The sequence below is a fragment of the Syngnathoides biaculeatus genome, chromosome 17 (assembly GCF_019802595.1).
Source record: "Syngnathoides biaculeatus isolate LvHL_M chromosome 17, ASM1980259v1, whole genome shotgun sequence".
In the NCBI taxonomy this organism is placed as follows: domain Eukaryota; kingdom Metazoa; phylum Chordata; class Actinopteri; order Syngnathiformes; family Syngnathidae; genus Syngnathoides; species Syngnathoides biaculeatus.
Genome location: NC_084656.1, coordinates 20,248,691 through 20,492,483, shown reverse-complemented (window position 1 = coordinate 20,492,483; position 243,793 = coordinate 20,248,691). Strand labels below are relative to the sequence as shown.

General features: G+C 45.2%; 13 protein-coding genes and 1 long non-coding RNA gene across 33 annotated transcripts in view; 8 read left to right on the top strand and 6 right to left on the bottom strand.

Moving 5' to 3' along the window:
* The first annotated feature begins 834 nt into the window (after positions 1-834).
* Positions 835-53,648, top strand: adamts6 (ADAM metallopeptidase with thrombospondin type 1 motif, 6). Of its 4 annotated transcripts, none has more exons than XM_061802101.1 (24): positions 835-982; positions 1,119-1,495; positions 5,078-5,249; positions 6,092-6,297; positions 6,401-6,484; positions 6,659-6,807; positions 8,947-8,990; positions 15,286-15,391; positions 17,993-18,139; positions 26,657-26,736; positions 29,510-29,613; positions 33,835-33,980; positions 36,043-36,106; positions 39,209-39,311; positions 41,192-41,325; positions 41,504-41,627; positions 43,023-43,103; positions 45,005-45,168; positions 45,247-45,385; positions 46,652-46,781; positions 48,381-48,585; positions 48,663-48,839; positions 50,607-50,763; positions 52,735-53,648. In XM_061802101.1, the coding sequence occupies exons 1-24, from the start codon at positions 883-885 to the stop codon at positions 52,842-52,844; spliced, it is 3,303 nt and encodes a 1,100-aa protein (XP_061658085.1). In that variant the 5' UTR covers positions 835-882; the 3' UTR covers positions 52,845-53,648. The 4 variants fall into 4 exon arrangements, with proteins under 4 accessions (XP_061658085.1, XP_061658083.1, XP_061658082.1 ...); XM_061802100.1 differs by having other exon boundaries at positions 836-982; positions 26,595-26,736; positions 29,506-29,613; XM_061802099.1 differs by having other exon boundaries at positions 6,122-6,297; positions 26,595-26,736; positions 29,506-29,613; positions 45,005-45,385.
* A 3,781-nt stretch (positions 53,649-57,429) lies between these two features.
* Positions 57,430-75,275, top strand: LOC133491185 (uncharacterized). The gene is made up of 3 exons (XR_009792363.1): positions 57,430-58,057; positions 59,586-59,654; positions 74,253-75,275. It is a non-coding gene; the product is annotated as an uncharacterized LOC133491185 (long non-coding RNA).
* Positions 62,118-82,088, bottom strand: cwc27 (CWC27 spliceosome associated cyclophilin). Its single transcript, XM_061802106.1, has 14 exons — positions 81,908-82,088; positions 81,734-81,830; positions 80,708-80,820; positions 80,399-80,542; positions 80,212-80,310; positions 80,024-80,127; positions 78,392-78,461; positions 78,224-78,303; positions 78,103-78,133; positions 77,905-78,029; positions 69,412-69,512; positions 64,122-64,231; positions 63,940-64,049; positions 62,118-62,611 (listed from the first exon to the last, which is right to left on the bottom strand). The coding sequence occupies exons 1-14, from the start codon at positions 81,947-81,949 to the stop codon at positions 62,449-62,451; spliced, it is 1,389 nt and encodes a 462-aa protein (XP_061658090.1). The 5' UTR covers positions 81,950-82,088; the 3' UTR covers positions 62,118-62,448.
* Positions 82,089-82,262: 174 nt separating this feature from the next.
* On the top strand, positions 82,263-88,226 carry ppwd1 (peptidylprolyl isomerase domain and WD repeat containing 1). The gene is made up of 11 exons (XM_061802102.1): positions 82,263-82,529; positions 83,640-83,742; positions 83,835-83,938; positions 84,080-84,200; positions 84,579-85,026; positions 85,749-85,939; positions 86,011-86,200; positions 86,628-86,809; positions 86,883-86,964; positions 87,222-87,404; positions 87,959-88,226. The coding sequence occupies exons 1-11, from the start codon at positions 82,403-82,405 to the stop codon at positions 88,100-88,102; spliced, it is 1,875 nt and encodes a 624-aa protein (XP_061658086.1). The 5' UTR covers positions 82,263-82,402; the 3' UTR covers positions 88,103-88,226.
* Positions 88,227-88,585: 359 nt separating this feature from the next.
* Positions 88,586-96,402, bottom strand: trim23 (tripartite motif containing 23). Of its 3 annotated transcripts, XM_061802104.1 has the most exons (12): positions 96,239-96,402; positions 95,364-95,526; positions 93,922-94,043; positions 93,551-93,832; positions 93,264-93,446; positions 92,975-93,190; positions 92,715-92,849; positions 91,489-91,618; positions 91,280-91,390; positions 91,067-91,191; positions 90,010-90,218; positions 88,586-89,931 (listed from the first exon to the last, which is right to left on the bottom strand). In XM_061802104.1, the coding sequence occupies exons 1-11, from the start codon at positions 96,335-96,337 to the stop codon at positions 90,039-90,041; spliced, it is 1,746 nt and encodes a 581-aa protein (XP_061658088.1). In that variant the 5' UTR covers positions 96,338-96,402; the 3' UTR covers positions 88,586-89,931; positions 90,010-90,038. The 3 variants fall into 3 exon arrangements, with proteins under 3 accessions (XP_061658088.1, XP_061658089.1, XP_061658087.1); XM_061802105.1 differs by having other exon boundaries at positions 88,586-90,218; positions 93,551-93,829; XM_061802103.1 differs by having other exon boundaries at positions 88,586-90,218; positions 96,239-96,401.
* Positions 95,440-101,994, top strand: LOC133491184 (fructose-1,6-bisphosphatase 1-like). Its single transcript, XM_061802108.1, has 9 exons — positions 95,440-95,567; positions 97,685-97,871; positions 99,185-99,347; positions 99,517-99,609; positions 100,570-100,710; positions 100,795-100,932; positions 101,017-101,136; positions 101,331-101,520; positions 101,822-101,994. Exons 2-8 carry the CDS (start codon positions 97,702-97,704, stop codon positions 101,517-101,519), a joined length of 1,014 nt encoding a protein of 337 aa, XP_061658092.1. The 5' UTR covers positions 95,440-95,567; positions 97,685-97,701; the 3' UTR covers position 101,520; positions 101,822-101,994.
* Positions 101,995-103,002: 1,008 nt separating this feature from the next.
* Positions 103,003-112,321, bottom strand: c9 (complement component 9). Of its 3 annotated transcripts, XM_061800992.1 has the most exons (12): positions 111,493-112,321; positions 107,628-107,839; positions 106,678-106,768; positions 106,060-106,210; positions 105,503-105,644; positions 105,285-105,423; positions 104,993-105,214; positions 104,663-104,903; positions 104,457-104,588; positions 103,692-103,867; positions 103,356-103,590; positions 103,003-103,258 (listed from the first exon to the last, which is right to left on the bottom strand). In XM_061800992.1, the coding sequence occupies exons 1-12, from the start codon at positions 111,652-111,654 to the stop codon at positions 103,101-103,103; spliced, it is 2,061 nt and encodes a 686-aa protein (XP_061656976.1). In that variant the 5' UTR covers positions 111,655-112,321; the 3' UTR covers positions 103,003-103,100. The 3 variants fall into 3 exon arrangements, with proteins under 3 accessions (XP_061656976.1, XP_061656977.1, XP_061656978.1); XM_061800993.1 differs by lacking the exons at positions 107,628-107,839; positions 111,493-112,321 and adding an exon at positions 107,144-107,264; XM_061800994.1 differs by lacking the exons at positions 106,678-106,768; positions 107,628-107,839; positions 111,493-112,321 and having other exon boundaries at positions 105,503-105,685; positions 106,060-106,134.
* A 2,026-nt stretch (positions 112,322-114,347) lies between these two features.
* dab2 (DAB adaptor protein 2) lies at positions 114,348-128,012 on the top strand. 5 transcript variants are annotated; one of them, XM_061800989.1, is made up of 15 exons: positions 114,348-114,584; positions 119,747-120,025; positions 120,868-121,007; positions 121,454-121,552; positions 121,633-121,764; positions 121,837-121,920; positions 122,645-122,671; positions 122,751-122,786; positions 123,016-123,078; positions 124,479-125,015; positions 126,344-126,461; positions 126,547-127,008; positions 127,194-127,348; positions 127,529-127,609; positions 127,716-128,012. In XM_061800989.1, the coding sequence occupies exons 2-14, from the start codon at positions 119,872-119,874 to the stop codon at positions 127,592-127,594; spliced, it is 2,073 nt and encodes a 690-aa protein (XP_061656973.1). In that variant the 5' UTR covers positions 114,348-114,584; positions 119,747-119,871; the 3' UTR covers positions 127,595-127,609; positions 127,716-128,012. The 5 variants fall into 5 exon arrangements, with proteins under 5 accessions (XP_061656973.1, XP_061656970.1, XP_061656974.1 ...); XM_061800986.1 differs by having other exon boundaries at positions 114,352-114,584; positions 126,547-127,128; XM_061800987.1 differs by lacking the exon at positions 114,348-114,584 and adding an exon at positions 114,923-115,113 and having other exon boundaries at positions 126,547-127,128.
* A 607-nt stretch (positions 128,013-128,619) lies between these two features.
* Positions 128,620-148,340, top strand: zgc:162472 (uncharacterized protein LOC553495 homolog). 3 transcript variants are annotated; one of them, XM_061801401.1, is made up of 25 exons: positions 128,620-128,734; positions 129,563-129,753; positions 130,006-130,564; positions 130,812-130,918; positions 130,993-131,058; positions 131,119-131,265; positions 132,268-132,401; positions 132,475-132,569; positions 132,657-132,711; positions 132,791-132,934; positions 134,294-134,536; positions 134,614-134,677; positions 135,036-135,243; positions 135,331-135,452; positions 136,144-136,444; positions 136,633-136,669; positions 136,743-136,844; positions 136,917-141,128; positions 141,210-141,343; positions 141,533-141,599; positions 143,343-143,457; positions 144,517-144,595; positions 145,540-145,628; positions 146,418-146,664; positions 147,659-148,340. In XM_061801401.1, the coding sequence occupies exons 2-25, from the start codon at positions 129,569-129,571 to the stop codon at positions 147,761-147,763; spliced, it is 7,617 nt and encodes a 2,538-aa protein (XP_061657385.1). In that variant the 5' UTR covers positions 128,620-128,734; positions 129,563-129,568; the 3' UTR covers positions 147,764-148,340. The 3 variants fall into 3 exon arrangements, with proteins under 3 accessions (XP_061657385.1, XP_061657386.1, XP_061657384.1); XM_061801402.1 differs by having other exon boundaries at positions 128,641-128,734; positions 129,532-129,753; XM_061801400.1 differs by having other exon boundaries at positions 128,641-128,734; positions 129,454-129,753.
* Positions 148,341-154,749: 6,409 nt separating this feature from the next.
* On the bottom strand, positions 154,750-159,907 carry arid6 (AT-rich interaction domain 6). Of its 3 annotated transcripts, XM_061802165.1 has the most exons (6): positions 159,165-159,907; positions 158,374-158,527; positions 158,169-158,221; positions 157,876-157,973; positions 157,626-157,785; positions 154,750-156,338 (listed from the first exon to the last, which is right to left on the bottom strand). In XM_061802165.1, exons 1-6 carry the CDS (start codon positions 159,174-159,176, stop codon positions 155,025-155,027), a joined length of 1,791 nt encoding a protein of 596 aa, XP_061658149.1. In that variant the 5' UTR covers positions 159,177-159,907; the 3' UTR covers positions 154,750-155,024. The 3 variants fall into 3 exon arrangements, with proteins under 3 accessions (XP_061658149.1, XP_061658147.1, XP_061658150.1); XM_061802163.1 differs by lacking the exon at positions 159,165-159,907 and having other exon boundaries at positions 154,751-156,338; positions 158,374-158,895; XM_061802166.1 differs by lacking the exon at positions 159,165-159,907 and having other exon boundaries at positions 154,753-156,338; positions 158,308-158,893.
* An 8,903-nt stretch (positions 159,908-168,810) lies between these two features.
* Positions 168,811-171,003, top strand: LOC133490965 (histone H4). The gene has a single exon (XM_061801720.1). The coding sequence runs from the start codon at positions 169,901-169,903 to the stop codon at positions 170,210-170,212; it is 312 nt and encodes a 103-aa protein (XP_061657704.1). The 5' UTR covers positions 168,811-169,900; the 3' UTR covers positions 170,213-171,003.
* Positions 171,004-173,520: 2,517 nt separating this feature from the next.
* LOC133515247 (glutathione hydrolase 1 proenzyme-like) lies at positions 173,521-234,622 on the bottom strand. 4 transcript variants are annotated; one of them, XM_061847595.1, is made up of 16 exons: positions 234,483-234,622; positions 197,633-197,820; positions 190,607-190,754; positions 186,705-186,762; positions 184,952-185,144; positions 181,766-181,896; positions 181,592-181,681; positions 180,079-180,271; positions 179,804-179,967; positions 177,797-177,946; positions 176,464-176,600; positions 176,188-176,375; positions 175,978-176,105; positions 175,131-175,243; positions 174,778-174,891; positions 173,521-174,028 (listed from the first exon to the last, which is right to left on the bottom strand). In XM_061847595.1, exons 2-16 carry the CDS (start codon positions 197,719-197,721, stop codon positions 173,882-173,884), a joined length of 2,043 nt encoding a protein of 680 aa, XP_061703579.1. In that variant the 5' UTR covers positions 197,722-197,820; positions 234,483-234,622; the 3' UTR covers positions 173,521-173,881. The 4 variants fall into 4 exon arrangements, with proteins under 4 accessions (XP_061703579.1, XP_061703580.1, XP_061703581.1 ...); XM_061847596.1 differs by having other exon boundaries at positions 190,607-190,751; XM_061847597.1 differs by lacking the exons at positions 190,607-190,754; positions 197,633-197,820; positions 234,483-234,622 and adding an exon at positions 187,861-188,013 and having other exon boundaries at positions 186,705-186,891.
* LOC133515248 (E3 ubiquitin-protein ligase RNF34-like) lies at positions 224,244-237,939 on the top strand. The gene is made up of 7 exons (XM_061847600.1): positions 224,244-224,363; positions 228,696-228,914; positions 231,884-232,339; positions 234,502-234,781; positions 234,871-234,894; positions 236,019-236,060; positions 237,014-237,939. Exons 1-7 carry the CDS (start codon positions 224,358-224,360, stop codon positions 237,196-237,198), a joined length of 1,212 nt encoding a protein of 403 aa, XP_061703584.1. The 5' UTR covers positions 224,244-224,357; the 3' UTR covers positions 237,199-237,939.
* A 3,365-nt stretch (positions 237,940-241,304) lies between these two features.
* LOC133515246 (lysine-specific demethylase 2B-like) overlaps positions 241,305-243,793 on the bottom strand; it is a 34,788-nt gene continuing 32,299 nt past the window's right edge. For both annotated transcript variants that reach the window (XM_061847592.1, XM_061847593.1), the window contains exon 22: positions 241,305-242,853. In XM_061847592.1, coding sequence (XP_061703576.1) covers positions 242,654-242,853 — 200 coding nt within the window. In that variant the 3' untranslated portion in view covers positions 241,305-242,653. The remainder of the gene's footprint in view (positions 242,854-243,793) is intronic.

Here is a 243,793-nt window from a genome sequence, read left to right as displayed (position 1 = left end):
TATTAGGTACACCTGCACAAACTCAAGAGGGCGCAAAGTAGACGAAGTAAACTTGTGATGTCACTCGTCAAAAACGTTCAAATCCCGCATTTGTTCAAAAATGTCGTTTGGATCTTCTTCGATTTTCTTGATGATTTGGTCGTTAAGATCGGTGATGGTGGAAAGATCCAAACCGATCGGACCAAAGAACTTCGACGGTGGACTGAAAGTCCCTGAAGTGTTTCCAAATGAAAACGTTGAATTTTTTATTCAGTCTTTGGTTTGGATTTTACCCCAATAGCTGCATATTCTTTCATTATCTTTACATTTTATTGGTTCTTTATGGAAATGATAGAAATGTCCATTGGACTCCAAATAGTCAGTCAAGGAATCCTCAAAGACACACTGATGGTTCTTAGGTCACGTCTTCGGAAACGGCGGTCACGTCAGTCAGACTCCCGTCCGAAGAGCCTCTGTTGTGGAATAGCTCGGAAATGGTTGAGAAGTTCCTGCGCTGGTCTTCAGGTCTCGATTGATTCCTCTGGCAGGGACGCAGATGGACGGGCCGAGGCAAGTTTCCGATGTAGAGCTCCCACTCCGGCGTTCCACCTGAGCGTCTTGACGGATCGCCGTGTTTTTGGCCGAGGTGCGGACATGAATCGTGAGGTCTGCGCCGCGACGTGGACGGGCTCGCCTCTGGGAGAAATCTGAGCATCCGTGATACACGCAGACTTTTTTTTTTTTTTTTTGCCCAAGCCAGCGAGGGGGACGCAAACCATGGAGTTGTTATGGTTTGGCCTTGGACTGAGCGCATGTTTTTAGTCCGACTGTAGCACCCTCTTCCCTTTCTTCCTCCTCCATCCCGCCCCACCCCCTCCCCCATGTCACATCTTCCCCAGAATTATGGAAATTTTGTGGAGGACGCTGACTTGGACATTGAGCCTGGTGGTCATGGCTGCTTCTGAATTTCAGAACGTCGATCGGCTTTCACGCAACCCTCAAGGTAGGATGACCGGAACGAGGGATCCTTCGCGTAGTCATAATATTAAAGCTAACTGGACCGATGACAACTGGAGTATTGATGTTGTCTGGACTTGCGGTTGTTCCATCAACGTGTATTGTCCCCCGTGCATCCACAGAGGAGTTCCTGTCCTACCTGCAGCACTACCAGCTGACTGTCCCTGTCCGAGTCGATGAGAACGGAGAGTTTCTGAGCTACACTGTGAAGCACCACCGGCCCGGCCGACGGCGACGCGGGGCGGCCGACCCCTTGGCGGGCTCGTACCAGGAGCCGCCCGAGTCCCAGCTTTTCTACAGACTCTTCGCCTACGGAAAGCACTTCCACCTAAACCTGACTCTCACACCTTACCTGGTTTCCAAGCACTTCACCGTGGAGTACTGGGGACGCGACGGCATGGAGTGGCGCCACAATTTGGTGGACAACTGCCACTACGTGGGATTCTTGCAGAACCGGCGGAGCGCGACTCAGGTGGCGCTCAGCAACTGCAACGGCCTGGTGAGCCAAAATTGTCAACTACAGACGCAAATTCCAGGACATCGATTCAAAATTGGACATGATAGAAAATCAGAGATAATTACAATAGTTCCATGTGATCTTTGAGGGACGGGCTAACTCAGTGACCTTTATGTTGCTCGGATCAGTGTGCCACAGACTCGCCGCTAAAATTGTCATTCAAGCCGTTTTCCCCTGTGTTCACAATCGTTACTTTACTAGTAGTACCATCGCAAAGGCGCTTTGGCTTTTGCCACCTGGTAAAACGTGAAGTCGCAAGTGTCATATTACACAGAAGCCCTGGATACCGGCTAGCCGAGCATTCAGACGATGCCCAACCCAGATTTTGTTGGGAGGTGGTGCCCCCAAAGGAAAACCAACTCGGGCATCTGTCAGCGTTGGCTTTTCATGCACGTTACATGTCAGAAGTCATCCCCCAATTTCTCTTCAGCCTTGATTCTCGGAGCATAGTTGGGAAAAGTACCCACGTTCAGTACTTAAGACGAAGTACAGAGACTTCTGTAAAGTAACAAGATATTTATACTTTATCTGTCCTCATGTCCTCCCTCACGACATCCATCAACCTTCTCTTTGGTCTTCCTCTCGGTCTTTAGCCTGGCACCTCCATCCTCCTGACCCTTCTACCAACATACTCACTCACTCGCCTCTGGACATGTCCAAACTGTCAAAGTCTGATCCCTCGAACCTTGTCTCCAAAACATCCAACTTTGGCTGTCCCTCTAAGGATCTCATTTCTAATCCTATCCAACCTGCTCACTCCGAGCGAGAACCTCAGCTTCTTCATTTCTGCTACCTCCGGTTCTGCTTCCTGTTCTTTCATCAATGCCACCGTCTCTACACCGTACATCATGGCCGGCCTCACCAGGGTTTTATAGACTTTGCCCTTCATCCTAACCGAGACTCTTCCGTCACATAGAACACCAGACACCTTCAGCCAACTGTTCCACCCCGCTTTGACTCCAGTTCTGCTTCCTGGTCTTTCTTCAGTGCCACCGGCTCTAATCCGTCCATCATGGCCAGCCTCACCACTAACTATTTTCTAAACCTTGCCCTTCTTCCTAACCGAGACTCTTCCGTCACATAGAACACCAGACACCTTCCGCCACCTGTTCCACCCCGCTTGGACCCGTTTCTTCACTTCCTCACCACGCTCTCCTCTCTCTCTTTATGCTTCAGGATGCTAACATTGGTATAAGACAGGAACAAGAAGTGAAACCAATCTTAAGGGTTGAACCTGCCACGCCGTGGCTTCTGTTTTAGCGACCGCGCCGCTGGTTTTAAAATGTACCAAATGACTCGGCAGTAACGAGAATTCGCTGAATTCTTTAACAGTCTTCAGTGAAACGATCAAATCAAATCAAAAGCCTTGATTGTCATCACACGAACTAACGAATAGCTCGACGTATTTCTCTGCCGCGCTTCTGTTTCGGTGATCGCGCCGCTCTTATTTCCGTTCCGCGACCGCGCGTGCGGTTGCTGACTGGCCAGTCGATCAGTCCCAGCGTGTCATGCCGTTGACTTGACGGTAACGAGAATTCATTACGGGCCTTTGCGACGAAAAGGAGCTTAAAACAAAGCTCGATCAGCGCGCAGTCTTCTGCCGCGGCGCGGCTTCTGTTTCAGTCATTGCGCCATGCTTAATTCCTTTCAGTCACCGTTCGAGCAGTTTATTGGCCAGCCGACGTGTCACGCTGATATTGTAACGCGACAAACGACTTGGCAGCCGCGCGAATTCCAGAAAGGAAAATGAAGTGTAGCTCGCAAATGTGAAGCAAACATGTATTGGCCTCGTAGCCAAATGTGTTGGCAGAATCTAGACGCAGCATCATAAATTGAATTAGTGTTTGCTGTCTCTTTTTTTTTTTTTTTTTTTTTCCCCCGACCCCCCCCACTAACTCACAACACCAAAAATGGTCAAAAGCGAGCGTGCGCTTTAATGCAATCAGCCGTCTGGACAATTGGAAAACCTTGACTCACTCTTTAAAAGGCCCAAATAAAATATGTTTTATATTTTCGCAGCGCCGAGACACTTTTGTCTGCGCAAAGAGGTGCTTTAGGGTAATTGTTTGAACGCGAGTCCTCGCTCTAATTGCTTGTTTGACTGGCCGCGAAAGGATTACGTATTTAAATACCGAGCGTTTGGCTTTGCTCGTCTTCTGCGGCCGTGAATCTTGGAGGAGGCGCAAGAACGACAGATATGGGTCACTGGAGGCTGTTTGAAAACGTCGCACTGTTTAAAAGGTCGGCAAGCGCAGGGGTTCGCAGTCTTTTGGACTGTTCCAGGCGGTCATATTTTTTTTTTTCTCCAAAGGACCCCATCACGATCCTAACGCCCGTCAAACGTAGCTAGCATGTGTGCCCGTAAATGGCACAGGAATGGAGTTAAAAAGCTGCCCATTTTCAAGACAAAAAATAATAATGTTACAATAACAAATTAATATTTTTTTAAAAGAAAGCCACATGGACCAATCACCCAAATCCTTTTCAAATATGTATCAATAAAAATGTCCCGTGTGCTGGCTAAAAATGCACGGGCAACTATGCTATCAGGCTAATGAATTTAACGAGTCAATTTCAGTATTACAACAAAATTTTTGTAATATTCGGCCTTTTTATTCTTGAAAAATGCTGTATGATTTGATCGGAGATTTTAAGTTGCCTAATGCTAAGTTACAGCGGAGTCATTGTTTCATTATTGATTTCTTTTAATAATCTCCAAACGTAGCGGGCATGTGTGCCCGTAAATGGCACAGGAATGGAGTTAAAAAGTTGCCCATTTTCAACAAAAAAAAATCATAATGTCACAATAACAAATGGATATTTTTTAAAAGAAAGCCACATAGACCAATCACGCAAATCCTTTTTTTAAATATATATCAATAAAAATGACCCGTGTGCTGGCTAAAAATGTTTAAATGCGACTATGCTATTAGGCTAATGATTTTGATGAGTCAGCTTCAATATTACAACTCGATTTTTGTAATATTAGGCCTTTTATTCTTGAAAAATGCTGTTTATATATATATATATATATATATATATATATATATGTTTTCTTAAAAACGATTTGATTGGAGATTTTAAGCGGCCTGATGCTAAGATACGCCGGAATCATTGGTTCATTATTAGTTTATTTTAATTGGTGCTTAGGGTGACTAAATGTGGGCACGGATGGATGCGCTAACACTCTCATGTTCATCAGCTAGCTAGCCACTTTTACGTAGAGTACCGCTAATGTCACTGTGTTTTGCGCACATATAAATATTTTGAGTTGCCCTTTCAAATGATTATTGACATTGTGATGATAGTACAGCAACGACACATCGTTTAGTATCAAAAGTCAGCTAGCTAACACTTGACGTTTAACACTTTTGAGCTTTGCTCCTCTTTCTGACTAGCTAATATCGGTAACTTGTTAGCCAATATAGTCGGTGAGCCAAAACATACAATGTCAATACAACCCCAATAACTGTTTTTTGCAAGTAACGTTTAAGGACTACAATGGTTAAATACTTTTCTGTTATTAACTTTTGCTTTCTTGCTCCCCACACACCCCGCGACCAGCACGGTGTCATCACGACAGAGGAAGAGCAGTATTTAATCGAGCCATTGAAGAACACGTCCTCCCCCGCTAGCGACTGGAACCTGGAGGAGGCACAGCAACACGTTATTTATAAAATGTCCGCCATGCCCTCGGCGCAGGAACAGAGCCAGGAGTTGAGTTGCGGCATTTCAGGTAGGTGCGCCCTCCGTCACTGTTGTAGTTTCGAGTTATTTGTGTACGAGGAATGAAGTATCGAGGTTTAGCGTTCTTGTCCTAAAATTACTGTGGCAAATTTCAAGCACGTTATCTACTTTTATTTAAGTCCCAATACCAGGTCTCTGTTGTGTAAAACATAACCCACATGGAGTTTAGTCTATGATGGACCAGGTACCCGCTAGCTACTTTTTGTCATGGGATGAAAGAAAAGAACCAAGTGGATATTGAGGTATTTAGGACAGGGTCTTATAAGAACCAGCAAAAAGCTGTCGTTGGCAGGGAGTCCGCGTGCCCTGACACGTATGATCTTAACAGTTTTTCCCAGAGCATCTGGGTCATAAACCAAAAGGCGCGAGCTGCAAGGTTAAAATTTGCAGTTACCACTAGAACCCGCTATTGGATGGGAACCAGTCCAGGTTCTGCCCCTCCTCTAACCCCAAAATCGCCTGAGATAGGCGCCGGCACACCCGCGACCCTTGTGAGGATCAGTGATGTAAAAAAATGGATGGACAGATGGATGTGAGTACCTTAGTCATAGACACGAGAGAAAAATCTCACGGCTCACTGCACACAAGCAAAAATATCACAAATACTATCAACAGTACAGTGCAACCTTGAGTTATGAATTTTAATCTGTTCTAAAACCAAGCTCATAACTCAGTTTACTCAAATCGAATCCCATCAATCTCCTCAAGTCTCCCATAAACACCAATAATTTTTAATGTAGGGTTAGGGTTTTTAATAAAGAATAATACCACAGTGGTGGCACGGTGGCTCGGCTCAATATTTCCTCGAAACCCGGTCTCTGCGGTTTACAGATCTGGTCGAAAACAGTTCCCTCTCCCCAGTCCAAGCGTCCGCCGCCCCACAAGGTGAAGACACGGGCCGCAATGACACCCGCCGAACGCGGCGCTCCATCAGCACTGAGCGTTTCGTGGAGACGCTGGTGGTGGCCGACAAGATGATGGTCGGCTACCACGGCCGCAAAGACATCGAGCACTACATCCTGTCCGTCATGAATATTGTAAGTTTGATCCCGTATTTCTCGGAGGGTCCCCCACCACCCCCGACCCCCGGCGGACGCCATTTGTCTGACTTTGTGTCTTTTCTTCTTTTCTGGAGGTCAGGTTGCCAAACTTTACCGTGATGCCAGTCTAGGAAATGTTGTGAACATTATCGTGACGCGGCTCATCGTTCTGACCGAAGATCAGGTAAGGAGAACCTGGCGAGCTCCTCTAACATTTATTTGGATAATTTATTTTTGTGGCTGTGACATTTCCATCAACACTTAGTTTTTGGACTAAGGGTTGTAAGAAAAGCCAAGAAAAACTGAGGGTTTATGGTTACGGTTCTTGACCTTCTTCACCTCCACATCCGTCCTGCAGCCCAACTTGGAGATCAACCATCACGCTGACAAGTCCTTGGACAGCTTCTGCAAGTGGCAAAAGTCCATCCTGTCCCACCACAGCGACGGCGGCAACAGCATTCCGGAGAACGGGATGGCTCACCACGACAACGCTGTGCTCATCACACGGTGAGGATAAGTCGGGGTGGGGGCGGGGGGCGGGTGTTCCATTCCTCTCGCGGTTATGACGGCGATGAAAACAGAAGGTGCTCTGTGTAATGTCACGCGGCGAGAGCCGAAAGCCTCACTCGTCTTTATCAGCGGCGTTATTGCCAAGACTGTTTGGCCTGGTAAACTATAGCAACTCAAGTGTTTGCAGGCTGATTCAGTTTCAAGAACAGTCTCTACACGTTCTGTCATCGGAGCACTCTTGCTTCTGATGCTCCGCAGATGCACTCCCAGTGACATTGCATTTCTCTCTTTTTTTCATTCTAAATCTCTATCATAAAGTCTGGGATCTATTTCCCGGTCCCATTCAGACAGAACTCACCAGAGCGGAACATTACCGTGTCTGAAGTGCGCTTGAAATTGTTAGATGCATGGCTACAGTTGATGGGTTCAAGTGCAAAAGGTGACTCGTGCCATCCATCCATCCATCCATCCATCCATTATCCACCGCTTTTCCTTGTCGGGTCGCAGGGGAAGTAGCTTCAGCAGGGATACCCAGACTTCCCTTTGCCCAGCCGCTTCTTCCAGCTCTCCCGGAGAGATCCCGAGCCGTTCCCAAGCCAGCCGAGAGACACGGTCTCTCCAGCGTGTCCTGGGTCGTCCTCGGGGTCTCCTTCCGGTGGGATACGCCCGGAACACCTCACCAGGGAGGCGTCCGGGAGGCATCCGAATCAGACTCCCCAGCCACCTCATCTGGCTCCTCTCAATGCGGAGGAGTAGCGGCTCGACACTGAGCTCCTTCCGGATGACTGAACTTGTCACCCTACCTCTAAAGGAGAACCCGGACACCCTGCGGAGGAAACTCTTTTCGGCCGCTTGTATCCGAGATCTTGTTCTTTTGGTCACAACCCACAGCTCATGCCCACAGGTGAGGGTGGGAACGTAGATCGACTGGTAAATTGAGAGCTTCGCCTTTCGACTTAGCTCCTACTTTACCACAACGGACCGATACAAAGTCCGCATCACTGCAGACGCTGCACCGATCAGTCTGTCGATCTCTCGCTCCATTCTTCCCTCACTCGTGAACAAGACCCCAAGATACTAGAACTCCACTTGGGGAAGGATCTCATCCTCGACCTGGAGAGGGCACACCACCCTTTTGCCGACTGAGGACCACTGGTCACATATCTCCTCAAACTTGTCTGCACTATGCGACCGTGATTTTTTGTGAATATGCAATTTGCCGGTGCTTGCTATAGAATGATAACTTTTCGTGAAACTGTCCGGGAGAGATACTGTAATGTCCTGAAACGTATTGGTAGGATTGGGGTTAGTGATCAGGTCTATGGTTTTTACAAGGAACACCTCTTCGTTTGTTCAGTAAGAGCAAATTGTGGTGTTGCTTTGCCAGACTCTGTTGTCAGCTTCCTCTTGGCCAGGTAAGCAAATCGGTACTTGTTCTTAATTGCCTTACCTGCGTAAATCAAACTTGAGTAAACATAATAAAAAACGACAAAGAAGAAGAATCAGTCACTGCGATTTCTCTCTCCTTTTGGTGTTAACTGTGTTAGGGCTAGAGGTTCCAAAGTTAGTTAGATTTTAGAGATTAGGATCTGGGTTAGGGTACTTTGTTTGCTTTCCAGGGTCAAGGGTTAGAGTATTTGAGCCGTTTTCCAGAGTTAGGGTCAAGGCAAGGCTTTTTCATCTGCTTCCCATCGTTAGGGGTTTAGACTTGGGTACTTTGTTTACTTTTCAGGTTAGGGGGTTTGAGTACTTTGTCCGCTTTCCAGGTCAGGGGGTTAAGGTTTGTGTTAGGGAACCTGCATTCTGCCTAGATCAAGGAAAGATGGAAAAAAGGACTCCGGGGAGCGTCTGCGTTGGGATGAAGGCGGGAGAGGCAGAGGGAAATCAAATTTGCCGTGCCCTTGGTTTTAATAGATTAAAAGCTTTCGCTACGATTGGATCATTCGTGGCCATCGTGAGATGCACGCGGCCTCCCCCCGGCTGCGCGTGATTGGATTAACGGCACGCGAGTTAGCGGGGTCAACGGTCGGGTGGGGGCACGGCTTGGTCCACCTTCGTGCCGCGGGGCGGGAACCGGACCGTCACGACAGGTGCCTGGATTGCTCACGTCCTTCTTCCCTCTTTTTGTTTTTTTAGGTATGACATCTGCACCTACAAGAACAAACCCTGTGGAACGTTAGGTGAGTGCACAGTGGAATCATGGGAAATGTCTTCAAACTAGAGACACTCGTCAATCATTTTAGCTAGAACAAGGCCTGACAATTGCTTTCGACACAAGCAGGTGAAAGAATCGAGTGTTGAATGGGGGAGTCTGCAGAATTAAATGAGTTAGATTCCGCTTGGAGTCTCTGGTCAAAGCCAGGCCGATAAACAAACCAATAAGGCTTGTAATTTTTCCAGGAATGTTCAATTAATTCAAAACCAAAAAGAGGTGATGAACATCAGAATCGTCGCTAATTCCACGTCGGTTCTGAATCCTCTCGGGTGTCTTGAGTTCCCTCTGAAATCGTACTCGTTTGTTTGCCCTTGTTGGGGTTAGGGTCCTTGTCCGATCCCTTCTTTTTGTCAAATCTTTGCTCTGCTTCTGTTTGCTAGTTTAAAGTCCAGTTATGAGCAAAAGAGGGGGCAGGATTTTTTTTTATTAATTTTTGTTATTTTCCGAAGTGGATATTCTGCAACAGTTTCAGCAAAGCTCCTGAAGCCCCAGGTAATAGGTCAGCGTGACGCTGCAGTCGTGCGCCCCCCTGAATGGAATGACTGACATCACATCGGTCACGCTTTCTGTCTCTGATTATTATAATTTTTTTTGCTCATATGGGCTGGTTTCTATTAGTGGTACAAAATATTTTTTCCCCACAGATAATTTTAATAACGTGCCATTCTCAGGTCTTGCCATTTAACCGCACACGGCAAAAAGTTAATTTGGGAAAAATGACAAACTATTCCCCCTTTAAAATTTCTGATTCTGCCGCCAACATCGGGAACCCTAAATCTTAAGAACGGTGTCTTTTACAGTCTGCGTAAAAGGTTGGAAAGGAAGAGGACAATTAGAGGCAGAGGCTGATGGACGGTCTGATATCAGGGAGGGTGAAAAAGCAAAGAGCGCCCCCCCCCCCCGCCCCCGCCCCACGAGGACTCTGCGACAAATACCTCCCGTCTCCTCCCTTTTCCTCTCTCCTCTACCACCTCCAGGCTCCTCTCGCCATCTTATCTCCACAAGACCCCGCAGGCAGTGCAGTATATCTCGGAGGTAATGTTGTGACTTCAGGGAGCGCATTCGTCACATTATCCCCAAAGTCGCTTTTAATTGCCCCGGCATCTGCTCGGCTTCCTCATTGTCTGCCCCTCTGCTCCCCCCCCCCCCACACACCCCCTTCCTGGGGATCACGCTCCAGGGCCGCATGGCTGGCCTTTTGAGGTCGCAGAGTAATCACAAAGCCTGGAGATAGTACACAGTCCTCGCCGGTGTTAAGAAAACAACTCACACGCGCATTCTTGGAACTAATGGCAGAGTCGCCGCCGCCGCCGCCGCCCTCCTTCCTTTCCCTCCCTCTCCCACCTTCTTTCCTCACCTTCAGGCTCGCCTCCTTCCCTTTCGGCCCATCGCGATTTGCGAGTCTATTCTTGTTTAGCCTCTTAGCAAAGAGGATACAAAAGCCGTGACACTCTTAGGCGAGGCGCAGTGGGGGGGAGCTCGCGCAAACTCGCAGCCGCAGGCGTCTTCCACGCTCGGACCCTCTGGCGTAAAACCCCCGCCCTCCCCAGTTCTGTTTAAAGGGATTACTGCATTGGAAATACAAACAACAAACAAAGATCTGTCACGACTGCTCGTGGATGTAAATGTTGATGTGCAGATTAGAATACAATAGCCACTTCTTCAACACGTGAAGTGGACAAACAGTCGTTAGATAAGTAGCTGAGCAATGCTAACTGGCGGTACCGCAATAAATGGAAGAATGAAGATTAGCCGAAGTAAAACAGAATATATGTGCGGGAAGGTGTGAGGGGCGGAGGAGGAAGAGTGAAGCGGTAGCGAGGGTGGACGACTTCAAATAGTCGGGGGGTCAACAATACAGGGCAATGGAGAGTGTGGTAAGGAAGTGAAGAAACTGGTCCAAGCGGGGTGGAACAGTTGGCGGAAGGTGTCTGGTGTTCTATGTGACAGAAGAGTCTCCGCTAGGATGAAGGGCAACGTTTACAAAACAGTGGTGAGGCCGGCCATGATGTACGGATTAGAGACGGTGGGACCGAAGAAGCAACAGGAAGCAGGACTGGAGGTGGCAGAAATGAAGATGTTGTGGTTCTCGCTCGGAGTGAGCAGGTTGGATAGGATCAGAAATGAGATCCTTAGAGGGACAGCCGAAGTTGGATGTTTTGGAGACAAAGTTCGAGAGAGCAGACTTCGATGGTTTGGACATGTTCAGAGGCGAGAGAGTGAGGAAATTGGTAGGAGGATGGTCAGGATGGAGCGACCAGGGAAGACAGAGCGAGAGGAAGACCAAAGAAAAGGTTGATGGATGTTGTGAGCGAGGACATGAAGACTGTGGGTGTTAGAGGGGAAGATGCACGAGATCGGGGTCTGACACGCTGCGGCGACCCCTAACGGGACAAGCCGAAAGGAAAAGAAGAAGAAGAAGTCATTGTGAACACCAGCAAGAATAGTTTTGATGTGAGAAAACGACTATAGATGGAAAAACAAAACAAATACTGGCCCACTGCAGTTGTCGTTCCTGCCCCCGAACGATCCTGGTAAGCTTCGAGAGATGTTTCCGGCTTTTTTTTTTAGCAGAATCCTGCGCGCACGCGGTTTCATCACAGCTTTGATTTATCCGGCCGGTCATTTTTAAAGGCTGCAATTTGGCTGAACACCGGGTTCTGCTGAGATGTTCTTCATATTTCAAGTGTGGATGACAGACAGAGCGAGAAAGATGTTTGAAATTCCTTCCCGGTACTGGAGACAATGCAGACGTGTGTTAGTAACAGTACTTGAGTTGTCAACATGGACCAAACCCCCAACCTCCCCCCCCCCCCAAAAAAAAAAAAAAAAAAAACGAAAAAAAAACAAAAACCGCTGTCTTCAGTTCTGATGACGTTAGGATATTTACAGCCTCCTCCGCGCTGGCCAAATAAACTGAAGTTTCACAGTTTTTTTCCTGGCCTGTAAGGTGTCGAATGTTTTTGGTTTGGAATTGAAGACCGACGTAGGATCAAGCATTTAACAGACGTAAAAGTGGAGTGGGACTCTTTGACATCAGAGACTCATTGGCCGTGCCCCTTTTTGGTGTTGAAAGCAGTTGTCGCGCGATGTATCTGATTATCGAGATACGTAAAACCACATCTGCAATGTTCGGCACAATACGCTCGGACTCTAGTGAGCAATCGTGAAAACACTTGTTGGCGCGGTCATAGTAACCGCCTTGTTGTGAAAATGGCTTCAAATACGTCACACTTGAGCGAAACCGGTGGAATGCTAGGTGCTATGCTAGCTAGCGCCACACCAGCTTTGAGCCAATTGCTAAACATTTTCGTTCCAGAATCCACAGTGCGGAGCCATTTGTCGGTTTGACTAATCCTCGCCTCGGTGGTCCCGAATAAGCTCCACTACTGACAAGTATCATGATCGCCAAAGGCGGATGAGAAGTAGCTAAGCATGAGAAACCATGCTAGTTGCTAAGCTAATGTGAAATGTAGATGTAATAGTTGCAAAATACCAACATTGGTGTTTAGCTGTCAAGAACGCTTTTGACGGAAATCTGGTTGGATCCACGTAACAGCACCGATCAATCGACAATGAACGGAAAATAATCAGGTCAGTTGGGAAGTGTCTAGGCAGAAAATAATACAACCGGTAGCTGAGTTTACGTTTCTAGAGCGCTGCGATATTCTCCAAATGCCATTTTTCTTAATTTTTGGTTTATTTTTGAATCAGTTCACCTTAGCTTGACTCAGAGACATGACACAGTGTTCCCTTGGGGGTTACGTTCCCAAAAATACCTGCGTTAAGTAGTAGAAATTGATGTTTTTTTTCTTATTTTGTCTTGTACTTCCATTATAATTTCTGTTTTTGAGTTTATATCCCATGTTTTCGTTAACACGGCGGGAATTTTAGCCCATATTGCCCAGTCCTAATATCACGGCCATCAAATAATCTCCTAAATGGTGCTAGTAAGATCGATCTACTGGTCCGTCCTAGTCTTTGTACTCCGGTGCCGAATTGTCTTCGTAGTAAGGACAAAGATCTTACTAGTACATTGACCTCGAGCTTGCTATCACGACCATCGATTAAGCGCTTAAACGGCTTTCCGTTAAGCTCGTCAAAAACGTTGCGAGGAAGACGTTTATTCCACCCGCGAGCTCCGCTGCCTTGCTCATGAGGACGCGGGCCTTTCCCTCAATCAGTGACTAAATGCTCAAACGGGCTTTCGACGCCGGAGGTGCGTGTGGAAGTTTTCGTGACCCTCCCCCCGACACACACACACCTGCTTTGCGCCGTCACCCGATCCGCTCGGCGTTCACCTGTAGATGTAATCTGTGAAGAATTGCCTCCTGTCTCCCGATCTGACCTCTCGGGTTTTTCGGGGAAGAAAGGTCTCACGACACCTGGATTGCAGGGGAGGCTGAAAGTTGAAACAAGCTCTCCTGCGCTCCCTTTCTCCGCTTTTCTCTTCCCTTTCGCCAGCTCCCAAATGAGGAAAACATCAATTTTTTTTGTTGTTGTTTTTTTTCTCCACTGACAGATTTTCGGGCGCGGCGGCTGCTACGTTTCCTTCCTTGGCTCGCTTTTTAGGCGATGCCTGGCGCTCCGAGAAGTGTAAACCTCCGTCTCGATGTTTTACAGGAGCCGGAAGCCAATTCCCAGACTTTTTCTCTCGCTTTCGTGGGGAAACCGAGACTGTAGCGTATAGTAGTCCCCTTCATATTGCGCGTCAAAACTGGGTTTTCCTGTTCTGCGAGAAAGGCGGTGATACAAAGTGAGGCGGGGGTGTAATTTGCCGGCTTTGACGTGAGCATCAGTAGCCCGCAGGATGACAAAAGTACTTGCATGCTGTACAAAAGTACCGTAATTTCCGGCCTATAAGCCGCGACTTTTTTCACACTTTATGCTGGGATGCGGATAATATGTCGATTTTTTTTTTTTTTTTCTAACGGCCGCAAGGGGGGCACTCTAGCGGAAAAGGTAAGAGTGAGACCGTTGGAATATATGTGGCGAGGAAGGCCCTGTTAGCCTTGCGCTAGCGTGTTACTGCCGCGTCTCAGTGATTTTTACCAGAATGTTTTTTTTTCGGTGTTAGCGTTAGCTTTAGCGTGGCTGCGTTAGCGTTAGCATGGCTCTTGCGTTAGCACGGCGTTAGTGTTAGCTTTAGCGTGGCGGCGTTAGCGTTAAACTTTGTACCGTCTTTGTAAATATCTCGTGTTTCAATGTCGGTTTGAATGTGGGCACTTGCGGCTTTGAAACAGCTGCGACTTAGGTATGTACCAAATGGCATTTCCTTTACAAATGCACTGGGTGAGGTTTATAACCAGGTGCGGTCTGTAGGCCGGGAATTATGGTGCTCGCACTTAAAGTTCTGCCTTGAGATACGAAATGAATTTGTTCCATGACAACATTTGTAACTCAAAGCACTTGCTACGCATGGCGGCGCCTAGCGTTAGCACGGCGCTGGTGTTAGCGTTAGCTTTCGCGCGCCGGCGCTAGCGTTAAACTCTGTGTACTGTCTTTGTAAATATCTCATGTTTCAATGTGGTTTTAAAGAGCTGTGACTTATGTATGTACCAAATGGGATTTCCTTTCCTAATGTACTGGGTGAGGTTTATAACCAGTTGCGCTCTGTAGGCCGGGTGTTATGGTACTAGCACAGATAGTTGTGCCTTGAAATATGAAATGAATTTGTTCAATGACCACAATTGTCACTCAAAGCACTTGTTACGGATATCATATTTCCCTATTGAAATGAATGGAAATGCCATTAATCTAGTCCATCCTTCAAAATAGGCAAATAGCACTGTAATATCGTACATTATTGTGACACAGTTTCAAGTAAGTTGACTGCCACTCGTATCTCAACTTTATGCTCGCAAGTCAACGCATTAAAATAGGCCCAGTGAGATCTTGTATTTTGAAAAACTCCCAAGTCGGGTCACTCGCATCTCAAGGAACAACTCGTTTATAGTAAGTGTAACTTCTATCCAAAAATCCCAATAACTGTGTCGCATAAATCATTTGGAGTAGGTCACAATCAAGAGTTCTTGGGCCCTGTGAGGACCAATTTTAAATCTGCTTCATTAAAGAAGCAGTTTCAAGTTACTTGAGCTAGTACTACTAATTCTAGCACAATCTAATCATCAATATTCACAACCTTCACACAGACAAGAATAGAACAAGCAATACGCTAGCGGTTGACGCTACAAGTTATGGAACACCTCATGAGCATTGCTTTTGTTTGATTCCTCTTGTGCGCGCGTTTTCCCATCCAGGCTTGGCCTCGGTGGCGGGAATGTGCGAGCCAGAGCGCAGCTGCAGCATCAACGAAGACATCGGCCTCGGCTCGGCTTTCACCATCGCGCACGAGATCGGCCACAAGTGAGTGTCGATGTTTGTTTGTTTGTTTTTTTTTTTTTTGTTTGTTTTCCCGGGGACGTTTTTTTAAGGTAATTGCTGAAAAGAAGGAAAGACGCAATTGCGTTAAACTGTTTTTCCAGCATGTTTTGATCATCGGAATTTGGCAGGATTGTTAACAACACTCGCGTGCGGTGTGTCAAATTTTATTACTTCACAGGGACTTTTTTTAATGGTGAATTCCAGAATTTGTTGTAAGCCCGCTCGATTGCTGATGAAAAAAAAAAAAAATTAGGATATGTCACACGCACTTGGCTACTACGGACTGCTGCAATATTTCCACCGTTGAATCACTTCTCTCTATTAATAGTAAAATATATTTTAGAATTTGCACCCGATTGAGCATTTTTCAAATTCTTTCCAGCCACGTGCGCGAACGACAAACTTGGAAGTGACCATATTCTCGTATTAACTGTAAATGTATCTAATTCAGAATCGTAACATCTATTTATTGATCAAATGTGGCGTTTGTTTGTGTGTCACTTCTGCAGTCACGTTTCAATTGCACCGAGAAACGCGACGCCAAAACGTTGTCCGGCCCACCGTCACGTGACCTCCCGCGCGGCTCCCGACCACCTTTAAGCCTCGGTAGCGCCTCCCCCGGGCCACGTGCCTCGGGACTTGGCACGAGCGCCGCGGGGCTCCGAGTCCGGCGTGTCGCGCGCGCATACCTCTGGCGCGCGACTCCGCCGCGCAATAATGATGATGTATTAGGCTCCCCGGGGAGTTGAGCAAGATGGCGATTTCCTTTTATTATGTCTCGTGTCTGCTTCTGTTGCAAGGGGCCTGTTGTAAAAATAGTCGACGGCTGCAGAAGATGTATAAGGAATAACAGCGCGGCCGGGACTGATTTATTTCCAGAACGTTCTAAAATGTCACATACGCGGCCTGCGCTAGAAAAACAGCTCGAGACGGCGCGATGCGGTCGGGTTTGTTAAATGCATTAGAGCTGATTTGTGCTCTCGGGGACTGCAAGGAAAAGTCTAAATTGATTGTTGAGATGATTAGTTTTCAAACCCTCCGGCCTGGGAACTCTCTGGTAATTGATCCAAAAGGATCCCCACCCCCTCCTTCCTACTTTCCAGCCTCCCTGGCGTCCCGCTCGGACCTGCCGGCGCTGATTGACAGGCAGAAATCGCATCGATTCGGACTTTTGAATGACAATTTGTGTTTTCAATGTTTTGGTTCCTGACCATAAAGCAGCAAACTAAATCGAGTCAGCGCTACCAGGTGAGAGCGTGTTTAACGTTAGCAACGTGAAATTTGGTAAGCCATTGCCCAAAAAGATCCAGGAAGTCCGCCGTCTAAGTTTGAGGCAACCAATTTTCCCCCAGAATTTAAAAAATAATCCAGCCCCATAGCTAGTTTCACTTAACATGAAATTTGCTAGGCATGTCTATTTTACGTAGACCCACAAAAAATCTCATGAAGCCATCCCTGAAAATACTCGAGAAGTTTGGAGGTTTAGGTTTTGCAGCCTCCATTTTGATCTCCAGAACCTCCGCGTCATTCCGCCCGAAGAACCAATCCGAATATTCGACAATTATTTACAGCCGCAGGTTCACATCTGGATAGAAGTATTCCACCGTCTCCCCGATCAACCGATACTGCAATTTTTTTTCACCAGATCGGGATAAATCCGAGAAATCGGCGCTGGGCATAATTGTATCCCATCGTAATCGAGCTTTTGGTGCGGCACGTAGTACGTCACATTTGCGCAGATAGGTCATGTGACTCGCCAAAATGGCGGCGGCCCAGAGAATTGTCGAGAAAAATCATGAAATGTTGATCCAAACCGCCGGAATTTCCCTTCAAGGAATTTATCCTCACACCGGTTTCCTCCCATATTCCAAAAACATGCACGCTAGGTTAATTGAAGAGTCTAAAATTGCCCGTAGGTGTGAATGCGAATGCTTGTTTATATGTGCCCTGCGATTGGCACCCCGCCTCTGGCTCGGCCACTCCTGCGACCCTTGTGAGGATAAGCACCTCGGAAAATGGATGGATGATGGATATCTGTCATGAGTTAGACGCAGTGGAAAGGATGTCTGCCATTTTGTTTTGAAACGGGCGTTTAAAGGAGTCATTTTGTCCGACTGCTAGCGAATTTCAGCCTTGTATGCTAGGCCGGGCGTTAGCGATGGTCAATTTGAGTTCCTGCCGTCGGGTTTGGGCACGGCATGGCAACAAAGTTTGAGTTTTTACCCCCTCCCAAAAAAAAAAAAACCAAACCACCATGTAAAAGTAATTGCCACAAGGCCAGAGTTTCAATTGTTAAGATTCTTTCAAAATCTTCGGCCAACGGATCCAAAAGATTCTCAGCCGCCGTTTGGACTTTCCAGCTTCCCAGGCGGCCTGCTCGGACCTGCCGGTGTTTGATTGACAGGCGGGCGTCACAGCGGTGATTAGAACTGTTTCTCCCCCCCCCCCCCCATTCCTGCCGAACTCCAGACAGGGTTTGACCCTTGACCCGTAGCCACGCCGCGCACAGCTGTTTTTAAGGGCCCTTTGGGCTAATCTCTGCTTTTTTTTTTTTTTTTTTAAATCTCCGCTGTCGACTCGCAGCTTCGGCATGAACCACGACGGCATCGGCAACTCGTGCGGCACCAAAGGCCACGAGACGGCCAAGCTGATGGCGGCGCACATCACGGCCAACACCAACCCGTTCTCCTGGTCGGCCTGCAGCAAAGACTACATCACCAGCTTTCTCGAGTAAGTGGCTGCTCACCCGGCGGGGCACCGCGGAACGACGTTCGAGCGTTTATTCGATATTCTTGACGCGGCGGATAAAATATTACTCGTCGTTCGACTGACTCCAGCAGACGCTTGAAAAAGACGCAGGAAGTCTGCCGTTTTGATCTGAAACGGCCATTTCTGAATACAACGTGCAATAAAAACGGTCCGCAAGATCCGGGCCAGTTTCGCTCCATAACATGAAATTTTTGTAGGCATAAGCGGTTCAAAGAATGGATGATTGATGTCGATCAGGAATAAAGCCACAAAACAAAACAAAAAAGTCCCCTGTAGCCATGCCTAAAAACACACAGGAAGTCTGCCATTTTGTTTTGAAAAAAATCATTTTGGCTCTTTCCAGAACAAAAAATAAAAAATAAAAAATTCAGCCTCCAAAGCCAGTTTGACTTAGCAACATGAAATTTGGTAACGCTGTTTATCTTGGGTATGCCAAACAAAAAGTCTCTGGAAGCCGTGCCTGAAAAGACACAAGAAGTCGCCCATTTTTGGTTCAAAGCGGTCATTATGACTCAGTAGCGCCATTCCGGAATTTTTAAAAAAAGAATTCAGCCTCCGAAGCCAGTTTCCCCTTAGCATCATGAAATTTGGTAGCCCTGTTTATCATGAAGTCGACCCCCCCCAAAAAAGCCTCAGGAAGTCTCACGCTTGAAAACGTACAGCTGCCATTTTTTTGCGTTAAAACTGGCCCTTTTAGCTATTTCCAACCAAAATATGTTCTAAGTTTGTCCGGTTGCTAGCAAAATTGAGCCTCGTTACGGCCGCGAAACTCAGCTCAGCGAGCTCAGAACTTGACCAGAGTTCTGAGTTGTCTGGTATGTGATGAAGGTCAGATCAAATGCGTCCATAATTAACTTAAACGCATCCATTTCATCAACACGCCGGCCGGGAAAGACGGCACGTCCTCCGTGGCGTCCACCCCCCGCGCCGCAAGGTGAGCCGTTTAGCTAATCTGGAGCTGGCGGGCTGGTACGACACAAAGTACACAAATTATGGAAAGTCGTTTGAGCGTTAATTTGATATGATTGATGTCCATGTTAAGGTCCGTGTGCTACTGTTAATTCCCGGCCTACAGCGCGCACCTGGTTATAAGCCTCACCCAGTACATTTGTCAAGGAAATACCATTTGGTACATACAAACGGCGCAGTTGTGTAAAAGTCGCAAGTCCCCACATTGAAACCCAGATTGAAACACGAGACGTTTACAAGGAAAGACGGTACACAGTGTGTTTAACGCTAAGACTAGCGCCACGCTAATGCCAGCGCCACGCTAATGCTAACGCTAGCACCGTGCTAAACCCAGCGCCACGCTAATGCTAGCACCGCACTAAAGCTAGCGCTGCGCTAACAGGGCCGGGCTAAAAAAAAAACCATACCGGTAAAAATCACTGAGACACAGCAGTAACACGCTTGCGCAACGCTAAAACAGGGCCAGACCGGTAAAAGTCACTTCCTCAGCACATATATTCCACCGGTCTCGCTCTTACCTTTTCCGCTCGAGTGGCCCCTTGCGGCCGTGAGAAATAAAATGCACAAATTAGCCGCATCGCCGCATAAACCGCAGGGTTGAAAGCGTGTGAAAAAACGCAGCGGTTTATAGGCCGGAAATTACGGTAGTTATGCTCTTTGTCCTGACTAGTAGAACAGCCTTGGGTGTTACTACTGAGGCAAAACTGTGCACTACTGTTTGTTACTAGTACTGCTTGTGATGCTATAAAATTCTAGTTGCTGTCCAGCAATTCACTAGTAAAATAGTTACCAGATATCAACCCTTGCACTGTTTTGCCTCACTAGTACTTTTCCTAATAGTACGCCAAAGTTTTCCTCCATAAAGCCATCTTTGATATCCATCTCAACACTAGTATGCTTTTTTGTCCTCAGTAGTAAGACAACTTATGCACTACTAGAATGATTAGGCCGCACTAGTAGAATAATTGTGGCGCTACTTGTGGTGTCTAGGAGGCTATACTGTGTGACAAAAACGGCACTACTAGTGGATAGCCTACAAGCAAGAGATTCGTTCTACTAGTGCACTGAAGTGTCTTACTTGTGAAGACACTGTGTACTAGTACTAAATGGCGCATCAGCTGGATATTGAATAAAATTCATCTAGCACCTCACTAGTTGTACTAGTAGCATGCGGATGTCAACTGATCTACAATCTATAGTAGAACAAAAGTCTCTTTTCACATATTCTTGACATTTCTGCGCACTAGTAGGACAACTTTGGCATCCTAGTCAGAGAACTACATTACTAGTGAAGAAAAACTTTGCACTACTTGACAACTCTGGGCTACAACTCTACTCATGACATTATCATGATGCTAGTTAACATCTTTGGCTTGGGGACAGTTTTCCCTCACTAGTATCTTGTACATAATAGTGACGACAAAGAGCATACTAGTACATTGACGTTAAGCTATCGGGTAAATGCTCAAATGACTTCCAATACGCGCACACAAAAAAAAACTCGTGGAGATATTTGTTGGAATGAGGCCTCGCTGGCTGCCAGCCTGGCACGGTGAAAAACGCGCACGGGCCCCAAGTCAAGACGAAGCCAGACAAAACATCTGGAGTTGGCCTTCAGCGTCTGGCAGAAAGCAGATACCCGCCATCCTGACGGGGAGCTTCTGGCCCCGGTCGGCCCTCGCACGTCACGGCCGCTTCCCGACCAGAACCTCGGCTGCGGAGTCAGGCGGTCTGATGCCGTCTCGTTCATAGTGATCGCTAACAAAAAAAAAAAAAATAAAAACAAAGCGGCAGTTCTTTGACTAGTGAGCATTTTTCACAGTTTTTCATTCATTTCTCAATGGCTAACCCTCACCTAACCCTAAAAAAACAAAAAACAACACCCAAAATGCAGCCAAGATATGAATTGGTGGATGATGAATGGACAGTTGTCCGCTATGGGCGTCGACGTTCCCATCCTGACCCCAATACTTCCTGGCACAACAACTGGCGTCAACCGACCCAGTACCAGAGAGGGCGGGCACGCCGGGGGAAGGACCGTGTATCTACCTAGTTTGATTTTTTTTTTTTTTTAATTCAAAATTTTAAAAGCCGCAAGTACCCGCATTGAAACGCAAGATATTTACAAAGAAAGACGCTACACAGTGTGTTTAATGCTAACATTAGTGCCACGCTAACGCTAGCGGCGCGCTAACGTTAGTGCCGTGCTAACAGGTCGGGTAAAAAAAAAAAAAAAAAAAACATACTGGTAAAAATCAGTGAGACACGGCAGTAACACACTAGCGCAGCGCTAACAAGGCCGGACCGGTAAAAGTCACTCCCTCGGCACATATATTCCACCAGTGTCGCTCGAGTGCCCCGTCGCGCATGAGAAAAAAATGCACGAAAAACCCTAAAAAACTAAAACCCTAACCCTTGGCGGAGTGCTGCACTTCTACTTTAAATTATTTTTTCGTTCAAAATTTTCTTTACGATCCAATGTCGAAACTGTCTTCCTATACATGCCCAACCCCCCCCCCCCCCAAACGCCCCCCCCAAAACTGGACTTAAGTGAGTGTGGTTGAGTACAAGCACGGCCATAAATGCTGGAGAATGTCACCGTTTTCCGTGTTACTTGGGACCCCCTTAAAACCGTTTTACACGCCCTCGAGATTCAGGACTCGGAAGGGACGACTTCCAAGTCCGGCGGGCTCCTCGCCGCGTCGCCTCCTTTTTCGCTGGCACGAAAACGCCCGTCCGAGCCGAGCGTCTGTTGGGCGGAAGAAGCCGACGGACATTTTGGTGGCCATCGAGAAGCCTTTGGGAGTGCGTGGATGTAATAACAGGTCTACGCCGGGCGGAAGGGGAGGTTCTCTGCGCTCCCGCTTCGACGGGAGGTCAGAGTCACATCAAAGTCGCAGCTTGCGACTCTGCACCCGTGGCACTGATCTTAAAAAAAAAAAAAAATGGATAGCGCATACTCATCGAGCGCTATGTCCATTGGTTGAAGCCAGTCGGCCGCCATCTTGGTACTCCCAAAACGTGTGGGGGACATGGTTTACAGGTTGGATTAATTTAGGATTTTTCTCATGTCGTATTAAAACTAGTTGTGTGATCTTGACATTTTTTTCATTTCTGGTAACATGAAGGATTTATAATTGGACTTGGTGAGGGAAAAAAAAAAAGGCTAAGTGCAAAGGAAATATGTATAAAACCGTGACTAGCAAGAAACCTTGCATATTACCTCCTCTGTAAACCCTCATGAGTACACAGAACTCAAAAATTATTTTTATAACAGAATATAATTAAAAAAAAATACAAAAATATTTTAGCGATGTTTTTAAATGTTTTGAGTTAGCATGACATAAAAATTACATTTGGTGTTGCCTTAAATTACGTCATTGTTCCCTTATAAATATTAATATGCCTCATCTCATAATTAGGGAGTAATTCACTCAAAATGTATAATATTTTTCAACTCGTATAAAGTGGAAAATACACTCAAAATTTCCAATATTCTGAACGAATAATCTGGGGAATTTGTACTTAAAATTGATTCAAAATTTAAATACTGTTGTCTGCCTATAGGGCCCGATTTCTGCGACATGGTAATTTTCCCCAAAATATGCTGTCAAGCACCATCATCATAACATAGCAAAAAAAAAAAAAAAAAGATTTTTTTTTTGTCATAAAAACATTAAAAGTCAATCAGTTTGATATATTTTTGGAAATCAGGACTTGCAATGGGAAAATACACGCTAAACGCGTTGTTCATTTATTTACGTTCTATTTCAGACAGAACATTTAAACTTGTTACCTTGCACTTTAAAATCACATTCAATTTGCAGAGCTCTGTATTATGAAATTCATCAAAAATTTCACATAAAATGTGTTTTCTGGCTGATCCGCTGATGAAGTTTTGGGAAATATTTACGTCGCTTTTTTTTGCGAAAAACCGTCGACCTATAAAGGTGAAGTGGAGAGTGAAGAGTGAACAACAACAATTGTAAACAAAACTTTGTTCAGGTGAATTAATCAAAAGAGTTTTTATGGTGTATTTGCAAATGCGTCACAGGAGCCGATACACTTTTCAAGCATCTATCGAGCGTTTGCGAAAAAAGTAAAAAACATAAATAGAGCACAAAAGCTGATGTCGTCCACAGCTCACGTTCACACGCGACGACGTTCCAAAATAATTCATCCGTGACTTTCACGCGGCAACGTCAAGAATAGCTGGCGTGAGTGGACCCTGGCCCGCAGCCTTTCTCATTTTTCTCATATTATTCCATAATCTGGAAAATTGACAACCGCCCGTTCCGTGTCGGTATCTTTCGCGCCAACCCGGAAAGGGGGGGGGGGTGGGGGGCCTCACGTCGAACGCCCTCCAAGAAAGCGGATAATAGCGTGCGCGCTTGTCACAAAATGTTTCCGGCTAAAATCCGTGAGCCGCGCCGGCGACCGGGGACGGGGGATGACGAACAAAGAGCCGCTTAGTGCGCTCAAAGGAATCCGGTGTCCGAACCCTGCAGGCCTTCTCTTATGTTACACCTCATTCGACGTTAGCCATTTTTTTTTTTTTAATTTGCCTCGGTGTTTCCAACAAAAGGGTTTTGTCCGTAAACTCCAATTACCCTGCCCTGCCCTGCCCACCCTCCCGGCCCTCTCCCAGACAGAAACTTTTTGGATATCACACACACGCTTCCCTCCCTGCCAAGTAAACAACTTTGGCCGTCACGCTGGCCTACATTCGCGTTTCTTGCGGCGCTTTGTTTGGCTTTTTAAGAAATGCTTTATGAACGCGCTCCGCGGCAGGGTTCAGGCCGAGTTTACGCGGCTGCGGCCAACTTTGAAGGCGGCGCTCGGGACGTTTGGAGCTCCCGGGAGGAGTCGGACCCGCGGGGCCGCGAGCAACGGGGCTGGGCCGACTTTTTTTCGAGGCCCACGTTTGAGTTTTAAAATGGACAGCGTAATCGCATTTTATGACATTGTTTATGATCAATTTAGTTACTTTACGTTTGGCGGCAGGGTGGATCAGCTTGTAAAGCGTTGGCTTCACAGTTCTCAAGGACCTGGGTTCGATCCCGGACCCGCCTCTGTGAAGTTTGCATGTTCTCCCCGTGCCAGCCTGGGTTTTCTCCGGGTGGGCTCTCCGTTTTCCTCCCACATCCCAAAAACATGCAACATTAATTTGGACACTCTCAATTGCCCCAAGGTGTGATCGTAAGTGCGATTGGTTGTTTGTCTCCATGTGCCCAGTGATCGGCTGGCGACCAGTTCAGGGTGTACCCCGCCTCGTGCCCGTTGACAGCTGGGATAGGCTCCAGCACTCCTGCAGACCTTTTGAGGATAAGCGGCTAAGAAAATGGATGGATGGATTTTTTAAAACATTAAATGATGAAGGATTGTTCATATAAACATTTTCTATTATTCACAGTATAATAACCACCCATCCATTTTCAATGCCGCTGATTCCGATAAGGGTCGCGGAGCACAATAAATAAATCAGAACAATTATTTAATAAGCTAAATGAATAAAAAACATTGAGAATGAAAAAATACATTTTAATAAAAAAAGCACAAGTAATACAGTTGTAAAGGAGGGTAAAAAGTGGCAATACAGCATGAATCAATCTGGTCAATTACTCTAATTAATGATGTTAGTGTGGTACTGGATGCTGACATTATCTGGGACAGGACAGGACAGGACACTAAGCTGAGAAAACATCAGATTTCAACAGTGCTGTACAACAACATGAAAAATCATCAGATTTTTAACGTGGCTATAAAACGAGGGCATAAAGCAGAGCATGCTACTGTATATTGACACTATACTCAAAGGGAACAGGACAGAACCGGAAAAAAACTGAGCCAGTACAACAATGCTGTTAAAAGAAATTTAAACAAAAGTGGCCGGACAGCATTTAAGCTAGACAATGAATTAACAAACTATGTTGCGTATTGATATTATCGTCAGAGGGGACAGGACGGGCCCCTGAAAACTGCCTGATTGGAACAGGATTGTAAAAAGAGGGCGAATAGTAGAAAGACTAACCGACTCCCCCCCCCGCCCCACTATTTTTCGGTGGCTTTCATGCAGAACAGCAACCTGTGAAAAAGGTGGAAAATTCCCCGCAGAGAAAACCACCGGTCTTCATGTTATTGGACTATTTAAGGCGACGTTTTTAGAAAAGCGCGAAATTAGCTTCAGTCTTCTTGTCGTCTGCATTTGTGTTGTCAGCGGGCCCACTTTTCCTGCGGTGGGATGGAAGCCTTCCACCCGGGCTGCCACAGCTGGAAAGTACACAGCGGTGCAGTAAACAGCGTTTTCCAAATGAAATACACAAGGTCCATTTTATCCTAATTGGATAATTGGCTAATGTTAGCGCCTAGTTGAAGAAGCTCAGCGCGTTGGTCCAGAGTAAACGCCCGCATTAATCCAACAACAAGTCGTTTATTTTTCCAGAGAGTTCTCTTTCTGAGTGCCTGTTTTGTTTTTTTAACAAAACAAGACTAAACAGCATCTCCCGTATTTTCTCGCCGCATGCTGTTCTGGAACTTGGTGTCTCTCACCGTGTACACCAGGAAGGAGAAACCTCAGCTTCAGGCTCTTCTGGTCCTTCGTTTTATTTCTATAAAGCAAAGTGGTGGTTAGCATTATTAACTGGCGAGAGGAGCAAAGCATCAGCGGAGTCTACGCGGGGAAACGTACCGGACGTCAGGTGTCAAGCATGTTGCGTACTTGGCGCCGTGTAAAAGTAGGGAAGACACATTTGCGCCATGGAAAATTGAAGTGACTACCGCAAAACCAAAATGAAGTTTGAAGTGATGGAATAGGAAGTGTAAGTGGAAGAGGCAAACAAACAGTTACGTACATCCATCCATTTTCTTAGTCGCTTTTCCTCACGAGGGTCGCGGGGAGTGCTGAAGCCTATCCCAGCTGCCAACGGGCAGGAGGCGGGGTACACCCTGAACTGGTCGCCAGCCAATCGCAGGGCACATCGAGACAAAAAGCCGGACTCACAATCACACCTAGGGAGAATTTATAGTGTCCAATGAATGTTGCATGTTTTGGGGATGAGGGAGGATACCTGAGAAAAACCAAGCAGCCACGGGAAGAACACACAGGCGGGTCCGGGATTGAACCAGAGACCTCCGAACTACGCTTTCCAGGAGATCCGCCGTGCCCCCCCGCCGAGTGACAAACGAGTACTAGTAATCTATTTTTTAAACCATGTTTTCTTTGATGGAAGTGGTCTTGAGTGGGAGATGAATGGATGTTTCTGCTCATTCTGCATAACATTTGCGTTCAAAACTTGGGACAGGACACCCGAAAGACCGCACCAAGTGTTTTTGCCTGCAAAAACCTGATGCTAATCAGGCCCATAGCCGGGGAGAGATGTGGCCACTGACACAATCCGGGTCCATTTGTGCAAGAAACAATCCTATTGTAGCTTTGTGTTTTTGACAGCTCAGGTCGGGGGACGTGTCTGGACAATGAACCTCTGAAACGAGACTTCCTGTACCCAACAGTGGCTCCGGGGCAGGTGTACGACGCCGACGAGCAGTGCCGCTTCCAGTACGGGGCGTCCTCGCGTCAGTGCAAGTATGGGGTAAGAAACCAGCGCCCGTCCGACCGTGGCGCTAGCTAGCGGCAAGTAAAACTACTTTGTTACTGTTCTGAAGTAGATTTTTTTTTTTTTTTTTTCAATATTACGGTGGATTAATGACAACATATTTGGAGAAGAAATAAATTATCCATCTATTGTTTTTTTGAAGAGAATTTCTGCTGTTGTCGGCGACAAAACATATTTTTAGCAAATGCGCCCAATGTTATCAAAATGGGTCTCGTCTATATCATGGACAGTAAAAAAATGCATTTCTGAAGTTTGATTTTGTACTCAAGTAAATGTTAGCATTGGTACTGTCGTGCTTGCTACACGACGCTACCTTTTGTGCAGTCGGTGCGGGTTCGATTCCCGATCCGTGCCCCGATATGCAGCGACTGCCTGTCTCAAGCTTGGATCACAAAAATTGTTAGCTTGCATTGTTGTTAATTCTTCTTGGTTCATATTTAGTTGAAAATGTCTTTCAATTATCTTTTTTGAACATCGTCGTCCAGTCTATTTTGACAACGCGACGAGTAGAAACCAACGATACTTTTCTGCCGTTATCAAATGTGGAGAGTACAAGTAAAAATATATTAGAAAAATAAATATTCAAGTAAAATACAGATTGATACCGGATATGTCTACTTCCTAAGTATTTGTCCTTGCTTACCTCTAAATGCCGGACGTAAGCCAATTGGTCTGCGTGAAGTTGTCTATGGAATATGAACGGTCATGGATTAAAAATTTTGTCACGGGGTCCTTGAAAAGTCGTGGAGAGTTTTTGGAGAGACACAAAAAAAGCACTCGGTCGTTATCGCCCGTGACATTTTCCCTCGAGTGCACGTATTTAGACTCACGCTGGCAGTGTGCCCCGGTGGGAAATGAGCTAACAGGCTCTTCAAGTTTTATATTTCCCGTTAGAGCGAAAGGGTTCAGGATTTTTTTTTAGGGGGGGGGGGGGTACCGCAGAGCCGGTTGGGAGGTTTCCATCGGCACCTCTGAAGAGACGACAGATTGAAGTCAACGCTCCCATTGGATTGTGATGATGATGATGATGATGATGATGGTGATTATGACCTTGATGCGGGACGTGAAAAATAAAGAAGCCGAAAGAATGACGCGCTAACGACCAAATAATGTAAACCATCGGAAAGGAATGTGGCGGACTATCCAAACCTGCTCGGAAAACTCCAGTTCTGCGGGATGGAAATCCGTTCGGGCAGTCCTTCCAAATCCTTGACATCCATCTTCGGGGTTATATTTGTATTTATGTATGTTCTTTGTCCTCACTTGTAAGAAAGTTAAGCGCGCTGAGCTCCTGGGATGTTAAAATCGCTTCTCAGGGGGGGTTTTCGTGAAACCGGCGGCATCATTTGTGAAAGAAGCTATCATTTAAATCACCCGACATCGCCGCAGCCTTCAACCAAATTCAGATGTTTGACTCAAAATCAAGATGAGGTTCTTGTCCGAACCCCGCCGTAAACCCGTCAGTCAGGCCCATATCCGGGTCTGCCGTTGACCTTTCATCCAGCGTGAGCGCTAGTGAGCCCCGCAGTTTTATTGAAAGCAGCTGGCAACTGGAAGTGTCTGCAACCGGAGAGCGGTGTAGTTTGACACTTTGCTTAATCAGGTGGGCGGCAGGGGAGTGCTGACCTGGTGGGTCAGAATCCGCAGACCAGATCATAAGTCTTCTGCCGAGCGCTATTGTCCTGTAAAAGCCTTTGAAGTTGGAAAACGGAGGCTGATCTGGTGGTTTTTCACGGCAAACGTTAGTTAAGCCAGGGTGACGGTGTGTTTTCGTCCTCGAGATAGTGTGGGGCCACCAACAATGTTGGGTTAAAAAGTCCGGCAAGTCCAGACAAAACCCCAAACTCCAGAAAGAGGCGAGGAAGACCCTGAACTGGTGACCAGGCCACATAGACAAAGGACCATTCCCATCTACATGGAATTTAGAGTCTTCAGCTAACCTAGCATGCATGTTTTGGGACGTGGCAGGAAACCAGAGAACCCAAAGAAAACCCACGCAGGCACGGTGAGAACATTCAAACTCCTTATACAGTAGTTGAGGTCAAATTTGAACTTGGGTCCTCAGAACTGAGACGCAGATGTGCTAACCAGTCATCACCATGCCAACCGACATTCTACAAACACCACCCCGGTATGACAGTGGGGAAGGTTTTTTTAAAAAAACGTTTTGTAAATTAATCAAAAGTAAAAAAAAAAAACAAAACAAAGGAAGATTGGGGGACAACTGGCCGCAGCCGAAGAGAATTTTTGGGTATCAACCTCATGTTCGAGACAGCAAAGGCGTCTAAGATAAACACGGTTGTGTTTGTCCAGACACTCAGTAAGACTAAAGATATTCGGGGGCTTCAGCGGGTCATCCGGTCGACTCGGGGAGGGTTCGTTTTTCAGCCGGGGATGGAGCTACGTCGACGTCGCAAACCGGCGTGATGGCGAGGTGAGCGAGAGTTAGTCACTCGGTTGATTCAGCTGACTCAGGACTTTGAGGGACACCAGGGGAACTCTTGCGCCGAGACCCCGACAATCATCCGGATTTTTTAACACGATGAATTCTTCCCATGTTGCGAATGAGTTCCGCTCAAAAATGCTGTTCGGATTCTTAAATGTGGTTTACAAAAAGTATTTGTTCTTGCCCCAGTTCGACAGTTGTACTAGATTCCAAAGTCCGTTTGTCTCGGTGTCCTTCAATCGGTACACCGGAGTGTCTCCAATGTGTTCTGACCAACTTGCTTTTGCCTTTTTTCCCAGGAAGTGTGTAGAGAGCTCTGGTGCCTTAGCAAAAGCAACCGTTGCGTTACAAACAGTATTCCTGCCGCCGAGGGAACGCTGTGCCAGACGGGGAGCATCGATAAAGGGGTACGTCGCCCCGCCGAATGGCTTCTTCTTCACCTCGCACCCGGCAACGTGATTTGGTTCATTGGGGGGCTCGGCCCTTCTCATCAGGAACACTTTCACTAGAACTGTTTCCCAACCTTGACTGAGCCGAGGCAAATGCTTTGTACTATCAAAACAAAAACACAAATAACACTAAATGTATAAATATAATGTGTGAAATTGAATAATTTTTTTCACAATACACCAACGTGGCTCGGCACACTGGTTGGGAATCACACTACAAAGGAATTCTTTTGACTAAATATACGCGTTCCAATCTTTTCCAATATTTTTCACCACTTAACTCCTGTACGACTGCGGTATATTTTGGCAGCGCCAAACGATCTCAGAGATGGATATCCGAAAACACGAGCTCACCACAGGCCTTGCCGATATGCCAACAGGGGACGGGACAACGAGAGTGTCAATTTTATTTACATAGTGCCAAATAACGAGCGTAGTCTACACGGAGAGTTGAATAAACTGTACTTTGAATATTTTTTACCGGTGAGTCGATATTTCCCCAAATGAGGGTGCTAATTACCCAGAGCTAGTCCTACCTAGCTAGTGGCGCGTTGGGTTTATAGACCCTGGACTGGCGAGTTGGGAAATAAATGTATCTTTTTTAAAATGTATCATTTAAAATCATCTTTTCAAAAGTACACCAACGTATTGGGACCTAGTTTTATTTGAGAGAAGGGTTCAAATTAGTCATTGGAAATTATCTGTACTTCTGGGGACACGTTGTTTTGTTAGCATAAAAGCTTGTGGCAACGCTAGCTAGCTTTTAGTTGAAACATTTTTTTTTTTTTTAAATTGTCCTGCCAGGTTATTGAATGGATATTATATACATTGACAGAAAAACGCGTCACTTCACAACTCCTACTTAAGCGCAGTGCGCGAGTAGTTTTGCCGCCCCTGCGCACCGGTACGGCTAGCTTTACGTCACTGGCGTACTGTCCGCGGCCGCCAGGTTAGCGAGAGACAGTTTTAACGCGGATTACGGCGGTCATTGTGGCCGGATGTTTGGCGGTCTAAAAGGGAAGAATGGGAGAGTGTCACGAGCTGTCAGCGGCCATTAGCATTAGCTCAGTGGAGCCTTTGAAGGTCGGGGGGCCCGCGGACAGGGTCCTGGACAACACAGGGGGCCCCAGGTTGAGCCGGGGGGGCTTTTGGAAGCGCTTTTGGAGCAGTTTTTTAGGAGCGCTGCCCGGTCATTGCCTGTCTGCCCCAGCCGGGATAGCTTCAAAGGAACACGACCGTCAGCCCTTTCTCACCCGCCGTGTAATGAAGAGAGGCCCGGCCAACGGGAGAGGGCAGGGGGCAAGCGAGGGTTGGGGGGGGGGGGGGGCAGAGAGACAAAAAGTGACCTAGTGAACCGAGTTTCTTGTGTGCTCTCACCTTACTGGAGGTCGTTGTATAACGCGACGCTCTCGGCTTCGACACAATCTCGTTTTCCGGAGCCGCCCGAGGACGTGCGGGACAAAGGCGGGGAAGTAAAGGGGGGGGGGGGGGAAGGGGGCAGTGGCCCAACGTAGCCTTCGCTCACAGTCAGTGGTGCGAAGTAACCCAGCGCAATTGCACATCACCTGGACTTCAAGACCCTATAAAGTGAATTCAGAGATTTGTTTCTACTTACGGGGTACACTGCACGTTTGAAGATCAATTCTGAAAACGTGCAAAGGATGTAGTCATTAGTCGTGAAGATATTGTACCACTTCAAGATGGTTTTTATATTTGTCTGGAAAAAAAAAAAAAAAAAAAAAAGCTAACCCTAAAAAAAAAAAATCTCTTCAAAGAAGAACCGCCATAGACCTTTCCCCATTTCACGTTTCAAGATTGTTTTGGAGGACGTTGCTAAAACAGTTCCCAGTGACCCACCTCAGGTTCCGGCATAAGTCCCGCCTCCCACACTGCGTGAGAACTTCGCATCGGTCAACAATTGAGGCGCGAAAACTAGACGATCATTTATTTTTTCTTCCCTCTCGCCCTTTCAGTTTTCTCACCGAGTCATGCGCACACTCGCTGCAGACAACGAGGCGCTGTAATGTGGCCATACCAGACGGACTATCCAAAGGGGAAAAATGCTTTTTCGGGACGTTAACATAGCGACGGAATTAATTGCGCTGTCTAACCGGTAACGCGAATGAAAGAAAGCGCTCGAGTTTTTATACAGTTGGCAAAGGGTGAGTCACGCCGGACCTAAAATGCGTAGAAACACCTGAAAATCAGAAAAACTGCATTTTCATCAATCATCTTAACAACGTAACATATTTAGAAACAAATCTGAGCTTCATTTCCTTTTTCTTTACGCACTTCTACTTAAGTGCAGCGTGCGAGAGTTCTTTCTTCCACCTCTGCTCACACTCAGACTCGGAGCTCTTGACCCGCTGAAACTAAAGGCCTGCCTGGCCCTGATCTGCTCGGATCTCCCAACAGGCTTAGCGAGCAGCTTAGCGCCCTCCCGAGGTGCCGTGCCGGCCCCTTGCGTCCCGAGTTTCAGAACCCACGCACACACACACACACACACACACACACACACACAATAAGCCGGGAACAAAAGAGGTTCTTCTCCAGGAGATAGACAGGCCCATCAAGTGGGCTTCCATACACTCTGCGCCCAGAAGACTGGGGAGTTTTTCAGTCCCATGTGGCTCGATATCATCTTAAAGGGCCTTTGGTATCTTCATCAGAATCGCTCAGGCATCGTGAATTATACTGAGCAGAAATAAGGAATCCATTTTCCTTGGCGCTTATCCTCACGAGGGTCCCAGGGAGCGCTGGAGCCTATCCCGGCTGTCGACAGGCAGGAGGCGAGGTACACCCTGAACTGGTCGCCAGCCAATTGCAGGGCACATAGAGACAAACAGCTGCACTCACAATCACACCTAGGGGCAATTTAGAGTGTCCAATTCATGTTGCGTGTTTTTAGGGATGTGGGAGGAAACTGGAGTGCCCGGAGAAAACCCACGCAGGCACGGGGAGAACATGCAAACTCCACACAGGCAAGGCCGGGATCGAACCTTGGTCCTCAGAACTGTGAGGCCATTGCTTTATCAGCCGCCTGAGGTCTTAATATAAGTGTCATAACATTTGCACATATATCAGTACAACAATAACTCTCCTAAAATGTTTTTTCTTTTTCTTTTAGTGTTTTAAATAGATTTGGGCATGTTCTATATCCTGCACTGCTAACTACGATGTGTAATATGTAGCGAAATGATACAAAATTTGGAAAAGGTCATTATATATTGAATATCTGAAACTGCAGTCATTTTGGAGTAATTGCCCCGTTAAGGAACCCTCCGATGTTATCTGTGACTTATATATAGCACGACCGGAAGGCGGTTCGAGAACCGATTTGTTCGAAAACCCAATCCATATTTCCCACGTCTGCCTTCAGAGGCTGCGTTATACCCAATGACAACGCCTGTCGTGGATCAGCTGTTATGTTACGTTATTTCCGGGTTTTATCGCAGGCGATTTTTGTTCGAAAACAGAAGCAAAAAAAATCTCCAAATTTTTGTTTAAAAACACAATATTCTCTGTATATGCCTGCGACTGTTGTTATGTTTGTCAACATGTCTTCTAGTAGCCACCACTCAAGCGGTATAACACTGTGACACTGACACTATTTGTTATCCCATCTATGGCATTTTGTATAAGTAGCTGTCAATAAATTAAGCGGACTGCTCGCATCGCGGAAAACCTGTAAATTGGGTCACTCGTAATTCAAAGCACGGGAATTGCAACGCTTTCATCCTACCCCACAAAATTGTTGGTTTCCCCTGGTGACTTACTTGGTGATTTATTTAAAGACAGGCAAAGATAATTATAATAATAATTTCCCTCGTGACAAATATGTAATTAAAAAAAAAAAAAAACGGAGAAGTGAGCTGAGTCAGACATAAAAGCCCTACAAGGACTGCTGCACAAGTGGACTAATGCGTAAATGAAATTATGGGGTGAGTAATGGTGCGATTGGGGAGTTAATGTGTGGTTAAAAGCGCTCGAAAGAAGGATTGCGCACGTGTCGCTTAGGGAAAAAAGTCATCAGTCAAGCGCTGTATAGTCTACGTTTCACGCCGACGCTAATTTACAGCCTGGACGGGACGGTTGGAAAACATTAAAACTGCCACCGGCTTTGTAATAAGTAGCCGCTCGCTCATTGTGACCCCCCCCCCCCCCCCCCCTTCCCGGCAGTGGTGCTACCAGGGCGAATGCGTGGCGTTCGGGACCCGGCCGCAGAGCGAGGACGGAGGCTGGGGCGCCTGGTCCGCCTGGGGGGAGTGCAGCAGGACGTGCGGCGGCGGCGTCTCCTCGTCAGTGAGGCACTGTGACAGCCCAGCGTAAGTAGGCAAAGTAAGCCACGGCAAGCCAAACACACACACACCCGGGGGACCGCCTACATGTGTGTGTGTGTGTGTGTGCGTGTGTGTATATTTGTGTGTAGCTGGACCCGACGAACAGGTCTGGAGATGATCTGCGGGCGACAAACGTTTTTTGGTTGCTCAAAACACAACCCAATCCCACTTACGAGGGTGTGTACACTTCAGCAACCTCATTATTGCAGTTATTAAAGCGTCACCCTGTTGGAAGCTCACATAAACTCAAAAGCAGTCACACAGCAAAGCAATACTCGCTATCATCCATAAGCTGATGATCGGCACCTCTTCCGGAATCCGTCTTCCTTTATCCGTGCGCGCAAAGTGTGAGGAATTTCCTTCCGTTATGTCAAGTGCATCGGGCCCGGACTGTCGGCGTTGTTATCCAACGGTTCATATCTTCCAGTCAGAAGGCGAGGGAACCCTTTGCGCAACATATTTACCCACCAACGGTCCAAAATCTGATGAGTGTTGCTCAAAACTTATGTACCGTATTTTCCGCACTATAAGGCGCACCTGCAAGCCTTCAATTTTCCCAAAAGCTCAACAGTGCGCCTTATAATCAGGTGCGCCTTATATATCGATCATAATTGAGCCTTTAGCGCAGCACAGCTAATGGATGCATAATGTCACCCCAACCTCTACTGTATTGTCTATTCTATGCGCCTAATATATGAAATATATTTTTCAAATAGGCCAGTCATTGAAGGTGCGCCTTATAATGTGCTGCGCAGAATACGGTAATATTGCTCAAGTGATATTTGAAAAATATCTAACAGTAGCCCAAGTGAGATCCCATCCATTTCACCTTCACTCATTATTAAGTGAGCATGCTAGCATAATAAGCTAGCATCCCCCGTTAGCCAACTTACCTTCAGTAATTAATAAAGTGAGGTAAACAATAATTTAATCAGAAAGAGAGCAAACATTGACGAGCTGGACCTGACCAGAAATTTGGACCAGAACATTTTGTTTGAAATTTATTGAGTACTCCGTCCCCCGGACTTGAAGTACATCACAAAATCAGGCAACAGAGATGAATGAAACAAATGTACTTTTCATTCTTCAAATAGATGTGTACATATGAAGATTATTTTCAAATTTTATTATGAATGTTTAATTTTGGCGGCACTGGTAAAGCGTTGGCCTCACAGTTCTGAGGTCCCGGGTTCAATCCCGGACCTGCCTGTGTGGAGTTTGCATATTCTCCCTGTGCCTGCGTGGGTTTTTTCCGGGCGCTCCGGTTTCCTCCCACATCCCAAAAACATACGACATTAATCGGACACTCTAAATTGCCCATAGGTGTGATTGTGAGTGTGGTCGTTTGTCTCCACGTGCCCTGCGATTGGTGACCAGTTCAGGGTGTACACGGCCTCCTGCCCGTTGACAGCTGGGATAGGCTCCAGCACTCCCTTGTGAGGATAAGCGGCAAAGAAAATGGATGCATGGATGGAATTTTGTGGTCTTTTGCGAACGCAGTACTTGGTGGCGTGTCAGTCTAGCGCCCTCTATTAACCAGTTTCCACTGACACGTACCTATGACGTGATAAAGCAAAGCGTGGAGAGTCACCGTCACCAGTATGTGTGTAGAGTATCCGGGAACCTCAAGATATCCACACGCTCCGGAATCTCCTCCGTTTCCTCTTCTTTCTGGCCATCCGCTTCATCCTTGACAATCGCGCTATGTTTTTGTGGTTCAGAGGGGAAAAAAAATACAGTAAAAGAATATCGTAAGTGAGTCTCAAAACCCGGGTTGCAGTTTTTCCGCTGCAGCGTGCCGGTAGATGAGCGACGCCCCTAATTGCTTGGTGTGGTCCTCCCCCCCCCGCCGCCGCCCGGTCCGCATCGCTCGGTGTGCGGCGAGCCTTAAACTTCAAGTCTCAAGCAGTTCCCGAGTTTTCGCACCTTTTTATGTTTAGTGGTATTGTGCGAGCTCAGCGGGAGCTTTGTCAGAGAGCGTCGTGCGTTTGATGCCGTGGCGACAAGCGACGTCACCTCTCATTCAAGTGTCCCGTGTCCCGCTCAGGCCTTCCGGAGGAGGGAAGTACTGCCTCGGGGAAAGGAAGCGCTACAGATCCTGCAACACCGCTGTGAGTTTCTCTTCTTCTCCTTGTGCAACGCGAAGCCTGCAGGATGCCTCGCTACGCGTACCGGGCAAGGTCTTTTCAAGGTCAGCGGGCGGCTTCCTGGCACGCCTTCCGGCGAGACGGTGATTTAAAAAAAAAAAAAAAAAAGAAAGAAAGAAGAAAAAAAACAAACGCGTTCCTCGTGACACGTCGTCGGAGCGCACGCGGACGACCGCTTCGCACTTCGCGGCGTGAAAAGCAAAAGGCCGAGGGTTTGGAGCGACACTTTGGATAAATATTTAACGTGGCCACGTGTCGAAAGCGCCCCCCCCCCTCCCCCCTTCCCTCTCTGAGCCCCCTGCTCAGCTATTTCCATATGGCGCTTTCATTTTTCCTTTTTTCTTTGCAAGAATCAGAATCATCTTTTTTTTTTTTTTTTTTTTTAGCCCAGTATGCCAAAAACACACAAGGAATTCGTCTCAGGTAGTTGGAGTCACTTGAGTACTTTAGTAAAAATATACAACTATAAATCACCGTTTATCGTGGGGGAAATATTATAAAGCGTGTAAATCTGCAATATAGTGAAACGTAGTTTTAAGATTTTAACATTTTTGAAAGTATTCCTTCATGCATGTTCTGACTCTCGATGTCAAGAAATGGGAGACTGTCGTGTAACAATCATCCATCCGTTATCCAAGCGGCTTATCCTCACAAGGGTCACGGGAAAGCTTGAGCCTATCTGAGCTAGATTCAGGCGAAAGGCGGACTACACCCCTGAACTGGTCGCCAGTCAGTCGCAGGGCGGATAAGCGGGAATCGAGCCCACGCTGCCCGCACCAAAGGCAGGCGTGTGTACCGCTACATCATCAATGATCAGTTTTCCAAAAAAGAGAATTAAATTTGAACACTGAAATGTTCTGTGATGCTAACATACAATGCAAAGGGCGGAGGGGGTGTCAATGGAATTATAATGGGTAGCTGGGGATTTTTGTCATTTGGTATTCTGGTGCCAATCCCCCACGTAAAGTAAGACTTCAATTTATAACGTAACACATGTATACATTTAGAACATCGCCACAAATGCACAAAGCGCACGCAGTCGTTAGGAATATACGGTAATCCCGATCATATTGAATTGAACCGCGCAAATGATGCAGAGTGACAACCGAGACAGCGACGTTGAAAATAGTCCGGGTCCCCGGTGGACGGACGGCGGCTGCTTTTAAAAATAAATGCCGAGGCCAAGGAACGACGCGCCATTTCATCGCACTGACCGCACGCGCCACACGATCGCGAGGCAGGAGAATGCTATTAATGCTGCCTTTTAAAATGTATTATTGTCACATCTGCTAAATTACACGTTTGTTTGTTAGTGGGATCACGTAGGACATTTTATGGTGGCGACAGTTTTGACAGGCAAATAAATAGCAGATTTTTCCGTTCTGTCCGTGCAGTGGAAATTCAGATGAAGTCGATTCTGCATTCCCTGTTTGGAAGCCATGTTTTTCTGAGATAAAACTTCAAAAAAAAAAAAAAAAAAAATTCCACGATAATTGTGAACTATAACCATTTCAACTCAAATCTGAATTTAAAAATATATATATATATATGTCAGGCGATAACAAGACAATGCGGCGTCAATTATGAACAGTGTCCAATTTGGTACAAAATCATTTCATGCTAGAAAGAAAAATAACATTTAAGAGAGAGGCTTTATTTTTCGATTAGGTAGAGGCGCTTAAAACGGTGACAGGTGTGTTCTGACCCCCATTTCACATACCGTAATTGGAATTTCCGGCCTATAGAGCGCACCTGGTTATAAGCCTCACCCAGTACATTTGGAAAGGAAATACCATTTGGTACATACATACGCCACAGCTGTGTGAAAGCCGCAAGTGCCCACGTTGAAACCCACATTGAAACACGAGATATTTACAAAGAAAGACGGTACACAGAAAGCGTTTTCAAAGTTTTAATACTTAGCTTAGCTTAGCTTAAAACACAGTAGCACGAACAGGGCTGGTAAAAAAACAAAAAACAGCCGCGCCAGCTACACAGTTAGCAACACGGTAGCCCAGCACTAACAGGGCCGGTTTAAAAAACAAAACAAAAAAAACTTAAATCAGTGAGACGCCACAGTAACACAGCAGAAACATGCTCGTGCAGTGCTTACGCTAGCGCTGTACTCACAGGGCTGGTTAAAAAACAAAACATACCGATAAAAATCACTGGGACAAGGCAGTAACACAGCAGGAACACGGTAGCACAGCGCTAACAAGGCCGGTTTAAAAAAAAAAAAAAAAACATACCGGTAAAAGTCACTTCCTCGACACAGATATTCCACCGGTCTCACGCTTACCTTTTCTGCTCGAGGCAAGAAAAAAAATGCACAAATTAGCTTATTAGTGTGTGAAAAAGGTCACGGTTTATAGGCCGGAAATTACGGTAAGTTTTAAAGTGATTGGTTAAGTTTGAACACAGCTAAATCCCACTTATGAGGGTGTGTACACTTAAGCAACCACATTATTGCAGTTATTCAATCTTCCCCCTGTCAAAACCATTTTCCCACAACTGTATTGTACAGATTGAAATGTTTGGAAATAACTTGGTCTCAAAAAAAAAAAGTCACACTTGAACAGGGGTGTGTAGACATTTTCTATCCACTATAGCCAGATAGAAAGCTTTTATTGACATTATATGGTAGAGATACAACAAAAATGCTCGTAGATTTGGTGTAAAAATAATAAATAAAAACGATCCTGTGAAGCAAGAGTAAAATATGCAGTGAATAAGTAACAGTGAGGCACAGTGGATTAATTTTATACGGAATGTTTAGAAATGTAAATAAACACACGTGAAAGGGGCTTCTGTCATGCCGGGTCAGCGTGAGCGGCGTCAAATCCAGTTAGGGCGAGGTCGCGTCAGGTAAACTGGCGTCGGACGCCTGCTCAGTTGGTGTCAACGAAGAATCCGGATCATTTTTCATAACCTGCACGTCGATAACTATTTAGATTTGTAACGTATGTTGTTACAAAATAGCGGGTCACTGTTTCGATTTTTTTTGGATTGTTGATTTCAAAACGGAAAGAAAAAATGAGTTAGAATGCGTCTTTCCACCCGTGGCAGGCCTGCCCCTCGGGATCGCGCGACTTCCGGGAGAAGCAGTGCGGCGACTTCGACGGCCTGCCTTTCCGTGGGAAGTACTACAACTGGAAGCCTTACTCCGGGGGTGAGTTCAGACACATCACGGTACAAATCGGTGACAGACATTAACGCAAGGTTTGAGTTGTGATAGAACACTCGTGTTCACTGAGAAGATTGTAGTTGTAAGAGAAAGTGCTAGTCCCAACAGAATGAACTAGTGCCAGGAGAAGTGTCTCGTCTTGAGTTCTTGTCTCTAAAGGTTTTAGTTAGAGGGCTATCGTCCCTAGAGAATGTTTGAGTCCCGAGAGATTTTAGTCACAAGGGGTTGAGGGTTAGGGTTAGAAAAATGTCGTGCTAATAGAAGAATTTAGTGGCAATAGAAAATTCTAGTGCCGATAGAGCATTTTTAGTCCCAAGAGAAGGTTCTTATCACTAAAGGTTTTAATTAGAGGGCTCTCGTCCCAAGAGAATGTTTCAGTCCCGAGAGATTTTAGTCACAAGAGGAGGTCTAGTCCTGAGGGAAGAGTTAGTTTTTTTTCCTAGCCAGAAAAAAAACCCTTCTAGTCCTAGTTGGTTAAGGTTCTCTTTCCAGGTGAGATTCTAGTCCGAAAGGAAGATTCTAGTCCTGATTGAAGATTCCAGTCCCAAAAGACGCTTTTAGTCCAGAAAGAAAAATGTCGTGGGAATAGAAGATTTTAGTGGAAGTAGAAGATTCTAGTGCCGATGGAACATTTTTAGTCCCAAAAGAAGGTTCTCGTCTTGGAGAAGGTCATTGTCCCAAGAGAAAGTTCTAGTCCTGAGAGAAGCTTCTTGTCTCTAAAGGTTTTAGTTAGAGGGCTATCGTCCCTAGAGAATGTTTGAGTCCTGAGAGATTTTAGTCACAAGGGGTTGAGGGTTAGGGTTAGAAAAATGTCGTGCTAATAGAAGAATTTAGTGGCAATAGAAAATTCTAGTGCCGATAGAGCATTTTTAGTCCCAAGAGAAGGTTCTAGTCCCGAGAGAAGGTTCTTATCACTAAAGGTTTTAATTGGAGGGCTCTCGTCCCAAGAGAATGTTTCAGTCCCGAGAGATTTTAGTCACAAGAGGAGGTCTAGTCCTGAGGGAAGAGTTAGTTTTTTTTCCTAGCCATAAAAAAACCCCTTCTAGTCCTAGTTGGTTAAGGTTCTCTTTCCAGGTGAGATTCTAGTCCGAAAGGAAGATTCTAGTCCTGATTGAAGATTCCAGTCCCAAAAGACGCTTTTAGTCCAGAAAGAAAAATGTCGTGGGAATAGAAGATTTTAGTGGAAGTAGAAGATTCTAGTGCCGATGGAACATTTTTAGTCCCAAAAGAAGGTTCTCGTCTTGGAGAAGGTCATTGTCCCAAGAGAAAGTTCTAGTCCTGAGAGAAGCTTCTTGTCTCTAAAGGTTTCAGTTAGAGGGCTGTCGTCCCAAGAGAATGTTTCAGTCCCGAGAGATTTTAGTCACAAGTGAAGGGCTAGCCCTGAGAGAAGAGGGGTTTTTTTTTTTCCCAGCCCAAAAAAATGTTCTAAGTCCTTGGTTGAGGTTCTCTTTCCAAGGAGAGATTCTAGGGCTGATTTAAGATTCCAATACCAAAAGACGCTTTTAGTCCAGAACGAAAAATGTCGTGGTAACAGAAGAATTTAGTGGCAATAGAAGATTCTAGTGCCGATGGGAGATTTTTAGTCCCAAAAGAAGGTTGTCGTATCTGGAGAAGGTCATTGTCCCAAGAGAAGGGTCTAGTCCTGAGAAAAGGTTCTGGTTTTGAGGGAAGATACCCGTTGCGAGGTTCTTACCTAAACCAAAAAGGTTTTCGTCCTGATAGAATTTCGTACTCCCAAGAGGTTTTATTCGCAAGAGAAAGTTACAGTCTTGAGAGAAGGTTCAAGTTATTTTTTTGTTTTCACCATCTTGCAAGTATGAAAGGTCATAGAAAAAAAAACCAAACAAACTCGTCCCGGCTCCCAGGCGGCGTCAAGGCGTGCGCCCTCAACTGCCTGGCAGAGGGATACAACTTCTACACCGAACGCTCTCCGGCCGTCATCGACGGCACGCGATGCCAGGCCGACTCCTTGGACATATGCATCAACGGCGAGTGTAAGGTGAGCCAGCCCACTTCATCCCTTCATTATACAAACCCGACTGCGTTGTGTTATCTTGTGTTGCGCGAGATGAGAGTCCTGCTGAAGAACTGGACTCAGAGGAGCAACCTCATTGATTTGTCTGCGTGTCCGTAACGAACTCTGTGGCCATGATAATGTGTGTTTTCTTGGGTTCGAGCACGTGGGCTGCGACAACGTGCTGGCGTCAGACGCCAAGGAGGATCGGTGTCGAGTGTGCGGCGGCGACGGCAGCACCTGCGAGGCCACCGAGGGACTCTTCAACGATTCGCTGCCCCGAGGAGGTCAAACACTTTTTATCGTGAAGCTAGTTACACTTAGCAACATGACATTTGGTAGACGTGTCTATCACGGATAGACCGTTAAAAAAAAAAAAAAAAAAGTCTCAAGGACCCAAGGCTGAAATTGAACAGGAACGTTCTAGAGGTCCTTAAAGGCAGACGAATTACCGTAATTTCCGGACTATAATCCGGGACTTTTGTCACACGCTTTCAACCCTGCGGATAATCTTAACGATTTTACGACGCGGCTTTCAAGTTAGAAGCGATCGATAAAGAAGGAAACAGGGCACGATGGATAACTGCACGTAAACTTGTCATAAATGAATCGATGGTGAGACGCTGGAAACGGCAGCGGGAAGAACTGGAGCAATGTAAAAAGACCAAAAAAGCTTTCAGAGGTGATAAAAGCAGGTGGCCCGAACTGTGTCGGTGCTGTGTTACTTCCGCGTCTCAGTGACTTTTACCGGTATGTTTGTTTGTTTTTTTTTACCCAGCCCTGTTTGGAAAGGAAAGCTAAGGTGTATTATGAAAACTCTTTATGTGGAACGTCTTTGTAAATATCTCGTGTTTCAATGTGAGCACGTGCGGCTTACGTATGTACAAAACATTTTTTCTTTTAAAAATGTACTGGGTGAGGCTTATAATCAGGTGGAGGAACAATTAGAAAGATGGAGGCACGCACTGGAAAGGAGAGGAATGAAGATTAGCCGAAGTGAAGCAGAATATATGCGGGTGAGTGTGAGGGGCGGAGGAGAAAGAGTGAAGCGATAGCGAGGGTGGATGACTTCAAATACTTGGGGTCAACAATACAGACCAATGGAGAGTGTGGTATGGAAGTGAAGAAACGGCTCCAAGCGGGGTGGAACAGTTGACGGAAGGTGTCTGGTGTTCTATGTGACGGAAGAGTCTCCGCTAGGATGGAGGGCAAAGTGGTGAGGCCGGCCACGATGTCAGGATGAGAGACGGTGGCACTGAAGAAAGACCAGTTTGCAGGACTGGAGGTGGCAGAAATGAAGATGTTGAGGTTCTCGCTCGGAGTGAGCAGGTTGTCTCGAGAACTTCATGCCAAAATGAATCGGGAAGTCCTGCCCGTTTGTCTTCTGGGTCAAATTTGAGGGCGAAAAGTTCATTGCTCACTTTTCTGAAGTTTTTGTTGGGGAAGTAGCGATGTGATAAAAAGTTACACTGCGCCATACCGCATCCGTCGTGGTGACAGAGGCACGATGACGCAGTCTGGAGTGAGAAACATCTTTGTCCTTCTATGGTGGGCCAAGCGTCTGCGTCTAAAAATACTCGTCCTGTCCTCCCGCTTTTTGTCCTTTTTTTAGACCATTTTGCCTTCCATTTGGGCTCCTTTCTATACATCCACTCGTCAAAATAATTGCGCTTCTGTTGCAGGCTACATGGAGGTCGTCCGTATCCCCAAAGGTTCTGTTCACATCGAAATTCAAGAGGTCACCGTGTCGAAGAACTACATCGGTAAGTTGTTATCCATCAATTTGAATAGTCGAAGGTTAGCGCAAATTCTTGGATTCCAGATTCTTCTTTTGGCCCCTGGACTTAAGTTTCAGGAACTCCAAGTACTACGGTGCTCTGAAATTGGTTCCAGAGTAACTTATTGGGGTTAAAAGATGACCCTGGTAATGGGGGTAGTACTTTCCAAGAACCTCTGGTGTAGGAATGCATCTCTGATCATATCTGACCTGAGATCAGATCCTTCTCATTCCAGGATGTTGAAGTACCCTCCCAAAAACCGTTAATGTGCCCATATGAGCACTAACTCCCTAGCTTAGCAAGTTTTACCCTCAACATGGTGTTCTTTTGGCCGCAATAAATCAATAAAACAAATGACCGCGAAGTGCAGAACTGCAACAACAAAAGAGCTACTTCTTGCGGTTGAGACCCAAAAGCGGAAGCTAAACGTTCCTGATCAGATACGTTGCCATGAGTACCAAGACCTGAGTTTTCCAAAACGGTTCTCTGGCAATGCGATATTACGGCAGCAGAAACTTTACCCAGGAACTGGACAGTTCTGGAGAACCTTGGCGTGTTATATGCGTAATTTCCGTACAGGTGAAAAGTTCTCACTCGATACGTTGCCAAGACCTGAAAGTTCCCTGAAATCTCCCTGGAAACGCATCTTAATAGCGCGTTTCGACAGCAAGAACATTACCCGAGCTGATCTCGCAACACATTCTGGCTCCTCTCTCGCCTGTGGAACAATTTATGACAAATCTGTGACGAATTTGAAAACATTTTAACCAATTGTACACACAACAGCGCTCGCAATCAGTGCCAGATGTGCGCCCCCATCCGCGGAGTCGACACGTGACGCCGGGTTCTTTTCACGTGCGCTCGGAGAGCCGCGTTTGTTTTGACAACCGCAGAACGGGACGCCGTGCGGCGGATTAGCGGGCGGATTTCACCTGAAGTCTTTTCCCGTACGTATCGTGTGTCCGCGAGGACGGCGGCTCGTCGGGCCAGATGAAGACCGACGAGGCCGATGACATCACATCGGGCTGATTGTCTCCACCTGTAGCCTCCATGGCTACCGTGCACATGTGCTTCTCGTTCTCGCCGCTCTCCGAAGTCGCTTCTCTCGGCCGGCGTGATTATCTTGCGGTAGATAAACGAACTTTTCAAACGCTTTCCCGTACTTAAAGACGACGGACGTCAAAGAGTACCAAAGACTGGACTGAGTAACAAGTTCTGCCGTTAAAAATGAATAATAATAATTCAAAAAAAATCATCCCCCGACACCGTTTGCACTTAGCGACATGAAATTTGGGTCTCAATTTTCTCAAGTCTCAATCAGTTTCTGGAATTGAACAGGAAGTCTGCCGTTGTGGTTTGACTTCATTTAGGTTAGGGGCGTCAAAGTAATTTTTGTCGCGGGCCACAGTGTAGTTATGACTGTGAAACCATAAAAATCTTTATAATCGCCTCATCATATTTACCCATCAAATTTATGAACTAGCTCTGGAATCAGGACTCGAGGGTAACGGGTTATTCAACTATTGTCGATGTTTGGTAATGCAAAAATGATGGCCATGTCTCAATGTTTGCATTAAAGAGATGACAATTTTGAAATTTTGGTCGAGATTTTAACAAGAATCATCAAAGTTCGCGGGCCCCATAAAATCACGCGGAGGCCCGGATCTGGCCCCCGTGCCACCAGTTTAACACCGGCCTGTGATGTCGGCCATCGCCACGAGTCCTTCAATCGCGGCCTGATAGCTCGAAAATGTTCGGCACGTGGAATTTGGTAGGTACCGGATAGGGTTCATAAGTAGGCCCGGAAAAGTCTGGAGGATCAAACAGGAAGTCCGCCATTTTAAATTCTAACAACGACCCATTTATGGCCGATCTCGTCTTTCCAGCTTTGAAATCCGAGGGGGACGATTATTACATCAACGGCGCGTGGACCATCGACTGGCCGAGGAAGTTCGACATCGCCGGCACCGCCTTTCACTACAAGAGGCCCACCGACGAGCCCGAGACTCTGGAGGCCCTCGGGGCCACCGCCGAGAACCTGGTTGTCATGGTAACGCTTCCGTCGCCCAGTCAAATTGGCGTCTGGTTTAGCGGCGACCAAACGTGCCGGCTTTTCTCCCACCTGCAGATCCTCCTCCAGGAACAGAACCAGGGCATCCGCTACAAGTTCAACGTGCCCATCCAGCGCACGGGAAGTGGCGACAACGAGGTGGGCTTCTCCTGGTACCACCTGCCTTGGTCCGAGTGCTCGGCAACCTGCGCCGGGGGTAAGTGGACCTCGCGCCGATTTCGGTGTCTGTGCCGTAGATGTATCTGAATAGATGGGAGTCCTCGGTTGTTTGTCCCAGCATCCATCCCTCCGTTTTTTGAGCCGCTTATCCCCACGACGCTTTCAATTCTGCGGGTTGCGAGTACAACGATCTACGTTGCAATACTTCTTCAAACACTTCTGTTGAACTTAAGACAGTACTTTTAAAAAAAAAAAAAAAAAAAAAGTTGGGCGTATCTCATAACTACACAGTCCACCGACCAGTAAAGCACATTAAGAAATCAATAATAATAATAATAATAATAACAATAACATGTAATTATAATAATACCATATATATATATATATATATAAAATAATAATAATTGTGGATAATCATTTTTTACACATTTTTATTTTAAGGACCATCGATGTCAGCTCAGGTGTTTAATAGAACTCATGCAGCATTTGCATGATCAAAAATATTTGGTTAGTTTAGTCATTGAAAATAATTTTTCAAAATTGCACATTATGTTAAAATATTTAAATGTATTTTTAAAAATTATAATCATAAATAAATACTAATTAATGTGACTAACAAATACGTAAAATATTATTTTTATTATTATTTAATAATAATTAGAGCCTAATTATTTTTATTATTATTATTATTATTAAAATATCATTTTTATTTGTGTTAAGTTAGTTGTTGTGTTAAGTTAGTTGTTGAGTCTTGGAATATTTGTTGCCGTTCACTCAAAAGAATTCATTATTTCATTTCTGGTAAATATTTTTTTAAATTGTTCATGATGACATTTTTATAAAAATCAGGAAATACATTTTTTTCCTGATAGATGTATTTTTAAATTCATTTTCAGAAATAATTGTTTATTTACAAATGAATAATTTCATGATTAAAATGAGCTATTTTACATTCCCCGTTTGAACATTTTCTATTGAGCCGACGTGCCGGCCAACGCGTCTGTTTTAAAAATCAAACGTGGCCGCCGAGGACCAAAGTTTGCGCGCCGGAACATTTGGAACATGACGACGAAGATGTCGTCACGGCGCTTCTGGAATGTTCCCGTCCGTTCATTCGAGTTCTGTAGCGATTCTTCCCCACCCCCGACGGGCTCACGCGTGCGTCTGCCCACGTCAATTCCTTTCTGTGACTCTTCCGGTCTCTTTCTTGCGACCTGCTGGCCTGCATCAATTCTTCGATTCCGTCCGTTCTATTTGATTTGATTTGATTTTTTTTTTTTTTTTTTTTGGGTTCCCCCGTCAGGCTCCCAGAAGCAGGAGGTGGTGTGCAAGCGGCTGGACGACAACTCGGTGGTCCAAAACAGCTACTGCGACCCGGACGCGAAGCCCCCCGAGAACCAGCGGGACTGCAACGCCGAGCCGTGCCCGCCGGAGTACGTAAAAACAAACAAACAAACAAAAAAAAACCCGTGCTTGGGAGCTTGCCGATTTTTGTGTGTATGTGTATGTAAATATATGTATTTTAGTACTGGACGACAGTGAACCCCCATTTATCATGGGGGGGGGGGGGGAGAGAACGTTCCAGAACCACCTGCAATCAGTAAAAATCACAGAGAAACTATATTCTCGAAAAATCCATCTATCTATCTATCTATCTATCTATCTATCTATCTATCATCTAATCTATCTATCTATCTATCTATCTATCTATCTAAAATCTATCTATCTATCTATCTATCTATCTAGCTATCTATCTATCTATCTATCTATCTATCTATCTATCTATCTATCTATCTATCTATCTATCTATCTATCTATCTATCTATCTATCTATCTATCTATCTATCCATCTCTCCATCCATCCATCCATCCATCCTCCATCCATCTCCATCCATCTCCATCCATCCATCCATCCATCCATCCTCCATCCATCCATCTCCATCCATCCATCTATCTATCTCTCTTTCTTTCTCTCTCTCTTTCTCTCTCTCTCGCTAGCTATCTATCCTCTCTTTAGCTAGCTTTTATCCATCTATACCTTCCTCCCGCTCTATCTATTTCTCTCTCTCTCTCTCTCTCTCTCTCTCTCTAGCTAGCTAGCTATCATCTACCTATCCATCTATCCCTCCTCCTGCTCTATCCCTCTCTTTCTATCTGTCTGTCTGTATCTATCTATCCCTTTCTCCCACTCTCTCGCTCTCTATCTAAATTCCCAAGTTGTAAAGGAAAAGAAGACTCTTTCAAAGTCGTCCAAGTAAGAGGCAACGCGTGCTTGCTTCAAGCTGTTTATTTGCCGCGCACATAAATATCCAACATTAAGCATTGTGAACGTGTGGCATTGTGGGTAAATTCATCACGTCTTTGCTTTAGAAGAGTTGTCGGTGGTTGTTTACATACCATACTGTTATCATTTTTAAACCGCAAAGTTTATGATAAAAGTGATACATGAAACAAAACAGGAATAAACATACGGGCTATTTTCACATCATTTAACACAAACAGAGCAGCAACACATACTCAAAGTCATAAATGAACACTCCGACCTCAACTAAACTTCAGCTGGCTTTCGGTCGTTTTAAAAAAAAAAAAAAAAAAAAAAGACATTTGGAGGAAAACGATGAAGCGCGCTGATTTACAACTTCGCATATGAAGTATTTTCCGGGCCCGCGCGGCGCCAACAATAAGAAGCCCGGAGAGCGACCACCTGTGTTCTGATGCTTTTGGCCTCGGCGCCGGCGCGCAGGTGCGAAGGCGACGCGGCGGCCAACTCGCGGACACGTCGCGTCGCTCGCCCGGAGCCGCTCGCTCGCGTCTTTTACGGCCCGACGCGATAATTGCGCGCGGGTGGCGATGATGATGATGATGTCATATCACTCACACGATCGCATTTTAGAGCAGAAATCGTCATAAAAAATAACGGGAAGAATGCAAAACATTGGCAAGTAAGTCCGTGTACTACTTATTTTTTCTGTCCCGGTCCCGGTAGCAAAAACCCCAAGTCTAGCCTTGAATCTTTCTGATGTCGCACACAGGTGGTTCATCGGCGACTGGTCCGAATGCGGTAAGAGCTGCGACGGCGGCGTCCGAACCAGGACGGTCCTGTGCGTCAGGAAGACCGGACCGGCCCAGGAGGAGACCCTGGAGGACACCCACTGTCTTACCCACAGACCCATCGAGCAGGAGGCATGCAACAACCAGTCCTGCCCGCCCAAGTGGGTCACTCTGGACTGGTCCGAGGTAAGCCGCCTTCAGGGGAGCGTTCGAATTTCCATTTTTAAGGAGTCATGTTTTATTATTGTTTTGTTTTTTCAAAGTGTACACCCAAATGCGGGCCCGGGTTCAAGCACCGCATCGCCTTGTGCAAGAGCAGCGACCTGACCAAAACCTTCCCGCCCGCCTACTGCCCGAGCCACAACAAGCCGCCGGTTCGAATCCGCTGCAGCCTCGGCCGCTGCCCTCCCCCGCGCTGGATCCCCGGCGAATGGGGGCAGGTACGTACGGGGGGGGGGGGGGGGGGCCTGTTTGAAGTCTTTCTGGAAAACGCGTAAGCACGCAAAATCCTCCTCCGTGTCGCCTCCCCGTGACTCAAAAGAAAAACAAAACAAAAACATGAAAAGTTTGATGACCTTTATCAAGCATGCTAAAGATTAGCGGCGCTTTGTTTTTTTTTCGGGTTACACGAAAACAGATGGTTTCCATGAAATCTTGGTCAGTGTTTCCTGACCTTTATTCAGCCAAGACGCATCTTTGAAATCTCACAAAAGTGCCGCTCCGCAGTTTAATTATGTAACTTCTGCCATCTAGTGGTCGTGGTGCTTTTTCCCGCCTGTCATTTTATGTTGCTGGCGATATTACGTGTAGTAAATAAAATATTTTTCTGACCAGTTAAGTGAAATTAACTATTTATTAATTAATTTAATAGTTTAAAATTCTACTGTTGTCTATTTTATGTCAAATATTTACAATTCAAAAAAGTAAAGTCTCAAGACGTCATTCTCAAAATGACAGAAATCTGTTTCTATTTTCTTTTGGTATCATTTTGTCCATTCAGATAGACAAACCTGGTCCAGTAATGTGCATTACTGCCACTTATGGGACTGGAGTGGAACAGCATTTTTTTTTAAACATAGGCAAACTTGGTCCAGTAATGCGCATTGCTGCCACCTACTGGACTGGAGTGGAATGTCGTTTTGTTTTTTCTCTCTCTTTCAATTCACAGACAAACCTGATCAAGTAATGCGCATTACTGCTACCAATGGACTGGAGTGGAACATAATTTGTTTTATAATCCACACAGACAAACCTGGTCCAGTAAGGCGCATTACTGCCACCTATGGAACTGGAGTGGAACGTCTGGATTTTTTTATTTTTTAATCCACATTTTAATGGGTCAAAATTGTTGGGTCTGAGTGGAGGTCTTTAGTGGTCTTTCAAATGCGTCCATTCCTTCATCGTTTACCGAGGGAGGGTCGTGCCTCTGTGGCGACGCCGCTTTTTCCAGTTCAGAGGTCACAAGTCAGCCTCAGTCTCAGTCTTCGCCGACCTCAGTGCACCTTTGACTGTTCAATCATCGAGCGGACCCTCGCTGATAACCTCGGGTGGTCCATCAAAGGGCAAACCGCCCCCTCAAAGTTAAACCTTTTTCGACCAACCGCTGGATTCCGCGGCGCTAATTTCCTGGCTAACTCCACGTGGGTTGAATTATTTAAGGGTAATTAATCCAAAAAACGAGTTGGCATTGACAAAGCGACTACCTGAAACTCACAAAGTCTCCCCTCCCAAAGGTGCACCCAAGCCCAAAAGAAGCAGACTAAAGCCCCTCCAAAGTACCCCAAAACCACCGCTCGGCCACAAAACTCCCCTACCAAGTGCACCCTCATCCCTGAAAAGCCACCACAAAGTGCACCTCGGCGCACATCAAGCGCACCCGTAGCCCTAAAAAAATCCCTACCAAGTGACGCTGAGCCCCGTGACGCAAGCTTCACCCCCCAAAACTGAAAACTTCACAGACTACCTCAGCCAGGTTCTTATTGGCCCCCATCAAGCTCAAGCTGAACTGGAAACGCGCCAGAGGAACCGACCCGTTCAAACTCGTGTTCAGTTTGCACCAGTCGTGCGGCTCATCACAGAAACAGAAACAGGAAACTTGTAAATCTCCGGAGAACGTGGCGGTCCTCTGCGACGGGATCAAATGCGGGTGTCACCGCCGCCGCCCGTTAACCGTTCCCCCCCCCCCGCTTCACCTTTTGTCGTTGCAGTGCTCGGCGCAGTGCGGCTTGGGCCAGCAGATGCGGACGGTGCAGTGCTTGTCCTACACCGGGCAGCCGTCCAGCGAGTGCGCCGAGACCCTCCGGCCAGCCGCCATGCAGCAGTGCGAGAGCAAGTGCGACGCCACGCCCGTCTCCAACGCCGACGGTAAGACGCCGCCGGCGTTCACCTCGCCGTGGACGCTAAACATTGTCGTTAGGTATCAGTTGTTCTTCTTGCCTTGCCATAACAATAATATTATTGTTCCTAACATTGACTGGAAGTTGCATTTATGGTAGACTTTTTTTTTTTCCCCTTCTAATGCATTACTTGAAATATACATTTTTTTGTTCATAATTCATGTAGGTAAAAAAATGTAATCGTATGTATCGTAATTCCCGGCCAACACACCGCACCTGGTTATAAGCCTCAGTACACAGAAAGAGTTTAGCGTTAGCGCGGCGCTAGAGTTAAACTCTTTGTGTACCGAGGCTTATAACCAGGTGCGCTAACGCTAGCGCCGCGCTTCTAGCGCTAAACTCTTTCTCTGTACCGAGGCTTATAACCAGGTGCGCTAATGCTAGCGCCGCGCTTCTAGCGTTAAACTCTTTCTCTGTACCGAGGCTTATAACCAGGTGCGCTAACACTAGCGCCGCGCTACTAACGTTAAACTTTTTCTGTGTACCGAGGCTTATAACCAGGTGCGCTAACGCATCACCGCGTAAATCGCAGGGTTGAAAGCGTGTGAAAAATGTTGCGGCTTGTGGGCCGGAAATTACGGTAAATGTATTTTTTTAGCATTTCAGTAACGTGGAAAATAACTATTTTACCTGAAATTTAAAAAGCAAAATATTGTTCGTTTGCCAATATATTTAAACACATGAAAAAAATTAACATTGAGAAATTAATTTGATTTTTTTTTCCCATTAAGTAGTTATAAAATATTTTATTTGTAAAATAAAAAATGCATTCAGCAGTGTTTTATTACTTGAAAGACTCATTTAGCCATTCCAGAAATTGCATACATTATTTGTATTTTTTTAATACCATAAATTAAACAAATTTACATTTGCAAAAGTTAGTAAACGTATTTACATTTAACCTTTGTTATCAAATAATTGGTAAATCAATTGTAAGTAATAACATGAACGTGTTGGTTCTTTACATATTTGACATAAAAATGTAAATTTTTTTTTTTTTTTTTTCTTTCTTTTGCGTGGTCCGACCGCGTCGTCGGTGCTCGCGTGGAAAACGTGAGCAGCGTTTTACAGGCCGGCTAATGGGATTAGCCGCGGGCTAATTGTCGCGTTACGGCCGGCAGTGAGGCAACGTCTGCGCTCATTGGGCCCGGCCCAGGCGGGGGCCCGAGCCTAATAAGGGAAGACACCGCCATCACAAAAAAAAAAAAAAGGATTTGGAGCCGCGCCGCCGTGGCTCGCTGCGCGCTCGCGAGTCGTGGCAGCGAGCCCGGAGAGCCGAGCGGGCCAGAATCCTTCCTCGCTCTTCGCCTCAGTGTCCAAGTGGAGCCGCCGCGTTCCCCGAGGGAGGTTTCGCCTCATAAGTATTACAATTACGTGCGGGCGGCGGAGGCGAGCCGACCTTCGAGGTATTTTTACACCTCGGCTCGAGCCCGAAGTCGGACACGACGACAGGGACGCGGCGGGTGCGATATCGGTACAGCCGGGACGAATATTGATACGGTGCGGTTATCGATACAAGTGGGCCAAATATTGCTAATGGCTGCTGCTGTTGTTTCTCATAATCCAGATAAATGACGTCAACATTGCGAGGTATCATTTTATCTCCCATTGCACGTCATCCGTAGAACTGGACCAGGTTTCTCTATCGTGACCGTATCGTGCCGTTACCACTGATGTCACGTGATTGATACAGCTGGAACAAATATCAGTATTCATATAAATCATCATCAACGTAGACCTGGGCCAAATAGCGAGACCGAAATGTATCAAATTATTACCGCTCATCAATACTACTTATTTACAGTATACGGGCGTTATCGATATCGACATTGTGATGTGTCGCGTTCTCTCAAAAAGTCCGATCGGCAACCCGCGCAGGTTGAAATGTGATTGGGCGCGACTGAAACGTTCCGACCCCGTCGCCGTCCGGTCTGTGCAGAGTGCAAGGACGTCAACAAAGTGGCCTACTGCCCGCTGGTGCTCAAGTTCAAGTTCTGCAGTCGGGCCTACTTCCGCCAGATGTGCTGCAAGACGTGTCAGGGCCACTGAGGCCCGCGTAGAGACCCGATGCCGCAGCCCGGGAAGAGAGCGACGGCGCCGCCTGTTGCCGGGGTGCCCCGGCGACCCTTCGCCGCTGGCCCGAGGGCCGAACCGCTGCTCAGCCGTCGCGCTGACTCAAAAAAACTGTTCACTTCTGTGAAGTGGAACTCGGAGGAGGATCGGTTGGTGATGTTATTTTATTATAATAATAATTCCCTGGTATCATTGTCGCGTTTTCCTCCGAGTTGCTGTTCGATCCAAAGTGCTGGACACGTGACTGACAAGAAGACAGACGGACGGACGGACGCCGTCACCGGGCGGACTTCTGGCTTGGCTGCGCTGTTTTCGTGTAAATACTCAACCGCAGAGGAGATGCGACAGAGCGCAGCAAGCCCCGCCCCTCCCATTCATCAACGTACTGTGTATTTATTATACAAGAGTAATATTGTAGCCTACTGTCTTGGAAGCGAATGTAACGTGATTGGACTAAAACGCCGACATACCGTAAGCGGGCTGTTTCCCGACCTTTATTGACCCAAGGTGCAAAATAACCCCCCCCCCCAAAAATAAATAAAATAAATAAAAAATCTCACAGCACACCCACGAAACGCAAAAAGTAAGTTTAGGATGGGGGACTTGGGCGATATTCCAAATCGGGAAACTTTCCGTGGGAATTAACGGCAGACATCCGTGCAAAATAGCCGACCTTGGCAAGATCGCAGGACTGGAACTTTAGAACATTTTGAGCCACCTTTCAACACCCACAGAAGATTTTACGTGACGATCCAAACACCAAATCAGTAGAGGGGGGGGGAGTAGACTCTCTTCTGTCGCCACCTTTTTCGTTTATTAGGAAGTAGCCCTAGAACACGGCCTGGCCTCACCAAAACCGCCTGTTTCGGATCAATGGTGACGCAATGGCAGCGTCGACAAGGATGGCTTAGTTCTGAAACCAGAATTTCACAGACTAGCCGGGCCAGAGCCTCTCATGGCGGTCAACGGTTGATGAATATGAATTTCCAGTGAATGACTTCAAAGCCGACCTTCAAATTTTGTAAGTATTGATTCCAGGTATTAAAATGATTGAAATTTTGTAACTCTGTATTGAATGAAGAATGATCTTGTGTCAATTTGTTTACGCGGTGTGAAATCTGGGCCTGTTTAGCGCAACACTAAGCAAATATGTATACGTAAACGAGCGGCTACACAGGTGAATCGTACCTTCACCCGACTTGTGGAAGACCAATTATTGATTCTGCCCGTCACGAGATGTTACCAGATTCGATAGATGAGCAAAATATACTACCGTAATTCCCTGCCTACAGAACGCACCTGGTTACAAGCCTCACCGAGTACATTTGTAAAGGAAATACCATTTGGTACATGCATACCCCGCAGCTGTGTAAAAGCCACATTATAACACGAGACATTTAAAAAGGCGGTAAACCTAGAGCTAGCGACACGCTAAAGCTAGCATTACCGCTAACAGGGCTGGTTTAAAAAAAAAAAAAACTACTAACATTAGCACCACCACGCTAACGCTGGTGCCACCACACTAACGCTAATGCCGCAGTAACAAGACCAGTTAAACAAACATACCGGTAAAAATCAGAGACACGGCAGTAACACACTAGTGCAGCGCTAACAGGGAAGGACCGGTTTAATGCTAATGCTAACATTAGCACCAGCGCGCTAATGCCGCGTTAAGGGCCGGTTAAAAAAAAAAAAAGAGGTAAAAATCACAGAGACATGGTAGTTACACGCTAGTGCAGCACTAAACGGCCAGACCAGATTAATGCTAATGCTAGCACCGCTGTGCTGATGCTAACATAGCACCACTGCGCTAATGCTAAAAAAAAACAAAACAAAAAAAAAACATACCGGTAAAAATCACTGAGACGCGACAGTAACATGCTAACGCAGCGCTAACAGGGCCGAACCAATAAAAGTCACTTCCTCGGCACATGTATTCCACCGGTCTAACTCTTGGCTTTTCCCCTCGAGTGCCCCCGTTCAAAAATGCACAAATTAGCCGCATCGCCGCATAAACCGCAGGGTTGAAAGCGGGTGAAAAAAGTCGCGGCTTATGGGTCGGAAATGACGATATTTCTCCTGAATCCAAAAATGACTTTCGGACCATTTGGGTGAAAGTGGACCATCATTGCAGTAACGTTACGGGACGTAAATATCGCATATATTCCATAACAAAAACCATCGCTAGGCTATCTCGGGACTTTTCAAGCCTCAAAATTAAAAATGTCCTTGTTGGATTTCAAAACGCCGTCAAATTTAGCGCATATTTTTTTATTTTTAGCGCTCCAGCCAACGAGAACAAACATTCCCAAAGTCAAAACGGTGCTCGTGGTGCTAATCATGGTAAATGCCGGCCGTGTTCTTTTGTCATGTTACTACAGTATTTGTACCTCACACTGGGAATGTATTTGTTATAATATTGTATTGTTGTACAGAAAAAAAAAAAAAATATATCAAGCATCCCGTCATCCACAAGCCATCACTGCTGGCTCAGGAAAGGGAAACTTCATATCAGATTCATATTTTTGTTTTGTTGTTGTTGCTGCTGTCGCTACTTTTGGTAGCCAACGTCAACGTCGTTCCTTGGAGGACAAAAAAAGGACAGCGGGCGAGTGTTTGGATTCAAAATTCTTGGACTTTTTTAAAAAACAAACAAAAAAAATGGAAATCAATCAAGCTGGTACTCGTTGCTGTGAACTTTTTGAATGTCACGTTGCTTCCCCTCCCCCCCAAAAAAAAAAAAAGACTGAAATGCAATCGTGACGAGCGGCGTATGTTTTATATTCAGTATTAATGTTGCCACACTGTTACTAATTTCCTCGCCCGCACGAAAAATGTAAATTATATGCTAATTTATTGTGTCGTCTCACATGTACATTTATTTTCACTGCATGCGAAACCGGGGCGGGTGGGGGGTGGCGGGGGTTGCAGTCGAAGCGGCCCCTCCGTCATATTTTTAAAAACAAAAAGTTAGCGATAATAAAATGAACGGATTTTTCAAGAGACCGCCTTGTGAGTATTTGTGGTGGCAAAATGCTAACGACTATACGTCGCCCCGGCACGGAGAAGCGAATCCGTTCTGGTCGTTTGGGGAGGTAGCGAGAACGCTAGAGGCAGGACTACGAGCACGTGCAATTCACGCAGAGTCCAAGGAAGCGGTTTTCGGAACACGGCAAGTGCGTTTTAGTGTTTCAAATTGGGGTTTAACGTAGGGTTTCAAGACAGTTTTAGGGTCTCGAGACAGGTTTAGGGTTTCAAAGCAGACCTATGGCGCAAGAGCGCGAGCGTGCTAGCGCTACCCAGAAAACAAAAAATACGAAACAATGATATGATTTGCAAATCCTTTCAACCGATATTCAATGGCCCTTTCCGACTGGCTATCTTGAGCTCCGCCCCCTTAGCTACAGTCGCCGTGTCCCACAAGCTTTACCGCTCACATCCAAAATGGCGACTGAACAGACCAGGCTTGAAGTCGATTCTCTACCGCGTATTCCAGATAATATCGGGGTATGTTTTTTTTTGCCAAATGCGCCAGACTTGTCCAAGAGAGTTCCACAGAGATGTCTCAACTATTTCACGCAAAGATATGTACAGGGAATTAATATTTTGGACGGAGCAAGACGCAATGTCAGACTTATGGCGAAACATTGGCGATCAATTCAAAAAAAACGCCATTGAAATCCAACAGCATAGAATAGTGGAATCGTACTACGCACGTAAAGCAGGGCGAGTACTTTTTACCTGGAAAGATCACGAGTTTTAGGTTTTGTGAATCAACCGGGGGCCCCTTGTAACCTAGCAGGATACCTTTCATCAGAATTGCACGTCCCCCGAGCGCATTTGAGGACCATTTTCTTCATAACGTTAACTTTTCCAAGCGCACGCTACTGACCACCAGCATTGCACAGCGAGAGTGAACAAAGACTCATTATTCGTCGCAAATGACCATTTAACGCAGCACAGGGGTAGCAAACGGCTCCTGAAGTGCGCTCTTCTCCTTGAATGGGTTGTGTGAGGCTCGAAGAACAAGAACACCGACAAGGCGCCAATCAGCACAGCCGACCGCGGCTCTGTCTACAATCAAAAGGTCGGCGGTGAAAGCTCGAGAGCGTTGCGGACACTTGAGTGCTTGAACAAAGCGCAGCAGGATGAGGAGGTCCAGATGCTGTGCCAGGACACACAGCGTTGCAGAGTTCCCATCCGGTAGGGTGTGAGAAACTGGAATGCTGGCCCGGGACGAGGAAGGTCACAGCTCCGGCACCTGCTATCTTGCCGAGGTCAGCTCGGGGCTCGGTGCAGTTAAGCTCGGCCAGAGGATCCCCCCCCCCACCTCCACACGTCTGACGTCTAGACCGGACCACTGCTGGCCAGATGAACACCTCGCTGGGGAAACTGGGGGCCGAGAGTACTATTGTCCTTGGTGGGTACACGCAAACAAGGTCCAAACCCCTAAAACTCAGAGGGTCGTGTCACAGAGACCCAGGACTGGCATGATAAATTTCAATCTAAACTACAAGTTTTGCCCCCCCCCCCCCCCCCCCCCCCGGAGTCTAACGCACTTTCCGCGCCTTCACGCACTCTTGGAAGGATTCTTCTGACGATCCACCGCAGCTCCATCGTGACGACCATCTCGAAGCCATCCCAGTCTTCAAAACGGTTCCTTTGGTGACACGTTGAGCCAGGCGGTTTCTTCAGCACGAAGATTATTCTCATAGGCCAAGAACGGTATGTGCTGATTGATCATCTGGACCACCTTAAAGGGAAAAACTTTGTAGTAGTTTGCAATTGAAAGAAATTGTTTACGTCACTCGCCCTGGAACTGGAACACGCCAGTCGTTCCATTATGCAATAGAGATACACGCTTTAGATCCAGACTCTGACACCAAGAGGACTCCAGGAGAGCACTAAAATCCGGGATATCGTCTGCTTTTTTAGAAACTATTTGTATTGTGAAAAATGTTGTGAGGTAAACATCGTCCAAGCCTCGACCCTGCTGACCTTCCAGTCTCTGAACCGCTGCCTCTTCCTTTCCAGACTAAGCTCCGGACCAAATGAACGACAACGCTCGCTCGGCGTTCCGCCGCTTTACAAGCTAGCCGCGGGAGAGTTCAATTTTCCCGAGAGATCCCATTTTGACGCGATCTATTCTGAGTTTCCGCAGGTAGCCGGGTCACCTCTACGGGCTGCGGGTAAGTGGATTACATTCATAAAGAATCAATAACCAATCACTTAGGCCAACAGACTGGGGGTGGGGGTGGGGGTTCTGTATGGCTCGAACGTCCTTCTCAGCATGCACGGAGGGAAGTCTACTAAATCCATCACGAGTGAATTACGAGCCTCTCCTGCTCCTGGAAATGACGGGCGGCGGCTAATGAGGACAAATAGTAATGGAGGTCATTACGCCGGTGGCTTTCGTTGACATGCTGTTTCTGTCCCGCTTTGCCAGTCCTTTCGTCCTTCGCGCACGACGTCCGGGAGGCCGTCCGGTCTTGGCTCAGACGGCAACCTTGAAGCCGGGGACTTGTAGCCGTTATGTCGCTATATTGAGCTTTATTTTATTATGTTGGTTCTTCTCAAAGAAACCAAGATCACATCAGACTTTGGTCGAATAGCCTCTAATCAGTCTGTAGGTCGCACGCGGATCGTGGCCAGGGTAAACCGCTGCCAATTGTGACTCGGTTGTTTGACGCATGAAAGAAGGTAAAGCCGGACTGATCGATAAATAAAGACGGACTGGACCGCCGCGGTTCCACGTGAGTGTATTACCCAAGGTCGACTGGAATAATCAAATCTGGAGGAGGAACCACGCGCGGGGCAAAGACTGGGATGTCCAAAGACGTCCCAGAGGGACAGCTCGACAAACTGCGCGGAACGATGAAAGACTGAAACGTCCCGAAGTTTGTTTGTTGCTACGTGAGGACTCAAGACTTCAGTGTTCCGACACGAAATGACGGGAAAACGCGCAGCCATTGACCCCCAAACCGCAATTGTACTTAAGCTACGACACGTTTGTATTTGGATACAGGAGATAGTACCTTGCTCAGTGGTTAGAGAACCAGGGGTCGTGAGTTCGTTGCCCACTGGGGCTCCCGCAATCCCCAAGAGGGGTTGCGTCAGGAAGGGGGTCCGGCGTAAAAACAAAAAAAATTAGCGTTCATCTGAGATGACACGCTGTGGAGACCCCAAACGGGACAAGCCGAAAGATACCTCCACGCCATATCAGCGAGAGTTTGAGCCATTGAGCGTACGAATCCCACCGGAACCTTCCGTCTTTTTGCCTGGGGTCTCATCGTATCCAGGAAAGTCTGCAGGTGCTTGCTTGCAATTAAGACCACCGAAGTGAGAATATTAGTCCCCCCCCTCACCTAAAAAAAAAAAAAAAACCTGGAAAGCTAACAACAGTGAGTCAATCTATAGATTAGATTACCGTAATTCACGGCCTGTAAAGGAAATACCATTTGGTACATACATACGCCGCAGTTGTGGAAAAACCGCAAGTTCAAACGTGAGATATTTACAAACAAAGAGGGTACACACAGAGTTTAACGCTAACGCTAGCACCGATGTGGTAACGCTAAAATTAGCGCCACCGCTAACGTTTGTATTGCTAAATATAACAACTTGGTCTTCTTCCTGTATTTTTAACTACAGTGTGGTTAAAAAAAAAAAAATGAATAAATGTTGCAGTTCTAATCGGTAATCCTCTTTCCTCCGCAGCATGTCGGCGGAGGAGACGTCGCGGCCGAGGAAACCCTGAAACTGCACCAAGTCTCCGTGTCTCAAGCTGTGAGTATGACCGCGCTTTTGTGACATGTGTGTGTAATATTTCCATCAGCACGCTAACTGAATCGTCAAGATTACCGTAATTCCCGGCCTACAGAGCGCACCTGGTTACAAGCCTCACCCAGTACATTTGTCAAGGAAATACTATTTGGTGCATAGATACGCCGCAGATGTGTAGAAGCCGCAAGTGCCCACATTCAGACATGAGATATTTACAAAGAAAGACGGTTCACAGAAAGAGTTTAATGCTAGCACAGTGCTAACGCCAATGCCGTGCTAAAGCTAGTACTAATGCTGGCGCCGCGCTACTGCTAACGCTAACAGAGTCGGTTAAAATAAAACTTACCGGTAAATATCACTGAGACACGCCAGGAACACAGCAGCTAGCACATCGCTAACGCTAGCCCAGTGCTAACAAGGCCGCCAAAAATCACTGCCCCGGCACATATATTCCACCAGTCTCATTCTTACCTTTTCTGTTCGAGTGCCGCCTTGCGGCCATCGGGAAAAAAATGCACAAATTATCCGCATCACCGCATAAACTGCAGGTTTTGAAAGCGCGTGGAAAAAAGTCGCGGCTTGGAGGCTGAAAATTACGGTAGGTAGCTAGCTAGGTAGCCATTTGCGCCTCAGTATGACTACCAAGGATAACTTCATTACACATCACAGCATTTGTGCAACTTGGCTCATTTTTTGCCTTATTTTGAATAGTTTTCTTCATATTGTCCGAACTGGCAGTTTTCATGAATGACTTCGAGGCAGTGGAAATCCAAAATATAAGAAAACCACACTGATAGATGCGCATGATTTCACGATACGACACTGAATTATTGCAACTTTTCCAGCTATTTCTTTTGTGCGAGGTGCCGGTTGCGATGAATCGCTATAACAGAGCCGTCCGAATGTCTCTCCGTCCGTCGCCGTGTAAGTGGGCGTGTCCCGCGACATCCCGATGACACATCCAGTGACTCGCACATTGTTCCGGGGCGGCGGCGGCACCTGTTTTAGATTAGCGGCGGCTAATGTAACATTAACTCCGCTTCCTGTTCCACGCGCACGTTTAAGCGTAGTCCCAGAAGTGCGGTTAAAAAAAAAAAAAAAAAAAAAAAAAAAAAAAACGGGTCGCGCGCTTGCCAAACGCAGCTTCTGGTCACACACGCGGTCATTAAGCCCGAAACCACCAAAGTCTTTGTTTTCACTTGTCAGAGCGCTGAACCGGGGACGCCGGCTTTGGCCTGCTGCAATACGACCACTGCTCCGACATTTATTTTGAAGTACGGCGAACTCCCCGTTATTGCGGCGTAGATGTTCCAGACCTCACCGCGATCAGTGAAAAACGTGACTTCATATCGAGATGATACGAAGTCACGTTTTTTTTATATTAGTTTTAACACTCTCACATGCGTGAAACACACTTTTCAATTATTCCTCGGTCCCTGTTCTATCGCCGTCGAGATACCGTATGTGAAATTGGAAACTGTCGCGTACCGCCCCAGCGAGGAAATAATAACAGTTCTCCAAATAGACGCAAAGTGCGCTTCCTTCAATTTGTCACTGCCAATTTCATGAAACTGACACATGAAATTAGTAATCTTTGTATATTCTATCACCAAAATGTTCAAACAAATGTCGAACAAAAGGTCGTTAGCTTAATGCTAACACATAGCACCGTAGCTGGGCTAACATCTATTAGCGTAGATGCTACGGTACTCGCATATTAAGAAAGCTGATATTGTAACGGCAACACACAAATGGCAATAATCAAAGGTAGTGAGAACGAACCGTGATACTACATTGAAGGTGTACAATTTGGACTGTGTACTGTAAAAAACGGGAATAAAAAAAAAAAAAAAAAAAACTTAATGTGTTTGTTATGTCAAATTTCAAATGCAAATGATCTAGACGAAAATATACGTTCAACTGTACCATAAAATGCATAACCTTTTCCATGTTTTTTTTTTTTTTTTACCCAAAACTACAAGCGTTTATGAATTGAAGTCCGCGAACTTTGACCTCGTTTCCCCGTGTCTGGAAAAAAAAACGACTCATTTCGGGGGCGGAGCCACGTACGTCACTACGGGTGGACCTGCTATTGTGCCAACTGGTACCGTCCGGTTATGGCATCGGTTTACCATTTATGGCGAGGCAAGCGATCACCCGTAATAATTGCAATTATCGGATACTTCGTCGTCGTTTTTACGATGTATTCCGACGCCCGCTGTTGTTGACGCCGGCGGTGACGTCACGTTCCTACTCGGGTGTTTCCGCTTCCTTTTCGGCTTTTTTCAGCAAATACAGAAATGTGCGATCATTTTTTCCTTCATAACGGAATTCAGATTCAAATTCTGCATAAATAAAGGTATCATATTAACAAAAGGTTGCACTTATGACATTCCATACACTTTAAAGCCATATTTGAATATCGTTTCGTTCCAATCAAAAGCATCAGATGGGACCCGAGAGGAGTGATTTTTCAAAAATTCATTTTAATAATATACAGCCAGTTTAAACATATATGACCATGTTTCAAACTGCAAAGTCTCCCCTTTTAAAAAAAAAAAATCTGGGATTAGCGGTGTTGCTAACGAAGAATCGGAAAAACTGAGGGTTCACCGGAGCAAGACCGCAAGCAAGAGAAAAGGACCAAAACTGATCACGCCGTCATCAATCGTTAGTCGTTACAGTTTATCGTTTATGTTTATCGTCACCTTGGTCATCACAAAAACAAAACACTCTGACTCGGAGCTGCGGTCCAAAAGTTTCCGATCGCGGTCGCGTCCCAAATCCACGCACGACCTCACCTCTTGGCCTTCTTGTCCTTCATGATCTTTTTGCTCTCCTCCCGCCGCCGCTTGTTGACGGGGTTCCGCGGGTCGTAGATCTCGAAGGTGTCTTCGTCCTGCATGTTGGCGTCTTTGACCTTGCGGGACTGCTCGTCGAAGTGCAGCACGTGGCCCAGCCTGGACCAGGTTGAGACGGGAAGCCGGTCAAAGAGGTCAAGTGCCCATCGGCGACTTTGCGCCCGACTACATTCTGGATTTCAAAGAAATCCTTTGATATCTGGAATCCCAGAACACGGGCAAGTAAGTCTACTGTACCAAACCAAAGTCTTAAGAAGAACAGGACAAGTTCTAGGTTCAAGTTCTGGTTCCCATCTAGGAATTTCAATTTAGCGAATCCGATTACATTATTGATACTGCTTACTGCCCCTGCCTTGGGAAAGGATTCAGTTCTGCTGTCAATATTTGGATTTTTAAGCCCATCTGACACAACAACTTTAAACATCAAGACTGAAAACAGCCAGAGGAGAGCGTCGAACTTGCATCATTCTTGCCAGGATATCGATCAGCTCTTTTTTCAACCACCAAGTACAGACATTTTTCACTGGACATGCTCCCAATATAGGTGACAAAGAGACCGGTTCTCAAACTGAAGCGAAGGGGGTTCTGTATCCCGCAGGACTTCAGTTCGACTCTAACGCCGGGTTTCTGGACATCGGCGTGCAAGGGGCTACGGCGAGACTGAGGACGTGATACAACGCTACAGAAGCCTCTGCTGTTTGTTTTTATGGCTTTGCTCGCTCAGGTGGGGGTTGGGGGGAGGGGGGTACGCGCCGACACAGATGGAATAGTTTACCTCCTCTGTCCCAGACTTGACTTTCAGTGTCTGACCTGTTGTAACCCACATTCGGAGTGTGCAGCTCCTGCAGTGGCACACACTTCCCCACTGCTGTTTTTCCAGGAACGCAAGGCTGCCAGCCCCCCCTCCGCCTCCAGTCCCCCCGTGGGCCTCGCCGTACCTGGCGGGGGCAGCGCACTTGAGGTGTCTACCGACTACGGCTTCTCTCAAATTCATTACCCCCCCCCCCCCCAATCCCAACTCACACACACTGTTGGAGACTAATGGCAACAACAGATTGTGTTATTCTAAATCTCTCATTCACACACACATGGTATTCATTTCAAACTGGACTCGCTTCTAAGATCTGCGCTGAAAAACAGAATATGAGAGCCGGACACCGCGTCAGGACCCATTTCCTGGCGGCGGCAGGCGGGGCTGACGCGTGCGCGTACCGTTACGTACCCCCTGAACTTTGGCACCCATTAAAGCGAGTCGAGGTCAGACGCGCTATTGTGACATTTTCGTTGTCGTCGTTTCGGGCTGGAAAGGGCGGGGTGAACCGTAGCAGGTGCAGGTAACGGACTCGTCTCCCGGACTTGCCGTGTCCGACTTCACCCTCATTCGGACGCTAGAGCGGCGCACGGCTATTCTGTTTTCGGTCGCTCACCATCCTCTGTCGTCGTCCTCGTCCAGTTCTTCCTCGTCCTCCTCCTCCTCGGGGGCTTCACTGATGGCTGACGTCAGCTTGGACTTGAAACGGTTGAGCAGCTCCATCGTCTGGTGAGGGAACAAACGTAAATCCGACCGCGAGACCGCAGTCACCCGCCGTGGACAAACCGCGGGGTTCACCTGTTCTTCTCTGCCCGAGCCTTTCTTGCGCCCGTCTTTCTTCCGCTCCTCGTACTTCTTCCTCTCCTCCAGATACTCGGCGACGGCCTCGCTGCTCGGCTTTTTGCTCTCTGGACGAACGGGGCCGAGAGTTACCGGGCGGAACCGACGCCAAAACAGACCGATACTTACGGTGTAAAATTGTCAACGCCTAGAATTTTCGAGGCAGACTAGTGCCAGAACATCGCGCTCAGGATAATCATTTAGCGACATCTGATAATCGTGCCTCTCAACAGGAGGGAAAATACTCAAATCTGGCCTGATTTCCAGGAAGTGTGGATGCAGATAACGCAATTAGAGGCCGTGACGCTCGGCGTCGCGCCGACAACGCAAGAAAGCGACGCGATAGCAAGTGGTTTCACCTGGGACTGACGCGCGCTCGCGGATTCAAGACGGACGAGGCTCGGGGCCGCAACCTTGCGACCCCTCACTCCGTCTTCCTTCCTACAACTGTCGACCTACATTTGAGGCCACCGTTTTCCACACGAGCCCTCGACGTCGTCACGTCCTACAGAAGCAGCTGCTTTTCTCATCTCGTTTCAAGGAAGCGCTACGCTCCGGTACGGCGCACGTCTTTGGCCATTTCCGTTGGAAAGAGACCCAAAATATCTGACGCCTACCTTCCCACTTTTCGCCCCCCTTTTTGTTCTCCCTTGTAGGACGACGACATGCTACTAGTGAGGGAAAACTGTGCACCGGTTGACAACAGTGTGACATTCTATTAGTTAGCAATTAGCGCTTCACTCGTTGTACCAGTCGTGTGCAGATGTCTGCTAGTGCACAGTTTTGCCTCGTGTCCAGCTAACCAAGAGGAAATACTGAGTTCATTTATCCATCCGTCCATACTGCAAGTACCGTAATTTCTGGCCTGCACCTGGTTATAAGCCTCGGTACACAGAAAGAGTTTAACGCTAGCGCGGCGCTAGCATTAAAACTAGTAGCGCAGCACTTGCGTGAGTGCACCTGCTTTTAAGCCTCGGTACACGGAGAGTTTAATGCTAAAACTAGCCCACCTGGTTCTAAGCCTCGGTACACAGAGTTTAAAGCTAGTATCAGCGCTAACGCTAGTGTTAGAAGGGTTGAAAGCGTGTGAAAAAACTCGCGGCTTGTAGGCCGGAAATTACGATATTTTATGTCTCACACAAGGCACTACGTTAATATTTTGCAGAGCGGCTATTCCTAGGCCACGATGGAGACGCTCCCTAATCCGGTTTTTACGGATCCAAATGACCTCGAACCAAGCTAAAGCTCCCGATGAAATCTTCGGACCGTCTCGAAAGTTGCGGACCGGTTGGGCACAACAAGAAAATGTTGTGTTCCAGACGCAGTTGAGAAGACTTTTCCGCCGCACCGTCTGCCGCGAAACTCCCGACGTGAGGTCACCGAGCAGCAGTCGGTCTGGCTGTCTGGGGATGCGGCGTGATGCGTTGTTTTGTTGCGGGCGCATGACGGACGTCTGTGGCCGCGCTGACAAACATATGAACTAAGAGAAACCGCAGGGGAGGCCGGTTCCACGTCTGGCGGGCGAGCTAACGGCGGTCGCGTCCTTCAACGTGACGTTTTGACGTTTGAGGTGATTTATCAGTCCCTTAGTCATGAATTTGCAAATTGTGGGGGGAAGGCGGGGTAGCGCGACTTCATCCAATCACCGCAAATTTCTGGCAGTTTTGGCAAGGTCTTCAAGTTCTGACCTGGTGGAGCTGAGTTATTAGCAAGTTAAGGGTACCCATGTGCTACGTATACAGTGGATCCCTCCGGAACCGCAGTTTGGAAACTGTGGATTCACCTATTAGCGTCTTTTTGTAATGTAATTTTTCATTTTAAAACAATGTACGGGGGAGTTATCCTGAAAACATTTATCAACGGTTTATCCTTGCTTCTTCAAGAATATTTTGGGTTTAAGAAATGCCATTAATAACATTCCAGAACCTCCTTGTTGTGTTTTTAGCAAAGAAAACAAACCACCGGATTGCATAAACAGATATTTACAGCCAATGTAAAGTAGTTTTCATAAAGTGTAATTAATGTACGTAATTAAGTATTTGGGTGGCGCATAAGGGGTGCGGTCTTGTGGCCAACGTCGGGAACTGGAGCCAGTCGGCTCGGCCAAGTTCGTCTGCGTGTCGGCGTCTGCTCCTTGAGAGTGTTCTCGTTTTGTGTTTGTTTATATCCATTTGATTGAAAGTGCATCTTTGCAAGTAGGCGAGGGGATTGAAGTAGTCGAAAATGTCAGTGCACGCGCACGTATTTTTGTCAAAAGACGGCGACCAGTTCAGGGTGTGGTCCGAAGCTAGTTGGGACAGGCTCCAGCTTTCCCGCGACCCTTGTGAGGCTAAGCGGCTCGGGTGACGACATGACTACTCTGCTCATGAGCGACGAGCCTACCCAACTGCCTGTTGCGTCTTCCTGCTGCCAACCGTTTACTGCCATTGACGTATATATTCGTCAAGTACGTCTTTTCCAGGGAAAGTGTGAAAGAGGGTCTTGCCCATGCTTGTCTGTGAAATTTTGATTTTTAAACTGTTGTAATGACCAGCAGATCCCTGGAGATGGTGCCTTTGCCACGCGTCGGATTTGAGATCAGTAAAGCTTTTGAGTCGAAGATAACAATTAGGACGTCCGATTTTCAAGATATTTCAGTTTGTTTTCGCAACTGGGAGTGGAGACAGTCGGATTTACATTGTAAATAGGATTTGCTCTAATTGGCGCACGCATATTGAAACACTGCATTCCACGACATGGACAGCAACAAATGTCCGAAAGAACAAGACCCCGGATACAAGCGCCCGAAGTGAGTTTCCTTCGCAGGGCGTCCGGGATGTCCCTTAGAGAACGGGTGAGAAGCTCGGTCATCCGGGAGGGGCTCAGTGTCGAGCCGCTGCTCCTCCGCATTGAGAGGAGCCAGATGAGGTGGCTGGGGGATCTGATCCGGACGCCTCCCTGGTCCCACCGGAATGAGACCCCGGGGACGACCCGGGACACGCAAAAGAAGACTACGTCTCTCGGCTGGCTTGGGAACGCCTCGGGGAAAGGGAAGTCTGGGTATCCCTGCTAAAACTACTTCCCCCGTGACCTGACCCGCAAAAGCGGTAGAAAATGGATGGATGGACAGCAACAACTACTTTCGACAAAAAGCGAACGTCCCAGTGTTAAACGTCACACTTGGTCCAATCCCGCCTCTGGGAAACTCGTGGGTCGGCTTAAACCTCGCGGAAAAGACGGTAGGAACAGGTCTGGACTGTCGCTTCCCGGTGACCTCCGTGAGCGCGGAGGATATTCCAGCCCACGGGAGGTAGCTGCGTCCGTCCCATCTGGAGCTTTACAACGGTAACTCGCTGCCAAGATATAAAACATTCCTTTGGTTTGCAGGCTCTTGTTTTTGTTGCTTCAGTAAAATATTTGGGGTTTGGAGCGCGAGGGGAGATTTTGCAACTTCTTTTGTTTTTTGTTTTTTTTTTTGACACTTTAAAGACCCGATGATTTGTCAGTGACTGATTCGAGAACAATGAGTGGTTCGGTAATCATTTACTCAAGCGTTTCGATGCCAACGTGAAACGCTTCCCGGGTCAGAAGAGAACGCGAGGAGACGAGTCGAGCCGGCGGGGACGATCGCGTCAATGCGTGGGGGCTCGCGAACGCCGCGGTGGGAGATTTACACCGCCACGCCCACCCCGAAAGACGCGCTGCGGCCGTCCAAGAATTCGACATGATGAAATTCACTTTTGCTCCTGACGCAGGAGCAAAAAGTGACAAAAGCTCTTGAAAAAAAAAAGGAGCGCCGTCACGGGGGCTGAGCTGGACGCAAAAAGACTCGAAATCGCGACTTGTGGCTCGTTTCGGCCCCCCAGTAAGTACGAAAACAGATAAAAACGCCCTTAAGGGTTCCACGTGTGGTTCGTCGTGTCATTTGCGGGAGAACGCTCGAAATCTATGCGGTCCCCGAATACGTAGGAAGAGGAGGAAAGTATACATAATGCTTTCATCTTTTGTCATTTTTTTAAAGATATTAACTGTACTCACAGCACCAGCATTGCACTCTTCCAACCAATTAGGCAATGGATATTTCCACACAAATTGTGGAGTAACACATGAAGACAGGTAATTTAACAAAAATCACGAGACTATATTTGTGTGAATTTTACTGCTGCACCGTGGAACACCTGGTAAAAGCGTTGGCCTCACAGTTCCGAGGTCCCGGGTTCAATCCCGGACCAGCCTGTGCAGTGCTTGCATGTTCTCCCCGTGCCTGCGTGGGGTTTCCTCCCACATCCCAAAAAACATCCAACATTAATTGGACACTTTAAATTGCCCCTAGGTGTGATTGTGAGTGCGAGTGTTTGTCTCCATGTGCCCTGCGATTGGCTGGCGACCGGTTCAGAGTGTACCCCGCCCGCTTCCTGCCCGTTGACAGCCGGGATGGGCTCCGGCACTCCCCGCGACCCTTGTGAGGATAAGCGGCTAAGAAAATGGATGGACGGACATTACTGCGGCTTCCAGAGAAGCCTCCGTGTATTTCCGTGAGTCTGAATTATACTGCCGCCAAGTGGTCATGCCTCAAACACCAGAGAGCAGGACAATGTCAACTGAATTAATGCAACAAAAAAGGTTAAACGTGTTCAATTCTTGACATTCTATTGAATAATGTCATAACTGTATGTTTTTAATAAAGTAAAATGTCGAAGACTGCTATGTATTTTATTGAAAACTGTACAAATGGACAGACTGGAACGGATTAATGTCACTTCTATTGGTTTGAATGGGTAAAGGTGATTTGAGATACATGTTTCGAGTTACAAATGTGGTCAAATTCAACTTTAATCTCACGGCAAGGGCGTATTTTGTGGAATTTCTTTGCGGCAAACCTGGCGGTGGTGGGACGAGGGGCGAATGAGGTTGTTTTTCGGAAGACGGAACAGAGGCAGCGTAGCAAAGGGACGGTCGCCAGCGCGGTCGTAAAACATGTCTACCATTTACTTTTTGTTTGTGTAATTTTCTCACAATAATAGCGCCTTGTGGCGGAGAACAATAGACGTCTGCAACTAATTGACACAATCGGAGGCCTGCTCGTCTGTCTTAGTGACCATTAGCCGAGAATGTAGCGCGGACCACCCGGCTTCCCGAGTGGCCAGAGATTGCTCGTGGCGGTTCTCCGACTCCGTTGAAATGTGCCTCGGCGCAGTTAAGCGGGACACTACGTGATCGGTTTCTTTAAAAACAAACCATGAAAGCGCAGAAACGCGGTCGCACGTACCCTCCTTGACTTCATCGGCGGCGGGCTTCGGGCCATCTTCTCTTTGCTTCAACGCCCTCAGCTCCTTCTTCAACTGGCGGACTTCCTTGCGCAACTCCTCGCTGGGGAACGACAAACATGCCGCCGTTTAAAAGGAACAAACACACAAACGAGGGCATACGGCAGGAATGTCCACAGCGGCGGGTGGCGCGACGGATTCACACAGGCAATTTATGGAAAGTCAGCTAAATGTGTACATTTGTAAAGGAAATACCATTTGGTACATACTGTACATACATGGGCCGCAGCTGTGTAAAAGCCGCAAGTGCCCACATTGAAACACGAGATATTTACAAAGAAAGATGGTACACAGAGAGTTTAACGCTAGCGCCGCTGCGCTAATGCTAACACTAGTGCCGCCACGCTAATGTTAATGCTAGCACCGCCGCGCCAACACTAACGCTTGTGCCGTGGTAACAGGGCAAATGGAAGAAAAAACATACTGGTAAAAATCACTGAGACGCGGCAGTAACACGCAAGCTACATAATGGCGTCTTGAGATAGAAGCACTAAACAAACAACAAAATAATTCCCGGCCTACAGAGTCCACCTGGTTATAAGCCTTACCCGGTACATTTGTAAAGGAAATACCATTTGGTACATACTGTACATACGCCGCAGCTGTGTAAAAGCCGCAAGTGCCCACATTGAAACACGAGATATTTACAAAGAAAGACAGTACACAGAGAGCTAACGCTAGTGCCGCACTAATGCTAGCACCGCGCTAACAGGGCCGGTTAAAAAAAAAAAAAAAAAAAAATCACACCGAAAAAAAATCACTGAGACACGGCAGTAACACGCTAGCGCAGCGCTAAGACGGCCGAGCCGGTAAAAGTCACTTCCTCAGCACATATATTACGTCTCTCTCACTCTTACCTTTTGCGCTCGAGTGCCCCCTTGCGGTCGCATTCGCTGCAGCTGTGTAAAAGCCGCAAGTGCCCACATTGAAACTTTGAGATATTTACATGGAAAGAGTTTCATGCTAACGCTAGCGTCGTGCTAACAGGGCTGGTTAAAATAAAACTTAAATGGTAAATATCACTGAGACACGCCAGTAACACAGCACCAAAACGCTAGCGCAGTGCTAAGAGGGCCCGTAAAAGTCACTTCCTCGGCACACATATTCCACCGGTCTCACTTTTGCCTTTTCCGCGTGTTGTAGGCCCGGAAATGACGGTAAATAAAATAAAAATCGACCAAGCGACTGTTTGCGACTTGAAAAACTCAAATCGGGGTATCTGTTAGCCAACATCATGTTTCTATTTTCATTTCCAATGGGAAATTTTTGAGTCTGAATCCCAGCAAATTTGAGGTTGACCAGTGTTGCAACCTCCCGCTGTATATCACCCTCATTCGCATTATTTATGGAACTACATGTGTCACATTTATGAGTAACATCTCCCTCCTCTCTCTTAGGCGGTTTGCGGTACTGAGGGAAAAGTCCTAACTGGTCATCCTTGGAGCGAAGAGGACCGTTTGAGGTCCGAATCAGTCTTTAAATTCCTGACGCCTCAGTACGAGTGCCAGCAAACGTTTATACGCCTGCTCTTCAAACGTTACGTAAAGTTTTCAAGAAGAGCGGATAAGACGAGCAGTAAAGGGGGGGGGGGGGCGTTGCAGCCTCTTTGACCGGCGAAGTCGACCCACTTGGCGCCGGAAAAAGGACTCTTTCGGGGCGAGAAGTGCCGGTCAGGTCGGCCCGCGCCGCCTCGCAGATGTTTCTGCTGGGGACCGGAGACGTTTTTTTGGGAAGGCTCTGACGCTTAATGCGCTGCTGCCGGGCTCTCAAAGCTCAGGTAAGCTGCAGCGTCTCGAGGCCCCCGCAGCGGAAACACGCGAGGCATCTCCAGACTAAACAACGACCGCCTTTGTTTTCTGAAGTCTGCCTCTCCGGACCGACGTCCTTTTCCTCGACTTCGCTAGATTACATTAGACGTCTGAACTCTCGTGTAGCTCTACGCCACTCCCCCCCGTTCTTGAATCATGGAAATGACTAACTCCTCGCTGCCCCACATCTAGCACCTCACGTTTGGCCACCGCCGGTAAAGAAAACTCATTAAGAATAGTTTACCGCAATTCAGCAAGACGCCTAACAGTAAAATAATTCATTTTTTTTCCGCACAGGATTTAAAAAAAATATACCGTTTAACATCGTTGTTGTACGTCTGCATGTGTTGCGACGCCGTTTGTGTTCAAATATCTGTTGCTTAGATTTGCCGGCAACATCAAAGCTGTTCATTAGCTTGTCTATTGCGTTTTGCATCGTGTGTTAGCATCAAGCTAACAGACCTTCTAAAGTACAGCACCGCTGTGCGGTTGCGTCATTTATTTAATAACTGAAAATGCGACGGCAACGACGTAATCAACAGCGCTTCTGAGAAACCCAAAGACCAGCTTTCTTTCGACCGATGCGTAAACCAAACGCGCGTATGGCGGTTTTGCAACAGTACAGAGTCAAAAGGCCGGCGGGGGGGTGAAACATCGAAAAAGGGGTGCGCTTCCGCATCTTTTCAAGATACTCCGCAGCTGCTGTCCCTCGCTCAGGAGTGAAACTCAAACGAAAGAGCTGCGGGTGATTAACTTTTCATAAAGAAAGCATATGAGGTGACTGGCGTCGGCCCAACGACTCCCCCGCCGATTCAGAACCTCCAGAAGACCCCGGGTGTCTGGCAGGCGCGCGAGCGGGCTGACACGGGAATGTTGCGAGGCTTAAAATAGCCGCGTGACGGCTCGCGCGCCTCGTTGAAAACTCTATCGGTTTGAGGGGTTATAAATAATACAAATATTGGCCCCCCTAGGGGGGGGGGGGTGTACAGTACTTGTCATTTTTGGACATGTCCGAATTCCCGTTTCACAGCACTCGGAGTGCGAAATAACGGCCAAATGTTCAAATAACGAGAGTGTTAAAATGAGTTAAAGGTATCGTAAAACAAGTCAGACTTCACACCTCGCGGTGTGGCTTTTGCGCAGCGAGGAGACCGCAAAGGGCGACGGCGGCGGCCGAGCGAGTGATGCGGACCGATGCGCCGGGTGAACTCGGCTTAGGGGGGGCCGAGGGTGGCTGGGGGGGGGGGGGGGGGCACTCCAACGGCTTGGGCCCCGGGCCAAGCAGAACTGTGCGCCAAGAGAGCAGGAATCCAAACCTCCACGCAGGAATTTGCATGACTCGGCACGGCGATCCAGACCGACGCGCAGCCCGCCGCGGGTCCCTGTTTTACAACGTAGTCTCCTTGCGAGGACCCCCCCCCCCCACCACCTATCTGGCCCCCGCCACGATGCTAGACAGCAGAGCGTCAGCAAAATGTTCCCGATGTTTACAATGCGCTACGGCGCAGTTTTTATTTACAGTTTACGGAAAAAATTGTTATTAAAATGAACGGCAATGTTCCCCTGCTGGAATTTTTACTGAACTTCATCATAGAGTGACAAATTTTTGAAAAATAACATATTGAATCGAGTACGCTGTGAGGGAGAACAAAAGCTCAGGAATACTTTAAAAAAATGTGCTTTCATGAGTTAGCTGATTTTTTTTTTTTTTTTTTTAATACGGTCCCTCGATGCCGCAAATTTTCACCCCCAAATCTGTACAAGCTCTCAGGTATTCTACTTTATTGTTATCATTATATATATTTTTTTTGTAAGTCTCAGGAGTGCGCGTCTGTCTGGAAGCCTTTCCAAGCCGCCCGCCAGCCGGCCGGGGAGCGAGCGCCCCATGCCGAGCAGATGTGCTGCGCCGGGCCAGAGTTCTGTAAACCTGGCAGCTCCCAAACGTACACAATCCCGCAGCCAAGCGCTGGATTATTTCAAGTGGTTTTTCCACGCACACACACAAAACAGGGCCGCATAGCTCGCGGATCCCTGCGAGGCCTCAGCGAGAGCGCGTCGGACGCCGTCCAAACGGAGCCGGCGAAGGCGGTTCTGGCCGGGCCCGCCGCGTGACGTCTGATGACCCACTTTGGGACGCGGCCGGTCCCGGGGCGTGCCGTCACCGACTCTGCGGCTCGTGGGCGACGGGGATGATGTAATATGACAAAAGTAAGATGGCGGTTAACTACCACGTGCCGAATTATTCCTTCTTGGAATGTCCGCCGTCTGTTATTAAAGCGAAAAACTTAACCGAATTATATGAAAATGATATTAAACGCCGCGCGGCTGCAGGGATGTCAGATGTACGTGACGTGCCACATATCACGTCGACGCTTTTCCTCGGCCCGCGTCTGAGGTTGGGAACGCGATCGGTTTCGTGCCCCGATTGGTCCTCGCAGTGCCGTCGGGGGAATGGGGAAAAACTGCTGCTGCTGTCAACCACTGCCCTTATCCAGACCCTCACAAAACGCTCACTCCATCCAACCCGCCGTGGCCAAAATTTGCGGGTAACTCACAAGCCGCCGACAGATTCACAACTGCCTTTCGCTGCAGCAAGATTACGGCAAAGCGCTACTTTTATATTAGATAGGGCTTGGGCCTGACCACAAAAACAGCCAACAGATGATTTTTAGCGGATAATAGACTTTGGCCAAAATATCTACGACTAGTTGTATAGAGGCGGCGCGGTGGATCGGCTGGTAAAGCATTGGCCTCACAGTCCCGAGGTCCCGGGTTTAATCCCGCCTGTGTGGAGTTTGCATGTCCTCCCCGTGCACGCGTGGGTTTCCTCCGGGTGGGCACTCCGGTTTCTTCCCGCATCTCAAAAACCCATTCCTGGGCAGCGTCCCATTTTTTGGGACATCATGACTTTCACGCATGATATCCTATGTAAAAATATTGAAGTGTTTTAATCTGAAACCATAATTTGGTACCAGGAGAGGAGAACTCGTCGGTCAAAGTCCCTTCCTGACCAAACATGGCTGCCTCAAGTACACGTGGAGCGTTTTCCGGGAGAAGAAAGGGAGAAAGAAAGGTCAGTATGCGACCAAGTTTGTCTTCAAAATGCTAATCCATCAGTATTATTAATGCGCAAGTGTCGTTCTAGATAAGAATTCATTAATAAACATATCTCTAGTATGTACCACTTCACAGAACTGATAACATACCCGTCCCGCGAGAGGGTACATCTTTTTTGCCCTATGTTTTATGCGTTAAATGAAAAACAACCCTAGGTGCGATTGCACCTTGTTTGTCTCAACGTGCCCTGCGATTGGCTGGCGACCGGTTCGGGGTGCACCCCGCCTCCTGCCCCGTTGACAGCTGGGATAGGCTCCGGCGCCCCCCCCCCCCCAAGAACCTCGTGAGGATAAGCGGCAAAGAAAATGGATGGATGGATGTAATTATCTAGACAAGCAAGCCAGCTACGAAATTCGCCGTCAACGGCTTTTTACATCAGCGAGAGTGTACTCGGAAGCGTACTGAGTCCATCTCTGGTTGTTTTGGTCCACATCGTGGGGGGTGGGGGAGTGTGAAACCCACCACGGTGCCATTAAAAACTGACTAAAAAGCGCCGTTACATAGCTAACTAACCGTGGAGATGACGAACAGGAAGCGGACCGGCTGTCTTCAGCCGCCGACGGCGAAGTGATGCGCAGGGGCCGACATATGGAAACACTTTGCTTCCCCCGTCAACTACCGCATAACACGCATTACACGCAGATGCCGGCACACACACACCCTCGATTCGAGCTGCAAACGAATACGTCGTAAAACAGGTTAGCGGTCGCGTAACACGCCGACGTTAGCTAGTGCCTCAACTTTTGGCAGGCCAGAAACGGCGGGACAAAATGTCGATATTTGCGTCTGATACTTTATTGACACAATAGATTGGAATATGGATACTGTTATACATACAGTGTTGGTATGCCAAATATGAGTGTAGTCATTGGTGTTAAGGACGAAAGTTGGAGACTGAAAAAGCGGGAACTTTATATGTTAAAAAGCTAACTTTAGCCTGGGTTGTTACCGGAAGTTACCAAGTCCTCACTGCACGTGTATGTAGATGTGCATTTGTTGCTTTACAAAACCTTTATTTCTAAAGGTAATATTGTTGATGGCGTATTCAACTGTTTCAGAATCAGCTAAACGCTAAACAAATCATGTGACTGGAACTCTTGACGTCCTCAGCCTTTAAAGACGTAATAGTGTGTTAAATACACTTTAAAAAGCCTTTATATTTCTTTTAAATTCTCTTTTTACTATATTTTTATATACAATACAATACAGTGATATTTTTCTGGGGGAAAAAAAGTATTTTTAAAAAATTGCTTGTGTGTTTTGTTTAGCGCTGGAACGGATTAAAGGCATTTCAGTTCGTTTTAAGGGAAAAAAATGATTTGACGTAGACTGTAGTGTACGTTTAAATCCGACACTGACGGGGGGGATATGAACTGTAGTTCCTCCTTGGCACTGGGACCAGCCATAAGCTTGGACGGCGGCAGAGGGGTAGGGATAGTTGGGGTGTTAGAGGCCCCCCCCCCCCCCCCAACAAAATACAACAATGCCCCCTTTGTGCAAGACTAACAGTGTACCTTGCAGCCTGCTCTGTGATGCCCTGCCAAGACAAACCACTGTGCTGGGTTACAGTTCTTGTGGCAAAACAATTTGTTCTTGTGTTTCATAAACTACACTTGGAAGGGGGGGGGGGGGGGGTCGACAATGCGCGTTTGCGAAAGCTACCTGTCGACGAGACCGCCGCCGGTCGCGCTCTGGTTTTCGCGCCGCCGGTGCCTCGCACATTCGTCGCGTTCACGAGCTTAGCGGAGCGTTACGTGATTTATTTTTCACGCGTAATTGCGATTATAGTTTGCCGCGAATCAAAAACCTCGATTTCGCTACCTCGAGAAAGTAAAACAATTCAAATTGTTTATGGTGTTGAAATGAGGCAGATGTTTAATGACATCAGTCCTGAAATACATGGACATATTCCAATTTATTGAGATGTATTTGTATATTTTGCATCGCAACACAAAGTAAATAAAATAAATAAATGGATCGAACACGCACCCCCTTGTACCTTGAAAAACTTGCAATTTATCGCTTTCACCCCTCCGGTTTATGCGGTGATGCGGCTAATTTGTGCATTTTTTTTCCTAACGGCCGCAAGGGGGTGGGGGGTGGGGGCGCTCGAGCGGAAAAGGTAAGAGTGAGACCGGTGGAATATACGTGCCGAGGAAGTGACTTTTACAGGTCCGGCCCTGTTAGTGCTGTGCTGGCGTGTTGCTGCCGTGTCTCAGTGATTTTTACCGGTATGTTGTTGTTTTTTTTTTAAACCGGCCCTGTTAGTGCAGCGCCGCTAGCGTTAAACTCTGTGTACCGTCTTTCTTTGTCAATATTTCATGTTTCAATGTGGGCACTTGCAGGTTTTACACAGCTGCGGCGTGTTTATGTACCAAATGGTATTTCCTTTACAAATGTACTGGGCGAGGCTTATAACCAGGTGCGCTCTGTAGGCCCGAAATTACGGTACTGAATCTGCATGAAATCTGATTAATTCAGGGTTTTGCTCCAATAATTTTTCCCCTCCTTTGAATTCCCGAGTAATAACCAAACTTCCATTTGACAAATCCCTGGTTTATTGCCATAAATTCCTTTTAATTAATTAATATTTTTCCAGAGTTTTGCGAGCCCAGTCCAGTCGTTGGGTTATAATAACTTCAGTACACCTTCAAAAGTCGCCAGGCCACGGTCCATATATATTAATATTAATGAGTTGTGGCGGAACGATAGCTTTCATATCAAAAGAGAAACACATTCACACTCATCTTCAAAACAAGTCTAAATACAATGTATCTATTTGCTCAGAAGATCTGATGGTTTAGCGGTAGACGGTAAAGCGTTGGCCTCACAGTTCTGAGGTCCCGGGTTCAATCCCGGCCCCGCCTGTGTGGAGTTTGCATGTTCTCCCCGTGCCTTCGTGGGTTTTCTCAGGGTGGGCACTCCGGTTTTCTCCCACATCCCAACATGAACTGGACACTCTAAATTGCCCATAGGTGTGATTGCAACTGCGGCTGTTAGGCTCCAGCACTCCCCGCGACCCTTGTGAGGATAAGCGGTGAAGAAAATGGATGGATGGAAATTTTATGGTTTAAGTCCAATAACTGACTTTTGAGCCAGTAACGTGTTATTATGCCACTTTTATGATGTAAATAATGGTATGAATTGAGTGATAATTAAAAAAAAAAAACTATATATTTAGCTGTGAGTGAGTGCATAATATCATATCAAAATCAATGACCAACAACATCAAATGTAAAATATTTTGCATGGTGAAATTGAACGGGAGCAGTCAACCCACTCAGCAAAGTGGAGATCAACAGCGCCCCCAGCAGGGAATGACATTGCAGTACAAGCATCACTCAAAGATGGAAATACTGTCCGCTTTTTTTTTTTTTTGGTGATTTGATATAAAATGTGGAATTCTCGTTTGTTTTGCAGTCGACTTCAAGAAGTGGGAGTGAAAACGTATCGAGGGAGTTGTGGGTCTGGGGTGGGGGTTGGGGGGTGGGAGGGCGGCAGTTGCGGTACCTGCGGCTGCTCTTCTTCCCCCGCTCCTCGTCTTCGGGTTCAGGCTCGCCGGCTTTTCCGGCGCTTTTGTCCTTCTTCAGCTTGGCCCTGACCAGCTCGCTGGCCTTCTGGCCCTCGCCGTCGTCCTGGAGGGGCGCGACCGCGCGTTCACGTGATTGGCGGTGAGAGCATCCGCCGAGCTCGTCGAGCGTGACCTACCTCCGCTTCGTCTCCGGACGTCTTCGCTCCTCTTGGAAAGGAGGAGTGCGACGACACGTAAGACGTTTTATGTCAATTATTATTATTATCATCATCACCGTGACGATCAATGCTGTATTACTTATCGAGGACGGGAACGGAGCTGAGTCTGGGATCGTCCTTCAGGAGGTCGTGGCTGCTTTTGCTCTTTCCTTTCAGGCTCTGGGGAGACAACGGAAATAAGCGGTAAACCACTCGGGGGAAGCAGCGCTTTAAATTAAAATTAAAAATTAAAAAGCGGGTTCGCTACCTCACTGACTTGGTTGACCATCTCCTCGTCTTCTTCGGCCTCCTCGCCAAACGACAGCAGGCTGAAGTTCCTTCAGAGATGAACAAATTCCGTCATTTCCGGCCTACGAGCCGCGACTTTTTTCCACACGCTTTCAACCCTGCGGTTTATGCGGTCATGCGGCTAATTTGTGCATTTTTTCCAACGGCCGCAAGGGGGCACTCCAGCGGAAAATGTAAGCGCGAGACCGGGACCGGTGGAATATATGTGCCGAGAAAGTGACTTTTACTGCTCCGGCCCTGTTAGCGCTACGCTAGCGTGTTGCTCCCATGTCTCAGCAATTTTTACTGGTATGTTTTTTTTTTTAACCGGCCTTGTTAGCGTGACACTAACACTAATGCTAGTGTTAGCCCGGCGCTAGCATTGGTGTTAAACTCTCTATGTACCATCTTTCTATGTAAATATCTCATGTTTCAATGTGGGCACTTGCGCCTTTTACACAGCTTGCGCGTATGTATGTACCAAATGGTATTTCCTTTACAAATCTACTCGGTGAGGCTTATAACCAGGTGCGCACTGTAGGCCGGGAATTACGGTACATACAGTGGCGCCCTGACTATCGAGCTTCAGCTTTTCCGGAGCCAAACTTGGAACTCAAAGTACTTGTATCTAAAATTGTATTGATCCATTGAAATTAATTAAAATATATACATAAAACACAATAATACCAAATTAAAGAAAAATTGAATTTAGCCAGTCTCTCTCTCTTTCTCTCTCACACACACACACACACACACACACACACACACACACCACACACACACACAAATTCCATCCAAATGAACTATCCATCCATCTGTTTTCTTAGCCGCTTATCCTCACAAGGGCCACGGGCAGTGCCGGCGCCTATACCAGCTGTCAACGGGCAGGAGGCGGGGTCCACCCTGAACTGGTCGCCAGCCAAAAGCATTCCCCTCACACGCTGATGAAAACCCTACACCAGATGTAAAAAGTCTACACACCCCTGTTCAAATGACAAGTTGAAGGGCTGTACTTCTCTTCAAATGTCAGCTTGCGGAATGCAACCGTTACTTACAACGTTATAAATGAAATTGTTTCGTTTTTTGAAGCAAATACATTTGACCATTTTCGTAGCCGCTTATCCTCATAAGAGTTGCGGGGAGTCCTGGAGCTTATCCCAGCTATCAACGGGCAGTAGGCAGGGTACACCCTGAACCGGTCGCCAGCCAATCGCAGGGCACATCGAGACAAACAGCCGCACTCACAATCACACCTTGGGGCAATTTAGAGTGTCCTATTAATCCATCCATCCATTTTCTTTGCCGCTTATCCTCACGAGGGTCGTGGGCAGCGCTGGAGCCTATCCAAGCTGTCAAAAGGACAGGAGGCGGGGTCCACTCTGAACTGGTCGCCAGCCAATCGCAGGGCACGTAGAGACAAACAGCCGCACTCACAATCACACCTAGGGGCAATTTAGAGTGTCCAATTAATGTTGCACGTTTTGGGGATGTGGGAGGAAACCCAGGCAGGCACAAAGAGAACATGCAAACTTCACAGAGGCGGGGCCGGGATTGAACCTCAGAACCGCGAGGCCAACGCTTTCCATATGAACCACGACAAACATGAACTTACTTTGTGGCTTTTGACTGTGATTTCTTTCCTTCTTCTTTGTCTTTTTCCTTTTTGGTTTTCTTGGTTTCACGTGGCTCAATGTCATCAAAAGGGCAATGCAGCACCTACAATTGCCCCCCCCCCCCCCAAAAAAAAAAGTACAATACAATGATTGAATCCTCACAACTTGAGGACCCTGAAGGTCTCACCTCGGCAGTTCTTATCTTGTGGGGATTCAAAGGTCTTTCGTTGCTGTCGCATTCCACGTCCGCCAACCTGAGCATGTTGTAGAGGGTGTCTCCGGTCACCTGGACAAAAAAAAAAAAAAAAAAAACTGTTTTTGTCGCTGTCAGGTGTACAACCGCGGGAACCGAAGCGGCTCCGTTTTAGACTGACTTTGGCGAAAATAGTGTGCTTGTTGTTCAGCTCGTCGGCCCGTCCCAGAGTGAAGAAGAACTGGCTGCCGTTGTCGTGCGTCCCGGCGTTGGCCATGGCCACCAAACCTCTCCGGTTGAAGCGCAGTCTGGTGTGGAACTCATCCTGGAGGGGGGCGCGCAGAGGCAAATGTTAACACCCCCCCCGGGGATCCTCGCACGTGGCGGAACCATCGGACTTTTGCAACCCGGAAGAACATGTGACATCATCACTCTGACGGAAAGGCCTTCGGTCGGTGAGTTTGACGCCTTTAATCGGAAGCGTTTCCACCTTGAACGGCATCCCGTAGATGGACTCTCCGCCGGTCCCCGTCCCGGTTGGATCTCCGCCCTGGATGATGAATTCCGGCACCACCCTGTGAAATATTGTCCCGTCGTAGTAACCTTGAGGACCCAATCAGAGTTTAAAAAAAAAAAACATTATTTGAGCACATGACTTTAAAATAGGGATAGAACATTTTTTTGGATGATCTTATTATCCTTTCCTGTTTTATCCCCCGAATCAATTTTATATAAAAAAAAAATTCAGTTAACTCTCTAAAACCTTTTCGAGGCTGAGGGCTACTTCGTGAGCACCGATCGTATGAAGGGCCACGTGACCCGTTTGTGGCAAATTTCAGACTCAGTTCATTACACGTACATAAAATATTTTTGTTTGAATTTATTGTAGTAAATGACATCTCAGGTATTTTAAAATTTTAATTCACGTAAGCAAGTCCGATTCAGAATTTAAAGCACAAATAATAGTGACAATTTGTGGCCTACGGTATTTTGAGAACATTCCTCGCGGGCGCCTTATATGGTCCTCGCAGGCTACCATTAGCCCGCGGGCACCGCGTTGGTGACCCCTCGTCTAAGAGATGCTGCTGATCACGTGAACTCCCTCCACTTTTACATTTGTTAGAGGTTAAAACAATAATCAAAAGATTAACATGTTAGCTATGTAGAGATTTCTGCAAATGTTATTTTACTATCGAAGACAGTGCAGAGATTTATCTGCTTATGTTTTTGTTTAACTTTATGAGACGTGCGGCTTTTTGGTCGAATTTCAAAACAAATATGTCAAATTTAAATATGAGCAAATTTAGAAAAGTCTTTAGTAAACATATGCTCAAAAAGACATTTAAATGAAGTGTTTAAATTTTTATGTCAATATTTGCCCTTTTGCTACGAATGAATATCGGCTTCAAATATCGGTTATCGATCTTCTTGCTTGCTTGCTTGCTACTAATCGCTATCGGCCCTGAGGGAGACCGATATCGGTCGAGCTTTGCTTTTAGTTTGACAATTTATTTACCTTCCATGCACAGCTGCACGAAGTTCCGACAGGCTTTCGGAGCTTCCTTGGACCACAACTCGATGTCAATGTCACCACCTGAGGTCTTTAACAAGACCTTGAACGACAAGTGAAGGGAATTCATTCACACAAAAAATGGTTGGCGTTAAACGTGCCACAGTTGATTCCGCTCACCTTCCCGTTGGTGGGTGGTTCTTGAATGTATATGTTGCTCATTTTCACGACCAAAAATGTTCCACGCTATTTTTTAAAGCTTGCCTTTTTGCTTTTATTGTGCCAAACGGTGATCAACAGCGACAGTTACAATTAAATCCTTTTTCTGCCTGGTGCGATCGTAATGTTTACGTCCCCGCGCGAGGGGTGTTGCCAATATTGCTACGGTTATAAATCTGTATTTATCAAAAAATTCTACTTAAAAATGTGTTTTATTTCATAACTATTAAATTAAATGTGCTTGTTTTGCATCTGCATCTCTCGGTATGCGTTTATTGGCGACATGTAAGCAACAGAAAAACTCGTTATTCTCCCCATGAGCGATGTGTTGGTTTGATCTATGTGCCCGGTGAAAATCATCCCCCTGAGAAACCGCCACAATAAAGCAAGTTCCGGACAAGTTTCCGAACGGAAGTACCGCAATTACAGACGGGACAAGGCGGAAGCTCTTCGACAATGGCGGCAGCTGAAAATAATGTGGAACTGAAGCGAAAAGCAGATGAAACTCAAGACGAAGACGGGGAAAATGAGGAATGGGTCGGGCCCATGCCGAGCGAGGCGGCGACCGCCAAGAAAAGGAAAGGTTGGTGTTTTTTTTTTTTTTTTTAACCATTAAGACTTTTACCGTACTCTGAACGCGTCTTGGAAAATTCATCATAATGTCTGTACAGCACAGGCTGCGAGCAAATAAATCCCCACATGTCCCAAAAAGCCCCAAACGGTCATTCTCAAGTCTTAACCTTCACGTTTCGATCTGGGATAAAAATAAAAAATAATAATAACAGCCAGAAATACAGTCTTGCTTAGTCACAACAAACGAGATGTGACAAAATATGTATTTCAAACCCAAACTAAAAGTTTTCCCCCCATAAACGTGTGCTTGATGTGTACAAAGAAATCCCGTGTTATTCAGTGAGCGAGAAGAGGTGAGAGTTGTGGCTAGACCAGCGTGCGCAGGTGTGACGGTCTGAGCGCTCCCCCCGTGCTGAAAAGTCTCCTTCTGATTAACGCGCATATATTTTGTAAACTTCCATGCTTCAACTTGTCCCCGAGTGTTCATGTTCGCTACGGCCGTCTCAGAAAGACAAACACGGCGAACGTACATATATGTGTATTAACTTTTTATCAACTTTTGTTTGAAGGTTAGGTTAGGGTTAAAATATATTATCTAACTCTATGTAGAAGAAGGGGAACTATGAGACCGGGAGATTTCCCAGTAAGCGTTTGCTACGTACCCAGAGTTCCCCTGATAGTAACGCATGCGCATTCAGCACGGGGGGAGCGCTCGGACCCGCTCACAATGCCAAGAGCATCTGAATAGTTCCTGGTTGAGAATACCCGTCACAAATGCGTGAAAGACACCAAGATGCCCACGGCGATGGAGCTGGGGAAGATCCTGGAAGAATCCTTTCAGGGGTACATCAAGGCCTCAGAATCCTTGGAATGTGCGTGGGACGGGAAAATCGATTTCTGTCCCCAGTCCTGGAACCTTTCTGACAGATCCCACGTCATGTTTCATTTTGCACATAGCAAAAACACAACACATGTCGCTTTCCTAAAAATGCAGAGGACGTGTCAAATCATATCGTTTAAAGGGGTAGTGACCTGGCAGTAGTTCATGGGAACAATAATCTTTTTTTGTGAGTATTCACAAAATATTGAACATTTTTTGTTCACCTCTGTTTTTCCCCAGTTCTGGAATATGAACGCGTCTACCTGGACAATTTGCCTTCAGCCGCCATGTACGAAAGGAGCTACATGCACAGAGACGTGATCACACACATCGTTTGCTCCAAGTAAGTTTCCCTGTACTAGTTCTTTTCAGAAATGGTGGCGGAAATCTTTTTTTTTATTATTTTTATTTATTTATTTTTTTTTTTTTTTGAAGGACAGACTTCGTCATCACGGCCAGTCAAGATGGTCATGTCAAGTTCTGGAAGAAAAAGGAGGATGAGGGAATCGAGTTTGTCAAACACTTTCGGAGTCATCTGGGTACGCTTTGTTTTGAGTCTGTTCTTGTTTGGATATCTTTGCAAGGTTCTGGGAATATTTTAAAGTTGGGAAGTTTCGACGAAAATGAAGCGAAAACCTTAAGTCTGCAATCCGACATATTTGCCTGCTCTTTCCGCACAGGCGTGATCGAGAGCATCGCGGTCAGCGCCGACGGCGCCCTCTTCTCTTCGGTCGGAGACGACCAGGCCATGAAAGTCTTCGACGTCGTCAACTTTGACATGATCAACATGCTCAAATTGGGGTGAGTCCGCAGAAGGTTCCAAGAAGACGAGTGACGGTGACGGTTTCCAAAAATTAAAAATGTATTCGCCTGGCGGCACGGTGGATCAGCTGGTAAAACGTCCCAAGGTCCCGGGTTCAATCCCGGACCCGCCTGTGTGGAGTTTGCATGTTCTGCCCGTGCCTGCGTGGGTTTTCTCCGGGTGGGCACTCCGGTTTCCTTCCGCATCCCAAAAACGTGCAACATGGATTGGAATGGCGCAACCCTCGGGAATCACCGGCGATTGGTCCAAATTGTGCAAAAGCTGAAGCGATCGGATGAAATCGGGACGCAATCGAGATATTGGAAAATTTCCAGAGAGCCGATCGAGACGTTCACAGATCGTTTGCGTGATCGTAGGTTCCACCCCGGTCAGAGCGAGTGGATCTATAATCCCGGGGACGCCATTTCCACGGTGGCCTGCTCGGAGAAATCCACCGGGAAGATCTTCGTCTACGACGGGCGGGGAAGCGGCGAGCCCCTCCACGTCTTCGAGAAGATGCACTCGTCGCCGCTGTCGCAGATCCGCCTGAACGCCAAATTCCGGGTGGTCGTCTCCGCCGACAAAGCGGGCATGCTGGAGTACTGGACCGGGCTGCCCTCGGAATTCAAGTTCCCCAAACACGTGCGGTGGGAATACAAGACGGACACGGACTTGTACGAGTTCGCCAAGCACAAAACGTACCCCACCAGCCTGTCGTTCTCCCCCGACGGGAAGAAAATGGCCACCATGGCGTCTGACCGCAAAGTCCGAATCTTCCGCTTTCTCACGGGGAAACTCATGCGAGTGTTCGACGAGTCCTTAACGGTGAGCCGTCGCTACCGTTTGGGATGTTACTTTTTGTTGTTCAAATGCGGTTAGTTTGGATTTAGATTGGCCTGCTTTTAAAGTCACGCCGGTTTATATTTTGTGCATTTTCGGCAATTTTCAAGTTGGAAACGTTCCATGGCCATTAGCATGAATTTATGAAGATAAATGGAAATGTACAAATGTGAAAGTTAGCCTCCCTAATGTAAGTTACAAGGGAACTTCATATGCGCCACTGGAGGATTATGGAAAAAAAAAAAAAAAAAGAAGTAAATAAGAAGCTGTCGTGCCCTCGCATATATGCAAGGACTGCGACTCCTTAATACGAAATAAAATGTTCATATGTAGGCTTAAAAATAGTGCACATTTATGAAAAAATACAAAATTTACCAAATTTGGACGTAGTAGGCTTCTGACCAACAACGGCGATATTACAGTTCCATGTTAATTTGACGCTAAGCCCAACTTTTAAGGTAGACACATTCAAAGTCACAGATACTACATCGTGGAATGTGACTGTGACTCCAAGTGGACAAAAATAATACGTAATAGTAACTCATATGCATATTTTGTATTGGTATTGTCGTTTAATGACGCAAAATCCGTCAAACTATTAATTCATGGGATAAATCGGTAGAATTAAGCGAGTCTAAAAATAACCGATGGATCGTTGGCAAGTTTGTCACCAACGCGTCCTCCCGTGCCTTCGCTCGCTGCGCCAGATGTTCACCGAGCTGCAGCAGATGAGGCAGCAGCTGCCCGACATGGAGTTCGGCCGGCGGATGGCGGTGGAGCGAGAGCTGGAGAAGGTAGACGGGATCCGCCTCACCAACATCATCTTCGACGAGACGGGCCACTTCGTCTTGTACGGCACCATGCTGGGTATCAAGGTCATCAATGTCGAGACCAACAGGTGCGCGTCTTCAAGCCAAAGAAGAAAAGAAGCGGGCACCCAATGTCTGAAATGATTAATTTCGCCCTCAGATGCGTGCGCATCCTCGGGAAGCTGGAGAACATCCGCGTGGTCCAGCTGAGTCTCTTCCAGGGCGTGGCGAAGGCAATGCAAGTGGCGCCGACCGTGGAGATGAAAGCCTCGGACAATCCGGCCTTGCAAAACGTGGAGCCGGACCCCACCGTCTTCTGCACCGCCTTCAAGAAGAACCGGTTCTACATGGTGAGTCACGACGGACACGTCACGTGGATGGGAGGGAGAAGCTGTTGGTCACCACTGTAAAACCGTAAAACTGAAATGAAATCAACATTTTATTGCTAAAACCACCTCTGAAATGTTCAACCCAACTGTACCAGAATCAGATTTATTGGCCAAGGAATTTTTCTCCGGCATGTGATAGTTGTATTTGAGTACACTACTCCATTGAGCATCAACTTATTAATTATGAGTGCCTGGCATGTTGTGTGGGACTACACAGAATCATCAGAATTCAAAATTAAATAAAAATTCTCCTTGATAGCAGGGTAACCAACCACAAACCGTGATACAGAGACCAAGAAGTGTTTCAAACAAAGTGCTGGCAAAGATTTTAGAATTGACCTGACATGAATGCCAAGTGAGGCTTTTCACACACGTTCCGTTTTCCAAGTTCTCAAAGAGGGAACCCGAGGACACCAAAAGCGCGGACTCGGACCGAGACATCTTCAACGAGAAGCCCTCCAAGGAAGAGGTGATGGCGGCCACTCAGGCCGAGGGCCCCAAGAGGGTGTCGGACAGCGCCATCATCCACACCACCATGGGCGACATCCACATCAAGCTCTTCCCCGTGGAGTGGGTGACCGCCGTTAACGCGTGTCCCGCGGAGGTTCCAACAAATTCTCACCTATCCTCGTCCTCGACGTAGGTGCCCAAAAACTGTTGAGAACTTCTGCGTCCACAGCAGGAACGGCTATTACAACGGACACATCTTCCACAGAGTCATCAAGGTTTGTGCTGTTTGTATCACAGACGAGGACTTGGATAATGGGAGTACCTCAGGGCTCTAATTTAGGACCACTGCTGTTTACACGATAAAAATATAGGGAACGTAAATGACCGAATGAGACGATCTGAATTCCGCGTTTATTTTTTAAAAAGCAGATGCACTTAGAAATACATCATTCATTCTAAATTGATACGAAACCCGCTCAAACCGGCAGCATCGAAAACTCCAAATGTAGCAAAACCGGCCTCGTCCTCGCAGGGCTTCATGATCCAGACCGGAGACCCCACGGGCACCGGCATGGGCGGCGAGAGCATCTGGGGCGCGGAGTTCGAGGACGAGTTCCACGCCACCCTGCGACACGATCGTCCGTACACCCTCAGCATGGCCAACGCGGGGCCCGCCTCCAACGGCTCGCAGTTCTTCATCACGGTGGTGCCCACGGTGAGTTCAACCAGCGCTCACCAACTGATCGTGTTCAAATCGGATACAGTACGTCAAATTCCTTTTTTTTTTTTTTTTTTTTTTTCTTCACATGACCACATTAAAACCATAACACAATTCCTGATTTTTTTCCACCTTGAAAATATTTCTAAACTTAGATTTGTGTTATCTCATTCGAAATTAAAAATAATCCTTTCCCTGCCCAACGTTTGTTGACTATAGCAATCCCCCATCTTTAAATTATTTTGGGGTCCTATTTTTTGGAATAAATTATTAAACGAGAATTACTGTGGAAACATTTGAGGTATTTAAATTACACACTCGTAGTTTTATTAGAGTTGTCCTAGTAACATTTTTCCAAAATGTTACTTTTCTGAGTCAGGGCTTTTTCATTACAAAACACTAAGTCACACAGTTTTGGCAGGCATGCCAGTAAAATGTCATTTTTATTTATTTTATTAATGTTTGTGATTATTCAAATCAAGAAAATCACTTTGTGAGTCTTTCCTCTGAGAAGCGCCGTTCGTAGACTTGACTTGACTTGTGCTCGGCAGCCTTGGCTGGACAACAAGCACACGGTGTTTGGAAGGTGCACCAAGGGGATGGAGGCCGTGCAGCGCATCTCCAACGCCAAAGTCCACCCCAAAACGGACAAACCGTACGAGGACATCAGTATCATCAACATCACCGTCAAGTGATGGTACGTCTGCTTCGTGTACAGTGTTTTTAAAAAAAAAAAATGAAAAAATTAAACAATGCTTTTTGTATTTTGCATGGTGTATATTCTGGAGGGAAAAAAAAAAAAAAAGGATAAAACCAAATACCGACCAGGTCGCTTATCTTCTAAAGGTGTTTAACATTTAAATCATAAAGTTCCTCATATTTTTTAACAATATTGTGATTCATGTTTGGTGCACCGTAGTTTCGGGCCTACAAGCCGAAACGTTTTTCCACACGCTTTCAACCCTGTGGTTTATGCGGCGCTAGCGTTAGTTAGCGCAACTCTAGCATTAAAGCTATGCTAGTTGTAAGCCTCGGTACACAGAAAGTTTAACGCTAGCGTTAGCGCACCTATTTGTAAGCCTTGGTACACAGAAAATTTAACGCTAGCGCGGCGCTAGCACTCTGTAGGCCGGTAATTACGGTAATTTCTAATCAAACCAAAGACAAAACAACCAAAATGTTCTCCCAGTTTGTTTATTTTAATGAGACATGCAGGGGTCAAGAAGAATAAGATTTCTTTTTTTTATTTAGGGTTTGAATTATTCTTTAAGAAATTCCTTAAATATCAACACATTGGAAATGTTCTTAAAATATGGTGATACAATATAATACTAATCCACAACTCGTGTTCATATTTAGTGTAGGAGTTAACAGGGAAAAAAAAAAAGTCACATGCAGACAAATATGGTCAGTTTATTTGACATCACAATATGAATAATTTACCCCCCACCCCCAAAAAAAAAGTCATCCGACGGTAACAAAAGGTGTTGAGGCATATTGTGCTTCTACGTTTTTGCAAACTACACAGAAAAAAAAAGATGTTTCATACCAACTTTTTTTTTTTTTTCCCCAACAAGTAGTAAAAACATTACATAGCAATGAATTAACTCAAAAGTTGTGTCTTAGCTAATGAGACAAAGTGTCGGCGGCAGGAGGGGTTTTACAATTTCACATTACCAAGAGTGATTAAGGTTGTCGGACGCGTTCCCGTGAGACCGCCCACGGTCGGCATGTTAATACTGGAAGGAGACAGCAGAGTTTGCCCGCCGGACTACGACGAGGCAGCGGGCGGCAAGTGCGTTTGCCCAATTTTCATGTGCGGAAAACAAAAATTCAACACTATAAACACGTTCAGTACATGTTCTGTAACACAGAGCACAACGTTGAGACCTAAATAGAATTTCAGAAGTTCAGATTTAATAGATTTTTTTTTTTTTTTTCCCATTCGTCCCTGTATTTAGAATTTATTCCGTAGCCTTGATCCCCTGCATCAGGTCCATGTACTACTATTCTCCTCAGCAGTAAGACAATTCACCACACAAGTAGAATGTACTACTACTTTTTCCACTTGTAGAGCCACTTTAGTAAATTAATTACTAGTACCATACAGCTCTGTACTAGTAACACCACTAGGCCCGCACTAATAGACCGGGACCCTGCTAGTAGCGCCAGAATGTTGAGGGCTCTGGGGACAGTTGAACGCCTCTGCCTGATACCATAATTTATTTTCATTTTTTTTACTATCAAGACTGTAGCGCAAACTAATTCTAGTACATGGACCTTTTAAGGTGGGTGTTGTTAGCCTAATAGCATAATTGCTAAGTCATATTGGAACATTTTTTGGAAAACAAGGGCAAAATATTTTTAGTAACAGTAACTTGCAAAAAAAAAAAAAAATATCCTATTAGGCTGACAATATCAAGGAGTTTTTTAATCTTATTGGGTATGCCACTTGACGTTGACGTTGGTGCTTCCTCGCGGGGGTGGTTGGTGTGGGCTTTTTCAGTGACTCAACGTCGCCCCTCTGAGGAGCAGAGCGGTATACGTCAGGGCTCTTCCGACGCGTACCTTCAAGTGTTCGTTCACAGATCAAAGAGCTCACAAGCGTCGTCAAACCGGCCGCGTCGGCTTTTAGGCCACGTCCAGGACGCCCGCGGCCACCAGCTGCCTGGACAGCCAATCCAGGCCCTCGTGGAGGCCCATCCCGCTGCGGGCGTCGCAGCCCTGGATGTGCCAGCTCCTGCCGCAGCACAGCTTGTGCAGGCTCAGCAGCTCCGTCATCTCCTCCACGGACGCGGCGCCGGGAACGTCCTGAGGAAGAGTCAAACTGGGTCTTCGACAGTGCTCAAATTGGAGGTGTTCATTTTTTTTTTTTCTTCCCCAAAAAGTGCTTGAATAGCAATGAGACAGTTTAGACAAACCGTAATTTCCGGCCTACAGAGCGCACCTGTGTATAAGCCTCACAGAGTACATTTGTAAAGGAAATACCATTCGGTACATATATATCCCGCGGCTGTGTAAAAGCTGAAAGTCCCCACATTGAAACAAGATATTTACAAAGAAAGACAGTGCACAGAGAGTTTAAGGCTAACGCTAGCACCGCGCTAACAGGGCCGGTTAAAAAAAAAAAAAAAAAAAAAAAACATACCGGTAAAAATCACTGAAACACGGGAGTAACACGTTAGCGCAGTGCTAACAGGGCCGGACCGGTAAAAGTCACGACGGTACACAAAGTGTTTAACGCTAGCGCAAACAGTGCCAGTTAAAATAAAACTTACCGCTAAATATCACTAAGACACGCCAGTAACACAGCTGCAACATGCTAGTGGGGGCGGTAAAAGTGACTTCCTCGGCACATATATTCCACCGATCTCATGCTCACATTTTCCGCTCAAGTGCCCCCTTGTGGCAGTCAACAAAAAATTGCACAAATTAGCCGCATCACCGCATAGACCGCAGGGTTGAAAGCGTGTGGGGAAAAAAGTTGCGGTAAATTTAATTTGCGCCGTAATTCAAAACACTCAAATAATCTTTCCCTATTGAAATAAAAGGGTCACAACACCGCAACGCCAATGCTACGTATGGAGGTTTGCATTATTTGCTAGCATTAAGCTAAAAGGGCCAGGAAAACTCGTATCTCAGCACGCACTGTCCAGTACCTGCTTGTTGGCAAAAATGAGGAGGAGGGCGTCTCTCAGCTCCTTCTCGGTCAGCAGCTTGGCCAGCTCGCTGTGCGCCTCCATCAGTCGGTCCCGGTGGCAGCTGTCGATCACAAACACCACCGCTGCGTGCAAAGGGAAAGGAAAAGGAAAAGAGCGTCGACAATCGATGCGTAATAACAAAAAAAAAAACCAAAACATTAAAAACGGTACCTTGAGTGTTTAGATAATAGTGTTTCCACAGGGGCCTCAGTTTATGTTTTCCCCCGACGTCCCAGATTGTGAATTTCAAGTTTTTATATTCTACGGTTTCCACGTTGAAACCTTGTAACAACAAAAGCAAAAACAAACATTAGCGTCTGTAAAACGCTATCGTGGCAATTTGGAGCAGGTTTTCTTTGTTCGAGTCATCTTGGGTGTACCGATAGTGGGAATGGGCTGCATGAACTCGTCCTGCTTGAGCTTGAAGAGGATGGTGGTTTTCCCCGCGCCGTCCAGTCCCAGAGTCACCACGCGGATCTCCATCTTGGGGCCGATGTGGACCCGGTTGTCCTGAACACGGAACATGGGGAACGCCGTTTGAGCATTCGTTCCATGGCTTCATCCAGGAACTAGTATGCTCTTTGTCCCCACTGGTAAAACCAACTTCCAACCTTTTTTCTCCCCTTTTTCGATTACACTAGTAGGACAGCTACCATAATTCCCGGCCTACAGAATGCACCTGGTTATAAGCCTTTGTAAAGGAAATACCATTTGGTACATATGCCGCAGCTGTGTAAAAGCCACAAGTGCCCACATTAAAACCCAAATTCAAATCTATTTACATAGAAAGAAGGTACACAGAGAGTTTAATGCTGGCGTCCCGCTAAAGCTAGTGCTAACGCTAACAGCCTTGGTGAAAATAAAACTTCACTGAGACGCTCCAGTAACACAGCAGAAACATGCTACGAGTGCTAACAGGGCCGGTAAAAGTCACTTCCTCGGCACATATATTCTACCGGTCTCATTCTAACCTTTTCCGCTCGATTGCCCCCTTGTGGTCATTAGAAAAAATTATCCGCACGGCCGCATAAACGGCAGCGTTGAAAGCGTGTGGAAAAAAGTCGCGGCTCGGTACGAGTGAGACTGGTGGAATATATGTGCCGAGGAAGTGACTTTTAACTGTTTTTTCTTTTTAGAACTAGCGCTGTGCTAGCGTTTTGCTGCTGTGTTACTGCCGCGTCTCAGTGATTTTTACCAGTAGGTTTTTTTTTTGTTCTAACTGGCCCGATTAGCGCCACGCTAACATGTTTCTGCCGTGTCTCAGTGATTTAGGCGTGTTATTTTTTTTTTTAACCAGTATTTTTCTTTTTCAAACCAACCCTGTTCCTACTACCGTGTTGTTGCTATGTTAAGCTAAGCTAAGGTTTAAAAATTTTGAAAACTCTTTGTGTGTACCGTCTTTGTAAATATCTCGCGTTTCAACGTGGGCACTTGCGGCTTATGTATGCACCAAATGGTATTTCCTTCACAAATGTACTCTGTGAGGCTTATACACAGGTGCTCTCGAGGCCGGAAATGACGGTACTCTATGGGCTTTCGGTTGGAACACAGGCACTGGATTCTGGGTGTGAATGCGGAACCGAGACCCGCGCAGGAGCGGCTGTACCTTGGTGAAGGTGACCGGGAGGCCCGCGTCCAGCTGGATGTGGTCGGCCAGCTCGGTGAACTGATGCTGCTGCTTCTGAAGAGTCTCCAGCAGACAGTTGATCTCCTGCTTGGCCAGCACCACTCGGCAGTCGTCCTACAGGGCGAGATAGTGTTCTTTCACTCGCTTAAGCCGGTCTAGAGATTTCGGGACAGGTGTGATGTGCTCCAGTTCCCCGGTACCAAGTAAGAGGAAGCCCGAGAATCTTTCCCGCGTCCCACCTGCTGAAGAGTCTTCTCGCAGTGCAGGCAGGCGGTGGACACCTGGGACAGCAGGATGGTCATGTCCTCCTGCTGCTGCCGCAGCCAGATGAGCCGCTCGCGGACGTGCGCGTCCACCACGCTCAGCGCCATCTCCTCCTGGCGACACAGCGTCTCGTGCAGGTCGGCGAAGTAGGCGCGCACGCAGGAGCGAGCGCTCTCCGCCGTGCCGGGCACCTGGGCGAGACCCACGGATCGAGGTCACGGATCGAGGGGGCGGCTGGGTGGGGGGAAACGCCGGCGGCCTCACGTGTTCCGTGTGCGCCATGCCGACGCCGTCCTCCACGATCTGCTCGCCGCCCTCGATCTGCTGCACGATGCCCACCAGCTTCCTGGAGTACTCCGACACTTCCTCGGTGAACGTGCGGATGCAGTGCGCCATGTCCAGGATGGACGCCCGGATCTGGTTGGCCTCCGTCTCCAGGACTGCGTGCTGAACAACGACGACGACGACAACAACAAAAACACCTCCGGCTAAGAAAAATGATGCGGAAATTCTGATCACGACGAACCTCCACCTGGCGGGCGGAAACCGACCTTGTGGCCCTGGTGCTTGCCGTACTCCTTGCAGACGCAGCACATGAGCGGGCCCGGCTGGCACGCCTCCTCCAGGCACACGAACTCGATGGCGTGCACCTGGTGCTGCGGGCACAGCGTCTTCTCGTGCGGCTTGTCGGCCAGCGGCACGCGCCGGTGCTTGGCCAGCGTGCGCGTGGAGTGGGTGAGCTGCGAGCACTCGGCGCACAGGTGGGTGGCGCACACGGTGCAGTACGTGGTCGCCGTGTGGCTCTCGTCCTCGTCGCAGCGGATGACGCACTGCTAGGAATGTGCAAAAAAAAAAAAAAGTTTGGAGGGTCAGCACGCTCATAAAAAGCACACAAATAAGAGTCCGATGGAACCCGTCTCACCTCGCCCGTTCCCTTTTGAGCGTCCTCCGCCATTCCAGACTGGTTGGTGGCGCCGTTCTGCAGTCGCTCCAGAAGCTCCAGCAGGGCAAAGTTCTTCTTCAGACCCCAGACCCCGGAGTCACCTGCTCGGAGAGGTGAACAGCGTGAGCGCCGTTGTACACCAAGGGGTCTGATTTCCGATTAATGTTGCACCGTTTTTGGGGATTTGGAGGGGGTGGGGGACCGGCGTGCCCACCCGGAGGAAACCCACGCAGGGACGGGGAGAACATGCACACTCCACACAGGCGGGGAATCGAACCCCGGACCTCAGCCTCACCATGCCGTGAGTCAATGAAATGTTTGTCAAATTTTTTTTGATTGGAAAAAAAAAAAAAAAAAAAGCACTTTAGGTTATTGTACTTTATAATAACAGTGTAATAACATACTTTTGTGAAATAGTATCCAAAGAAAATAGTTTGTGCATCACAATTTCACCCATTCATTGTATAGCTGCGCCTTAGCCACAAGGGGGCAGTGTAATAGAAGAACAAGTGTATATACAGTATTTACATAAAACTATTACTCAGTAAGATGCACTGATTTCATATTTTTTTCCCACACAGGATCATTTATACAGTGTACCCCCACATACTTTTGTTTTGATATTGACGGATTCACATATTTGCAGATTTTTTTTTTTCAATATTTTTGCCCAAATAATTGGTTGTCTTTTTACAGAAATCCTTTTGTTTATAGCCTTCCGCAGTAGGTGAAATCCTATAAGTAGCGCTACTTATTTTTGGATGATTAAAAAAAAAAAACGTATCCATATTTTAACCTTTCTGTACACTTTGTGGGCGGCACAGTGGAGCAGCTGGTAAAGGACCCAGGTTCAATCCCGGCCCTGCCTGTGTAGAGTTTGCACGTTCTCCCCGTGCCTGCGTGGGATTTTTCCGGGCAATTTGGTTTCCTCCCACGTCCCCCAAACCATGCAACATTAAATCGGACACTCTAAATTGCCCTGAGGTGTGATTGTGAGTGCGGCTGTTGTCTGTCTCCATGTGCCCTGTGATTGGCTGGCAACCAGTTCAGGGTGTACCCCGCCTCCTGCCCGTTGACAGCTGGGATAGACTCCAGCACTCTTGTGAGCCTTGTGAGGATAAGCGGCAAAGAAAATGGATGGATGTAGTCAGTATTCGATAGTGGGAGTCCACAGTATACGCCTGTGAGTATTGTTATATTGTCTCCACATGTTGCTGCACCGTTTGTGTCCAAATATCTGCTGCCTAAATCGTTATACAGTCACAACACTGATGCTAGTTTCCTCAGCCCGTCTATGGCGGTTTGCATTATGTGTTAGCACTAAGCTAGTACACAAGTTACGTGGTATTTGGTTTGGTTGTTTTGCCAGTGGATTAGCAGGATGGCGGGATCGGGAGACGAGGGGGGGGGGGGGCGCTCACCCAGCTCCGTCACCTGCCGGTCGAAGGGGCAGCGGACGGCCCGGCCGTGGAGGGGCAGGCGGGTGAGGCAGTCGTGGCACACGGTGTGCCCGCACAGCAGCAGGCGGGGGACCTTGTCGCCTTGGAGGGAGAAGACGTCCTCGCAAACGCCGCACTCCAGCACCTGGGAGTCGACGCGCGACAGGGGGATTCATGAGAAAACTGGTCAGCACGCACACAAAATAAACATATGTACATTTGAAAAAAATGGAAAAAAAAATTTCCCGTGACCATCTTCATTAGTATAAAACAAAATTCAAACACATTATTTACAGATGTATTCGCTATGCTACTACTACAAATTGTTTCATGTACAGCACATTATAAATGACCAAAAAAAAACAAAAATAGGTAGACTTTATCAACAAAACAAAATCTGTGAGTAGGCAAATCCTGAACGGCAAATATGAAGAGGATTTACATGTGTATATCAAGCAAATTTAGCTCAGTCTAAGTTTTTTTTTTTTTTTTTTGCTCAATTTAGTGTTTAAATGTAGCTCAGCGCTTCTGATACGAGCCACCGTCAACATTCCTAAATCCCGAACGGAGCCGTGGGCCTGCTCGGCACTCACGTACTCCGATGGGATTTCCCCCTCAAGCGCACATAGAACGCCAAGTATTTATAGATTAAATTGAAATTAATATTAAAATGCTGCACAAGCGTCCCGTTTCGACCTTATTTTTAGCGAGATGTTATGGAAATCTGGACTAATTAATGTCTATGCGGCGTTCAGTGGCCACGAATGCAAACGAAGGATCGCTATAAATAAGTACAAAAAAAGGTCCAAACAACAGCTCTATTCCTGTTGTAATTATGATTTATAAATCACCCCGACCTTGACTGTGCCTCCGTTGGCCGCCCGGCTGTGTCGAGCGCACGGCTCCATGGTCGTCAGGGCGCCCTGCTTGTTTATTCCTGCGGCAAAGGCGGCCATTGCTGGACACGGCTGCGAAGAGCGCACTGAGCATGCGCGAAATGCAGATGACCGGAGCTCACTGAGCATGCGCAGAACAGGCAAAAAAAAAAATTCACGGTACTTCCGGGTTTGCCCGACGTCAACGTAGACAAACAAAAAATATTTTTTGGAATTATGGCGTATTTTATGGTAATTATGGCGTCACTTGTAATTAGCGTAATATTTCACACCATTCTCTCATTGTTACACAGTCAAAATTCATTCAAAAGTTCAACTCATCTACGTAATCTCGGGAACCATTCCTATTCCCAAATGTCCACAATAAAATTCTTTATGTAAAGGGATTTTTTTTTTTTACATATTTATCCTTCTCGACCAGTTCAAGTCTCACATTTGATATTTTTTCATTTGAATTAATTTCACAACATTTCGGTATCGCGTCAGCTTTTCAGCATTCCTGCAATTTTTACAGAAATCCCATTACATGTTTTTTGTTTATTTTATTCTATCTATCTATCTATCTATCTATCTATCTATCTATCTATCTATCTATCTATCTATCTATCTATCTATCTATCTATCTATCTATCTATCTATCTATCTATCTATCTATCTATCTATCTATCTATCTATCTATCTATCTATCGATGCCGTACACACGTCTTCTTTATGTGTCCTAACTTCATTTTTTTCCGCAAAAATTCAAGATTGTAAATTCATATTCAAAGTCAGTCAGCTGACACAAAAATATTGCAAATTTGCCTTTCCCATCATGTTTAATTTTGGATTTGTAACAAAAAAAAAAAAAATCAGTCATTGGCCGGACGTTGGAAAGGTTTTCATTGCTTTTTTTTTTTCCCTGATGTTTTTTAATGTTAAATTTATGACCGATTTTTTTTTCTCTTAAACATTGTAAGTTGTTTAAATTCAAACACAGATGGCAAAAAAAAAAAAAAAAAAATCAAGGTCGCAAAGAACAAAGATGGCATAAAAATGACATCGTTCATCATTAACCAGAACGAAAATACAATGAGGAGCATCAATAACGATTATCGCTCGTGGCTGAAGCCCGCCAGGGTTCAAAGTTCACCTCCGGCCTCTTGTTATGAAAATGAATACGTCTGGCAGGGGTCACTCGGGCAACCTCAAGCGAGCCAAAGTAAAAAATTTGTTGCTTTTTTTTTTTTTTTTTTTTGCTTCTGTGATATGCGATAAAATATTGAACACCCCAAAAGGTAGAAAAAATGTTCATTATCTTTTGAACTTTGCCCATTCAAACACGCAATCGCTTGCGATTGGCTAACGTCCTCTCACACCCCCCACCGTACGGCCCCCACCCCCAACCGCGTCGCCACTTCGCTGCAGGCACCCGACGGCGAAAGATGTCCGAGAGGGGGGCCTTCGACACCAACGTGCTGACCCTGACCAGGTTCGTCCTGGAGGAGGGCCGCAAGGCCCACGGGACCGGCGAGCTCACCAACCTGCTCAACTCCATCTGCACGGCCGTCAAAGCCATCTCCACCGCCGTCAGGAAGGCCGGCATCGCCAACCTGTGAGGAGATTCTTCCTTTTTCGGTTTTTGCCCCCCTCCTTTCCTTATCCGGCTGTTAGGACGATTCGGGCGCACTAGTTTTTTTTTTTTTACCAGATAAAAGCTCAAACTGCTTTGATATCCTTGATATTGGGTTTAACATCTATGTACAAGTTAGTATGTGTTGTATCCTTACTTGCATGACCTACAAGTAGGACACCTACAGCATGTGTTGCTAGTGAGGCAAAACGGTGCACTAGTTGACATCTGACATAAAAGCTGCGGGAAAACTATACAAAGTGAACAGAAAGGTAAAAAAAAAACAACTTAAATATGGATAAATACAAAACATTTTATAAATAATCCCAAAATTTGTGGCGCTACTTTTTGGATTTCACCTACTGCGGAAGTGACAGGCTATTTTTTTATTTTATTTTCTCATTTTGGATAACATTAAACAACTGGACATTTGCACATAGAGTACATATAACAGTTTTGAGTGTTTTAACATTATTTAGTATTCATCAGGGCGGCACGGTGGATCAGCTGGAAAGCGTTGGCCTCACAGTTCTGAGGTCCCGGGTTCGATTCCGGCCCCGCCTGCGTGGAGTTTGCATATTCTCTCCCGCATCCCAAAAACATGCAGCATTAATTGGAGACTCTAAATTGCCCCTAGGTGTGATTTGCAAGTGCGGCTGTTTGTCTCGATGTGCCCTGCGATTGGCTGGCAACCAGTTCAGGGTGTACCCCCGCCTCCTGCCCGTTGACAGCTGGGATAGGCTCCAGCGCTCCCTGTGACCCTTGTGAGGATAAGAGGCAATGAAGATGGATGGATAAATACAAAACATTTTATAAATAATTCCAAAGTTTGTGGCTCTGCTTTTTGGATTTCACCTACTGCGGAAGTGGCAGGTTAAAAACCAAGGATTTCTGTATTTTTTTATTTTTTTTTGGATAACAGCAAACAACTGGACATTTGAACATAGAGTACATGTTTTCCATTGGACAGTTTTGAGTGTTTTTGCATTATTTAGTCCCAGTAAACGTAAACTCCTGGGAAATCCCCTTAATGTTCTCAAAATAAGTTAAAGTAAGAACCCGAAGAAGCGTCAATTAGTTTCCACGCACGAGCAGCATTTTGTACTTCAACCGGGGCAAAAGTACACACTGATAGGCGGTGGTGAGGAGGCTGGGGGATTTGTTTTTCTAGTGTTTTTCTTTTTTTTTTTTGGGGGGGGGGCATTTCGGAGGCCTTTATCAATGTCAACAGAACTCACAGTTAAGAGATGGGTCAAAAAAAATCAAAGGTCCTTGTCCCCGCTTCCCTTGGGCAGGTACGGTATCGCCGGCAGCACCAACGTGACGGGGGACCAGGTGAAAAAACTGGACGTCCTGTCCAACGACCTGGTCATCAACATGATCAAGTCGTCCTTCACATCCTGCGTGCTGGTGTCCGAGGAGGATGAGCGGGCCATCATCGTGGAGTCGGACAAGAGCGTAAGTGGCCCGGCGCCCCTGATTCGAAAAGACTTGCGTAGATTCCAAAAACAAAAAAAACAACAACAACAAAAAAAGATTCAATGTCTATATTTACGGAGTGGCGCGACCAAAAGATACGATAGCCTTGCGCTGATGATGTTAAAAAAAAAAATTTGTTCTCGCTCAGGGAAAATACATCGTCTGCTTTGACCCGCTGGACGGATCCTCAAACATCGACTGTCTCGTGTCCATCGGTACCATTTTTGCCATCTACAAGAAGGTGAGTGCGGACGTAAAATTTGATTTTGCATATTCTTGGGGTGATTCAGAAGATCGTACAGGTATTAATCATAAGGAACAGAAAAAGGAAATTGCTATGAGATACTCAAATTTAAGTTGTGTCATCCGATAAGTGGATGGAAAAATGAATTTTATGGAATGGAAAATTAATTTTATGTAGCGCAATTTCTCATTTATAATGGGCACCCATGTATAATACGCACGTTTAACGTTTAATGCGTTTTCACAGTGCATGATTTGGTTCTACCCATATTATCAAAACATGAAGTATTATCTGTATTTTCTTGGTTTTTAGAATACCTTTTTTGACGTTTATGTATCGCAATTTCTCATCTATAATGCCCACCCATGTATAATACGCACCCCCATAGTTGACCCTTCTACCTATGTTTAATGCGTTTTCACAATACATGATTTTTTTTCTACCCATATTATCAAATCATGATGTATTATCTGTATTTTTGTGGTTTTTAGAACACTTATTTTGAAGATAAAGACTTTATTTGAACACATACTTTCTTTTTATTTACTTGCTCTTATTTTGAATGCTAACAGCCCTCCTTTTATTTAGTAAATTAAAAAAAAAATACACAGTTGTGCTCATATGTTTGATTTCACAAATTCTGCCAGGGTCTGCCAACTTCGGAATTATGAACTTTACACATATGGAGTCATACGTACGCTGTCATATTTGAATGAAAATGTAGGCTACACCTTTTTCTATCACCTCTCGGTGCCAGTGGCACATTGGAATGAAAGATTTTTCATAACCTCTAGATGGCGGCATACATTTACAAATGTAACATTTATTTTCATTTCCCATTGTTTAATGAACATTATTGGACATTTTTGGGGGGGAAATGTGCATCATATTGTACATGAGAAATTACGGTACGTGTCAATGCGGGAAGGAGCGATAAAAATTCCGTTGTGCCCCCAGACCACAGACGGCGAGGCCAGCGAGAAAGACGCCCTGCAGCCGGGGAGGAACCTCGTAGCGGCCGGTTACGCCCTGTACGGCAGCGCCACCATGATGGTCTTGTCCACCGGACAGGGGGTCAACTGCTTCATGCTCGACCCCGTAAGGCCGAGACGTGTCAAATCCGAGACCGGGACGGTTCGTCGTGGTGAAGGAGAATACTCGCTGATTACATCCCACCCCCAGGCCATCGGGGAATTTATTCTGGTGGATCGAGACGTGAAGATCAAGAAGAAGGGGAAAATCTACAGCTTGAATGAGGGCTACGCGCAGCATTTTTACCCCGACGTGACGGAATACGTTCAGAAGAAGAAATTCCCCGAGGTCACTCGATTCATTCAAATGAAATATAATAATCACGTAGTCAGTCACCTTCGAGAGTAACGACCGACGAGCTGTTTTTTCCAGGACGGTTCTGCGCCGTACGGCAGCCGCTACGTGGGCTCCATGGTCGCCGACGTCCACCGCACGCTGGTCTACGGCGGCATCTTTTTGTATCCCGCCAACGCGAAGAGTCCAAAAGGGAAGGTGAGAACGTGACTCGGCTCGCAGAACTGCACCGCTCGATCTTTCGGGTCACCGTTTTGTGACTGAAACGTCGGTTTTATTGGCGTTTAACAGTGAAGTAGAGCCTCTAGTACACGCCGTCGCTAAAAATCTGATCTAGCGAGACCGACTCCGTAACCGTCCGTCGCGCGCGATGTGGCGCTTCCGTTCCTCAGTTGCGGCTGCTGTACGAGTGCAACCCCATGGCGTTCATCATGGAGCAGGCGGGCGGCATGGCCACCACGGGCGCCGGCAACGTTCTGGACATCCAGCCCACCGACATCCACCAGAGGGTCCCCGTGGTGCTGGGCTCGCCCGACGACGTGCAGGACTACATTGCCATCTACAAGAAGCATCACAAGTGAGGTAAGGTGTAAAAAGCCACATGACTTGACTCGAGTCAGACTTGTGGGATTCATAACCAAACTGTGGTTACTTTAAATAGACAAGGTCGAATTCTCTTTTGTTTGATGTTTGGTTTGACAGTAAACATCAGGCGGGTGTCACAATAAACAGTTTGAAGCTACTTTTTGGATAAATTGTTCGCTATTTTCCAAATTTCTGCTTCTCGTGACGCGTTGAATGCGATTTGGCGACGCTACTTCCACTGCTAGTTAAAAGTAATCTGTTGTGGTTTTGATTTTTTTGATTTTTATTTTCAATAAAGACGAAACAGGGCCAGTCTTCAGCTCGTTCCCGCGACCGCACTGAATCCGCAACCCCCGACAACCGTCGGCGACATGCAAATTCCCGAGCAACTACGCATTTGCATCCCTCATTGTGACTTGACCTCCGTTTATTTGTTCAGGCAAACGAGACAAATAAAAGTTTACAACTCTTGTCTTTTCGCCCTTCTTCGATCACAACTCGGGAATGTGAATTTGCATCGCGAGCATTTTTCTGTTCTTGCCTTTGTGGCGTTTCAGGGCCATTTTAGATTTGCTTTTATTTTCAAGTTATGCAGTCACTGGGATCACTTTTTTTTTTTTTTTTTAATAGAGACCAAGCCCAAAACCCACTGGAATTTTTGGTTTCTGGAAAAATCCATCCCCTGAAATCTCTTTAACTTGGCACCTTGGAATTTGGTAGGCAAGGCCAGAACCACAGAAAACTCTGAAGAACCCATGCGTGAAAACGCACGGCAAGACTTCCATCGTAAGTCGAACCAAACGTTTGACCATTTTCTGGGCTTTCTAATTTTCGAGAAACGACTCAGCCACTCCTCAAACCAGTTTCATTTTGTAACAAAATCCAGTTCAACTGTCGTGAAAGATACGATTGAGTTTTGCGCCTGCGTGATGCCGTAGCGATGCGGTCCGATCAGAATCCGCGAGAGTTGCGACCAGGATCAGCGCGCGGAACAAAAAGTCATCAATTCTGGGAGTGACTTGTGAGTAGTTTGTGAGGTGAGGAAGACATGAGGACGATCCAGCTGGATCCTGATCCTGCTCAACCTGACCTCGGAGGACTGCGACTGCGCCCAGGAACCTGAACCGCACCTCACCCGTTCAACTCCTTCATGTCTGGTTCCCATTTGTGAAGGGACGGAACGTGCCCCTTCGGCTTTTAAAAAGACGACTTTCATAACAAACGGCACGTGCTCTGCGTTCTGAACGTGGTTCGCTATAGTCCGCGCGTGAGGATCCGTTTGTGAGACGTGGCCTCCAGCAGCGACATGCAAGTGTTTTCACATTTCAGTTTGTCGTTCAAAAAAATGGTTAAAAGGTGACTGTCACTGTCATTTATGTCACGTGAGGGCGCTTTATGATTCCGTTTTTTTTTCTCACTTTCGGAAAAAAATCGACAACACCATGAAGATTATGAAATAATTTTATATACGCACATTAATGTACCATGGAAACCCCCCGCCAGATTGTAAAACCGTAGAAATCTGCATCCAAAAGCAGGCCAGCTATCTGAACCACTAGAGGGCAGTATTCTATTCCTCAGCAGTACTCTTCACTGCTGGTGTCCCCCTTGCAGGAGGCACCGGGGAGACTGTTTTTGTTGCAGTCTCGTGTCCTGGTGCGTTTCCCCCCGCTGCAGTCAGACCAGCCGGACCAACAGGACCAGTTGCCTTCGTCAGAGACCTCGGGCCGTTCGCCTACGTTACAAACGAAATCCGGTCGACAAAGATGATGTGACAGAATTGGTCAGTCGAGTTTAGCGGTAAGAATGCGTCATGAGGTTTGGACTCTCACCTGTGTACTTGGCTTTGTCACCTCTGAAGTTCTGGCACTCCATTCCTTCGAAGAGGTGCGGGCACAGGCACAGGCAGTTCCCGTCCAGCAGCGTGACGGTGCCGCCGTTCTGGCACGGGTTGCACTTGCAAACGCTGTACTCCGCCACGTAGTCCGCCGTGGCCCGCTTCATGTTGGCGATCCTCACGTTGGCGTCGGCCATGTCCAGGGGAACCAGCGTGTAAATGGGCCGGGGCTGTCGGAGAAACCGGAAAACAGATGCCGATCAAGGTCCCGCAAGACAATTCCCCGTGACCTCGGGAATTCTTCTGCACGGGCAAAGCTTTCGCTTCGTACCTCACTGCTGAGCAGCGCCGGGGCGTCGGCGATGGTGCGAGCCCACGCCTGATAGGTACTGATGTCCATCAGTCCGTCCTTATTTAATTTAGCCCTCATGGCCACCGCGGTTTCTAGGGTGCCCCCTTTCACGGACGTCATCACCTTGTCCACAACGGCTTTCCCGGCGATCTCATCTGCGGGCGAAAAATTGAAAAAATGGCAATATTAACCCCTCAGCTCTAGTGAAAGGAACTCCGAATGGTACCGTACCAAGAGATTTAGGACATTTGAACAGTTTGTGGATTTGCCCCCGTCCTGTTCCGACATGTCTGTGCATCTGTGCTCAAATCAAGGGTCACAAAGACACCTACGAGAAAAATCTGATCTGGATGAACTTGACCGGCTTGCACAATCCTGACCTCAACCCGGAAGGAGATTTTTGGAGGAACTAGATCAGAGACTGAGTGCAAGGTCAATCTGATACGGAATCAACGAGATTTCGAATGGGTCGAAGTAGGGGAGGAGATCCTTATAGAAAGAAGAAGAAGAATTGTTTAAAGAACCGCAACTCATCTCTAATCTTGTTCCCACAGATCAGAAAGACTCGTCTAAGTATTGCTGTTAGCCATGTTTGTATCATTTGCTATAACAGTTTTTTGATGGTTTATAAATCCCGTAACATTTATTTTAATTTCTGTCAGCCCATTTGAGATGTTTTCACACGATATGTTAGCATAATGTGAACAACTTAACGCCACAAATTCCCGATGAGTAGACGCAAACCTTGCGCTTTTGTGGATACGTCGTTACAGTCGTCAGTTTTGACGTTTGCGTCCAAGTTGACCACCGTATCTATGGTCAGGTCCGCCGTGACGCCCAATTTGAGGCATTTTTGAACTTTCCTGTCGGTCAGACCTGGAAAGAGAAAAAACAAACGACGAGTTGAGCTCCCGTCAGCATTTCCAGGCGCCGCGCGACGACTGACGTACTTTTGGCCTTGATGGCGTCCTGGTTGAGAACATAGATGAGTTCGTATTCTCCGCCAGACTTCCCGTTTTGGGTGTAGTGTGTTCCGTAGTCTTCCAGGAAGGCGAAGTAGGTGCCCTTGTCGTACTGCAAAGGTAAAGAACGGACGTGCGCCAAGAACTCGTCGGCCACTTGGAGCTGGTGCGATCGAAGCCTGTAGGTGCTCATCTGAATCCTGCCCTTGACCCTCATGAAGCTCTTGTTCTGACCCCGAAGAAGAAGAAGGGCCGATTATCCGGATATCATCACTAAGAGAGATGATTTTAAACCAGATACCGGTGGACGTTAGTTACCCTGATTTTGGAGTACTCGGAAAGCTCCTTGATCATGGTTTTCTTCTCGTACTGAAGCTCCAAACCCACTTTGGCCTTTATGTTCGACATGGATTCCTCGCTCGGGCTGAACTTGAAGGAAAGCCCCGCGTCCACCTTGCTGTTCATCTCGGTCAGGATCTCGTTTAGCAGGCTATGCGTGTCCTCATAGATTTCCTTGGAGACCGTTTCCTCCACCAGCGTCTGGAAAACGAGGGGGGAGGGGGGTCAACGTATCGTGCCAGTCTTGCCGTGGTAGTTCTTTCTGGCTTACCTGATAGTTGAGCACGCCGACATTCCACGGAAGCCGGTCGTCCTTTCCGGTTTTCGGGTTCCTCACCCGACTGCATCGACCGTTGAAGTAATCGTTGTTGAAGGGATTCATGCGAGGGTCCGATCCCAAAATGTTGATTCTGGTCCAGGGACAAAGGGGGACAGGTTCAGATGGCTGACCACTCTTTGTGTTACTTTATAGAATCCATTCGGTCGTACCCGTATCCCGCCGTCCTGCCTTGCTCGTTGTTTTCCAGGACGTCGGAAAAACACGGACGCCGCTCTGGTTCGCAGTCCTCGTCGGATCCGTCTTCGCAGTCGTAGTCCCCGTTGCACATCAGCCTCTTACTGATGCAAGAACCTGTGTCGCAAAATTCCAGGACCAGTACTCATCCTCGTTCCCTGAGTGATAAGTTACGCTTACACACATTTTACTACACATTTATTTGCTGAAATTCTCGACGCTTTGTTGTCTTGTGCGCTTTCTGGTAAAAGTCGTGCTTTGGCGCCACGTTGTGACATCTTGGTCCTAAGGTACCTTGACTTAAGTGGTAAATTTGTAGTGTGATCAGGTTTGTAACCCACGTCGTTCGTATCTCAGATCAACATTGCCAATAGAAATGAATGGAAATTCCATTAATCCGTTCCACTCGGTAAAAAAGATTTGGTGTTGTGGAATATCTAAGCGATTGTTTTAGGAGTAGGATTCAGTTTCTCTGGGGGATTATTTTATTGTGTCTGGAAAAAAAATAGTAATAACAAAGACAGTAACGTACCCGACTCGCACTGAAACTCCGTGTCGGAGCAAGAAGGTCGTGGAGGTTGTTGACATGTCGTGTTGCTTACGCAGGATTCCCGGTCGCCAATGGAACCATGGCAAGACTCGCCGCCGAACTGCCCGAACACCACGGTGCTCCGAGAACGTCTCTGACCATCAAATGTGACATCATCATCATCGCAATTCTCGGATCAAAAGAATGTAATATTAAGGAAATAAAGCGAAATTGAGTATTTGTCAGGAGCCGTGTAGAGAAAACATTCCACGCAAGATTGGCGATGCTGTCTGTCTAGCTACGTAGCTAGTTTCCATCGGAAGTCCCTGAGATCGGTAAGGAGGAAAATAACGGACAATGCCGTCTGTAAAATGTTTAGATCTTGTCTTGAGTCTTATTTCTACACTCATGGATTTGGTTTAATCACATCGAGCATGCAACTAGGCCCCACCCCCTGACATCTGGTTTTTGGGCTGTTTTACTGCCGCTTCCCCGACGTGGTGAAAGAAAGCGTCATGGACTTTAATGAACCGCTGTCACACAGAAAATGACAGGAGGATAAATCTTGTCCTGCGAGTCATTCCCATGATGCACTCGTGGCGTCGATTGAAACTGACTCACTCTGGTTAACTTGCACGGGTCGCAAGCGCTCCACTCGGACCAGCGACTCCAGACGCAGTCCACGGCGGGCGGATCAGGAAGTTCCACACCCCTGGAAACGAAACATTAGCGGTGGAATTAGCTCGGGCGAACGTTCCCACGGGAGGAAGTGGAGAATTACGTTTTTGTTATCTGCCCGTTGAAACTGTTGTGAAACATGTTTGTTTTGCCGAAGTACTTAGCAACTACGTAGCCGATCTAGTCTAGAGAGACCAAACGAAAAACACGGCGGCTAGCGTGCGGAGGCTAGCCCATTTCATTTTCTTGACAATATTTCTACGCTACTTGTGAGCATTGTATAGTGAATCAGATGAGTTCAAATTGGTTTAGCAGCTTTTGCTAAGGTTGACGTTCGTCGTGAAATTTTAGAACATTTCACGAGTAAAATATCGGAACGGGTATATGGCTTACGCGAAGCGATACATACGTTCCTTGTCCAGGGAACCCCAAGATCAGAAAGAGGCCCAGCGGGACGGCAAACGTGATCCTCATGTTGAACTCGCGGGAAAAACCAAAATGAACGAAAACCCGTGGGCCAAAAGGACTTTTAAGCTGTCGCTCTGTCAATGATTGGCGTGTTGCAAAAGCGCAACATCGCTCGTCGATATTGATCGGCGGGCCGGGAATCTCCCAAACCGCGGAGGTAACGTTTGTTCCGAGAAAACTGAAGATTTTGTTCAGTTTTATTTGACGTCCAGGCGAGTCATCAGTTTTTCCTCCATCACGCCGTAGCGTTTCTCTGAGTTTTAAGAGAATTCGGGCCCAGCGCTTCAAATTTTACCGTAGGAAAAGCAGTTTTGGGATGATGTAACAAATTTATTTGACAAGTTTACGGTGAACTCTGTTTTTTTTTTTTTTTTGCTGAAGTGCTTTACCCCCCCCCCCCCCCCCCCAAAATCTAGAATAAATACCTTAGATAAAAGACGGTTGGAAAGACAACATTGTGTAAGCCTGATGAAATGACCTCTTCAGTTCTGGAGTCCACCAGATGGCACCCAAGAGCTGACAGACTTGAAATGCGATTGGCTAAACAAAACTGTCCCGTTGCTGATCCAGTGGAAGCTTCATGGACCAGAACTACAGTTTCTGAAGGCCCGTGGCGGATTAGGTGGACACCCAGAGGCTGAAATTTGATTGGACAAGGAGAAAAAAAACTGTTGGAAATAAATTGATACAATTTCATGAGACAAAGACAATAGCGCCTCGAGATCTGAGAAATTCCAGTAATCCGTTCCAAGCCGCCTCCCCTAATAAAACACAGAACATAATTAAATAGAACGTAAAGAATGAAAGACTTTGTGCCTCATCCAATAAATTGTGCCGCTCCTCGTGGTCCGGTAGGCCATATAACTGAGAAGGGTTGCGTCAGGAAGGGCATCCGGCGTAAAAATTGTGCCAAACATATATATGCGTTCATCTGAGATGATACGCTGTGGCGACCCCGAAAGGGACAAGCCGAAAGGAAAACAACAACAACAACAACAGACACAAAGTAGAATAGTATGTCTATTTCTGCTACAATATCGCATCATTTTTTCCGTTGGAAAAAGAATATATGTCAGTGATTTTCATTACATTAGCTGTCAACGTGTGCTGCTCCACCGTTTGTGTTCAACTGTCTGTCGCTTCTGCTAATGTTTAGCTTGGCAGTGGGGATTAAAATGCTGGTTAGCATTAGCACTAAGCAGATGTTCTTGAGGAAAAACTGCTTTTTAAAAAGTACACAAAATGGACTTCTCTTTTTTGATGTTTACTTTGTCAGTAAACTTCAAACGCAAGGCGCCGCTGTATTTTAACGCCGCTTCGAAATGTAAGTCGGCGTCGCTTTGCTGATGATCGCTAACTGCTGGCGTCGACACGTCAGCAAACGAGCGTATAGTTTAAGAGGCTTTAATGCAGATAAATTGTGTCGAGCGCGATCCAGCGTAATCAGTGCGCCGTCAGCCATTTTCTGCTGGCTCGCAATAGCGCCGTCCTGCCCGGTTGGGAGGTTAACGGGGTTGGGGGGTCTTTCCTATAGGGAAGATGCGAAGAGAGGGGCTCTGCGCTCGCGAGTACTGTATGTGCTGATGTGACCGCTTTTCACAAGATTTTGCAGTTTCCTCCGAGCAGGAAGCTGGAGGCTCGGGCAAGGTACTTGGCCAATGTTTGTACTGACTAGAGAAGACTTCCTGTTTTTTGGGGTCTGGGCGGGAGGTTAGGGGTGAGAGGGTCCAGTGGAAGTCCAATGCCATTCATTTGCTGGGACTTCATTTCAAACGGTTCGGACGTGGCAATCAATTTTTATTCAGTGATTTATTTTACCCAAAAATGTAGTGAATACCCATTTTAATAACTTTACTTGTACCGAATTTAAAAAACAAACTACCATAATTACCGGCCGCTGCGCTAGTTAGCGTTAGTGCCGCCTTGTTAGCATTAGCACCGCCGCGTTAGCGTTAGGACCACTGCGTTAGCACCGCGTTGGCGTTAGCACGGCCACGCTAGCGTTAAACTCTTTCTGTGTACCGAGGCTAATCACCAGGTGCGCAGGTAGGCCCGGAGTTAAGGTATGTATGTTTTTTTTAATACCAAGAGCTAGCTAGTGTTGACTCGACTTTTATGATGTCAAAAGGCATCAAAATGCTGTCTTAGCTAATGTTAATAACTGAAATCCACTGTATGTGTTTTTTTTTTCAAGTAGTCGTAACCTTTTAGGGTATAAAAAGTAATAAGTCATCAGAAAAGAAATGCTCAAGTAAAACTCAGATACCCAAAAAAGCAACAATACCAACTTGAGTTGCAACCGCTAACCAGCTAGCTAGCTGCAGAGTAGTTAACAGCTATCGTTGTACCTTTTTAATCAATGTTAAGATACACGTGTTCATCATTTTTATTTACTTGGATGAATCTTAAAAATGTTCAAAAAGATTTCGTCTTATTGTTCACCGCTAACGAGCTAGCTGGCGACCATCTACCTGCTACACGTATCGTCGCTTCTTGTCAACGTTAAGCTAGACTATTTTATTGTTTTTATCTTCTTTCTACGTGTCTATAAATATAATTAATGTTTAAAAAATAATAAGCGCTAGTGCCGACCGTCAGAATTGTGATTAATGCTTCGTCAGAAAGTGACTTATTGTTGTGTTGTGATTCCAGTCGTGGCGGTTGTGTCACGCCTGCTGGGAATGCAACACGTCCGTGACCGTCAGTCCTTAGGGAGTACTTTTTATTTTTATAATGGAGTGGAAAATATCCCATTAGCATTTGAATCTAAAACATAATTTCTACTTCACCAATCTACTGTGCTCACTCTGAGCTATAAAAGCTTTTTTTCCCGAATTGATGCTGGTTACATTCTCGATGTACATGGATTTCTTCCGATGTCATCGGAGGATTATCAGCATACCTCCGCGTTGTTGCTTATTCTTTGATTCCCATCTTTACAAAAACGCTAAAAGGGACTTTTATAAGGGGTCACATTCTTGTCTGTGATATTGTCCGCACAGAAAATATAATTTAATTTCAAGCCCACTCAAAATCCAAAAGAACAAAATCTGCAACTTCCTTTGGTTATTTTATTTATTTATTTATTTTTTACCTACAACTTGTAATATTCTGGAGAGAAACAGTCGATATGCAAGTCACGAATCTGCCTCTCACTTAAAAAAAAAAAAAAAAAAAAAAATACACCACAAAAAAAAATCAGCTTCTGTCAGCAGAAGACCGGATGCGAGGAAGGATGTCCTTCCTCTGTCCTTTTCTACGTCTCATCAAAACCATTGGAAACATCCAATCACTGCAAATTTTAGACATTCCTGACGTCTGTATGATGGCTCTCTCAGTTCGTAGTCTTTCGTTTGCTCCTTTGTCCATTCAGTCCAAGGTTTCTCATTGCAATGAGAAACTTTCTCATTGTAATGAGTAGCTAGTCCATTGCATGTGTGCACGTATAAAAGGCCCTTATTCCTTACTCAGGAAGCTACCGCTAGCAGGTAAATAAGCTACGACTACCTGAACGCAGGAAGCTACCGCTAGCAGGTAAATAAGCTACGACCCATAGGTAGCCGTTGCATGTGTGCATGTGGTAGCTAGCAGGTAAATAAGCTACAACCTTTAGGTAGCCATTTTTCGACACTCTCATTGTAATGTACGGAGAACCTAAAGGGGCATTAAAAAAACTAACTGTTTTTTCATTGTAATGAGTAAGTTTCTCATTGTAATGAGTAACTAGTCCATTGCATGTGTGTATGTATAAAAGACCCTAATTCCTTACTCAGGAAGCTACCGCTAGCAGGTAAATAAGCTACGACTACCTGAACGAAGGAAGCTACCGCTAGCATGTAAATAAGCTACGACCCATAAGTAGCCGTTTTTCGACACTCATTGTAATGTACGGAGCCCATAAAGGGACAGTGGAAAAAAAACTAACTGGTTCTCATTACAATGAGAAACCAGTTACTTTTACTGTACACGGAGCCCCTAAAGGGACATTGAAAAAAAAGAAAAAACTAACTGGTTTCTCATTGTAATGAGTAAGTTTCTCATTGTAATGAGTAACTAGTCCATTGCATGTGTGCATGTATAAAAGACCCCTTATTCCTTATACAGGAAGCTACAGCTAGCAGGTAAATAAGATACGACTACATGTACGCAGGAAGGTACCGCTAGCAGGTACATTGCTATGTACATTGTAATGAGAAACTTTCTCATTGTAATGAGTAAGTTTCTTCTTATTATTTGTTTTGAAACAGGGGGCACAACTGGTTCGACCGTTGACCTCACAGTTCTGAGTACCTGGGTTGAAATCCCGGACCCGCCTTTGTGGAATTTGCATGTTCTCCCCGTGCCTGCGTGGGTTTTCTCCGGGCACTCCGGTTTCCTCACACATCCCAAAAACTTGCATTCGTTGGAGACTTTAAATTGTTCTTGAGTGGTGGTTGTGAGTGCGATCGTCATATGTCCCCTCCGATTGGCTGGCAACCAGTTCAGGGTGTACCCCGCGTCCTACCCGATGACAGCTGGGATAGGCTCCGGCACTCCCGCTACCCTTGTGAGGATAGGCGGCTCAGAAAATGGATGGATAAATGGATCGTTTCGGAACTTTGTTTTAGTCTCATGATCTCGAATTTTGAACAGTACGACGAAAGCAGAAGTTTGAATGCCAACCCGGAAAATGGATCGGTCCATCCGTGGGTCAAATTTTGTCATTCAGGTCCTGGTTCGAGATCCTGAAATGTGACCCGAAAACCCGACATCCCTGACCGTTTTTGCGAGTGCCGCTAACGTCCTGTCGGACATGTGACCGCGTCGCTTGTATGACTCCTCTTGCGCACTTTACAGAAGTGAAAGTCGAGCAAAGAGTCACACTGACGTATCGCGCTCGAAGAATGTGGCAATTCCTCCCCTCGCCGAGGTTTCTTTTCTAAACTTCGAAGTCCTTGGAAGCGGCGGCGGCGGCTGGAACCAAGCAAAGATGGCGGCGACGGCACCTCATCTGCTGTTTATTTCTTCTCATGCTCTACTTTCCATATTTTTTTTTCTTTCTCCGTCTTGGCACCGGCGGAGCATTTATCCCCCCCCCCCCCCCCGGCTACGTTTCGTGACGCCCACCGCGTTGCATCCGCGTCCAGCTTTTCTCATTCCATTTGTCGGAGGAAGTGGAAACGCGGGAGAGGAGGCCGTCAAAATCGCTTCGCGCGTGCAAAGTCGCCTCATTAAAAAAGAAAAAACAAACCAAAAAAAAAACAGTACCACAATACTTGAGAGGCAAGACCACTGGTGTCAAACTCAAGGCCCGGGGGCCAGATCTGGCCCACCACGTGATTTTATGTGGCCCGAGAAGGCAAATCATGTGTGTTAACTTCCATGATTCTTGCTAAAATCTCTACCAACATTTCAAGTTTCATGTCTGTATATGTTGAGGTGATTAAAGATTTTGACACCCCTGCTCTAGAGTCTAGACGGTGGGTATCTATGCTAATTTTCATTAGCCCGTGTATGAAGTTTCACATTTAGTGTTTGCACTAAAAGGTAGCGAACGTTCATCAAGACACATTTTTACTTCATGAAATTAATGGGAATTGTATTAATCTGTTCCAGCCTCCCAAAAAAACATATTTTACATATGTACGTATAAAAAAAATAAGGTAATTAGATCTTTAAATACAGTGTAAAGAAACTTAATTTTTTGCCATAGTTTTTGCTTCATTTCAATGGACATTGGGCTGCTCTTTCTGGTATTTGGCCACATGCGAGCAGTCCAATACAGACATACAGACAGCTAATGCTAGTTATTCTTTGCAGAGGATAAAGAATATATACCCGAGAATATTGTATTGTCTGTCTTCATGTTTTGCACCACTGATTGTTAAAAAAAAAAAAACAGTTTAAAGCATTACAACACTGCCACGATGATGACATTAGTTAGCCTGTCTATGGCGTTTCTAGCACTAAGCTAGCAGACTTCAAGACAAAGTGGTTTTAAATATGAGTCACTCTCTTTGTTTTATGTTTAGTTTAGTAAACAGTTGGTCCTCCTTTTGAAGAGTTGTTAAATTCATGACATTCACAACATTTAAAATATAGAATTTAAACAAGCATATTTGAACGATGCTTTTAGCTATGCATGTCGCATTTTTAAATGCAATAGAGCACAGGTGTCAAACTCAAGGCCCGGGGGGCCATATCCGGCCCGGCACATGATTTTATTTGGCCCGCAGAGGCAAATCTAGTTTGTCAACCTCAAAAGTTTGAGGTTCTAGTTTGTCAAAATCAAAATCTGGACCAAAATTTCAAATGGTCATATTCCATAAATGGTAGAGTTGGGATATTACAAGGATTATTTTGTTACCAAACGTGAATAGTTGAAAAACACATTACCCTTCATTTCTGATTCCAAAATGAGTTCATAAATTGATGTAATCATATCTATCTATCTATCTATCTATCTATCTATCTATCTATCTATCTATCTATCTATCTATCTATATCTATCTATCTATCTATCTATCTATCAGGTTCTATAGTTAATATATTGTTTCAAGTTCAGTTTTATTTAATTTTCAAGCATAGAACAATCAATTTTCATTTACTTTAATGAAATGTTTTTTTAAACATACAGGTAGAAATGTTACTTCAATTTCATGTGCAATCAATTTTAATTGAATTAATAAGTGGATATGTTTATTTTAAATCACTGCATGATTAAATAAACTGCATAGTGGTACAATAATATGAACCCCCCCCCACTAATTAGTTACTCAGTAATGTTACTGTATTTAATATTGGACTTTATGGTGCTACTTGTGGAGCAAATTTTATTTTTTTTCTTGATGTTGCTCATAGTGTAAAATATTGTGACGATCGCTTTTATTATCTTTGGCTCCTCTTGCTTGCAGTGACCGCTCGTGACGACAGAGGGAGCTATTTTTTGCGCACAAGCGAAATAAAACCCACAGTGAAAAAAAAAACAAAACACTCAATTTCTAAGTGGCACATAAATATGAGCTAATTTATTTGATGTTTTTTTTAAGTGTTTGTAAAAAGTGTCTTTCCGTGGGATTAATCGTGGATTTTTGGATAATTTAACCCTGCAGGGCTGGTGCAGGGAAGGACCGCCCACTGCCCCCCCCCACTCTCATCCCCGCCCCCTCCCCCGAACGCTTGTCGGCAGACAGGAAAAGCCTTCAAGAGTGTCAAGTTTGCGTCGCGGCGAGAGTGCGAGGCGCTCCCGTGCTCCACTTCATCGGTGGGGGGACCCCAACAACAACAACAAAAAAAATCTCACCGGCAACTCGCCTCTTTCTTCCACACGCACGCCGACCTCCACTCCTCAAGAGGGGCTCCCCCCTTTCCCCTGCCCCCCCCCCCACCCCCCGAAAAACAGGGTGAGTTACAAACTTTTTTTCTCCACGCAACTTTCCATCCACGAATGTCTGACAAGCTGTTATTTGTCTTTTTTTTTGGAGTTTGGGCGCTTCGTGTGGATTTTAAATATGTTTTTATGAACTTTCTGTGCTTTTTAAATCAAAAGAGTGAGAGGGGGAGAGGGGGGGGGGGGAAGTGATTTTTAACCAGGCAAGGAGTCTAAAAATGACTTTCCAAGCCCACGCAGCTTCTTGTAATTCTTGTCCTCCTCCTCCTTTCTTTTCCTCCTCCTCCTCCTCCCCGGTCGTTTTTTTTTTTTTTTTTTTTTTGGACGAGAGGCCCCGGCGTTGGGCATGCGTGGCCCCCGCGTGCGCGCGCGTGCGCCCTGCCCGCGTTTCACCACATCTCGTCCACTCGCGCGCTGACTCACTGGGCTGATTTCCTCCAGATGTGCAGCGCTTCACGCTTCCTGACGGCTCCGCGATTGTGACATTTCCACCCCCCCCCCCTGCCGTACGACCCCCCCTGCGAATTCTGCTGACTTTTGAGGTTCGTGCATGACTCCCCGAAGTCCCCGATGAAGTCTTTTAACCGTAATTGACGGCCATCAGCTCACTTTTAATCGCGAGGTCACGTGTTTGCGTTTGCAATGGAAGTTCAGGAAGTGCCCCCCCCCAAAAAAAAACTTTTGAATAACGTGCACAGGCAGGTGTCCAATTAAGACTAATGGAGAGGAAGGAAAATGGTTTTTGAACTTTTTGGTTTCAGAGATTTATCTTTTTTTTTTTTTTTTGTATTTTCTTTATTTTTTTATTTAATTTGATTCTTTAATTATTTTATTTTTTTATCTATCTATTTTTATTTATTTATTTTTTCCTCCAACAACCTCATAATTCTAACACCAGTTAAAGATAATTACCACGCATACCACTAAATATCATTTTTGAATTTTTAAGACCACTGGTGTCAAACTTGTGGCTCTCGGGGACAGGTCCGGCCCGCTGCGGGATTTCACGTGGCCCGTGAAAGCAAATTGTCTTTTTTTTTTTTTTCTTTTTCCCATGCCTGTTGCTAAAATCAAAATTGCTGATTGCCTTTTAGCGACGTCTAGGTACTGTAAACTTCTTTATTTTAATATTTCTATCATTTATTTTTTATTTAATGGAGGAATATTGAACATTTTTTTCCAACTGGTTTCTAATTTAAAAAGTAATCATTCAGCAATTTTAGTACATTTGAGCAGATTGTACATTTATCTAGGCTAACACTTTATCACTTTGAGTAATCAGATACTGACTACCTAGTACCGATACTACTAGTACTTTTTATGCATCAAATTTCAATTAATTATAGTTAATTGTAAATGAAGACCTTTCTTTCTTACTGATGATTCAAACAGTAGTAACTACTGGCAAAGTGGACTTTTATTTTATTTTTCTGGGGTGGGGTTAGGAATAGGAGGCTGGTATCGGTAACCTTCACTAGTACCCGCTGGTATCGGCTTGATAACGATACCTGGTATTGGAGTTCACCGTCGTAACGACCCTCGCAGCTAAACCAGAACTAGCGTGCGGCCTGTGACAAAAAAAAATACCCTCGATACCTCTGATTTGTATTGTTTGCCTAGAGATACAAGCGACCCAATGTAGGAGATTTTACGAGGGCAAACTTGAGATGCAACTACATGTGCGGGGCGAAATTATCGAGTTAAATTTGGTTGGTCAAATAATTAATTACATGGCAGGTGTGTCTATCTTTGCCAGTGACGTACAATGATCGACGGAGCTGTTAAAAGCGGTTCCGCAAGCTAGCAGAAGGTACAATTAACCCGTACATCCACCCGTTGCTATTCATATAGCAGGATACTAGCGTTATGTTCGGCTAACGAGGCCCACATTTCACACCAGGTATTTTTTGAGGTAACGTAGACATTATTATTTGGGTATGCGGTAGTGTGTTTTGATAGGAGTTAAATACATTTTTGTGTCCATTGGGTAAACATGGGCGGTGGCCAAACGTGGTTCCGGGCAATACAAATTGGTATATGTGTATTTTTTTTTTCATTTTTTTAATTTTTTTTTAATTCCCTCAAGGTGGAAATTTCAGCGTGGGCTAATTGCTGTTGTTGGCTTAGCCCATTAATGTTTTTCTTGAAGCACGCTAGGCTTTGAAAAGCCAGAGCAATCGTTTTATTTTTCAATCCACCATTTTTGTTTGGTGACGTACAGCTCGGATGCACGCCGTTAAAATGTCCGATTCGTATTTATATGAACAAATCCTGGGTTAATAGGACTGTGGGGGTGACTGAGAGTCCGGAAGGTTCATAAAGCTAACACAATATGTGGTTGCTACTTCGTGGTTTTCACATATTGCGAGTGTGGTCCAGAAGCCACTGCTATGCGGTGCCACTGCCACTGTGTCAAGATACCAGAACCAGACACGTGGTTCTGAGACTTATGCAGTTAAGATTAAATGGTGCAGCTGCCTGACTTGACCTCCACCAAGGCTGTTATTTATCAGGATTGATGCTTTGGGCCGGCCAAGGTCGTCCCGGCGCTGTCGTACCGTTCACGGTCGTGAAAAGCGACTCGTTTAATGTGTTTGAGTAAAGCGCAAGGCTCGCTCGAGGGTTCACATATTTTAGCCATCATACTCAGGTTTCCAGAATGTGCCCAAATCCTGTTTCACTTGGAAAGGCGGCAACGGGCGGAGGAGACGTCTATCCTGAATAGAGTCTCACAAAGCAAAACCCGAAAGGTTTTGGATTCGTTCGTTTTAAACGCCAAAATGTTCAACCGAAGCGCAGAACTATTCAAAGAAGGTCTGCTAGCTTAATGCTAACATGTGATGTGGAAGCCAGGCTGACAGAAGTTAGCATAGACGGAATAATAACAGTTACGAAAACTGCTCCGTTAAAGCAAAGTGAACAGACTTAAAATATAGCATAAAACAATATCGGCATATAGTCTCACTATTTTTTTTTTTAAACAATAACTTTTACTGGAGTTTACAGTAATTGACACTCAATGTTGTCAACTAGTGAAACAAATATGTGGTGTTTTTATTTGTAAATGTACTTTTTTTTTTTTAAGTCTTCATGGGCGCTACTGATTTTTTTTTTTTTTGTGACTTCTAAAGACATTATACATTTTTACCAGTTATGCGTCCCCCCCCCCCAACAACAACAAAAAAAAGGCAATTGATGAATACATGCGGATATCACATGAGCTATCATCACATCAGCGTTAATCATTGGAGGAGCTTGGAGGCTTCTCAGAAACGGGCACGAGCGCGCTGTAAAGTTCGTACGATTTGCCGCGTTATCTCGCATTCGTATTTTTATGATTATTTTTTTTTTTTTTACGATACGTTGGCTCGACTCTTGATTTCCATCAGCAGATGCTTAGCCGAGCATCATGAGATCGTTGACGCCGCCGGCGTCAGATGGGCCCCGCCGTAGCCGCTTCGACCTTTGCCCGCGTGCAACCTTTGCTCGGTCTCGCACTGTTAGCGTCGCGCTCTGGAACCGGTCCGAGAGGTACGTTCTCATGTCAGGTGTTTTGTGTGGTTTTTGCGCTGATCGCGCCAGGTCCGATCGATACCCGTCCGCTCATTTCATTTGGACGGTTTGCGAAATTCATGGGTTGCTGCTTTGTTGCGCTAACACCACCATGAAAAAGATTTGAATGTACCGGACAAAAAGACTTAGAAAGTTGATTAGTACTCTGTCAATCTATGGGAGGAAAAGTGGCGCCATCAGGTGGCAAAATTGAAACATTTTAACCCAGAGGATGGTGCAGTTACACGGCCCCGCTTGTACGCAGTCCGCTATTCACAAATTACCACTTTTTTGTTGTTGTAACTAAGAAAGCGTTGGTGTCAAGCACATATGTTCAAGTCGTGCACCTTGACTGTCTCTCTGAGATAGTTTTGAGATGAACTACCGTAATTCGCGGCCTACAGAGCGCACCTCTACACAGAGTTTAACGCTAGCGCGGGGATAGCAAACTCTTTGTGTACCGAGGCTTATAACCAGGTACGCTAACGCCAGCGTCGCGCTAACGCCAGCGCCGCATCACTGCATAAACCTCAGGGTTGAAATCGTGTGCGGGGGGGAGTCGCGGCTTGTAAGCCGGAATTTACGGTAAATTGATCCGGGATTGGCATCGTAGTTTGATTTTCAAACATTCCGCTAATTTCTCTGCCGTTCACTGGAATCTGTTTACTGCCACAGCGCATCCACTGGTAGGGGATGTTGTTCGAAAGGGTGGCGTGAAAGCTTGTCTGTGGAATCCGGGTTTGGAAACTAGTGTCATGCTGAAGGGATGGCTGTAGATGGCGGTGTTGCGTCACCCTGGAATGGAGAGCGGTGCAGTTTTTTGAGAAGTTGAGAAAATCTCAGTTTGTCACATCACCCCTAATTTAAATTTTATAAAATTGGTATCTTACTGTTTTCACTGGTTAATGGCTGTAAGCGACAAACTTTCCTCACTACACTCTCGCTGCCCTTTTGGAATCGGAATATTGAAATTTATTAAGGAAAAGGCCATAAGGTAGCTTATTGTCTGCGGTGTAAAAAAGCAGTCACCTGGTCTTATTCAGCATGTTTTGTCACTTCGGAGGTTTGACGAGGTTAAGATGATTTTTTTTATTGGTCACAAGCCTTTGCTCTCTTGAGCTTGTAAAAGTTTACTGCCAGGTTGTCAAACTCTGTTCGGTAGCAGACGGGCCGATAAACTTTGTAAACATATTTCACGACTTCTCCGAAGGGTTGCAACTATCGAATACCTTTTGAGTTGAGTGTAATCGATTATCCCGTTGGATGGAAAAATTGATTTTGCATCGTTAGCGTGTGAGATTTTTCATGTTCTACTGTCATCCTTTTGACTTTGAGTGTGTACGGCTTTAAAAAGCGGGACCCGGGAAGTGCCGTGGGTGCCATCAGCAAACGAGAGTGCAGAGTTGGCTAGCTGGATGCGTGTTGAGTTGTCGCTATCGGCAGCTTGTGTATGAATCTGGTTAGCATACGTTTTTATTAGCATTTGTTCATTTAAGCGAATGCAGTCAGTTCTTAACCACTTGCAAGCGTGAGATGACTCAAAAGTTTGAACATCTTCCTGTCTCGCAGCGATCACGCATTTTTAGTCATGAAGTGATGCAATTATTCGATGAATTATTGCAGAGTACCACGTGAAGCATGCGCGGATGCTAAGAGCGTTCCCGCCCGCCGAACGCTGAGCTGCCGTCCGCCAGAGCCACCGACCGAGGTCCCTTCTTCCCGTGAGACTCGCACGCTCTCTTCGCGCCATGTCTGCAGTGGTGGAGGCCAACGTGCCGGTCGTCGCCACCGTCGCCGACCCGAGCGCCGCGTCGCCACCCGCGGCCTCGACGTCAAACTCCCCTCCTGCCTCTCCTGCGACCGCCGCGTCCAAGGTCCCGTTCCGGAAGGACAAGAAAAAAGGTGAGACTCTCGAGTACACTCGTAAAGGACTGCGAGGGAACGTTAAAAGGCAGTCTTTCTCCAACTGGGAATTCTGTAAATGAATTCTTTTGCCATCCAAGGACCTTGTTTCAGTGTTTTTGTTTCACATGACCCTGCCCGACAAACGATAAATCTTCTTCTTTTCCTTTCGGCATGTCATCTTTTTCCAACCCCAGCCTAGCTCGTGCGTCTTCCTCACCAACACCCACAGTCTTCATGTTCTCTTTCACAACATCCACCAACCTTTTCTTTGGTCTTCCGCTCGCTCTCTTCCCTGGCAGCTCCATCCTTACCACCCTCCTACCAATTTCCTCACCCTCTCACCTCTGGAAATGTCCAAACCATCGAAGTCTGCACCCTCGAACCTTGTCTCCAAAACATCCAACTTCGGCTGTCCCTCTAAGGATCTCATTTCTGATCCTATCCAACCTGCTCACTCCGAGCGAGAACCACAACATCTTCATTTCTGCCACCTCCAGGTCTGCTTCCTGTTGTTTCTTCAGTGCCACCGTCTCTAATCCGTACATCATGGCCGGCCTCACCACTGTCTTATAAACTTTGCCCTTCATCCTAGCCGGAGACTCTTCTGTCACACAGAACACCAGACACCTTCTGCCAACTGTTCCATCCCACTTGGACCAGTTTCTTCACTTCCTTACCACACTCTCCATTGCTCAGTAACGTTGACCCCGAGTATTTGAAGTCGTCCACCCTCACTATCTCTTTTCCCTGAATCTTCACTCTTCCCCCTCCACCCCTCACATTCATGCACACATTCATACCCCACAAACAATAAATGGGAGTACGATTTTCTTGTGCAGTGCTGGAGAAAACTGACGAGTACCTGCTGGCCAGGTTTCAAGGGGACGGCGTGAGGTACAAAGCCAAACTGATCGGCACTGACGATGTTCCCGAACCTCGAGGGGACAAGATGTGCCAGGACTCCATGATGAAGCTAAAGGTGACTACTATCGGCGCTACTAGTCCGACAAGGAGCTTTAAAATTCAGAACTGCTGTTTGGATCAGTAGCCTAAATCTCCAAGGACAGCCACTTTTACAGTCTCTCTGCAAATGCCAGTGGGCCGCTGAGGATGTGCAACATTGAAGAGTTGGACGTTCAGAAGTTTAGAGGTCAAATTTAGCACACCGCATTTTAGGCTAAACCTGAAATTTCTCACAAAAGCCCAGAATCCTGAACTTGGTTTGGTAAATCAGGGGTCGTGAGTTCCTACCTCACTGGGGGTTCTACTCCCCAAGAGGGGTTGCGCCGGGAAGGGCATCCGGCGTTAAAAACTGCCCCAAACAAATATGAGCGTTCATCTGAGATGTCACGCTGGGCCGACCCCTAACGGGACGAGCCGAAAGACACTTGCTATGTTGTGAATGTGTGATGTGATTTGTTCCAGGGCATGGCGGTAGCTGCTCGCTCCCAAGGGAAACACAAACAGCGGATCTGGATCAACATTTCCATGACCGGCATCAGGATCATTGATGAGAAATCGGGAGTAGGTTTACTTTTTGGGGGAGGGTTACGGTCCGCATGCTTTTCTATCCTTCTTACCGGATCTGGTTTTCCCGGGTTCAGGCGATTGAGCACGAGCACGTGGTGAACAAGATCTCCTTCATCGCCAGAGACGTGACGGACAACCGCGCCTTCGGCTACGTGTGCGGGGCCGAGGGCCAGCATCAGTTCTTCGCCATCAAGACGGCGCAACAGGTTCTCGAGCGGCTGGTCGCGTTTTGTCCGATCGCCCGTTCCTGACGCGCCGTTGCACGTGTCGCCCGGCAGGCGGAGCCGCTGGTCATTGACCTGAAGGACCTTTTCCAAGTCATCTTCAACATGAGGAAGAAAGAGGCTGAGGCCTCCCAGAAGGTAAGGAGAGCCGGACAGACCGCCTCCTTGTGTTCACTCCGAATCAAGTGATACCCGTTGGTAGGAAGTAACGAGGAACAGACAGTGGGTTCAAAAGTATTTGAAACGGCGCAACTGTCCCTGGCTAGCTTATTGCTAACACATCAATGGAAAACGGGATTGACAGGCTAACACTTAGCATCAAAGGTTTCGGTGCTAGCAACAGGTATTTGAACACACACGGTGGAGTAGCACATGTAGACAGAGGATATCAAACTATCCAAAAAGTGACTTACTCTGTCACAGTAGTTGTGAACTTATTGTCTGGAAGACTTTATTCTACTGCCCTCTTGTGGGCAAGTTGGGCACACCAGAAGCAGTTCAATTAATTGAACTGCATTAAATCATGATGCACAGTGATTAATTCTTTTCATATGATTTAATTGACATTACTTTTGCTGAGTAATAAAAATTAAAAATTTTTGAAAAACTTGTAAAAGCACAACTGTGTAAACTTTAATATTTTTCAGATGACGATTTGCAACAAGATCTGTTGGGTGTACTTTATACTCCATACGTTGTGAAAATAGAATTACTTTTTGTATTTTCTTTTGTACTTTGTTGTTTTACTTTAAGTTGAATCAGGCCTTTGTTTACCAGTTTTTTTTTTCCAGAAATATATAATATAATTTTGCTCCCTCTGATATCTTGACTTTTTTTTTTTTTTTTTTTTTTTTTTTGTCAGGGAGAAAATGGCAGCGCGGTCGTTGAGGTGAGCACACTGAAGCACTTTAAATGGAACAAAATTCTTTAATGCACTTCTATTGATAATTTGTAATATTTGTTTTTAGAATGGAAGCAACGCCGCACCGGTAAAAAACCCCAACGTAAGTCAACGACGCTCTAACGTGAATCGAGTCACATCCGGTGGAGTAAAATGTGCCAGGTTATGTTTGGGATCATTAAATGATCTACGGATAAATTTTTCCCCGCAACCAAAGTAACATAAAAACACAATCGAGACATTGCTAATTACTACTGTCCCCGTGTACTATCTTGTTTTTATGTTTTCATCGAACATGTCGATATGATTTCTGTTATGTTTTCGGCCACCAGCCGGTGGAGCAGCTGGACCTGTTCGGAGACATGTCGACCCCGCCGGATGTCCAGTCCCCGAACGTGAGTGCGCGACGGCCCCTTCGGCTCGGTCGCCGTCGTGCCGTCCTCGGGGGGGAAAGCAACGATAAGATTCATAATAATACTCACAACTAGTAATGCTACAAAATGATCTTTGCGTCAACTCAGTTGTGAACAGAACGTGGTGGCCAAAATTGTCACGGGGGGGAAAAAAAAGTTGGTTCTTTTCAGAATTGAGTTGCTCTTCACGCGAAATCATCGAACATTTTAAAGCTGCTACACACACACACAAAAAAAAAAATAAAAATGCTTGATAGGAAAACCTTTTGCACCAAAAGAAATGCTGAATAAAATATCAAATTGTTGCCATTGAGGAAGTCAATGATGCCCATTTTTTTTTATTTTATTTTTTTTTGTCAGATGGATTGTACTTTCCAGTTTCACGACAAAAAAATAAAAATTTGATCATGTAAAACATAATTTTAAAGGAGTTAGGGCTGCACTGAAAATAAAATGAGAGCAATTATTCATATTACAAGAATAAATAAACAGTTTTTTCTTAAATATCTGCTTTAATATTGAATAACTTTACTAGTGTAAATTTGATTTAATCTTGAAATATATATTTTTTCACTGTGGGGCTTGTATACTAAATTTATACATTTACAATGTATTTTTTTAAATGTTTAAATATTTGGAATACAATAATTACCATGGAATGGCGTCTAAAATTTGCAGTCTGCTTATTTTTCACTGTTGCACTAATAATAATTGGTAATATATATTTTTTAATTTTTGACCTGCTCACTTCATAAGTAGCACTCAGGTTTCGTGAATGTCTTCGCCGTAAGTTGAAGTTTGTCAAAGTATACATAAAAAAAAAAAAAAATATCAAAGAATTGCCACACAACTTGGCTTTAGTGTCAGCTGTATTATTGATGCGTAATGGGGAAACGCCATAGATGGACTAAGCAATAGCATCTACTGTATGTGGCAGCGTAATAAAGCTTAAACACTAAACCAATGGTGTTGCAACACATGTAGACAGACAGTAACAGCGCTCACAGGGATGAATTGGCTACAAAAAGTTGCCTATAGTCGGTGCGAAGCTAAGTACAATATAAATTTTTAATTTGGAAAGGATTTATGACATTTCAATCATTTCAGTGAGGGTAAAAAAACGGTTTACCGGAACAAATGATTTTTTTTTTTTTTTTTTTTTTTTTCTCAAGGCAGCACTTATGTTAAAATTCTGCGGAACATTTTGGTGAAAAGATCAGAAGACTCTGGATTGGAATTCTGAATATATTTTTGATTCTTTGCACGTAGCAGCTTTAAATGCTCCTCTCTTGTGATTTGATTTATGTTGTGTGTTCTTCACCCCCCAATATCCTCCCTCCCATGTTGATCTGATCTCTGCATCTCCCTCTCATGTGAACCAGGACTCTAATGATATTCTCTTGCTGGACTTCGCCGCCGAAGTCGACAGCAATCAGAATTGCATAAAGGGAACGCTTTTAACTTCCTGTGCCGCCGACCACAGGGCGCCGCCCCAGACAGAGAATCCCCTCTGCTCGCCGTTCGGCTTCTTTCCAACCCCGGACAGCGACCCTTTCAGAGACGACCCGCTGTCCCAAACGCCCCGTCCCGACAACGGGCCGGCGGTCTCCGCCGGGACTCCCGTCGGCGACCCTTTGAACGGAACCGCCGAGCGCCTCAGCCAGCAGATGCGGGGCTTAACCACTATGAACGTGATTCTGGCTCTGGGTAACGGCCAGTGGCCGCTCGGGGGCAAAATACCGCACGGCGGCGACTCGGGGTCGGGTCCGTCCCCCGGAAATCCCTTTTTCGACTCGAGCGCCTCCCCCTTTTCTAACGGCGCGAGCCCCCAAACCGCAGAGATTGCGAGCAAGGACTCGGTGGTTCTTAACCCGCCTCCGCAGAGCTCGAAGGCCGGACGAGGTCGGAGGACTCAGAAGGTGACCTTGTCGTTTGACTCCGTCGACTGCATGTGCGAAACGCCTGAAGGTGGCACGTGCGGCTACTGCATGCAGTTCTCGGCGGGTGGCACTTGGTCTCCGTGGGAAGCGTGACGTATGGAAAGCCGTCGCGGCGTTCATTCTGTATCTTTGCTGACCGTCTTAAGCTCTGTGTACTAGTACGCTCTTTGTTCTCACTAGTAAGACAATTTGGCTCTTCTGGTAGAACTAAGTTATTGTGAGGCAAAACTGTGCTACGAGTACTGCTAGTTAACCAAATTCAAGAATTAAACATTGACCAAGCGTAGTGAACTCGACTCAACAGTTTTACCCGAAAATTTCGACCAATTGACATCTTGCGCATCACTAGTAGATGTTGACTAGTAAAACCTTTACAAATGTCAACAGTATTAGTTAGTTGTTAGCTACTGCAAAGTTTTGCCTGGTGTGTTGAATATTCTAAATATGACTGAGAATACAAAGCTTCGGCTCCATATACTAGTATTCTTTGTCAGTGTCAGATAGAATGTTACTAGTGCAGCAAAGCAAATACTATTGTTTGACTACGTTGACGTTCCTCTAGCTAGCATCTAGTACCTCACGAGTAGCGTATAATGTAGGTTTCCCTCGTAACATGTTATCGCATTCCAAAGTTGCTAGTGCAGAAATGTCTTTCTACTCTTACTTTTGTCTCATAAGTGAGGACATGGAGCATACTAGTACATGGAACTTAACCTGGATATCAAAGCTACTATATAAATGCTCAAACGGGTTTCCATACCAATTGTAGATAGATTGGAAGGGGTCAGTCTGAACTGCATGCGCCTGTGGACAGAAGCTTCCCTTGAACACGTCACAAATGTCACTTTTTTTTTTTTTTTTTTTTTTTGCACTGTAACCTTCTTTCCTGGTTTTTGCTAACACTCCCGCTACTGCCGATAACGAACTGCTAAGTGGCAACGCATGCTGGTAAAGTAGCGTCACGGCGTACGTATTCGGGACTGCCGACTCGGGGTGCACCCGCGGCATCCGTGTTGAGTTTAGAAGTCGGCGGGATGCGTAAGATGGTAGTTTTGGTTGTAGTTCCAAACCGGCGCTGGCAACAGCTCAGCGTTGATGTATTTGCGGAAGTCCTTTCAGACATCATATGACAATACCGAGAGTCTGAGCTGGTCTGCTACAGTTTTAGTCGGTAAAAACTGAAGAACTGATGTTAAAACCCACTCCAGTGGGTAGGATCAAGACTGCATAGAGGCACCCTGAGTCTGAGAACATTTTAGCCAAGATGGCTGTGTTTTTATTGGGAGCTCACGATGTTCCCTCAACAGTCAACAGACGACCTGTTCGGTGTGGAACTGTTCGCTGCTCCCGAAGGCTCGTCGGCTGCCGGCGACCTTTTCAACAACACCTCAGCCCACTCTGCTCAGTCCTCCATGGCGGCTTTGGGTAGGATGGCGGCGTTTGGGCCTAGCCAGTCAAACGGTTGCTGGTTTGTCCGAGAACCTTTTCAAACCAATGTTTTGATGTCCAGGAGATCTTCAGCTAGGACCACCGGCTAGCACCGGCATCCCTCCTGCGGGCATGTGGGGAACGCCCACCGTCGCGCCCACCATGTACGCAGCCCCCGGGCCGGCCTACCCTCAGCCGTCTGCCTTCGGTGGTCTTCCCATACCCCCCAATGCTTGGGGTCAACAGATGCCGCCTCAGTTTGGCGCCCCGCATCTCGCCTGGGGCCATCCGGCTGCGCCGCCCGCAGTTTGGGCTCACCCGGCTTCCACCAACCCCTTCCAACCCAGCCCCTTTCCCATTCTGGGCGAGCAGCAAGGGCCGTCCCGCCCGCCTCCCCGGCCGCCCGTGAAGGACCCCCCACCGAAGCCGGAGAGAAACGCCTTCACCGCCTTGGACCCCCTCGGAGAGAAAGAGCAGAAGACCGGGAAAGACATGTTCAAGGACTTCCAGCTCGCCAAGCCGCCCGCCATCCCGGCGAGAAAAGGTGAGCAGGTGTCAGAATCGGGAGCGTTCGACCAGTACTTCTCCAGCAAAGTGGGCTTGGCTCAAGATGCCGCAGACCACGATGACTTTGACATCAAACAGATGTCGGTGGCCGTTAACGGTAAGGATTCCCGCTCGTGCAGACACTTTGTCCTTCATCCTTACACGGTCTTCTTTCCCGTTTAGACGCGCCGCTTCCGAGCCTGAACGCCCAGAGCCCCTTCGATGCCGCGTTCTCCTCAAACAGTCCGGCTCCAGGACCGAGCGTCGGTCTGGACATGTTCGACGAGGCGTTTGGAGCCCCCAACGCCGCTCCTTTTGAGGCCCTGCCTGCCCCGATGGTACAGCTTTGTGTCCTTGTCCGAAGACTTCTGGGTCAAACCAAATAAATCGACAACGAGCGCTAATTTTTGATGCCGACTGACTGTTTCATATTGTTGGTCCTTATGATGAAGAGCTGAGTAATTTAAAAAAAAAAATGATGTGGTGCCTGGTGTGATTTATGATTTATAATTTGACAGACTGCTCCTGTTGCTCAGAACTCCACCGGTGCCTTCGGAGATCCTTTCGGAAATCCCTTCGCTTGACCTTTAATAATTGTTGTAAGTCATGAATTCATTTCTTTCATTTATCCATGCATCGATTTTTTTTGTTTTTCATTTTTTTTTTTTTTTTTTTTTTTTTAAATTCCTGGTTTTGTTTCCTCAGCTAAAATGGAGATCCCACGAAGTAGCATCTCAGTGACAAACCGCCGCGAGACGACCTAAACGGCGGCCTCCGTCCAGACTTCTTCCCACGTTGTCGTCGCTGTTGTTTGTTCTGTCTGATTTAGTAGTCCCCCCCCCCACCCCCCCACCAAGAACGTCGATCCCAACATGTTACGTCGTGATCTGCTGAAGAGAAAACCGGGGAAAGGGGGAACTTTTGTACGCGAAGTGTCCGAAGACACCCGCCGCCGATGTTGCCTGAATTAGAAAAAAGGAATAAAATATTGATAAAGCTGCAGTTTGTGGAACATTTTATTTTGAAAGTCAAGCAAATGATGTTTGTGGAAGGGGGGGGGGAATCATATTTGTCAGTTTATACCTTTAATATGTGTAGAAATGTATGATTAAGTTATTGGTTTTGTGAGAGATTGGATATTATACCAGTGGAAAATGATCCAATTTCACTTAACCATACCAAACCTTTATGACAAATCTTTTTTTTTTTTTTCTTCCATTAAAAAAAAAAAAAAAAAAAAATACCCACCCAAATCACAGATGTCACAAAATTCTGCCAATTTATTTGTTAGCAATGAGTAGAATAAATTAATCCACTGGATCACTTTGTGTGCTCATACATGGCAAAATAAGAGGAAGAGTTAGTAGACAATGGGAGAAAAAGGGTAAAACGCAAATAAGTATTGAGTTATAACTGAAATATGGGCTAGTATCAAACATAATAGGTGGAAATAGTAAGGGAAGGAAAGGAAGTGGTTATATTTTTTTTAAATGGAAAAAAAAAGACAAAAATGGGATTTAGACATAGCAGTTGCCCTGGGTAATTATATATATATATATATATATATATATATATATATATATATATATATATATATATCTGCGACTACATTTCCCACAATGCCTCTCGCGGGCGATGAAATATTGCGTCATTGCCAACATGGCCGACTGACGTTACACTGCGGTCCCGAATGGCTCCTCGTCGATTAAAATACTTTTAAGCAGGTAAGTGTTCAGAATATAAACGTCGGAAATCACGGATGAAAGCGTTTTCTTTTTGGTTTCGGAAAGCACAAAGAGTGAACATGTTGGGAACAGTCTCACAGTGATTACATAGGATAAGAGGTCGTTCTATACATGTTAGATTTTTCTTCTTCTTCGGTTTCTCCTCACGTATTACTTGTCAGTATATTTTGATTTTCTTTGAATTTAGATCTAAATTAGGCTGAGTTACCTATTTGGAAGCACTAAAGGGTTAGCTGTGGCTGCCTGGCTGTCAACGTCCTTTATGTCGCCTCTTTGGAAACATAAAATAGCAAAGTGTTTATGTTAAAAGTTATATATTTCTCAACTGTATCAGCTGTTGTAGTCTATGTTTAGCAACGAACTAGCAATAGCGCTAATGAGGAATAATAATGTGCAAATACACGTCACGTAAGTAGACTCCCCGTCTGAGCGTTTTCCAGTCGACAATTGAATGATTAATACATACTTGTATACGTCAAGAAACATGTAGACTTTAATTTAGTATTTTGTGTAGGCATATGTTAAAAGTAATTTATCAAAGCTTCCCCTGTGGTCAGGCCAGTCGACGGATTTGGGACACGTTTGTCCGTAACTTGGTATTTTAGGCAAATTCTGGTTGCTGCTGTTAAACAGAAGCCTTACTCCATAGGTTTACTTAAAACAATGTCAGTAAGACTTTTTCACCTGATCCTCATCAGATGAATGTCACGTGAGTCATGTGATCAGATCGGGACATCCCAGTTTATGACGGTCCACTGAGACCGATTCGCTGTCAGGTTGTGCTGACGCAGCCCGTGACGCGTCCAGGTCCCGATGTTTCGCCGCTCGAGGTTCAGTGCTCGTCCCAACGTGGGCGGGCCCGGGAGGCCGTTGGCTCCGTCGCAGGAAGCCGCTCCGGTGAGTCAGGAGACCAAAGATGCACAGAAAGACGTGGACGAAAATGCGGCGACCGACGCCAGACGTGTTGAAGTTCCTGTGGCTAAGGCTGCCACACCGAGGTGAGTGGGGTTTTTTTTTTTTTTTTTTTTTATGAATGCGTCTGCAAAAGAGCAAGTGTGACTCAATTCTCAAGTCTTTGAAACAGCTGGGGGGGGGGTTTAACTCCTTATTATTGAATTTTAGGCTCACTTAAGCAACGCATTACCTATGCGTTTTCATTGAACATTTAAAATGGCTTAAAACGTGACGTGGCCCAGAATATTTCCAGTTTCTCTTCCTGGTTAATATAGATGTATTTATTTCCTGCTTAGTGATGGAAACGATCCAAGTCGGGATGCTACCGGCTCCTCGGCCGCTGTCCAGAGGAGGAAGCGCTTCTCTGTCAAGCCCAGAGTGGCACCGGGTCCCCTCGCCACCCTCCCTCGAACGCCCAAGCCGCCCGCCGAGGTGGGCTCGCAAAGTCCACCCAAAATTGCAGACACCCAAACCCAAGCGGCACCATTAGAAGTCCGGTCGCCGACATCGCCTGAGCCTGATCCCGTCGTCACCGCTTGTGATAGTTTAGAATCAGCGGCTGCCACCTCCGTTGATCACTCCCCAAAAGGAAACAAAAAAATCGAGAAGTTATCGTCAGATGACGGCCTCACCAAAATTCCTCCCAGGCCGCCGGACAAAGCGGTCCCGCTGGACAAAGAAGCTGCGGCGCTGTCGGAGAAAGCAAAGACTCTCCTGTCGTCCAAGAGCAGGAAGTCACCGTCGATTCCCCGCTTCTCCCTGAGTCGGCTTTTGAACGACCCGTCGGACATTCAGAGGCTGGAAAAGGCCCAGAAGCTCCGCGAGCTGCTCAGACAGGAGATGCGGAAAGAAAAGGTTCGTTATTGGCATTCTTATAAAGCTGCGTGTCCCAAACTTTTATCGAGCCAAGGCTTATATTTTACATGTCAAAAATCTCAAAACAAAATGGCCCGACAAGCATACATAATGTAATAAGAATAATCTCGGTTTTACTTTTGTCAGTGCGAATTCTGAAACTGTTGAGTTGAACACGAGGCTATTATTTTGTACGCATGGGAGCAAGTGGATACGTCGGGTCGTGTTTAATGATGTCGTATTGCAGGGTGCCAAGAGAGCAAAGAGAAAGCATGTCAAAGAATACAGTTTGGACCCCTCCAAAATGATCATGAGGGATCTCATCCACTACCTGCCGTTGTCCAACCCCATGTTGTGAGTCCCACCTTTGCTTTTTGAACATTACTCGTTTGTTCCTGTCCATAACCCGCTGCTGCTTGTGTACGCAGGTCCAGCGTAGAAGACGACACTCAGGAGAACGAGAACGTGGTTCCGTTTACCCAAAGGAGAGAAAAGTGAGTTCCCAGTTTAGACCTCGCAAGTCTCAACTCAAGTGTGACACCACTCTGTCCCAGATCACCGGAAAGAGCGCAGAAACCGGATCCAGAAGTTCCAGAGGAACAGGAAGAGGCAGCGGAGGAGGACGGGGAAGATGAGGAGGGACTGATGGTGCCGCGAGTCAAAGTAGCTGAAGATGGTACGCTGATCCTGGATGAGGAGAGGTAGGTACGCCAAGAACCGTACCCATCTGGCACTGACAGCTCTGCATGAAAAGATGTCAAAGTACAGTTAAACGTCACCATGTCGCTGTTAATTGTTCAAAACTCAGCTTTGTTTTTTGTTCTGTACAAAATAAAATAAAGAAATAAACCGATGCAAATTGAAAGTATTACATACGGCTATTCAGTTTGCGGCATTTTGCAATGTGATCAATGAGTGAGGGATGACTGGTTGTTACATCCAATGGCACAATTCACATACGTACTATAAAAAATGAAAAGAAGAAGCCACTGGTTTCTTTTGGGCAGCACGCGGAACTTTCTCTAACAACGACCGCTGCTCGCCACACTCTTTTTCCTAGTTTTCCTCTCTCCCCCGCTCTTAAAGACGTACACTCAGAATTACAAATGTTGCAGTGCTTGCGCAGCCCATCAACGTGTTTTATAATGACTGCGTCCACCACTGCTGCTTTATTTAGCAACACAGTCTGGGCAATGTCGAGCAAAGACGAGGTAGACATGCTGCTTATGTTTTCTTTCGATATTAATGGAGAAAGTTAAAAAAGAAATGCTGTTGTTTTAAGATGAGATGACTGTTGGAGTATGTGACTAATCGAAGAAAAAGTGGTTAAACTGGATGAGATGTTCTTTTTTCCGAGTGGGTAAGGTCTGGTCTCAAGCCAAAGTAGAAAGTGCAGGATGAGATGGTGTGTCATTTTCAAATTCCACCTTTGTACAGCCTGATCCGGGATGAAAGCACAGACCATACGGTGCACAAAAAGCTAATATTGTATTTTAAATTGGTAGCTCGCGAGAGGCTGGCTGCTTGAAAAATAGATCTTGGGGTTAAAAAGTCTGGGCACCCCTGATGTATGGTATGAAAAGAATACGGCCAAAGTGTGTTGAAATCGTGATAAAAGATGATGCTGTTCATGGTAGCTCATAGTGCATTTCTTAGCTGTATTTCTGGAAATAAATAATAATTCTATCATTTTTACGTCTCAGCTTGACTGTGGAGGTCCAGAGAGCCAAAGGGCCCAACCCGGCGGAAGACCGAGACCCCATCTTCGAGCGTGGTTCCACCACCACGTACTCCAGTTTCAGGCCGTCCACCTATTGCAAGCCTTGGACCAGCGAAGGTTTGGCGGACCCGAGCTGAAACAATTAGATGGATATTCTGTCGCCTTTTCCCACGTGTCCTTATTTTTGCAGAGACGGACATGTTCTTCCTGGCGATCAGCATGGTGGGAACGGACTTCTCCATGATCGGCCAACTTTTTCACAACAGAACTCGAGCCGAGATACGGGTCTGTCAACCAGAGCGTTGCTGTATTTATTTCTGTAGTTCTCTTATGTGCGGCATATAATTTTTTTGTGCGCGTTTAAACTTGCAGAATAAATTTAAAAGAGAGGAGCGGCAGAACTCCTGGAGAATCGATAAAGCTTTCCGTGAGTATCCAATCCGTGGTGCATTATGACATAACCCCGCTTATCATAAGAGGACTCGCTGATGGCGTTTTTCTTGCAGGTGAGCGACGCAAGCTCGACATTGAGTATTTTTCCAAGCTTCTGGAGAAAATTCTAGAACTCCAGGCCAACAGGAAGAAGCTCAAGTCGCTGGTGGAGAAGAACGGCTCCAAGAAGCGCCAGAAGAGGTCAAAGGTCACAAAACGTGAGTGCATCCTATTGGGGGAGGGACACGTTCTCGACCCCCCCCCCCCCCTCTCCCAACCCACAATAGGTGAAAATCAGTGAAATAGAGACACCATCTTAATAAAACATTTTTTTAGTGTTTTACCGCCTCAGCCACGTGGCTGAGAAAACAAAATTCAAACCACAAAGGTTATTTTATTCTCATACAAGACCACGTATTGATCCATTTTTAGTTTTGCAATACAGTAAAGCCTCGGTTTTCGAGCGTCTTCGTTTTGGAAGAAATCGGTTCTCGAACGAAAATTTCGAGATTTTTTTTGCTTCTGTTTTTGAACGAAAACCGGTACTTGAACGCCCCCCCCGACAAAACCCGGAAATAACGTATCGCGCGGGGCCAGACCAGCTGACCCACGACGCGCTTTGTTGTAAATTCCCACGCCGCCGAAAACCCCCGATAATAACAAAATGCGCGCTGTGCAAGTAGCTGACCCACCCACGACAGGCTTTATTATTGTCTATTCGAAGGCCTCTCGAAAAAAAAAAAAACCCCCGTAAATGACAACGCGCGCGGCGCAATCAGCGCACTTTTGTCATTCTGTATAACGCAGCCTCTGTACACAGACGTGTCCTGGTAGTGACTGTAGTTTTTCTTATTCTCATCATCTCGTATAACCCCAATCATGCCCCCCCCCCCTTTTATTGTTTGTTTAAAGTTATTTTGCACTTTGGTTAATAAAAAAAGTTGACAAAGCTGGGGGCCGAGTTGCTACAGATACGGCAATGCACTCCCAGCCTAGCGTACTCTACTACTAAAGCATACATTTTAAGCAAAAAATAAATATATTTCTTAAATTATTTTATTATGTAAAGTATTTAAACTATAAATGTATTTCTACTATGCAGTTTATTATCAGGAAAACCTAAAAACATGCTTTAAAAACCAAATTCTTTAGGCTTGGAACGCATTATTTCTTTTTCCATTCATTGTAATGGGAAACATCGATTTGGTTTTCAAACAATTCACTTTTCGAACCGTTTTCTGGAACAGATTGTGGTCGAGAACCGAGGCATCACGGTATTGTGAATCGTGTGACGTCCCGAGTATTTATAAATGTTCAAACCATTGCCACTTTAACACACAGAACAGCAACACATTAATGGAGCATTCAAGAATACTCCCAGGCACATGGATGTGTTCTCTGTGCTCCGTAAGAAGAGCAACTATTCCCGTAGCTCAGTTGTGGACCTTCTCTGCCTCTTCTTCTTTCCGTTAATGAATCTGCCCGTCTTCCAATAGTGTTTGCTGCGCGTCTACATTGTGTCATAAATGAACGATGGCTCGAATTCATCTCTTGGCATCTTTGTTCTCTCCGGACAGGTAAAGCATTTGAGGATGAGGACATTGAGGAGGAGGAGGAGGAAGAAGATGACGGAGAGATTGACGGCTTCTGCAGCTCCGAGGCAGAGGACGGAGAGAAAGAGAACGACGATTTCGCCAAGGACGGGAAAGCCCTCGGCTCGAAGAACAAGAAGAAACGCAAACGTCAGAGTGCGGAGGACGTCTCGAATGCAGAACTAAACAAGTTGAAAACCAAAGCGGGAGAAATGAGCGACGAGGAAGGTACAACTCTAATAGAGGCGGGGACATTCCTTTTTGAAACACACGTTTCGTTGTATTGATTACTTTTATGTCCTCAGACAACGCCTGCATACCTGAAGACACAGAAGCAGTCTTTTCTGAAGATCAACCCGATTCGCAAGTGTAAGGAAGCTTAAAGGACATTTCGCCCGGACAACATCTGTGCTTCAGGGTGGCAAAAGCCCAACCAGTGCCTGAACAAACCCTTACACATCATTTAACCAAGGCAATGTCATTCAGAAAACTTGAGGATTTTAGCTCTTCTTTTAGTTGAAAAGATGTTATGTGAGGTAGATAAAATAGAATATGACAATGGGTGGGCGGATATTTTTTCACAAGACACTGACAGGTTTTGTCAGGTATTCGGGTCAGCACAGGGGTAGTCACTCGCTTTCTGCCCCCCTGAAGATCTCTGATAACTCTGCAAATATGAAATGGTCGATTTAAAATCTCAAATTTGTCTCTTCTGCCAAACGACCAGGTGTGAAAGTGCGGGGACGGACGACTCATCCAAGAACGCGTCGATCAAACCCGCTAAACTCTCGCGAGGGAGAGCGGCCAAACCAGTTCTGCCCCTCGGCCGAAAGTGGGGTAAAAAACTGCAGCTTCCTCCTCCCCTTGGTAATGCAGAAGATGATGCATCTGCAAAAGACGACGACGGCGTGACGAATGAAGACTCGAACGAGCAGGTGACGCTACCAGAGCTGCGTTGAGGACGCCTTCAGCCAGCTTGCTCGTGATGTTGCCTTTCTGAAGTTCCTGCTGATCTTTTTAAGATGGACAAAGAGACATCATCACCTACAAGAGGAGCCAGTGAGGAAGAGGAGGAGGTGGATGATGATGATGGTGGTGTTTCCTCTGGTGACGAGTTCGCTGCTAAACCTGCAAAACCCACTAGGTACATTTCTCATCAAGCAGTGTCCCAATTCTTGGGCTGCACTCTTGGGAATTTACATGTACAGTACAGCCTCGGTTTTCGAATGTCCCCATTCTCGAACAAATCTGTTTTCAAATGAAAATCGGTACTCGAATGCCCCTAACAAAACCGGGAAATAGCAAAATGCGCCCGGCCAGACCAGCGAACCCACCCAGGACGCGCTTTGTTATTGTCAATTCGAAGGAACCCCCGTAAAAGACCCATAAATAACATAACTCGCGTGGTGGTTGATTTGGTTTTCAAACAAATCGGTTCTCGAACCGCATTCTGGAACGGATTGTGGTTGAGAATCAAGGCACCACTGTATAGGAATACCCACGACCTGCGTCAACACCAACGAGTTCCCACCCTGACCCTGACGTCACACCGCAAGGTGGCTACGAGTTAGAAATACAGCAGTACCTTGAGTTATGAGTTTATTCTGTTCCATGACTAAGCTTTTAACTCAATTAACTTTGATATCAAGCCTATTTGTGAAGGTCACTCATAGTAGTATTGATCCAAAGATCATTTGTGGGTCGTGGTTTGAAGGGGCTGGCCTTTCGCCAGCCGGTTTGTATGGGGGTTACTAGAATGTGAAGGTTACCACCTGTGTTAAAAGGAGTGTTTGCATCTCGGCAGTGCAAATGTGTCTTTGTGTTATATTTTGCAGGTCCGGGAGAGTTCCCAAGCCTCCCAGCCACTTAAATTATCCCTCTAAGGAAGAAAAGCCCACCTCTGCACCTGAGCCAAAGTGCGCCTCCAAGAGGGCCAGATCAGCCAAGGCACCGTCAGCAGCACTGACGTCCAAAAAGCCCAAACTTATTACCCTCCGAGCATCTCAGTCTGAATCGAGTGACGAGGAGGTGGAGGTGGAGGAGCAGGAACCGCGGAGGGATGATGAAGAAGCGTTCGTGCCCGCCAGCTTGCGCTCTCCCTTGGTTGTCATCCCACAGGTGGATGAGACAATAGAGGTTGTGCCATTTTTGTTGTTGTTGTCACAAATCAGTTTAATCTTTCCATCATTTGCATTTGTCACTCCATGCTTTCCGTCATTCACACCCACTCCACCCCCCTGCCCCATGTGTGTCTGATGTGGTAGACATTTTTTGGTGTGTTCCTCAATTCTGAAAAATTCTAATCAAACTTGCTTGTCTTTCAGAATGTTATTGACTACCTGTCCTTTGAACATAATGAAGGTATGTAAAAGATGCGATGTGTAGAAATGCGTGCGGTGTTCAATACAAAGATTAATATTATGTTATTTCTTAGTGTCGGAGATGGATAGCTACAACGAGGCTGCTCAAATGCTGCTGGCCATCGGCAATGGTTTTGACCTGTCTCAGTCGGACACCATTCATGATCAGAGAACAGGTACAAGTAGCCCCGTGTGTCAATACTACTTCGCCTAATACAGTGTTCCAATCAAATTGTGTTGAATTGCAGACATAGCATTGGAGAGTGTAGATGAGACCAACAAACACTTAGTGGAAGACATAGTAGCAGAATTCATCGAGGAAAACAGCTTCAGCCCAATCCTGTCTGTGCCATTGGACCACAGAGTCACACAGAGGAATGAGACTTCCCCCTCAGTGCCCACAGAAACAGAATCTTCACCTCAGCAATCTCTTTCGGTTCCTGTTTCAACACCTACTGTGCAATCGAGCCCACAGAGTAGAAGTGGTCACTCATCAAAGGTGAAACCAAAACCTAACCTTGCTAAAACCTCAAGGATCACACATTCCAAATCCCAAACAGAAACATCAACAGTAGTGTCTGCTTTGGCATGTCTTTCTCCCCTCCTTAGTAAAGAAACAGCCCCTACTGTAGGAAAGGGTGATCAACTCTCAGAAAACCTGACTTGTGACTTCACAAAAGCCAATTTTGACTTAAGTATGGAACCACCTGCTACAGAAGCCAAGTCCACAAATGCTGAAAGTATTCCTGGGACCGCATCAGATGTCGCAGTCACAGAACCACAAGGTGATCAGTCAAACATACCTTTGGTAAAAAAGAGTAGAGATCATGACACTGTTAGTGAAGAAGTACTTGAATGTCAGAAATCAGTTGCAGTTCAGGAGACCAGGAGTCGATTCTTAAAGGTAAAACCAAAACCAAATATTTCACAGTTATCAGGAAGTGCACAGTCTAAACTTCAGAGCACAAAGCAAACCGCTGAAGCACAACTACAACCAGATTCTTTGGAGACACCAGATCAAAGCAGCAGTTCATCTGTGTCACCGACCATTAACATAGGCTCCAGTGTAATACTTTCAGAGGAACTGAATTCTAGTGTGGAGAACAAGGAAGTAGGTGCTGGACATGCTGACAGAGAGACAAAGCCCACGGATTCTAAAATAATTGAAACTGTTTGTAATTATGAGACGACATCTAATACAGAACCCACAGAAACACAGGCCAAAGAGTCAAAGGGACCTGTGGACCAAGAATGTGGAGCTCATGACTCCAACTTGCAGGATTTACCTGAGTGTCCGACCCCGAGTAAAGTAATTTCCACTCATCAGACCAGGAGTAGTCAATTCCCAAAGGCCAAACCTAAACCAAACCTTTCCCAGGTGTCAAAAAATGCACGATCTAAACCTCAAACTACAAAAGAAATTAGCTTGTCTCCAAACCCTGAAGCCACCTGCAAAAATACTGCCGAACTACAACCACAGCCAACTGGAACCTTGCTTGAATTGCCAAGTGAAAGCACCCAATGTAACCTGCTTCGAAACCAGGAATCCACCTGCAAAACAATAGCTGAACTAGAACCGCAGGCAGCTTGTGTGCCCATCACAGACTTAACCTCTCTTGAGCTGCCAAGTAATAGCACCGGTTCTGCTTCAGCTGTGACGCCCATCATAAACTTAGGCTCCAGTATGATACCTACAAAGGAACTGACTCCCAGTGAGCAGAAAATTCCAAGTATTGCACTTGCTGCAGGAGACACAGAGTCCACAGATTCCAAAACGATTGGGAGTGCTTGTATAAATGGGGCGTCATCCCTTGAGGCACCAGCTCAAAGCACCATTCCTGCTTCAACTATGACGCCAATCATGAACTTAAGTGCCACTGTGATACCATCAGAGGAACTGCCTTCTAGTGAGGAGAAGAATGAAACCGTTGAACATACTACACAAGACACAAAATCCACACACGCTGATGCAGTTGAAAGTGGTCAGAATAACGAGACAGTTTCTAATCCCCAAGTGCAAGAGTCAATGACGCCCTTGGTCCAAGAAGGTGGAGATCATGGCACTGCCATGGAAGAAGAATCTGAATGTGAGAAACCAAGAGAAATGTTGCCACTTCAGCAGACCAGACGTAGATTCACAAGGATCAAACCAAAGCTTCTACAGATGTCAAGAAATGGCCAATCTAGACCACAACCCACAAAAGAAATTAATCAGTCTGAGGTAGGGTCACAGCCAACGTGTACCCTCTCTCCTGGGAATTCTGCTCAAAGTGCCACTTCGTCTTATAATGTGACGTCAGTTATGGACTTAAGCTCTTGTGTGATGCCTTTAAAGGAACAGAATTCTGGTGAAAACAATATGGGAGCCATTGGACTTGCCACAGAAGAGAAAACCTCCACAGATGCTGAAACAGTCAAAAGTGGTTGTGATAATGAGACGGCAAAAGTCACAGAACCAGAGGCTCAAGAGCCAAAGAAAGCTTTGGACCAAGAGTGTGGCGGTGATAACACAGCTGTACCTGAATATAAGAAACTGAGTGAAGTGGTTTCCACGGATCAGACCAGGAGAAGTCGATTCCCAAAGATCAAACCAAAACCAAATCTATGTACATCCAGAACTGCCCGAGCTAAACCTCACAACGCAAAAGAAATTAGCTTATCTCCAAAACCCGAATCCACTTGCAAAATGACTGCTGAACTACAACCGGAGCCAACTGGAACCTCTCTAGAGTTGCCAAGTCAATCCGCCAGTTCTGCTTCAGCTATGACGCCCATCATAAATTTAGGGTCCAGTATGATACCTACAGAGGAACTGACTCCTCGTGAGCAGAAAATAACAAGCATTGGACTTGCTGCAGGAGACGCAGAGTCCAAATATTCTGAAACAATTGGGAGTGCTTGTAAAAATGAGGCCTCATCTGAATCATTAGTCGCAGAACTACAGGCTGAAGACTCAAATACATTTTTAGACCAAGAAGGTGGAGATAATGATAGTACCTTGCAGGAGTTACCCAAAAGTCAGAAACCGAGTGAAATTGTTTCTTGTCATCAGACCAGGAGTGGATTCTCTGAGGTCAAACCAAAACCGAATCTTCTATGCACATCAAGTAGTGCACAAGCTAAACCTCGAATCACAAAAGAAATGATCCCGTCTCCAAATCTTGAATCCACCTGCAAAACAACAGCTGAGGTACAATCACAGTCAAGTGGCACCTTCTCTCTCGAGTTGCCAAGTCAAAGCACCGGTTGTGTAACATCTGTGATGCCAATCATGGACTTAGGCACCAGTACGGTACCTTCTGAGGAACGGACTCCGAGTGCGCAAACAATGGCTGGCGTTGGACTTGCTGCATGTGAGCAACTATCCACAGAATCTGAAACAGTTGAAAGTGATTGTAAAAAGGAGGCGGCATCTGATGGAACAGTCAACAAAACAAATGTGGAAGAATCAAATAAACCTTTGGACCACGAAAGTGGAGCTCATAACAGTACTGTCCAAGAGTTACCGGAATGTCTGAACCCGAGTAAAGTTGTTTTCAGGAGGAGTCGATTCCCAAAAGTGAAGCCAAACCTTCCCCAGATATCAAGAGGTTCACTGTCTAAATCTCAAAACACAAAGGAAACTACCCCGCCCTCAGATCCTGGATCCACCTGCAAACCAACCCCAGAAGTAAAATCCCAGGCGACTTGCTCATTCTCCATCCAGAAGCAAGAGGTCAGTTCTTCACCCGTGACGCCCATCATAGAATTAAAGTCCACTTTTACACCTTCAGAGGAAATCTCTAGTGAGGAGATGGTAGGATCCACAGCCAGAGACTTAAAGTCCACAATTGGTAAAGCAGTTGAAAGTGGTTCTGGTCAAGAGGCATTACCACAGTCAACTTCTGAGACTTTTCAAAATGTTCCCTCTTCATCTGGAAATAGAGATCAGGAAGACTCAGAGGCATCAAAACACTCTCAAGGAAAAATTCAAAGACGGCGACACCTCCCCAAGATTAAACCCAATCTGAGAACCCCTGCTCGAGAAACAGGGTCTATGTTGGCGTCGAATGATGTGCTAGACAAACCCTCCGATCTAAAATCAGACCGTCAAATAGTGTCAACAAGAAGTGAGGTGAGGCCACCGTGTGGCAGCAACGAGGTCGTCTCCGTGGAAATGTCCATGTCGACCATCCCGCAAGGTCAGAGCAGCCGAACCCCGACAGTTGGCCAAGAAACAACGAGCAACGTTGGTCCTCGTCAGGAGACTGTGACAACGACTGGTGCTTTAAATTCCACACCTGATGCCTCCTTCTTAAACATCCCTTTGCCAGATTCAGTTTCCCCATTAACCTGTAGCACAGAGAATACTTCATTGCTCAAAACCTCCACAATGAGGCAGAGCAGCCTGGTGAAACCCAATCCCAATCTCGGACGCAGGACTCCACCGTCGCGACAAAAGCCACTCAAAGCCGGATCAGGTTTGACACGCTCCATCGACACATTTAGATCACAGATTATAGCCGTGCTGGTTGAGACCACAAATTCTGGTTCTTTCCCAGATGCCGTAGACACTTCTGGTCCTCAAGAGCAAACGACTGTCCTGCATACGCCAGAAGAGGGCGCCGACGATCAAGCTAATTATGCCTGCCCCACACCGGCAAGTGAGACAGAATTGCAAGAGTGCAACATCCAGGTAACAGGTTTATTTTAATCTGTTATTTTTTTAACTATTTCATGTCTTCTGTGAAATTGTCCTATTAAGTGTTTTTGAGGCTAAATGTGGATTTGGGCCTGTTAGCTGCAAATGAATTGCCCAGACCAGAATAAATTAAACGTACGCAGAAGCCGTAATCCAAGCTCAGGTCTTTGTTTATGTCTACAGAATGAATCGGCATCGGCAAGCACGGGATTCGACCAAACTTCTGCCAGTCTATCAATATTTCCAGACAGTAAGTCAGTGACTTTGTGGTCAAATTAGAAATGCAACATTGGGGAAATGAAAATGTAACTGCACGTTATTATGGTATTTATTGGCAGATCCTTAAAATGGTGGTTTCTCAGAAAGACGGCCTTCAATTTGCTTTAATCGGACACTTTATCACCCAATCAGATGTAAAATCTTTAAAATGCCTCATTTTGTCTAACTGTCCCCAAGACACAAGTACCGTAATTTCCGGCCTATAAGTCGCGACTTTTTTCACACGCTTTCAACCCTACGTCTTATGCGGTGATGAGGCCAAGTTGTTCATTTTTTTCCAACTGCCACAAGAGGGCACTCAAGCGGAATATATGTGCCGAGGACGTGATTTTTACCTGTATGTTTTTTTTTTTTTTTTTTTAACCGGCACTGTTAGCGTTAAGACTGTGCTAACGTGTTGCTGCTGTGTTATTGCTGCGTCTCAATGAGTTTTACCAGTATGTTTTTTTTTTTTTTTTTACCGACCCTGTTAGCGCTGCGGTAGGTTTAGCGCCGCGCTCCCGTGTTTCTGCTGCCACATCTCAGTGATTTAGGTATGGTTTTTTTCGTTTTAACCGGCCCCGTTAGCTAGCGTTAGCCTTAGCGTTAGCACGGTGGTTCTAGCGTTAAACACTCTGTGTACCGTCTTTGTAAATATCTGGTTTCAATGTTGGTTTTAATGTGGGCACTTCCGGCTTTTACACGACTGCGGTTTATGTATGTACCAAATGGTATTTCCTTTACAAATGCACAGGGTGAGGTTTATAATCTGGTGCGCTCCGTAGGCCCGGAAATTACGGTACATTTATTTGTTAGATGAATACATCCAATCACTATAAAACATGTTCTACTTGCACTGCTCACAAAATGACAGTTGTTGGTCTTTTGGGTGATATTTCCGAAAAATGTACTGTAACCTCTAAACGGTGAAATTAATTTTAATCTTCAACTGAGGACTTTTTTTGCACAGCTGGCTGTTATCTAACGAGACGAGCCGACAGACAAATTCGCAACAGGTTTTTGATCCGAGAACCGACCGTTGAATTTCCTTTTTCATTAGCGTCGGTATTTGAAAAAAGTCCCCTCTGTCAGTCACCCTGTTCCTATTTTGAGATCACGAAACCAGGATGGCGCCCAACAATTGCTCGAAAGTACCTCGTTCCAGGATGTTCTCAGAGGGAAGTGGCCGCTGAGCTTACTTGGAAACGCCTGCTGTGAATTTTTTCCGTTCGGCTCCTCGTAAGAAGAGAACATGTTGTGCAGGAAGTTTAGAACGTTGAACAGTTGCATGTGGGAATTCAAACGTTTAGGGACTAAGTGCATTTAGCCCATTACTCTTTGTAATGTATTTCATATAATATTTCAAAATATTGTGTTCTGAGCCAATGTCGCATGCTCGTGTCAAGAAGAGGCGTTAAAGCTCATCAAACTAGCCTTGAATTGTTCCAGAAAGTCATTGCTTATTTAACGCAACAAATCAAATTTATTAGTTGAGTTGTTTATGCAAGGTCAGTCTTTTCCCACAAGACGAAAGATGACGTGATGAAAATGTCAAAAGTACCGAAACTGGGTGCCACTCCATTTCATGTTATTGTTTGACAATGCAAGGATAGGTCACACTAAGTACTCACCTTTGTGTATTAATTGGGGCTGAGGAATCATTATGTGGGTTTTTTTTTTTTTTTTTTTTTCAGTTTTGTCGTATGTCATATGTGTTCGCCTTTTCTCACCGCAGCGCTGGAAGTGCCGTCGGATCCAGACGAGCCCTTCTTCACCCTGTCCCTGGTCGAAGTCCCATTGGACGCGGCCCCCCCTGAGGTCCCCCAAGCAGGTCTAACCGCGCGGCAAAGGTCAGAATTGTTCCAACACGGCGACGTGACACCGTGCTCGATGTCTCTGGAGTCGAGACGGCGGACAAAGTAGTGGACCCTTTTTTTTTCCATCGTGCTCGAGTAAAGTTTGCTAAACGCAGTCTCGCTTTTTCACTGCCTTGCTCAATCTCGTCCACCTTCACCCGCTCCTTTCTGTAGATAGAGCGCCGTCTCTTTGTTATGAAGGCTCGACCGGGGAGGGCGCGTGATATATACCGTAATTCTTGCCCTACAAGAGCGCACCTGGTTATAAGCCTCACCCGCCACATTTGTAAAGGAAATACCATTTGGTACATACATACGCCGCAGCTGTGTAAAAACCGCGAGTGCCCACATTGAAACACACGATATTTACAAAGAAAGACGGTACACGGACACTTTAACATTAATGCTAGCGCCCCGCGCTAACTTTAACGCAGGGGTGTCAAACTCATTTTTCTCGCGGGCCACATTGTGGTTCCGGTGTCCCTCAGAGGGCCGTTATGACAAATATTTAATCGTCGCATCGTATTTACATAATCAATTTATGATTTACTTTTGGAATCATAAATCAAGGGTAATGTGTATTTCAACTATTCACGTTTGATAGCACAAAAATGCTTGTATTATCTCAACTTTATCAATTGGGATGCGTGACAGTTTGAAATTCCTTCACAGATTTTTACAAGAATAATTTAAATTGACACTCTAGATTTGGCCTGGCGGGCCACATAAAATCGTGTGGTGGGCCAGATCTGGCCCCTGGGCCTTGAGTTTGAGAACGGGTGCTCTAACGCTAGTGTCGCGCTAACAGAGACATGGCAGTAACACGCTGGCGCAGCGCTAACAGGACCGGACCGGTAAAAGTCACTTCCTCGGCACATATATTCCACCGGTCTCACTCTTTTTACCTTTTCCGCTCGAGCGTTAGAAAAAACGCACAAATTAGCCGCATCATCGCATAAACCGCAGGGTTGAAAGTGTGTGTGTGTGTGTGTGTGTGTGGGGGGGGGGGTTGCGGTTTATAGCGTGTCTAATAGTTCCTTCCGATCTCCGCAGCCTTCCCGTGGCGAGCGAGGTCGCAGGAACAGGCGGATCCCAACCTGGCGTCCTCTGTGAAGAGATGGGTGCTGCCACGGTAACGCCGACGTTGTCCCTTGTCACAAACATAATACATTTTTGTATAAGCAGACGTCGACCAACCTAATCTGCATAGGTAATTTTTCTCGTTGGGGTCAGGGTTCAGCTGAAACCCATTACAGCTGACTTTGAGCAAGAGTCGGGGTACACCCTGGATTGGCTGCTAGTCATACACAAACAATAATTCACGTGACAGCAACACCCGTGGGCAAAATTCCTTGGCAAGAGAAACTGGATGAAGCCTGAGCTACGACTCCTAATCAAAAACCAGTCCTGTGTGAAAACCAGTTCCCAGATAGATTCTTCGGAATCAATACGATTCCAACCGCTCTTAGGTCACAAATGAGTGACGGCATCACACACAAGAAGTGGATTTTGGTTCAGAAGTTTTACGGCATGGCGGTTCTGAACAATATAGCTGTCGTTATCATTTATATCGTTATTTTGATATGTGGTGATTGAGGCTGTAACCAATCAAAATTCAATTGTATTTATGTATTTGGTGGAGTCCGCCTTTTGGCCCGCAGTTACCTGCGATAGGATCCAGCGCTCCTGCAAACCTTGTGAGGATAAGCATCTTGGAAAATGCCTGGAAGAAAATTGTCATTAATTTCGTGGAATTCCAAGGGAAAATATTATGTCCGGATAGAGACTTACTGGGATATAAAATTACCCTTGTCGGGATATAACTATTCAGACGTATTTTTTTAATATTTGTAATACCATTGATATTATTTGTATTTTTTCAGAACCTCATCCAATGACAATCGATGAGAGAATCAATAAGAAATCGCATTGAACAGTATCGATAATGAAATTTGACTCACGAAAGTTCTTTGGAACTGGCTGAGCAACCAATAAATAGCAGATATATGTAAATCATATAGTAAAAGCCATTCAAAAGTTAATTTTCCATACATCATACGTCATCTTTAATTTCAGAGTGCATTCGTGGAGCATCCAGTGCTGCCGCCGCCACCTGCTGGGAGCAAAGACACGGCCAAGGCAGCAGTGACAGTTTCTCCCAAAAGGTGACCAAATAAGAGAATTTCATAATTTCCCCTTTTTATTATTGACAGCGGTTAACGTATTTGTACATTTTCATAACCGTTTAAAAACATCACCAGTAGCGCTCATTCATTCACTGCCATTGGCGACTATAGTCGTCAAATATCCATGTTAACCTGGGAGGGGCTGACCATGAAGAAAGGTTTTATGCTGGCTACAGTTTGAACCTGGAACATTTCCATTCCTGTATACCACAGTGGTATCTTGACTCATGAATGACGGGACTTAACAAGTTTTCTGCGATACTGAATGATACTTGGCCAAAAACAGGCCCGAGAACAGATTCTGTTAGACTTTCGAGTCAGGGGTCTCAAACTCAAAATAACTTGGGGCCACCGGAGGCAGAGTCTGGCTGAGACTTATGGACTTACGTGGAATTAAAATTAGAAATGAAAAACAATCTTATCTTCTCAAACATTTTTTTTTTAAATACAAAATAAGATGAAGGATGTGCGTAAGACAAAAAAAAAAAAACAACCAAAAACATCTGGTCGATTGGTCTGCTCCGCACACAACACTGTAAAAGTGCCGTCCATATAAAACTCAGGGGCCGTGCTACCACTAATGGCACGCGGGCTACATGTTTGAGACCAACCGGCTTTAGAGGTTCTATTCAATCTGTTCTCAGTTGGTTGGATTGTTATTATCATAAGATGATTAAAATTCTATTTTTCTAATTATATATATATATATATATATATATATATATATATATATATATATATATATATTTTTTTTTTTTTCCTTGACAGGAAACCTAAAGGCTTCCTTTCCTTCCTGTCTGGGACAAAAAGCGCTCCCCAGTCCAACGAATCACGGCGAGGTAAAGCTGCTCCCTGCCGCCCGAACGTCAGTAAACCAATGCCCAGAAAACGGCCCACGCCACCAACCGCATCCCCACAAGTGTCCGCCACACAAATGACGGAGGAGCACAAGCCGTTAATGCCATGTACAACGGCGTCGCAACCACCGCCCAGTCCCTCTCTCCCTGCAACAGAAGTAAGTCGTCTTCATCCCAGAAACATACGTGTCTTAGTTAGCAAAATTGTTTTACTAGTGAGGGCAAAGACTGTACTAGTGCCGTAATTTCCGTCCGACAAGCCGCGACTTTTTTTCACACGCTTTCAACGCTGCCGTTTATGCGGTGATGCGGCTAATTTGTGCATTTTTTTTTCCTAACGGCCGCAAGGGGGCACTTGGCCGGAAAAGGTTAGAATGAGACTGAGGAAGTGACTTTTACCGGTCCTGTTAGCGCTGCGCTAGCGTTAGCGTGTTGCTGCTGTGTTACCGGCGTGTCTCAGTGATATTTACCGGTAAGCTTTATTTTAACCGTTAGCGTTAGCGTGGCTTTTACCGGTCCTGTTAGCGCTGCGCTAGCATTAGCGTATTGCTGCTGTGTTACCGGCGTGTCTCAGTGATATTTAGCGGTAAGTTTTATTTTAACCGTTAGCGTTAGCGTGGCTTTTACCGGTCCTGTTAGCGCGGCGCTAGCGTTAGCGTGTTGCTGCTGTGTTACTGGCGTGTCTCAGTGATATTTAGCGGTAAGTTTTATTTCAACCGTTAGCGTTAGCGTGGCTTTTACCGGTCCTGTTAGCGCTGCGCTAGCGTTAGCGTGTTGCTGCTGTGTTACTGGCGTGACTCAGTGATATTTACCGGTAAGCTTTATTTTAACCGTTAGCGTGGTGTTAGGAAGTGACTTTTACCGGTCCTGTTAGCACTGCGCTAGCGTTAGCGTATTGCTGCTGTGTTACCGGCGTGTCTCAGTGATATTTAGCGGTAAGTTTTATTTTAAACGGCCCAGTTAGCGTTAGTGGTAGCGCTAGCGTTAGCATGAAACTCTTTCTGTGTACTGTCTTTGTAAATATCTCGTGTTTCAATGTGGGTACTTGCAACTTTTCCACAGGTGCGGCGTATGTATGTACCAATGATGTGGAATAAATGCTCAGTTTCTTTACAATGCTTAGATAAAGCTTATTTGTTGTGTGTTTTGTAGGTATCCGTATGTCGTGACGACAACAGCGTGGCGGTCCTGGAAGAACCCACTAATGTCTCGCAGTACTTCCTTAGTGACATTTTCACAGAAGTGGAGGACACGTGAAACCACTCGTTTCCCTCTGTTCCCTTTCTAATTTATTCCATGCACATAAAAAGTTATTCGGCTTTGGGGAGAAGGGGGTGATATTTTCAGATGAATCAAAAATGCACCACAACCTCTTCAGGCGAACTTGGACCAACTCTAAAAAAAATTTGGTGCATTTTAGGTCCATCCTGGAATTGTACATGGAAGCCCAATATCCCAGATCTTTTTTTTTTTTTTTTTGAAAAGTGTATATTTGTTTCTCAGCGCTTTGTATATGTAAATGTTTCAGTTCACCTAGATTCCCTTTTTATTTTTTTACATAGACAAAAATAATCAAAAACTCTGACTGATGCGGGTGGGGCATGTTGCTGTGGAATTTTGGGGAATCGTAAAGCAACGGCCGCCTCCTCTTCCACGGGATTTTAAAGACACCTTTTTAACGCGGTGTTTTTAATGGCTCTTCAATGGGCTGAATGACATTCGGGTGAATTATGCAAACGAAGAGGACTTTTTTGTTGTTTTGCCTGTAGCGACTTGAAACGTGTTCCAAAAATAGTTTCATTGCAATCCAAATAAACACGTTATTCCACACGAACAGCAGCTACATTTGTCAGTGTTTTAAGTTTATTGAGGTGTTCACAATGAACCTCATCTGTCACCGCCGCAAGCGCCGGCTCAAAATATGACCGCACAATAATGCGCTTTTGAACTGTTTTTAACAATCTTAGCTTGCCTAGTTTTGCTTGAATGTACTCGCTGTTCCCTATTTTGAAGTCGGAAATGGATGGATGGATGATTCGCAATCACGTCGGCGTGCGGTGAGAGATCAGGTGTGCTGCGACAAATACCAAGTTTCACTTCAACATGGCCGGAGTGGCAAAAAAAAAAAAGGAAAATTCCTTATGCACAGTTGTAAATGTGTTTCGCCTTCATTCATTTGCAGTGTCTGCGACCTGCTCGCGATGGCGATGACCCGACCCTCCCCTCCCCTCCCACCCCCCCTCGGAGATCATCCCTGTGGTCTGAGCAGCAGGTGAAACTTCACGTACACACGCACGCATGCATGCAGCGGTAAAAGGAATGCGCGAGTGTACGATCGCGCGGGGCGGCATGATGCGATAACGCTAGCTAAAATGGTACTACGTAACGGCATGCTGTATTTGTAATATATGTACGTACACTAAAATAATCACTACAACTTTAGATGAAATGAGAATACCATAATGTCCGGCCTATAAGCCGTGACGTTTTTCACACGCTTTCAACCCTGTTAGTGCAGTGCTAGCGTTAAACTCTCTACCTCTGTTCCCTTGGCAACATCATATTTGGTAGAATTTTGCAAGTCTTTTCATGAGTTGAATACATATGCCGAGGAAGTGACTTATACCGGTATGACCCTTTTAGCGCTGCGCTAGCTTGTTACATCTGTGTCTCGGTGATTTTTACCAGTATGTTTTTTTTTTTTTAAATCGGCCTTGTTAGCGCAGCCGGGCTAGCTTTTACACAGCTGTGGCATATGTATGTACCAAATGGTATTTCCTTTACAAATGTACTGGGTGAGGTGCACTCTGTAGGCCGGGAATTACGGTAATTCATTTAGTGTATCTTGAAAGTTTTTATTTCATGTGAACCATGTTTTGAATGTTGGAACTAAGTTAGCAAAAAGTTAGCTCTTGCTAACTATACAATTTAATTAGTAATGCTAAAGACTACTAAACAATCTGGAATGGACGAAGTACATTTGTATTCATTTCAACAGGGAAAGATGATTTGAGTTAGTGTGTTTACAAAACATATGAAACATATCTCAAGGCACAATTGGAATAAAATAAAAGGACTTCTGTTTCCTGGAAAAAAAAGACTGATTTCAAGTGATAAATTTCAAAATGATTGTTTCCAAAGCCCAAAATGTGTGCTAGAAGTACTGATGGTAGAGATAATTTGGCAGAAGTATTTTTCGGTTTACGACATGGAAATCTCGATCTTGACTTGTGGTGCCACCAGGAAAGTGTGTCAGCGCAGGTTGACTCACGCTCATGAGCATTGAGATCGGCCGATAGTGACTGCCTAAAATAAGCGTGTGCGACCAAATGATATAAATAGAACGGCGTGACGCTGGCCTGGTTAAAATGTGCCTCTCTTCCTCGTTTGTGACATTTAAGGAAAAGTGAAAATATTCATTTCAGTTGCAGTTCATGGGGAAAAAAAACCCCAATACAGTTCATACTATTGACAGAATTTGGTGAATTCACTGATTTGTTTCCAAATAACAAACATGTAATTGTTGAAAAATTTGTCAAGACAGAACAATGCGCGTTATTTCCTGATGGTTAGCTAGCTAGTCACGCTCTTGCTAAATGGGCACTGTACTAGCTATATTAGCTAGTTTGCTACACATGCGCCACGAAAACCATCTTTCCATGTCATAATTGAAAGAACTGCTCAATGTGGTGAAATTACCAAATGATCTGTATTTTCTGTTAGTCAGGCTACTGTAACATGTTGCCCCGTTCGCAAATAACGGAAATCCGCGATATGTGGATATGTGAACAGCAAATGGGCAAGGGAAGACTGTAGATGTGACCAAACCCGGAAAACAGAGTAACTGGGAAAAAAAAAATCTGTCCATCCATCTTTTCAGTCGCTTATCCTCACAAGGGTCGCAGGGAGTGCTGGAGCCTATTCCAGCTGTCATCGGGCAGGAGGCGGGCTACACCCTGAACTGGTTGCCAGCCAATCGCAGGGCACATGGAGACACACAACTGTCGCACTCACAATCACACCTAGAGGCAATTTAGAGTGTCCAATGCATGTTTTTGAGATATGGGAGGAAACCGGAGTGCCCGGAGAAAACTGACGCAGGCAGGGGAAGAACAGGCAAACTAGTATCTGCACTTTAGTACAGAGTAATTCCTTAGGCCACCTCAAATCTAGCAGAAAAATTCCATTCATTGGCAGCAAAACACGTTTGGAGTACTGTACTTGATCCTCAGTCTGATACGAGGGATTTATTTTCCTGTAATCTATTCTCACACACAATCATCCTCAGCATCATAACAAAAACAAAAGCACGCACCGAGACTAATTTGGTACCGCCAAATGTCAGAATGCGTACTTGCTTTTCCAAGAGACAAACAGCCTCACATGCTTGGAATAACTCCAGAGCGAGCGCCGCAGATTTTCCTGACAAGTTTGCGATAGCTACAAAGAAATGACGATAATCCAATAAGGGCAGTACACGCGCATTGGGGAAAATACCTCAAGGATCAAGAATTACACCAGACGTACCGTAAATTCCCGGCCTATGGAGCGCACCTGGTTATAAGCCTCACCCAGTACATTTGGAAAGGAAATACCATTACCATACCTGCCGTGTAAAAGCCGCTAGTGCCCGCATTGAAACCCACGTTGAAATTTACAAAGACAGACGGTACCAAGAGAGTTTAACGCTCGCGCCGCTGCGCGATCGCTAGCGCTGGTGTGCTTGCTCAACAGCGCAAATGCTAACGCTAACAGGGCCGGTTTAAAAAAAAAAAAAAAAAAAACATATCGGTAAAAATCACGGCAGTAACACGCTAGCCCAGCGCTAACGGCGCCGGACTTGTAAAAGTGAATTCCTCGGCACATATATTCCACCGGTCTCACTCTTACCTTTTCCGCTCGAGCGCCCCCTTGCATCTGTTAAAAAAAATGCATAAATTAGCCGCATAAACCGCAGGGTTGAAAACATGTGGAAAAGACGTGGCTTATAGGCCGTAAATTACGCTATTTTGACAGATTTTTCCAGAACCACTGAATATTATTATTATTATTATTATTATGCTCAATGGAAAATATAAGCACCGAACCTCCCAAAAGTAAATAACAAAGAAAATACAGGCTAAATAATTTAGCATAGCTTTTAGGGTAATTGGTAATACAGCAATGCTTGCAAGTAATACATTTATGATACATTCCTCTGTGGCAACCTAAAGAAAAAAAATCAAAAATACACAATTATAATGAATGACGATATAGCGTACTATTATGTTATATATCATAAACGGGAGTGTCATTCACTTCCTGTAAACATGTTTCATATATGTTTTGGAGCACGTCATTGCCGCGGCCACGGAAGATGCTGATTTATAGCAGGATGTAATTACATATTGGCACCAAACCGCCCGCTTGGGTCTCGTTTCCCAACAGTGAAGCAACGCGGCAATTAAAGCCAATTAAATAAGGCACAAGATGTTCTTCCAAACAAACAACGGATGCCAGCAAAACTGGCTCATTGTGACTTTTATTGAATGCCGCGCATTGTGACGCCTCCCGCCCGGGGTGTCGTATCATTATACAATCAATTGCGCCGTTTTGTTTCCCAACCTCTGTCTTTGAGCCGAAGTGCTTATTTGACATGAGAAAATGTTCACAGCACACCGCCGAACAAAAAACATAAAAAAAAAAAAGTCGTACGCTGAAATAATCACGAGCGCGTTGGCAACTGACGCACAAATTGAATTTTTGGAATCTGGGAACGGTTTAGGTTGAGTAGTTGGGTCGGGGCGCGCTGCAAAAAAAAAAAAAATGTTTGGGAACAACTGATCTGATGGAAAAGCATTTCATTCTTGTGCTTGTCACTGTACATAGCTCGATGAACACAGATTTTGAAAACAGAAAAATTCTTTAATAGATGAGGCGTGACGAGATCCTTGAGAACGATGAGATAATTGAATCGCACCTGCCCATTTCTCCGTAAGGCGAGGTCATAAATTGTTTACAGACATGAACACGCAGAAGTTCAATTGCATCAGGCGGGAGCGTTCACAAATCTTCTTTGTGTTGCGTCAAATTGAGATGTTTTCAATTTGCAGCTTTCGGCGTTGGTGGAAGTCAGCAAATTGGAATAATTTTGCCAAACTAAAATAAGCCACAAGATCAAAAAACAGGAATTCGTCCTCCCCCCCAACAGAAATATGATTAAGCTCCAGAAAAAACACTATCACTAGCAGTTTTCAATTTCTTTTTCTCGAACTTTTCTGAATTTGTAGAAAAAAAAACATTAAATGCAATGTTTTAATACAAAGTAACTTGGACAGTTTGATGCAGACGCACAGCCAAATTGCACAAAAGGACGCCGGTGTTACTGTGTACTATTTCATACCGCAGAACGCAACTGAAATAAGATACAATTATTTCAAATTTCCAATGACACTTGGAAGCAAAGTACGCTATCGGTCCATTGCTGAATCTTTAGGACGACCAGATTATGATGCAAACTAATTGCTGGCATGGTAAGGGTTGCGGCGTGCAATCACGCGGACCCCGCTGAGTAATTTCGATGAAGTCTCTGATGGCAGATCTCGTGTGCTCCCTGTGAAGTTTCGCGTTCATCAAGGCGTTTTCATTCCCAGGGCGTTGAGCAAATCACAAGTGGACTGTTCTGATTTTTTTTTTTTTAGGTGGTGGCTATTGCCTGGGTGCTCGCGTTGAAACCCGTTTTCACACCGACAACATATTTGAAGTGTATTTTCTTGAAGATACTCACAAATAAACTAAGCTGTCAGAAGAATTTAAGGTGGAGGTGGGACTGCATCAGGGATCCGCTCTGAGCCCCTTCCTGTTTGCGGTAGTAATGGATAGGCTGACAGATGAGGTTAGACTGGATTCCTCTTGGACCATGATGTTTGCAGATATTGTGATCTGCAGTGATAGCAGGGAGCAGGTGGAGGAACAATTAGAAAGATGGAGGCACGCACTGGAAAGGAGAGGAATAAAGATTAGCCGAAGTAAAACAAAATATATGTGCGTGAATGAGAAGGGCGGAGGGGGAAGTATGAGGCAACAGGGAGAAGAGATGGCGAGGGTGGACGACTTCAAATACTTGGGGTCAACAATACAGAGCAATGGAGAGTGTGGTAAGGAAGTGCAGAAACTGGTCCAAGCGGGTTGGAACAGTTGACGGAAGGTGTCTGGTGTTCTATGTGACGGAAGAGTCTCCGCTAGGATGAAGGTCAAAGTCTATAAAACCGTGATGAGGCCGGTCATGATGTACCGATGAGAGACGGTGGCACTGAAGAAAGACCAGAAAGCAGGACTGGATGGAGCAGAAATTAAGATGCTCAGGTTCCCGCTTGGAGTGAGCAGGTTGGATAGGATTAGAAATGAGCTCATTAGAGGGACAGCCGAAGATGGATGATTCGGAGACGAGCTTAGAGAGCGCAGACTTTGGTGGTTTTGACATGTTCAGAGGCGAGAGAGTGAGGAAATTGGTAGGAGGATGGTAAGGATGGAGCTACCAAGGAAGAGAGTGGGAGAGGAAGACCAAAGAGGAGGTTGATGGATGTTGTGAGGGAAGACGTGAGGACAGTGGGTATTAAGAGAGGAGGATGCACGAAATAGGCTTAGACGGAAAAAGATGACACGCTGTGGCAGCCGCTAATCAGGACAAGCCGAAAGGAAAAGAAAGAAGTTGTGCTGTGGTGGCTCAGCTGGAAAGCGTAGGCCTCACAGCTCTGAGGTCTCGGGTTCAATCACGGACGTGCTTGCGGGGGTTTTCTCTGGGTGGGCACTCTGGACCCCTTGTGAGGATAAGCAGCTAAGAAAATGGATGGATGGATCAGTCGTGCTGCTGATTTTTCTCTCATCCAGTAATGCGTTTACAGTGATGGAAAAGCCGGTCAATGATGCGACTGTTAAAAACTGGGTTTTATTCGACTATGGTAGGACCAGTATAGTCCACCTTTTGGACGCACTCGTTGTTTGGCCTCGCGTGCGATGACGTCCTCCCATATATGTCGGTCAATGGGCGTGTCGGTCGTCTGTCACCTCGTTGCTGAAAATCCCCAAAGGCTCTACTCGAACAATGCAACTAATAATAAGCTCGCCCAGTGATAGTTTCTTGGCGGCGTATCACCTAATTGAGGGTTTACGTAGCAATTAGCAGCCGCTCGGCGGGTTTAGCATCTCCATGAAAGACCAATGATGTTCCGTCGCCATGGAAAAAGTAGACATGAAAGGATATTTGATTGGTGTTTATTCAAATCTCGAGTGTTTGACTTACCAGTTCACTAATTTGAATGTCACCACACTGAACACAAATGGCAAACAAACCCGTCTTGAGGATGTTTCGCCAACTCCAGTGATGTAAACAAATATTTCTTTACAAAAAAAATTATAAAAAACAATCGTGAGCGTGTTTGCTCTTGTCTTTTTTTGTATTTACAGTCAGTGAAGTTTATTGCAAGTTCGCAATCGTGTATTTACGGGATATTTACATGCATTTACATTCACGCGAGCGTCACGTAGAGCTGGAGATGATTTTCCTGAGCTTCATCACCTCCTCTCTGGTGAGCTGCAACATGGCGCCCGCCGAGCTGGGATTCATCGTTAGCAAAGACGCGCTGCTCATCTCCGGCGACCTCCAACTAGTCTCGCCTTCTTTCTGGCGGCTGGTCGTCACCGTGAGGTCGTGCGGAACCGGGCCCGGGCTCTGGAGCGGCTGAGTGTCCTTGACGGGGGCCTCCCAATAAGGCGGAGGCTTGGAGCCGCTTGACGACGTCACTTCTGGCTGGGAGAACTGGGGGGCGTCGGGACCCGTACTGGGTTTCGGAGCACTGCCGGAAGGGGACGGCGCCGCGTAGCTGGTGAAATGATTTTGGTTGGGGAGGAGGCGCACAGTGGACGTCTGAATTGTGGACCCTGGGGTTGGCACTGTTCTACCAGGTACCCTGAGGTCTTCGATGCTGGCACGCCGCTGATGGCCATTCGGGTGAAACGCTAACTGTCCCGGGGGCGTGTCCTTGCTCCTTTGCTCCGCCTCCTGCAAGAGACGGGGCAGGTGCTTGGCTTGGTGCGGCGGACCTGGCGGGCCGTACATCCGCAGCCAGTTGTGGAACACCGACAGGGGAATCTCAATCTCCATTTTGCCGTCATTTTCAGGAGGCGAGTCGGGTAGGGCGTTGTTGAGGTTAAGCCTCTTCACTGCTGGACCCTCCTCTTCCTCTTTCTGAGTTCTGTACTCTGCCGGGCTCCTCTTAGTAATACAGGTACGGCTGTCGGTCCCCATTGTCAAGGCAGCGTCGTACTCTGGACTACTGCTGGTAGAGGTGAGGTCAACAACGGAGTTCTCCCTGGCCTTGGCGAGATCCGACATCACTCTGATTGTGGCCGCCTCATCCAGCTTCTTACCGCCATCCTTACTCGCTGCCTCCAAGTACAGCCGTCTGTACAGCGATGAGGGCGTATTCAAAAACTTGGGGTTCTTGCTGACCAAGGGTGGTGAAAATGATGATTTGGGGTTCTTGTCCATCGTCTGATTCTCCGCTTTAATGCTGAGGTTGAGAGGCTCACTCAGTCCGGAAGAAGACTTGTATTGCTCGGCCAGGAAGCGCAAGTGCTCCAGGGGCCTCACTCGTTCGGTCGGGGCGGGACCACAAGGGGGGTAGGTGAATTTGGGCGAGGGAGCCATCTGGGGCCTGGGTGACGTCATCATGGGAGCGGAAATGGGGACGTAAGTCGGCAGAAGGGGGTGGCTCGGGTGATAGTAGTGGGCCGGTTGCAGCGGGAGAGGAAAGATGCTGCGATGGGGGCTCGGCTGAAGGTTGGGAAGGTTCTGTTAGAGACAAAAGTGCTTCAATTGAGGTATTACGCCCCACCAGTTTAAAGGGTACAACACAAGTAATCCAGTGGGTGTTGAAAGGACTAGCTAGCTTCTTTTACACCTGTGTAAATCACGCCTTAAACATTCTTATCCGAGGAAAATAATCTTGTCTGACTTCATCCCCTTCATTGAATCGAACAGGAACTATCCACCCAACCACAAACATATTGAACCGTCTAATCTAGTCATTAGACTTAATAAAGCGCAAATCTGAGACTTAGTTATGTAAGAAATTGCAGGAGTTAATCTGCGATTACATAATTTTCCATCAACTGCCTTTCTGCTAAATTTAGCTCACTGGCGTTGTGAGGGTGTGACCGAGGTGTTCCTGGGTCTTCAACTTCACAATCTAGTCACATTCAATCACTTCCGGGGTATTATCAGATGGCTACCCTGACACTACGTCCTCCTCTTCCCTTTCGGCTTGTCTCTATACCGTTCTTCTGGATCCTGCCCTCATGTCTACTCTGACTAGTTCTCCACCGGATGTGTCCAAACTGTAAAAGTCTGCTCTTAATTTGTCTCCAAAACGTCTAACCATTGGCGTTCCCCTCTGATGAGCTGATTTCCAACCCTATCCAACCTGCTCACTCCGAGAGAGAACTTTAACATATTCGTTTCCGCCACCTCCATCTCTGGTTCCTGTCTTTTCAGAACCACTCTCTATATTCCTTACATTCTGGCCCCTCCTCACCACTGTCGTATAAAACCTTCCCCTTGGTCTTGCCCTCTGTCAAAGAACACGCTTGAAACTTTCCTACACCCATTCCAACCTGCTTTGACCTCCGCCCCACACTCATCACTACTCTGGACTGTTGACCCCAAATATTTGAAATCCTCTAGCCTCGCTATCTCTTCCCCGTCGACCTCTCTTTCGTTCACATATTTTACGTTGGCTAATCTTCATTCCTCTCTTTTCTTTTGGTCCATGTTTCTAAATGTTCACGTCAGCCTGTCACCAAAAAAGGAAAAGGGCTCGGACCTGATCCCTGACACAGTCTCACCTCCACCTTAAAATCCTCTTTAACACCCACACCCACCACACCTCACCTCACCTTTGTTTATACTATTCAAACATAATTTTCTCGGATACTACATGTCAAGGCTGCCAATGAGAGCGAGTCAGCAAAAATCCGGCTTAGATGGACCGTGTGCAAGGGTTTCTGAAAGTTAGTCAGTCATTTCTTCTTGCTCCCCTGACAAAATACTTGTTCTAGCTTGAAACCTAATTATGCTAACCTGGCGGTGCAACGGCATTGCCATCATCTTGCGTTTGACGTCTCTCGGCCCGTCCACGTCCTCCACGCCGTAGCCGTGATAGCGGTAGTGCTCGACCGCATGCGGCGACACCACATTCATCGGCATTCCCTTCAGGTGGCACTCGTACGCCAGCAACAGCCTTCGCGGGAAGCCGACGACATGTCTCGTCAGGTTAGACGCTGATGCGTAACGGACACCCCTTCGTCCCCGCTGTCCCCGGTTGACTCACTTCTCGTAATGGCGGCGGGTGCAGGTGGCGGCACTTGTGCTGCGAGGGTTTCCTCCCAGCGAGTTGTAGACCTGCTTCCACAGCTGCTGAGCCGTCACCTGGCCGGACGAAAGCTCCATCAATCATCTCCACGTCACAAAACTTTATGAATAAGCCTCTGACAAGAAGATGTCGCATAAAATTTGGCTGCGAGGCCGCAGAGAGAGAGTACGATATTCTTTGTTTCAGCCATGACATTCTATTTTGTTGACTTTCCGCTAGCTACAATAAGAAGAAAGGATAAAAAAAGGTACCTGATGGTAACCCCCCAGGTCTCTGACCGTCTTGAACATCACAAACAGATCGACTGTGGAGAAAGAACAAAGAGTAGAATTGTCTTAAAAACTGGTGTGATCAGAGACTGAACAAGTGGTAGGTAGGAATTTTGTCTACTTGTCAGAGTTTAGTCGCTACGTGTTGCCATTTTAATGGAAGGACAGTTTCAAAACACTCCAGTACTTTGTTTGAAGCCCAGGTGAGGGATTCTCTCGATGGGCGTGTCTCGTCTCTTCATGAAAAGGTAGAGATTCTTCAGGAAGGTCTCCTCGTTCATGGCCACCAACTCCCTGCGGTGCTCCTCCGGAACCCCCAGGTGAGTCTTGGTCATGTGCGCCTGAGAGCACGCAAAGTCAAAGTGTCCCCGTTTTGATACTGTAATGAAAACCCCAAATCCAAGAAAACAAATCCTAACCTTCATCCGTAAACCCATCTGCAACCGTCACCCCCGTTAACCTCCACCGAATCCTAACCCTAAACACAAATCCTAACCCTAAACACAAATCCTAACCCCAACATGCTACGCTAAATGTACCCTGAACCCAAACCTAACTCCAAAATCCCCAATCCTAATCCGAGCCCCAAATCCCCCAAAATTGATTTATTCAATGCCCAGAGAATGAAATGATGAATATGTACAAAATTGCCCCAAACCAATTAGCTTAATAGCATAGTTGCCTGTATCATATTTCAATATTTTAATCCACAAAACAAAAAAAACAAATTATCCAATTGCCTTGATTTATTATGTGCAGATTACTGTGACCTAGATGACTGAGAATCTACACAGACATAGAGGGAAAAAAACTATTTTAAGCAAGCAGATAAAATTAACAATAACTTGGCCAATCCGGCTATTATGCTAGCGAAAACCCGAACCTCAACCTACAATTTTAACCCTTCACCCCAATCATAACGACAAACGTATCTGCGTCGAAAGGACAAAAATATGGCAACCCACTTCCCGAACTCACCATTTCCATCATGAGTGCAAGTGTGGGTGCCGATTAGTCAGCACCGGCTGCCATCCGAAAGCACCGCACCGCAACACACGTGTGCGTCCCGGCGGCTGTTTGCAAATATTTGACAGCGCGCCGGAGTTCTGCCTACTTCAACGTCCCGGCGCTGAGATTTTGGTCGGTCCGACAGGTCCGACCGGATCGTGAACGAATGCGGCGTCGAAATCGGCCGCGTGGCGCAATTTCGCACTTGAAATAAGCAAATAAGCAGGCGACGGAAGTCTCGTTTGACAGGTCGACGCGTTAGCGCGCGACGCTCGGATCCGCGTAGGACAGGAGGAGGATTTTGATTGAATGGGAAGCTACAACGCTAAACAAAGACAAAAAGAGATGGCCGGGCTGAACGTATGTCGCCGCAGCGTGTTATGTCACGTCGTCGTATTAACGATGATAATTATCTGCGCGAAAGCAGGAAATGCAGCATTTCAACGGCTCCCCGCTCTATTTTTTGCCAAACGGAGATTGTATAAGACGTCCGTCTTTAAAGTTTTATTGTTTACTTTGTCGCAGGATCGTCCGTGCGATTCTTTTTCTGAACTTCCTTTTTGGCCCAAGAAAAAGCATTTTGTCTATGGATCTCATCGCGATGCTAATGCTAATTAGCATTTCCTCTAATTCGAGGGGTCGTTTAAGAAGTTTGACAAATTGCAAGAATAGCTTGAATGCTTATATTATTCATATTATTCTAGGCATTCCTATGACACTCGATTAAAAAAAAAAAATCTAATAAAATGTAAATACATTTAAAGTACATATTAGTGGATTGAATTACTTGCTTTTTTTGTACATTTTTGGAAATGTTTATTTTTAAGATTAATACATTTTACATTTGCTGTACGTCAACATAATTATTGGAATAAGTCAAAAAAATCTCAAAATAAAATAGTAGATAAAAATGGAAAAAACTAAATTATAGACTTTGTAAAAGAAAAAGAAAAAATTTGAATACAAAAAAAACAGAAAACCCGAAAAGTGAAAGATATAAGTAGAAAAAAAACCCCAAAATGTGAAAATGAAAAAAAAAAAATCAAACGTTCCTTTTATATCAGGGGTGTCAAACCATCGCATCGCATCATCATATTTACACACAAAATATATGATCTTGTTTTGGAATTAGTAATGAAGGGTAATTAGTTTTTCAACTATTGTTCATATTCGGTACCAAAAACAAATACTTGTAAGATTATTGTCATTTATGATATATGACAATTTGAAATGGCGGCACGGTGGATCAGCTTGTGAAGCGTTGGCCTCACAGTTCTGAGGTCCCGGGTTTGATCCCGGCCCCGCCTGAGTGTTTGCATGTTGTCCCAGTGCCTGCATAGGTTTTCTCAGAGCACTCTCTGCGACCCTTTTGAGGATAAGCGGCAAAGAATGAATGGAATGGATAGATGGATGGACAATTTGAAATATTGGTACAGATTTTCACAAGAATCAAGGAAGCTGTCAAACTAGATTTGCCTTCGCGGGCCACATGAAATCGTGTGGCGGGCCAGATCTGGCCCCCGCGCCTCGAGCTTGACACCTGTGCTTTATATCAATATATTCACAAAAATGTCACCGTAATCCTATTTTTTTTTCTCTCCCATTTCTTCAGTCTCAACCCTCATGTGGTTGGAAACGAGTGCTGAAGGTAAACAAAGCCAAGCCGTGTAGTTTATACAACAGGACCGAGTACAATACTACAATACATACCACAATGTACAGTCGTGGTAGTCGTAAACGTTCTGTTTTAGCCAACAACTGTGATTGCTTCATTGTGCTTTTTTAACACCCAATTTGCAGCAGATGTCACTTTTTGACGTCAACGCGTGATAATATTTCACCAAAGCGCGTGACAGGCGCTGTACGTTACCTCGAACATTCCCTGATATTTATCTGTCATTAGGCGGAGATGCCGAGATGCAATTTCATCTCACGCCGCCCGGCCGGTCGGACGGGAAGGAGATTGGGCGAGCGTTGAAGCTGATACAACGCGAAGACGCTCCGTTGCGCCGGCGTGATAATTACACGGGCGTGCTTCAGCTGGATGGGGGGGGGGGCAAATCGGCTGTCATTTATGCAAACGAACAATTAATCTTACAGTTGCTAGATGGCGACAGTTAAATCGAGCCATTTTCTTTGCCGCTTATCCTCACGAGGGTTGCGGGGAATGCAATCATGCAAACTCCACACAGGCGGGTCCGGGATCGAACCCGGGTCCTCAGAACTGTGAGGCCAACGCTTCACCAGCTGAACCACTGTTCCACCCAATTAAAAAGTAAAAAAATACATTTTATACATCCATATATTTGTTTTTAAATTTTGGAAGCATTAAGAAAAGGCAAAAGAATTCAATGTCGCAAATTACAAAGTCACAAATGGGAAGTTCGAAACTTAAACTCCAGAAACTCAAACAAAATTGGGAAGGTGCACGTGAAAAATGAAAATGTAAAATTCGGAAAAAAAATGTTTTGAAAAGGCAGAAGAAGAGGAAAATAATAATAAAAAAAACAAAAATGTGAAAACAAATTTGAAAAAAAAAACAATACTAAAACAAAATATGGAAAATGAAAAAGGCAAACTGGAAAAAGAAAACTTGAGTCAACAAAAATGCAGTAAAAAAAGTGACATTTTAAAAAGTAAAAAAAAAAAGGCAAATATTTAAAAAAAAAAAGAACTTCAGAAACTCAAACAAAAGTTGGAAGGTGAACGTGAGAAATGAAAATGTAAAATTTGGAATTTTTTTTTTTAAAGGCAGAAAAAGAGAAAAATGTAAGTGGAAAAAACATAAAAATGTGAAAACAAATATGAAAAAAAAAAACAATACTAAAACAAAATGTGGAAAATGAAAAAGGCAATCTGGAAAAAGAAAACTTGAGTCAACAAAAACTGCAGTAAAAAAAAGTGACATTTTAAAAAGGAAAGAGCAAATATTTGATTTTTTTTTAAAGTGCTATTTGAATGTGAAAATTAACTTAAAAGTAAAAATTCATCGGAGAGCCTCTTTGGGGAGGCTGGAAAGAAGTACGAAAAAAAAAAAAAAAAAAAAAAAAGAGGTCAAAGTTCTGCTGTTATGCAAGCACGTCTTAGTTGATCTGAAGCAGCAGAACAAAGCCGACATTGAGACAGTCGGCACACGGAAGTCGTCGGTCACGCAAGCGTCGCGCTCGTCCGTTTGTCTTCGGCTCTGCGTGTCGGGAATCCTATATTGGGAACGATGATGTCATATTTGGAGCCGTCGTTCGCCTCCTGTTTTATTACATAATTTCGACTTCACTCGTAAAGATATCGGCCGGCCTTCTCGAGAACTTCAATCGATCTTCTTGAAACTTTAGTCCAACTGTTCAGTTGCTAAGCTTTGAAATTTAAACGTCATTTGACGGCAAATGCTTTATTTTGTTATCATGAAAAAAAAAATACAGTGGATATTTAAAAAGTCTGCACACCCCTGTTGAAATGCAAGGTCGGGTTAGGATTGAATGTTTTCAAACTTCCGTCTGGGGGATTTCTGGTTTGTGTTTGCAAAATTCTGAAACCCAGTTTGAATGTTTTTTTTGCCGTTATGTCATAAGAAATATTTGTCACAATTACAATACTCTGGACCAGAGTCCCCGATGGTGTAGTGGTACGCACATCTGCCTTTGCCCCGGGCAGCGTGGGATCGATTCCGGCTCAGTGATGGTGTCGATATCTTCCCTGTGACTGACTGGGGACCAGTTCAGGGTAGCTAGCTGGGATAGGCTCCAGCTTTCCCGCGATCCTGATGAGGATATGCGGCTTGGATAATGACATGACATGACAATTCCGCGCTTCACCGAAAGAACACCATCCCTACTGTGCACCACGGGACCGTTTTCCTTCAGCTGGAAGTTGCGCGTTACACAAGATGGAAAGAATTCTAAAATTGATTTTAATTTTAGCACGACGCCTTCAGGAATGTTGGGAAAAGTCAACTTGGCTCGTCTGAACTTTTTTTAAAACCTTTTCTTGACAGCTGTGAATGTGATTGATTCACGCATAGTTGTCAAAGGTGTAAGAGGCCCCGTAGCTCAGCGGTTAGAGCGTTGGTTCAGTACACCAGGGGTTGTGAGTTCATATCCCGCTGGGGGCCTGCGCTCCCCGAGAGACAGACAAATATAAGATGACACACTGAAAGGACGTCGTCGTAGGGGTTATAACTCACGTCAATAGTGCTTCAAGTTTTGAAATTCAAATTCTGGATCTGTTCTATGTATGACAGAAGCTTGGCTGGTATTTGGACAAACAGAGGTGTGTACATATTTTTTTTTTTATTATATTTGTTCCTCTTCCGTGAAGACGTGATGAACAGCCGCGACGATCAATCACTCTGACAGCGGATACGCCGGATGTATGTGGCCTATAAGGGATCACGTGGAGCCAGTCTGTAATTGCCGTCAATATCGTAACCACCCACAGCGCCTTCGGTTCGAGAGTTACGAGCGCGTAAATACACAATATGTTATCAAATTAACTTCAAAGTGGAATCTGTCAGGCTTTGTAGGGGGGGAAAAAAAAAAACAAAAAGTGGCTACTTACTGATGTTAGCTCCCTTGCTAGCTAGCTAGCTAGCTACAGTAGTTCAATGCTAGAACCAAACCAAGTCCTTAAAGGGCCACTGAAACGAAAAGTATGATTTTTAGTATGTTTTTAATTAATTGTAATGATTTAGTTTTTAATTGTTTTTTTTTTTTCCACCACAAAACGCGATTTTGACATTTATGGCTTTTTGTAACTCCCGCCATGAAAATCCTCTCGAGGGATTTGTTTTCGAGACGAAGCAGGAAGTGACGTACGGGGCAGTAGCGCACTCAAGCGGACTCGTCTGTTTATACTAGTTTTACCTGCGGGAAGGTAGCTCGTTGTTCCTTCGTGTTAGCCAAAATGCCGGCTTGTTGTGTAACTGGATAATGTTCGAACTCTCGGGAGGATGGGTTTACCATGTGTACTTTTCCAAAAGACCCGGTTTGTCGTGAAAAATGGATTGCAAAGGATGAGAGCTTCGTGGGTTCCAAATGAAAGCGAGGTGTGTATAAAGCTACGAAAAAAATAATAGTTGGTGGGGGGGGGGGCGTAATCCTCTCAGAACGTGACAAAAGATCCGCGTACGTAAGTCAGGGGTGCTAAATGTGTCGATGTGCGCGTCCGCCGATCACGACTTTGGCCAGGGTGGCTCATCGCTGCGCCGAGCCGGGCCGGTCTACAGCGTTGTCGTCGCTCGCGGCTGAGTACGCTACATACTGTCGAGGAGTCTGTTGTTAGTTCGACGTGATCCGCATATCATCTAAACATGGCTCGAAACGCTAGGGTAATATTGCCTTTCATGATGTTTCCTACCAATCCCAGTTAAGGTCGAGGGTCAGACAAAATCGCAAAACAGAAAACGTGGCGGGGCACTTTGAAGTACAGCGATGGACGTTCAAACTAACGGCGTAGTGGCACGTAGACAAAACCGCATCGCAATTCCCACAGGCGCACCTTCTTTATCCTCTGCAAAACAGACGACTAAAATTAATCCAGATTACCGAGTCACTTTTAATAGTTGTAAAACTCTTCTCCTTCGTTCCCGCATGACTAAGTAATCCTGCCCCCGGTGGCCGAGTTCCACAGACCAGATGAATTAGTCTATGTTCTATTTTAGGATGTTACACTAAATACAACGTTATAGAGAGCTATTTTCCTTTTAATCGATCTCACGCGAGCACGTCGTCGACTTTTAACCAAGAGTCCGACTTGTGATATTTGCAACCCCCCGAATCTGTCTGCGGAATGCCGTAGTGACAGCAAATATGACATTCGCAAGCCCGACTGGAATAGCCGGCTGCGCGGCGCACGGGCCCTCGCGCCGGCAGCGCGACTATGTCAAGAATGGCGTCGGCTCGCGTGCTGATTTCAGATGCGAGCGACGCGTCGATGCGCGTCGGGCAATTCTTCGTCTAGAGCGTGACTTTTGTTGCCTTTTAGTTTTTTTCCGTTGGTCTCATTTTCGTTGTCAACTTATTTCATGCATTTACCTTTGAAATTAAATTCGTTAAACAAAAAAAAAAAAAAAAAGGAAACTAGAAAAGTAACTAAAAAAAGTAGAAAAAAAGGAAAAACTACAGAAGTTGAAATCGACAAAGGAAGAACTGAAAATGGCAAATCTACAAAATAATTGTAAAAAATGAAAAGGAAAAAAAATTAAACTAGAGTAATAAGTCAGTGTCAATTAAAATGGGGAAAAAAAATGAAAAAGGCCAATGTAAAAACTGAAGAAACACTGAAATATGAAAAGTAAAACTCAAAAAGTGAAATCATAACTAAAGAGGCAAAAGTTAACAAATCCAACATAAAAATGCGACGAACAACAGCAGTGAAAATAAAAGAAAAATAAAAAGCCACAGTGGAAATTAAATAATTTTAAAATTAAAAAAGCAAAACTTATATAAATTAAAAATAAAGCCAAAAAGTTCAAATTAATGACACCTATAAAGAACTGAATATTTAAAAACACGAGCTTTAAGTGGAAAATGAAAAGGCAAAATAAAAAAAAAAATATGCTAGAGTAAGAAGTCAGTGAAAAAAGTGAAAATTTAAACGGGAAAAAATGAAAAAGGCCAACGTAAAAACAGAAAAGAAAACTGAGATATGAAAAATAGAACTCAAAAAGGGAAATCAAAACTCAAGACAAATGTTAACAAATCCAACATAAAAATGCGACAAACAACAGCAATGAAAATTCAAGAAAAATAAAAAGGCAAAGTAGAAATTAAGTGCGGAAAAAAAACATTAAAATAAAAAAAGCGAAACCCGTAGAAGTCAAAAATATAGCCAAAAAGTCTGAATTGATTACACACATAACAGAACGGAATATTTGAAAACACGAGCATTAAGTGGACAATAAAAATAGAAAAGGGAAAATTAACTTTGATTAAAAAAAAAATTGAATGTAACACCAAAAATAAAATAAAAAATGTCAATAAATAAATAAGTAAATCAAAATAATTTCCCTGCCATGGTTTTGCCGATGGCCGCTCTGCCAATTTCACAGTAATTGCCGCATTTAACCGAGAGCACACTTGGCCCCGACGGCGCCACACGCTGGCAACGTCAGCATACGCCCAAGAACAAACTAATTGACAACGTTTTCTTTTCACAACAACTTTTTTTCTTTTGTGCAGCTTCGGCGTCGAACGTCTTGGCCGCGGGTGCTAGAATACAAAAGCGCTTTCGCCGCTATTACCGAATTCCGTCTCATTGGCGCGAAACAAACGCACCTCATGCCGCAATTATCGAGTCAACATATTAACCGTTGGTACAAAGTTCTGGCGTTCATCTAGATCAGGGGTATCAAACCTAGTTTTGTCGCATTATGGCTTCCCTCAGAGGGCTGTTTTGGAATCAGAATTCAAGGCCAATTATTATTTTTTTGATACTATTAGGGTTAGGTGATGTTTGGGCACACAAAATGCTTGCAATATCTCACAGTTATCATTTATGATGTGACAAATTGAAATTTTGGCACACATTTGAACAAAAATCATGGAAGTCGGTACTCCTGATTTGCCTTCGCGGGCCGCATAAAATCACGCGGCGGGCCGGATCTGGCCCCCGGGGCCTCGCGTTTGACACCTGAGCTCTCCATGGTTTTTGTTTTGTTTTGTTTTTCGACATCACTTGGAGGAGGAGGAGGAGGTTGGACCGAATTGTCGCAAATCGTCATGTAATTGCCGATTTGTCCAATTACACCCGTGACAATGGACACGCCGTCACGCCACATTCTTGGTGCAGTAAATTACGGCGTCGGCATTATCACATCGCTGCATTTCTGCCTCAAGGGCATGCTCGTGAATTTTTTTTCAGGGCGGGGAATACTCTGCAGATCCACCCACGATAACTGAAAAATATGATATACGGAGAACAAGTTTAAAAAAAATAAGAATAAAAATAAAAGTCGACCCAATGTCGTGGCGGGACGTGAAACTGGCATTTTTGAGCCAAAATGGCTGACTTGACCTGTGTGTTCAGGCATGGGGTCCTTGAGAGTTATTTTATTTTATTTTTTTTCTGCGGGTCAACTAATGAAAAGACTTCCAAAGTTCTACCAAATATGATGTTGCCAAGGGAAACTGGCTCTGGGGGTTGAATTCTTTAAAAATCCAGAAGTTCTACCAATCCTAAATATCGCCGTTGAACCAAAATGGCTGACTTCATGTGTGTTTTCATGCATGGCTGCCTTTTGATTTGTGTGTGTGTGTGTGTGTGTGCATCTACTCACAATAGACATCCATCCATCCATTTTCTTTGCCGCTTATCCTCACGAGGGTCGCGGGGAGTGTTGGAGACTATCCCAGCTGTCAACGGTCAGGAGGCGGGGTACCACCTGAACTGGTCTCCGGCCAATCGCAGGGCACATGGAGACAAACAGACGCACTCACAATCACACCTTGGGGCAATTTAGAGTGTCCAATTAAAGTCGCATGTTTTTGGGATGCAGGAGGAAAACAGAGAGCCCGGAGAAAACCCACGCAGGCACGGTGAGAACATGCAAACTCCACACAGGCGAGGCCGGGATTGAACCCGTGCCCTCAAAACTTTGAGGCCAACGCTTTTACTAGCTGATCCACCCTCACGATAGACATATCCAGCTAATTTCATGACGCTAAAGGAACCAAGCTTCAGGGGTTGGGATTAAAAAAAAAAAAAAAAAAATGCTAATGCTAATGCTAGCTCACAGGGCCTGTTAAAAAAAACATACCGATAAAAATTTTCTATAGAACATTTCTAAAGAACTATAGAACTGTAGGATGCAAGTCCTATCGAATTTGTATAGAAATCCCATTTTTCTGTAGGAATTCTATAGAAAATCACCAAAGTTCTATAGAACATGTTGTTTCTATAGAAATTTTTTAGCAAGGACAAGCTAGCGCAGCGCGACCAGATCCGCTAAAAGTCACTTCCAGCTGTCTCATTCTTACCTTTTCCGCTCTAGTGCCCCCTCGTGGAAGTTACAAAAAAATGCGCAAATTAGCCGCACCACCGCATAAACTGCAGGGTTGAAAGCGGATGGAAAAAGTGGCATCTTATAGGCCGGAAAATTGCGGTTATGTGCATACAAATGGCCTTTACGTGCGTTTACGTGACCTGCGACCCGGCGAGTGTCCGATCACCCGATTGGCCGACTGGAGGTCAGATCGTCGCGATAAGAATGGTCGCGAGGACAAGTTAATTTCACCAACTCCAGGAAGTGAAGTCAATCACATAACTATGTAATGACAGACGCTCATCACTGCTCAAGGTGTGGCCCAGCATCCTCCTCTTTTTTTTTTTTTTTTTTTTTACATTTTTTAAAATAAATTGCCATCTTGTAATAAGGACAACCTTTTGTCTAAATAGCTGTGTGCTCGATTCAGGTCCATTCGGTGTCATTACGCCGCACCCAATTCCAAACATACATAACGCCAATTAAAACACACTCACCGACAGTCTTCTGTGCTTACATGAATATTTCTACTCAACAGCTGTCAAATGGCAGCAAACGAATATGTGTAAATGTGTCACACAAGATTTTTTTTCCGCCACCCTTCTATAAATGTTATTACTCATTCTAAAAGTGATTGTAAAATAATGATCAAATGTGCAATTTACGTATAAAACAGTACAAACTACAAATAACAATGGGAAGAGTATGTTTAGTTATGTAAATGTAAACAGAACATGGGGAATGCTAATAGGCTTAAAACTATAACAGTGCATGTGTGGAAAAAAAACAAAAAAATGTCACAAAAAAAGAAGAATCCAAAAATAACAAAATTAAACTTTAAAAATAAAGGTTAACCACCATTTTTTTTTAGAATTTTAAAGGAAAAATAAAAAGTTAAGGTTGATGAGGGAAAAAAAAAAAGTCAAGAAAAAACAATATTTAAAACTGGGCACGAAACTCTCCACGGGAATACCACAATGGCGCCATCTAGTGTCGAGACGCTTCAGCACACGGGAAGCGGAATCTTTAAAACGGGAAGTCGTACAGCGAGTAAACCTGCACTCGAGTGTTGACGAGACTATTTTAGAAATGAAGTTGGCCACAATTATATGGGAGTAAATTAGTGCCACCGGGTTTTGAATATTTTCAACAGTTGCTATAATTCACTGTCTAAAATTCACCGTCAGTGCCACCGGGCAGGGTTACGTCCGGTCAGAACCAAACAACAATCGCAGTTACGCTTTCTTCGTCACGTGAAAATATAACTAAAATTGTGAAACTGTACAAAAAGCAACTGTAATTTAATTCCACATTTTCTACCAGGAATGTAATAGAATACAACTACAAATAATAAATCATAATTAAAAAAAAAAAAAAAACTCCAAGTCACACACAAAACCAAAGACAAGTTTACGTTGTGAAGTCACTCCTGAATATCGATGTAAAATTTAGGGGTCAAGAGCAAAGTTATGATTTGATATAGAGTGCAGTCACTTTTTGGGGTACATTAATAATGTTTTAATGCCGTGAGTAACATCGAAACCTGCGCGGATTCAGTCACATTTGAAATGAGAGAAAAGGGCGGCATTGTGTTTAGCGACGTCATAAAGGAGGAGATTACTGAGTGACCGTCCCCGTTCCTCTCTCAGGTCCGCAGTCTGGTTATAAGAGCCCCTGTTCGGCGGGCTAAGCCGGTATCTGCCTACTTCGCGGCCAAGGAAGGAACAAAATGTCAGGACGAGGAAAGGGAGGCAAAGGTCTGGGGAAAGGAGGCGCCAAGCGCCACCGCAAAGTCCTCCGGGACAACATCCAGGGCATCACCAAGCCCGCCATCCGCCGCCTGGCTCGCCGCGGCGGGGTCAAGCGCATCTCGGGGCTCATCTACGAGGAGACCCGCGGCGTGCTGAAGGTCTTCCTGGAGAACGTCATCCGCGACGCCGTCACCTACACCGAGCACGCCAAGAGGAAGACCGTCACCGCCATGGACGTGGTCTACGCCCTCAAGCGCCAGGGACGCACCCTGTACGGCTTCGGCGGCTGAGCTCGGAACTGTCTTCGTCAACCGAATCAAAACCAAAAAGGTCCTTTTGAGGACCGCACAGATAATCTACAAGGGCCGTTCTGTATCCGCCATGTTAAAATAATTTGGAAGGTTAGCTCCGTTCTAGTAGTGTACGCACGAGCCCGCTCTTCTGACGTGTTTTCCGGTGGAATGCTTATCGAGATCCCACGCTGTTGCCATCTACTGGCCAACATGAGTACTACTGGTTAAAAAAAAAAAAAAACACAAATGGACCCGCATTTAATTTCTGTCCCGTGCTGCCTCTACTTTTATTTCGGAAATTGAAATTTAATTCATAGAGCTATTTGATATACAAATATATCTTAATAATTAAGAGTACATACATAGTTCTACTCAAAAAGTAAGACTTGTATAATTCGCCATCTCGACTACGTACCAGTTGAGAAACATTAAAAATAATTTTAATGTATGATCAGCTGCAAACTACGTATTTATAGGAAGCAAATTTTCTAGTCTTTTTCATTGTAGTACACCAACAATATTTTCGATCATATTACTGCAATACTTGAACTGCCAGTTAGTTAATATACGTAATATACTGCAGTGTGATATAGCGGCTTGCCACTAGATGGCGCGCTAGCATTTTGGACACCCACTGTGGTCAAAAGCGTGGAGGAAAACAAGATGGGAGTGAAATAAAATTGTCTAATGAAGAGAAGAAATGCAATCTGCTTCCTCGGAAACATGCACAATAAAATCCGGTGACATTTATTTGATTTGTACTGTTAATAAAGGGTTTCGACAATGATGATGACCGTGAATATTGTTTGATATCGCCGACAGTAAATGAAGACTGTCATCCGGTTTATATTTTCGCAATGATGTTCAATCATCAGCCTGGCCGTCGGAGTACTTGTCCATGCCAAGAAAAATGTGTCTTTAGTGTCGTTTTAAAAATGCACACGGTGACTGAGTGACTTATGATAATCCACCAGATGAAAGTTATGTTTCCAATCTGGAACGGGCAGCGCCAGAATTTCTCTTTTTGGCATGTGCGATATGCGTGGGTAGCATTTTGTGCTTGTCGGGAGATGTAAATTATGAAATATGGGTTTCATTTAGATGTGCACAGCACAGCAAGGATGCAAACTATCTCATGTAAAAATTCAATAAAAATAATTTGTCACGTCATGTTTGTCTGGCCTCTGAAAGCATTCTATGATTTTTTTTCATTTTTTCCTCACAAAAATGATCAGAACCAAATGTAGGGGAAATTGTAATAAATACATAAAAATGCTGTTATTGTAGGCCAGCACGGCCGTCCTGTGAAGTGGAAAATATTATAAATGTATTTATTATAATATTTAGACATCCATAGAGTGACTCAAAAACTGATTTATGATCAAAATGTCAATTTGATTTACAGATTTTTTTCTTTCATCATACAAGTATCCAGAAAAGGCCTTGCTGAACGCTACTAGTGTTTGACCCGATTTTGTTCATATTTGGCAGCGCTGGACCGGTAGTGGAGAGGTCGGCGGAATGTTTTGCTAGTGACAGATAATCTAAAAATATTCTTCATTCATCTCGTTAGAAAATTGTCTGGAACTGATGAATGCGTGGATGATTTTAATTCATATTTCATCTTTACTGAGGCACCATATAGAAAATGTTACATCCCGAATAATAAAAAAAAAAAAAAATGAGACTAAGTACTCTGATATTTTTGTCCACGACTGTTTTTGAATTGACGTCATAAATTGAGGGCAAGCATACCTACGAAGTAACTCTCAGTGGCGTAATGGAGGCCGGTGCCGGAACGACGACGCGCCTCTGCCGCGGTCCAAAATGAAATCAAAACCGCTGCCGGTGTTTTACGGTCTGGGTGGAGTGAAGATATCGAGCGTGTGCGTTCCAGAACTGCTCGCGATGCGTACGTGGACCTGAGGCGGAGCCTAAATGGGCCTCGGAGGCGCGAAAGAGCCAGACGCCATTGTCTCCTAATTGCCGAGTTGCTCGGCCAGAGCGGGCGGGAATCTTTATTCGTTTTTTTGGGGGGGCTTTGGGAATCCTGGGGCGTGAAACATTCACATATGCCCAATTTAGGGCTTTATGACCTCCGCCAGGTGGAAAAGTGCACCGTGGAATGGAGAAAATGAAGAATGGCTGAATTGAGTCCTTCTGAAATGTCTTCTTTTCCTTTCGGCTTGTCCCGATTAGGTGTCGCCAGACCGTGTCATCTATTCCCATCGAAGCGCATCTCGTGCATTTTCCTCTCTTACGCCCACCGTCTTCATGTCTTCCCTCACAACATCCATCGACCTTTTCTTCGCTCGCTCTTCCTTGATAGCTCCATCCTCGTCACCCTCCTACCAATTTCCTCACTCTCATGTCCAAACCATCCAAGTCTGCTCTCTCGAACCTTGTCTCCAAAACACCCGACTTTGGCCGTCCCTCTAATGAGCTCATTTCTGATCCTATCCAAGCGAGAACCTCAACATCTTCGTTTCTGCCACCTCCAGTTGTCTCTTCAGTGCCTTCACCGTATCTAATCCGTCCATCATGGCCGGCCTCACCACTGTTTTATAGACTTTGCCCTTCATCCTGGCGGAGACTCTTCTGTCACATAGAACACCAGACACCTTCCGCCAGCTGTTCCAACCTGCTTGGACCAGTTTCTTCACTTCTTTACCACACTCAGCATCGCTCTGGATTGTTGACGCGCAGTATTTCAAGTTGTCAACCCTCGCTGGAGATCACAATGTCATCTGCAAACATCACGGTCCAAGAGGATTCCAGTCTAACCTCATATGTCAGCCTATTATTACTACCGCAAACAGGAAGGGGCTCAGAGCGGATCCCTGATGCAGTCCCACCTCCACCCTAAATTCTTCTGACGCATGTAAGGCACACCTCATCGCTGTTCTGCTGCCCTCATACACGTCTTGTACTATTCCAACATATTTCTCTTACTTTGATGAAAGTTTGTGGATTACTGGTGACAACACACCAACCACCCAAAACCACATCGATCCTCGACTGCGGGAAATCTGTTGTAGTACTAAGACTGACCAGTAAGCTTTTCACGATTGTCGGACATCGTTAAAATCTTTCTTACCGCATACCATAATCGATAGCGACAGCCGATAATCATATCTTTTAATTATTTTGAAAGAGATTTTTTTTTTTTTAAAACTAGATTTTCGGATCGTACACGCAGTTGATTGACAAATGATTTTTTCGTATTCAGGTCGTCGATTATTCAATGACATCTCTGACATCGCGCAAATATTGTGTACAATGTATACAACAATGCGACAACTTCGTAATGTGAAAAATTTTCACGAATTTTAATGGACAGCAATGACTTAAGAGCGCTGATGATTTACAAAAGGCCTTCATAAATAAAGGATCGTACACTTTTATGACTTTTGTGATCAGGAAAAGGCCCAAAGAGAGGCTGGCTGTGCTTGAAATATTCCGTCGCTCCTTTAAAAAGGACCGAGGCGATGTCCAAAAATGACGCGCACACCAGGAGCAAATCCGATTTTTTTTGGTTCCTGACGCACTTAATCAAATAAAACTTATTGGGAGAGCGTTTGGTGCAAAAACAAAAACAAACAAAAAAAGACACCTGGCAGTAGTCCCGAGGGTCTCCGAATCCGAATCCCGAATTACGCCGTGAGCTCAGTAGCCCGCGGCGTACGCCCACTTGCGAGGGTCCGACTGGGCGTGGAGTCCGTCCTCGTAGCGGACCACCGCCTGCACCACGGCACCGCTCGACTTGAGAAACTGCGTCACGTGGTTCTTCTTTGCCAGACCCTGCAGGACAACCTGCAAAAAACAAGCATATTTTACAGGTAAACATTTTTTAAACTTTTTATTCACACGTGCAAACCAAAGTTTCGGGAATCTCGACGGTATGAATCGATAGAACGCCGGCATGTTTACGTCGTTCTGCCAGTTTAAGACAGAAAACGGCAAGATTTTAGGCTGGACGCAGGACCGGTAGCGTCGGGGGCGACATCTGCATCTTGCAGCGCCTCCCCATCAGTTGCATCGTGTACTGTATGTACAGCAACGATATTAATATTAGCGTAATTTCTGGCCTATAAGCCGTGACTTTTTTCACATGCTTTCAACCCCGTGATTTATGCTGTGATGCGGCTAATTTGTGCATTTTTTTTCTAACGGCCGCAAGGGGGCACTCGACCGGAAAAGGTAAGAGTGAGACCGGTGGAATCTATATGCCGAGGAAGTGACTTTTACCGGTCCGGCCCTGTTAGTACTGCTCTAGCGTCTTACTGCTGTGTCTTCAGTGATTTTTACCGGTATGTTTTTTTTTTTTTTAACCGGCCCTGTTAGCGTGGCGCGAGCATTAGCGCGGGACCAGCACTAGCATTAGCGCAGCGCTAGCATTAGCGTTAGCGTTAAACTCTCTGTGTACCACCTTTCTTTGTAAATATCTCCTGTTTCAATGTGGGCGCTTGCGGCTTTTACACAGCTGCGGCGTACGTATGTACCAAATGGTATTTCCTTTACAAATGTACTGGGTGCGCTCTGTAGGTCAGGAATTACGGTACTTTGTCGAAGTCGGGCTCGGCCACAGTGGCGTTGGGACTCAGCTGGTTGTGGAGCCTCGGGTCGGACACGGCTTTCTTCAGGTCGTAGTTGAAGAAGAGCGCTTTCAGGATCACCTAGTGAGCAGAATAGAGAAGATAGATAACAAAAACAAGACTTTCAGGGCAAAATGATAATCTATATCATCAAGAAATAAACAGTGCACAGTAAGCATGAAGTGAGGGCACGGCTGAACCGGCGGCGTCTGGGAACGGCAGCTGAGGAAAGGGATGCGTGATCAACGGCGAGGCCGGCAGCTGAGGAAATGGATGCGTGATCAACGGCGAGGCCGGTGGCTGCGTCCTCGAAGGCTCACCTGAGCAACGGCGGTCGTGATCTTCGTACCGCCCGAGCCGCCCACCACCATCTTCACTCGGCGGTTTTCGTCGAAGAGGATGGTTGGACACATGGAGGACATGGGCCTTTTCCCTGTGAACAGGGTTATTGGCCATAAACCAGAGCGAAGTGTTACAAATTATTTTCTGTAATTATGCTTGTCATTTTGCCCTTTTATGCTTTTCTTGGTTAAGGTAATGCTCCAATTTTATCTAAAAATACAAAATTCACAATCCTCTTTGTTTTATGTTTACTTTGATAGTACGCCTCACCTGGGAGTGCCAATAAAACGGCTCGAAGCACTTAAAAAAAAAAAAAAAAAATCTGTTGTGATTTGCAGCAACTGTGATTTGATTTATGCGCCCGAGCGCCATCGCACTCGCAGATCTGCGCAGTCGAGCATGAAAAATCACGTGCATCAAATTTGTTACGAGTAGAATTACATAGATATTGAAAGATGGCGCTTATTTTGTGTCGTCTTGACCAATGTTCCCTCTGAGCTGCGCCACTGCGCAATTGCGCACTTACCCTGAACACACGGTCTCTAACAACGAGCTGCTGCTCAGCCTACTTCTACTTCCTAGTTTACCTGACACCGCCCCCCTCCACTCTTAAAGGGGTACACTCGTGATTACAAACAGAACATGCACCCGCAACTTTATGTCTGCGGGCATGACTGACCACGCGCGTACATTTTTCATATGCATATATGACTGGAGTTGCCACCTTATAGAGCTCGACTAACTTTTTTGCTTTCAAGTCAAAAAAAAAAAAAAAAAAAAAATGGCCACACGACAGCTCGGATCTCGTCGCCGCTCTGATCTCACCTGGCCTGATGAAGTTGCTGGGCGACGGAGGCACTCCAAAACCGTTGGTGATGAGCGGGGAGCTGAAGTCGTCCATTTCGTTGTTGAGGAGGATTCCCGTCGACGCCGACATGACTTTGGAGCCCAAACTGCAGGCCGACAGCGACCGTCGGAACATTAAAAAAAAAAAAAACACGTCGCCGGTCGAGCGCGCCGCCGAGGGGGTCGTACTACTGGTTGATGGTGCTGGTGGCCGCCACGGCGCTTCCGTCCTCCGCCACCACGGAGATGTGCGAGGTGCCGTGGTTGTCGGGGAGATAAAACTCGGGTTCGTAGTAGCTCATGTTATGCGTGGTCCAGTCCGTAATCCTCGCTCGCAGCTCGTCGGCGTACGGCAGTGAGGTGATGTTCTCGATGAGCTGCGCGCAGCGAGAGAGACGTCAAATTAGTTCGAAAACTAAAGGTAAGCATCGCCGCACGCTTGAACGTGAAGGCGTCGTTACTCACATCCGTGATGTTAAGGAAGGCGCGATCCCCCAGCAAGGTCCTCTTGGCGTAGGCGAAGCGGAAGGCCTCCGTGACGCGGTGGTACGTCAGGATCTTCGCGTCGGTGCTCGCTACGCTCTCGGGCGTCAAATTATACCCTGGAAAGGATATGCCAGTGCCCAAGTGACATATTTTTCTAAAATTTATTTTAATAATTAAGAGACTTTAAAAAAAAATAGATGGATCAGGACATTTGACTCAAGTAAAAAAAACAAAAAAATAAACTTCAATTGTGTAGAATTAATTATTTTAATGATATAATAGTACGATCATTGATCTAATAAATTATTGAATGTTTTGAAAAATATCTAAATTTCTGTATGTAAAATAATAATTCCTCTCCTTCTTCCTTGACAATTGTACCATGTTGCTTGGTGTTAAATAAAAAAAAACAATGACAGAGTGCACTAAATTGTATAAGGAGCCTCCAAACGCTTCCTGGTAAAATCAGCTTTTAACGCAGCAGTGAGTTGGTTGCGTCACTACCGTCAATTCCGGCCTACAAACCATGACTTTTTTTCCCACATGCTTTCAACGCTGCGGTTTCTGCGGTGATACGGCGCTAGCATTAGCGCAGAGCTAGCATTAGCGCAGCTGATTATAAGCTACCGTACACAGAAAGAGTTTAACGCTAGCACGGCACGAGCGTTAGCGCGGGGCTAGAATTAGCGCAACTGTTTATAAGCCTCGGTACACAGAAAGAGTTTAGCGCTAGCACGGTGCTAGCATTAGTGCGGAGCTAGCGTTAGCGCACCTGGTTATACGCCTCGGTACACAGAAAGAGTTTAGCGTTAGGGCAGAGCTAACTTTAGTGCACCTGGTTATACACCTCGGTACACAGAAATTGTTTAACGCTAGCACGGCGCTAGCGTTAGGGTGGTGCTAGCGTTAGCGCAACTGGTTATAAACCTTGGTACACAGAAAGAGTTTAACGTTAGCATGGCGCTAGCGTTAGCGCACCTGGTTATAAGCATCGGTACACAGAAAGTTTAACGCTAGCGCAGTACGGGGCTTATGACCAAGGTGCGCTCTGTAGGCCGGCATGTAATTTTTTTTTTAAGATTGTCCCGGTAAATTGTGTACAGTCGCTCAGTGCACGGCAAATGTAAATTAATTTTTTTCAACAACCCTGATGATCTCGCCGAAAAGATCTCACCGTAGCTTTGCAGATTTGGTTTGCACTGCAAATCTACGGGAGTTTTTCCCCGTTACCCGGGAAGCGAATGCGGCTCGCGCGAAAGCGCATCCTCTCCCACTCAAGGTGCTTTTTTTGGACAGGGCACCCGAGGTTTACCATTCAAGATGTTCAGTATCAGCGAGAGCACGGGGCCGCTGGCGGGGGCGTTGGGAACCGACATGGTGTACTCCCCCACGTTCACGCTCAAAGGCTCCTCATCCAAGACGGGCGCATAATCCCTCAGATCCTCCATTGTGATGATTCCGCCTGCGCAGGCGAACAGACAAACGGCGTGAATGCGCTTGGACTCAATCGGGGGATACAAATCCGTCACGGCGGTAAAATTAGATGCCGCGGAGAGGCGAGCAGTTTGCTGCGGCGCTTGAGAGTGTTCGCGCCGTCTTATGGAAAAAAAAAGACATTCAAATGTATATGTTATAAAAAAAATGAAAAGCCAGCTTTGAGGAGATAAATGCAGCATTTTGTCCTCATGTAAACATTGAATGTAGATATTGCTCTAAATTTAATGTTTTTCAAGAAAGACATTTTTGGGGTTGGGTGAAGGGGGAAACGACATCAAATGAAGCAGGCATTAACATAAAATATGATACAGTACGACCTCGGTTCTCGATCTGCAATCCGTTGCAGAATCCGGTTCGAGAACCGATTTGTTTGAAAACCGAATCGATATTTTCCACGTCTGCGTTATACACAATAACGGCGCGCGTCGTGGGTCAGCTGGTCGGGCCGCACGCGTTACGTTGTTTCTGGGTTTTGTTGGGGGCGTTCGAGTACCGATTTTCATTCGAAAACACAAGCAAAAAAATGTAGAAATCTTCATTCGAAAACCGATTTATTCGAGACGTTGGAGAACCGAGTATTCACTGTCCTGTGATTGGTTGGTGACCCTCTTCAAGTGTAGTCCACTTCTCTTGCCAAAAGTCATCTTTGATTAATTGAAGACTAAATTGCTTACTGGTCTAAATATGAAAGCTTGTTTATCCAGATCTGCCCTACCGTTGGCTCGAAACTAACCCGAGGTAAATTCTACTTCTGTCTGTAAAAGCTAGCTTGGATAAGTTTAGGAATGAAAAAAAACAAAACAAAACAAAACAAGAAGAATCGGCTTAACTGGCCAAGTGAACCACAAAAAAATTGGTTGACACAAAAATTTCAACCTCAAGGCAATAAAAACAAACAAAGAAAAAAAGTGTTGTGTTGTTTTGTGTTGTTCTGCGCGGAACCAATAAGCCAGTGTCCATATTTACCGCACGGACATTCGCTAAAGAGGAATGCGCCGTTGGGCCTGTGAAAAACGTCCAAAAAAGGCAGCGGAGCACCTGGAAGTGATTTTTAAGGCAGTATTAGATTTGTAATTTTTATATAAAATGATGTACGAGTTATGTGAATGGTAGTTAGCGTTTTCTTTTAACTTACAATGTAATCCCTAGCGTGCTAATGCTAATCGTTGCGCGAAGGCTGATTTAGTCAAAGATCTACAGTATCTACCATACATTCAGGGACTAAGTACGAAGTTCAATGACAGCTGTCCAACATTTATAAATGAGAATAAAATGCATCTTAGTTCTGCCCAGAACCAATTAGCTATTGTTCATATTTAGCGAACGGACATTCGCTAGAGAGAGGGATGCGCTGTTGGGCCTGTTAAAAAGATATCCAAAAAAGGCAGCGGAGCACCTCTAAGTGATTTTTAAGATGATATCAGATTTGTAATGTTTAAATAACATGTTGTATGAGTGAGGTGAATGCTAGTTAGCGTTTTCTTTCAACCGACAATGTAACTGCTAGCGTGCTAATGCTAATTGCGAATGCTAACCGTTGCCCAAAGGCTGATTGAGTCACAGATCGACAGAGTTTCTACCGTACATTCAGTACCTAAATATGCAGTTCAATGACAGAAGTCCAACATTTATAAACGAGAGTTAGTAGTATCAAAAATCAGTTTTATGTTGGCGGTGGTGGAGGCGAAATAAAATATCTATAGGATAACCAATTGAAGAACGACTTGATAGCAATAACCCTCAAAAAAGCATGGCTGTAACATTGATAAAAACTTTTCACTTTCAGGATCTGTAGGATTATAAAATTGTGAAAATACAGTACCTGCATCTTGAATATCCGCGACCAAATTCTTCGCAATTTCCCCACGGTAGAAGACGTCAGCGCCCCCTTCTGCTATTTTCCTGTAAGTCTTTGCAAGCTCTGGAAACCTGATGGTATCGTTCTCTTTCAAGACGTCGCCGCCGCCGGCGCTGCAGAAAACCTCACTGCGACACAAGCCACGTACATATTTTTTTTGTTTGAAATTATAGCAATTAGCGTCGCTTCAAACAAACAGGCGAGAAAAAGGAGCGTCGAGACAGTTTTCTCGTTCCCACCACAAGGCCGCGTCCTTGACGACGGTCGTCTTATGTCGCGCCAGAGCCGAGGCGAGCGCCCTGCCTAAAGGAAATCCTCTCTCCGCCAGATCGATGCTCGGCTGGAACAAATCCTTCCAGGGAAGTTTTCCGTGCCGGTCGTGAGCCAGCTCGTAACCTCGAATCTCTCCGGGAACGGCGATGGATAAAGCTCCTGTCGGGCCATAAAAAAGGGAAGCCGGATCATTTCTTGGCTAATTATGGGAAGGATGTGAGAAACCACACATGATAACGGTCACCGTTTCTTTGCGGATCAAGTTCCAAAGAATCAAAAGTGTTTCTTATTCGGGAGGTGATACCGACCTTTATTTACATTCATTCAACAAACAGCAATTGTTTTCATTATTTTACGATTCTGAAAGGAGATTACTGTTCCCGTTGTAGAAACATTTTTGGGATTATCGTAATTTCGCGACTTTTCCCCCACAGGCTTTCGACCCTGCGGTTTATGCGGTGATGCGGCTAATTTGTCTAACGGCCGCAAGGGGGCACTTCAGTGGAAAAGGTAAGAGTGAGACCGGTGGAATACTGTATATGTGCAGAGGAAGTGACTTTTACCGGCCCGGCCCTGTTAGCGCTGCGCTAGCATGTTACTGCCGTGTCTCAGTGATTTTTACCGGTATGTTTTTTTTTTTTTTTTAAACTGGCCGTGTTAGCGCGGTGCTAGCGTTAAACTCTGTGTACCATCTTTGTAAAAAAAAATTATTCAAATCATATTTTAGAAGTAAAAAAATTGTTGACTTTTTATTCACACGTGCAAACCAAAGTATTGCGAATCTTGATGGTATGAATCGACAGAACGGCGACGCGTTTACATCGCGCTGACAGTTTGAGACAGAAAACGGCAAGATTTTAGGATGGAAGCAGGACCGGTTGAGTTGCGGCGGACGTCCTTCATCTCACACCGCCTCCCCATTAGTCGCACCGGTAACGGTATTAATATTACCGTAATTTCTGCCCTATAAACTGAGACTTTTTCCCCACACGCTTTCAACACTTTTTGCGGTGATGCGGCTGATTTGTGCATTTTTTTCCAACGGTCGCAAGTGGGCACTCGAGCGGAAAAGGTAAGAGTGAGACCGGTGGAATATATGTACCGAGGAAGTGACTTTTACCGGTCCTGCCCTGTTATTTTTACCGGTATGTTAAAAAAAAAAAACAACCCTAAACCCTGTTAGCGTGCTAGCGTTAGCGGGGCACTAGCGTTAGCTGCACATCTAAGGTAAAGTCAACATTGTTAGCGGATTTATGTAGCCTGCCACTACTAGTTAGGACGAACTGTTATCCTATCTATGCGTCAGACAATCACATGGAGGACTTACTATAAATATGAGATGATCCACGATATCGGGGTTTTGCTGTGATGATCAGTGACGTGTTGCCAAATATTCCAAAGATAAAGAACCTCAAATGGATCATTAAAAAAAAAAAAAAAATGCTTTCGTAAACTGAAGAGTAAGAGTGGTTGGAGTACCTTTCTGGGACAAATCAGTGCTGTTCCCAAACATGTTCTCAGTCGCGTCGCGAGGCGCCGTCTCCCGGGCGTCGATAGTTTCCACCGCGCCTGCAGCGCGTTGCAAGGGAGGAAGCGTCACGGCGCACGGCGGCAGCGAGTTAGCGAGTCAACGGGAACCGGCGGCCGGCGTACCGGTTGTTGCGTTGTAGATGGTGATGAAGAGCCCTCCACCGATGCCCATACTGTGAGCGTTCATCAGTCCGACGCAAAGCAAGGCGGCGATGGCGGCGTCCACGGCCGAGCCTCCTTTCTTCAGCGTGTCGCTGTCGAAACACACGCAAAACGCCTTTAATTAGTTTTACGAGCGCACCTGCCTCCAGATACGAGTGATCCGGTAGACCAGTTTTTTCGACAAGAGCTGTCGTTCCGCTGAATTAAAAAAAAAAAATTATTTTGCTTTGACTTGTGAGTTGAAATACGAGCGCAAAGCTAATCAAGATGATGCAAATCCTGAAACGGTGGTGCAACACATGTAGACGGGTAGTTTAGTAATACTCACAGGCACACATATATTCTCTATCTGCGACGAAAATTTTTTGGCATTATGGCCTCTTGGAAAAGTAATTTCGGCTCTTTGTATATTTCACGTATATTGACGACAGACAATAAAATGTTACCATACCATAATATTATTATCTACTGTCACAGTAGTTGTGAAAGTCTTCTTTGTTGGTGTTTTCTTGAGTGTTCGAATTCGCCTCCCAGTGGCCTAGTCGTGAACATTATGAATTTATCATCACTCTCACGCTTGCTTTCAACTTTTACTTAAATATTTTATTACGATGGGGAGCACGGTGGAGCAGCTGTAGAGCGTTGGCCTCACAGTTCTGAGGACCGGGGTTCAAATCCCGGCCTCGCCTGTGCGGAGTTTGCAAGTTCTCCCCGTGCCTGCGTGGCTTTTCTCCCACATGCCAAAAACGTGCACAACAATAATCGGACAGTCTAAATCACAGGTGTCAAACTCAAGGCCCGGGGGCCAGATGTGGCCCGCGAAGCTGAATTTAGAGTGTCAATTTCCATGATTCTTTGTAAAAATCTGTACCAAAATTTCAAATTGTCATATATCATGAATGATAAAGTTGAGAGATGACAAACGTGAATAGTTGAAAAACAAACTACCCTTGCTTTCTGATTCCAAAACTAGTTCATAAATTGAAGATGTAGATATCATGAGATCATTAAATATTTTTGCTCCACATTCATAACGGCCCTCTGTGGGAATTGTCTCAAGGTGTGATTGCGAGTGTGATTGCTTGTTTGTCTCTAAGTGGCCTGCGATTGGCTTGGCGACCAGCTCTTCCCGATGGTAGCTCGGATTGGACCCAGCACTCCCCATTACCATTGCGAGGATAAGCGGCTCAGAAAAGGGATGGCTGGACATTATTACTATATGCTGAGTGAAGTATGATATTATCTAGTGTTGTTTTCCCGATTAAAAAGTCACATTACAAAAAAAAACTTGGCCCTTTTTGGAGAGGCTGGAACATGGCGTTCCCATTTGGATCGAGAGAAGTCAACCGTGATATCGTATTGGACGGAATATACATCAGATCAGTGATGTAAATGTACAGAGGAGCTCTGTTCATCCGCCCGTGGTGATTTTGCAGCTTTTGCGAGAACGCCGCGCAAGTCATTCGCATGTTCGCCGCGTCTGACGTTAAGCCGCGGACGCGACGGCGCCGTGCGAGTCGCGCCGGCGTGACAAAGGGATCGCTCATCCGCCCGGGGAAAGTCGTCTGTGTGTACATCTTCCACTATGGTTCCACAGGATGAATACTGAATATAGAATATTGTGGCAGTACAAGTATACAGTACTGTGTATGTCACACTGCAGTTCAGCTTGAGCTGGGTTACGTGAATTCAAGTGTGTGAAGTGAATCGTGTCGGGGAATTATTAACTGTCACGTCTGCGTAGGCCGAATTCGTCAGGTTCAATTCTCAGCGGCGGTGTAGACTGCCGTTTTACGACTTTGTAGTAGTATCCAGTTGTACTACCAGTATTTAGTAGTCGGCTCCTGGTGGCATTTATTAGGAGACGTAGAATTAAAATTGAGTGGTGGTAGATTTTTGTAGTCATGGTCAGAGTAACAAGTATTCAGTAGTAGACACAACAGTATTTTGTAGTAGTAGTAGTATTTATAAGCCATAGTCAAATTTAGTACTTTTATTCAAAATTTGTTTTATTTAGTAGTGGCGGTGGTAGCATTAGTAGTATTTAGTTGTAGTAATACTTAGTATGTAGTAGTATTTATAAGCCGTAGTAATATTTAGTACTTTCAGTTAAAATAGTTTTATTTAGTACTGGCAGTGGTATGATGTAGTATTAGTTATCGTGATCACAGTACAGTATTTAGTAGCAGATGTAGTGGACAGTAGTTGTATTTACTACTACTAGTAGTAATATTTATGTGTAGCAGCACTAGTATTTAGTAGTTGTAGCATTTATTAGTAGCTGTAGGGTTGAAATTTTGTAGTAGTCAGCATAGTATTTAATACTAGTTATTGTAGTACTTAGTTGTAGTAATACTTTGCATTTAGTAGTAGACATAACAGTATTTTGTAGTAGTAGTATTTATAAGCCATAGTAATATTTAGTACTTTCAGTTAAAATAGTTTTATTTAGTACTGGCAATGGTATGATGTAGTATTAGTTCTCATGATCACAGTACAGTATTTAGTAGCAGATGTAGTGGACAGTAGTTGTATTTGCTACTAGTAGTAGTAATATTTATGTGTAGCAGCGCGAGTATTTAGTAGTTGTAGCATTTATTAGTAGCTGTAGGGTTGAAAGTTTGTAGTAGTCAGCATAGTATTTAATAGTAGTTATTGTAGTACTTAGTTGAGGTAATACTTTGTATTTTGTAGTAGTAGTAGTAGTATTTATAAGCCATAGTAATATTTAGTACTTTCAGTTAAAATAATTAGCTGGATTTAGTAGTGACAGTAGTATGATGTAGTACTAGTTGTCGTGATCATAGTGCAGTATTTAGTCGCAGTTTTAGTGGACTGCAGTTGTATTTACTACTACTCGTAGTAATATCTATGTGTGGCAGCACTAGCATTTAGTAGTCGTAGCATTTATTATTAGCTGCAGGGTTGAAATTTTGTAGTCATAGTATTTAATAGTAGTTATTATTGTAGTATTTAGTTGTAGTAGCACTTGGTAAAAAAAAAGTTGCTTTTGCCTTCTGAATGAGTGTAGAGTAAATTGTACACTTGTGTACATACAGTAAAGTGTACTGTACTGTATGTACATGTAGTGTATGATATAATGTAGCTCGACATTTGAGTCCCTGGGGTGAGTGCGCGCGTCCTCGCCTGCCAACCACCGAGCACGGCCCGGCGTCCGCCGCCACGGCCGCCCGCAGGTACACGTGGTCGCCCGGCCGCGTCTTCCCGCCGGTGCCAAAGTACACGCCCACAAATATGGCCACCGCCGCCACCACCAGCAGCGTCACCGCCAGCACGACGGTCACCTTCACCATTTTGACGCCCTTGCGATCGGCGATTCCTGGAAACACAAAAGTGAACCTCAAACTACAAGACAAACAAAAACAAAACTGAGAAAGCCCTTTGATGGCGTACATATCAGTGGTAATATTAGACATTTTCCACAAGGGATAAAGAATATATGTCTGCGAGTATTCTGATATTATATAGTCCTCGTGCACCTACATCACCGAAGTCATGTGACTTGTCCTCAAATGCGTAATTAAAAAAATAGAAAATAAACTGTTGGGATAGGCTTCAGCCCCCGTACACTGAAGCGCGTTGCGGCCACACGTTAACCCCCCTAAACCTCTGTGTGACCGACGGCTTATTTTCTTTTTTTAAATACGCCTTGGACTCATCTGAGAACAAGGCATATTTAAAAAAAAAAAAAAAAAAAAAAGAAAAACATCTGTCGGGGAGAGGTTGACCGAAGTTTAACGTGTGGCCGCAACGCGCTTCAGTGTACGTTGGAGACGACTCCCTCTCCCTTTTTAATTTCTAAACGCATTGTTCTCAAATGAGCCAACATGGCATTATAAATACTTCTTGGCAATTTGAGATTGAGAAGAATACATCCGACCTGAATTGAAGGGTTAGGGTGATCGCTACACGGTCGTGTGTGTATTTGGTCGGGCACCATCCATCACGTTTAATTGCCGAAATCCATTCATATTTTCTGGTCTTTTCAGCTGGTACTCCATAGAATGACATCTTTGAATACCTGTCTCGGACATTGTGAATATTCTGTTCCGGTTCAACGTCCCCCAGACTGTCCAGCAGCTCTTTTTTATTGGAAATATGGCGCCGTGAAAATGGTGATGTCACACGCACGAGTTCAAATATCCCTTGTGTAACGGGTTATAGCGCTGCAACTTCGATGCTAGTTTGGTTAGCCCGTCTGTAGTCGTGATGTGGTTTGGTTAAACAACCAAGTTTAATATTTACTTTTTTTACTAAACAGCTGGAGAGTAAATATAAAGTACAACACTTTTGTGCCCAAATTTGCCGAATTGTTTATATATACATTTTTTCTTTTCCAGGGAGCTAGAACGGATTAATTGCATTTCCATTCAGGTCAATGGGGAAAGATGACTTGGTATACAAGTGCTTTGAGAGACAAGGGAAAACTGGTATCGCAAGTCACTACTGTATTGTTAACAGTGTATATAGTCGTAGTAAATACTGTAATACCAAGAGGAGATTAGATTTGACACAAACGTCGTCTTTTGTTGCTTTTTGCTTCCTGGTGGATCTTATCAGTTGGCCCCGGCATCAGGTCGTTCTGTCCCTAGCAGAACGCGTACAGCGATTAAAAAAAAAAAACATTCACCTAAAAAGAACAAGAAGTCCGGCAACTGGAGTAAAAATGAAAAGAAAGTGCTTTATGCGGAGTCATGGAAAAAAAATGACATCTAAATTTTTGTTTCTATTATCAATCAGATGAGTATATAGTTATATAACTCATCATGTAACTAAGTGAGTTTCTGCAATTTTGTGGCCTTGCTTCAACTCGACATGCTATCGTGACGTTTGCATCCCGAAGGACGGCGACCGGTGAGCACGACGGCGGCGGTCTTACCTGGACTTGGGTCGGGGTCCTCGGGGCAAGAAGCTCGCTGCTCGTCGCCGGCCGCAATCTGCCGAGCAGGTTGGCGTGCGTCAGAGTCGCTTGCGGCGGCTTTTCAATATGTAACTATCGGCGGTGGCGGCGTCGTAAACTTTAAGCCGAGCGGGACCGTGACGCTGCTCTGCGTCGCGCGGCCGCACTGAAATCATATCGGCAATCATATTCAACTGCTTTTTGTGTTATTGAGATTTGCCGTTATTGTTTTCGTAGCAGCAGTATTAGTCATGTTATAAGTAGTAGTGGTGGTACTTGATAGTATTGATAGAAGTTGGAGTCGCAGCGCGAGCAATAGTAGTAGTATTCACAATAGTACTATTAAGCAGTCGTAGTAGTATTATCTAACAGTCGTTTTGTGGTTGACATTATTATTAGTAGTAGTATTACTAGGACTACTATCAAGAGTATCAGTAATAGTAATTAGTAGGAGTCTTAGTAGTATCGGTAAAATATAATCCCATTAGTATGAAGTACCACTAGAACTAGTATTGGTCACTTTTAGTTGTATCATGAGCATTAATTGTAGGCCAACTTGTAATATTAATAACTGTAGAAGTTGTGGTTGTTCTAGTTACTAGTAATAGCGAAAGGACCAGTAGTAGTTTTTGTATTTACTAGTAATGACCGCATTATTGAAAGACTTCAAATTATTAGTAGTATTCATAATATCGGTCTTATTAGTACTAAACGAGTATAATAGCAGTATTTACCAGTTGTAGCATTTGTATTTTCTCATGGTAGTAGTATTTAAGAGTAGTAGCAGTATATTGTGGTGTTAGCATTTTGTAGTACTAGCAGTATGATTAGCAGTACAGCATTTGATATGGAAGTTTTAAGCGTGCCCTCCACAAAGTGTTCAAGTGTGGCGAAACGCAGACCGGCAGGAGAACACGCCGAGCGGGAATTAATCATTACGGAGCGGACAGAATCCCGTCCGGGCCCAAACTGTGTGACTTGTGCTTGATCTGCACACGCGGTCCAACTTCTCCGCGACAAAGATTAACCCCCCCCAACCCCCCCACGACCTTTGGTATCTCCCTTCCTCTTTTTTTTTTTTTTTTTTTTTTGTGGGGGTCGCGCGGCACAAAGCGTTAAATGAAGCGCCTCTCACCGGGAACGAAGATCCACCGACCGCTGCGAGGGGGAGGACAGAGGCGAAGCGGGTCAAAGAACTGAGCAAGGGAGGGGGTGTGGGGGTGGGCCAAGAGGTCGAGGTCAACTGGGGACGGCACGTCGGGTTTCCGGCGAGTGGGAACGCGAGGGTGACGCACCGGCCAGGTGTTGAAAGGCCCGGGACGCGACGCCCCGCCCGCTCGCTTCAGCTCGGCCAATCGGGGGAAAAGCGCGGCCGGCGCGAGACGGAGGAGGGGCGGACGCCTGCGGACCGGCCCTGAACTTCATTCCACGCGATTTATCACAGGCTTAAAATTGGTCGAGCCATGGATACTTTAAAGAAAACTAAACTCTATACGGTTAAAAAAACAAAACAAAAACGTACAGTACTGACATGATTAAATAACAGTTTTTGCTTCTATTGACATTGTGCTGCTCCTTCTGGTCTACAAAGTCAAAAGTCATTTTTTTGCACAGGATAAATATTATATGTGACTCTATATGTAGAAATATCCATCGCCTACAACCATTTAAACACTATGACACAGTTGCTTTTCACTAGCCCGTCTATGGCATTTTGCACAGTTTATAAGCACTGAGCTCAACCTACCAGCTTTTTGTTTTTATTTTTACATATAAAAAAGCACCATAAATGTTGTGTATGTTTGTATATTTCAACTGGGAGGGGCAATAAACAGTTTCAGCTCTTAAAAAAAAAAAAAAAAAAAACAATTTTCGCTCGCAAGTCAAAGCAAATTGTCCGGGCGACGGCTCGTAGGTTGAAAAACCCAGAAGTCAGGACTCTCGTACAGTACATGAAGGCACCGCTATATTAATTGTGTAATCATACGTATTTGAACCGTGTCAAGCACTTGCGAGCCCTTTCTGTTTAATTTGCGTTTATTTGCCCGGGAACGTGTACACAAAGCATCAAAAGTAGAGGCGCTCTGTACTCGATTTAAGACGCATTTGTACAAACAAATGTACTCGCATTACTACTCACTCACAACTACTACATTAAAAACTTCATAGCGCAAAGAAATCAGTGCTGACAGTCCGTGTTTCTTAATGTCTTTTATTTTCTGTCGAACGCCCGTACGGATAAATTTTTTTTATTTCAAGACAGCGTTAAGTAGTTTTATGAGTATTTGCTCTGTCGTGGATTTTATGGTTATTTGCTCCCCGCTTGGTTCCAGCTGTGGTAACATTGCCTCCTTTTTTTTGTGTTTTCCCAGCTGCAGCCTGCTAGCTGTAATAAATATTCGCATTTATGTTTCATCGACTCGAGCCCCAATGCCAACGGCCGCATGGTATATAGACAAGTTAAGTATGTAGTAATTAATACGTGCAGTCTAATTACGCTACTGAAATATATGTATGAGTGAAAAGTGGCAAGTATACTGTTGACCGTGCTAATCATTGGTGAATTATATCCATCCATCCATCTTCTTAGTCGCTTATCCTCACAAGGGTCGCGGGGAGTGCTGGAGCCTATCCCGGCTGTCACCGGGCAGGAGGCGGGGGTACACCCTGAACTGGTCGCCAGCCAATCGCAGGGTACATAGAGACAAATTGTCAAACTCACAATCACACCAATGGGCAATTTAGAGTGTCCAATTCATGTTGCATGTTTTTGGGACATGGGAGGAAACCGGAGTGCCCGGAGAAAACCCACGCAGGCACGGAGAGAACATGCAAACTCCACCTCTGCCGACTCACAGATCTGAGGTCCCGGGTTCAATCCCGGACCCGCCTGTGTGGAGTTTTCATATTCTCCCCGTGCCTGCGTGGGTTTTTCTCCGGGTGAGCACTCTGGTTTCCTCCCACATCCCAAAATCATGCAATAATCGGACACTCTAAATTGCCCATAGGTGTGATTGTGAGTGCGGCTGTTTGTCTTTATGTGCCCTGCGATTGGCCGGCGACCATTTCAGGGTGTCCCACGCCTCTTGCCTGTTGACAGCTGGGATAGGCTCCAGCACTCCCCGCGACCCTCGTGAGGATAAGCGGCAAAGAAAATGGATGGATGTATTTGAAGAAAATAAGTAACTTTTCATGTCGCTTATATAGCTTCTCTTTTTGTACACACACACACACATATATATATATATATATATATATATATATATATATTAAAGCTACAACTATATTGTCCCTCAACATTTTACACACATTACCAAGTCAATTTTTTTTTTTTTTAAATTTACTTTTTTAAAATGTATTTAGCAATTTCAAGATCCAAACAACAATTTCTGTGTGTACCATGCACTTTTTAATAGCGTTTATTGATTGCGGAGATCGTTGTGTTGCGAGAGTTCAGACCATAAGCTGTCCGCAGAGCGCGCTTCTGATTGGCTGAGAGCGAAAAGCGCGTGCACGGGGATGCAAGGGAAAGAAAAGAGGGAGGCGGGCGGGAGGGGGGGGGTGTCGTCGTCTACGCGCAGACAGCTCTCACATCTTTTTCACCTTGTGCGGCGTTCAAACTTTCCTCAGCATGGAAGCAGTTGCGCGCGGTCGGCCGCAAAAGTGTCACGTTTCGGACGCCTTCCCGTCATTTACGCGCAACGACGACAACGGCGGCGGGAACGGGCGCTCGCGCGAGTGATGGGCTCCAAGTTGACGAGGCAGAGAAGTCTGCATTTGGAAAGTAAATGGAGCAAGAGACGGCGGCAGAGGAATGACACGTCGGCGCAAAGCGACAGAGGCGGGGGTGGCGGCGGCGGGGGGGGGGATCTGCTGTTTACCTCCTTGATGCTCAAGTCCGACAAGCTGCCGGCGATGCTGCGCAAAAGCGAGCGCAGCCCGTACGTCAAGCGGGTGGCTTGGATCCGCGACATCCAGCGACATCTCCGCGAGCGCAGGTCCGAGCAGGCGGCCGAAGTGCTCAAACTGCTGAGGAAGGCAAGTTTGGGGGTTTTCGGGTTAGTTTTCCTTAACTTTTGGTTGTCGCCGCAAAGTTTAACTGCGCGCTAAACGGGAATTGAACGATAAGTTTATTGTGGATGAGAGATCTGCACGCTCAGCGCTCAGGAAACAAAAGAGCTTGTGGGGGGGGGGGGGATAGACTCGTAATATTGATTTAGGAGTCCAACTTGAGGTCCCGGGGCCAGATCCGGCCGGCTATATTAATTGATGTGGCGTGTGGGTCGATTTCACGTTTCGTGTTGAAAGTAGCGTACCGCAACTGCAGATTGTCTTCACTTTTAAGAATGGAGAGATATCACCATTTTTTTTATTCCCCCTATTAAAACAAAATCACTACTTATCCATCCGTTGATGTGTATATAAAATTATACGGTTTGCGTGAATTAACAAGCATGTAGTCAGTCGCCTACGTGGAAAGCATGACATATTTAACTGTAGTCGTATCTCGAATAATTCACCCCATTGATGCGGCCCCCCCACCCAAAACCCCCCCAAACATTATCACATTTTTTAAAGACAAAAGCACTCCATAACTATTTGATTAAATATATAATCAATACATTATAAAACATACAGCCATGACAGAATGAAATAGAACCCCCCCCCCTTCTCAAAAAAAAAAAGTTAATAAAATGGTCATTGTGCTGCTCCTCCTGTTGTGTCAGCCTCTGATCCCTGGGGGCAGTATAGGACAGACGGACAGATAGATACACCTCAACTCATCTTAGGTCACAAGTGCAACACTAATATTAGTCGTTCTTTCTTGAGGATAAAGAATATATGACAGTTGGTGCCCTAATACCAAATTGATAGTAGTATAAATATATTAATGCAGACAGGTTTTGGTTATATCTCCTTCAGGCGTCACATTTGGCCTTATTGAAACTACCGCAATTTCCGGCCTACAGAGCGCACCTGATTATAAGCCTCGCCCAGTACATTTGGAAAGGAAATACCATTTGGTACATACATACGCCGCGGCCCACATTGAAACCCAGATATTTACAAAGAAAGACGGCACACTGAAAGAGTTTATCGTTTCAATGCCTGAGCTTAGCTGAATGTAGCAACAACTCGGTACCACAAAGAGGGCTGGTAAAAAAAAAAAATAAATAAAAAAAAAAAATACCTGTAAAAAAAATAAACAAAACAAAACACCTTCACAGTAGCAACACGGCGGGACAGCACTTACAGGGACGGCTAAAACAAAAACCATGCCTAAATCATGCTAACGCTTATGCGGCGCTAACAGGGCTGGTTAAATAAAAACATACCGGTAAAAGTCACTTCCTCGGCACATATATTCCTCCAGCGTCCCTCACCTTTTCCGCTCGAGTGCCCCCTTGCGCCCGTTAGAAAAATGCACAAATTGGCCGAATCGCCGCAGGGTTGAAAGCGTGTGGAAAAAAAAGTCGTGGTTTATCGGCCGGAAATTACGGTATTGGAAATTCCCCAACGTGACGCACTGCAAGCGCCGCAACGGATAAAAACCGCCACCATAATTAAGACATACTGTCAAACGAGTACGTTTCTGACAACCTCAACAAGGTAAATGTGGATATTTACCTATGCTCAATGTTGCGGAAAATGAGTGTGTACCTTTACTCCGTAGGACTCAGCATACTCGTATTAGTTTTATGAGGCTTTGGTGAAGCATCTGTTTTGTCTGCAGGACATCATGTTTATTCATATCCAAAAAAGCAGAAAGAACACCGGGTACAATGAGCCTTTAAAAATACAACAGATTGAAAAGATGAAACGTGAAATGCAGTTTTTGCATGACTTAACATGTCATCGCGACGAGGTTTGGCGTATATTTCAAGAAATGCAAAACAAACGTAAATGAGATACAGTGAGTTAACGCTGAATTCATAACTGACCTTTAATTTGAATAGGGATGCCCTTTCAAATTTGGGCTGTTCCTTCTAAGGGCTGTAAATATAAAGCAATGATTATTTATGATATTAGAGGTGCAACTATAATCGATTCATTAACAACTAACAGACTGAAATGTATTAATCATTTAGACTTCTGCAGTCCTGCAGAAAATCAGACAGATTTTCTTTTATCAAAATCACACGAGCAAACGTCTTCAATCAATAAGCAACATTTTGCCTCATTTTTTGTATTTGTTACAGACCACTAAATCATAATTATCTGTTTGTGCATTTTTTGCACTGCCAATCTGAAATCATGTCCTGTTTTAGAATAAAGCAAAGGAAATTTTAGAACAATCATGTTTTTTTTAAATCTCATTCAAATTTGAGAGATTTGTTAAAAACACTTTTACTTGTGGTGTGACAAGTTTCGAATCTGGCTCAGCGCTGGGCTAATCAAGCACAGTCTGTTTTTTCTCCTCATACTTGCATGATTTTTTTTTTTTTACCCTCAACCCTCACAACAACGGGTACTCTGGCTTCCTACATGTGACCAAAAATTTATGAATAATACCAAAATAAACTGAAATTTGACATCAAACCACTGTTAATTTCTAAATAGATAACTGAACTGCTTAGCTACGACGCAGCTCCTATCTTTGTGGCCGCCTATAGCTTCACGTACTCTTATCAGATATCCATATGAATGATTCTGTAACTCCACATTTTTAATCTGCACTTTCCACAGTGTGGGGGGCGGGGGTGGGGGGCATTTACCCCGTCTGGAAAAAAAGGGTGAGTGAGCGGCGTTTTTCGAGCTCAGCTTGATCTTTCCACTTCCTCTCGGTAGCGCTGCGCTGTTCAAAGGCGGGGAACAGTCAGACAGTCGGGATGCTCTGACGGGAGCGCTTGTGATCAAGAGAACTTCCCCCGGTGTTGGGCGGGCGGGGAGGTGGTGTAAAAAAAAAATACATACACAAAAAACAACAACCTGAAAAGTAACTTCCGGCCCATCCGCAGTACAGTGCGAGTGAACGCAAGCGACAAGGCATCTGCGTTGCCGTGAAGTTTTGAAGCGGAATGTCGACTATATGAGCCCGCGTCTCAAAGTAGATTTTCGCATGAAGCTTAAAAGGATGGGACTCGCGCTAAACTTCCTTTAAGTCTTTCTGAGCAATGCGACTGCTCGTGCACATTAGCGGGATTTGTGCCGAGTCACACGAGATGAGAAGGACACTTTAATGCTGGGCTTTCCTCGCCTTAGTTGTATATTAACTTTTATTATTCGTTCCTTTCAAAAACCTTAGAGCGCCGGTGTCGAACCTGAGGCCCGGGGGCCAGATACGGCCCCGCCACATGATTTTACGTGGCCCGCAAAGGCAAATCGAGTGTGTCACCTTCCATGATTCTTGTGAAAATCTGCATTTCTTTCTTTTCCTTTCGGCTTGTCCCGATTAGGGGTCGCCACAGCGTGTCATCTTTTTCCATCTAAGCCTATCTCGTGCATCCTCCTGTCTAACATCCAGAGTCTTCATGTCCTCCCTCACCACATCCATCAACCTTTTCTTTGGTCTTCCTCTCGCTCTTTTGCCTGGCAGCTCCGTCCTCAGCACCCTTCTACCAATATTCTCACTCTCATGTCCAAGCCATCGAAGTCTGCTCCCTCGAACCTTGTCTCCAAAACTTCCAACTTTGCCTGACCCTCTAATGAGCTCATTTCTAATCCTATCCAACCTGCTCACTCCAAGCGGGAACCTGAGCATCTTCAGTTTCTGCTCCCTCCAGTCCTGCTTCCTGTTGTTTCTTCAGTGCCACCGTCTCTCATCGGTACATCATGACCGGCCTCATCACTGTTTTATAGACTTTGCCCTTCATCCTAGCGGAGACTCTTCCGTCACATAGAACACCAGACACCTTCCGTCAACTGTTCCACCCCGCTTGGAGCCGTTTCTTCACTTCCATACCACACTCTCCATTGGTCTGTATTGTTGACCCCAAGTATTTGAAGTCATCTCTTCGCCCTGGAGCTTCACTCTTCCCCCACCGTCCCTCTCATCCATGCACATATATTCAGTTTTAGTTCGACTAATCTTTATTCCACTCCATTCCAGTGCGTGCCTCCATCTTTCTAATTGTTCCTCCACCTGCTCCCTGATTTCACTGCAGATCACAATATCATCTGCGAACATCATACTCCAAAGGGGAATCCAGTCTAACCTCATCTGTCAGCCTCTCTCTTACTACCGCAAACAGGAAGGGGCGCAGGTCGGATCCCTGATGCAGTCCCAAATTCTTCTGAACACACCGCTGTTCTGCTGCCCTCGTACATGTCCTGTACTATTCTAACATATTTCTCCGCCACACCGGCCTTGCGCATGCAGTACTACAGTTCCTCTCTCGGTACTCTGTCGTAGACATTCTCTAGGTCTACAAAGACACAAAGTAGCTCCTTCTGACCTCTGTACTTTTCCACGAGCATCTGTACCAACATCTCAAATCGTCATATAATGTACCATAAATTATAACATTAAACTGTTACCAAACATGAACAACAGTTGAAAACAAACATGACAATTGATTTCTGATTCCAAAACTAGTTCATAAATTGATATAAATATGATGAGGGGATGAAATATTTTCGTGGTTTGGTAGTCATACCGGGGGAAACCGCAACTACAATGAGGCCCTCGACAAAAATGAGTTTGACGCCCTTGCCTGCGAGGCTCTTGTGCTTTGCCGTCTTCTCATTTCCTGTCTCACTGAGCCAAAGCACACTTGTGTGACGAAAGGGGAAGTTCCGTGTTCAATAATACTCGACGATCCAGAAAAGAAATGAACTGGCAAAGGTCTCGTGTCGCTGTTGTTGTTGTTGCGCCGCGGCGATGCGGCTTTTTCTTCTCGAGGGCCGGAAGGACGTGCAGATAATCACCTTGAGATGATGGAACGTGTCTCTTTTCACAGGGTGGAAGTCATTACAGGGAAGAACCAATAACGTCTCGGTTGCAGCGTGGGCCCTCGGGGTTATTACCATAATTACTTTGGGCTTTTTGAGATATTGCCGAATCGCTAGGTATCAATGTCGCCGGAGCCAGCGATGGAGGAAGTTATTCTTTGTTGTGTACGAGGAGCCTGTGAGAGGACGGCTCCAATAACGCACGGTGTGCTTTTATTATGATTTAAGATTCCCTTTCATAATTTTGAGCCGGTATAAAACATAAAAACAATCGGGGTATTTTTGTGCCTATTTTTTTTTTTTTTTGCTCTTTCCTGACCAAGCGCATCAAATGCTGGACAATCTTCTTCCTGATACGAGCTCGAAGAATGCAAATTTGGGGGCGAGCTGACCCAGCTCGCGGGGACTCCCACCAAGGTCCGGCGTAATAAATCAAGTCAGAATCCAGAGGAGGAGAAAATCCTGATGGGAGTTTTCCCCGCCTCCTGGTGCCCCTCAAAGGGTTTTTCCGACTTGCCGCAGACGGTGTTTAATCTCCCAAGGTTGTATTTAGCACGTTTGAGCCGTAATTTCAAAATAAAGATCTGACGCAAATACCTCCGGTCTCTCGAGATGCGTCTCGCTTCCCACCTGGCTTTGCTTTGGGCGATATCAGCGGGGGTGGGAAGCAAATGAAGTACAAATACTTGCTAGGGCTGTCCCGGTCGGGCGGTTTAGTACCCAAGTCAGAGTTACTTCATTTCGAGTATCTGCCGATACTGAAACGTGATCGGATGCTTCAGTTTTGCCTTAAGAAGATCGGATCCAAATTGTTTCAGTTTTCTTTTTCAATTTTAATAAAAGTATCCCAAGATGATACCCTTTTTTTTCTTTTAAATTCAAAGTACACAAATACTTTATTCTTGACCTAAGAAATGTAAAAAAAAAAAAAAATCTGTGTCAGTCAACCCTGCTCATCTGAAAATCACGATCGGGATATACTTAATACCGTCATCATTATCAGTACTACTACATTTAGCAGAGTCTATTTTACATATTTATCTGTACTTCATCTTGTGTGCAGAGTTTGAGTACTTTTGGCATCTCTGGATATTGGGCTATTATCTTTTTTTCTATCGTTAAAGCCTAAAAACTCTTGAACATCCGAGGAATGGAGAACTAGTTCAAGTGCTCACACGTCCGCTAAAGAAAGAGGATAAGAAATTTTAAAAAGAGCTCAGATTCCTAAAGATCACGCAGATCTCCATGGCTGTAATGCCAAGAGTGAATATTTTCCTTTTTTTTTTAACACTCCTCTCTTCCCAGGATTTGGGACTCCAGGGAACGTCGCTCAATGACATTTTGTACAAGAACGCGGCTTTTCTCAACCTGGTGGACCCCATCTCACATGAGCTGCTGCTGAGTCTGGCCCGAGACCTGCAGTGCCCTAAGAGGGTGAGAATCCGTGACGGCACCGATTTCGACTTGCTTACTGAACTTCAACCGTCTGTGTTCCATTTGCAGACAAAAGAATGCGTGCGGAACACGCTTTGCCACGATTGTCCCGAATCCAAATCTGACAATCATTCAGATAACGCGTTAAATGAATTGTTGATGAAAACGGTTTAGAAAAGTGTGAATTCTGAGGCTCACGGTAATTTGGGGACAGTCAGAAGCTAAAGAGTACACAAATGTGTACACGTTGAGTACGAGCCTGACAAGCCTGCGACTGTTCACTAGTTGGAAGAAGAGTTAGCCTGATTCGCATTTTTGATTCTATTTCCACATTCATCAATTTGCCAAAACAGCAGAAGTTTATCATATCGTGTTACTTTTCCGGTCCAAATGAAGACTGCGGTGTTTTCGGAACCGGCGTCCTTTTGTTGGCGCCTTCATCGATACACGAAAGCATTCAAATCTCAGCTTTTCAATTTGGTTTACCTTGGTCGCGTTCACCGATACGTTGTTTATCGTTCCTCAATTTTGGGACAAAAACGTCAATCTTGCGCTCAAAGAGAAGCGCCGGACGAGCTCACCTGCTGCTCGTGTGCTCTTTCCGTTCAATGGTGAAAAAGGTCAAACGCGGGGGTTTGCCCGCCCTCGGGAGCAAGAGATTGTTTTCCATTTGGCCGGCGTAGGCGGACCGAGGGGACCACACTCGAGAACCTGCCGCTGCCGTCCTGATCTATTCCGTCTTGCTGATTGCGAGGAGACAGTCTGAAAACTAGGAGAAAAAAAAACCAAACAAGATCAATACAGATCGGCCATGTTTGAGGCCCTTTCTTCACATGGAGAAGAACTTTTTAAAACAAATAAATAAAATCCATGAATATCAGTGTCAAAAAAATTTGGTCATTTTCACGAAAAACAAGGTTGCGATCCGTCACCATTTATTTGTAACGTTTAAGTGCAAAAGTTCATTTTTAAAGCAAAACTTCTGGAGCTCCAAACTTGCGACTGTTTGCTGAAAGGCAAGGTGAAAATTCTCATGGCCACCCAAAGACTAGCCGGACTAGTTGGTCCAGATTCCTCCAGTTTTACGGTTTACACATCGGACGTCGATATCTGAAAGTGGCTGGAATGTGTAAATCCCTTCTGACGCCGACCACACAATTTTTGAAATGATAACGTCCAATGATTTCTTATGACGCAAGAGTTCTCAAACGTTTTTATCAAGGATCCCCTCATAAAATCAACAACAAAACACTAAATAAACACAACTACTATCATCTTGAACACTAATCCTAACCCTGCCGAGTGGGGTGAAGACATGACCAATCGACCCACGATTAATGCAACTGTTACACAAGTAATGTGCTTGTAAGTTTTGTATTTTATGTTATTGTATTGTCACATGAATACATTTAGTCAAGGAAGATTACCATTCAATATGTTTAGTTATATTATTCCATACACTACAAAAATAACAGTTCTTACCGACAATCAAACTAAAGAAGTTATTTTAAGAGAGAAACTTTGAGACACAGTATGTAACCAAAATTGTACTGAACTGTGTTCCCAAAACCGAGCTACTTCTCGTATTGTTGGCTACGTGTGTCACCGCACCACTAGTATTCGACGACTTCTCGGACCGCTCTAGCGATCCTATGGAAAAAAACGCAACTAGTGAGTTTCATTAAAGCAAAGCACTTCGACCCGAAAGAGCACGGAGGAAGTCACTCGCGTGGCTCAGTCGAGCTGAACATTTCCAAAGACGTGGTCCTGGTGTCATAAATTGGAGAAGACAGTGATTCATCCAGGTTGGAAATTTCTGACCAGAACTATTAGTTTCTGAGTCTGAGAATTACGGACAAGCCTCAACCCCCCAAAAATCCATAATTTCCCACATTCACACAAAAACCAAGAAGTGACTTTTAGAAAATCTTGAATCGTGGCAGGAGTTTTTCCTCAAAGTCTGTTTTTAAAAAAATATTTCTAATTTATGGTCTCTGTTGATGCAATATGAATCTAAGTGGGATGCAAAAGAGGAACTCCCCGCAGTCTAGGAGGAACAAAGGGGAAGACGCAAAATTAGCCAAGTGGCGGTAAATCACAGAAGCGACCTGGCAGCCATTACAGTTATCTGGCATCAGCAGGTCCGGAAAAGACGGGTTGCCTAAAGATTAAGTCGCCGTGAGCTCATTTTTACTCGGCGGGTTCAAGAGGATAATGACCCGTGAGCTATTTCTAATCTTATCACTGTTTACGGTGGCAAAAGGAAGCCCACGGGGGGTGGGAGTAGGGAAAGTTAAGGGTCGGCAGAGGCGGTCTATTGACTGGCTGGCGACCTGTGACGGGGCACCGTCGCTGACGTGACTGGCATCAAGACGGGCTGCGTGCTCGTTTTAGTTGCTGCTATACCGCAGGTGTAGTCCAGCTGGAGATGTTTGTGGTAAGGACCAGCTGAGCCCGAAAATACGATGCATACATTTTTAAAAGGATGCCCACTTGCGAAAATGACTCCTTCTTACAGATGATAAAGATGTTATGAGCTGTTAGTAGTGTTAAACTATCGGTCTACATGTGTTGCTCCGCCATGCTTGTTCAAAGGGATCTTAAAACATGACCCGATGATTGGTGCATGCGTATCAAGGCCCTACGGGATTATTAATTGCGTCGTGTTTCGATACCGTTTTCGAAATAGGATATTTATTCCGTCCGAGGATGCATTGTTCATCAGTAAGCGAGGCGACGTTCAGTCACCCCAAGCGCCTGAAAATGATGGTTTTGAAGCGAAAAGCCACCTTTTGTTTGTCACCTAAGAAACAAAAGCGGCAGCTGGAATGGTTAATCGCCTTAACGTAAATTGCCATGTCTTCTCTTACCCTCCATCCCTCCATCTTTCTCTCTCTCTGCCACACTGCCTCTCTTTGTTGTCGTGTTGTACCATTAATTAGATTTGCCCAGCTCAGCGCAACCCATTCCATTTATAGTGACAGAGGAAGAGAGAGGGGGGGAAAAAAGGAGGAGAGGGACATGGAGGAGGAGGTGGCGGCAGGACCTCTATGTTCATCTTGCCGGGAGCAAAATTTTTCTTTTACAGGATCGGAGAGATGTGATACGCCAGTGCACATTACCATAGAAACGTTGTAAAATAAAATGCTTGTCAAAACGATCCCCTCCTGCAAAAGCGACTGTGGGTCCCATGTCATGCCGCACCAGTTGTTGGCGACAAGACTTCGTGAAGGAACGCGTACATGCGCCAACTGCTTGTCTGACCGCACCAATGTTACGTTTCGCCTGTCTGCCAATTTGATCTGTGAACGTTTGTCAAGAGTTTGGCGAGTGATGCCGCTGCTTGCGGTCCGGGGAAACAACCCTGGCCCGGTTTCCAAGTAGATTCCCCCGCAACACAGAATTCAGACATTCGATTTTCGGGCCTTTGTTGATTTTGATGGGAAGTAAAAATTCTCAAATTTGTCCTTTCTCTACTTGCTGTCCGTCGTATCGCTGCAGGAGACCGACACCCTCAAGTCGACCAACAAGATCTGCCGCCAGCTAATTTACCACCTGACGCCTCACTCCAAGTGGACCAGACAAAGCGTTCCCAGGAGGAAGTCTCAGGCCTGGTGAGTGGGCCGTCGCCGCCGCCGTGTCGTCACTCTTGCCATGCTGGGCCGCATCCTCGTCATAAACAACAGCGCGACTCGTACTCCATAAATCCTCCTCAAAGCCTCTCTGAAATCTGACTTAGTGTATGGGAGTTTGAAGACGTGCTCCTCACATCCTTCCGTTTCGTAACCCGCAGCACTTTTTACATTAAAGCGGTGGCACATTTTTTAAAAAGCTGAGGCAAGCCAATCGGGGTCAATATTAGCATTGGCGCCTCAACCGTATGGAGTATTAGATTTTTGGAGCTGCAGGCACCATCTGTAGTCACGTGAGTGAAAGTTCAGATATGATCCAAGAGAAATGCAAAGTGCAGAAGTTCAAGCCTGTGATTGCTTGGCTTAGCAAGTACAAAATTCATCCGCCAAAGTAAAAGGGATGGAAATGAATACCTGCTTCTATACCACTAAAGCCCCTTTTCAACTACAGTGTACCTACTCGCATTTTCCATAGTTGTACTCAACCCGGTAATCTCGACTTCACACTAAAAAAGACAAATTTTATTCTCACTAGAAAGTGATCAGTGCAAATATGCGTTAAAGAAACATAGAGGCTCTAGCACACAATTTTCAAGCAGTCTTCGAGCCAAGAAATATATAACGCCACCTTGAGATACGATAGCTCGGACAAACAACAACAGAGCAGGCGAATGCTGCCTTTTTCGACTGCGTTTTGAAAACATAGATTTGCTATTAAAAGGTTGAAGACACGCTATCAAAATTGCATTCCGATAAAGAACCGGGTACTGCAAAAGGAGCTCAAGTCACCTTAAGATAAGATACCGCAAGCGCAAGATTCCAAATGGCTACTGTTGGCTGACAAAACTTAAGCTCCGGCAGGCTTTAAGACTTTCACTTCAAACATCGCACGCGTACACTGCGAACACCAAACTGAACTTTTTTAGCTAATTATTTGCGGAAGAAAACGGATATAGCGATCGTGGAAAGCTCCTCGAGGGGTTTGAAGACGGTCTGAGAAACGGTTCCGTCTCTCAAAGCCTTCATCTTGCCACGTTGGCAAACAACAATGAGCTCATTAGCGACTTCTGCTCCTCTTACTGCGGTTCGCGCACGAAGACTCATTAAAACAAGCAGACAGGAAACTGTTTCCGCGATGTGACCCAACTTGTGCGCTTAAAATTCTCACAGAATAACAGTTCATAGATGGCCAAGAAATTCGTTGATAGCGTCCAGTTGATGGTTGATTCATTGCGTAATGGAAGAAAATTGGACTGCACTACTGACCTTACCTTTAGCAATCCAGAAAACAATAACTAAGGTCTATTTCACCCGATATTGAACAGCTGAAAATTACACAGTCATACCCGATTTCCGATCACAAAAGGGACACCCTCAGTGGTCACCACGGTGAAACCTGAAATCTGGGTTGAAAAAAAATGTTCCTTTATCATCACGGAACCGTCACTGGCACCAGGCTTTAAGGGGCTTGCTTGCAAACTAACGAGCTAGCGCGTTAAGGAGCGATATCGTCGCAAACGTCAGCATTTCGTCCGCAGAACGCACACGGGAAAATGAACCGTTTATGATCTTTGCTAGCCTACGAGCTGATGAGCTAGCAAGCTAAGGAGCCAAACAGCTCACAGCCAAGTCCTTCAAAACATCTGAACCTCTCTCAGAGTTATGTGTTCGTCCCCAATCAACACAAACACGGCAAAGTCAAACGTTCATTGAACGTTAACAGTGGCGCACTCCATCCAGCCTGTAGCCGAGTGCAGCGAAGGTCAATGTTTATTTGATTGACAGGTGACGAGCTCGTCTTCAGGGCACCAAACAGTCTTGCAGATTTCATTATTAATTTCAGACCCAGACTCAGGCAACAATACTGATTTAAAAAAAAAACTAAATAAAATAAAATAAAAAAATGAAAAGAACAGGTTTTATTTTTTAACGAGTTCAGAGAAATATGTAGTTTTTTAAAAATCTCTTATTGTAATATCGATCCGTTTTCTGAGTCACTTATCCTCACGAGGGGCGCGAGAGAGAGAGCCGGAGACTATCCCAGTCGTCATTGGGCAGGAGGTGGGGTACACCCTGAACTTGTTGCTAGCCGATTGCAGGGCTCATGGAGACAGACAACAGTCGCACTTACAATCGCACCGAGGGGCAATTGAGAGTCTTTAGAGATGCAATTTTTTGGGATGTGGGAGGAAACTGGAGTGCCTGGAGAAAACCCACGCAGGAACAGCGGGAACCCCGGTTCTCAGAACTGGGAGGCCAACGCTCTACAGCTGACGCAGTGTCACCCTTACTATAATATTTTTCGGGAAATAAACAGTTCAGATTCAGTAAAATAATATCGGTGTTGCTTCAAAACAGTTTCCCCAAAAGAACGTACAGAATCACTGCGAGCGAGTCGAGCTCATTTCGGTGCGGAGCTGGCTTTCGGATCACGTTCTCGACTGACACCGTTATGTTGGCAGGGTTCACGAACACAGCGATTGAGCATTCTTCCCGGCTTCCTCCAGAATAGCGACGCATCTTCCCGGAGAGAAAACAAAAGCGCTTAGCAGATGGCTTGACGAAGGCTTCCGCCATTGTACATGTTGAATGGCAGAAGCCCACCGGGGCTGCGTTGTGTTTGACATCTCAGATGAGTCACTTGGTTCGGAGAAACTGAATACGTCAAATTTAGCGGCGTTAATGTCACAGCGGAGAAAAGAACCAGCCCAAAAAAAAAACAGACAAAATAAACAAAGCCTACTACTTTCGTGCAGGTGTAATGAGACAGAGGACTAAGGAGCGTGCCGCAAACATTTGACAGCGATGAGCTACTCCATCACGCGCCTCTCAAGGGCTGCTCGGGCAGCGAAGCAATACAACGAGGAGACATTTGTCGTCATCCAAATAACACGCGGCGCACAAAAGAAATAAAAAAAAAATGGCAGGAAAGAATACTTCACAAACAGCCCCTGTGAAACTGATTCAATTCCAGAGACTGGTGACATCACAGCCGATTTCCAGTCAGCTCTATGCACAAATTGCGCCGTTACGCGACTGTACGGAGCGCTCGCCGGTCGACGCTGCGAATCCGCCCGATGATTTGATTCCGCGTGACAAACTTAATGCTCGTGAGCAAGGAGCGCTGCGACAGAACACCCAGAAAAAAACAGTTTGCCTTACGTAACGGTATATCGCGGAGGGGAGCGCCCTAGTCTGCTTGACTGTGTCAAGGAACAGTTATGAAACCAGCGTTGAAAGGCGCAGCTCCAAATGCGGTACGAACGGGATCCGGTCGTCTGCATGATGCTCGCGGGGGGGTTCACCTCGACGAGATCACGGTCACCTTTGTTTCACACGACATTCCCAAGGCTAAGTTACGCTTCAAAAAAATCAATCAATATGAAATTGAGAGCGGTTTAGACACAATGTCGAAAAATATGAAAAGTCTTGAATTATTGTTTTGAGCGCGGTGTATTTTTCACATTTTATGGGATTAATTATGTCATTCTGGTGCCGTGCCGTGGCAACTGGGACTTCCCTGCTCATCGCCGTCTTCCAGCAGCTTTGGCTCTGCCGTGGGAAGCCCTCAATTATTCATTTTCACGATTAACGATGAGGTCAAACGAAGCGTGCGGTCGAGGGCGGCGGTTCCCGACAGCTGCGCGCCAGTTTTCACGTTAGGTAATATTCTGACAGACTGGTATGGAACAAGTCCACCTGCAGTCAAGTCGAGTTTATTTACAGCATGTAGACATTAAGTCGCTGACGGTGACTTGGGTGCAGGCAACGTGGCTGGAACTGACTGGTGACCAGTCCGGTCTAGCCTGCCTTTCGCCCAAATTCAGCTTCGATAGCCTCCAGGTTCCTCACGACCCAATCCAAGTACTAACCACGCGTAATTTCTGAGATCAGGTATTCTCTGGGTAGTACGGGACTACACTCAATGTAATTGTTTTAAATAGTGGCAGTCCTTGGCGTAATTGGAGACTAACACCTCAGTTACTCTCTGCCGGGTATTGGGGAATGCTGATCGAGAGCGATACTTCAAATCCTACTGGAGAAAGATAAACATGTGACTTTGAGCATATCTGATTTGCAGTTTTGACAAGAGTTGAACCTGCTTCAGGGCCTGACCTTACAGGCTCGTCAAAGGTCGACGTGTTGACTCAGCACACAGTTTGGAGGCGTTGTGACTTGGTTCCACAAATAGTTCACGCACATGGTCGCTTGTCACATGCATACAGTTTGCCAGGAGGCCAGAACACATTATTTCCAAGAATAAACACCACCGCTGACGTTTAACTGGAGGTTCACGGATCACCGGCGTTAAGGACCTCGGAGGAGAGGGGTGGAGTGGCGTGACGATATTGCTCAGGAATGGTTTGAATCTCGAGATGAAGGATGTACGATTTCATTTAAGATTTCAGTCAATTATCCCGCCCAGAGCAAAACGAGATCCTGGAGATGAGGAGACCGGAAGAGACAGCCAAGGAGAATCTGGTCCAGGACTTCCCTCCAGAGGAGAGCTGTCGCCTGCTTAGCTCTGAGGCTGTGACATTCTCTGTCTGCTCTGGGATGATTCAGATTTTCTAAGCCTACAAGCAAAACTAAAACCAGACATTTTAACGCTAATCATCACTGAGAAATAATCTGAGTCAGGATTTGTGAATACAACTGAAAGTTCCTTGGATGCCACTTAGTTGGAAGGCTGTGTGTACTTTTACGGAATTATACTACTACTCTTATGGTCTGAGCAAAGATCACCGGGGAATCCAGAGGTGGGAGTCGTAATATGTGGAAGTTATGGGACTGCGAGTCACATGTTTATGAAACCTCACCTCACAAATCCAGTTTATTGTCCTCGCAGTTAAACACAGCTGACAACACATCTTAGTTAACGTTTGACTAACTATTGTTTAGCTAGACTGTGAAGTTAACGTAGCTTAGATGCCTTTTGGGTTTTACGCTGAAGGATGGAGTTAAGAGGTCATTGCTGTTGTGTTTCTTATCTTCGAGTTGCAGACCTTGTATGTTGCCGATATCTTTTTCACCATTTCATCAAAATCCTAATTTGTGAACCCAAATGGAATCCCACTTGACGCTCCCTCGCTGATACTTGTTTCATGAAGTGGCCTCTCCACTCTGCATCATTGCACGCTAGTGGGTTGATGGCTTCCCAGAAAAACGTTGAAAACGCAGATTTCCAGATGTTAACAGTCAAGTCATGATGTTCAAGTCTAAATCAAGTGGACTCTCATGAATTCCAAGTCGAGTCGAGTCTTTGATAAGTTTTAGTCAAGCAAGTCCCATGTCTTAAAATTTGGAGAATTAACTCCAATTTTTCTCCCATCTAAGTTGGAATCACACCCAAAACCACTTGATAGATGACTCAGATGTTTTTTTTTTTTTTTTATAGCTAATTCTAATGGCATGTTGACTATATAGACTCGTATTTTTCAGGAAATGTTGGATTTCAAGCGCTAGGGCATACCGTATTTTCCAGACTGTAAGGCGCAGCGCATTATAAGGCACACCTTCAATGAATGGCCTCTTTCAAAACCTTTTTCTTATATAAGGCGTACAGAATAACACCCTACGATAGAGGCTGGGGTTAGATGGAGGTGTACTAAAGGTTCAATATTGATCCATATTTAAGGCGCAGCGGATTATAAGGCGCACCGTCAGCTTTTGAGAAAATTAAAGGCTTTTAGGTGCGCCTTATAGTTGGATTGAACTGATGAATCGACTAGTCGATGAGTTGACTGTACTACCTGTATTCTGCAACAAGATTTAGAGCTTGAAGTTGATTAATCGCTAATTATGTTTTTGACATCTCGTCCACCAAACTCATCAACTGATAGAGGACCTTCAGCTCAACTGTCTGAAAAATGTGCGCATTAACAATTTTGATTCGCTTTGGCGGGCCACGTGAAATTATATATATTTTATCCGCCGAGCGACGCGTTCGGCCCGGAGACAAAAAAAAAGCAGCGTAATTGCCACGCGTCCCGCAATTGCACCGCTATCATGCGGATTCAAGACAAACGAGGGTGAAACGTCTTCTGAAGCCACTCGTAATTCCTTTACGAGCGCCGCGGATGTTTGTAGAAGTTGCTGCGAGGCCGCGGCGTCAATTATGCGCCTCCGATAAACACAAGGCACGAAATATGTCTGCGATCAAAGTCCAATCTCGAAGAGTGCTGGAAGAGCAACAATAAAAATGATGGGAATATGAGCTTGATTGGTGTGAACTTCTTCACCTATTACAATAACATTAAAAGTACTGCCGGGGATGCAGCAGAACCGGCAAATGGCAAATAGAGCAATGATGGAGAAAAATGAAATTACCTTGATAGTACATTAAGCGTGTCACAATTGCTATGCAATTAGTGTTATGAAAGCAAAAGCTGGATTCGTAAAATTCTTCATTTCTGGTCACATTTTTAACCGCTTACTTATCAGAAGTTGACATTATTTCTGGTTGTCCGATAAGATTTTTTGGTCCCTCTTGTTTTTCCTCTCTCAAAAAAAAAAGCAGAAAATTCTGCAATGATTTTGAGCGTGTCGAGAAAAAAAAAAATAATAAAATAAAACGGGGTGTGGGTGTGTGAATGCAAGCGGCGTAATCAGCAACCTTGCAGTTATTCCGCCTCCTCCTCTATCTCCGAGTTTGACAGCGCGTTTCCACGGAGCCTGCGCTCCGACCGCTGTGCTGCTTTGGGGTGCCAATGACCGAACCCGACCGATTTTTTTTTTTTTTTTAATACAGTCACCGCGGGGAAAGGCACCGGTAAATGCAAGGAAGGAAGACGATCAATACGATAACAGAGATGGAAACGCCGACAGGAAACCATACAAGTGGAATCACGTCAAACTGAATGTAAATTGTAAATTCTTAAGCGATGGTTGACTGTACTGGGATTAAAGTCGAGTCGACGACCAATCGATGATCTTTTCGCAGAGCGTTTCTCCTTTTTCGACGAATAGAAACAACTCAAAAAAACAATAAAAATTCAACTCAACATTACGCCAACCGAGTCCTACACATTTCTCTTCAACACGCCGACGACTAATATATTCAACGCTTATTACACCAAGTCTATACTTTGTTTTTTCAACTACAAACAACATGGTGCGATTGTCAAGAAAAAAGCAATTTTACGTTTTAACGTAACGACGTTAAAACAACTAAACCTACTCAGTAGTGTCTACACTGTCTTAATTTACGCTTTCAACATTTGTTTAATTTATATCTGGCTAGGTAATATTTTCCGACACATTTTAATCAATTGATCACTGTTACAGTTGAAATTGTATGAAGCATGCAATTTTCATAAACTTCACACCAATGTGAGATACCGTAATTTCTGGCGCTTTTTTCCTCCCACACGCTTTCAGCCCTGCGGCTTATGCGGTGATGCAGCTAATTTTTTTTTAACACCCGCAAGAGTGAGACCGGTGGAATATATGTGCCAAGGAAGTGACTTTTACCGGTAGGTTTGTAACCGGCCTAGTTAGCGCCGCACTAGAGTTAGTGCCGCACCAGCATTAGCAGAGCGCTAGCATGTTGCTGCTGTGTTACTGTCGCGCGTTTTTTTTTAACCGGCCCAATTAGTGCTGTGCTAGCGTGTTGCTACTGTGTAGCTGGCGTGGCTGTTTTTTTTTTTTTTTTTAAATTTTACCGGTATGTTTTTTTTATTTTTTACCAGCCTTGTTCATGCTACTGTGTTATTGCTATATTAAGCTAAGCTAAAGTATTAAAACTTTGAAAACTCTGTATACTTAGTAAATATCTCGTGTTTCAATGTGGGCACTTGCGGCTTTTACACAGGTGCGGCTTGGTAATGGTATTTCCTTTACATATTACTGGGTGAGGCTTATAATAAGGTGCGCTCTGTAGCCCGGAAATTACGGTACATATTGTCAGTTAGCGTTATTTTTTTGTTGACCAGAACAGCGCTGGTTGGTGGAAACATTGCTGTTAAATTTTTATTCTGGCTCGTATATCAAAGCACATAAGGCACCATTGGTCTATTTCCTTGACGCCGATTCTTATTCAGACAATGCTTTTGGCAGTAAGATAAGATCAGAAAGTGTATCAAAAAAAGAAAGCAAATCGGTCCATTTTTGGCAAAGAATTGGTGTGAGTGAATTCATAGTGAACGGCAAATATCTTGGGGATTAACAGGGGTTGGTAACGTGAAATCTTAAAAACAAGTAACAGTTGCGGTTCACTTTATTATGAACGTCCCCTAAAAAGAATCAATTTAAAAGCCATCAAACCTACATTTCAGTGTTACCAAAATAAACTAGCTGCACCCTACGGTGTCATAATACGAGTAATTTTGTCCGGTGTTCTGGTTTCAACCCTATTTAAAAAAGACAAAAAGAAGGTCCTGGGTTAAATGTGTTGCCCGTTTAAAGCCGCCTCGGGCTTGTGCAAAATAAGTTAGCGGCGCCTCGGCTCCGAGAACCTCGACAACACCAGCCCCTCGTTCTGCTATCTTGGAATCGGATCAGTCAAGGCGCACACGCGCTTTAAGTTCTATTCGAGCTCCCAAACTCAGCAAGCAGATCGGGACATTTTGCGGAGATTTGCGCAGCCCAAAATTTTACTTTTTTTTTGTCACGCCTCGCCCTTTGGGGCGAGTAACACTCGCCGTCGCTGACGCAAATTGAACTGAACGTAGCGTCGCGCTGAGATTTATTAAAAAGAACGAGGACCACAAAACAGAAAGGTCCTTCAATTAAAACAGCAGCCTGAAGTCCGAAACCGTACAGAGCCGCACTAGTCACTGCCCCCGAACGATAATTATTCGGCGCACCTGGCGAGGAAGTGGAGGAACCCCTTTCAAATATATGCTTTTGTATCGATAAAAATCTATTCTTTAGCTAACTATGACCGCATGTAATATTCTCTTTTCGTGTGAGGATAATAAATTCGACCTTGTTCCTGCCGCTCTTTGATATTATCACTTTGTTGTGGTGTCTCTGATCCGTCGCATAAGGCAGATGATAGCTGGCCTCTTCAAGTGTATTTAAAGGACTTCACCTAAAGTGAAGTCAACAGAAACTCTTTCGAGCCCTCAGGTTGGTTCAAGTGCGTCCTTGCAAGCGAGTCTGAGCTAAAGTTGATCTCACGATATTCTCAAAGGGCTTTTCCTGTCTCTTGTCGACTTAATTTTCTTTTGATAAAGGGAAACGTTTTTCCTCAGGCGCTTCACTTTAAGGTGTACCCCTAAAAGGGAGGGGGGGGACAAAAATGCCAAGGTTATGATGACAAAAATCAGATGTGCCGGGGGGGTGGTGGGGGGGGATAACTCAGGGAAAAAGGCGGACTACACCCTCAACTGGTGTTTTTGAAAAAATATTTTGCAAATTTTTTTCAATCCATCTAGCCATTTTCTTAGCCGCTTATCCTCACAAAGGTCGCGGGGATTGCTGAAGCCTATCCCAGCTGTCAACGGGCAGGAGGTGGGGTACACCCTGACCTGGTCGCCAGCCCAGCGCAGGGCACATGGAGACAAACAGTCGCACTCACAATCACACCTATGGGCAATTCAGATGGTCCAATTAATGTTGCATATTTTTGGGATGTGGGAGGAAACCGAACTGCCCGGAGGAAACCCACGCAGGTACGGGAAGAACATGCAAACTCCACACAGGCAGGGCCGGAATTGAACCCGGGTCCTCAGAACTGTGAGACCAAAGCTTGATCCACTGTGCCGCCACGGCGCTAGCAGCACTGACTAAATTTGGAAGTATCGATAAAATCGATTTATCGGTCGACCAATGCTGGGGGTGAAGCTGATCTATCATAATCTTGGTTGTACCTCGACAGAATATTACAATTCTATGAAAGGGGAACTTTTATTCTGAAAATACAAGATTAAAAAAAAAAAAAAAAAAAAATCAAAACTCGATTTCCATGGATGATTTTGAATTCTGACCTCGCCCGCTCCAGGAACATGCTTCTTGGGTTAACGCAAGACTCTTAAGCCTCAAGTATGAAATATGATACGTTGGGAATTATGTAACAACCGGAGCCTCGGAAGACAGAATTAAAGCACTCCCGGCTTGTCTGCGAAAATGACGACGCGAGCCAGCGCGATTCTCCGGCCGTGTAGCCCTTAAAAAGCTCCGGCTTCATTAGGCCGCACTTTCTCTTTCAATATCGCAAAAGCCCCCGGACGCTTCCGTTCCCACTTCTGGGCTTTACATCAGCACACGAGAGCGAGCACCCTCGCTCGTTGCGTGAAAGTTAACAACGTCCCCCGAGGAAAGTCGGCGCTGCGAAAAGCAATTACAGCGTCTGCTTTCGCCACACGTGAGCGGCCGATAGTTTGACACACGAGATTCGCCGCTTATTAGAATCCTGCGCCGTTTTGTCAGTTGCCTGCCGACCGAGCCAATAAACCTTTTTCGCTGTCTCCGCACGGCACATGCGCTGCTGTTTGCATCCCATTTACCACTTGCGGATAGTAATAAAGTACAAATACTTTATCCTGCTAGCTATACTTTCTAATCCTCATTTTGTTAGAATGGGAGTTTTTTTGTTTTTTTTTTAATACAGTATATAATGGCCTCCCTGGGCGTCAAAGCTCGGCTCGTGGCCCTACTTCAGCGGCGGCGGAGGCCTTTAGCCTAGCTTCGGCGGCCGGGGCTAGCGGCCCGCCCCGCCCGGAAGCTCGGCTAGCGGCCCGCCCCGCCCGGAAGCTCGGCTAGCGGCCCGCCCCGCCCGGAAGCTCGCTTGTCAGACTCCGCGTCATTCCCACCCGAAGAACAATCCACTGCAGCCGGCCCGGAGCTCCCGGTGGCCTTTGTTTACGCACTTATCTCACGCATAGGCCTCCGAGTAGTCAGACTTCGCGTGGTTCCGCCCGAAGAACCGTCCGAATATTCAACATTAATTACAGCCACAATCTGTATGGAAGTAGTCCTCCCGTCTTCCCAATCAATCGATAGTGCAATTTTTTCATCCGATGACGATAAATACGAGAAATCGGCGCCGGGCACAAACGGTGCCCCGTGTAACCGAGCCTTTGTTGCGGCACGGTACAGGTCACATCTGCGCACGTAGGTCATGTGACTCGCGAAAATGGCAGCGCCCTTGAAAATTCTTAATTGTCGATAAAAATCTTCTCCAAACACTATTAAATGAGAGAGAATTTAATATCATTGTCAAAATAGGGTACACATTACATGACCTATTGGATATACTGTTCATGCAAAGCACTGGATTTCCCCTTTAAGGATTCGGATCTGTACTTTTGACTTTTTTTTTTCCCCCCACTCTTTTTGCACATGACGTATGAGTACTTTATTTATGTACAGACTCAAAGGGCGAGTAACTCTTGCCACATCTTCCGTGTACTCTTTTGATGCCATTCCCGGGTGGGGTTGGGGGGGGGGGTTGGCTGTCGAATCAGAAGGACGTCGCCACGTCTTGCCATTTTTTTTTTTCCCCCACGATAAGCAAGCGCCGTGCACAAAAGCGCGTCCCGGGAAAATGCGAAACCGACGGCCCCGGCGGGCCCGCGGCCAAATCGAGCAGCTTGTGGGTGGCAACTGCGGCCGCGCAGCCCCGCGGCACTTTGCTTGGAACCAAAGTCTGGAGTCGTCTTTTCTCCAGTCTCATTAAAAACGCATCCTAAGACTCCCCCCCCCGACTCTCGTCCTGCGCCACCCACTCTCGGCCAGCCTATCAACCTTGTCTGACTTTCTTGGATGCGCAGGGATATCGTTTCCACAGACAAACAGGTGGGAGGGCCTCCGGCTGAGCTAACGTCGGCTATAAATACATCGTTAACACTTGGAATTACTCATAAATATAAACATGATCCAAACTGGAGATTTTCAGTAGAGTATCTTAGACTGCATGGTGCTACTGAGTCGGTAGCTGGACAGCGGAACCCTCAGTGATTGCACAAAAAAATTAAAAAAACGAGAAAATCCTTCCATCCGTATTCAATAGCGCTCCTGTGCATGACTGGAGTCAATCCCGTCATGTGAGGCAGATGTGCTAACCGCTAGTCCACCGTGCTCCCAATACAACATGATACCTTAACTAACCGTGTATGCTAAGTATTGGTCGCCCGCTGGTGCGTTATTGTTTTCATGGAACATTCCGACAACTTTTCCCCATGCATATTCTACGCTTGTTGTGTTTTTTTGTTGGGGGGGGGGAACGTCACAAAAAGCCAAATAAAAAGCGTGTGCTTAAGAGGAGTTAACTTTGGCAAAACCTGGTCGAGATCTTGTGGGACGTTATACAAAACAGCTCTCCAAACCATCATCAATTTACATCATTTTTAACAATTGCAAAGGAGTTTGATTCTCTACCTCAGTAGGAGTTGGACCTGCTATTAAAATAATAATAATAAATTCTATTTGATGACCGTGAAAGGGGATGAATATCTTTTAAAATTCCCTACTCTTTAATCCCTGCGTGCTACAAATCAAAAAATTGGAATATAATGCACCGGCGGACAAAAGGGCCTCATTTATCATACAGTTCGTTAATCACAGCAGAAGAACGTTTGACGAATAGCTGAATGAAACACAGACAGGGGTAAGAAAAACATGATTAAAATAATCTATAAAAATTTGTTTCAGGGATGGAAGGCGAAATTAGATTGTTTTTTTTCCCGTCCAAGAAAAAGATCAGATGAAGATGAATTGTGAGTGTATGAAATAAGAGATGAAGCATAACCCGTCGCTTGAATCAATCCTGGTGGTGAGCCAAAAGGGCGGCAAGACGTACGTTTTTATATGCAAATTCATTCGCAGGAAGACGATCCACAGGGACAAATGCAAGCTAATTAGCCAAAAAACTTGAGTCAGTCCATAAAAAACATTTTTTATTTAATATTTAGACCCTCTATACGGTCTGTTGTTGTTGTTGTTGTGTGTTTGCGCTTAGAAAAAAAACCAAGTCCTGGCCTCCAGCTAATCCCAGCAGAACGTCGTCTTAAGGACGCAACGCAGCTCTCCCCGAATGTCAATTTTCTGACGCGCGCGAGTCCCGAGGGTAAAACCAAACCCAAAACAAACCAAATACGACATGCCTGCTACAAACTGGCCTTTACCTTGTTTACCCTGTACGGCTTTCCGTGATTTCTCTTTGATTTCACACATTTCCCTTTCGTGTATATATATATTTTTTTTTTTTTTGCGCTGAAATGACATCCCAATTCTTTGGACAATGTCCCCCACTTGAGACGGAAACCATTACTCGAAACGGAGACATATTCAAATGCGAATTCACTCATTACATAATTGATCGCAGCGCCTTGTTACACTTGCGGTTTCTGCTGTTTTTGCATACTCTGCAGTTCCTGCAGCCCTTCGAGGTGCTTGAGTAAAAACTATTTTCTACACCGGTTATCCTCATTTGGGTTCCGGGTGAGTTGGAGCCCATCCCTGCTGGGGCACACCCTGGATTGGACGCCAGCTAATCGCAGGGCAGAGACAAAACTAGCGATCGACGTCCACCAAAATGGTCTTTGATCAGAGCTTATAGCTCGTGTTTGACCCACATTTCAGTGAGCTAAATTGTGAACTCAGAGAACACCAAATGTGAATTCAAACCTTTGAAGTTTTTGCCAAGCAAGTCCCAGGACAGGACTTAAATCTGACTTGGGTCAAGCCACCCATGCCGATTCCAAAACTGCAACTTACTGCAACTTTTTTCCACCTTCTTTCTGCCAAACAGTCTGAAGACCACCCTGAAGAAGAAGCTGTCCGGCGATGTGGTCAACCTCTCCGGCATCCCACTTTCGGGAAGAGATGTCCACCGCGTGGCCTTCTACCTGCAGGGCGGCAGCGACGGCGTGTCGGCCGTGGACCTGAGCTTTACCGGGCTTCAAGACGACAGCTTGCGGTTGCTCCTGCCGGCCCTGGGCGGTCTGCCCAAGCTAACCACGCTCGCCGTCAACGGCAACCGTCTGACGGTGGCCGTCCTGAAGGACCTCATGGAGGCGGTCAAAGACCCCAAGAAGTTCCCCTGCCTGGCGTGGATCGACCTGGGCAACAACGTGGACATCTTCACAGTGCCGCAGCCACTGCTGGTGGCTCTGCGCCGTCGCTTCGGCTTACGTAGCAGCCTGCCTACCATCCACGAATACGGCGAGGCAAAGACCCTAAGCGGCTACATTCCCAACATGGAGACCTCCGTGGAGGAGACCAGCGTGTACGAGGAGGCAGAGGAATGCGAGGATGATCCAGACGAAGACGACGACAGGCTGGAGCTTCAAGCTTGGGGCTTTAGGGGGGCGGCAGTGGCATTCTGTGAAAGGTGATCGAGAAAGCACTTCGCTGACCTTCCTGGCCCTTTGTCTCGTCTCCGGAGCTGAAAATAAAGTCTAGCGTGTCCGTCTGGTTGCTTCCACCACAGCGCTCGAGCTCAGACTCTATTTATTGACTGATGTATCATACTGGATGTCAAGACAAAGTTCAACTGAACAAATACTGCTTTTTCCCTGGCAGTCTTTCTGATCACATGTGGCAGTGTTTTTTCAAACCTTTTAGGTCCAGGTCCAGGTCCAGGTGCAACGGTCTCCATACGATAAAACAATTTGTTTGCAGAGAGTCCAGTTTGAGAAGCCAGATTTAAGAAAACTGAGTCTCCCACGCTCCACTGGAGAAGCCAGACAATTAAGTGCCTTGCACAAGGGGAACCTTAGCAGTTATCGACAAGGGAATATGTTTACAAAATCGGTATTTGAATCCTTTCGATTTCCTGAGATTGCGAGCCGGGAAACGATTTGCTTGCATCCTCCAGAAAACAAAACTCTCAGATGGCGTAACCGCTTTTCAAATACGTTCACACAATCACTTCCAAGTCCTGCCACTGATGTTGATGTGCCAAAATAGTAACCGTGTACGACGTTTCAAACTCCTAATATTCGCTGCATAACACAATTAAAAAAAAAGCTTTCAAAATAAAACAGGAAGTCAACACTGCGTTGGCGTACAATTTAAAAACGTTCTGATGAACAAGAACAGGGTAGAATACTTCGTAAAAAAATAAAAGATTGTCACTACATTGGAGATCGAATGGCATTATGGTCCAAACGGAGACAGTACGACGATATAGCGGTTAGCACATCCGCCTCACAATTTTTAGTTTCAGGGATTGAACCCTTGCATGCGCTCCAATACTTGCATGTTTTGTTTCGCTGTACTCCTCCCACACTAAAAAAAAAAAAAAAACAAACTGCACGGTAGCACCATCAAATCCTCTAAATTGTCAACTGTCGTGAATGTGAGAGTGAATGCTGGTTTGTCTGTACTGTATGTGCCATAGATGGGCAACTTCAATGACGTAGGGTTTTTTTTGGTGGCGCTTCAGATAGGAGAATCTAAATAATATTTTACAAGTTTATGCTGGGAAAAAAATGATAAAGAAGGTGTACATTTTAAAATTCAGGTTTGGTTCTCCCTCCTTTGTGCAAACTTGTGAACGAAGGTGATCGTATCTGCCATTTTGTGTCGTTGTGCCCCGCGGTAGACTGGCGACCAAAAGTCAGCTCGGGTAGACGCCGGCTTGCTGACAAGCAAGCTGGACAGACGTTTCCAACCGTATTTGCTGTATACGCACGTGCGCTTTTGCTTTTCTGCTGCCGGCGGACTGATTGCTGCTTATTTTGGGACAGGGTCCCAGATCTCTCTGGTGATGGCTTATGATTGATTCTATTTATTCATAAGGACGAAAAGGAGGACATCTTTCTGCCATCTTCATTCATGTGCGATGCAGGGCCCATGAAATACATGCAGTACTTCTGGCATGAATATACACACTTGCATCATGATTTAAACTGATTTTTTGATGTACATTTAGAAATGTATCTTTTCTTTACATTTTGTCACTTTATCCTCCTCGATGTATTATCGTGTACTTTTTTTTTTGTGGTAACGATTTATGTGAAGGATGTCTGGCGTGTGTATTTGTATAATTGGGGCATGGATCAGCGGTAACGCAGCGTAAATGAGTACCTTTTGATCGCAGAAATGAAATGTTTACTCATTTGCACTTGAAGGATGGCGAGGCCTCGGAATCAACAGAATTTCTTTTAATGAGTTTGTTGATATGAAAACAAAAACAATTATTTTGAATTCATTTTCTACAGATAAGGTGATGGTGTGTGCCCCATTTAAAGTGTTGTTTTTTTGTTTCTTTTTCAGACGTCTTATTGATGGAGTCGTGGCTCGCTTTTAGAATTAAAAAAAAGTCATGTTTGCCTGCTGTTGCTTCTGAAATAAACTTGGTTTGAATATTTCATTTTGTAGATGATTTTAAAATCTGTCAAAATTTGAATTACAGGGGGAAAAAAAGCAATTGCTGAATAATTATGTAGAGTGATGATACAAAAAACATGGAATGAAAAAAATACCTTTTAGCGGAAATGAGAAAAATTGACAAATGTTTTTTTTGCAATAATTTAAGTCATTTTGATGTCCCATAATCCTAAAATCTTGTATTTTGTGGCATTATACAGTATCAGCGTCTTAAGTGATCTAATCCCCCTTTTTGCCACCACTAACATGGCAAAATAATATACAAAAGCACAATATAACTCCTTTGATCTATGTGTGTGTGTGATTACAGCAAATGAAGAATCTGAAGGCCCTGGGCAGATTACACTGACATGGCAACAAAAAGAAGCTGAAGTCTGATTGGACGATCAAAAAATAAAAATAAATACCCCCACACACCATTAGAAGCGGGGCAGCCAAGTCGCACGCCATCAAATGAATATTCACGTAAATCATAAAATGCAGGTCACTGCGGGCGATTGCGTTGTGATTATATGCCGGTCGGTGCATTCAATAAAGTTAACGACGCTTGGCGTTGTTACAATACCGAAAGCCTCAGACTTTTTGTACTCGTGAGGATTAGTCAAACTAAATTAGTCGAGGGGCGTAAAAGAAACGGCAGGAAATCAATGTTTAGCTGGCTTTCTTTGGCAGCGGATCAAAATAAACACAATCTGGACTTGATCCTGCACATTGTGTCACCACTGGGGTGTGCATATGTGTGTGCGCTGATAAAATGCTGACAGCCACGTCTTGTTTTTTTTTTACCCCCCCAACCCCCGTTGACACTTTTGCACGTCAGCGTTTCATCTGGTGCGCGTGGAGGCGCGTCGCCCTGAGCCGACCCGTCACGGGGGGAATAATACCAACATCCTGCTAGCGAGGCGTTTTCCGCCCAGCGAGCGGAGTCCGCAGCTATCAGTCTTCGTTCCCATCCCTCTCGTCCCTTCAAATGAGGAACGGGGGCGTGTTGGGTTGGAAAACGTTTAGCGGCGGGACGCCTTCGAGGCTTTTGCGGTTTTACGTGTTCACGGTACAAAACATATGCCGTGATTTCCGCCCTATAAGATGCGACTTTTTTCCACACGCGGTGATGCGGCTAATTTGTACTTTTTTTTCCCCTCACGGCCGCAAGGGGGCACTCGAGTGGAAAAAGATAAGAGTGAGACTGGTGGAATACATGTGCCGAGGAAGCGACTTTTACCTGTATGTTTTGACGGTCTGAGCGCTCCCCCGTGCTCTCGTTGTGATGAATGCGCATCCGTTACTAATAGGGGAACTCTGGGTACGGAGCAGATTCTTGCTGTGAAATCCAACAGTTCCCCTTCTTGTACATAGAGGGAGCTAACGTATGTTATATTCTAACCCTATCCTAAGCTTAAAACAAAATTTGATAAAAAGATATATACATATGTGAACGTTCGCTGTGTTCGGCTTTCTGAGATCCGTAGCGAACACGAACGCTCGGCGACAAGTTGTCGAATGGCACATGTTGAAGCACGGATGGGGATGTTTCAGACTGTCCGTAAGTTGACAAAACATACGTGCATGCGCATTAATCACGAGGAGACATTTCAGCACCGGGAGCGCTCAGACTGTCACACCGACCCTGTTAGCGCTGCGCTAGCGTTAGCGCTGCTGTGGGTTTCAATGTGGGCACTTGCGGCTTGTGTATGTACCAAATGGTATTTCCTTTACAAATGTACTGGGTGAGGTTTATAACAGGTGCGCTCTGAAGGCCGGAAATTATGGTAGTTTAGTTCGCAAAATGTCTAAAACTGCTTTAATACACTTACATTATGATTCCCGATTGAAAAACTATGGAAGACTAAAATGTGATCAGTTGAACCCCGGACCTTTGAACGCCGCTGCGTAATTTCTCAGTGGAAATTACTCACTCACTAAACATATTCACTCAACTATCTCATCTAACGCCGCACATGGATTCCCACCGCCACTGTGCATGAGGCGACCCTTGCGCACCCAAAACCTCGCACGGTTGTCCAAGAAACAGGCGAATGTCATGACTGCTCTGCATTGTAACAGAACAGAAAAGAGCGAATGCCTGAGAAATGAGAGCAGATTGACGATAACTGAAAGGCCGTCGCCAATTATCAACCCGATGCGTTCATTGGCTTCACGATGCGGTTAGGTGACAGAGACTCTTCACGCTTCGCTTTTTCGCCGCCAGTACAGATTAAGTTTTCAATATACAGTATTCTAGTGAACTACTAATGTAAAACAGCATATACTGAATCGACCGACTGGATGAAACTTCATATCTGGAAACGTGGTAAGGTCAGGTAATACGAAACGACATTTTGATTGGACATTTCAATCTGCAATGTTGCCGTGCCGGTCATCAAATTTAGAATCACAGAAAATCTCGCCATCGATGGTCGACCACTCATGATTAATCTCGCAACCCTGCACACTGCGCGACGATTTTGTCGCATTCAGCCACGCCGCACACTGCGCAGCGGGCTTAACCCGACAAACTAACTTACTAACTCACTCAACTAACTCACTTCACTTAACCAACAATTAATTTACCCACTCAACTAATTCACCTACTGTAGCATACTCAAGTAACGCACTTATTTGATCATCAAAGTCTATCCATCCATCCACTTTCCAAGTCGCTTATATCCTCACAAGTGTCACGTGGACCTATCCCAGCTAACTTCGGGCGAAATGTGGACTAGACCCTGAACTGGTCGCCGGTCAGTCGCAGGGCAGAATCACCAAAGTCTCTCACTCAATTTACATATTCATTTGAAGCCACCTTCTTACTCAAATCACTCATCTAACTCAAAATACAACTAATTCACACACTCAACCGTCTTCTTTAACTAACACGCCAAGTGTAACCTACTCAAGTCACTCAAACAAGTCAACAACCGATTCACTCAACTCATTCAAGTAATTCAGTTAGCCCATTTACGCTAACTTTATCATGCAACTCACCCCACAACCGACTAACTCTCTCGCTCAACTATCTCACTCGTTTCACCAACTGAACCAACAAGTAAATGACTCACTCAACAAACCTAGTCCAAGTGACAACTAAATGACTTAACTACTTCGTTCACCTCACTTAACCAAAGACCAAATTTATTCACTCAACCAATTCGGGCCATTGACTCCCTCTTCTAACTCACTCAAAAACTAATTGACGAACTCACTTCAAATAATTCATTTACTCAGGGAACTCAAACATAACTCATTCATCTGACCAACTAATTCACTTACTCATTTAGCTAAAGAACCTGCGCTAATTCATCTTACTCCACTATGAAGTAATATATTGACGGTAGCGGAAGAACTGAATACAACAGAATAAAAATAAATGTATGTACACATCAGGGGACTGGAAAATTTTGTTTCCAATTCTGGTCCAGTTGCTGATTGAAATCGTTGGCTCTTTAGGAAAGGGCAGCTACGCCATCTAGTGGCATGCAACGGCTTCACACGGGCTTCGGCAGACGGATCCTTTTGGTGAATTCACGGGACAATCAACGGCACCTATTTTAAACTGTTATGAAATGTTTATAGCAGGTGGCGACAGAGATGCAGAGAGACTGGAAGAGCCACAGAAAGGCACAGAAGTGGATGGCCTTGGAAATGTGCACGGAGGGTTTTTCCTTTGGCGGAAAGTACAAAAACGCTGAACAGTTGGTCATCTAAAAGTTTCGAGACGGTCAAATTAGGTAACGTGTGTGTGGGTGTGTGTGCTCGCATGCGAGACACTGATTTATGATTCATAGATAGTCACTGAAATGAAATCATTATCTTGGTCAATTCTGGCGTCTGCGAGCAGTCCCGTCAGCCAATATCCCCGGCAAGATGTACACAATCTAAGGTCCGATTTTGATATGACGTTTAAAAAAAAAAAAAAAGATTGATGATAATATGACCTCAGCTAGGGCAAATACTTTTTTTTTTGCGGCATTGAAGATTGTGTGAAAGCTGTTTGTGGGCAAACTTGGTCAAAAATGAGAGTTGGTCAAGATCAGAATCTGAATCATTATTTTTAAGTTTTCATATTAACGCTACGGTATTACAATGTTCCAAAAAAGCAGACTCACATCAGGAAACATTGATTAAATGGGAACAAGAAACAAGTCAACACTTGTTTTATCCTACCATTTACTGCAATTGTGAGTACCACCCGCCCTTCCGAACTACCGTAATTCCCAGCCTAGAGAGCGCACCTGATTATAAGCCTCGCCCAGTAGATTTGTAAAGTAAATACCATTTGGTACATACATACGCCGCAGCAAGTGCCTACATTGAAACTGACATGGAAACACGAGATATTTACAAAGAAAGACGGTACACAGTTTTACACTAGCGCCGCCATGCTAACAGGGTTGGTTAAAAAAAAACAAAAAAACCATACAGGTAAAAATCACAGACACGGTATTAACACGCTATCGCAGCGCTAACAGGGCCGGACAGGTAAAAGTCACTCCCTCGGCACATATATTCCACCGGTCTCACTCTTACTTTTAGCGCTTGAGTGCCCCCTTGCGGCCGTTACCAAAAAAAAAAATGCACAAATTAGCTGCATCACTGCATAAACCACAGGGTTGAAAGCGTGTGGAAAAAAAGCCGCGGTTTATCGGCCGGAGATTACGGTAATGATAAAAAAAATAATAATTGAAATTGGTTTTGGCGCTATTAAGTGATCCCGCTCATTTGCATTCAACCAGCACGAACGACTGGACGCAAGTCAACAGGTGGCGCGATTCAAGACTCAGCAGGTATCCGAACCCTCCAAGCGAGTAAACGATTACGTTGAATCGCCAACTCTGATGTTCCCGACGACGCGGAGGCGTATCGGCGCTAAAAAGTGTGTCACTCGCAGCCCGAGGGGGGCCTCCGAACATATTTAGACCGAAACGGTTGCGAAATTAAACCAACAGCGGGTCACTATTGATGTGGTACGGCGCTGAGGATTTCAAAGGGGGCATTTGCATCATTTTTGCGCTTGCCTGCAGCGTCGGATGAAGTCTCGCACTCAAAATGTGGCCCATTATTTTTAAGTGTGAGCTGCCGGAATAATCTACGTCTCCTGAGGCGCGCTTGGCCCCGGATGATGATGATGATGCAGTGGCGCCTCCGAAGTCCAACAATTGGGAGTGAAACCCGGATGATGCTTAGATAAATCCCGATGATCGATAATCGAGATGAACGGCGTCATTTTTGTGGCCGATTATTCTGAGCGATGATGCACATGGAGACAAACAGCCGCACTAACAATCACACCTACGGGCAATTTAGAGCGTGCAATTAATGTTGCATGTTTTTGGGGATGTGGGAGGAAACCGGAGTGCCCGGAGGAAACCCACGCAGGCACGGGAAGAACGTGCAAAATCCACACAGGCAAGGGGCCGGGATCGAACCGAGGTCCTCAGAACTGTGAGGCCAACGCTTTCACCAGCTGAGCCACCGTGCCGCCTGACCTCGTGCTTGCAATTGCGGACGTCACGTGACCAAAACCGCAAATCAAAAAAACGGGTGGATTACTTGACCTGGTACAATATTGTTCAATAATCAGTCCTACTTTCTTACTCTTTGCTTTCTTCTTTATATTTTCTGGCTGCCCAAAGAGCCTGCGGCACTGTGCTGCTTCTCGCAGGTCACTTTTGGTACTGCAACAAACCCGGTCGCATGTAACGTACCGTCGGTCACTTCTAGTTGACGGTGCCCACGCTGCCGCCCTGTGCGGCCGCACATAGTGCACATACCAGAAACCGCTAGTGTTTGCACTTTGCGCTACACTGCACACTGTAAAAGTGGCAAGTACAACTCCCAGTTTTAATTATTGTCCTTTGTTTCGGTCTGTCACATTTTAAAGGTCAAGTGTCATGCCAATAACCATTCTAAAATAGATATTGTAATGAAAAATACATATAGGGTTCACTTCAATGTCCATATGAAAAACACAAAAAAACAATCGAGTGAAGTGACCGGGGCAATATTACCCTTATCGTTTCGAGCCATATTTGGATGATACGCGGATCACTTCTAAGAATCCCACGGGTACATCTACACATTTAGCACCACTGACTCATGTGCGCGGATCTTTTGTTACACTTTGAGAGGATTACGTCCCCCCCAACTATTATTTTTTTTTTTAGTAGCTGCATAGACACCAACATGTCATTTGGAACCCACAAAGCTCTCGTCCTTTGGACCCGTGCAATCCATTTTTCACAATAAACTGGGTCTTTTTGAAAAGTATGAAGGGTAAATCCATCCTCCAGAGTGTTCAAACAATATCCAGCAGTACAACGAGCAGCATTTTCGCTAACACGAAGGAACAAAGAGCTACCTTGCAGCAGAGGGAACTAGTAGAAACACGCAAGACCGCTTGAGTGGGCATCTGCTACTAATGTCACTTCCTGCTTCTTCTCGAAAACAAATCCCTCGAGAGGATTTTCATGGCGGGAGTGACAAAAAGCCATATGTCAAAATTATGTTGTGTGGTGAAAAAAAAAAAACGGATGGATCCATTTTGGCTGCCTTTTTTTCCATTAATAACATACTAAATATCATACATTTCATGACAGTGGACCTTTAAAGACATCTCAGTATTTGTCAACCTCGCTTTGCTGTACCTTTCTTTTTTTTTGTGTTATTCTGTTGTATTTTTACAATTCTTATAGTGGCCAATTTTACTTTAAACATTCCCGGTACAATTAAACTTTTTTGGGGGAGTAAATATGTGCATGAACATGCATTGTTTTGTGGAACAAAATCATGTTAAACAACTAGCGGCTTTTTGTTGCGTTCGTAGGCTCCTCTCTGCTGCCCCCTGTGGGCTTCCAGCTGGTACTGACTATGCAACGGAAGGAACCCCCTTATCGCCGTACTGCAGGCAAGCACAAACCGCTCAGCGTAAACACATGACTTGCTCTAGATGACGATGGAAACGGTGCATTTGCATAAATTTTACGACACGTCGACAACAAGCTATCGCTTCACCTCATTCGACTGCTGAGGAAATCAAAACGCTGTGTTGGAGAAAGAAAGAGGGGAAAAAAAAAAAGAGAAGAGGTGACGCGTGCGCCAAGGGCTCGCACGTGTGCGTCTTTACGCACGCCGCTGATGCGTAAAGCCCGATTGGCTGCCGAGGACACAAGCCCCCTTGCGCACATTCCGATTGGCCGTCCCGGCCTGTCTTCGGCCATGACGTTATGCCTACTCCACACACACACACACACACACACACACACAATGTACAGACACAGAGAGGCGGCAGGAGAGGAGGAAGACGTAATGGTTTGACTCTGCTTGTGTGTACGTGTGCACTTGCGATGATCGCGGTTCCCGCATTAGTCTGCAGAATCCTCAAACGGGAGGCAAAATGAAGGTAAGGCGATTGCTTTGAGTTTCCTCGGCGCTATAAAAGGAGGCGGGCGCCCGTGCGGCGGCGGTTATTTTGGGGACTTGTCACGGGTTATCTCGGGTCACGATGTGTGTTTTATGCCGCTGCATAAACGCGGAGCTGGCGTTGAACCTTCCGCCGGGAAAAAAAAAAAAAAAAAAAAAAAAACACACTTTGAGAGTTCGGTGGACGCAAAGCCGCTGCAGCCACTTTCCATTCACCGCTTTAATCCGCTCTAAAGAGATGGACTGGAGGAGGGAGGGAGGAGGTGAGGGGGGGGAGATTTGTTGGGGGGGCCGTCTCGGGGGTGACACGAGGATCGCCCCTCACCTCCACAATGTGTCGGGGGGGGGGGGGTTCTCCCCGTGCGAGTGGGAGATGCAGGCTGCAGATGAGGCGATGACGTCATCCGCTCGACCACAACATAAGAGTGCGCGCAGGATGCCGACTTCTGTGAAAACGTCGCAAATGTTGGCTCCTGGATGTGCATTATTATTCCATTAATAGATATTAGATTTATAGATTATCGCCATCACGGCAAGGTTTTGATTGACTTTTTGTTTAAAACTGGTCGTCGTCTTGTGGATGTAAATCTGAGTGACATAACTACAGCTAGCAGATAATTTTGGTTGTTTATTAGCCGACGTTAGCTGGGAAAGGGTCCGGCATTCCGGCGACACTTCTAGGGATAAGCGCTTTAAAGATCGATTAATCGGTGGAATAATCGATCCAGCAACTTTATGAAAAGTTCTTGGTTAGGTTAACTCCACGGGCCGAGGTTGTTTCGGGTTCAACTACACGTCTATTACACATTATTCCTGCTATGGATGCAAATATTATTTTGTAAGAAAAAAAACTAAAAAAATAAAGCTTATTTTTTGGTTTTGTCAGAAAAGTAACACTGTCGAATTATGAATATGCTGTCAAAATCTCTTAATTTGATTAAAAAAATAAAGGTAATATGCTGTCATGGAGTACTACAGAAAGAAATAGATACTTAGAATAAAAAAATGGCCCTAAAATAATCTATTTTAGAACAATGCATCAGTAAGAGAATCAACACCTTATTTTCCTTTATCAAACTAAAAAAAAAAAAACATTTCAGCAGTTGATTTGAAAAACTAAATCTAATATTGAATATAGTCATTAAAACAAACAAAAATACTTTCCACATGGTCCATTACTATCTAATTTCTGTCACGAAAATTATGTTTCTTGTCTTGTATTTTTCATTTCTTGAGATGGTGAATTTCGAGTTTTCATTAGCTGTAAGTTATCATCAAAACTGGACAAAAAAAAACCACTTTATAATACAATATTTAAATAAATCAATTATGAGTTTCACATCCTCAATTGAAGGATTCAAACAAATAACTTTTGAAATTGTAATAAAGTGCGCAGAAGGGTCCGAGCTCCATTTGGCTAAAGCGCATTATGTCTGAGAGCCGAATTATGGACTTGACATTTACTCGATTAATCTGCTTCCAATTGAAAAGTGTTTTTTTTTCTTGGTCTTTATAAAAATAAATCTGTCGCCATAACAAAAAAAAGTCAGGCAGTTTTCTCCTTATGTTTTTTTTTAACGCCCCTCCATGGCGCACGACAACCCTCGCGGCTTGTCGATTTTATTCCGCGCGCCGCAAATGTTTTTTTTCCCCTAAATCTCTTTATTATGCGGGAACAAATCTCAGCCCGCTCGGTCGCAGCCTCGCGTTTTATCTGCGCTCATTCCAGACGTCGCACTCGAGATTTGACTCGTGCGGGGAGACGCCTCGACGCACGTCGGCAATTTGCGCGCCGTGCGTTTGCGTTTTCTCGTGTCGCTGTGAGATTAAAACCCATTAGGCGCGCATTTATGCGCTCCAGTTCTGGATTCTCTACTTTTGTGCCTCCGAGAAAAAAACAAACATTCGGTACATGAGAAATAAGTCTTGTAGTAGCTTATCGTGCTTGTATAATATTGTATTTCCTCAAGAAGTTCTACCAGGAGGGGGGGAAAAAAAAAATAGCTACCATAATTCAGTGAGTTTCAAAGTGTGCAACGCAGTCTCCCTCTAGTGGTATGTGAAATAATTACAGAATTAAATATTCAAAAATCCAGACAGCACGTTTGTCGGACGCTATGAATCTTTTTCAAAATTATAGTCACCAATAAAAACGCCGTCGCAGATTTAACAGCAAATCAAAAATGCGTACGGTACATGCAAACTTTTCACGATGGTCCGCTTGAGATGGACCGTTCAGTAATAAAAGATATTGAAACATCGTGATGAAAAATAAAAATAATGAAACGATCTTTCGGTAAGTGATATTTACCCCACGAAAATGCGATTTAAAAAATTCCAGCAGCCTATCCAAGCTTACGTGCACAACTCGATAATTAACTTAAATTAATTCAACTTTGTACTATATAAGAAACCCCGCGACCCTTGTGAGGATGGACTATAAAAAATAGTGTTGGCACGGTGGATCAGTCGAAAAGTTTGCCTCACAGTTCTGAGGTCCTGGGATCGATCCCAGACTCGACTGTGTGGAGTTTGCATGTTCTCCCCGTGCCTGCGTGGCTTTTCTCCGGGCACTCTGGTTTCCTCGCACATCCCCAAAAAAAAATGCAACATGAATTGGACACTCTAAATTGTCGCTAGGTGTGATTGCGAGTGCGACTGTTTGTCTCGATGTGCCCTGCGATTGGCTGGCGACCAGCTCAGGGTGTACCCCGCGTCCTGTCCGTTGACAGCTGGCGTAGGCTCCAGCACTCCCCGCGACCCCTGCGAGGATAAGCGGCCAAAGAAAATGGACAGATGTATGAGAAATAACATTCACCGGCATTGGTATAATTTCATTTTATCCCAAAATGCGGAATTATTTCTTTTTAAACTGCCATTTTCAAAAGGCCGGATCGCCTGATTTTATTCTTTTCTAATCACAGCTTCCCTTAAATGCAATGCTCGGTGGTGCAAATCCTGCTAACGAGCAAAGAAACCCTCATGAAAACCCAAAAAAGTGCGCTCACGACTCAAGTCCAGTCACGTCATGTGGTCAGGCCCGCAGGGGTTGAGCTTCCCCCTCGCCGCATATAGCGACTCGTTGCCGCGATTACGTAAGCGGTCCCGAAGCAGATGGCCGGGGTCACGTCGCGGCGCGCTTGTGACAAGCTCGGGAGCTGGGAGGGAGGCGCCCGGAAACCGGGGAGGGGTGAATCCCTGCATTGTGCGGCCCGAAGAGCTTCTCGGTACGTGTCAACAAACGATCGACACTGCCTGGTAGCGGAAAGCGAGACCCCCCCGCCCCCACACACACACTCATTTATATGCTGCCGAGCTGCCGTTCCACCGTTTCCTGTCACCAAATAGTTTTCAGGACTTCATCTTCACTGTGCTTCAAATACTGTACATCCATCTATTTTCTTTGCCGCTTATCCTCATGAGGGTCCAGGGAGTGCTGGAGCCTATCCCAGCTGTCAACGGGCAGGGGGCGGGGTACACCCTGAAACTGGTTGCCAGCCAATCGCAGGGCACATGGAGACAAACAGCCGCACTCACGATCACAGCTAGGGGAAATTTAGGGTGTCCAATTAATGTTGCATGATTTTGGGATATGGGAGGGAAACCGGAGTGCCCGGAGAAAACCCGCGCAGGCACGGGGAGAACATGCAAACTCCACACAGGCGGGCTGAGTTACGAATGTTTTTGTGTGTTCCTTTTTGTAAAAAAAAAAAAAAAAAAAAAAAAAGCCTGGCGTACTTTACTCCTAAAGCATAAATTTTAAGCAAAAAATATATTTCTTAAATTATTTTATTATATAAAGTACAAAAACTACAAGTATTTACACTATGCAGTTTATTATTAGGAAAAGAGTTTTTAAAAATGCTTTAAAAAGCCTAATTTTTTAGGCTCGGAACACATTATTTCTTTTTACATTAATTGTAACGGGAAACATCGATTCGGTTATCGAACAATACACTTTTCAAACCGTTTTCTGGAACGGATTGTGGTCGAAAACCAAGGAATCACTGTATTTCTATTTCAGAATAGAATAAGGTTTCGGATTATTGAGACTTGGGGGGAGGTTTACACTGCACACGACCGAGTGCAACTCTGTGCGCCCGCTACTAGTGCAGTTAATGAGACATCAAACCTGCAGCTGTTTTTAGCCAACTTCATTAAAATGAGCTCTCAGGGACTATTTATCTGTTATCCGTTATTATCATCATATTAATTTTTTGTTTTATTTCCAGCAACCTATGTTGGATTGTTATCTAGAGTGTGTCGGACAGTCGTGTACTAGACGCAATAAACGTGTGCTTGTGCCCGGCAGGCGGGGGCCTCGTCCATGTGGGCGTCATGCTGCGGGCTGCTGAACGAGGTGATGGGCACGGGCACGGTCCGAGCGCAGCAACCCGGCTTCGGCGCCGGGGCCGGGCCTTTCCGCTTCGCCCCGAGCGCGGGGTACTCAACGTACCCTCCCGCCAGCTCGGGGAGCGCCGGGCAACTGTGCAAAGCCTGCGGACTGGCGTTTTCCGTCTTCAGGCGCAAGGTAAACCGCAGCGGCGTGGAGGTCCTTAAAGCTTTGTGGGGGTGAAATGTGCAGACCGTGATACTAGGTTCAAGAAGAGTTTGTGTTTTTGAACAATTTACAACTAAAATATAGATGCCAACTGTCAACAGGTGATTTTTTTTTTTTTTTTTGCGGGAGAGGATGGAATTTTCATTCTGGATATTATTTGTTGAGAGGGGAATGGAGGATAGCTCCCCCCCTCGCCCGCTTGACACCATTGCGTTTGCCATCTGCAGCACGTAGAACTTACCGTAATTTCTGGCCTGTAAGCCGTGACTTTTTTCCACATGGTTTCCCCCTGCGGTTTATGCGGCGATGTGGCTAATTTGTGCATTTTTTTCTAACGGACCGGTGGAATATATTTGCCGAGGAACTGACTTTTACCGGCCCTGTTGCGCTGTGCTAGCGTGTTACTGCCGTGTTTTAGTGATTTTTTCCAGTATGTTTTTTTTTTTTTTTTTAAACCGGCCCTGTTAGCACAGCGCTAGCATTAGCGCGGCGGAACTAGCGTTAAACTCTCTGTGTACCGTCTTTCATTGTAAATACAGTAGAGCCTCGGTTCTCGACCACAATCCGTTCTAGAAGCTGGTTCGAAAACCGAACCAACCGCCGCCCGATTTATGCTATTTCTGGTTTTTTTTTCAGGGGTTCGTTCGAATAAACAATAAGAAGCGAGTCATGGGTGGGTCAGCTGGTCGGGCTGCGTGCGTTCGGTTATTTCCCGGTTTTGTTCGAGTACCGATTTTCATTTGAAAACAAAAATAATAAATAAAATTTTTCTTTGAAAACCGATTTGTTCAAGAACAGGGACATTCGAGAACCGAGGCTGTACTGTATCCCGTGATTTCAACGTGGGCACTTTACACAGCTGCGGCCTATGTATGTACCAAACGGTATTTCCTTTACAAATGTACTGGGTGGAGCTTATAACCAGGTGCGCTTTGTAGGCCGGGAATTGCGGTAATACTGTACAGTCCTAAGACCAAGTACTTCCATTGGAGTACTTGCTGATAACAAGTACCGATATTGTAACTGTGTCGAACCGACCGCCTTCCCCCAAAAACTTGTCCACAAAAGTCCCATTTTCCACCACGTGCCCCCGTCCTCAAGTGTCATGGGCTTGCTATCATCACGCCTGAAGCGTGTTGATAAAGGTAACACCTTCAGTTTTTCGCCGTCTTTGCCAACGATACCCGAGTGGTCGCCAAGCTTGTACTCTGTTGACATTTCCGCAGGGATGCTCAAGTCAGAGTTATAACGGCGGAGCGCTTTTGTGTGCGCGCCAGCCAGACGGGCACGTGCCAGCGTCCTGCACCCTCTCGCCACACGCCGGACTAACCCCCCCTCCACCCCGCCATGTGCTCATTTGTGTCTCAGCGGGATATTTTCAGCCCTGCGTCTAATAAGCGTCGCGGGGATTAGCGGAGAGCGATCGCGAGGGAGGTGTGGACGGCGGTGTGGAAGCGCGACACATTTGCGCTGGAGCGCTAAGCAAATGTTTACCAATTGGGGCTGACCTCCTTTCGCACGCGTTCCAAGTGTCGAGCCACTCGGCGTAAAAGCGGATGGAGAGCCGCCGCGAGCCGCACGCCGTGTTTATTTTACACTTTCCCGTGACGTGGCTCAACACCAATGTGAAATTTGGAAGCGGGAGCGCTGCGACTACATTTCCAAACGTCTTGGAAAGAAATGAAGTAAAACTCCATCAAGGTAGACTGCGCGATGATTGGCACCTCTGAGTTAAATCTCATCAGTTTCTGTTTACGAGTACAAACAGCAGCCGCGATGAGCTCGGTGCCGCTTTCGGGGGCCACTTTTACGTATCAAAGTTTGCATCGAGTTTAGTTTATTTATGAAGGAGTCACGGGAGGCGGCGGGAAGCCTTTAAAACGCGGAGACGAGTCAGACGTGCAGTATTTAAGGGCGGTTTATTAAATGATGCGCGAGCGGTATTAAAAAGAATGCCTGATGACGCCCCTCAGGTGCCCGTTGGAAGAAATTGCGTTTGCGTGTTGAAGGGGTCACGCTGGGAACGCCGTAGCGTGAACCAAAAACGCGAAAACCGATAACGGAAAAAAAAAAAAAAATCAAATAAAAAGAATTATACTGCGGTATGACTGCAACGGAAATTGCCAAAGGTCCTCGCCAAATATTTTGACACTCACTTATTGCCTCTCGTCCATTCATCAAGTAATATGATAAAAACTGTGCAAAATGTGCACGTGAAGTACGTGTATTATTGTTGTTCGCTTCACTGGAGTATATTATATATAGTGTCATTTTTCTTATATAAAAAGACCACTAAAAAAAAATGCATTTTGTAAATGTAGTGTATTTTTGGGGAGGCCGGAATGTCAATTAATTTCAACGACTTGCTAGTTGAGACTCGCGTCAGTCATCTTGTAACAAATTCAACTCGTACCTCAAGGTATTACTTTATAATCTAGTAATCCGTCGATCATCATGAGCCGAAACCCCCAAAGTTGCCACCATTTATACCAGATTCTCAATCTTCCCCACACTACTATTAACTGCATATTATCATCTATCTATATCATCTTCAGCACCTTTTCGACTTTTAAAGAGTCACGCACAGAAGTACTGTACGTTATGTACATTTCATTCCCGTTCCACTTAGTTTTGCTTTCGCCTAGGAACTGTATATTCGACAAAAGCAATTGCAGTACAGTCTCAAAATCCCGCGGTATGGCGGTTTATGTGGAGTATGAATATAAAAAAAAAGAATGAAAAATCTGTATAAGATAAATAAAAGTTGCATACGCATCCACAACCATTGTTGTTGACTTAATTGTTGCACCCGAGGCAGCAATAACAGTCTCGAGTCTTTCCGAATGCCACAAGTTTGGCTCGACTATCTGTTTGCGTAGCTTATTGCGCTTTGGCAATCGCCCCACGCGACGACTAACGGCGGCGTCTCTCCTCGACAGCACGTGTGCTGCGACTGCAAGAAGAGTTTCTGCGCGCTGTGCTCGGTGCTGCAGGAAAACCTGCGCTGCTGCGCCACCTGCCACCTGTTGCGGGGCACCGCCTTCCAGAGGCCGCGCCTCATGCAGCTGCGCGTCAAGGACCTACGGCAGTACCTGCTCCTGCGCAACATCCCCACCGACACTTGCAGGGAAAAGGAGGACCTGGTGGACCTGGTGCTGTGCCACCGGGGGACCAGGGAGGCGCCCCGACCCGTCTCGCTGCTGGAGGAGGAAGACGAGGGGGACGGAGACACGGCCGAGGAGCAGGCGGAGGAAGACGACGACGACACGGACAGCCTCGGCTCACGCGCCGCCTCCCCGCCCTCCCCCGCCGGCTCGGCTTCCGAGCGCTCGCTCGGATCCGCCTCTCAGGGAGTCGTGCTCAGCACAAGTGACAGCTCAGGGACCCCAAGCCAGGTGCCACACGTGCGCGGGATTCTATTTTTAAATTGTAATAAATAAATGTCATACTTAAGGCTTTTTTTTTTTTTAAATAGAAAAAGCATCATAGAATTAAAGGAATTATTTTTGGATCCCTTTAAAAATTCGAATGACGCCCCTCGGGCGCCAAAATTTGCAGTCGACGCCCGTTTTGCTGAATTCAACTACAATGTTGTTGATTTTCCTCTCCTCTGTGAAAAGTCTCCACGGCACCGACTCTGCATTCATGCAACTCGCCGACTCGCTCACTGCCGCCGTGCGCATGCGCGCGTACGTGAGGCGTCGCGGCCCGCCGAACCGAGGCGGCTTAAGCCCTTTGCCTTTTTTTAGGTCGGTTACATGGGCCGAGAGTCGGTTATGTAACGCGCGCGCAGGTTGACGGCTCCCCGCAGCAACGCAGCTGACACCAAACGCTACACTAAACACGACATTAACGCTACATTAAAAACACACACAGCTTCCTGCGCGCTTTGCTGGGCATCTCGCCATCACACTTTCTTTATGTGTTCTTTAGAGAACATAATGTACAGTAAATCGGAAATTCCCCAAAAAATAACGACGCACCGGACGCAATCTTTTTCAAAAGCGACATTCATAACGATGCGGCATACAAACATAATTATGCTCAGTTTTTAAATCAGTGTGTGAAGAGATGGATTCAATGAATATGAGCAGCGGCCAACCAAATATTACTGCTTGAATATTTTGCCCCTTGTGAAAAAATACATTTCATACACAGATATCCATCTATATACAGTATAGAGATGTAAAATAATGTAAATGTGTGCACATAGTGTCTAAGTATTATACACAAAAAATGTTCGGACTATTAGTTCATTAATTAATAAACATATGTTTACTATTTATAGGAAGAGTGCAGGAAAGGAAAGAAGGATGTTGGGAGAGACAGGATGGAATGAAGAATGGAAGGAAGGAAGAGAAAAAAGGACAAGAGGAAAGAAGATTGGAATGTTACTGCAGAAGGAAAGGATGGAGGGAGGACAGGGTGAAAAGAAGGAAGGGAGGAAGGATGTGGGAGAGGAAGGAAACGGATTAATTGAAGGGAAAAAAGGCGGTAGGAAGATGAGAAGAAAGGAAGGAAAAAGTGAGGAAGGAAAGAAAGTGATGTAGGAAAGGAGGACGGCATTAAGGTAAGAAGGAATTAAACTAGGGGGAGAAAGGATGTATGAAAATAAGGAGGAAGGCGGGAGGAAAGGAAGGGAAGAATAGGAACAATACGAGGAAAAAAAGATTGGAACAAAGAAAGGAAATGGATGAGGGGAAACGGGGCAAAGGAGGATTAAAAATGGAAGGATGGAAATATGGAAAGGGGGAAGGAAGGCAGGCAGAAAGTAAACAAGGACAACACGAAGAAGGATTGTATTAAATCACGAAAAAGAGAAAAAGAAAGAAAGAACAAAGGGAAGGAGGACACAGGGGAAAGGAAGTGTGGGGGGGTGTAGGAAGGGAGGAACAAAGGAGGGAGGAAGCAAGACAACCAAATGGAAGAAAAGTGCTCACTTCCGTTTTTAGGGTCCACTCAAAAGAGAGGAAGAAGGGAGAAAGGAAAGAAAAAAATTTTCTGTTACTCTTTTTCCTGCACTGGCACCCGAAACACATGCACGCAAAAAGCCAAAGAAAAAGCAAAACACGCGTGCATGCAGTTCCACACGGTGATGTCGGGCCACCCGATGCAGTATTCGTACGTCGAGGAAGGAATGCACTGAGACACGGCGACGTTCGCAAACGCACCATCTTCACCTCCACTACACAAACATTTATTCACTTTTGGCTTGAAAATGCCCAGGATGCCCCCCCCCCCCTATTCTAGTTCTTCTTTTAGGCCTGACCTTTTAAAATTTGAAATGTAAATTTGCCTTTTGCTCTGATTGGTCCTCGGGGGATGTCTCACACCTCGGTCCACTTCAGCGGGTCGCCCAGGTCCTTTTTGCTAATTTAGTTTTTACAGCGACTTGTATTTTACCGTTACTTTTACAGCATTTATTATTTCATTTGATCATTTTTACTGGTTTTACTCCAGTTGTTTTACTTGTGATCGTTAGATAAGTGCAAGATTGTAGACAAAAAGACTCGGGCGAAGCCAACAAACGTTCCTTACTTGCGCTTTCAAATGTTAGTTTTCCCCCCAGGAGCCGGAGGACACGTCCACCGCCTCGCTGCTCGACCTGGCGCAGACGGCGAGCGCCGCGGCGGAGGCCAGCCCGGCGACGCAGAGGAGGATCCGCGCCTCCCTGTCAGACCTGGACAACGAGGACGCTATCGAGAGGCTGTCGGTGCGCCAGCTGAAGGAAATCCTCGCCAGGAACTTCGTCAACTACTCGGGCTGCTGCGAGAAGTGGGAGCTGCTGGAGCGCGTGCATCGCCTCTACAGGGAAAACGAGCACAACAGGAAGTCAAGTGAGTGCCGGGCGATTTTAGCAGAAATATTTATTTGACGCGGCGGCATTTTAACGGGACTTCTTGTCACTCTGTTTCTTTTCTTATAGTGGAAAATGTGAGCATTACTGCAGGTAAACAATTCTTCTTCTTCGTAATACCGATAAAAAGTTAAAAATAGGGAGCAATTTTGGGTACAGTATTAAATTGTCACTGACCAACGAAAAACATATCTGGAAATGACATTTTTTTAAGCTATTTTAACATTTGGTGAGCCACGCTTAATTGATTTACAAATCTATTTTCAATTATTTAATTGCAAAACAATTAAGAACCCAGTATCTAGCAAGGCATGATTTTTCAAACCAAAATTCAAATTAGCGATGTGACAAATTACTTTTTTTAAACTTTTGATTCAAAATAGTACTGTAATTATTATTATTATTTATTTATTTATTTTTTTTAAATATACGTTTATTTTGGGCAGACCGGCAGCTGTAAAGCGTTCACCTCACAGTTCTGAGGACTCGGGTTCAATCCCGGCCAGCCTGTGTGAAGTTTGCATGATCTCCCCATGCCTGCGTGGGTTTTCTCCAGGTTCTCCGGTCCCCCCATCCCAAAAACACGCTTCATTAATTGGAGACTCTAAACTGCACATAGGTGAGATTGCGAGTGCGGCTGTTTGTCTCGATGTGCCCTGCGGTTTGCTGGCGACCAGTTCAGGGTGTACCCCGCCTCCTGCCCGTTGACAGCTGGGATAGGCTCCAGCACTCCTGCGACCCTTGTGAGGATAAGCAGCAATGGATGGATGCTCTCTTTTAACAAGACCAATACTTCATAACAACATAAAACACTGTTGCATGCAATATATTTTCAGCCATGATTGTGTAAAAAAAAAAAAAAAAAAATTGTTTTTTTTGACTGTCACATGAAATCAGACAAACTTATCCAGTTTTAAATTAATTAGGAGTACCATTTTTTTCCTATTTACTGAATGCCAGAATAGTGAGATTTTTTTTCTTCAGACAAATTAAAAATACTGGCACCCAAGGGGTTTAGAACAAAATTTCTGTTACCGGCACGTTTCTTTATTTAAACAATTTAATTTCAGTACATAGATTTTGATTAGTGATGCTTTCTTTTGCAGGTGTATACTGTATTAGTGTATATTTATACCTTAAATACAATGCAAATTATATTTTTTGGGACATTCCTGTGTTTTGAACCCTCTCCTATTTTTTTTTGTTTGTCTACAAAGTGGTTGCATATCCTCCACCTCTGTGCAACAGTGCCATTGGAGGTAAGCTTTTTTTTTTTTTTTCCCCTACTCAGAATACTAAAATTATTTTGAGAATCAAGCAATACAAGCGGCCATTTTGTGTGCACATTAGTGCTCTGTGATAATTTTGATATCATGGTTCCTCCCGCGCCTCGACGCGATATTCAACATAACTTGACATTGTATTAAAGACCAGAATAAATTGATTTAAATTAGAAAGCAGAAGGTTTACTTCACAATTATAAAAAAATATAATTTTTCCGTGCAAGGATGTTAATAAAAAAATGAAAATTAGCCATCCACTGAATTGAAAATTCTTGTGCAAACCACAAAAAAAAAGAAGCCGAAAGCAAAACACCCCAACAAACGATTATGCCAATTATTGATAGAATTGCAACTTATAAAAACTGACCTTCCATATTTTGTCAATTATCTCCAGAAAATTATAGCCGGACGGTTATTGCGTTTTTTTTTTTTTTTTTTTTTTTAATGGAAGTGGAAAAAAATAATTGAGTACTTTTCAACTGCGCAACATAATCATTAAGCCTACTACATAATCGTAATCATAAATAAATTATGGGTTCAATGTTTATTTTAGTGTACTACTGAGGGTTGGGGTCGAGGAGTTATGTTAAGAATGAAGTTATTTTGTGTTGCTTTAACTTTTAACGGCATTTTTTTGTATTTTAACCTTATTGTCGAGATGCAATAGCACACAAACATTTCCCTGAAGAGTAAAAATGTTTTTATCCAATTGCATAATTAACCAGAGGGATAATTGTTAGAAAATCAGATTCTAAAACTATAAAAGAATTGTAGTACGTCGAGTCGCTAAATTACCAAGTCTTGTGTTTTCATATTTTTCAGCCAAGGGAATCGCAAGTCTCATAATCGGCGACTTAAGTCAGACGACTCGAGTCCGCTCGCGGGGTTGTGAATTAATTTACGGAGATCGTTCTTAACGTCCCCCGCAGACGGCGCGAAAACCCAGCTGGCCTCGGACGAGAACCTGTGCCGCATCTGCATGGACGCCATCATCGACTGCGTTCTGTTGGAGTGCGGCCACATGGTGACCTGCACCAAATGCGGCAAAAGGATGAACGAGTGCCCCATCTGCAGGCAGTATGTGGTGCGGGCCGTGCACGTCTTCAAGTCCTAAAAATATTAGAAATTAGGAAAAAAAAAAAAATTGCCGCCAGAGACCCTTGAAAATGGCGAGAGCGGCTCGGACCGGCGGTTTTCTGTGGGACGCGACGGTGGTTCGAGTCGCCGCGGTTTACAAGACTGTCGACCGCTGTCGGTCGATCACATGTGCAATATCGTTCAAAAAAAAAAAAAAAAAAGAGACTTGTGTTGTTTTTTTTTTTTATGACTGTAGAAAATGTCTTCTGGTTCTAGTATAACAGCACATCTTATGTTAGCAGAAGATGCCAAATAACATGCCTCTACTCTCATACCTTTAAATTTGCTTTGCGTAACCAGCAAGCTTGGGAAATGACTGTTCGTATTCAACGAGAACCGCAGGAAGAAGTTTAAAATAAGGGTTTTTTGTTTAGTTAGACGTAGCGGTGCTGGCAGCGGTTAGATTATATCATAATTTCCTTTAGATGTTGATTCAGTAACTTTTTTTTTTTCTAAGCCAAAAATTCAAACACTGTAACTGCTAAATAAATAGCTGGCTATCGGACATTGTGAAATTTCCTTAAGTACTTTGACTTCTCCCAGTTCAGGGTGTAGTCCGCCTTTCCCCCCGAACCTAACTGGGATTGGCTCCAGCTTTCCCGCAACCCTTGCGAGGATAAGCGGCTAGGATAATGACTTTTACGTCTCCTAAAGTTATCGGATAACATTAATTACGGCTGAAACAAACGAACAATTTACAATATTAAGAATATTCAAAGCTTTGCCGAAGTATGTTCGTGATGGAATTTCGTGTTCACCAACCTTTTAGCTCGTAGATGCGGTCAGTAGTTTATATTTAAGATGTCCGTCATGTTCCATCCTCAATTGTTTCTTTCCCTTCTAAAAATATTATTATTATTATTATTATTACAGCTGCAAAACCAAAACGAGTCTATATTTCAGATTTCATCTTTGTCGGAGGTCCCATTAGTTACCTGTTGCACCTGTGCGCTAAGCCGCCATATTTCCGGGACCGCGCATCCGCCTCTCCCATGATCAGCTGCGCGTTCTGCAAGGAATCTTGGGAGATGTAGTTCAGTTCTCGGAAGTGCCCACTTCAAAAGCACCAGAAGAAAACTACAAATTCATACTCCCATGATCCCATGGAAAAAAACGGAAACAAGCGAGGAAAAAATCTATGAACGTCTTTCTCATTAAAGTGCTACAAAATCGCACACGCGTCCATACCAAAAAGTCAACCGTGATTGATCCAATACTTTATATCATAATACATGTACATACAATTGATTGATAACCCTTCAAACGATTTAAATAAGTATACAGTACTGTATTTTTGTCCAAAGGTTAACTAGCCAAGGACAGAGCGCACCAATTGGATCATAGGAATATAAATCGATAGCGATAAATCGATATAACTAATGAATCGTTACAGCAAAAACTTAGCGTAACTCATCAATTTTTTGATGGATATAAAGTTCTACTTTTTTTCAAAAAATATACCTTGCGCATTTATCACCGCAATATTAACTTTTCATCAAATTGTAGCAGGGGGCGGGATTTACCCACAATTGACATCCAAATGATTTTTACTTCTTACTGTAGTTTCGTGTATTATTACGGAAGCGTATTACTGCCCCCCCCCAAAAAAGATCAAGTTTGACATTATAACGTTAATCGTTTCAGATTATAATGTTGTTAATTACACACTATATGTGAAGCTTTCACATTATAATGTGAACCGTTTCATGTTATAACGTAGATTCGTTTCGCATAACAACGTAGCTTTGTTTCACATATTAACGTGAAACTTTAAATGTGTACATTTACAGTCAACGTAGATGAAAACGATTCACAATATAACGTGTCATTAACCACATTATAATGTGAAACGGTTCACGTTATAGTGCGCATAATTCACCACAATATTCACTTTTCATCAAATTGTAGCAGGGGGAAGGGGGGGGGGTTACCCACAATTGACATCCAAATAATTTCTACTTCTTACTGTAGTTTAGCGTATTATTACGGAAGCGTATTACTGCCACACGAAAAAAAAGGTCACATTTCACATTATAATGTGAATCGTTTCACGTAATGTTAACTGTTTCACGTTATAACGTTGATTTGTTTCAAATATTAACGTGAAATGATTCACATTATAATGTGATTAATTACACGTTATAATGTGAATTGTTTCACATTATGATGTGAACCGTTTCACGTTATAACGTAGCTTCGTTTCACATATTAACGTGAAACTTTAAACGTGTACAACATTTACAGTCAACGTAGGTGAAAACGATTCACATTATAACGTGTAATTAACCACGTTATAATCTGAAATGATTCACGTTATAATGTGAAACGTGACCTTTTTGGGGGGGTATGGTAGCAATACGGTTCCGTATATTATAAGTTGTAACCCTTATCATAAACTTCTGCTAAGGTTCGAGAAAGATGGAAAGCAAAACCTGCCGAGCAATAACAGATTTATCCCATCAAGGTGATCGCTAACAGCTGCTGCCTCCTCCTCGATAATATTGTTTTATTTTATTTTATTTTATTTTTCTCGTCACCCGAGAGAGGTAATCGTCAGTTTCACTTGGGTCTGTTATGCAAAGTAAACCAGACACTTGTTTTCTGCTCACGCGTCTAACAAAAAAAAAAAAAAAAAAAGAAATTGAAAAATAAAAATGTGTGGAATAATTTGCTGTAAATGTAAATGTGTTGCATATAGATAGCCTCTATTGTTGTTAAACGTATATTTTTACATGGACTAGCAGGGAATCGTCGAGGTTTATGAACAGAATGTATTATGAGTTTAGTCAAGACCTTTAAATATATGTAAGGTGTTGATTTTTTTGTTGTTGTTGCTGTTGTCACATATTCCCCATTCACATAGGCTATTTTTTCCCCATAATTATTAATTTAACGTGGCTGTTTGTCATTGGAAGATGTCACTCACGGGCAGCTACAATCTTCTGGCGGGCACTCATAACCCTCAATCTTTATATTTTGGAATGTTGGACCTTTTTATTTTGGTAAACAAAACAAACAAAAAAAAGATTTATTAGATTCAATAAAATTCAGTCAAATCTGTTTTGACCAGTGTTGTTGTTTTTGTTTTTTTTTTTAAATCATTTTAATATCTCAAAGTCTTTCTAGAGGCTTTAAATGTGTACAACATTTACAGTCAAGATATAATCCGTACACGGAGTGGTTTATCCGTATGAAATGTAAACGTTTGGTGAACATTGAAAGTTTAAAAAAAAAAAAAAGTACAAAAAAGGAATGAGAGGATGAAAACTTCAAACAAATGACATGAAAAGTGCATGAAACTGTTCACTTTTTACCTTACGCACAGCTTTAAATACAGTGGAGCCCTGCTTTCAGAATATTATGTATATATGATATTTAAAAAAAGAAATGCCCATGATAATTATAAGAGCACATCAATTATTCAAATTTTGGCCTATCATAGCGAATAGCGGGGGTCCACTGTACAATGGAGTAAAAAAATACTCAGTGAATCATTCCAAAAAAAATCCCTTATTTTTCAGATTGAACTCCCCCCCCCAAAAAAAAAAAAATATATATAAATATATATATTTTTTTTTTTTAACCAACTTTTTGCAGAATCTTCAAACAACCAGGTGACAATAAAGTGGCATACAGTATACGTATAATTTTGTTATGGATATTCTCGAAAAACAGCTGTTGGGAACCTCCGGACAGTTTGATGAAAACTCTGATAAATCAAATATTCCATATTCCTCATTTGAAATTAAAATAATCTTTCAGGACTTTTCTACTACGTCTCTGCCTTCAAACTAACGACAGCGAAGTGTACATGCTGAGCTAATAGCAAAACATCTCCACAAATAACACGTTTAACAGAGGAATGACGACAATAGCTTTTAGCATGGAACAAAAACATAATAAACTATATATATATACACAAGTCTGGGGGGAAAAATAATTTTTTGGGGTCAAACTATTCTTTTTTTGTTCCATTTTCTGCAAATGTTCTGAATATTTGAATTTTGGGAGTGACACCGTCAATACGCTATTTAGAAAGGGGATAGCAATTCTGCACAAATTCAAATCACGCATTATTTTAAAAAAAAAAAAAAAAAACCGTTTTTTTTTCTCTCCTTAATGAACAGGTGTCAAACTCAAGGCCCGGGGGCCAGATCCAGCCCAGCATATGGTTTCGCGTGGCCCAAATCGTGCGTGTCAACTTCCAGGATTTTTGTGAGAATTGACAACTTTTGACATATTGCAAGCATATTTGTGTTACCAAACATGAGCAATACTTGGGAAAACCCTTGATTTCTGATTCCAAAACTACTTCATAAATTGCATGTGTAAATATCAAGAGGCGATTGAAAATTTTGACTGATCATAACGGCCCTCTGAGGGAAACCAGAGTTTGACACCTCTGCCTTAATGTGACCCATAACCTGTGCAACTCGGTTGCATTTTTTTTTTTTTTATCTTTTTGAAACGGTAACTCAAATAAGCTGGTTGCGTAAGTGAGGACACCCACAACAAAGATACGGCTGTGTTCGGAACGATTGACCAATCAGATTCATTTAACCGGGTTCTGGCAGAACCACAAATTAGGTTGAAGCACGCTAGTAGGCTTTTCCAAACCAGGTGAAAAGATGTCCTCACTTGTGCAACCACTGTTTCACTATTTAATAATTAATAATTTAATATTGAATAATTTGTGCAAGTTAGGTCACACTGATGGTGAAATGTTGTGAATTGATTGATCACTACTTTATAATAAAAAAAAACATTTGAATCAGGGATAGCAGACTTTTTATATCTGTTAAACCATGAACGCCAATATCTGAGAAAATCATAATTCGGCAGTTGTCTCCCCCCCCCCTCCAGACCTGCATAACTCCAAGTGCACGTCAATAAATTATAATAAGGTAGAAAGGTTAATTTGCCGCAGTAGTTCACGTCGAACTGATGCCAAGAAAAACTTTCCCACCATATCGATTTATCAACATTCGCCCGTTTCTACGCGTCGTACACTCTTACAGCGTCGGCATTTATGGAATAGGTGCAAAATAATATCAGCTATAGACACATAACAGTCATACAAAATGTGCTTAAATAAATAGAAAAAAAAAAAAAAAAAAACTAACACTGGGTATTGATTATCAACAACAGTAGTGTAATACTGTACATGAATGTAGGAAACGCTTTCGGCTACAAAAATAAGTCACTCTTGAAACTGAAAAAAAAATATATAAAAGAAATAAATAAAAACAGGAGGCGCCAAGTCAGAAGTTTAGAGACGCTTCCTCGTGCTATTGAATGGGAAGCTGCGTCTAAACTTTTGACAAGGTACGGTAAATGTTCTTCAAATTGTACATTCTGGCTCAGTAGTTGCCGAGAGAAGACAACACACGTCTTCCTCTCGGGGTCGCGGCGCCCCCGTGCGGCCGAGCGGGCTAATCGCAGGCGGCGCGGGTTTGGATCCTCTGCAGCAGCTTGTCGTCGACCAGCTCGAACTGAACGCTGACCGACATTTCGGCCACGAAGCGCCGGCAGCCCTCCCGGCTCACCTGCTTGCAGAAGCGCAGGTCGATGCGGCGGATGCTGCCGCAGCGCTTGAAGTACGTCAGCGACTGGTCCGTCACCCTGTTGCACACTGTGGGGGTGGGGGGGGCGGATGACAAAAGACGGTCGCATTTTTATTCTGAGATTCAAGATGATTCTGGGTGGTTGAAATGAAAATCAGCGTGGTTTGCTTGGTAGCTCTCTGGAGATAATGACATTTTGAATCTTTAATGGCACCCCAAAGAGACGCCAAAATTAGAAACGGAACTATTTTTGGAAAATGAAAAAAAAAAAAAATTACTATGAGAGCAAAGAGCGGCTTTACTCAATTGACTTTAATACGGTTGATATATGGAGATATATTTATTCTGTGCGGTGGGGGGGGCGTGCTGCTTGTAACTCAGAACACTGCTATCAAAATTCATATTTTCCAGCTCTAAACATTTTTTTTTTATTATTATCATGTACATCATAGCAGTACTCCTGCATACTCCTGGTTCGGCACCTCGAGATTTATGTATTTTATCTTATTTCAGTTTGTCGCCCCCCCCCCACCTCTATTTATTTTTGGGTGGCATTAACCCAGAAAATGCACAATGGTGGTTTTATCCCGGCGGATCAGCTGGTAAAAAGTTGGCTTCGCAGTTGTGAGCACTCCCCGCGACCCTAGTGAGGATAAGCGGCTAAGAAAACGGATGGATGGTGGTTTATCCCTCCTTATTCAATAACATTTGGTCGAACGTCGACGCAATTATAATGGCCGTCAATTATCCACAGATTTTCATTATACGTGGTTCTACTGTACTTTATAAAAACATACATGACATGAATAAAATGCAAAGAAATGGAGGAGTTTTTTTCCCTCCTCACAACCCCCCCCACCGTTTCCTGCTTCAATTTAACATTGACGTCATTACACCGACGCAATTTGTTTGCCCATTTTCGACAGTTTGTTACAATTAGGTTGAAAAGACTCGGAAATACACAGGAAGTAATTCTTCGTTTTATGTTTTGTTTGACAGTAATTCAAC

What these genes read in the sequence shown, in the direction of transcription:
- arid6 (XM_061802163.1), bottom strand. Translation starts at nt 158,623, where the DNA reads ATGGGTTTACGGATGAAGGTTAGGATTTGTTTTCTTGGATTTGGGGTT. An exon ending in ACCTGGGGGGTTACCATCAG is followed by an intron (nt 157,974 to 158,168) that starts GTACCTTTTTTT and finishes TCGTCCGGCCAG; the next exon opens with GTGACGGCTCAGCAGCTGTG. An exon ending in CAATGCCGTTGCACCGCCAG is followed by an intron (nt 156,339 to 157,625) that starts GTTAGCATAATT and finishes TGTCTCTAACAG; the next exon opens with AACCTTCCCAACCTTCAGCC.
- LOC133491184 (XM_061802108.1), top strand. Translation starts at nt 97,702, where the DNA reads ATGTCCGAGAGGGGGGCCTTCGACACCAACGTGCTGACCCTGACCAGG. An exon ending in ACTGCTTCATGCTCGACCCC is followed by an intron (nt 100,711 to 100,794) that starts GTAAGGCCGAGA and finishes TCCCACCCCCAG; the next exon opens with GCCATCGGGGAATTTATTCT. An exon ending in CGAAGAGTCCAAAAGGGAAG is followed by an intron (nt 101,137 to 101,330) that starts GTGAGAACGTGA and finishes TCCGTTCCTCAG; the next exon opens with TTGCGGCTGCTGTACGAGTG.
- zgc:162472 (XM_061801401.1), top strand. Translation starts at nt 129,569, where the DNA reads ATGTTTCGCCGCTCGAGGTTCAGTGCTCGTCCCAACGTGGGCGGGCCC. An exon ending in AGGAGATGCGGAAAGAAAAG is followed by an intron (nt 130,565 to 130,811) that starts GTTCGTTATTGG and finishes GTCGTATTGCAG; the next exon opens with GGTGCCAAGAGAGCAAAGAG. An exon ending in GAGAATCGATAAAGCTTTCC is followed by an intron (nt 132,712 to 132,790) that starts GTGAGTATCCAA and finishes TTTTTCTTGCAG; the next exon opens with GTGAGCGACGCAAGCTCGAC.
- adamts6 (XM_061802098.1), top strand. Translation starts at nt 883, where the DNA reads ATGGAAATTTTGTGGAGGACGCTGACTTGGACATTGAGCCTGGTGGTC. An exon ending in CGGGGAGCATCGATAAAGGG is followed by an intron (nt 29,614 to 33,834) that starts GTACGTCGCCCC and finishes CCTTCCCGGCAG; the next exon opens with TGGTGCTACCAGGGCGAATG. An exon ending in GCCGAGCCGTGCCCGCCGGA is followed by an intron (nt 46,782 to 48,380) that starts GTACGTAAAAAC and finishes TGTCGCACACAG; the next exon opens with GTGGTTCATCGGCGACTGGT.
- cwc27 (XM_061802106.1), bottom strand. Translation starts at nt 81,949, where the DNA reads ATGAGCAACATATACATTCAAGAACCACCCACCAACGGGAAG. An exon ending in ACAAGATAAGAACTGCCGAG is followed by an intron (nt 80,128 to 80,211) that starts GTGAGACCTTCA and finishes GGGCAATTGTAG; the next exon opens with GTGCTGCATTGCCCTTTTGA. An exon ending in GGGAAGAAGAGCAGCCGCAG is followed by an intron (nt 69,513 to 77,904) that starts GTACCGCAACTG and finishes GTCGTTCCCCAG; the next exon opens with CGAGGAGTTGCGCAAGGAAG.
- LOC133490965 (XM_061801720.1), top strand. Translation starts at nt 169,901, where the DNA reads ATGTCAGGACGAGGAAAGGGAGGCAAAGGTCTGGGGAAAGGAGGCGCC.
- dab2 (XM_061800986.1), top strand. Translation starts at nt 119,872, where the DNA reads ATGTCTGCAGTGGTGGAGGCCAACGTGCCGGTCGTCGCCACCGTCGCC. An exon ending in AGGCTGAGGCCTCCCAGAAG is followed by an intron (nt 121,921 to 122,644) that starts GTAAGGAGAGCC and finishes TTTTTTTGTCAG; the next exon opens with GGAGAAAATGGCAGCGCGGT. An exon ending in GATGTCGGTGGCCGTTAACG is followed by an intron (nt 127,129 to 127,193) that starts GTAAGGATTCCC and finishes TTTCCCGTTTAG; the next exon opens with ACGCGCCGCTTCCGAGCCTG.
- trim23 (XM_061802104.1), bottom strand. Translation starts at nt 96,337, where the DNA reads ATGGCCGCCTTTGCCGCAGGAATAAACAAGCAGGGCGCCCTGACGACC. An exon ending in GCAAGCACCAGGGCCACAAG is followed by an intron (nt 93,447 to 93,550) that starts GTCGGTTTCCGC and finishes GTCGTTGTTCAG; the next exon opens with CACGCAGTCCTGGAGACGGA. An exon ending in GCATGGCGCACACGGAACAC is followed by an intron (nt 93,191 to 93,263) that starts GTGAGGCCGCCG and finishes GGTCTCGCCCAG; the next exon opens with GTGCCCGGCACGGCGGAGAG.
- ppwd1 (XM_061802102.1), top strand. Translation starts at nt 82,403, where the DNA reads ATGGCGGCAGCTGAAAATAATGTGGAACTGAAGCGAAAAGCAGATGAA. An exon ending in GACCGCCAAGAAAAGGAAAG is followed by an intron (nt 82,530 to 83,639) that starts GTTGGTGTTTTT and finishes GTTTTTCCCCAG; the next exon opens with TTCTGGAATATGAACGCGTC. An exon ending in AGAAGAACCGGTTCTACATG is followed by an intron (nt 86,201 to 86,627) that starts GTGAGTCACGAC and finishes CCGTTTTCCAAG; the next exon opens with TTCTCAAAGAGGGAACCCGA.
- LOC133515247 (XM_061847595.1), bottom strand. Translation starts at nt 197,721, where the DNA reads ATGGAAAACAATCTCTTGCTCCCGAGGGCGGGCAAACCCCCGCGTTTG. An exon ending in CGCGGATATTCAAGATGCAG is followed by an intron (nt 177,947 to 179,803) that starts GTACTGTATTTT and finishes TCGCCTGCGCAG; the next exon opens with GCGGAATCATCACAATGGAG. An exon ending in CAGCAACTTCATCAGGCCAG is followed by an intron (nt 175,244 to 175,977) that starts GTGAGATCAGAG and finishes CCCTGTTCACAG; the next exon opens with GGAAAAGGCCCATGTCCTCC.
- LOC133515248 (XM_061847600.1), top strand. An exon ending in GCTCAGGGACCCCAAGCCAG is followed by an intron (nt 232,340 to 234,501) that starts GTGCCACACGTG and finishes TTCAAATGTTAG; the next exon opens with TTTTCCCCCCAGGAGCCGGA. An exon ending in CGAGCACAACAGGAAGTCAA is followed by an intron (nt 234,782 to 234,870) that starts GTGAGTGCCGGG and finishes CTTTTCTTATAG; the next exon opens with TGGAAAATGTGAGCATTACT.
- c9 (XM_061800992.1), bottom strand. Translation starts at nt 111,654, where the DNA reads ATGACGATCGCACTCACAACCACCACTCAAGAACAATTTAAAGTCTCC. An exon ending in GGTCCGGGATTTCAACCCAG is followed by an intron (nt 107,840 to 111,492) that starts GTACTCAGAACT and finishes ATCAAATTTCAG; the next exon opens with CCTCTGGGTGTCCACCTAAT. An exon ending in GGAGTTTCAGTGCGAGTCGG is followed by an intron (nt 105,645 to 106,059) that starts GTACGTTACTGT and finishes TTTGCGACACAG; the next exon opens with GTTCTTGCATCAGTAAGAGG.